This window comes from Chlorocebus sabaeus, chromosome 5 (genome assembly GCF_047675955.1).
Source record: "Chlorocebus sabaeus isolate Y175 chromosome 5, mChlSab1.0.hap1, whole genome shotgun sequence".
Taxonomy (NCBI): Eukaryota; Metazoa; Chordata; class Mammalia; order Primates; family Cercopithecidae; genus Chlorocebus; species Chlorocebus sabaeus.
Window position 1 is genome coordinate 73,232,074 of NC_132908.1, and position 288,358 is coordinate 73,520,431.

Genomic DNA, 288,358 nt, shown 5'->3' on the forward strand with positions numbered 1-288,358 from the left:
GTTATACTGAAGAATTTAGCCTTTTCCCAAAGACTCTGGAAAGCAGGTAGAGAATCTGGTTCATGTAATTACATGTTTATATAGGAAATATTACTCTGGTTTCAGGTAAAAATGAAGGGAGAGGAAAAAGAGTGAGAGTGAAGTGTGGAGATCAGAATGAAGTTGATACAGTCAGGCCAGGCGCAGTGGCTCACGCCTGTAATCCCAGCATTTTGGGAGGCTGAGGTGGGCAGATCACGAGGTCAGGAGACCCAGACCATCCTGGCTAACACAGTGAAACCCTGTCTCTTTTAAAAATACAAAAAAGTTAGTTAGGCGTGATGGTGGGCGCCTATAGTCCCAGCTACTCGGGAGGCTGAGGCAGGAGAATGGTGTAAACCTGGGAGGCAGAGCTTGCAGTGAGCCAAGATCGTGCCACTGCACTCCAGCCTGGACGACAGAGCGAGACTCCGTCTCAAAAAAAAAAAAAATGAAGTTAATACAGTGAAAGGTGGGATATGATAGCTCCCAAATCACGGCTCATGACTATGACTTAAGGAAACTAGATGAATTTTAGAAATATTTATGATGTGAGCTTGCCTAATTTGGTTAGTAGATATTGCAGAGATAAGAAAGAAAAAAGAGATTAAAAAAAAAGTTTTATAGCAAATTAATTGGGCACCCAACTTAAACATTTCACCAGTTTTTCATATACAGTCTTGAAACAACCTGGAGATGGAAGTTTCACTCGTCAGTTCATGTATGTAGTATCATAATGGGTCAACTGATGTTATTGTGTTGATTCAGTATTTAATACTTTAAATAAGAAATAGGAGGCAATAGCTTGTATTGTCTCAACCTGCACAGAAAAGGTTTTGAAACATAATATATTAGCTATTGCTTAAAACAATACATTATCTCATGTATTCTGTGTCATGAGTCGAGGAATAATTTAGTTAGCGTCCCGTTTAGAGTTTAACAAAGCTGCAATCAATATGTTAGCCAGAGTACTAGTCTCATCTAAGGCTCAACTGGAGAAGGAACTTCGTTTAAGCTCATGTGATTGTTGGCAAAATTCAGTCTTCTTGCAGGTTATCGGACTGAGGGTTATGACTTTTTTACCAGCTGCTAGACAGAGGCCACCCTCGGTTGTCATGTGGCCCTCTCCATATTCTAACTCACGTGATGCTCCGACCTCCCGCCTGGGCGCCCCAGTGGCGCGAACCAGAGTGCGCCTGCGCGCAGGCCACAAGGCGCTTGCAGCTGGGAGAAGCGCGGCCACACTGAGAGTCGCGTGGTGCGGTACCCTGGGAAGCCGCCCCGCCTCTCCAAGACCGCCCTGCCCCGTCCGGCCCCGCCCCCTTCCCGGCGGGAAGCTCTGAGCCACTCTGAACTGCGAACCGCGCAGAGTGGCCAGAGGTGAGTGTCCACAAGGGTCGTGCGTCGCGCAGACCAGGACGGGTCCGCGCTGGGGCGCTGGCTGTCAGTATGCCTTGCAGGGACCAGGGGACAAAATGGCGGCGGGGTGCGCCTCTTTATCTTTCAAAGTAGTTTACACTCTTAAAACTTGAAGTCAGTTTCAGACTTGTTTTTCACATTCTATTTATTTGAAACCGACAAAAAGCAAGAAAACAGATGGAAAATACACCAATGGCAGCTGGTTTCTTAAAAGCCAGCAAGGGAAATAATGTCTGTTAGGAAGACAGCTGTTACAATCTTACATGTCATAATTACATTTAGCATGTCACTTTTGTTGTATTCTACAGGCTAGAACAAAGTCACGAGTCTGACCTAAACTCAAAGGGAGAAGAGTATGCAAGAGCCAAAGCATGAGATGGAAACCATGGGGCCATCTTTGAGTCTGTCTGCTGCAGAAAGATGAACACAAATCCTGTGAGTCTCTAGATTATGTTTTTTCTATATGCTCAAAGATTTAAGGATACGATGATACCTAAACCAAAACAATAGTGTATTATAAACATACCTTTCTTGTTTTAACCTGTCTTACATGTTTGCTTTTCAATATCTCAAAAGTTGTGTTTGTAGACTTCAAATAAGTAATTATCCAATTATAGTTGACTCAGAAAATACAACATTATTTTCCAAAGCAGTGAAAATTGTGCTTTGCGGCTCTCGAGATACTACTTTGAGCAAAAAAAAAAAAAAAAAAAAAAAAGCTTAGAAAAAAATGTGCCTGAGTATCAGGGTGTCTTGTAATTCAATTGAAATTCTTAAAGCTTCTTTCTATTCTAATATTCTTTGTGTAATCCCTGATGAGTATTCTGTGTATATGGTAACACAAACAGGCTTAAATTTGGGACAATTTTAATACTGACTGGTAAGAAATTTATAGAAGAGATGAAAGAGCTGTTCTTACTGTTGCTTGTTCATCTTTTCTACTAAGTCTTATTGAGCAGAATGGTAAGAAAATAACTCCTAATACACATCACATAAGCAATGCATATAGACTACATGTATTGCCATTCATAAAATTTGTCTCTAACAACAACTATGTCAAAGCTACGAATGTTGCATCCCATTTAGTCTTCTGTAATGCTTTTCATTCCTTAATTCACTATTGGCCGTATTCTTGCCTATCTAAGACCAATTACAAAAGATAGTTTACTTTCATTTTTTTCTCCCGTTGCCATAGTTTCACATCAGTTAGGTAGAGCAGCAAGTCCCAAGTGTTCCTATAATTATTTAGCGCAGAATTCTAAGTATCTGAAAATGCAAAATCCTGCAATACTGTCCAATTGTTTGTTTAATCACACATATATGAAAGAATTAAAAAACCTGCAATGGTATCGCTAGCGTGAGTACTCCAAAATAAATTAGGCATGACTGTTGCCATCAAGGGGCATGCAATCTATTTTGAAAAATATATCTATGAAACAATGCCTCATGTTCTAAATGCTGTGAGACTAACAATAACAGAAAAGCAATGGTAAAATTACTAACAACTTTAGTATCAGGAACGGTATATCCTTTTTACATGAATCATCTAGTTTAAAATTAGTCCCATTTCTGTGAGGATGAGTTCATTTTATTTTTTTTATTGTGAGTATTAAAAATTAACACAATTTTAGTGTCTTAAAACAGTATAAATGTATTATTTTACAGTTCTATGGATCCAGGTCTAGCACCGGTTTTAGTGAGCTAAAATTGAGATGTGGCCAGGGCTGTGTTTCTCTCTGGAGGCCCTGGGAGACAACGTCTTTCTCTGCTCATTTAGATTTTTGGCAGAATTCGGTTATATGTGGTTGTAGGACTGAGGTCTTCATTTCCTTGCTTCTAAGAGCTACCCACATTCTATGACTCATGGCCTCTCTCTCCATCTTTAAAGCCACCGAGAGTTGGTCAGGTCCTTGTGTTGCATCTGACATACTCATCTACCTTGTTCTTCTACTTTTAGAAACCCATGTGATTAGATTGGACCAACTTTAGTAGTCAAAGATAATCTAATCTCAGGAAGATTTACTCTTGTCTGCATAGTTCCTTTTGTGGTATAAGGCAATATATTCACAGAAAATTAGGGTGTGGACATCTTTGGTGCCCGCTATCTACCAACACAGCAATCATTGTAGCCATTTAAAAGATGAGAAAAGTCATTTCCAAAGCTACAAAGGACATTATTTAGACCCAGGGTGTATAATCTGTTTCAAGGCAATAATTAGAATCCATAATGTGTAGAGTAGAGACACAGAGGTGGGGTTCTATGTGGTTGGGGTTGCTTATATTCTTCAAAGTTTAGTGATCACCATTTTTTGTTTTTGCAGTAAAAGTCCTAGAAATGGACTGAAGGATATTTTATCCTCAACTAAGGGCACAGGTTTATACATAGGTGGATAAACACTAGTCAGATTTCTCTGTTTATATATTCCCCAAAATCTGTTCTATGGTCCATGCTATCATATTAATATATGTGTGCAATGACCTTTTCACATATTCAGACTCATCCATACCTTACTATCGCATTTAAGTATAATAGCAGGTATTTAACTTTTGTATACAAATGTCCTGAACAAACTGGTCTTTCAATGTTTTTTTCTGTTATCTGTTGACTTGTGCCTTAGATGCTCTTCCTTTTTCCTGCCTTTGCCCTTCCATTTACACCAGCTGAGTTATATGCTTGTCAAGAATTGGTTCTGTTCCCTTCAAAACTGCTTATGCTACCTGTAGTGGTTACGTGTTTTAATTAAATACCAAAAATATGATTAAATGAGTTTAAAGTAGAGAAAGTTTGTGGTTCAATTTAAAATGAAATTAGAAGCTTCCAAGAGACTGTAAAGAGTAGATTTAAAATCTCACCAAATTAGGTGTTTAGGTGATAACTGTAGGAGACCAGAAAAATATTTGGACGAATTTAGCCCTCAGAATGACCCCAAAAATGGCTAATTTTTCACACGGTTTGAAATGATGTAGAACTGGGATTCTAAAAAGATGCGTTATGCATTATTTGGATCTTGAGAAAATTACGGAGAGACAGTATTGGATCACAGTCACAGAAAGACCTTATATATTTTTCCTAACACTGTTGGGGATAAATATATACATTTATGAGTTCGAAGTTAAAATATTAAGATGATATCATTATGGTTCAGGTTAGTTAAATTTTAATTGACATATATAATTTACATACTATAAAATCACCCTTTAAAGTATACAGTTTATTTTTAATATATTTATAAAGCTGTCAACTACTATTAGAAGAGCTACTCCTTGCTCCCTTCCTCCAGCTACTGGCAACCACTAATCTACTTTCTGTCTCAATGGGATTTTATATTCCGGGCATTTCATATAAATTGAATCACATAATATGTAGCCTTTTGTGCCTGGCTTCTTTCACTTAGCATGTTTTCAAGGTTTGTGCACGTTCTTGCATGAATCAGTAGTGCATTCCTCTTTATGGCTGAATAATATTTAATTTATGGTTATAACAAATTTTGTTTATTCATCAGTTGATAGACGTGGAGTTTTTCACTTTTTGGCAATTATGAACAATGCTGTGAGGAATATTCATTTACGAGCTTTTGCATGGACAAATATTTTCAGTTCTCTTGGGGGCATACCTAGGAGTAAAATAGCTGAGTGATACGGCAATTCTATATTTAACTTTCTAAAGCAATATCTGCTTTCCAAAGGAGAATTGCACCATTTTACATTTTCACAAGCTACATATCAGGGATCTGATTTCTCTACATCCTTGCCAACGCTTTTTATTTTCTGCCTTTTAAAATTATAGCCATCTAGGAGAATGTCTAGTGGTGGTATGTCATTGAGGTTTTAACTTGCATTTCACTGATGACTATTGATTTTGAAGATTTTTAAACATTAGTCACATCTATGTCTTCTTTGAAGAAATGTCTATGAAATCCTTTGCTTCTCCTTGTTTTTGTACCTTTTTGGATGTTCTTTTGTATTTTTAATTGACAAATATAGCATATATATTTATTGTGTACCATATGATGTTTTGAAATACATTTACATTGTAGAATGGCTTAAAATGTTCTTAAATGGAATGAGTTGCATTGGGAAAAAATGAGTTGTCAGTTAACAAATTAAGCACATGCTGGATGAGCATATATATGGCCTTTACATATATATAGAGCAAATAATTCATGATTGTCCAACAATGTGTGTGTAAATTGCATAAGCTGTGATATGATGACACACATGTCTTTGCTACAGTTTCTCTTGTCAAACCCTGATTCATTGAAGATATAAATCTCCTTGGAAAAAGTCCTTTGCCCATTTTTAATTATCTCATTTTGTGTGTTATCTTTTCACTGTTTTGATAATATCCTTTAAAATACAAAAGTTTTGAAGTTTATAAAGTTTAATTTGTCTGTTTTTCTTTGGTTGCTTGTACTTTTGCTGTCAAATGTAGGCAAACCATTGCTTAATCCAAAGTCACCAAAATATACAATTATGTTTTTAAGCAGTTTACAGTTTTTACTCTTATATTTAGGATTTGGGTTTTTGATTCACTTGAGTTAATTTTTATAGATGATGATGCAACACAAGCAAGCCTCAACTTTTGGGTTCAGTCCAGAAGGGTTCTTGGCTTTGCACAGGAAAGAATTCAAGGGTGAGCCAGTGCTGTTAGCCATCTCTTAGAACTGTAGGTACTGTTCTTTGTAGAACAGGCCTAACTCATAGGCAGGGTGCCCAGAGTCACCGACTTATAGGCTCTTTTACAAACTGTATTTGTACTCCCTTACATTCGCTTTCAATTACATGGATGGGTGAGTCAATTCAAATTGAGTGGGGAAGTTTATTTATAACTTTCTAGGAAAGGGGTGGTAACTTCTGGGTAGTTGTCTTGGTACTTGTAAACTGTCGTGGCGTTGGTGGGAGTATCCTAGTCCAATGAGCAATGAGGGCAACTAGGGATCACTTTCATCGCCATCTGCTGGTTCCTGCTAATTTCTTCACTTTATCCTGTTTGGGCCAGATTTTGTTTTGGTCAGCAGGGTTGTGACCAGAAAACAAGTCGTGCCAGTCTGTTACCACCATATAAGGTAGAGTTCCAAAATCTTTTTTTTTTTTTTTTGCATGTTGATATCCAATTATCCCAGCCCATTTATAAAACAGATTACTCTTCTCTAGTTGAAGTTTTGACATCTTTGTTGAAAATTAACTGATCATGAATGTATGTCTTTATTTCAGAATTCTCAATTCTGTTCCATGGATCTGTATGTCTGTCCTCATGTTGGTACAAAACAGTCTTGGTTACTGTAGCTGTGTAGTAAGTTTTGAAATTGGAAAGTGTGAGTCCTCTGACCTTGTTCATTTTCAGTACTATTGTGACTATTCAGGGTCCCTTGCATTTCCATTTAAATTTTAAATCACCTTATTTTGCATAAAAGGCAACTGAAATTTTGATAGTGATTCCATAGAATCTGTAGATCATTTTTGAAAATATTTCTGTCTTTAAAAGATTGTCTTCCAGTCTATAAATGTGAGATGTCTTTACATTTATTTATATTTTTGTAAATTTCTTTCAAAAATTTTTGCAGTTTTGAGTATGCTCATCTTACACTTTTTGGTTATTTTTATTCCTAGGTGTGCCATTCATGTTGTGCTAGTGAAAATGGAATTGATTTCTTAAATTCATGTCCAGATTTATTGCTAGTCTGTAGAAATATAACTGATTTTTCTATCTTGATTTTGTATCCTTCAAACATTAGAAACTGAGTTTCTAATAACTCAGTTATGGCCTCTAATTTTTTATAGATTCCTTAGGATTTTCTCTGTGCAAGACCATGTCATGTGCATATAGAGGTAGTTTCATTCTTCCTTTCCAATATGATTACCTTGTTTCTTTTTCTTGCCTAAGTGCCATAACTGGATCCTGTAGTACCGTGTTGAATATAAGGAATGAAAACTGACATTCTTGTCTTGTTCGTGATATTAGGAGGAAAACTTTCAGTCACTAATCACTAAGAATGAAGATAGCATTGAGCTTTTCATAGATGTCCTTTGTCAGGCTCCTTCCTATTGCCAATAGGTTTTCCTTTTTAATTGTGGAAGGGTTTGAAGTTTGTCATATGTTTATTTTCTGTCTACTGGGATGGTCACGTGTTTTTCATCGTATGGTATTTGTTGATTTTTATATGATATGCCAACTATGCATTCCTCAGAGGAATCCCCCTCATCCATTGTGTATAATCCTTCACATGTTACATGTGTACTAGTATTTTGATGAGAATTTTTGCACCAGTGTTCATGAGGGAAATTGGTGCGGTGGTGTGTGTGTGTGTGTGTGTTGTGGGGGGGGGGGGTCTTTGATTTTGTTTTCAGAGTAATACTGGACTCATAGAATGAGTTGTGAAGTGTCTCTCCTCTCTTTCCTCTTCTGTTTTTTTGGAGGAGTCTGTAGAAGATTGTTGTTGATTCTTCTTCAAACATTTGGTAGAATTCACCAGTGAAGCCATCTGGTCCTATACTTTTTCTTATAGGAAGTTTTTCACTATTAATTCAGTCTTTTTTCTTGTTATAGGTCTGTTCCAATTTTCTAATTTTTTTTCCTGTGTCTTTTTTTGAGTCTGTTGTTTCTGTCGTTCTGAGGATTTGACCATTTCATTTAGGTTATCTTAATTTGTTGGTATATGATTGTTTATAGCATTCCTTTATAATACTTCTAATTTCTAAGATAAGTAAAATATAAGTAAAAATACCTCCTCTTTTATTTCTGATTTTAGTAACTTGCATCTTCTATCTTTGTTTCTTTATCAGTCTTACAGGTTGTCAATTTGGTTTGATCTCTTCAAAGAACCTACTTTTGGTTTGGTTATTTGATCTTTTCAAAGAATCTGCTTTTGGTTTTGATTACTTTCCCTACTCTTTTTCATTTATTACCACTGTAATCTTTATTTTTTTCCTTCTGTTTGCTTTGGCTTTAGTTTCCTCTTCTTCCTCTAGTTACTTAAGAAGGTGCAAAGTTAGGTTATTAGTCTGAAAACGTCTTATTTTTTTTAAGAGAAGGTTAGAGCTATAAATTTGCCTTTAAGTACTGTTGTAGGTGCATTTCATGTATTTTAATATGTTGTGTTTTCCTTCACTTATTTCCAAGTCTTTTCAAATTTACCTGGGATTTCTTCTTGACCTATTGGTTATTTAATAGTGTATTATTAATGTCCACATTTTTGTGAGTTTTCCATATTTCATTGTTACTGATTTCTAATATAATTGCATTATGGCCAGAAAACATACTTTGTATGATTTGAATATTTTTAAGTTTATTGGGCTTTGTTTTAAGGACTACCATAGGGCCTAATTTGTAGTCTGTTCTGTTGGGTGGAGTATTTTATAGATGTTAGTTCTAGTTCATTTATAGTGCTGTTCAAATATTGAATTTCCTTCTTGAATTTCTTTCCAGTTTTTTATTTATTGTTTAAAGGGGGATTGATTTTTGCAGCTGCTAAGGTTGACGTGCCTCTCCTTCAAATCTGCAATTTTTCTTTATGTATATTGAGCTCTATTGTTGGATTATTATATATTTTAAATTGTTATATTTTCTAGATGAATTAACCTCTTATTATAAAATCTCCTTTGTATCTAATAACAATATTTTGCCTTATAGTCTATATTGTCTGATATTAGTATAGCCACACCAGTTCTCTTACTATGGTTTACATAGTATATCTCTTTCCATCCTTTTAATTTTAACCTGTTTGTGTCTTTGAATACAAAGTGTACCTTTTGTAGATAGGTTATAGTTGACTTGTGTTTAGTTGACTTGTGTATAGTTGTGTTTAGTTGACTTGTGTATAGTTGACCATTCTTCCAATCTCTACTTTTAATTCGAGTGCTTAGTCCATTATTATGTAATGCATTTACTGATAAGATAGGACTCACATCCGCCATATTTGTGTTTATTTTAGGTACTTCTTACGCATTTTTGAATTCTATTAAATTACTGTCTTTTGTTAGGTACTTCTAGCATATCATTTAATTCATTTGTCATTTCTTTTAATATAATTTTGAGTTTTTTTTAGTGATTGCTCTGAGGATCACAATTAACATTTAACTTATAAAGATCTAGTTGGAATACTATCAACCTAATTTCGATAGTATACAAGGACTTTGCTTCTTAAAGCTCATTCCCTACTCTTTCAGTGTACCATTTTGTCACACAAATTGTATCTTTATATTTTGTATGTCCATCAACATAGACTTATAAATACTGTTTTATACAGTTGAGGAAAAAATTAGTTAATAACAAAAAATACATTTATATTCTCTTTTCTATTTACCTATAAAGTTACTTTTCGCATGCTTTTCTTTCTTTGAATGTAAGTTATTGTCTAGCCTCCTTTCATTTCAGCATGAAAGAATCTCCATAGAATTTCTTGTAGAGAACTTCTGCTAGTGATTTTTATAGTTTTTTTCTTGCCCATTTAAAATAAATGATGTAGTTTTTCATTGACAGGCTTTCCTCCCACTTCTTTATATTACCTTGCCACTCATCTGTTCATCAACCCTGGACATTTGTCATGTAAGGTTTTCCATAGTATAGACTTCACTTGTTATGTACTAATGGTGTGGTTTAAAATGTTCTTTGTCCCCGCTATTTCTTTAAATACTTGGTGCTGGATCTCAGGCTTCAGCAGGCTCATGTTCCGTTCCACTGGAAAGACTGTAGGTGGTATTGTATTCTTTTTTTTTTTTTTTTTTTTTTTTTTTTTTTTTGAGATGGAATCTTGCTAATCGCCCAGGCTGGAGTGCAGTGGCACGAACTCAGCTTACTGCAAGCTCTGCCTCCCGGGTTCACGCCATTTTCCTGTCTCAGCCTCCCAAGTAGATGAGACTACAGGTGCCTGCCACCACACCCGGCTAATTTTTTGTATTTTTAGCAGAGACGGGGTTTCACCATGTTAGGCAGGATGGTCTCGATCTCCTGACCTCGTGATCCGCCTGCCTCGGCCTCCCAAAGTGCTGGGATTACAGGCGTGAGCCACCGCGCCCGGCCGGTATTGTATTCTTTAATCAGGAGGTACGTGTTGTCTAGTTGCCTCACTCTTTGTTATATTAGCAGCAAAATGCTCAATGATTAGATTCATTAGTTATTTTTGAAACATTAGAGCATTTAAGTTCTGTCAGTTCTGTCAGCTTTTTTTCTTTTTTTAAATTATACTTTAAGTTCTAGGGTACATATGCACAACGTGCAGGTTTGTTACATATGTATACTTGTGCCATGTTGGTGTGCTGCACCCATCAACTCATCAGCACCCATCATCTCGTCATTTACATCAGGTATAATTCCCATGCCATCGCTCCCCCGCCCCATCCCCCTAATAGGCTCCGGTGTGTGATGTTCCCCTTCCCAAATGCAAGTGATCTCATTGTTCAGTTCCCACCTATGAGGGAGAACATGCGGTGTTTGGTTTTCTGTTCTTGTGATAGTTTGCTAAAAATGATGGTTTCCAGCTGCATCCATGTTCCTACAAAGGACACAAACTCATCCTTTTTTATGGCTGCATAGTATTCCATGGTGTATATGTGCCACATTTTCTTAATCCAGTGTGTCACTGATGGACATTTGGGTTGATTCCAAGTCTTTGCTATTGTGAATAGTGCTGCAATAAACATACGTGTGCATGTGTCTTTATAGCAGCATGATTTATAATCCTTTGGGTATATACCCTGTAATGGGATGGCTGGGTCAAATGGTATTTCTAGTTCTAGATCCTTGAGGAATCGCCATACTGTTTTCCACAATGGTTGAACTAGTTTACAATCCCACCAACAATGTAAAAGTGTTCCTGTTTCTCCACATCCTCTCCAGCACAAGAACTCAAACAAATTTACAACATAAAAACAAACAATCCCATCAAAAAGTGGGCAAAGGATATGAACAGACATTTCTCAAAAGAAGACATTCATACAGCCAACAGACACATGAAAAAATGCTCGCCATCACTGGCCATCAGAGAAATGCAAATCAAACTACAATGAGATACCATCTCACACCAGTTAGAAGAGTTTTTTTTTCTTTTTAATTTGCTGTGATGTTTTATAAGGAGACACTTTTTATGGGCTACTCTTTTGTTAATTACCTAGAGGTACTTCCTATAGACAAGGCAGGATAAATGCTTGATACTTTCCCTTTATTTACCGTTTTTAATGATATGATTCAGTTTCCTCTTGTCCTCCAAAGAATATTCTTTTTCTTAAATTTGTTTGCTTGATACTATGTTGTTGTTGTTATTTTTTGGTACTCTTTTGGAAACCAGAAATATAAAATTGGACAGAATGAGAGTCCATGCCTTTGAAACCCCCAACCTATTTTCAGATTAAGCCATGTTTTGAAGCGATTTAGGAAAAATCACATAAAAATGGGATCTTCCCTTTGATTGTATAAAAACTTTGACCCTCCTGTACACATCTCCGGAATTCAGAAGTACTGAACAATTCCATTAATCAACAGCATTTGTAATCACTAGAAAGGAATGAGGTCATAGAACTTAGAATAGAGATAGGACAGACAATAAGCCAAAAAATTCATTTATAAATACACAAATATCCAAATATTATAGATGTTTTGAATACATAAAATGTAGTGCAATGAGTAAATCTAATAAAGAACAACTTATTGAAACAGAATGGTGATTTGAAAAATTCAATTTTTAAATTGGGTCTGGAAGAATGAGTGGAAGTCAGCCCAAGCAAAGACAAGGGAAACAACTTTCAGGCCCCGAGGGCAACACATGTGGAGGGAGTTGAGGCATGAAATAACTTGGTGTAATTTAGGCAAAGACAGGAGGCTTCCCCTAAGAATGTCACTTAACTTGACCTGGGAACTGCCAGGTACAGCTTGAGATGCAATAATAACATTGTTTCTTCCCAGTTTACAAATTAATTTTTTTCTAAACATGAACTTACTACTAATCAATGGGAGTAAAGAAAATAACTGGTGTTAACCTTTTGTTGTTTGTTTGTTTGTTTTCAGAGATAGGGTCTCACTCTGTTGCCTAGGCTGGTTTTAAACTCCTGGGCTCAAGCAATCCTCCCGTCTCAGCCTCCCAAATGTTGGGATTATAGATGTGAGCCTGTATCTGTTTCAACTGCATCTATTTCTATGTAATTTTGTGTATGATATGAGATAAGAAACAAAGTTCTTCTATTTTTCATTTGGACATCTAATTGTTTTCATTGGATTTGTTGAAAAGAAAACCTTTTCCCTATTGAATTATCTTGGCAGCTCTGTTGAAAATCGGTTATTATACCCATGGGCATATTTCTAGACACTTTCTTTTCTTTCTTCCTTTATTTATTTATTTGAGACGAGGTCTCACTCTGTTGCCCAGTCTGGAGCGCAGTGGTGCAGTCTCGGCTCACTGCAACCTTTCCCAGGCAACAAATTCTTACTGTTTTGTCAAGCTGCCCTACCTAGTATTAGATTTACAACAAGTTTCCAAATCTCCAAGTACAAAAACATTTGTTTGACTACCAGAGAGTCAAAGTTTTCCTCAGATTCTTTGAAATCAGAGGAAATCATTTTCTGAAATATTTCCAGTAACTGATAAGTGTGGACATGTTCATGCACTGAAGGCAAGGTCTCTTTTACTCCTGGAGTTTCTAGGGTGGAAGAAAGAATGGTTTACTCCATTCAGTGCCTCAGATACAGTGTCCACTACCCTTTCTATTGCAGTTTTTAAACCAAATCAATTGATTAATTTACATAAAGTAAAATTCATCAATTTTAAATATACTGTTAGATGAATTTTGACAAATACATACACCCTTGAAGCCATTATCATGATCAAAATGTGGAACATGTCTGTCACCCCCAAATGTTCCATTATGCCTTTTCAAAGTCACCACCCTCGACTCCAGGCAAGCACTGGTCTTGCTGTCACTACAGGTTAGTTTATCTTATTCTAGATTTTTATATAGATAGAACTATAAGCTATCTATCGACTTTTAGTGTAGGTTTTCTTTTTTTCCAGCAGAATGTTTTTGAGATTGGTTCATGTTCTCATGTATCCGTAGTCCATTCTTTATTGCTAAGTAAAAATATGTTCTATTGTTTTGATATACTAGTATTTATTTATTCGCCATTTGGTCAACTTTTGGAGTATTTCTGATTTTGGTCTATTAATACATAAAGGTGCTGTAGACGATTATGTGGAAATCCTTGTGTGGACATAAGTTTTCATTTTTTCCTGGGTAGATTTCTAGAGGTAAAACTGATGAGGCATTTATACATATAGTAAACATATGTATAAGAAACTGCCAGTCTGTTTTTCAGAGTAGTTCTCCAATTTTGCATCCCCATAAAACATGTAGAAGATTTCCCTTTGCTCTGCGTGCTTCTGAACACTCGAAATTGCCAGACTTCTGAGTTTCAGGTATCTTAGAGAAATCTCATTATGCTAATATGCATTTTCTTGATGATTACAGATATTGATCATATTCATGTGTATTGGTCATTTATAAATCTTCTTTTGTAAATTATTTGATCAAACAAGTTGCACATTTTAAAGTTAGGTAGTTTGCTTTGTTATTGAGTTACAGTCGTCAGGATTATTAATCTATTCTTGATGTGCCCAATTATGTAATGCATCATCTATTCTTGATATGAAATCTAATGATATATAAATCTACTTTATAATGTAATTTATAATCTATTCTTGATATACCCAATTATGTAATTTTTACTGTCTTATTGAAGTTTAGACATACAATTTTGATAAAATCTAATTTTTTATTTTGTAATTCATTTACTTATTTACGCTTTTCAAATATCAGATTTTAAAAATGATTTGTGTTCTATTTAGAAATCATTGCATTCATGAATGTTGTGAGGATATTGTATAATCTTTTCTAGAAGTTATATTTATAATTTACCTTTCAGTGTTTCAACTGCATCTATTTTTATGTAATTTTGTGTATGATATGAGATAAGAAACAAAGTTCTTCTATTTTTCATTTGGACATCTAATTGTTTTCATTGGATTTGTTGAAAAGAAAACCTTTTCCCTATTGAATTATCTTGGCAGCTCTGTTGAAAATCGGTTATTATACCCATGGGCGTATTTCTAGTCACTTTCTTTTCTTTCTTCCTTTGTTTATTTATTTGAGACGGAGTCGCACTCTGTCGCCCCGTCTGGAGTGCAGTGGTGCAGTGTTGGCTCACTGCAACCTCCCCATCACAGGTTCCAACGATTCTCCTGCCTCGGCCTTCCGAGTAGCTGGGACTACAGGTGCATGCCACCGCACCCAGCTAATTTATGTATTTTTTGTAAAGGTAGGGTTTCGCCGTGTTGGCCTGCTGTTCTCGAACTCCTGACCTCGGGTTATCCACCCTCTTCAGCCTCCCAAAGTGCTGGGATTACAGATGTGAGCCACCATGCCCGGCCTAGACGCTCTATTTTCTTTCATTGATCTATTTTTACACTTTTTTTACACCAATGCTACACCATTTTGATTACTGTAGCTATAAATATACATTTGAAATCAGATAGTGTAAGTCCCTCCACCTTGTTCTTATTGTACACAGTGTTTTTGCGTCTTCTGGGTCTTTTGAATGGCCATATAAATTTTAGAATTAGCTCATCCATTTCTATTAAAAAGTTTGTAGGATCTTTGCATGGGATTGCCTTGAATGTTTGGTTTAAAGAGAACTGAGATTGGTTTAAAGAGAACTGAGGTCTTCACAATACTTAGCCTGCTGATTCTCAAGAACATTGTATCTCTCCATTTACTTTCATCTTTTTTCATTTCTCTATGCAGTGTGCTTTTTCCATTTATCATAAGACAGTTCTTATATCAATTTTAAATCTGTTCCTATTATTTTAAGTTTTTGGATGCTACAATAAACCATTCTTTTTAAATTTGAATTTACAATTCTTATAAGAATATATGTATTTCGTTGTGTTACATTATTAGCTTCCCATGTTAGTTCTAGCAGCAGCTTTTAAAATAGCTTCCTTAGCATTTTCTCTATACACAATCATGTCTTCTGTCTTCATTTCTGTCTTACTTTCTAATGATTAAACCCATAACCTATTTTGCCTTTAAGTTTTTATTGGAACTTAAAAGTTCTTTCAGAAAAGGCAATTTGAAGACAGGCAACCATCTGTAGATAGTTACTTTCTTTCCATTCTCTGTGTTCTTTTTCTTCTTCTTGCCTTATTGTACTGGTTACACTTCCAGTGCAATGTTGAATACAGGTTATAAAAGAGAAATTCTTGCCCTGTTACTGATCTTAAGGAAAATCCAGAGTCTTTCATTTCTGGGAATGCTGTTATCTGTAAATTCTTCACAGGTGCCCTTTAAAATTCTGAAAAGATTCTTCATTTCTATGTATATGAGGGATTGGTCTGTACTCTATTAAAATATCATATTTTTTGGCTTGTTTTGGTATAATGCTGGCATTATAAAATGTGTTGATAAGTGGAAGAGAAAAATACACAACAGAAATTATTGTTAAGTAGAACAGATAGTGTTTAGTTTATACAGAATTTCAATATGGAACGTTTCTAGATGGGGGAAGAAAAAGCACAAAGTTTATTTTAATAGTACAATCAGATTTCTTCACGTAGAGAAACCAAGATTCAATACAGACATAGATATATAAGTATATACAAATATATTTAATTAAATATACACATTTAATTAAACCAGGAATTGTAAATGATGCTGAAAGTATCAATGTAGTTATAATAGGGTGAATTAATCTGAAAAATCTTTCTAAACAGAATTCTCAGGATGAGCTTTGGAATACATAAGCTTTGTAATAATTCTCCTAATTGTAATGTTCCCAACACCCTTCCCTGAATTTGAAAGAAGAAAATTTCTTACTTATACTCAGGTTTGTTTTTAGTCAGTGATTTATTATGGGGACAGTCTCATATTCTATTATCTGTTTTACTTTCTCATGATGAGACCCAAAACCTCTTTGCTATGAGAATCTTATTACAAATTTTAAATCCCTTGAAAACAGCCAATCCCCCAAAATCCAGTTGCTTCTCTTTTCTGTAATTCCTTGAGTTTTTTTGTTGTTATCTTGAAAAATATTTAGGGATACTCCAGAAGATGTTATACATTATCTCATGGTCAAATGATGGACCATTATAGGTATTACTATTGATATGGGAAAGGTTCCCTTGTCCCCCTGGCAGGACATGCGATGGGAGTGTGGCTCTCTTCTTCAGTGCCCCGCTACTCAAACCCCTAGGGGAGCACACAGACGGGCAGACTGTGGGGCTCCAAACCCACAGCAATGTATAGGGGAGATTGTTTATAGCTCCTGAAGCCCCAGTGGGCACATGTTACAGGGTGCTTTCTTAGTTTGCATCTACAGACAGGTTGTGTTAACCAGCTCAGTTAGACCCCATTTCTTATCACAAGGACAAAGGGATTTCTGTATCTCGGGGTTTCTTGCCTTGATGTATCGGAAGAATCAGATCCGTGGGCTTGGAGTATGAGTGCAAGGTTTCACTGAGTAGAAGTGGCTTTTAGCAGATGGGAGAGCCAGAAAGGAGATGGTTTTCCCCTAGAGTCACTGCTGAGCAATCCTCCAACTTCCCCAGCCAGCCAATTGTGTCTTCTTTCTCCCATGTGTTCCTCACAACATCCAGACATTTCTGCCCGCTAGGGTCTTGGGTTTTTATAGGCCCAGGGCGGGGGGTGTGGCAGACCAGGGTGGTCTTGGGAAATGCAACATTTGGGCAGGAAATGCCTGCCCTCACCTAAGTCCCTGGGGGTGGAGCCCTAGCTAGGGACCCACCCTTCTCTACCCAGCACTTGCCTTCCCCACCTTCCATATAATTTAAAGGGACCACACTCTCCTTCCTGGCACTCCTGTATCACTAAGTTAATTCAGAAATAATCCAATAAAGTTTTACTTTTATGCCAGTTATCTTAAAACTTTACTTCATATTGCCACAAGCCAATTTCTTGAGTCCGTGTGTGTGTGTGCATCAAACAGAAAATGTTGTCTCATCTGTAAAGCTTGACCCAATGACACTTTTGAAATAGGTAATATTTGACAGCTCTTTTCTTCAAAATACAGCCTCACTTGATTACACTGTATCTTGGGTTTTAGCTTTTCTTTAGTCAATCTCTTCCTTCAACTAGGAAACTCCATATTGATGTTTTTCACCTCAAATGGATTCATTGATTTCGTTAAGAAGTTCTAAATTTCGCCATATGTATAACTGAAATGGATGTCTCTTCAAGACAAATGGATGTGTATTTTACTGATTCTTTCAGTTGATTAAGTGACTTTGTGTTTATTACATTATTATATACAAATGGTCATTGTAAAAGGAAGCACAAAGTGTAAAAATTGAGTCTTTTCTTATATTCACCCTGATCCCACTAGTCAGATGTAACAGTAACAACTTGATTTGAGTCCTTCCAGATATATAGTGCTAGAAAAATAGATGATAGATAAATAAATAGAATAAATGGAAAGTTGTATGAGATAATTTATTAAATTGTTTTACTCTTGTCTCCCACTATGGAATTTTAATACCACAGATATCTATTTATCTATGTGTGTATTGATGCATATCTATTGTTTTGGACATAAAAAGAGTAAGTTTTTTTTTCCCCAGGAACCATTTTTTTCTTGCTTGGGTAAGATGTTGCCCCTACAGAGAACATATGATTTAGATTATTGTGTTATTAAAGCTCTAATTTGTAAAAGAAGAGATGTAAGAGTTTCACAATTCGGAATATGACTTCATATGAAAGAAATTTATGAAAAGGAATCCAAAATAGAAGTTTTTAATAACAATAATGAATATCATATAATAAAAAGACCACCTTTGATGTTTATTAATTTGGATATCATGATTATTTGCTTAAATTAGCCAGTTCCTGTCTAACATGTTCTGTTTCATAGAATAGTTATGATGTGAACATTGTAAGATCCTTGTATGATTTAACTAAATGATCCAGGTGGCGTTCGAGATGGAGAACACTTTTTTTAAAATAACTTTTGACTTTTCTCTTTTGTCAGTGTGCAGAAAAGTCTGACACTAAAAGAGCCAACCTGACACTACTATCCTTAGAAAAGCCTGCATACAAGGTTGGCTGTCATCTGGGAATGAAGGTGATCAAGAGTTCTCTCCACTGACATAAACTTCCTTTAAATAATAAGGATGACTCATTGTGACTAGACTATGCAAATGATGTGGTGTGTGTTAAACATCTACTTTCCTTCTGGGAGTCTGGAATTTTGGTATATGATAAGCAGTGGGTACCTGCAAGACCAGCCTCAAATAAAAACCCTGGGCACTGAGTCTCTAAAAAGCCTCCCAGTAGACAATATTTCACACGTGTTGTCACAACTCACTGCTGGAGGAATTATGCACACCGTGTGACTCTATTGGAAAAAGACTCTTGGAATCTTACACCTGATTCTTACTGACTTCTCCCCATAATCCTTTTTTTCCTTGTCGATTATGCTTTGTATTCTTTCCGTGTAATAAACCTTGGCCATGAATCTTGTGAATTCTTCTAATGGTCATTGAACTGGGCGCTGGTCTTGAAGACCCTTGACACAGTTAACCTGTTTGGGATTCCTACTAGAGTGTCGATATGAGCTGAATTGTGTTTCCCCAAGAAGATGTGTTTAAGTCCTAGCCCCCAGTATCTGTGACTGTGACCTTATTTGGAAATCGGGTCTTTTCAGATGTGATCAACTTAAGATAGGGTCATACTGAATTAAAGTGGTTCTTCATCTAATGTGACTGGAATCCTTATAAGATCAGAAGAGAGAGAGAGACAGACACAGAGGGAAGAAGGCCATATGAAGATGGAAGCAAAAGTTGGAGATATACTGCCATAAATCAAGAAGCACCTGGGGCATGTAGACGCTGGAAGAGGAAAGAAAGAATCCCCTGAGCCCTAAAGGCTGCAGAGGGAGCATGACCCTTTGAAAACCTTGATTTGGGACTTCTCGTCTCCAGAATAGTGACAGAATAAATTATATTCTGTATATTTTATATCGTTATGTATTAATTACATATATAATGTGTAATATATAGTCTACAATATAATTATATAATAAGGGGTTACATTCAGCCTGTTTAATATATATAATTATATATTATTATATAATATATAGCAATATACTATATACTATATATAATTACATAATATACTATATATAATTATATAATATATAGTATAATTATAGAATATATAATATTATATATTATATTATATGGTCATAATATATAAATATATCATATAGTATATATAGTATATATTTATATATAACGTATGACATATATCGTATGTTATATAAATGTATAGCATATGTTATATATGTTATATAAAATATATAATACATTACATATTATATTATACAGTATATATTATACATAGTATATATTATATGCTGTATAATTACGTATTATATGTGTATGCATACTGTCTTTGAAATCCCATATGCATTTTATGCATATGACAGTTCTCATTTAGACTTGCCACCCTTCAAATGCTCAACAGTCACATGTAGCTTGCAGCTACCTTATTGGACTGCACACTTCTACTGACATCTTGTCAGTAGGACCAATGTATGTTAAATACATCTGATTTTATTATTATTAAAACATCCCCTGAGTAAAGGCAGATGCTGTTTCCCAGAGTTGCTGGCAAGCTTGATGTTTGATGAGTCTAGTAATGCACAGTATCTGTTCTCAGGTTGCTTCATCAGCCATAGCCTGTCTCCTGAAAGATAGCTCCCTCTAATGTCTCTACTTAGTGAGTGGATTTCAGGATGATGTAAATGCCCTTTCAGCCTTTTTCCTTCTCCCACTAAGGATTTAGCATATGCAGGACAGGTAACTGCTGAATTTCCGAAACAGCCTTGTGAAATCCAGTCAGTACATTTAGCAACTATTTTGTATGGCCAGGGGAGAATTTAAAGGCTTAGACAATTCAGCAGCTACAGCAGGGAGATCCTTGGGCTGTGGATCAGGATGGGCTGGAAAGGGTAGGGAGGGTTACTATTGGCTCCAAATGCAAGGGAGAGATCTATTCATAAATGCTGTGAACTTTGGAACCCCCAGCCAAAGTGTACTCTTGAGCACCATTTTCATTTAACAGTGTGCTCCGTTGAGGTGTTTCCTCAATTTGAGTGTTTCTCAGACATCACCCAAGTCATGATGGGTGTTTCTGGTTTCAGGATTGCCGGGTCTCTTGATGTAGGACCAATTTCTGCCAATGCCTAACAACAAGCTCACAATTATGTTTCTAAAGGGCTGAATTAAGCAGCTGCATCAGACTGCTTTCAAGTCCAAAATCTCTGCCGTCTCCACTGAGCAGCAATATTGATTTCTGCCAAAAGCCCTAGTCTGTGTGTGTTCCAGTTGTTGACACTTCTACAATCATTTGTGCATTCGGGTCATAAGGCTCAAGAGACACTGCCTGATTGACAGCCCTTTATAAATCTTTTATTTGCTTGTTTCTGTCAGGGCACAATTCAATCTCAGATTTCTTTCTAGTGACTTTGTGGAAAAGACTAACAATATCCCAGAGTGGAAGATGTGATTATGCCGTAACTCAAACAGATTCTCCAGTCTCTGGACTGTTTAGTAACAAGGTCAAGACAGATTCTAAATTATTTCTTATGATAGGAGGAAAGCCTCTTCTGATCTGGCTCATGTTCTTTTCTAAATTTTTAGGACTGGGGCAGGTCTTGAACTGTACGGGGGTTTATCTGCCGTGCTTTATTGACAGATGGGTGACACAGTCTCTAAAGTATACTTCGCTTTTTCCTCTGAGGAGGCAATTAAGATATCATTGATGTTATCAACTCACTCCTACTGGTTATCAAGATCAAGCGCAGCTACCCTAGATTGTGATAGTGTACTGGTTAACTTCAATGTCTTTTTGCAAGCCCTGTTAATATGTGGAGGCAGTGTCCTTGACTGACTTCTGAAATAGGTGTAGAAAAGAAAGCATGAGCTAAGATCTATACTGAATGGTCTCCTTTGATCCATTTCCACTTGGTGTACTTGTATTGGTTTTGCTTTCTGTTTTTTTGAGTTATGTCTACAGCATATCCAAGGCTATATTGTATCTACCTAGACAAACTCCCAGTGGCCCACTATCAGTATGTGTAGCTAACTGCTTTACCTTTTTGGTGTGTAAGGGCTATTAAAAGAGAATTAATGGGTTTACTGATTTTTTAAAGGTTGAGTAGTATTCTGTTGTGTATACATACTATGTATTCTTTATTCATCTATTGATGGATACTTGGGTTGATTCTATGTCTTGGCTATGGTGAATTATACTGCAATTAACCTGGGAGTGCAGCTATCTCTTTGCCATATTCACTTTACTTCCTTTGGGAATATACCAAAAAGTGGAATTGCTGAAACTACCATATGGTAGTTCTAATTAGAGTTTTTTGAGGAACCTCTACATTGTTCTCTATAGTGGCTATACTTACATTTAAACATACATTAAAATTCCACATTGTATACCATAAATATAAATAATTTTCATTTATCAATTAAGGAAAATAATTAATGGAGATCAATATCCCTATTTCTATCATTAATGCTAATTAAGGCATTAATGCTCTCTTTTTCTCCTGGAACTCTGTATTATTTAATTTTTTCTAGAGAGGAAGTCTTAGGCAACTGAAAAGATTCTCGTTTATCATTTCAGGTGACACCAGGTGGAGGGTGACTATGGAACATGGAACACATTCAGTGTAATAATGTAGGGGCAGAGTCCTCCATTCTCACATGACACCCATCCCTGTTATATACTTAGGTGACGGAGGTGAAATGAGAGAATACTTTCTCCAGTCGTATTTTCCAAATTAGAGTTTAACTATTATGTTGTTCTTGTCTACCACAGCATCTCAGCATTCTCCAAGTTTTACCTTTAGGCCTCTTAGACTGTCCTCCCAGCCCCTATGTGGATTTCAGTAGACTGATTGCCAGGAGTTAATAATTCCACATATTTTAGTTATTGCCCTCAAGCCATTCCATCCACATCACTTTCTAGTTCTTTGGATTCCCTCACTGAGGGGTGGTGGGCAGATCCCAAACCCTTATTTAATTTACATAAAAAAGAAATATGGCTTTAACTGAGGGATTACATTCAGCCTGTTTAAGTATTTTCCATTCCAAATCATAATCCTTATGATTGGATTTGTACTTATCCATGCTAAGTTATATGCAGTGACTTTGAGGGGGCTTCTTAAGGTATGCATGTCATAGCCAACAATGAAGTTGGATTTTTACCTCTCAAGCCTCAAGATTAGGCCGCCAAAACCCTACTAAAAATCCTCTCAATTCCCCCTTTTTCATCCCGTTTTTCAGCAGCAGTGGAACAATTCCAGCAGAGTAGGTCAAGCATCACTACTTTCTTTCTTCTTTATAATTTCCCTCTTTAGTCTCACCTTTCTTTTGGGAAGGGTGTACATTCCTGCTACCAGTTAATCCCATACATAATAACTGAGGTTACTGTCTCTTGAGTACTTCTTGACCACTAGCTAAAAATATGATACATGAAAAGTATGAATTTAGGGATCCCCCTAATCATAGCATCTATCATGGTTTGGGTCAGTGGTATCAAATGAGTATCCATTGTCTCGATTGTATTTATGATTTCAGGGATGCATACATATGCCAAAACTTAAATATATGCAATTTGTTATATGTCAATTATATCTCAATTAAAGCTGTCAAAAACTATAGATGTATTACCCCAATTGCCATTTAACCAATCTAAAGTTGCCTCCACCTTTATCATTTCTACTGTTTCAGAACCACCAAGCTTGTGCATAATTATCAATGGATAAGAGACAGAAGAAGCAATATACACAACATCTGGGAGGCTTCTAATCCACAGATACGGCTTCCTAAGCTTCCTTTTCTATGCCAGACATATTTTGGTGTTGGAGTATGTCAAGCACATGGGACACATTAGCCATGAAGGCTGCTGAGTTCTGGAGTTCCACTAGACATATGGCTTTGCTCCGGTTATATGTATAACTTGTGTGCTTCAGCCCGGCTTCCCATGATTTGCAGGATAATTTAATATAAGCAGTCTAAATGGACCAGGACGTAATGCTGAAATCATTTCTAGATCAGTAGTCAGCATATAGCCAACCCTTTCGGGACCCTCATTTGTCTTCTATGTTAGTGTATTCCATGAGTCGATATTTGCAAAGAATTCTGGTCAGTGTCAAAACTTCTTCAGAGATCCCTGAAGAGGGAGGAATAAATTACAGCCCCATGGTTACTCTTTCATATAATATCTAAAAGGCCATTATGTGAAAAGATTGTCTCTGAAATCTAATTCTTGCCTCAGCCAGGTCAATTTAGGAAAACTGCACTGGCAGCAGCCAGCTCTGTAATGCTGCCCAAGCAGATAAAAGCTTGTAGATTTGAGTAAGGCCCAGACCGCGCTTGCTGCCTCTATGGAAACAGATGTTTTCCTGTGTGAAAACAGCCACTTGCCTATGGACAAAGCTTTTTATAAGCTGGTTGTGGACACAGATGTCTTCAATTTTTTTTCCCTATAATGGTACTGCAGCGGACAGCTTCTGAGATGGCCCCTAGCAATCCTGGCTTCACATCTAGGCCTTTATCCCTTCCCTGTGAATGGGTGCTGGCTGAGTAGTTTGTTTCAAACCAGCAGAATATGGCAAAAGTGATGAGTTGTCACTCCCATGATTAGGTTACATGATGTAGTTGAGTGGATGTATTCCTTTGCTGGCTTTGATGAGGCAAGTTGTTTTATCAAGAAGGTCCACGTGGCAAGGAACTGAGGGCAACCTCCGACCAACAGCCAGCTAGAAAATGAACCCTCAACCCAACAGCTCATGGGAACTGGATCCTGCCAGTGATCATACAAGTGGGCTTGGCAGTTGATCCTTTCCCAGTCAAAACTTCAGACAAGAACACAGCCCTGGCTGACAACTTAATTACAGCCTCATGAGAAATTCTAAAGGAGAGAGCCCAGGTAACACTCATACAAACTGTCTCATAGGCCAGATACAGTGGTTAACATCTGTAATCCTAGCACTCTGGGAGGCCAAGGCAGAAGGATTGCTTAAGACCAGGAGGTAGGGGGGAAGGAGTGGCTTTGGGTATAAGTGCAATTTAGGCTGAATCCTAGAAGAAACTTAAAGTTCCTTTGGAAGATTTGAGGTTTATAATTAAAAGAGATTCCATAGGCTTGGCAATTAAAAAATACCAGATGTTGCATTGTGAGCAGGAAGGTATCAATTCAGCACCTCTACCCCCCAGAAAGAAAAGAAATTCAGGGAGGGAGCAAAGAAACATTCCTAAAATGAATTAGAGCTAGAGGCCATTATCCTAAGTGAATTAATGCAAGAACAAAAAACCAATACTGCATGCTCTCATTTATAAGTGGGAGCTTAACACTGAGCACATGTGGACATAAACATGGGAATTACAGATACTATGGAATGCTAGAGTCAGGAGGGAGGGAGAGAGCATGGGTTGAAAAACTACCAATTGGGTGCTGTGCCCACTACCTGGGTGCCATATGCCCATGTAAAAAAACTGCCTATATATGCCCTGTATCTAAAATAAAATAAAATAAATAAAAAGCTGAAAATTTTAAAAATATGTATATATACACACACATATGTGTACATATACATATAAGTATATATGTATATATGTATTTGTATATATACATAAATATATACACATACACACGCACACACGTCCAAGAGACAAAGATAATTGGGAAAAATATAACTATATTTTGGCATACTTTATGGTTCTATATTTTATATTTTATCAGTTTTTTAAGGAATCACACAATAGCAATCTCTGGAAAAACAAATCCCTCAGAAGCAAAAGAATACTATTTAAATTACTATTCTCATTGCGAAGTATAGAGATAGTGAGACATTCAGATCATTACATTCACCTTCTAATGTTAGATTATTTTTGTATTTAAACTTTGAAGTTCACTGAGCTTTTACGTTTTAAAGACATTAAAATATGAAATTACTTATGTTTTAGTTTGAATAATTTTCTTTAACTAACTATATACTTCTCTGGAATATTTTGAAGACTATCTAGTTAGCAGGAAAAAGCTAATTTTCTCTACTTTTTACTGCTTCTCATATTCTGGTGGAAATTACCAAAACAATTCAAAATGTGTTCAGGATATATGTAAACTTACCTCGGTAATTTTTAGGATTTTCTGCTATATTTAGCAGAGATTGGATCATTTTGAACTGAGATTATAAGGATAACCCAGCAAATCTCCCTTTTTTGGTGAAACCATGTCAAGTCATTCGGTTGGGTATCGTTTGAGACTGTTCTCTAAGATATTTAATGAAAAAAATGGAAATCAATAGCTTAGAGGTTGGGGCAAACTGAGCCAAATAACAAACATTTCATTTGGAATCCTGTTTGTCATTAAATATCAAAAAAATTCGAAACAGGAATGTCCCAGGAACATAGTAGGTGCTCAACAAATTGATTAAGTGTGTGTGTGTGTGTGTGTGTGTGTGTGTGTGTGAAAAACTAAGGGTTTGCCTACTAGTCTTCCATGGGCAGGAAGAAGGCTTTGTACATGACCTGTGGCTTTTTCAGGGTTTTCACCTGACAAATACTGCAATTCTGCTTATGCCTAGTTGGTAAAATCTACTTACAAATGTTTAAATAGAACACCTGCACTCCCATAATTACCAGTGGATTTAATTCGTTGAAACTTACCAGATTCTAGTGGTGTGAAAAAGTACATTACCTTTGAAATGATTTAATCTGTCTGTTTTTCTGGTTGCCTTAAATTCTATCCATTTATTAATCCAGTGGAGGAGTGAGTCATGAACCCGGCATTCTGATACAACCGTGGGATACCCTTTTCTCCAAAACACAATTTTCCATCATTGTCACTGAAATTTTGAGAGGCATATTACCATACAGCACGATAAACACTGTGAGACTTAGGATAAGGTATTGTTGAGAAAGTTAAATGCTTTACCTGAGATGTTTTTAATGATGCCCATGGAAGGGAAGGTTTTCTGAGCAGATGTAACTATAATTTTGTTGCCTCTGAGCATCGTCTTAGCATCGTTAAGACACTACCATGCTGGAGGGAGGGTGTGCTGCCTTCACTGCACAGACTGAAGGAGAAAATGAAACCAATTCAGCTGACCTTTTTGGTAATTTTGTGTGGACCAAGTTTTGTGTTGTATTCTGTATGTTTGTTTGCTTCTTTTACCTGATCTTTACTACTTAAGTTTTATTATTTTAAAAAGTAATAGTTCTTATTCTCATTAAACTCATTATACTCTTATTACACAGTTAATATCATACTCAAAATATTTTTATTATTTTTCAATTTATACAAATTTATGAGGAACATATAAAATTTTGTTACATGTATATAATGTGTAGTGATGAAGTTAAGGTATTTAGTGTGTCTATTACCTGAGTAAAATAAATTTTTCTTAACTTTAGTCACCCTACTCCATATATTTTGAAAGTTGCTGGAAATCATTTTTGGAAGAAACTAGGATAAATTATTCAATATTTAAATACCAGGGAAAATATATAAAATATGCTCAATACTTTTAAAATATCTGCATTTAGGGCAAAGGACATGAACAGACACTTCTCAAAAGAAGACATACATGTGGCCAAAAAGCATATGAAAAAAGGCTCAACAACACTAATCATTGGAGAAACCCAAATGTAAATGACAGTGAGATACCATCTCACACCAGTCTGAATGGCGATTATTAAAATGTGAAGAAACAACAAATGTTGGCAAGGTTGTGGAGAAATGGGAACACTTATACACTGTTGGTGGGAATGCAAACTAGTTCAGCGCTGTGTAAAGTAGTTGGAGACTTCTCAAAGAACTTAAAACAGAACTACCATTTGACCCAACCATCCCACTACTAGGTGTATATATCCAAAGGAAACTAACTTACTCCGTCAAAAAGACACACGCACCCATATGTTCATTGCAGTGCTGTTCACAATAACAAAGACATGGAATCAACCTAACTGCCCATCAACAATGGATTGATTAAAGAAAATGTGCTACATATACCTCACTGAATACTGTGCAGCCAAAAATGAATGGAATCATGTCCTTTGCAGCAACATGAATGGAGCTGGAGGTGATTATCTTAAGTAACCTAGCACAAGAGCAGAAAACCAAATACCACATATTCTCACATATAAATGGGAGCTAAACATTGAATACACATGAAATAAAGATGCGAACAACAGACACTGTGTATCAGTAGATGGGGAAGGGAGGGTGGGCTGAAGAGCTGCCTGTTGGGCACTGTGCCTCCTGCCTCTGTGATAGAATCATTAGTACCCCCAGCCTCAGCGTCACTCAATTTACCCATGTAACAAACCTGCACATGTAGCCTTTAATCAATAGTAGAAGTTGAAATTTAAAATTAAAAATAAAATACTAATAAAAGGATTTAAAATATTAAAATATATTTATTTTTAGTGATAATATATGAATGCATTATAGCATATGACTATCTTATAATTAATTTATTGCAAATCATAATAGAGTTTTTAAAATTTATATCTATTTTTGTAAGCATTGGACACAACTGTTAAGATATTTATAAAGGGATCATGAAGACAAAGTTATAGAGTTAGGATTATGAAGAGGTTAACAACATAAAATATTGTCAGGAAAGGAAGAGACATTATTTTGTTAGAGAAATAACAGGTACAGTTTCAGGCAGGGAAAAATAAATGAGGTATTTACAAATGTCTCTTCGTCTTCTACTCCTGTGATTTTTCTGTTAACTCTGAATACACCAAGGATAAATATTATTGAAGATAATTACTTGCCTTGGGAAATACCATGGGTGTTTTTTTCCTCCTCAAACACAAATAACAGCCTGTTCTGTTCAGTCACATAATTTCTAAAATCTTATTCTGACATTTTCCCCAAGTGATTCAAAGTCTTGTGAGGAAACATTCTAGTCTTCAGAAACAAGTTTAGGATGCAGGTCTCTGACAAATTAAGCCTCATGATGCCTGAAAAAAAGGACTCCTAGGAGTGGAAAACGGAGAAGGTCAGTATCCTCTGCATATTCCTGAAAGAGAAAACTCACTCCTGGGGAATGACTTATTTCCTTCGTAACAAGGAAAAAGTGGATCAGGGTAAATATTTTTCTCTCTGATAAATGTATCTCTTGTAGTTATGGTTGTTTCTATGACAACTTCCATCACTTTTGAGAAGAAGATACTCCCTAAATGCAAATTTTTAAAAGTAAACTACTGTACTTTTTGTGAAATAAACCAAACTAAACCAAAACAAAAACACTTGTATGTAATGCAAAGGTAAATTATTATTATTTTTTCCATGATGCAGAATTACCTTTGCACCTTTCAGGATAGTTCTCATACGAATTGATTGATCTATGGATGGCATGGGTAGATCGAGTGATTCGAGTTATTTGGAATGATCCTTAGATATTCAACTTCTTATAGTGTTATTAACAACCAAATATAATAGTAATATGCAAATGGCATTGCTTTAAGATGGTGTGAGCATTTAAGGACACTTGCAAAACCAACAGTGCAAAATTCTTGATACTTTAGATATCAATTTTTCCCTGAATTTTATTAAAATACATATTTCTTTTAACATATAAAGAATGAAAATAATAAAGGTAATAATTAGTAAATTAAACTACAATACATGAGAATTTCTGTTCCTCATAGTTAATACTAGAATAGGATTTTTTAAGTTGGGCAATATTAAGTATTTATGAGGATGTGAAGTAACAGGAATTCTTTTTTTTTTTTTTTTATTATACTTTAAGTTCTAGGGTACATGTGCATAACGTGCAGGCTTGTTACATATGTATACTTGTGCCATGTTGGTGTGCTGCAGCCATCAACTCGTCAGCACCCATCAACTCGTCATTTACATCAGGTATAACTCCCAGTGCAATCCCTCCCCGCTCCCCCCTCCCCATGATAGGCCCCGGTATGTGATGTTCCCCTTCCCAAGTCCAAGTGATCTCATTGTTCAGTTCCCACCTATGAGTGAGAACATGCGGTGTTTGGTTTTCTGTTTCACTGCTCATGGGACTTTTTATTTATATGACCATTGTAGAAAATAATTGGACACCATAAGATTAGGAATAAAAATGTTGGCTAACACTTTAAAATATAGGTAAAAGATTGAGCAATGAGATTTATTATTTCTTTAGTTCATTAGTTTGCTTTGAGAAATTGCTTTGAATTATATAGACACATGAAGAGACTGATGTGATCATTCTAGTTTTATTAATGCCAGGAATAGAGCAAAGTATTAAATGGCACTTTGACACTTTGGATATTATTTTAGTATTTGAGATATGAAGCTTTAGGCAAAAGAGGCAGGAATTAGAATATAGAACTAGATAGCAGTCATTATCAGGAAAGAATTACAGCATAGCCTTTTATAATGTAGAAAAGAGATCCTTGATTAATAGCAAAAAATAAATCAAGCAATAAAAATCATTTTGAACTCAGAATTTCCCGGTGACAGAAGTTGGAGCCAGAAGATGGGGATGTATACAAATTACATTGTTTGGCTAAACTTCTGGTATAATACTTGAGTTTCCTGAGAAAATGAAGGTTCTGAGAACAGAAAGATTTTAATTAATTGAAATTATGAATACTTACAAGAATGGTCATTTTACTTATAGTATTTAGAAAATACTTTTAAAAAGTAAATACATCTAGTGACTGACAAATTATAAGATAGTTTTTATTCAAACAAAAAATTCTGAAATTGATTTTGAAGATAATTTGTGATAGGGTGGGGAGAAGTTTAAACAGGAAATTATATAATACCATGATCAAGAAAATCAGTTCAATTAATTATTGATGATAGAAGCTAACACCACATAGTATTAGCTGGAAATCTTAGTTATTCACTTGTAAGACAATGTGAAAAAGAAAGAAATAATAATGTTAAATATCAGAATGAAATACTTACACATTCTGACCTATTGCTTTTCAGTAAAATAAACAAATTTTATCTGACTTTAAGGAAAGTAAGGGCTACATGAGTGGAATAATACTAAGGATAAAGCTTCTTCAGACATGTGGTATTTTTAGAAGATCATTTAATCAATCTGATTCCACGCAATTGATCTGAGTACATAGGTCTGGTTTGATTGACATCAGTGATTCCAGTAGATCCTGGAAACAGCCAGGTGGTGACATCTGCTATAGGACGTTATTTTACGAACGTGGAGATAGCACAGCCTCTTTCTCTTGCTGGCACTCATGGTGAAGACTTCTGTTGGTTCTGGCCTGTGTCCAAGCTATGCCTAGAGATACAAGCTTGATCTATTCACATATAATGTTAATACACGAGGGCATCTTTCATAATCATTTTGGTAACACACTGTAAAGAGTGAAGAAATGTTGAAATTATCTTGTGTGGTGGGTAATACCCAAAGTTAGGCACCTGTTATTCCTTCCCTGCACCTCCACGCAGCTGTTTCCATCACAAGATGAAGTCTAATCCCCTTCCAGACCTCTTGAGTCTGGGCTGCTCTTAACGACTGACTTGATCAGTAGAATGCAATGGAATTGATCTTCTCGGATTTTGGAAGCAAGTCATAGGAAGGTGGCAGCTTCCTATGCTTGCCCAGGGAAAACTGGGTCATGTAAGAAGTCTGATAACCATGAGACCATCATGCTATGAACTACACACTAGCCTCAAGGAAAGCCTGCCTGGAGAGAGAAGATTCCTGATCACCCTGTAGCTGTTCCAGCCACTCACTTGTACCTGACAAGTGAGTCTTGAGCTTCAGCCACCATCTAATGGCAACTGTATAAGAGACCTCAAATGCATACTACCTAGCTAAGTCCAGCCAACTCCCGTTACTATGACTAATAACACTGAATTATTGTGTAAGCCCATACATTGGGAGTGGAAGGTCGTTACTGTGATGTATAACTAAACATATTGACTTCACATGGGGATATTTAGCATTTTATATTCTCCATTCTGCATTTTAGTAACCTCCAAAAGTATCTTCTTGGCATGTTTCTTGTTGTTGTTCATCTAATTAGCACCCTGATAAATTATATGCCAAGAGTGGCTTTACTTCAGGCTACATTTCTTGTGTAGGTGTGTGCTTTCTACTGGGCTGTCAGCTCAATGATGCTACAAGCCTCTAAATTCTTTCAAGACTGCAGCACACATTATTTTTTGGCATGCTTTGATTATATCCCCTTTGCTGTCTGTCCCTGAACTATTTATGGTAAAAATTGATGTCGTGAAGGAAGCCCCCAAAAAAGAGCCTGCAAATAATATCAAAGCACAATATGTATTTATCTCTCTCGTCATATTAGCCATTAACAACACAATATGTTGGTCCCTTCTTAAGATCAATTTCCTCAAAATATACTACTGTTTCTCCTGTGTAAGACTGAAATATTGGCTTTAATTTGCATTTTTCCTGATTACCAGTGAGGTTGAACATTTTCTTTACATGTGTTTATTGCTTTTCAGGTGATTGCTCATACATATTTTGTGCATTATTGATTTTTAGGATTTCTTTATACTGGCTGCCTGAATAAGCTATAAAGATACTCCTTACCTGTGTCTTGTGTTTTGAATCTGTTTATGATTTATTTTATTGTGTAGATGTAGCAGTATTTCCTGTTTGATTGTGCAGCTTTGTTTAAGAGAGTCTTCTTTACCCTGATATCCCAAGAATAATTACCTATATGTTTTCTAGACATTTTAGATAAGCTTTACTCATTGGGATGTTTAGTATATTTGAGCTTGACTTTGCTATGTGATGTGAGCATGGGATGTATTTTTCCCATGGATGTTCAATCTTTCCATTAGCATTTAATAAAAAGCCGTCATTTCTCAGTGATTTGTAATGCCTCCCTTTTTCACAAGCCAGCTTTCCAGGCACACCTGAGTATGTGTCTGGGCTCAATATTCTCTTATCTTGTCTCTTTGCCTGTGTCATATTAATACCATGCTCCATTAAAATATAGGTAATAGTTTAAACCTTTTTTTCTAGTTACCTCACAGTATTTTTCCTTTGCTGTTATAGAGTAGTTTTTAAAATTGCATTTTGTAATTAATCATTGCTTTTGAGTGTAGTGTACAAAGGAAGTGAGTATATAACCAAAAGCATTGATGTTGGCACTACACTGCCTGAGTTTTAACCCCAACATTACCACCTGGTAGTGACTTGTAATTCTGCTGATTTTTGCCTTTTGCAGTCTGTAGCTCAGTTAATAAAATCAATTATGTTTAGAGTTATACTGCTAAATGACTCTAAAATCCTTTTAACTATATTATTTGCTAATTCCCTGTGTGGCAGGCATAGCAAACTTGAGGTAGCAGGTATTTCAGTTACATGAAAGGAAAATGTTATAATTAATCTTGACACTTGAAGAAAATGTTGCGAAATGATATAAGTGATATAAGGTATGGTTATAGTGTGATCTGTCCAGCAGAGGGACTAGCAGACATAATACGTTGAAATTGAAATAGAAATATATTTGTTCCACCATATTGTGTCACTTAGGTTTCACTGTATTTTCAGCATATTTTATATAGCATTTTTCTCATGCCATGGACATCTGCATACATTTTTGCCCAATACTCTTTGCTTTTAGAGAAAAACAATGTTTCCCATTTTAATCATCATTTCTGAAATCCTGGTGACTATTTTTGTGATAATCACTAATACTGTTCACAAAATATGCTTGGCTCTTTGCTTTCAATGCGCAAAAATGATTGCATTTCCTGAAACTCGTGGTTTATTGAAGTCGTGTGACTTATGATGACCTGTAAGCAGAAGTGACCAGTGACTCTTTGGTCAGAGCGTTTAATTGCTGGTTTGAGATCCCCCAGAGATCTTTTCCCCTTTGTGAATGTTTTAAATGATGGTTGTCCCATCAGCCTGTATCCCTGGGTCACTGTGAAGTGCAGAGCCCACCTGCTGCCTGTGATAGGGGAAAGTATAACTCTTGTTCTAAGTGCTGAGACTTGGGGTAATTTATTACCACACCTGTCGCATCCTAACTGTTATAAGTAATGATACCTAGAAAAAGGGCCTGCTGTAATGAAAACAGATATGTGTAACCGCATAATAGTTAATTGTCAGACTGAAAGTGAACTGATATTAAAGGCTCTAAGAGTGGTTATTCGTTTTATTCTGTGATGAAAATACTTGGTCAAACTATGGCCTGAAATAGCAGTAAAAGAGAATAGAGACTGTATGGGACACATAGGGTTGTAAGAAGCAACTGCTGTTTATCATCAATTAGTGAAAGACAAAACTCAGAAGGCTTTTGTCAATGAAGGAAGTCGGACTCATATTGCAACAGTATGACCTTCACCCATTGTTCCAACTTCTAAATGGATTAAAAAGACAGCTTTTAATTTTTTTAGGTTGTGAATGTGTGTTTATTAGCACAATTAAGTGCATACTTGGACAAATTCTTTTCATAAGGCCATGCTTTTTATTTTTATTTTTTTAGAGACAGTCTTGCTTTGTCACTCAGGCTGGAGTGGAATGGTACAATTATATCTCATTGCGGCCACGTCCTCCTGGGCTCAAGGCATCCTCCCACCTCAGCCTCTTGGGTAGCTGGGACTACAGGCACGCACCAAGTACAGCTAATTTTTTTAAAAAAAGATTAAAGATAAGGTCTCACTATGTATATTGCCCAGGATGGTCTTGAACTCCTGGGCTCAAGTGATTCTCCTGTCTCAACCTCCCAGTGTTGAGATTACAGTCATGAGCCACCACGCCTGCCCAGGTCATGCTTTTTTGATAAATTATTTCTTTTAGATCCCAAATTGGTTTAGCGTATGTATGGCACATCCCTTTAACAAATTTTCTCAGATTAAGTGGATTTCTAAAAAAGCCTCAAACAATTTTTTGCATGCTTAATTTATTGGGTTTCCTTACTCCTAAACGAGCCATCTTTGTTCATTATTTTTAATAATTCTGCTAATTTTTCTTCTGTATTTGTGATTCCTTCTGGCAACATATTGATTTTATTCAGTAGTTACCCAGGATTTTTCACACCAGAGACACTGATTTTCAGACATTTGCATCATCTTCATAACAAAATCCATATTTAAACATTTTGCTACGTCCTAAGCCTAGGGGCTACTCATATTGGATATTGCAGTTTCCTGTAGTCCCCTGGGTGAATGTATTTTATCACCTTCTTTGCCCAAAAATTCACAGCAGGAAGACTCAAGAGCAATACTGCATTTGATATGACACTCAATTTCTATTTTTCTGTATTCTCTGTAGTAGTCCGGCCTTGACACTTAGGAGCTTGTGCTGCCTGGTGTTCATGACCTTTATAATTCCCACTCCTTCAGCATAGGCAGGACCTGTGATTTGGTTCTAGCCAATGGAATATGGCAAAAATAAAGGGACTTGTCAGATGTAATTAAGGCCCCACATCAGCTGGAAGATGAGGCCGGGCACAGTGGCTCACGCCTGTAATCCCAACACTTTGAGGGGCCAAGGCAGGTGGATCATTTGACGTCAGGAGTTTGAGACCAGCCTGGCTAACATGGTGAAACCTTGTCTCTACTGAAAATACAAAAATTAGCCAGGCATGGTGGCACATGCCTGTAACCCTAACTACTCAGGAGGCCGTGGCAAGAGAATCGCTTGAACCTAGGAGACAGAGGTTGCAGTGAGCCAAGACCCTGCCATTGCATTCCAGCCTGGGTGACAGAGTGAGACTCCATCTCAAAAAATAAATAAAAAAATAACCAAACCAAAGGAAGATGACACTGGGTGGGCCAGACTTAATCAGAGGAAAATCTTAAAAGAGATTCTGTTGGCAGCCTTCACAATTTTGTGGTCATGCTGTGAAAGGGCTATGTGACTAAGGACTGTGGCCAGCCTTTAGAGGGTAGCGCAACCCTGGCTGACAGCCTAAAAAGGGAGACCTCAGTCTTCCAAGCACAAGGAAGTGAATTCAGCCACCAGATAGGTCATTCATCGCAGTCTACGTCTGGATTACAATCTTTTGAGACCCTGTGCAGAGGACCCACTAAGTTGTTTCCAGACTCCTGACCCATGGGAACTGTGAGATAATAAATTTATGTTGTTTTATTAAAAATTTAATTGTATTTTAAACTGACAAGTAATAATTGTATATATTTGTGAAATGTTATGACCGTAAAGTAATAATAAGTATGTGAGGTAATGAATATGTTAGTTCAATCTAATTTTTCCATAATGCACACATGTATCATTACATGAAATGTGTGTTGTTTTAAGCCAATAAATTTGTGAAATTTTGCTAAGCAATATAAAAAAGTACAGTTTCTTATTATTTTTAATGTTAAACCTCTTTATTGATCTTAACATAGAATAAAATTTTCCTCTTTAAAGTATACAATTTAATGACTATTAGTATATTCACAGAGTTAGGGAATTATTATCACCAAAATCTAAGTTTAGAACATGTTAATTGCCCCTAGGTAACCATTTAACCATTAACAGTCATTTCCCCCTACCACCCACAGCCTGGGCACACAATAATCTGCTTTCTGACTCTGTCAATCTATTTTGAACATCTCATGTAAATAGAATTTTGTAATATGTAGGCTATTGTGACTGGCTTCCTTCACTTAGTGTGGTGTTTTAAAGGTTCATTTATGTTGTAGCATGTATTACCACTTCATTCCTTTTTATAACCAAGTATTTTCTTTGCATGGATCTGTGACATTTTATTTACACACTCATCAGTTTACAGATATTTGGATTGTTTGAACTTTTTAAATATTATAAGTAATGCTTACATGAACATTTGTATGTATGTTTTTGTGAGGCCATATGTTTTATTTACCTTGCATGTATATACCTGGGAGTGGAATTGCTGAGCCATATGATATTCCTGTGTTTAGCACTGAGGAACTGTCAAGTTATTTTTCCAAGAGGCTGCACCATTTTATATTCCTACCAAAAATGAATGAGAGTTTTAATTTCTCCATGACCTGTCCGACATTGTTTTTGTCTTTCTGTTTTATTATAGTCGTACCTGTGAGTATGAAGTCATATTTTGGTTTTGATTTGCAGTTCTCTAATGTCTGATGATGTTGAGTGTTGAGAATTTTAATATGCTTATTGAGGATTTGTATATCCTTTTGGAGAAACATCTATTTAGGTACATCATTTATTGCTTTTAAAATTGAGTTGTCTTTTTATTATTCATTTATAAGTGTGATTTATATTCATATGCTTTTCTGTGTGTACTAAAAATATTTGCAATTTATATATCTGATAAGGGACTTAAATATACAAGTACTTACGTGTGTATTTGTATCTGTGTATATATACACACTTTTTTATCAGAAATACAATTTGCAAATATTTTTTCCTATTCTATGGACTATATTTTCACTTTTTTGGTGGTATCATTTGTAGCACGTTTTTAATTTTGATGGGATCATTTATTTATCTCTTCTTTTGTCACTTGTGGTTTTTGTGTCATATCTGAGGAACTATTCCATAACCCAAGGCCACAAAGATTTAGTCCTATGTTTTCTTCTGAATTTTTAACACTTGTAACTCGTGTGCTTGTTTCATAATTTATTTTGAGTTAATTTTGTTTAAGGTATGAGTTAAGGGCCCAACCTCATTACTTTGTATGTGGATAGATAGATGTCTCTGCACCATGTCCGGTGCTGTGTGGGCATTACCCTGGGTCAGCATAAGCTACATTTTGGTCAGATGTTGTGCTTAAGACTTCTTAGCTCACTAGACTTTGGCTTTTACCATTTGATGAGATCGAGGCTTGGAGGCTGTGATTACGGTTCATAAAGTTTAGGTTCTTGCCCCCATGTTCAGCCAGGGACTCATAGCTTGGCATTCCCCCTGCAATCCCTCCTACAGGGATATGGCTTTGGGCATGCACACAGCATTTCAGACTGCCAGAGATTGTTGTGATTTTATTTTAAAGCCCAGTTTCCTTTGAGTTTCATCTGAGTCATAGTTGCTCCTTGTTTGCCCAGGGTTTGGGTCAGAAGTTACGCTTAATCCCGTAGTGACAGTGAGATTTCTGCCCTTTGTGGCTGGATCTCCACGTGACTTGTTGAATGATTTTAACTCTCTGTCACCCTGTGTTATGATTGCTCCTAAGTGGGTGCATCTTAGCACTGTATACAGCTTTCCCAACCCCCGGGGATGGCTGAGAATCCAGGATGGCTCTTACTGACTTTCTCTTTCCTTGGTTCTCTCTGTTAAACATCCAGATGCTCTGCCCTTTTATTTGTTACTACAATTATCATGGAGCTGTGCACTGCCCCTTAATCATTGTCCACCAGAATCTCTGTTGTTTTGACAGTGACCTTAGGCATAGACTTTTTCATATTCTTCTGCAAAGTCCATCCTATCAGGCAAGAGCTCCTCCTGGATACAGAATGAATGGATGTGTGAGTACTGCTTCCAGTGTGACCCTTTCTCTGAAAGCAGGTGCTGGGAGGTTGGCAGCATCTAGGCTTCATGGCTTTCTTCTCCAGCACACAACTTCTGTCTCTCTCAAGAGTAAGCCAGGGCTAGGACAATTAGTGCCAAGCATTCTTGGTCTCCTGTGCTTGGAGTAGAGCTCCTATTCTATGCAGGAGAAGGAGGGCTTCCCTGTCAGTCATGCCTTCAGGAGTAGAGCTTGGGCAACAAAGACCTAAGGAAAATGAGAATTGTTAATGACCTACCTCTCTACGGATGAACTGCGGTCCTAACTTGTGAGCTGAGAAAGAAGAGACTGTATTTCCAGCTACAGGACACACAGTAAAACTTCCATCACACAGGGCTTAGGGACTGGGGAGGGAGTAGGTTGTGGCTCAAATGCCATAGGTTTTCACTGTTCTTACCACTGTTTAGTAGATTTTCTTGAGCAGATCTTCCTTCATTCTCTGTATAACTTTAGGACAATTGGTTTTTAATAATTTCCTCCAGTTCAATGATTGTTTTGTTAGAGAGTGTGCTGGGCCCCACCATTCTGAAAGCCAATTTCTTTTATTATGTTTTGTGTTCATAGTAATTTCACCTTTATGCTGCAAACTTCCTATTCTTAATCTGTGATTCAGTTTCCAGTAAAACATATAAATCTTTTTACACATTAAAAATGTAAAGGAATATATTATAAAAACAAGTGGGATTTTAAAATACTGTCATATTAAAGAGGAATTTATCATACTTAGAAGTAGATATAAATATTGCAACAAGTTGTAAAGAAACGTATTAAATAAAGTATGACAAGAAGGTACCCTGGAGTTTTGGAAACAGGTATTTTTCTGGGTGTGTAATGATTTTGCATTTTGAAAAATAAATACAGACTAAGTAATTAATTAATTAGAGCATGCCAACAGTGGATAGAAATGATAGTTTAATTTTTTTTTTTTTGAGTCAGAATTTCACTCTGTTGCCCAGGCTGGAGTGCACTGGCTCGATCTCTGTTCACTGCAAGCTCTGTCTCCCAGGTTCATGCCATCCTCCTGCCTCAGCCTCACGAGTAGCTGGAACTACAGGCACCCACCACCACATCCAGCTAATTTTTGTATTTTTAGTAGAGACGGGGTTGCACCATGTTAGCCAGGATGGTCTCGATCTCCTGACCTCCTGAGCCGCCTGTCTTGGCCTCCGAAAGTGCTGGGATTACAAGTGTGAGCCACTGCGCCCAGCCTTGTAATTTAATTCTTAGTAAGTGGAAAGAAAACATTATAACCAGTCACATTGAGATTAAAACATGAGAAATTGATATGGACTCATGTCTTTTAATATATGGATGATAGATCAATATATTTGCTACTTATATTCATATGAGTATTGATTCTTGGATTCTAATCCAAGATAAGAGCTAGAAGCATCAACATCCTATGATGAGCATACCTAGTGCCTGGACCTTGGTTTCCATAAACCATGACCCACTAAAGGAATTGGAGATTCTTGGAGAAATGGCTGATTTCCATGTTGGGGTAGGAAAAGTGGAAGCTAAGCCTGGAATGTCTCGTGCCCACAACTACGGGAGTACTTAAAAAATATTATGAGAGCATGTCAGATGTCAGCTTGAAGGGGCTCTTTCTGGCAAAATCTGTGACATTCTGGGCATCAGAATAATAAGAGTAACAGAATATTTATGGAATAAAATACACAAATATGAATCTGTCCTGATATACATAAATTAATGGTGGAAAAGAAATAGCTGTTACATGTGGCAGAGGACCAAACTAGGAAATGCAGAACTAATGATTTCTTATAAAATCACCTTCCTGTAACCATCATATAATGATTGATTCAGGCAAGGATCATTAATAGCTGCTATAATAGTGGGTAAAATTTTAATGAGGAACAAAATATTTACATAATTTCAAAGTATCTCCTTCAAATACTTATGAATCACACACACAAAAAATGGTAACTTCATAGGGAAGAAACCTGGTATACAATACCTAATGAAGAGATGAACTTCACATCATTAGTAAAGAAACAAACTGACGTTTTGTGTCTCCTAAAATAATGCTGTCCAGTGAGCACAGCATCACGTATATAGTTTTCCTAGTAAAAATGCATAACCTGCATCTAGTCATGAGGAAACACAAGGCAAATATAAGTTGAAGGAAATTTTACAAAATAATTGGCTTGTGCGCTTCAAAAGTCTTGAGGTAATGGAAAACAAAAAACGGTCTGAAAATTGTTTTATATTAAAGAAGAATAAAGATACATGACAATTAAATGTGATTCTGGTTTGGACTGTGACTAAAAATTTATGATGATAGACATTGTTAAGACAATGGGTAAAATTTGAGTATGGGCTGTGGAATAGATAATACTATTGTATAGTTGTTATGTACTCTAATTTTGATAATTATACTGCAATTACATGAGAGAAAATGCAAATTCTTAGAAAATAGTTACTGAATTTATTGTAGAAAAAGGGATGTGATGTCTGTGACTTACATTCAAATCATTTGGAAATATATATGTGTATATTATGTAAAGGTAAAGAAATATATATATACACACACACATATATGTGAATACACACACATGATTAACAAAAGTCATTTAAAAAGCATACAGCATTTGACCCAGAAATGACACTACATATTATAAAATGCATTTGTTCTAAAAAAAATGACAATGGAGAAAAATCTATTTGCCTATCTATTGAACTGCAGGTTAGTTTTAATCATTTAAGTAGAAGCAACTTTAATTTTCCATAATAAAAGATTGATTAAGAAAACTAAATCAGGTTTATATAATATTAGGTGTCCACAAAATATTATTATAAAATAAATATGCTAATAGCAGAAATTCTTATGCTGACATATCCATATAAAAAGTATTAATGATAGTAGTATAAAATTAACATGTGAAGTTAGAGTGGCAAGAAATGTGAAAATAAGTTGTAATGGAATTCTGAACAACTTTCTTTACTTTTTTATATTCCTGTGTAAATGTTCTCTAATAAAATATGAATACAAAAAAAGTGGAGAGATCAGTCTTACAACCCAGCAAAATTACACTGCAAATATTCTGAGCTACATGTAACAGCCTTTGAATTCAAGTGAATTCATTTTTGTGAGCAGTAAATGAAATGGAAACAATGATGGTTGTAGTGTTCAACCAATTTGGGTAGAGGATGGATTACCAGCCAAGAAAATTTCACTTAAATCCTTGGTTTATTTACCACATTCTCACACAGTCCTCAGCAAGCCCACAGTAAGTCCATAAAAAAATTATTCCAATTTCTTTTCTTTTTTTTTTTTTTTTTGAGTGGGGTAAGTAGAAAAGAAAGTACTTCCCAAGTTCTAGAGGCTTTGTTTCATGTAATCAAGCTCAGTTGGATACATTCATGATACGTACACTATGCAGTGGAGGATGAAACAAAGGTTTTGTCAAAGGATTTTTTAAAAACTCAAACAACAGCAGCAAAACACAAAAACAAGCCTTGTCTGAAGAGTACAGATATTATAGGTCATGAGCACAAAAAGTAAAAGGAAGATAAATAAAGGGAAAAATCCTGTTTTTGAATTTGTTATGACTTAAAAATATCAAAGATGGGACAGTTGTTCTAAGAAATTGTAAAAGAAAGATGACAATAACAATTTCGTAATCAGAGGAGTTAATATTTGATAAAACATTTAGCTTAAGATTAAGTCAGCTTTATTCTGATTAGTTTATTTTCAGGTCTAAATGAATAAAGAATTAAACTAGTATCCTAAACACAGATTTCAAAGGTACCGCAAAAGCAACTGAAGCTAGTATACAACAAAACTTTTTTTCTTAGGTCTGGGTTCATTTATATGCCACCCTTAAGAACATACCCGTGAAGAATTTCACTGAGTAGTTAGAGGAGAGGGAATGTCATGGGTTTCAGCTTTTAAAAAAGGCATTTCATGGTGGGCATTCTGATTGAGGATTGAAAGCTAGTTCTCGGGATAGGAAGGATGCAGCAATAGTTCTGTGTATGATTAATTAAAACTAATGACATTTTTTCTTGGTGAGAAGAGAGTCTTCATTTGGTTCAATGGCAGTCTAGCACATGGTGGGAGAGGGGGAGTGTATAGTAGGAGAAAACGAACAAGCTTTTTTCACCTGCTATATTCTCAACACACAACACAGGACACTTGTGTGACTGGATGTACGTGTGTACGTTTCTTCCACACTAACCAGTTCCCCCACACGAGCTCAGTGTCCTATAATTCAATTCAGTTGTGACACTGCTCACCTGGAATTTGTGCCAGATCCCATAGGCTAAGGTTTTAATCCCACAAGACTTTACTTCAGATTCCAGTTGCAAGTCCAGGCTTCCAGTACGTCTGACCTACCAGCTATAATTTGGAGGTTCTTGTAACCCCCTTCTTGGGTTCAATCATTTGCTAGAATGGCTCACTGAACTCAGGGAAACATATTATTTACTATTGCCAATTTATTACAAAGGATATTTGAAAATACATAAATGAATATCCAGATGAAGAGATGTTGATAAGAGGAGGTTCAGAAGGATCCTGAGAGCAGGAGCTTCTGTCCTCCTGAAGTTGGGGTGGGCCACCCTCCTGGCAGTGGTCATGTTCAGCAGCCTAGAAGCTCTGCCAATCCCATCCTCTGGATTTTTAAGGAGGCTTCATTGCACAGACATGATAAATTACATCATTGACCACTGATGATCAATTCAACCTTCAGTGAAAGTTACAACCCTCTATTCACATTCCCCTGGCTGCCAGCAGTCATCCAGAGGCTATCTAGCAGCCTCAGTCATCTCACTTCCAGATAAAAAGACACTTATCACTGCAGGGATTCCAATGGGCCTTTGTGCCAGGAAATGGGAGCAGAGACTAAATTTATATTCTTATTGTTTTACAGGAAGTCACTCAAAGCCTGATTGTTCAACAAAGCTAGCTGGTTAGAATAATGTTAATGATAGTGCTTTCATTTAATATATCCTGGACAAATACTGTTGTAAGGGAATATTTTCCCTTTATATAATTATAATTTAAGAAAGATTTCTAGCAGATTGATCTTGCAGAAGTAATATAATGTAATATTGTCAAATGTGTTTATTCCCAACAAAATTTAGTTGGAGAGTGTCTGTTTCAAAAGCAATTCCATCCAAAAGTTACATAAACAACAGCTGAAGAAAGTAATCTCAAGGGGTTGGTAATAGCTTATGTGTATATACACACACACCATATGCATATACACATATGTGTATAAATATACAGAACATATTACATATATATAATAAAGATATTTGCAAAGCATAAAGGTATTAACAAAAAGGTAGGAATATAACAGTCCAATGAGTTAATCTTCCCAGAGAGCTACTGCCCAGAAAAGCCAATGTACTGAGAATAGCACGTATTGCAGCAAAGAAAGAGTTTAACTATCGCAGGGCCAGTCAAGGGGAAGGACAGGAGATGTTTCTCAAGTCTGCCTCCCTGAAAGCTCCTGGGGTGGCAGGGTTATTAAGGATAGTTTGGTGGGCAGAGGGCTGGGGAATGGGTGCTGCTACTTAGTTGGGGATGAAATCACAGGAATGCCCAATCTGTCTTTGTGCAGTGAGTCAGCTTCTGGGTGAGAGTCACAGAACCGGTCAAGCCGGTTCCTTGGTAGGAATTAGGAATCTGAGTGAGTCAGTTGGTCACCAGAATGCAAAAGTCTGAAAAATATCTCAAAGACAAACCTTAGATATTGACAATAGTAATGTTGTCTATAGGAGCAATTGAGGAATTTGCAAATCCTGTGACTCCCCAGCTACATGATTCTTGAGCAGAGCCTGTTTGCCCACAGCTCTGGCAACCAAGTGAATGGATGGTACTAAGAATTGCCTCCTTGGGAATTCCATGTAGTTCATGGCTTTTATGATTGAAATAGCATTGATACAGGTCTGACCTTGTGGAAAGAATCAGATGTTCATGGACTTGGTTATGCCTGACCCTGCACTGTTAATGTGCAGTTTCCTGATATTCACTGTAAGCTATACATTCCAAAACAAATTCTCTGGGTTTTATGGCTTTAAAATCAGGTTTAAACCTACAATTTATTTTCATGTGATAGTTTATTTTTTTGGGATTGTCATTAAGTCTCTGAAATGACATACCATTGATAAGATCTTAGCAATATAAAAAACTAGGCATTTTTTGTACAAGTTACTAATATCAAAATGGAGTCACTTATGTGAAGCCCTAAAGAAATGGAGCTGGGAGATCATGAAAAAGGAGACTTCATGCCCATATGCCTATAATTGGACTTATAAGAGCTTCCAGCCTATATGCCTAGGATGGGAATTATGCAAGGAACTCCTTAAAAATGTAGTATTCCAGATAAGCTACTTGCACGAGGCTGCTTGCCTAACAACGACTGTCTCTGCCAATGAGCTAAAGTCAACTCTTGCAAGAACCAATGGTTTTTGTTTCACAGAAACTTGCATGGATTTCTCCTTTTTGTCTTTAAAAGCTTCCCTGCATCCTAGCTCCTTTAAATGTGCCCATGGTTCACCGTAGCATGTGTATCCCAGATTGCAGTTGTCTGCTATTCCTGAATAAACTCTCCCTTTGGAAATCTTGTCTCTCTGTTATTCTTTTAATAATATAATAAGCTCAAAAAACTAAATATTTAGTATTCTGAGTAGAGTAAAAAAAAGGAATGCAGAATTTGTGAAAGCAAGATTTAGTATTAAATACAAGTTTAAAAATAGGAAGGAGTGGAGTATGAAAAAGAAAACTAGGGTTTGGGCTCTGACAACTAAGTTAATTATTCAGTGCTGTTATGCAGATTGTTGATTTTTGAGAAATGATTAAATGGCTAAAAATATGTTTCCATAAATCTGTGTCCTCCATTAGCTAATTTCCTCAATTTGGAGGTTACCATTATATTAGTAGATTCTTTAGAGCTGACTAGTGCAGAATAATAAAGACTCCAAAAAAGGAGGAACCTGTGGGAATGCATTAAAATAACTTTACCTGTAGAGGACTTAGGAAGTTGGCAAATGGGGCCCGAGGTGTACAGCCGAAAGTATCTTCAGTTACTGAATAGAGAGAGAGAAAAAAGCCAGTATCTAGAAAGAAGCAATTTGCATTGTAAGGTGTATATCAAATGATCTGAGAGATAGCAACACATCAGGTGAATAATAACTTCATCTGCTGCAAGCTTTCTTAACGTCTCTATTTAGTGCTTGAATGCATCTTTCTATTTTATTCTTCTATCTCCTACTCTCTCAAAGTACTCAGCACTACACAATATCTAAAGTTATCATTTCTAAGGCTAACTACATCTAATTTTTATCATGGGTTGTAGTTTTCCCATGTAGACTACTCTAAGGAAAGCTATATTTCCACCTTTCATTTTTGCTATATCACAGTGCAAATGTAAATTGCAAATCTCTTTACCTCTGAGATCGTGTTCTGGGTCCCCTGCAGTTACGGAAATAATGCAGTTATCATCAGAAGGTCAGAATCTCCCTACCTGTATGGCCATGGAAAGCATAGTTTCCTGCTTCCAAATTGGATCATTTTTTTAAAAAGCTGCATCTTGTTTGCCTCAGGGTTCTCTTCTGATATTCACATATTTCAAAACAGATTTTATTATACAGATAAGAAAAAATTATGATTGTTTCCATTTCTCTGAAACTATAAAAATTTACAAGAACCTTTATGTCAAGTTTCTGATTTTCCCCCATTAGGTAACTAGTTTATTTAATAACAGTGGTATAGGAATGTTTCTCAGAGATAGTCACTTTCCTGAAAGACATTATCGGAATTTCATAAAGCCCTTTACAGGGTTCTTTTGTCTCCCAGGCTCACTGCCTATCGTGGTTAACTTCATGTGTCAACTTGGGTAGGCCATGGTATGCAGCTGTCTCTTCAAACAGCAGTCTAGGTGTTACTGGGAAGGTATTTTTTAGGTAAAATTAACCCTAAATTCAGTAATTTTGAGTAAAGCAGTGTACTCTCTATATGGAGGTGGGCCTTATCAGATTAGTTGAAGGTCTTAAGACTGAGGACCTTTGAGGAACAGGGAATTGTGCCAACAGACTCCCTTCAGATTCCGGCTGCATTGTCAACTCTTCCCTGGGTTTCCAGCCTGCCAGCCTTCCTTGCAAATTTCAGACTTGCCAGCCCACACACCTGTATGCACCAGTTCCTTTAAGTAAATCTCCCTCGCCTTCTATTTTTACCCAAATGTATATAAATCTATATCTAGACCTATATATGTTGATATCATATATTGATATGTAGATCTATATCTATATATAGATGTATATCAACAAGATTGATATAGATACAGAATCTTATTATGTTTTTCTGAAGAACTCTTCTTTCTTTATGATTGCTTTAGTATGTTTTAAGAGACTTAAATACATTGGCCAAGAGACTTAAATATATTATAATTACCCTCAGCTTGACTACACTTTACATAGGTTTCTTCCTGACTCTAGGGCCCTGGTCTCCATTTTACAGTATAGCATTTACTGTAGAAAACACAATTGTAAATTTTTCTCTGCCCCTTTGAGATGTGATTTAAAAACAAAGCAGCAAACAAAAAAACAAACCTCTTAGTAGTTTTTACAACCTCACTCTTTGAATGTAAGTATCAAGGGAGATAACACCCCCATCTCCTGGTTTCTATGGAAGGGTAGGAGCCTAACTTTGGTGACTGCCTTGTTCCTATTGTAAAACTACCCTTTTGTCACTAAGAGAGCAGAAAATGTACGTCTCTATGGGTAGAGTCAGCTAGAAAACACATTTAACCTATGCGTTCTCTCTCATCGCAGAACTTAAAATTTGTCTCACTCTTTGTTTCAGTGGAGTTGAGCTCAGACCAAATTCTGGCCTCTCTCCTTTACTGCAATAGACTTGAAAAAATTCTTTCTTCCCTGTTCAGCTTTTCCTGATGTAAATTACAATATAAAGAGGCTCCTCTTATGCAAAGGCATAAACATGATACAGTGGACTTTGGGGACTTTGTGGGGGAAAGGGTGGGAAGTGGGTGAGGGATAAAAGACTACAAACTGGATTCAGTGTATGCTGGTTGGGTGATGGGTGCACCAAAATCTCACAAATCACCTCTAAAGAACTTAATCATGCAACCAGTTACTACCTGTTCCCCCAAAAAACTATGGGACTAGAAAGTAAAACAAAGAGGTTCCTCTTTTTTAAGTTTAATATTGAAGTTGTTAAAAGTTGGCCACAATCTTCAATCAATCCGATTTATATGGAATATTTAAATGTCTTTAATTGTTCAGAAACAATATAGCTGCCTGATAATGAACATAAATTTGCTTATTAAAATTACAGTGTTAAACCACACTGTACACAGAAGTAGTAAATAGTGTAATTCCAGAAGTTAAAAAGTTTACAGTAAAACAATGAATGATCTAGGAAAGTTTAGTAGCCATATGTGATGAATGTGAATTGTCTCTCTTTGTTCTACATCTCTCAATTCATCTGCTTACTGTTAAATCAGCTTCCCTGTAGCACTACTTTCTCCTCTGCATTTCATTGGTCAAAACTTCTCAACTCTTCCTCTGTGAACAAGGATTAAAACCACATGTTTTAGCCAAATATCCCAAGTCCAACAGAGTTCTATCTGAATTCTAGTTCTCCAAAATTATATAAATCTAGGAAATGAAGGTTAAAGTGTCATTCTGATATTGCAAGATACTACTTTGTATGTGAATACTTACTGGTGAATGCCTAATATCAATTTCTGAAGATTTTTTTTTTCTTCTTGAGTTAATCTAATTCCCCTGAGATGAAATATTTGTATATTTTTCTCTGTTGGATTTAAGCCTCACAAGTTAAATAAACCCTTATGAATTACAGACTGGAACCCTCCTCATGTTGTGAAATAATGAAATGCAAATCACACTTCAAATTGCTGCTCTACCTACTCTCCTCCTTTTTACTCCTGTTAATTAATCCTATTGGAGAAGCCATTGTCCATTTTGTGGACCACCAGCTGGATGATCAATTTGCCTTGACTTACTTTAAAACTGAAAATTACTGTGCTGGCGGATGTCATTTTCCATGGTAATATATAGCCCTCCTATACACAAAATTCCCATTGTTTAGTCAGGACTTTCTAGAAATCTGTCCAGATGAACAGAAGATGTCAAGCCCCACCATGATTGGCCCATGCTCATAGAATTTATGCTTCCGGGATGATTTACTCAAGAACTAGATGGAGTGCATTAGAATGAGTGCATTTACTTGTTCACCAAATAAATTTTATCACTTGGTACATTGTAAGCTTTGTTCTACATGTTGAAGATGAAATGGCAGGAAGACGCTTTCCTGGAAGAGTTGAGAAAAGACACTAGATTATATGTTAATTTTTTGTTAACAGTACTTTTTAAAGCAAAGTTTTTGCTAAATATTTAATTTCAGGCATTTTAAGTTCTATATGTTTTACAAGAAGATATGATATGTCAAGCATTTCATGGTTAGGAATATAATAAGGCTTCATTTGATAACAATGTTTTTCAATGGGAACAAAAAAAATAGACTTTACTGCTTGGCCAGTATGACACTGGCTTATGATAAGATCAGACAATGCTTGTCATGTCCAAAAAAGGCAGGAGAAATTGCCAAGGAGCAGGAGAAATTGCCACTGAGCAGGATGCATTCTTTTGGCTCTGAATTTATAGGAAAAAATCAAGACACAGTGACCGTATCACGTCTTAACAACACATTTTGTGTATTTGACACATTGCTGCTAACTTTTCAGCTATTTTTTTTTGTCTCCTTCCTACTTCATTTGTTTCTGCCTTTAGAGACTGCTTTTTATGTTCTTACGAAGAAAAATTAATCATTATTCTGAAATTTGTTCATTCGTTGTTTATTTACATCTGCTTACACCCAAGGAGGTTCTAAGAAGCTTTCTAATAAGAAACTTGAATATGATTTTGATATGAAACCAAGATCAAAATAAGAGACTGCTAGTAAAAAGGTAGAAAGTATTTTGTAAGAAAATTTACACTAAGTTTACAACTAAATTTACCTCAGAGATTTCTCTCAGTGATTTAGAAGAACACACATAAATAAGATACATTCTCTTACTCTAATTCCTAGCAATAAACATCTTAACATTAATTTTTACAAAGTTTTGGGAGCCAGTGAACAATGTTATATTCCACAATTGCCTACTTTTCTTTTCTCTGTGTATGTGTACCCATGAGTTTCTGTTTATATTATTTATCTTTTACTAATTATTTTTATTAATTATCTGTAGATTAATTTGATGAGTGATAGCTATGTTGTAAAATGATAAAAATTGAATGTTCTAGACTAGTAATCTACAATGATTAATGAACAGAATTTAATATAATATGAATTTAGTCATTTCTGACTTGTACTGTATGTAACACTTTTTGCTTAATTTGGTTGTTCTTTGTTTTAATAGTTCATTACTCCTTCAGCTTGTCAGTTGAAAGCTATTTTTATATCTTTTTTTCTGAAGAACAGCTAAACTTATTTCAGTCTCCTATAAATTCACAAAAAGAGGCACAAAGATGTTTGTCTTCCTCTTTATGACTCTGTGTGGCCCCTCCTGACTTTGGTCTCCCCAACGCTTTTGCCATGCTTACATTGATTTCTTTGCATGGAAGCCCAGATGATTTAATTTATATCTCTCTTCCTTATCTTTAGCTTTCCAGCTTCATATTTCTGTGTATTAAAGTTCCAGATTAATAGTAGAATTTACTCTTTATGTCATTAGTGTTTTGTTTCAATCTCAACTGGTAAAACACCACCTGGGTGTTCTGAAATTTAAGGCTGGCACTAACTACTTGAGTTAGTGTCAGACTCCCCAGGTTTAAGGGCCCGGTCTTCCATAAGACTTCTCTTACTTCAGAGACCAGACACAAGTGGTGTCCTCAGACAACCCATTCTTCTGACCAGCTGACTACCAATGTACAGGTTCCTATGATTACCCCTCAGGTTCAGTAACTTGCTAGAATGACTTAGGGAACTCATAGAAAATGTTGTAGTTATGATTACAGTTTCATTACAAAGGATGCATACAGAACACGGTCTGGGAGTGAAAAAACATACCTTCCATGTCTTTTCCGCATAGAGTTAGGGTGTGCTGCCCTCCTAGCACATCAGTGTGTTTACCCATCAGGACGCTCTACTGAGCTTTGAGTCCAGAGATTTTATTGGGGTTGTGTTATGAAGGCTTGCTTATTGTATCATTGGCCATGTGATAGAACTCAGCCCCTAGCGCTAATCCCCTCCCTGGAGGTCATGCTAACCCAAAGACCAGCCCCCATCCTGATGCTATTTACAGGTCTCCCATGAGTCACCTCATTTGTATAAAAAAGAGACTCCAGTCACTCAATCAATTATAAGGGTTTAGAAGCTCTGGGCCTGGAACCAGAGACAAAGACCAGAGATATTCTTTATTACATCACAGATAATAGCTCCAAAGACTTCAGATGTGTGAAAACTGTAAAGGGGATGATATAAAGATTAACTCTTGGTAGATCTAAATCGAGGCTCAGGATTTCCTAATTTTTACAAGTATGAAAAGAACTTTACGTGGTTTATGAATGTGTAAATTGGCACAATCACTTGGGGGAAATATCTGCTAATATCGATTAAATTAGAATATATGAATATTCTTGATCCAGCAAATGCACTTCTAGGTAAATGCCTGACAAAATTGTCCACTGTCAGGAAAAACTGTATGACATTTAAAAATACGTATACACCCACACAAAAGATTACTGGGTTTTCTGTCTAACTCATCCTTCTGGGTTTTCTAATTTATTGGTTTTGGGCTGTTTTATAACTCTAGAGGGTGTAGGAAATGTAATGCTGTACATTAGTACTTTTTTCCTAGGAAGGTTAATGTATTTAATCTTCTGGAATGCAACTTACTATTGCCCTGCTGATGCTGACCAGTTTTACATTTACTTATTAATTTGTTTCAGCCTTTCTGTTTTCCTATATATGGTGTATTTGAATTTTCCTTTGAACCAAACACACATTTTGCTGGTTTGTTAATTCATTAATAAGTTATATGTGCCTTTGGCATGTGTTATTTTATATTTGTATGGAATTCATGATTTTGCCTTTTAAAGAATATATCATTTACCACCATCATAAATGCTGCAATATTTATGGAAGCTTTATTTGTACAGGGAGAATAGGGTTGGTAGGGGGTTGGCAACTCTGTTTTATCCTCCTTAGGGACATCCCAGGCAGCTTTGACCTCCTTTAAACATACTGATGAAATTTACTAGCTGGAAGATAAACGAGGGCCTTCTGGGGCGGCTATATACCGATTTCTTACCTAAGAAAATCTTTTAGTATGCTATACCTGGTGTGTCTGGGTTGTATGTTGTAAATAAACCTCCAGTGAGGATGTGCAGGGGATTCATTCCTCTGAACCCAAAAAACATACTCAGGTGGAAAACAAGGTGACCTATGGAGCTGCATCTAGAAAGAGACAAAATAATGATTGCTTTTGATATATGTCAGAGCATTTTATAAAAATTCTACTTGACTCTCATTTGATACTCTTGAAGGTGTAACTTTGTGGTCACAGCAGATTTGACTAACAACCCACAACTGATAAATGTGCAAGTAATTTATGGCTCTTTAAAGTTGGAGGTTAACCAGCAAATATTGATAACGTAATTTAGTGCACTTCTGAGAGTCAGTCTTATGCATAATTTAGTCATTTTATTTAGACATATTTAGACATTTTTTTCTTGACTAGCTGGACAAATTCCCTTCTTTCTCAGTTCTTCCATAAGTGAACGTTGTTGTGTTCTTGATGGTTCCCTCATGGATGAGTTACATACAATTTTGAGAGTTGTGTTTTATATCCTATTATCCTCAAGGGCTAAGAAGAAAAGGCATTCCAATATACTCGTGCAAAGGAAGGTTCTATATTTCATTACTTACTCTTAAATATTGTTTAATTTTACTATTTTAAATACTTCATTCAATAGTTTCTTCATTGAAAAACTTAGTAAGTCAGGAAATACTCTTACAAGAAGACAAGTATAACATTCATCCCAACAAAACTTACTCAAAAGTTAGACTTTTATGATATTTGTAATTAGGACCAGTGTGGATTTTTTTTTTCTTTCTGGTCAGAGTGGGAAGACAAATTTGCTTTTTAAAATGTTTCCTATATTGATTTCCTCATACCAACAGTAATATTTCCCTTAACAGAACTCTATGCTCTTGTAGGAATCAACATCTCAATGGGATTTTTGTTTATGAAAGAAAAGACTTATATGAGAGAGGTGAGGAAAAAGTAGAACTAAGTTGCTTTCCAAATTTAATATAAAAAGAAATTTTGGAGAAAAGAAATTGTTTTTGTTTTCCTTTTTAATCTCACAGATTGTTAAAAACATGTCTCTGCTAGTTATAGTAGGGGCCCTGTAGTTTTATTCTGTATGAATGGACTTTGAGTTTTTCAGTGCCTTGTAAAATAAAGTAGTCAATGGAGTTTCAGTGTTCAATATGGCATATAAGGAGCTTGAAAGTCACTTCATCCTAACAACCAGTAAAATTTGAGCGATCTGAAAAACAAGCAACTCATCTCAGATCTGTCAGAGAAGTGATGTCACAGGGAAAATTTCTGCCTCAAAATCAGAAAAAGACTGTTGAACACAAAGACTCACAACTTATTAGAGTGGAGGGTTACAAGCAGAAACCTCCATTGTAACAAGAATCAGGTTCCTTTTACCTAGTTCATCACATCTGACTATCAAGAAAAAAATTACATGGCATGCTAAAAGGTATAAACCACAGTTTGAACAGACAGAACAAGCATAAGAACCAAATTCAGATATGACAGAGATGTTGGAATTGTCAGCTCAGGAATTTAATACAACTACAATTAATAGGATAAGGGCTCTAATAAATGAAGTGCACAGCATGCCAGAACAGATGGACAATATAAAGGAAAGGAGGAATGCCTTTGATGGACTCATTAGTAGACTGAACATGGCTGAGAAAATAATCTTTGAACTTGAAGATATCTCAATAAAATCTCCTAAAACTAAAAAAAAAAAGGGTAAAAAAGGACTGAAAAAACCCAGAATAGACTATCCAAGAAGTGTGGGACAACTACAAAAGGTACAACTTAAGCATAATGAAAATATTGGAAGGAGAAAAATGGGCAAAAGAAAGGCATCTTTGAAACAATGATGACTGTTAATTTTCCCAAATTAATGTCATGTAACAAACCACACCCCCAGGAAGCTTGGAGAACACCAACAGAATAAATGTGAAAACATGTCTACTAAGGCGTATCATATTGAAACTTCAGAAAATCAAGGGCACAGAAAAATTGTGAAAGGAATCAGAGTGAAAAACAGCTTACCTATAGAGGAGCAAAGATAAAAATTCTATCTGACTTTTCCTCAGAAATCATATAAGCAAAAAGAGAGCACGCAAAATATTTCCAGTATTGGGAGAAAAACAACATAAAATTTTATACTCCGTGTAATTATCCTTCAAAACTGAAGGAGAAATACTTTATCCAAAAATCAAAAATTGAAAAAAATTGTTGCCAATAAACCTGCCTTGTAAATAATATTAAAAGAAATTTTTCTGAAGAAAGGAAAATTATATAAGATCAAAAACTCAGATCTGCATAAAGAAAGGAAGAGCATAGAAGGAATAAGTGAAAGCAAAATAAAAACATTTATTATTCTTAACTGATGTAACATGTAAGAAGTTTTTCGAAATTCCAGTAGCAGAAATATTTTATTATGCTTAATCAATGTATTAGATAATAGATGTATGAAGTTTTAAAATATGTATGTTTATGTATAAATGAATGACAGCAGTGATACAAAGGGCTGGAAGAAAGAATTAGAATTATTTTGTTACCGTGAGGTACTTTATCTATGAAGTGCTATAGTTTTATTTGAAAGTGGGGATGGATTCGTTGTAAGTATATATTCCAGGGAAACCACCAAAAATTTTTTTTAAAAAACAAAAAAAAAATCACTGATCTGCTAAGCATAGAAACCAAATCATACAAAATTCAATTAAAACCACAAAAAGCAGTAAGAGAGTAGAAGACAAAAATAGGAACAAAAAAGAAAGGCAAAAATAGAAGAGAGTAACAAATATATATATTGATGCAACTATATCAATAATCACTTTAAATAGCAATGGTCTCAATTTAACACCAATTAAAAAAGAGAGATTTTCAGAGCAGCTAAAAAAACAAGACTCAAATATATGTTGTCTACCAGAAACCCACTGAAATTTAAACAGACACATATAAATTAGAAGTAAATAGATGGAAGGCTGGGCACGGTGGCTTACATCTATGATCCTGATACTTTGGGAGGCCAAGGAAGGCAGATCGCTTGAGCCCAGGAGTTCGAGACCAGCCTGGCCAACATGGTGAATTTTCATCTCTACTGAATACACAAACGCGCACACACACACACACACACACACAAAAGCTGGGCATGGTGGTGCGCACCTAAATTAATGTAATTTATTAGTGTCTTGTTAGGCTTTTATTAAAATAAGAGAGAGGACACAAATTACTAACATTAGAAATAAAAGAGGAGATATCACTGCAAATCTTATGAACATTAAAATGATAATCAAAGGAAACTATGAAGAACTAACTCTGTGTCCAAAAATTTGATAACCCAGATGAAACGAATCAATTCTTTGAAAGACACAATCTGCCAAAACTCACTTAAGAAAAGACAGATAAACTGAATAGGCCTATATCTTCTAAAGAAATTGAATCAATAATTAATAAACTTCCAAAACAGAAAGCACCAGGCCTAAATTGGTACACTGGTGGTTTTTTATCAAACACTTAAGAAATAATTTATATCAGTTCATATGTAGCAAAAAAAAGGAGCTCGAATAGCCAAGACAATCCTAAGCAAAAAGAACAAAGCTGGAGGCATCACATTATCTGACTTCAAACTATACTACAAGACTACAGTAACCAAAACAGCGTGGTACTGGTACAAAAACAGATACATTGACCATTAGAACAGAATATCCAGCCCAGAAATAATGCAGCACACGGGCAACCATCTGAACTCCTGAACCTAAAATAAAAGTTAAAATAAATCCTACAATATGTTTCAGAAGATAGAAGCGAGGGAATACTCCCTAATTCATTCTGTGAGTCCGGCGTTTCCCTGATACCAACCAAAGAATTATAATAAAGGAAAACTAAAGACCAATTTCACACAAGAGCATAGCTTCAAAAATTCTCATCAAAATATTAGCAAATCAAATCCAACTATGTATAAAAGAACTGTACACCAAGACCAAGTGGGATTTAGCCCAAGTATTCAAGCTTGTTTCAACATTTGGAAATCAGTTAATGTAATCTGTCACAAAACCAAGATGCAATCCGTGAAAGAATTAAACCTGAGCTTCTTTAAAATTAAAAGTTTCTGTTCCACAGAAGTCACTATAAAGAGAGTGAGAAGACAAGTCAGAGAGAGGGAGAAATGATTTACAAAACACATACCTGATAAATGACTGTTATCCAAAATGTACAAATAACTTCAACAGCTTTATTGAGGTATCATTGACATAAAAATTGTATATGTTTAAAGTGTAACACTGGATGTTTTGATATATATGTGTATCATGAAATGATCACCACAATTAAGCTAATTAGCACATCCACCATTCTTACATAGTTACCACATGTGTGCGTGTGTGAGTGGTGAGAAGATTTAACTTAAGATCCACCACTGTCACCACCACCACAACAGAAACAAAGGCATCCAAATTATTGTGCACTTTCTTTGTCGTGTGCATAGTGCTTAATGTGCATTTATTTAGTCCTCATTGCAACCTTATGTTTTCTTTAAAAATAAGAAAACGGGCTTAGAGAGTTTTAGACATTTTCTGAAGGAAGCATGGTAAAGTGTAGAGTTATGTTGTTAACCATTCATTTTAGCTGTTACAGAGAAGACAAAGGCAGAACAATTGAGCAGAACTTAGGAAAAACAAAAAACAAATAACTAAATCAAACTCAAGCCTTTGCCATTTCAGGTCAGTCTTTAGTGGCTCCAAACAGTCTTTGGATACTCATCTAGGAATTGTAACCAAGTCAAACTCTTTATGTGTTTTGCTGAGCATTTGCTTCCTGATGGCAAGTTTACCAGCATCTGAAAAGTCAGTTGTCATGTGGCCAGTCTGTAAGTCAAGGAACCACTGGGTGTGGCCTGGTCTGCCTTTAGGAAGACCACTCCTTCCTCTTCCTAGAAGCCAGCTCCTCCAGCTCGGATCAGCCTATATCTGGAGTCAGGGTGAGTGCAGCTTTAGAAAGGATACAATTTTTTTATTGTTTGTTTTGTTTTTCTAGCTTTATTGAGGTATAATTGAGAAATAAAAATTATACATATATTTATGGTGTGCACGTCGTGTTTTGATGTATGTATACATTGTGAAATGATAACTCTAATCAAGATAATTGGCATATCCTTCACCTCCATAGTTACGTGTGTATGCTAAGAACTTTTACGATCAATTCTCTTAGCAAACTTCAAGTATACAATACTGTGTTGCTAACTATTGTTGCCATATTGTACATTATATCTCCAGAACTTATTCATCCTGCATAATTGAAATTTGCATTTTTTAATCAACATTACTCAGTTTCCCCCTTCCCTCGGCCACTGGCAACCATCATTCTACTCTGTGCTTCTGTGAATTTGACCAGTTTAGATTCTACTTATGAGATAAAGCAGTATTTCTCTGTGTTTTTTTTTTTTTTTTGAAACAGGGTCTCACTCTGTTGCCTAGGCTAGAGTGCAATGGTATGATCTCAGCTTGTGCACATTCCAGCTTCTGAGTTCAAATAATTCTCGTGCCCCAGCCTCCCAAGTAACTGGGACTACAGGCATGCATTACCATGCCTGGGTAATTTTTGTAGTTTTAGTGGAGATAGGGTTTTAGGGTTTCACCACATTGGCCAGGCTGGTCTTGAACTCCTGGTCTCAAGTGACCTCGACTTCCTGAAGTGCTGGGATAATAGGTGTGAGCTACTGCACCTGGCCTTGTATCTTTTTTATTTAGCTTAGCCTAATGTCTTCTAGTTCCCTCCTTGTTGTCACAAATGGCAGTATGTTAAGGCAGAATAATATTCCATTGCATGTATATGGCACATTTTCTTTCTTTCTTTCTTTTTTTTTTTTTTTTTTTTTTGAGATGGAGTCTCGCTCTGTCACCCAGGCTGGAGTGCAGTGGCATGATCTCAGCTCACTGCAACCTCCACCTCCCAGGTTCCAGCAATTCTACTGCCTCAGCCTCCTGAGTAGCTGGGACTACAGGCATACGCCACCACGCCCAGCTAACTTTTGTATCTTTTAGTAGAGGTGGGGTTTCACCTTATTAATCAGGCTGGTCTTGAACTCCTGACCCTGTGATCCACCCACCTTGGCCTCCCAAAGTGCTGGGATTACAGTCGTGAGCCACTGCACCTGGCCTGTGGCACACTTTCTTTATTCATCCATCCACTAAAGGACATTTAGGTATTTTTCATAACTTGGCTATTGTGAATAATACTGCAGTGAACATTGGATTTAAGATATCTCTTTGTGATTCTGATTTCCATTTCTTTGGATTTATACCCAGAAGTGGAATTGCTGGGTTATATGGTATTTCCACTTTAATTTTTTTTAGAAATTCCATACTGGTTCCCATGTCGTTACTAATTGACATTTCTATCAACAGTGTATAAAGGTCCCCTTTTTCCATGTCCTTGCCAACACTTGTTATCTTTTGTCTTGTTGACAGAAACGGTTCTAACAGATGTGAGGTGATAGCTCATTAGGGTTTTAATTTACATTTGTAGGATAATTAGATGTCTTGAGAACCTTTTCATATACTTGTTGGCCATATTAATTTTGTTTATTTGAGAAGTGTCTGTTTAGGTACATTGCCCATTTTTAAATTGGGATATTTGTATTTTTAGTATTAAGTTGTATGTTTTCCTTGTGTATTTTGGATGTTAACCCTGTATGAGATATATGGTTTGCAAATAAATTTTCTATTCTGCAGGTTGCCATTTCATTTTGTTGACTTTTTCCTTTCCTGTGCAGTATGGTACAGGCATAAAAACAGACATATAGACAGGTACAATTAAACAGATAGAGAGCCCAGAAATAAATCCACACATATACAGTCAACTAACATCTTCAGCAAGGACACCAAGAATACAGTTGGGGGAAGAATAATCTCTTCAATAAATGGTTTTTGGAAAACTAGATGTCAACTTGCAAAAGAATGAAATTGGACCCTTTTCTTATGCCATACACAAAAATCAACTCAAAATGAATCAAAGATTTAGATGTAAGACCTGAAACTGTAAAACTCCTAGAAGAAAACATAAGGTAAATACTTTTTGACATTGGTCTTGGCAATGAATTTTTTTGGATATGAAACCAAAGCACAAACAACAGAAGAAAAAATAAGTGGAATTATATTAAATTAAAATGCTTTGGCACAGCAAAAGAAACAATCTACAAAGAACTCATTAAAACTCAACAATAAGAAAATGAACATCCTGATTAAAAATTGGCAAAAGACCTGAACAGATATCTCACCAAGGAAGATATACAAATGGCAAATAAGCATATGAAAAGATGCTCAACATCATAAGTCATTGGAGAACTGCAAATGAAAACAACAATAAGATACCATGAAACACCAGTTAGAATGGAGAAAATCCAAAAAAACCCCCCCAAAAACAACAAACAAACAAACAAAAAACACATGGATAACATCAAATGCTGTTGGGGATGTTGGGCAACAGAAACTCTTATTCTTTGCTGATAGGAATGCAAAATGGGACAGCCACTTTGGAGGACATTTTGCTAGTGTCTTACAGATCTAAACATTCTTAATATGTGATCCACTAGTCATGCTCTTTAGTTAATTTACTCAAAAGAGCTAAGAGCTAAAAACTTATATCCACACCAAAACCATCACATGGATGTTTATAGACCCCTTCATTTATTATTTCCAAAACTTGAAAGCAACCAAGATGTACTTCAGTAGGTTAATAAAGTATGGTACATCCAGATAATGAAATATTATTCAACACCAAAAAGAAATGAGCTATCAAGCCATGAAAATACATGGAGGAATTCTAAATGCACATTAATGAGTGAAAGAAACCAATCTGAAAAGGCTATGTACTTTACGATTCCAACTATATAAGATTCTGGAAAAGGTAAACTATGGAGACAGAAAAAATATTAGTGGTTGCCAGATCTTGTGGGGAGAAAGGGATGAATAGGCAGAGCACAGAGGATTTTTAAGGCAGTGAAATTACTCTGTATGGTATTATAATGGTGGACACATGCCATTATGCATTTGCCAAAACCCACAGAATGTACATCACTAAGAGCAAATGCTAATGAAAACTATAAACTTTGAATGATAATAATATGTAAGTGTGGGTTATTTGATTGTGACAAATGTATCATTTTAGTGCAGGATTTTGACAGTGTGTAAGACTGTTTGTATATATGATGACAGACAGTACATGGGAAATCTCTGTATCTTCCACTTAGTTTTGTTGTGAATCTAAAACTTCTCTTAAACGGTCTCTTTAAAAACAGTGGCCATAGGTCTATATATCTGTTTTGGTACCAGTACCATGCTGTTTTGGTTACTGTAGCCTTGTAGTATAGTTTGAAGTCAGGTAGCGTGATGCCTCCAGCTTTGTTCTTTTGACTTAGGATTGTCTTGGCAATGTGGGCTCTTTTTTGGTTCCATATGAACTTTAAAGCAGTTTATTCCAATTCTGTGAAGAAAGTCATTGGTAGCTTGATGGGGATGGGCAGTATGACCATTTTCATAATATTGATTCTTCCTATCCATGAGCATGGAATGTTTTCCCATTTGTTTGTATCCTCTCTTATTTCCTTGAACAGTGGTTTGTAGTTCTAATTGAAGAGTTCCTTCACATCTCTTGTCAGTTGTATTCCTAGGTATTTTATTCTCTTTTTAGCAATAGAGAATGAGAGTTCACTCATGATTTGGCTCTCTGTTGGTCTATTATTGGTGAGTAGGAATGCTTGTGATTTTGGCACATTGATTTTGTATCCTGAGACTTTGCTGAAGTTGCTTATCAGCTTAAGGAGTTTTTGGGCTGAGACAATGGGGTTTTCTAAATATACAATCATGTTATCTGCAAACAGAGACAATTTGACTTCCTCTCTTCCTATTTGAATACTATTTCTTGCTCTTGCCTGATTGCCCTGGCCAACACAGAACTTCCAATACTGTGTTGAATAGGAGTAGTGAGAGAGGACATCCTTATCTTGTGCTGATTTTCAAAGGGAATGCTTCCAGTTTTTGCCCATTCAGTATGATACTGGCTGTGGGTTTGTCATAAATAGCTCTTATTATTTTGAGATACATTTCATCAATACCTAGTTTATTGAGAGTTTTTAGCATGAAGGGGTGTGGAATTTTATGGAAGGCCTTTTCTGCATCTATTGAGATTATCATATGGTTTTCATCATTGGATCTGTTTATGTGATGGATTATGTTTATTGATATGCATATGTTGAACCAGTGTAGCATCCAGGGATGAAGCTGACTTGATAGTGGTGGATAAACTTTTTGGTGTGCTGCTGGATTTGGTTTGCCAGTATTTTATTGAGGATATTTGCATTGGTGTTTATCAGGAATATTGTCTTGAAATTTTCTTTTTTTGTTGTGTCTCTGCCAGGTTTTGGTATCAGGATGATGCTGGCCCCATAAAATGAGTTAGGGAGGAGTCCTTCTTTTTCTATTGTTGGAATAGTTTCTGAAGGAATTGTACCAGCTCCTCTTTGTACCTGTGGTAGAATTCACCTGTGAATCCATCTGGTCCTGGGCTTTTTTTGTTTGATAGGGTATTGATTACTGCCTCAATTTCAGAACTTGTTATTGGCCTATTCAGGCATTTGATTTCTTTCTGGTTTAGACTTGGGAGGGCATATGTGTTCAGGAATTTATCCATTTCTTCTAGATTTTCTAGTTTATTTGTGTAGAGGTGTTTATAGTATTATCTGATGGTAGTTTGTATTTCTGTAGGCTCGGTAGTGAGATCCCCTTTATAATTTTTTATTGTGTCTATTTGATTCTTCTCACTTTTCTTCTTTATTAGTCTGGCTAGTGGTCTGTCTATTTTGTTGATCTTTTCAAAAAACCATCTCCTGGATTCATTGATGTTTTTGAGGGGTTTTTTTGTTTCTCTGTCTCCTTCAGTTCTGCTCTGATCTTGGTTATTTCTTGTCTTCTGCTAGCTTTTGAATTTGTTTGCTCTTGCTTCTCTAGTTATTTTCATTGTGATGTTAGGGTGTCAATTTTAGATCTTTCCTGCTTTCTGTTGTGGGCATTTAGGGGCCTCAGAAATAACACCACTCATCTCCAACCGTCTTATCTTTGACAAACCTGTCAAAAACAAGCAATGGGGAAGGGATTCCCTATTTAATAAATGGTGTTGGGAAAACTGGCTAGCCATATACAGAAAACTGAAACTGGATCCCTTCCTTACAGTTTATACAAAAATTAACTCACGATGGATTAAAGAATTAAGCATAAGACCTAAAACCATAAAAACCCTTAAAGAAAACCTAGGCAATACCATTCAGGACACAGGCATGGGCAAAGACTTCATGACTAAAACACCAATAGCAATGGCAACAAAAGCCAAAATTGACAAATGGGATCTAATTAAACTAAAGAGCTTCTGCACATCAAAAGAAGCTATCATCAGAGTGAACAGGCAGCCTACAGAATCGGAGAAAATTTTTGCAATCTGTCCATCTGACAAACGGCTTATATCCAGAATCTACAAAGAACTTAAACAAATTTACAAGAAAAAAAAATCCAAAAGTGGATGAAGGACGTGAACAGACACTTCTCAAAAGAAGATGTTTATGCAGCCAACAGACATGAAAAAAAGCTCATCATCACTGATAATTAGAGAAATGCAAATCAAAACCACAATGAGATACCATCTGATGCCAGTTAGAATGGCGATCATTAAAATGTCAGGAAACAACAGATGCTAGAGAGGACGTGGAGAAATAGGAACACTTTTACATTGTTGGTGGGAGTATAAATTAGTTCAACCATTGTGGAAGACAGTGTGGCGATTCCTCAAGGATCTAGAACCAGAAATACCATTTAACCCAGCAATCCCATTACTATTCTATTATAAAGATACATGCACACGTATGTTTATTGTGGCACTGTTCACAATAGCAAAGACTTGGAACCAACCCAAATGCCCATCAATGATACACTGGATAAAGGAAATGTGGCACATATACACCATGGAATACTATGCAGCCATAAAAAAGGATGAGTTCATGTCCTTTGCAAGGACATGGATGAAGCTGGAAACCATCATTCTCAGCAAACTAACACAAGTGCAGAAAACCAAACACTGCATGTTCTCACTCATAGGTGGGAGTTGAACAATGAGAACACATGGATGCGGTGAGGGGAACATCACATACTGGGGCCTGTCAGGGGTTGGGGGGCTTGGGGAGGGATAATTTTAGGAGAAATATCCAATATAGATGATGGATTAGTGTGTGCAGCAAACCACCCTGGCATGTGTATACCTATGTAACAAACCTGCACATTTTGTGTATGTATCCCATCATTTAAAGTATAATAAATTTTAAAAAATCAGTGGAATAAATTTACTAGAATTCTCAAAAACAAAAAACAAACAAAAAAAAACAGTGGCCAATGCACTTTAGGAAAAACCATTTTCTAATATAACTTTAAGATTGCTTTTTTCCATTCCATGTTCTAAACTCCCTCAATTATTTGGAAAACTTCAAAAAAGTTAGAAAACTCATAAAAGATGGACTCATGTCTATTGTGCTTGGGAAATAAACCAGAGGATCCACGTCTATGTTAGATGCAAGGTGGCACAAAGAGAGAAAAATGGTTGCAGGAATTTGGGGAAAAAGCTAATCAAAGATAAATCTGTACTATAATTTGATAAAAGACAAAATAGACTATAACTAGGAAAATAATGAGTTTCTCTAACCGTTGCCTGGGTACATAAGACTGTCTTGCAGCTAACTGAGATTAGATTGTAGGATAGTAGAGATCTAGAGGTAAAAAGACTTCGTATTTTAAGAGCCTGCCACATGGAGCTAAAATCACACATACACAGCATAAGGAAGGTTGAAGAAAAACATCAAATAGTCTCAATTTTCATATATTTTAAAAATTGTATTTTTCACTTAATCGTCAATGAATGGTTTTAAAATCATTATATGGAATTTTAAGCTGCCTTTTTACAATGTTTTATTGATCCATATCATGTACAGAAAAAAATGCACACTTCATAAAGGTGCAGGTTGATGTACAGTCACAAGCCAAATCCATTTATATTGCCAGCATCCACATCAAGAAACAAAACATTACCAACATTCTGGAAGGCCCCACTGTGACTCCTCACAGACACTAAACCTCAATAATAACCACTATTTAGTTTCTAAGAGCAGAGATTCATTTTGCCAATTTTTGTCCTTTTTATAACTGGAAACATAGAGTATATGTTGCTTTGTGTCAGCCTTCTGTTGCTCAACATTACATTTGTGATATTCATCTATATTAATGTAGATTATTCATTTCATTGCTCTGTGGTATTTTACCTATAAAATGGCACATTTTACAAATCCATTAGCATTTAGTTCGTAATTTAGAAGTACTATGAAAAGTGATAACAAATATTCTAGTGCATGTGTTCTGGTCAACAAATGTACACATTTCTGTGATATTATACATAGGAGTGGACTTGATAGGTAATTTAGGTTTGCTTATGTTCACTATTAGTCCGCATCACCAGCAGTCATTGATGGCATCAATTTATCCTCTCAAAACAATGTATGGCAGTTTAAGTTTCTTCATAATCTTGCCAACACTTTTTTCCTTACTGAAGTCAATTTGGTAGACGTGTAGATGTAATATATTGCAATCTTAATTTGCATTTATCTGATGGCTAATGAAGTTGAAGATTTCCAGTTTGTTGGCCATTTAAAACTGTCCTGCCATATCCTTTTGTCTATTTTTTGTCTTTTATTGTTTTCAGGAATTCTGCATATATTCTTATGAAGCAGGTTATGCACTAGTTAACAACTTATCGGAAGCTGATGAGAGAGAACACCCACATACATAAGTTACATAAAAAGTGATTAGTATTTACTGATAGTCAGCAAGAAACCAAAGAAGCCTAAGGTTCATTGCAGGTCAATCCCTGAAGGCTCTGGAAAGCCGCACATGGCAGATAGAGTCTCACTGCACATGTCCCACTTGCACCACAGCCGAAAGACCCTGAAGAGCAGCCTGCCCAGGGTTTTACGCCTCAGGAGAAACAGGGCACAGTGGGCTAAAGTGTTAAAGAACATCCTATTCTAGGGAGAAGCTGGAACAAAGCCTGGGTTGTTCCAGCCAGTTCTCTCTTATCTCAGGATATTGCATTCCCATCAAAACTGTACAGTTAATTTTGAGATCTGCAAGTGAGAAAATCGGGGAGAACCAGGTCAGTCCAAGGCCACCCAGATAATTTTCCAGCAATTCTAAACACATGTTTTCTCTGATGGGTTTATAGTAAATATTTTATCACCCTCTTTGACTTGCCTTTTCATTCTCTTAATGGTGTCTTTATATGAATGGCTTTTAATTTAGACATTGCCCAATTTATACATTTTTTCTTAACTTGTTTTTGACTTAGGAAACATTTACTTCTTTATGGTCATAGAAATATTCTTCCAGGTATCCCTGTAAAAGCTTTATTTGATTACCTTTCATATTTTGATTTGCAAACTACCAGACATTGATTTTTGTGTATAAGATACACAGTTAAGATACAGGTAAATATCAATTGTTTATTTTCAACACAGTGATCGACTTAACCCAGAGATGTTTGTTGAAAACCTCCTCCTTTTGCTTATAGAAATTTGATTTGTTTCAGTGTTCAGTTGTCTAGTCTTGCCTAAATGCTGCATCAAAATTACCGTAGCTTTTTACTAGTTTTTTATTGTGGCATCACAATATGGTATGGATTTATCGTCATGTGTTTAACCTTTCACCCACCCATTGAAGGATATTTGAGTAAGCTGTTTCAAGTTTTGGGCTAGCACAAATAAAGTTACTACCAATATTCATGTACACATTTCTGTGTGAACATAAGGTGTCATTTCTGTGGTTTAAATGCCCAGAAGTAAACTCACTGGGTCATATTGTAGTCCCATGTTTAGTTTTTGAAAAAAATTCCAAATTGTTTTACCAAGTGGCTGTCACATTTTACATCCAACTGACAATAAATGAGTGAGTCGCTTTCTTTAAATCCCCGTAATATATAGCATTGTCACTATTTTCATTTTAGATGTTATGAAAGGTATTTAGTGATACCTCATTGTTATTTAATTGGTGTCGAACATCTTTTCAGGTATTGCTGTTTGTATATTCTCTTTGGTTAAATGTTTCTTTGTGGGATTTTTTTTTTTTTTGGCTCGTTTTCTAATTAGAGTTTTTTTATTTTTACTATTGAGTTTTGAGAGTTCTTTATATATTTTAGAAAATTGTCTTCTGTTGTATATATGATTTACAAATATTTCCTCCAACTTTGTAGTTTGCCTTATAATCTACTTAACAGAGACTTTCTTAGAGCAAAGTTTTGAATTTTGATAAAGTCCAAGGTATTTTTTCTATTTATGAGTAGGGCTTTTGGAGTCAAATATGAGAACTCTTTGCCTTGCCATACATACAGAAGATTTTATCCTGTTTATTTCTAAAATATTATAGTTCATATTTTACATTTAAGTCTGTGATCCATTTTTCATATGATGTATCAGACTTAGGTCAGTGTTCATTTTTTTGTCTAATGATAGTCAGTTGTTCTAGTACCATTTGTGGAAAGGCCATCTTTGCTTTATCAAATTGCATTTGTACTTACGTGAAATATCATTTGAAATTTTGTGTGGGTCTATTTCTAGATTCTCTCTCACTGATCCATGTATCTACCCTCCTATGAATACCACACAATCTTGATTGCTGTAGCTGTATGATAATCCTTGATTGTGGATAGACTGATTCCTTCTACCTTAGTTTTACTTTTAAAAATTGTTTTTCCTATTCTAATTATTTTGAATTAATATATACATTTTAGAATAATCTTGCCTATATCTACAAAAGTATCTTGCTAGAATCTTGATAGAAATTGGAGTAAACCTATGTATCATTTAGGGGAGAATTGATATATTTACTATATTGAATCTTCCAATCCAGGGACTTAATATGTCTCTCCATTTATTGATTTTATTTTTTATTTCTTTCATTAGCTTTTTTTTTTTTTTTTTAGTTTTCAGCGTTTAAGTGTTGTACATGTTTTGTTAGATTTGTGCTTAAATATTTTATTTTTGAGCTAATGTAAATAGTATTGTATTTTTAATTTTGGTGTCTACATGTTTATTACTAGGATATGGAAAAGCAATTTTCATCTTGTAGACTGCTACCTCGATGAACTTTTTAACTTTAAGAGACTTTTATATTTCTTGCAGAAAAGTAGACATTTCAAGGGGTCTTCCTATAAAGACCCTTCAAAAGTAAACAAAACTCCTGAATGGCTCTCCAACAAGTAAAAAAATAAATAAATTTGTAATTAAAAGCCTCCACATACAAAAACAAACAAACAAAAACTCGGAATGAGGAGGCTTCATTAGGGATTTCACTTAAGGAAGAAACATTTAAGGAAGAAAGACTAGCAACTCTTTACTCCAACTACTTCGGAAAATAGAGAAAGCAGGAATAATTTCAATCTGATTTTATGAAGCCAGAAATACCTGATAAAGACATTAAAGAAAAATAAAACTCTTGAACAATGTCTTTCAGGGTTAGATGAACAAAAGTCCTTAACGAACTATGAACAAAACAAATTCATAAAAGGGAATACACAATGACTCAGTGCAGAACATTCCATAAATGCAAAGCTAATTTAACATCCAAACATATTTTAATGTAATTCACTATATAACTGGAACAAAGATAAGAGTCATATCATGGTCTCAACAGATGCAGAAAATTCATTTGAAATAATTCAACACCTGTACATAATAAAATGTCTGAGCAAATTAGAAATGGAAGGTATGGTAGCTTTGTAATACGTCAACTTGACTAGAGACCAGTAATTTTTCCCCAAATTCTCTTTCTTCTGTTTCCAATAACATTGGGTCCAGAAGAGATACAATGTGCATAAAGTTCGGAGGTCGGAGTGAGTAAGTCATCATCTTTCACTCACTTGTGCTAGGAAGGTAGGAGCAGGCACTTTCATAGCTGGTACAGCTTGTTGCTCTATTGACTCACATCATCTAAGTAGGACAGCGGCAAGACCAGCAATGGCAGTACCTTCTGCTTAATCTTCCTTCAAGTTCATTGACTTTTGGGCCAGGTGTGTGTTTAGCTTTGCAGTTGCTATTGCTTTGCTATTGTGTGAAAGATATTGAATGAAGGACATCAGCTTCTCCTGCAAGATGCCCACGTCATTAAGATTGAGAAAAATGAAAACCAACGTAGGTTTTTTCCTTCCTCATAGGTTCCAGCTCATGTGTATGGGTTACAGCTTATCCATAACTCCATTCACCTTTCCTCTTTCACTGCCTGTTCCTTTGAGTTCAATCTCAAGCATTACATACAAAGACAGAGACTGCTTAGTCATCTTCCACAATTGCATAAGATCAGGTACCTGAGATAGACAGATGATAAATATACAGATAGATAACTTACAGCCAACTTCATGCTTAATGGTGAAAGATTGATATTTTCCTCTAAATTCAAGAATAAGACAAGATGCTTACTCTTACAACTTCTATTTCAGTGTTGTCCTAGAAATTCTAGGCAAATAAATAAGACTAAAGAAATAAAAGGAATACTGATTGGAAATGAAAATGTAAAAATATCTGTAATCATAAATGACATGATCATTTATGTAGAGATTTCTAAAGAATCTAAATAAAAAGCTACCAGAACAAATAAATGAGTTTAACAAATGTAGAAGATTTAAACAAAACAAGAAAGAGTACATTAAATATATATGACTCTTGAATTCTAGAAAACAGAAATCTAATCCATCTTGACAGAGCACACTTGTGGTTGCCTGAGGCTGGACCTTGTATAAGTTTGATTGGCAAGGATCACAATAATGTATGTGCTCACACAGTTACATACAGATACGGATTTCTTTAAATTGAGTTTTTTATTTGATATGAGCTTGAATAGGTCATTTGATGTCTTTGGACAGAGGTTTAAATTTGAAAAAGGAGAATTTTATTGATGTAATTTCCATATAGTTGGGATCTCATTTAGGGACAGCAAGATCTATAGGGCTGTCCAACAGGACCTTCTATGAAAATACAAGAGTTCTATACCTGCACTGTTCAATACAGTAGCCACAAGGGACATGTGACAATTGTATCCTTGAAAGGTGGCCACTACAACTGAAAAATTATATTTAACATTATTTACTTTGAATTAGTTTAAATTTAAATAGCTATATGCAGCTAGTGGCTAATATATTGGACAGTTTAGAATTTTAGTTCCTTTTGTCTGAATCTTCTATTCTATGAGTTTACAGCTGCACCCACTAATAAAGTCAACTCCTAAAATAAGTAGTACCTCAAAATTTTATGTGCAACTTGAGTTAACAGTCTGTGATACAGTGTGAATTATAGAAGACAAAATGCCATGGCAGGGGTAGAATGCAAATATATTCACCAGAAATAAGGGGTTCTAATGGGTATGTGTTTAATTTCTGACTCTGGTATGTGTCAGCACATATACAACTGGCTGGTAAGATAAATGTTACCAAGCGTATTCTGTGAAGGAGTAAAAACTACTTGGATGCACTTTAAATGGTGATACTGCAAGTAAACAAGAACAATGGTATTAAATTGTTTTCAGAGAACCAAATATAACTTGCATTTGGAGAACACCACTCATTTAGCTTAATGCCAGTTTTTCTTTTTCTGGTGATTTCAACATTTATTTTAGATATGGAGGTACATGGACAGGTTTGTTGCACGGGTATATTACATGATGCTGAGGTTCGGGGTACAGATCTTGTTACCTAGGTACTGAGTATAGTACCCAGTAGGTGGTTTTTCAGTCCATGCCCCACTCCCTGCCAGCTGCTTCTAGTCCACAGTGTTTATTGCTCTCATCTTGATGTCCATGGGTACCCAACGTTTAGCTCCCACTTATAAGTGAGAACGTGAGGTATTTGGTTTGCTGTTTCTGTGTTAATTAACTTAGGATTATGGCCCCCAGATTCATCCATGTTGCTGCAAGGGACACAATTTCATGAAATTCATTGTTTCTGAAAGTTGATTTGTTAAGAATTTTTCCCCACAAATTTGCTTGTTTTATACAGTGTTTAAAGATGTGCACAGTATTCTTAAAAGTGATTGTCAGTTTTCAAATAGATACATTCTCACAAGAAACAATGTTGGAAAATAATATTCTGCTTTCTCTTGAAGTGTGAAATCAAGACCTAAGTACAAGTAATTATTTAACCTTAACAGGCCTGTAAATATTCAGCTTATAAGTAGAGGGAACAACGATAACACAGGAGTCCCTGGAAGAACTTGCAGTGTTTTACTACCATTTTTTATCTGATTTATCCTTAAGAAATGTCTATCATGTACAGAGGTCAAGTCAAAATTATACTATAAAGGTAAGTCTTGACTCAAGGGATTTGTTACTATGGAGAAAAATAAAGATTCTGTCTAAAAAATATATTTCAATATATAGCTGTAGCTCTATATCCATCAATATCTTTATTCTCTCTATATTGCATATTTCACATCTTTCAAAGTTCTTTGGGCACCCCTCTTATCAAAGTAAATGTACACATCACATACCATGTAATAAATGACAATGATAGGTGTGGATAATATAATGTAAAACAGCATTTTGAACAGATTTTCCAAGGAACACAACTCTTTTGAGATTGTCTGTTACAGAACTGTCTCATGGTCAAACAGAATGGGGAAAACCTGTCTACCTTCCCTTTGGAAGATGCATTGATCCTATCTGCACACTAATGCACCTGAACTCATATATGACAGTGGGACTTGGATATTGTTGTCCAACCAAGTAGTTTACAAATGTATTTGAACAAAGTACCCCTTTCCATTGAAACACTCATTAACCTACTTCAAAACTAATGGTCCCAGGAACACAACTGGGGGCAAGCTATCATGGAAAAGCTCCACCTGTTTTCAAGTGGGATTATAACATTCATCTTAGTACTTATTCAAATTTAATCCATGTAACTTCTGGTGCCAACACAATTTTCCTTAGTTTACAGCAGCCTGACATAAGATGTTTCTTCCTATATTTAATAAATGGACTTCAGTATAATACTCATATATGTATTTTTCCTGTAAAATTTTCTGATATCATTTCTATGTATATAGATTATGCATATATAACATGACACATCATGTGTGAAAACATAGTATTTTGTATTATTTATGGCTTTATTTTATAGATGAAAAGTTTCTATGCATTGTTAATTGACTGAAGTTTCCTATTGACTGACATAGCCAACAAACAAATGACAAACTGTACAAAAAGCCCCATCTTCAGGAACTTCTAATTTCTGACTGTCTGGTTAGAATGCTTGGCTAAGCAAGATGAGCTCTCTAAGCTTCATTTTAACATGCAATAGAGAGAAAGAAGACAAATTTATATCCTATCCTGTGTTAAAAAGAATCTTAGATATTTTCTAGAAATATATATTCATATTCTGTTTTGTAATACATAATGAGAAATTGTATGTATTTCTTATAAATAAGAAAAAATTAAATTAATAAAGGGAAAATAATAGTACAGAGATTTAACAAATAAAGGCAAGGCTGAGGAGGATTGCATAAGTGAGTTCTTAAAAATGTTGTTCCCTCCAATAGTCTTAGATTCTGTAGTTGGAAATGGGTGTACAGTTGATTTTATTTGAGTTTACTGGCTCTCTTTTTTTTTTTTTTTTAATTTATTTATTATTATTAAACTTCAAGTTGTAGGGTACATGTGCACAACGTGCAGGTTTGCTACATATGTATACTTGTGCCATGTTGGTGTGCTGCACCCATCAACTCGTCATTTACATCAGGTATAACTCCCAATGCAATCCTTCCCCCCTCCCCCCTCCCCATGATAGGCCCCGGTGTGTGATGTTCCCCTTCCCGAGTCCAAGTGATCTCATTGTTCAGTTCCCACCTACAAGTGAGAACATGCGGTGTTTGGTTTTCTGTTCTTGTGATAGTTTGCTAAGAATGATGGTTTCCAGCTGCATCCATGTCCCTACAAAGGACACAAACTCATCCTTTTTTATGGCTGCATAGTATTCCATGGTGTATATGTCTGGCTCTCTTTTTTTGCTTTTCCAGTATAACATCTAGCAACTAGATAAACATGCTGTTAAAATGCATCTTTAAAGAAAATTATATCCTGAATTTATCTAAATCAGAATGTGTTTTAGAAGAATTGTTTACAGAACTTGAAGACAATTAAATACAACCATAATAGGAATTTATATGTTTGCATATTAAATGTTTATTCCATACTGGTTATAAATTTATATGCACATTCAAATCTATATATTATTAATATGTATTTTACTGAGTCGTCACTGCTTCTTAATTATTCTGTTTTGACAAAATTATTCTTTTGAAACACAAATTTAAATAATTTCAGTGTCTCTTATTTATAGCCTTATTTCTTCATTATATTGACTATTCATTTTAGAAATATTCTATTAAAGATGTTTCAGTTATATGAAGTTTTTCAAGTTACTTGTTGCTTTTATGCTTTGTTATGTTTACTTAGAGGAAATATACTTCTTGACATTCTTTATGTATTTTTGAGCATCTCTTCATAATATTATATTAGTGGAAGAGTGGTAAATAAGACTCATCCTGTATGCATTTCTGGTTGGTATGGTAGTAGCTGCCTGGAGTGTGTGCTGGAATAATAGGACATTTAGCATATTTGAAATGAGGAGTGTTATTAATTTTCAATGTCTACTATGGCTGCTGAATAGGGAAGTGTTCGCTCTTATGCTAGCCTATTTTTCTCCCTCTCCTCTAGTGTTCTAAAAATACTGTAGTATCCACTCCATAGTGTTTTCTGTGTTTTGTTATTTTGTTTGGATTATATATTCCATGATTAAACAATGAGAATAATCATGCACTTTCATGAATTTTTAACATTTTATTAAACAATATAGAAAGTAGGAATACCTAAGTAGTTACTCAAGTTATCCTTTTTCAATAACAATAATAAAATTTATAAGATATATATACACAAATACATATATTATTTTGAACTGTATGGTAAGTGTTTATTTTCTTGAGATGACACAGAGAAAGCATACAATTCAATATTATCCAGCCGGGTGCGTTGACTCACTCCTGTGATCCCTGCACTTTGGGAGGCTGAAGCGGGTGGATCACCTGAGATCAGGAGTTTGAGACCGGCCTGGCCAACATGGTGAAACCCCATCTCTACTAAAAATGCAAAAATTAGCTAGGCATGGTAGTGAGTGCCTGTAATCTCAGCTACTTTGGAGGCTGAGTAATGAGAATGGCATGAACCCGGGAGGCGGAGGTTGCAGTGAGGTGAGATCGTGCCACTGCACTCCAGCCTGGGCAACAGAGCAAAACTCCATCTCAGAACCAACCAACCAACCAACCAATCACACAATTCAGTATTATCAGCCAATTGCAATGTACTGTATAGTAGGCACTGCATCAAGCGAATAACATATAAACAATAACATTTAACTCTCATAAAAACCTTTTTTGAGATTCCAATAAAAGTGATACGTAGAGATTACTCAGTTTACCCAAAGCACCATAGTTGCAGCAGGGCAAGGAACAGACACACACACACACACACACACACACACACACACACACACACACACATATGGCCAGAGAATCCAGCTACTTGTACTTGTACTCTTGGCAATTATTCTATCTGTAATTTTTTCCCCGCGCCATCTGTAGTCTTAACACAACTAAAAGTAATTATAAAATTAGTATAGAAATTTACCTGTGGTGGTTTGGGGCCAGAAGATTTCCATGACTGGGAGAAATTAATCTTATTTAGGAAAGTAGAATGGGTTAGAAAATGACTGATAGGAAAGAAAACATGGAGTTCCCAAACCAGGTGCAAATTTTTACAGTGATGACAATGTGCTCCAGTTTTAAAATGTTTTCACAAACATTTGCTTTTTGATAATACAAATATCAGATTAAAAGTACTTGAGTCTACTAAAATGCAGAGAAGCAAATAGATTTTTTTTTGTGTTTTTGTAATCAAAGTGAGCAGAAATTCGGACTTGGCTGAATCAATTTTAGGTAAGTTCCACGGATAGCTTGTGTCTAGTCAATGAAACAGGAGATTTCTATAGTATCGTCTGAAAGATGTTGATGAGTTGTTTAGAATTAGAGTGAATCATACTAGATGTCAGTCTAGTGGTTTTCAGTAAGTTTTGTTTAATGTTCTATTATAGGACAAATAAAATATTATTTTCACCTGTAAAATATGAGCAAACTGAATTAGGCAAGCTTCTTTTGGTCCTTTTCCCCACCCCAGGGCTACCCCACAGTATGTCAGGGATCCTATGTGTTTTCAGAACCACCAGTCTGTAAATCCTTGTTATGTGTGTGTGGTATCTTCTACCTTTGTATCATTGTGAATTAAAACACATTTTCAGTCCTCAGTGTTGCATTTTTTACTTCCTTTTCCATTTTGTTGTTTGGATTAACATTTAGCCTTCAGTGGTAGGCAGAATGAAGACACCCCCAAATATGGCCATATATTATTCTCCAGAACCTGTGAATATGCTACCTTTCATGACAAAAGGGCAATTTTGGTTGCAGATAACATTAATGTTGGTAATGAACTGACTTGACAATATGGAGATTATCTTGGATTACTCAGGTAAGTCCAAGGTAATAACAAGGGAAGATAAATAAAATAAAATGCAAAGATAGAGACTGAAGGTCGGTCAGAATAATGCAATGTGATGTGAGAACTCTATCTATCCTAGCTGGCTTTGAAGATGGAGGAAGGAGCTATTAGCCAAGAACTGTGGCTATCTCTAATGTGGAAAAGACAAGGAAATGCATTCTTCCCTAGAGTCACAGAAGGAACACAACCTGCAGACATCTTGATTTTAGTCCACTGACACCCATTTCAGATTTCTGACTTCCACGGCTCTAAGACAATAGGTTCATACTGTTTTAAGCCAGTAAGTTTGTAGAAATTTGTTATGTTAGTGTTGGAAAACTAAAATCCAACCTAGAAAACATAGCCCACAAATTACCTCTTCATTCAACGTTCCTCTGAATACCCCAGACTGCCAGACTAGTTTGTGAGCTCTCCTTTGAGCTCTCAGACCTTCGCCCCTATCCTGTGTTGATTTGTGTAGTGGTTAGAGAGGAGATAGAGGAGAAATCTGCACTTGCCTGAGATTTCATCTTTAATTTTTGAATCTCTGTGATCACTCTTCTTGTTCAGAGGTGCTATAAAATGCATTGAATATGACTGTTGGTTATTATGTGCAAATAAAGTTATTTTAGAATGTAATTAAACAATACACACATGCATATATATACTGTGTGTATATATATGTACCTATATATACATATGATATATAGGTACATATTTTATATATTTTATATATACATATATATACTATATATATGTATATATATGAAATATGTACCTAGAGAATTCTAGTAGTTAACGTATCTTATACAGGCTAATTTTATATAATATTTGAGACAACACCATGAGATAGGTGCTGTTATTGTTGCTATCATCATCAGCAACATCATCATCATTCAGTTTGATTTCTTTGGAAACTAAACCGAAGCACAGAAAAGTTGGCAAATCGTTGAACAAACTCCAGGGTGGTATGCTTTACCGTCTTGTTTTCAACTTTGGCAGTGTGCCTCCTCCAAAGCCTGAGTACTTAATCAACACAATCTGACAGCTGTTCAATATGTCCATATAAAAAAAAGTCTATCCTCATAAATCACCTGTGATGCTAAAAGAGGAGGCTTTAGCTAAAAATATTAGGGCTATCATACTGAAAATGACAGATCCAGCCACGGGAGTGGATGAAAGCTGAAATCAAGTCACTGCAAGGTAGACGTACTTCAGGATGGCCTCCAGCCCAGGATTTTATGGGACAGTTTCCTCCTGCAAGAGATACATAGTTCTGTAATGAAGACAAACCATCTAACTTATACTCCTGTTTCCATTTGGCAGGAGTCTAAAAGTTTATTTTCTGTGGTCTAAGGAAAGCATCTAAATGCCTCTAGAGGTATGTTGACTTGGTCTTGTTTATAACATGCTCCAGAGTCTCTGAAATGGAAGGACTCCTGTAGTTTCATGGTTATGGTGGATACTGCAGTGCTCCAATCAGATGCTCACTTCAGGGCCCAGGCACTTACGCCTCAGCTGCTGGTGATACTAATTGGTGGTGGTTCACAGCAGCACCCCTCAATCTGTCTCCTCAGATTCTGGTGCTCTGCCTGTGAACAATGACTGGCTGAAGTGGGGAAACAAAGACCCTGAATTTTGCCTCCTGCATGGAACTCTCTGTCTTTGGAGTCTGTTTCCATGGAATCCAGGCTAAGATTGTTTAGTATAGTTTTATTGTTTTTCTTTTAATTTTCCTTTATTGTAGTAAAAACATGTAACATGAATTCTACTCTCAACAAAATTGTAAGTGCACATCACATTATTTTCAGCACACATCACATTGTGGTTGACTAGAGGTACAGTGCCACACAGCAGCTCTCTAGAGCTTACTCATTTTGCTTCACTGAAACTTCATGCCCCTTGATCAGTAACTCCCAGTTTCCTCCACCCTCTAACCCCTGGCAACCACTGTTCTACCCTTTGATTCTACGAACTTGACTATTTTGGGTACCTCAAATAAGTGGAATCAAACAAAAAAAAGCATTTGTTTTTCTTGTTACTGAAGAAGAATCTGAGTCCTGAGAGTCATCATGACATTCTCTAGTTTGACAGAACCATAACCCAGAACTCCTGATTCCAGTCTAATGACTCCTTCAAAAAAGACTTGTAGTTGCTCGCAGTATTGAAAGAGCAGAGAATACAACTCAGTTTTATTTTTTTAAATCACTAAATGATATACAGTGTTAAATGATCTTATAGAGAGTCATGTATCTACTTAATGATTATGGATCTGGAAATTATCCAGATGCTATAAAGCTAAAATATAGCATATTTTAAAAATTATAATTAACAACATTCAATTTTAACGATTTATGTTATGCATCTTCCTGGGGAAAGTAAATTCTTTTCAAATCATGGTGGTGTGTGATAAAATTTTAGAGACAATAAAATCTTTAATACAAATTTAAAAGTAAAGAATGATAGTTTAATTAATAAAGTAACATATATGACTCAGTAAACATGGTACTTTTCTGCCTTGCACAAAATAACCATTCAATAAATGTTCTATATTATTATTGTGAGTGCCAAACATGTATTAGACATTGTTGTGTGATTTGTCTAATTTAAATGTAAAGTCAACCCTATGCTACATTTATAATTATCACAGTTTTAGATATGAGGCAGCTGAACCTTTGTGAGGTTAAATAACTTGACCAATGTTACGCAGAAAAGCTACCCAAATCTATTTGGGTTCAATCCATGTACTTTTTCCATTGTATAAGATGGAGTCTTCCCAATAGGTAACATTGTTATCAAAATAAAAATCATTTGAATTCCATTTTTCTCTGAATCTTCTGTGCACAAATGAAGGATCATAATGCAGATAAAACAATTCAAAAATTCTAAATACTTTAAAGTAGACACACTTCTCCAGTTGTGCTTATGTAGATATTGCCCTACCCTTCTTAGTCTGAAAACTCTCAGTGAGTAAATATTTTGGTGGAAAATAGAAGAATGAATTAAAAAAGAAGATTGTGTTTATTTCTAACATTTAATTCTGAAAATTTCAAACAAATGCAAAAATAGAGAAAATAGTCTCTGTACATTATTTGGAATTCTTCTAAAAGACTTGCCTCTTCTTCCTGATTATTTATTTATTCGTTCATTCAAACATTTGTTTAAGTCCATTTAAATTCGTGGTTATATTTTGGGTTATAATCTAATACTATACTGTTTATTTTGTTCCTCAAATAATTTCAGCTTTGACCACTGGGAGCTGTTTGATGTTGGCCTCTATAACCCTTTGATACAGCCCATTCTTTTATTTTTTGAGTATATCTCTGTATTTTAGTAGTATAAGATGTTATAATCTCATCTTACATATTTCCTGCTCTAGCCCTAGAATCAACTATTTCTCCAAGGAGCCTTGGTTCCTTTTATTAGTGAATGGTATTTAAAAGCCAAGATTTGGCAGGTGGGAGCTCTCATTTCTATGGGGATGTCATTGATTCTAAGCCCTGTCAATAAATGATAGTAGGTTGTATATATACATATATATGAAACACTGTATTCACACATATCTACAATAATTTCTATATCCATCTGTGTATGTATATACATGTGTATATTTGTGTGTGTGTGTGTGTGTGTGTGTATTATTACTGGGTTCTAGTTTTTTGTGCTTCCTTTTCTAACTTGCCTTTCTGAGAGGGGATAGTTTCTATTGAAAAATCTTCTGTTTTCTTATGTTTTTGTTTTTCTGTATGAAATATAGTCTTTCTAATTTTAAGATGTTCTCTTTGACATTTTTCAGCAATATATTTATTATGTGTTTTGGTGTGGTTTTCATTATAGTTGTCCTCTTTGATTTTCATTGACATTCTTAGAATTCTGAGTTTATAGTTTTATTAAATTTGGAAAAAAAATCTCTATTTTTTGGGACAGTTGGAAGACAGTGTTTGAAGAAATAGAGCTTTTTAAAATAGTTTCTGAATCTGTGCTTGTTTTCAGTGTTTCATCTTTCTGTGATTCACTTTAAATAGATTTCATTGTTAAGCCATAAGTTCACTGATCTTCTGCAATCTCTAGCAGTTCCAGTTTTTAAAAAATATCTTTCATTTTTTTATCCTTGTATTCATGTTTTCCTTTAAATATCTAAGCATTATTATAATCGCTGTTTTAAAATATACATCTGCCAGTGTCATACTTTCTGTCATTTTTGTGTCTATTTATATTGGCCGATTTTTCTCTTGGATATGGAGCATAGTAGGCTGCTTCTTCCTATGTTTAATAATTTTTAATGGATGCCACACATTGTAAAGGCTATCTTGTAGAGTTATCTGAATTTCATTATCTTTATCTGAAGAATATTAACAGATATTTAAGTACTTTTGGATCATGTGATCCACCTGAGGCCTATTCTTATGCCAGGCTAGGGAAGTTCTAGTTTCTACATGAATCCAGTGATAGTTCACTCTTACATTAAGCTTACTGAATATCTCTGGTAGTCACCACATTCTCTCCAATCTGACCGGTTGGACATTAACATCTTCTCACACTATGTGAGCTCTCAAAATTAAAAATTATTCTGCTTACTGTTCCCCATGAGCCCAACATTATGGACTTTCCATTTATACATGCAAGGCCTGGATCTCAGCAAGACTCGAGAACAACCTTATATATATTTTGGAGCTTTTGTTCTCCGTAACTCCCTCTTTCCTGGATCCCTGCCTTATAATATCCAGCAACCTACACCTTCCCAAGCTCTGGTCTTGATCTCTTCATCTAAGGGAGGATACTCAGCCTTGTTTGGGTTCTGACTTGGAAATGTTGTCCAACAGAAATGGAATATAATTACACAACACATCTTATTTGTTGCTTTTTGTTAAGAGATTACAGTCTTTCATGGCTTGATATAATGTCTGTAAATGTTTTATATTATACATTCGTATAGTTTTCAGTGGGGACATATTTTTTCCCCTGCTTTTACGTCATTGTTGAAATTAGAATTTCAAGTTGTTTTTCTCAGTATTTTTTTCCTAGCTATTCTTACTCACTTGTGTTTACAAATAAACTTTTTAATTATCTCATCTGTTTCCAGAGAAAGCCTGAGGTTTTTGTTGTTATTGTTATTTGACCTTTGCAAATTTGTCATTTCCACTTTAACTCATATCTTCTCTAAGAACATAGTATGTTTCCATTTTTTATATTTAATTTTTGTCTTTTGGAAGTGATCAATAATATTCCACATCTATGTTTTAAACATTTTAGTTAAGGTTCCAATTAGGGATCTTGTTGGGTTTTTTGGCTATTGTAAATTTAGTCATTTCTTCCACTGTATTTTCTAAACCTATTCTTGTTTGCATATAGGAAGGGTTTAGTTTGTACATATAATTTTAAGTTAATTTTATTAACTCTATTTTTAGTAAATTGTCTCATTAATTATGTTAGTGTTTCTATTTATTCTTCTGGGATTTCCAGATACATTACCATATCAATTGCATATAGATATAATTTACTTCCTTACTTTCAATTTTTATGTCACTAATTGCCTTCTCTTGGCTAATATCTTTGGCTAAAATTCCACTCAGTATACAGTGTTAAACAGTGATAATTATATTGAGGATCACTTTACTGATCCTGATTTTGGTGAACAAGTGTTTATTGTTTTCCTATTAAGCAAGAGTTGTGCTTTTGAAGTATCCACTAATTCCTATTTTATTGGGGGTTTTCATTATTTATTTATTTAGACCACAGATGGCTGTTGAATTTTATACAGTATATTTTCTGGTCCTGTGGAGATGAATATGGTTTTTCTTTCTGGCTGTATAGATATGTTAGGTTATAACAATAAAACTTCTGGTATTGAGTAGCTCTTGAATCCTGGTTAAACTCAAATCAGTCATGATATTTTAATTTTTTGATGAGGCTTGTACTCTTTTTGCTAATTTTCTTTAGAAATTTTCTATCAATATTCATAAATATTAGTCTGTCATTTTCTTTTACATACAATAATTATTGTTTTTTGATTCTGGTATCAGTGTTACACTTGAATGATAAACAACATCTAAATGGCATTACAATTAGGTGATCTTCAAAAATAGTATATAATTAGTGAAAATGTTGGGGATGGGTGCTTTTAGAGAAAGCTTTTTTTTAGTGGTGTTTTAATACTAACTCTATCCTTACTATATTTTTTACTTGTTTTATATACTAGCAATATTTTGACCCATGAAAGTTTGCTAATTAGCTATCAGAAACTTTTTTTTTAACTTTATACTTAGCAGTAATATACAGTACTATCAAATGCAGTAAGAGATAGGGAAATATTTCTCCAAGCATAATAAAAGTTCTTATGTAGTTTGACCCTAGATTTAAAAATACTTTCCAATATTTGAATATTTTCTGATTTACAGCATCTAAATTCCGATGTTTAACACAATAACATTATTTTCATTCAATGATTTGAAAGAAAACCTAATGTTTTCTAGATAAAACATTGAATGATTCAGAAGGCAAATGGTTACATTGATAAACTGGGAATAATATTTAGAATGGGCTGTTAATTGAGGAAGATTATTATGTATTTAATATGCTAAAATAAAGCTTTTCTGGTGAGGAAAAAGATAGTAGCATTATCTATTCTGATTATGAAGTCTAAATAACCTTTCTTTGAAAAGTGAACCCATGAAAATTCTGGCATGAGATATACTAAAAACGAAAAACAAAACCCCAAGTGCCCATAAAGGTCATGAGCTTTGCATATTGCTTTTTATTCTGAGACCTTCAACCATTGAATATGCATTGTCATAAGACAAATTCATGGAAGAAGTCTCCAAATACTAGATTGAAGGTTGTCTCAGCTCACTGAATGTGAACAGAAGAGAACTGTTATAATATTCATAAGCCAAAGTTAGTCTGAAAAGAAGTTTCTTTCAAAAAAGCAGAGCACATTTTATAATACATCAAACTACAATATTTATTCATATTCAATAAACCTAGTTGTGTTTTATGATTAAAGATAATATAAGGTCTTGTATGAATGACATTCTTGATGTACTTGAAGAAAATAAATGTTTAATGATATAAAAGCATACAATTTAAGGACAGGTTTTTAAAAAGCAGCTTTCAAAAAAGAGTTCAAATTTACTGTTACGAAAAATAATACTATTTATGCAAGTCAAGAGTTCCACATTTTTCCTTTAATTTGACAATTGAGTTTTAGTTGTCTGTTTCCTTTAGTATTCCCACTTCTTCCAAGAAATTGAAGAAAGTGGTATATCTGTAATCAGAGTGTAGTCATTAATTTATCCTGAAGGGAAATAGAGAAACACATCCTGAATTTTTGTAGAGACTTGACTTTTTAGACAGTAGAGAGAGGAATTAAAGTTACCACAGATAAGGTAACTTTCAGCTATGGGAACTTAACAGTTTTAGCTAAAACAATGACTCAAATGCTCAACTTAATTATATATGTACATGAATGCCTATCTATGTCTATACCTATGTGTATGTCTCTGTCTATATCTATTTAAGGAAGTAGGAGTTTTTGCCAGGTAAAAAGGAAATTAATTCCTATAGCATTTATCTTATTTCACCTGAAATTTGGGTCTCTTAATGAAAATAGAAAAAAAATAGTATTTATTGCAAGAGTGGAAGTGAGGGAATCATAGCGAATGGGAGGCAGGACTAGATTGCAGCTCTGGACAAAGCAGCATGCAAGGCTTGCATTGTGAATTTTACCTCCAAATCAACTGAAAGAACAAACAACAGCAATCCCAAGAAGACCCACAGGCCCTCTGAAGGAAGTGGACTGCTCCTGCAGGACCCAGGAGACACCCCAAATACTCTGGGAGGTGGTTAGTCTCAGGCAAGTTTTCAAGCCCACCTGACCCTCCACCTAGAAACAGACTCAGGGCTGCTGTGGAGGGCACAGTGCGAGTGAGAGTAGCCCTTCGGTTTGAGTAGGAGCTAGGTGAGGCCTGTGACTGCTGACTTTCCCCCACTTCCCTGACAACCTGCATGACTCAGCAGAAGCAGCCATAATCCTCCTAGGTACCCAAATCCAGTGACCTGGGACTCTCACCCTCATCTCCTACAGCAGCTGCAGCAAGATCCACCCAAGGAGAGTCTGAGCTCAGACATGGCTAGCCTCGCCCGCCCCCACCTGATGGTCCTTTCATATCCACCCTGGTAGCAGAAGACAAAGGGCATATAATCTTGGGAGTTCTAGGGCCCCACACACTGCCAGGTCATCTCCACGCTACTATAGCTGATGCTTTCTGGAAAGTGCCACCTCCTGGTAGGAGGCCAACCAGCACAAAAATAGACCATTAAACCACCAAAGCTAAGGACCCTCACTGAGTCCAGTGTGCCCTGCACCACCTCCACCAGAACAGCCACTGGTATCCTTAGGTGAGAGACTCATAGACGGTTCACATCACAGGACTCCGTGCAGACAACCCCCAGTACCTTTCCATAGCCAGGTAGACTTGCTGGGTGGCTAGACCCAGAAGTGAGACAACAATCTCTGCAGTTCAGCTAACAGGAAGCCACATCCGTAGGAAAAGGGGTAGAATACTACATCAAGGGAACACCCCAAGGGACAAAAGAATCTGAACAACAGCCTTCAGCTCTAGACCTTCCCTCTGACAGAGCCTACCCAAATGAGAAGGAACCAGAAAACCAACCCTGGTAATAGGACAAAACAAGGCTCTTCATCACCCCCCAAAAAAGTCACACTAGCTCATCAGCAATGGATCCAAACAAAGAAGAAATCCCTGATTTACCTGAAAAAGAATTCAGGAGGTTAGTTATTAAGCTAACCAAGGAGAAACCAGAGAAAGGTGAAGCCCAATGCAAGGAAAAAAAAAAAAAAAAAAAAATGATACAAGAAGTGAATACAAGAAATATTCGAGGAAATAGATAGCTTAAAGAAAAAACAAACATTCAGGAAACTTTGGACACACTTTTAGAAATGTGAAATGCTCTGGAAAGTCTCAGCAATAGAATTGATCAAGTAGATGAAAGAAATTCAGATCTCAAAGACAAGATCTTCGAATTAACCCAATCCAACAAAGACAAAGAAAAAAGAATAAGAAAATATGAACAAAGCCTCCAAGAATTCTGGGATTATATTAAATGACCAAACCTAAGAATAATTAGTATTCTTGAGGAAGAAGAGACTTCTAAAAGCCTGGAAAACATTTTTGCAGGAATAATAGAGGAAAACTTCTCTGGCCTTGCAAGAGACCTAGACATCGAAATACAAGAAGCACAAAGAACACCTGGGAAATTCATCGCAAAAAGATCTTCGCCTATGCACATTTTCATCAGGCTATCCAAAGTTAAGAAAAGTGAGCAGGGTTAGCTATTCTTTTATCAGACAAAACAAACTTTAAAGCAAAAGTGGTTAAAAGAGACAAAGAGGGGGCTGGGTGTGGTGGCTCAGGCCTATAATCCCAGCACTTTGGGAGGGCAAGGTGGGCGGATCGCCTGAGGTCAGGAGTTCGAGACCAGTCAGACTGGCCAACATGGTGAAACCCTGTCTTTACTAAAAATACAAAAATTAGCTGGGCGTGGTGGCAGGTGCCTGTAATCCCAGCTACTCGGGAGGGTGAGGCAGGAGATTCGCTTGAACCTGGAAGGCGGAGGTTGCAGTGAGCCAAGATCGTGCCATTGTACTCCAACCTGGGGGACAAGAGTTAGACTTCATCTCAAAAAAAAAAAAAAAAAAAGACAAAGGGGCATTATATAACGGTAAAAGGTCTTGTTCAACAGGAAAATATCACAATCCTAAACATATATCACAATCCTAGCACTGGAGCTCCCAAATTTATAAAACAGTTACTAATGGACCTAAGAAATGAGATAGACAGCAACACAGTAATAGTGGAGGACTTCAGTACTCCACTGACAGCACTAGACAGGTCATCAAGACAGAAAGCCAACAAAGAAACATTGGATTTAAACTATACCTTGAAACAAATGGACTTAACAGGTATATATAGAACATTTCATTCAACAACCACAGAATACACATTCTATTCAGCAGTGCATGGAACTTTCTCCCAAGATAGACCATATGATAGGCCATACAATGAATCTCAATAAGTTTAAGAAAATTGAAATTATATCAAGCACTCTCTCAGACCATAGTGGAATAAAACTGGAAGCCAACTCCCAAAGTAACCTTCAAAACCGTGCAAAAACATGGAAATTAAATAACCTGCTCCTTAATGAGCACTGGGTCAAAAACAAAATCAAGATGGAAATTTAAAAATTCTTTGAACTGAATGACAGTAATGACACAGTCTGTCAAAACCACTGGGATACAGCAAAGGCAGTGCTAAGAGGAAAGTTCATAGCTCTAAATGCCTACATCGAAAAGTCTGAAAGAGCACAAACAGACAATCTAAGGTCACACCTGAAGGAACTGGAGAAACAAGAACCACCCAAACCCAAACTCAGCAGAAGAAAGGAAATAACCAAGAGCAGAACAGAACTAAATGAAATTGAAATAAACAAACAAAAAGTACAAAAGATGAATGAAACAAAAATCTGGTTCTTTGAAAAGATAAATAAAATTGATAGACCATTAGCAAGATTAACCAATAAAAGAAGAGAGAAAATCCAAATAAACTCACTAAGGAACGGAACAGGAGATACTACAACTGACACCACAGAAATACAAAAGATCATTCAAGGCTACTGTTAACACCTGTATGCACATAAGCTGGAAAACCTAGAAGAGATGGATAAATGCCTGAAAAAATACAACCCTCCTAGCTTAAATCGAAAAGAATTAGATACCCTGAAGAGACCAGTAACAAGCAGCGAAATTGAAATGGTAATTTAAAAATTACCAACAAAAAAAGTCCAGGACCAGATGATTCACAGCAGAATTCTACCAGACATTCAAACAATTGGTATCAATCCTTTTGACACTATTCCACAAGATAGATAAAGAAGGAACCCTCCCTAATTCGTTCTATGAATCCAGCATCACCCTAATACCAAAACCAGGAAAGGACATAACCAAAAAAGAAAACTACATACTGACATTTTTGATGAACATAGATGCTAAAATCCTTAACAAAATACTAGTGAGCCAAATCCAACAACGTATCAAAAAGATAATCCACCATGGTCAAGTAGGTTTCATACCAGCGATGCAAGGATGGTTTAACATACACAAAGCAATAAATGTGACACACCATATGAACAGAATTAAAAGCAATCACATGATCATCTCGATAGATGCAGAAAAAGCACTAGACAAAATCCAGCATCCCTTTATGATTAAAACTCTCAGCAAAATAGGGATACAAGGGACGTACCGTAATGTGACAAAAGCCATCTATGACAAACCCAAAGCCAACATATTACTCAATGGGGAAAAGTCGAAAGCATTCCCTCTTAGAACTGGAACAAGACAAGGATGCCCACTCTCACCACTCCTCTTCAACATAGTACTGGAAGTCATAGCCTGAGCAATCAGACAAGAGAAAGAAATGAAGGGCATCCAAATCGGTAAAGAGGAAGTCAAACTGTCACTGTTTGCTGATGATATGATCCTTTACCTTGAAAACCCGAAGGACTCCTCCAGAAAGCTCCTAGAACTGATAAAAGAACTCAACAAAGCTTCCGGATACAAGATTGATGTACACACTCAGTAGCTCTTCTATACACCACCAACAAGCAAGCAGAGGATCAAATTAAGAACTCAACCCCTTTTACAATAGCTACCAAAAAAAAAAAATCTTGAATATACCTAACAAAGGAGTTGAAGGACCTCTACAAGGAAAACTACAAAACACTGCTGAAAGAAATAATAGATGATACAAACAAATTGAAATGCATCCCATGCTCATGGATGGGTAGAATCAATATTGTGAAAATAACCAAATACTGTGAAATATTGTGAAAATACTGCCAAAAGCAGCCTACAAATTCAATGCAGTCTTCATCAGAATACTTCCATCATTTTTCACAGAATTAGAAAAAACAATTCTAAAATTCATATGGAACCAAAAAAGACCCGGCATGGCCAAAGCAAACTAAGCAAAAAGAGCAAATCTAGAGCCATCACACTACCTGATATCAAACTATACAATAAGGCCATGGTCACCAAAACAGCGTGGTACTGGTCTAAAAATAGGCATATAGACCAATGGAACAGAAAGAGAATCCAGAAATGAACCCAGATACTTACAGCCAACTGATCTTCAACAAAGCAAACAAAAATATAAAGTGGGAAAAGGACACCCTTTTCAACAAATGGTGCTGGGATAATTGGCTAGCCACATGTAGGAGAATAAAACTGGATCCTCATCTCTCACCTTACACAAAAATCAACTCAAAATGGATTAAGGACTTAAACTTAAGACCTGAAACTATAAAAATTCTAGAAGAAAACATTGGAAAAATCTTTATAGACATTGGCTTAGGCAAGCATTTCATGATGAAGAACCCGAAAACAAATGCAATAAAAACAAAGATAAATAGCTGGGACCTAATTAAACTAAAGCGCTTTTGCACAGCAAAAGAAACACTCAGCAAAGTAAACAGACAACCCACAGAGTGGAGGAAAATCTTCACAATCTGTACATCTGACAAAGGACTGATAACCAGAATCTGCAATGAACTCAAATCGGTAAGAACGAAACAATCTCATCAAAAATTGGGCTAAGGACATGAATAGACAGTTCTCAAATGGCCAGCAAACATATGAAAAAATGCTCAACATCACTAACAGTCAGGGAAGTGTAAATCAAAACCTGCAAGAATGGCTGTAATAATAAAATAAAAAAACAGTAGATGCTGGCGTGGATGCAATGAACAGCGAACACATCTACACTGTTGGTAGGAATGTAAACTAGTAAAGCCACTATGGAAAACAGTGTGGAGATTCCTTAAAGAGCTAAAAGTAGGGCCAGACACATGGTGGCTCATGCCTGTAATCCCAGCACTTTGGGAGGCCGAGGCGGGTGCATCACCTAAGGTCAGAAGTTCAAGACCAGCATGACCAATGTGGTGAAACTCCATCTCTACTTTTGTATGAAACTTTTGTATGAAAATTAGCTGGGCATGGTGGCAGACGCCTGTAGTCCCAGCTACTCAGGAGGCTGAGACAAGAGAATTGCTTAAACCCAGGAGGTGGAGATTGCAGTGAGCTGAGATCATACCACTGCACTCCAGCCTGGGAGACAGACAGAGACTCTGTCTCAAAAACAAAACAAAACTAAACTAAAAGTAGAACTACCATTTGATCCAGCAATCCCACTACCCAGTAGTGCTAGAGAAAAAGAAGTCATTATTAGAAAAAGATAGTTTCACGTGCATGTTTATAGCAGCACAATTCACGATTGCAAAATCATGGAACCAACCCAAATGCCCATCAATCAACAAGTGGATAAACAGTTGAGTATATGTATATATAATATATACATACATAATACATAACATATAATATATAATAATATAATATATACATACACAATAATATAATACATACATATAATATATGCATATATAATATATACATATATAATATATGTATATGTATACTATAAAATATATAATGTATAATATCATATAATATATAATAATATATACATATATGTGATGGAATGCTATGCAGCCATAAAAGGGAATGAGTTAACAGTATTTGCAGTGACCTGGATAAGATTGGAGACTATTATTCTAAGTGAAGTAACTCAGGAATGGAAAACCCAACATCATATGTTCTCACTAATATGTGGGAGCTAAGCTATGAGAACACAAAAGCGTAAAAATGATATAATGGACTTTAGGAACTTGGGGGGAAGAGTGGGAAGGGGGTGAGGAATAAAAGGCTACAAATATGGTGCAGTGTATACTGCTTCAGTGATCGGTGCACCAGAATCTCACAAATCACCACTAAAGAACTGTGTAACCAAATACTACCTGTACCCCAATAACTTATGGAAAAATAATAAAATAAAATAAATTATCAATAAATAAAAAAGAAAATAGTGGAAGTGTTCAGCAAAAGGTATAGAAAGTTCCTTTAAATTGACTTACATTGATATTATCACTGAATATTCACAATGTGTTAATTATATATAGATAAAGAATGTACTGGGAAGTCTAAACAGCAGAGATCTGAATAAATAGGTAGGATGTGGTCAGAATCCATGCTAACTCACATTTAAAAGGTTTTTCATTATCTCGAAACAGAATAAAATATAGTTTGTTACTATCCATGGTAATCAAAAATATAGCTAGCATAATGGATAAATAATCCCTGAACCTCACATAGGTCATGGTTTACCTACCATCACGTAAACTTGCCCAGAGCTGAAACCAAGGCACTAAACAGTCTTAGGTAACTTCTACCCTCCTTTCTTCTCATCATCCTTGATTGGAAAAACAAAGTTCAAGTGGCTTCTAGGAAATTTGTGGATAAGCAATATGCTGCATAGTGACAACACAGAAGATACAAGTGTCTGGAGAAGCCAGCTTGATATTTTTCACAATTATTGTAGAATACGCTGTCAGAAGGAGACCACCTGTTGAAAACTTTTCTTAGTTATAAGTTGATTCATAACATTTAGAATTTGAAGCAGCGTGTAGGCAACGATTTGTGAACCACCACCTATGGATGGAGACATTGGAAATCATCATTTGGGGTACTGTTCATGTGATCTATAAAACTGACTGGAGAATATTTACAGGATCAACACGTTTCATTTCATCCAAAGGTGACAGTAGGTCTTGACTTTATGTATCAGTTTCTACTAACTTTGAATGTCAATCCCTCAGGCCACTCCATTTCCCACAGCAAATATTTAACCAACATCATCAATGTCTCAAGTGTAAGTGTTTAAACAAGGCACATAGTGTATGTTCAAGCACAATGGTATTTAATACAATATTACTGAGGAAGATTTTGGGTCTTAGTAAATAATGAATACAAAGATAACTATGCTCAAAGAAATTTACAAATAGTTCCTGTCTCAGAGATGGTACAATTTTTGTGCTTGTCAAATGAAAACAGTAATACTGATTCAGTTCTTTTTACTCTTTGTGAAACAGTAGCTAGCAAAGGTTTATTTTTTTTTTTCCTTGGGTGATATTTCTAGATGAAGTGAAGTGCCTGAAAATTTCTTTTAATTTATTTGCAAAGCCGAATTCAGCACCATGATTCATTGTAACTGCTTCAGAACACCATGTGAGAATAAAAAATAAAAACTCAGTAGAAAGGAAAATTCAAAGCACGCTGTTGGTTAGAATCAATTTTTTTTTTTTTTTTTTGCAAGCATAGCACTTCAATCTCAATAGTGTTTGAAAGCCTCCAAAGCTTATAATGGTGTTGATACATATATTTTTTCCTCTCTGAAAATAACAGTCCAAGAGATAATGAAACCATAATTTCAAAATATTGCAACTGATATAAAATGGCTACATGTGTGATTCTGAAACACTGTATGTGAGCACTGTCTGTAAAATAATCATGTATTAAACACAAGGAGTAAGGGGAAAGAATTTTTTAAAAGGGAAGGCAAAGCAAGGAAATAATATTGTGAAATAGCACTCTATTCAAATCAACGTTTCATTAATCCAACTTGAATAAACTTAATTCCGTCCCACATCTTAATCAAGACAGCCATGAAAGGATAGAAACCTGGAGATAGAGTTAAAAGTCAATGAATTTAGCAAAGCCAATTTGTTCCTTTATATAAGAAATTACATCAATATCAAATGCCTTTTCTTTTCATTTTTTGAGATGGAGTTTTGCTCTGTCACCCAAGCTGGAGTGCAATGGTTTGATCTCAGCTCACTGCAACCTCCAACTCCCGGGTTCAAACGATTCTCCTGCCTCAGCCTCCCAAGTAGCTGGGATTACAGGCACCTGCCACCACACCTGGCTAATTTTTGTATTTTTGTAGAGACAGGGTTTTGCCATGTTGGCCAGGCCAGTCTTGAATTCCTGACCTCAGTTGATCCGCCCAACTCTGCATCCCTAAGTGCTGGGATTTCAGGCATGAGGCACCATACGGGCATATCAAAGGCCTTTTCTATCACACAGGTGTGCAATTTTAAACCCTTTTAGTATAGTCTTTGGATGATTATGGAAAAATTGTATCTCTCAATTTGTACATGCATACCCGTAAGTGCATTACACAGTATATTTACTTGCAGCTGGCATACATTGGGTGAAAAGGGGAGAGCTAACACTTATTTTTAAGTTTGGTTTTCTTTCTCATTTATCAAAGGGTTAAAATGAGGTTCCAGTGGTAGGTATGGTTGGATCCAAAGGGTTTTGTTTGTTTGTTCTTTATGGATTCTCTCCAGTGTTTTTGTAAGTTCTTGGGAGTCTTCCAGAACATTAGTTGGAAATCAGTATGACAATCCTAAGTCTCTTGTTTTATTAATGGGAACACTGGAGGTTAAATTACTTACTAAATACTATGTAATTTGCAGATGAGCTTCTGAGACCAGCATCAGGGTCCTACTTTGCCACACTGAAGAAACTTATTTTGACCTTTATTCTTGTGCCAGCAAGACTTTCACTAGTTATATTTCCCTTTAGTTTAAAAATATGTAACTGCCATTTTAAGATTTGGATTTAATTCTTCATGCAACACACTCTGTATATAAAATAAAAATGAACATTTATCTTTTAAAAATTAGTATCATTATGGACCTGGTGCTTTTGTTTCTTCTCCCCTTCAATACCTTCAGTAAACATTTCACAGTGAAATATTTCAAACTGTTTTTCAAAACCCTTTATTGTGACGTAATTGGTTTATAAATTTAGACTTGTTTGAAATTCTAAAACCATAAGGAATGTATTAAAAGCCACACTCAGAAGAAAATCAATAAATGCATACAAAATATTTTAAATAACCTAAATCTACATATACTTTTTGTTCTCTGTACAAACACACGTGTATATGTATGTATGTATATGTAGACATATATGTATATATGTATATGTAGACAAATATATGTAGAACAAATATATGTAGACAAATTACAGACTAAAAAATGTAAGTTAAATGATAATAAACTAGAAAAGTTTGCAATACATATGAAGATTTGCAGAGAGCTTACACAAAACAATGACAAAGTAAAATAGTATACATATACACACATATCCATATATATACACACATATTTATGCAGATTCCAGAAAAGTAAGTATTAAAGAGAATACCGTAATGAAAAGACATGGTAGTACACAAAACAGATTCTCTAATTTAAGACGATGAAAAATGATTTTATACCACTTGGTATCAAAGTATTCACTATCTGTACTACATAATGACGTATGTAAAATTAAAAATCCTGCTAGTGATCAGGATTGGGAATGATCCAGCAGATTCAACAGGGAGACAACTCTAAGTAGGTTTGGAAAGAGTAAATTTATGATATAAAAGACTTCACATAGAAATCACTTTACATAAAAATGTAGTGATATGCAAAGTTTTTTCCTAGAAACTGCTTTAAAATGTTTAAGGCATTTAAAAGAGAAAACTAGAATTGAGATGTCTAAAGATTATATATATTTAGAAAAATGTATTAGTGATTCTAAAAATAGAGGGCTTTCACTAGCTAGTTCAATATGTGTATGTGTACACACCCATACACAGAAGCTAGTACGCATACATATATTGCATCTGTAAATTTCTTTGTATAAATGTATATTACTCTAACTTAGATATTTATATTGGTATAATCATATGCAAGATTGACGTTCACAGAATAAAACATGAAATCTTGTAACAGCACTTGGGAATTTTAAATTTTTGAGATACCCCATTGCCCATGGTTAGAAATCACTTCATGTGGATCTGCATTAATTTTGTAAACAAGGCTTTTAATTTGCTTTGGAATTTTTGATATACATTTAAATTGTTGCTGAAAGCAGATTTACATAAAACCTTTGAACTTCTCTGAATTAAATCATACCCTTGGAAGTAAATTAGGACATGTGAGAGCTCTTATTGACTAACTTTCAGAGTAGTTGTGTTGGTTTATATTTCTTTGAGTGTTTTGTCATTTCTAAATTAAAATATTTCTAGATTAGAATTTTACATTTCAAGAGTTTTAATGAGCAACTTTTAGTCAAAAAAATCACAGCCAATAATTTTTACGTAGACATGGTCTTCTTGGAGCTATTTTAATAAACTATACTCATTTATAGTGAACACCTTTGTATATAGTATCCAACTCACTGATTTTGCAAGCTCCTGAGTCAAGTAATCATGTGAAAATACTCACATTGTTTAATGATTGAAGGGGTAAAATAATAATTTTATTGATGGCATTTGAAATTTAATAAGATTTCTGCAAAATATTTTGGAAGCCTTAAAATATATACTATATCATTGTTTTCAGAGGGTGGAAGTTTTAGGAGTTGCTGCTTTTGAATGTCTTCATTGCTTCACATATTATTTTCTATTATATGTTTTAACAATGAACACATTTAAATGATTCTTTATAAATGCAGGTCAGTTATATTTCACATTTAAAATTTTCAAGGAAACAGTCCAATGCAAAGGTGTCTTTTATTACTTCCTCGCTACCTGTTACTGCTATGCAACAATTTACATCACTTTTTAAAAATGATTTTTCTTGATTTAAGGCAATTCCATCCTTCCAATAGCTCAGGTGAGCTTCCTTGTGGTCGTCCTTGATGCCTGTTTCTCTGTCATACTGTACGTTAAATTTGTCTGCATAATCTGTCAGCAATGTGTCATAATACCCTGGAAACCAACCACTCTCAGAAACCAGCCTTCCCTGCAGCCCACAGTGTCTGAGTAGCCTTGTCTTTGCCTGCGTCACTGTAGTAGACTCCTAACATCCAACCTTGACTTTTGTCTTGCTCCCGTCAGTTTCTTCTCAGCATGACCACCAGAGTGGTTCTGCAAATATACACACTAACTCTTCACACTCTCTTGTGTCTGCCTGTTTCATTCAGGGTCTTGCATGGCTCATGAAGCTCTCAGGGTGCCCCCAACACCATCTCCCACCTCATCTTGACTCTCACACCTGCTCTCTCTGGTCCAGCCACAACTGGCCTCGCTACTATTCTTTGGATACTCCAAACATGTTCTCACTTGAGGCCCTTGGACCTGGCTGTTTCATCTCATATGAATGCCTTTTCCCAGAAAGAATCAAGTTGGCAATACATCCTAGCATGTCCACAAGATTTAGAATTTTAACACCACCTCCAAGAATCCCACACCATATTTTTTAAACACCTGACTCTGCTTTGCTGTTCTCATAATTCGTATAGTATTTACCAATGTCTAATATCTTATGTGATATATTTATTTGCTTTTTTTTGGTAATCTTTCTTTCTTTTTAATCATACATGCTACCGTGAGGTTAAGAAATCACCAATACTCCCAAGGCACAGTACCGCATATATAGTATGTGCTGAATAGATATTTGAATAAATACATTTCAGTGTCTTTATCTTAATATTCACTGGAAATTCTATTTAGTAACAACACTCTACATATCATCATGATAAGATAGTAAACCTAAATGACTTTGGATGTTAGATATAAAAATACGAATTTTTTCTCAATAGAACTTTGACAGAGTAATGATTAAATACCAACTGGAATATTAAGGGCAGCTTACAGCTTAAGGTCACTTACACAATAGCTAGCCTTGTTTTATATACTGCAGGGGCTTATTGAGTCAATGGAAGAGATAGAAAGACTCACCAACATGAAATATGGTCTTACAAAGTTCTCACAAAGACATAGATGTGGCCAGAAGAGGATTCTTGTAACTTTGGATCAAGCTGTAAATTAATTAGAAAATTAACATTTCTAGAATGGAAGAATGGATGTGATTTATAAAACAATGAATGCAGTTATTTCAGGCAGAGGCTAGACATTATGGAAAGGTACAAAAATGGTAAGTCTGGGGATCTTCATGAACTAGAGGATGTGAATTGGTGAGGAATGGAAAGTGAGTGTCCTTAGACAAGAAATGGTCAGTTTGTGATATATTTTTTTCAGCCATGACAAGGTTTTCTCTGATGTGTTTAAAGATCATGAATGTTGCAACGTTAAGACTAAGTAACTGAAAAAATTGCTAATTCTTATATATAATTATACTATAAGTTTTTAGTACATGTTTCTCAGTCAAATTGATACTAATAATTTTAAAATACCATAATTGTAGGAGTAGTTTGTTATACTAAATATTTTGATACATGAGTTTAAATTGTATTTTCAATATAATTAATTTATATAACATGTATTATATAAATAAAGTCACAATTGTGGATGTATCTTAAATATTAAGACTTAAGTCGTTCATGTGATTTATATGAGACTAAATAATTTATACATCATCGTATATATCTGATGAGTCTAATCCCTAGGTAATGTAATTTTAGATAAAATTATCATTCTACTTGTAATTCTAAATTTAAGTTAAACTTAGAGAAAAATCAGAGGTCACTTTGAATTGGTTTTGGGTACATGGTTTTGAGTAAATAAAACTATCTAGGGATCATACATTTCTTGTACATAAGAGAAAAGTTAATGCATTTACTATTCATATGGCATAAAAATAACTTTATTCATATTGCAATAAAGTATTTTTCTTTAGAATATTAGAATAGTCAAGCATTACAGCTCTTTCTATAAATAAGGTATAAATATTTTCAGTCAGTGAAAGTCATCACTTCTATTTGGAACAAAATTCCCAAGGATAAACTTTATATTAAATTTTCATCATTAAAAAATGGCCTATTTCTATAGAGATTATCAAACATTAAGATGGCATAATTCAAAATAAACAACTTTCCTAATGGAAACCTGACTACAGTGCTAGGTGTTATCTCTATTTATATTTTATGGTTTGCTTCTTTTAATTTTCTCTTTTGCTTCTGAGGGAATTTAAAAAGCATTTAAAATTAGCTTCTAGCTTTCAATAGCAGCTCGAAGGACATGTGTGCAGATAGCATTGGTATCAATTAAAATTCTGATCATTTCTTTTTTGCCCCTAAGAGTAAGATCAGCATTTTTAGAATGGGAATAAAAAGGCAAAGCTAAACAATATTCTAGCCATTTTCCTCAAAATTGAAATTGCAAGAAATTAAACAGGAGTTTAAGTAACACACTGTTTTGAGCCTTTTTAGGTAAGTTCTGAGAGTAACGCTCTTGAAAAGTAGTGGTTCAGGTTTGCTTTCTGTGAATGAGGTTTAGTTTTCAGAACTTCATTCAATAGTAATTTAATTACTAAGATAGGCTAATGTTAGCCTTGGGACATAGTGTTTGTGCAAAGTATTTATTTACTGTTTTCCTGAAACTTATTTGAAAACAAAACCTTACTATGCCTCTTCTCACAAGCCTCTCATCCTAGATTGTTCCTATATTCGTGGCTAAAAGCTCTATGAAAGTTTACTGTAAAAATTCATTCTTCTGCAGTTGCCAAGGAAGAATTTCAATTGCACATGATACCTAAAGCCAGTTCATCTCAAAAAAGGTATGGGGAGAATGAGAGGAAAGGCAGTTAGGTCATTAAAAATTGATTGTATTACTCTTGCCATTTGTTTATGACAGTATGTGCTAAAGTTGTTCTGTACTTTTCTTCAGATATAAAGATTAATTTTAATGGAATAGAATATCAATCTATTAATTATAAATTTGTAATTTAATTTATTTATGTCTGTCTCTTTTTTTGTCTCTCAGTGGTTGATTAATTCATGTTAATATACTGTGGACCATAAAGTATGCATTTAAAAGTTGGATACTGTTCACTGCATAAGTTGGATAGAGAAAATTGAATAATATATAAATTTAGCTAGTGGAAATTGATGATAGAACAGTAATAGAAGAACACTTGCAGCCTTAATAAACTACCCATCAACCATGATGATGACTTCTCACTCATGCTAGAGGTGATAAACGTGCAGATGTATAAATGAGAGATGAGCTGACAATGAACAGACTTAGAAATTAACAGCATTCTAGGTTATTACAGAGAATAGTCATCAAGCCCAATGGACACTCCAAATTTTTCAATTAAGATCAAGCTATTAGAAACAACTTACTGGAAGGTAGTAACTCAACTTCTAAAAAAAGTAGTATCCTCTAGGAATTCTCCTTTAAAGAAAGCCAGAGGCAGAAGGAAGGCATTAATATATTAGTGATTAATATTATAGATTCGGATGACTTCAAAATGTCATTCATAGCTCAGTTTTTTCAAAGTATGACTTAAGTATTGAAATCTAGAATAAGCTGCTGTTAGTCCAAATATTGGTTAAATAAGACTTAAGCAGGAAAAAAAGTGACACATTAAGAATTGGCTGAAGAGTGATTAACAAAAACATACTTGCCAAGACACGAGTAGGCTTAAGGTAATCCTACAAAGGATGCTAATGTACTTTGGGATGCAAGAAACCTTAATTCATTTGGATGCTGGTTCATGTTTATCAACTGGCTCTGGTGACAGGGAATAGTCGGCTCTGATTTATAACATGTGCCAATTTCTGCTATGTAAATATTCCCGCTGTGGCTGGTTTTAGACTGTGTTTAACAGTCACCTCATAAAATTCCTGACAATTTGACAATTGCATCTTATAAGCCACTGGAGTCAGCTGTCGCACAGCACTGGCCAGAAGGGGCAGAGGGAGGGAGCTCTCCTAGTGACTGATGACTCACATTTTGCAATTTAGAAAGTGAGGTTTCAATCCTGACTTTGCTGATCATTTACCTTGCAACTTTGGACAAGTTATGCATATTTACTGAGCTTAAGTTTTGTCACCAGTAAAATGGTACTAATGGCATTACTAACATCATAAAGTTAGTGTAATGATTAAATAACGTGATGCATGTAAAACATTTAGAAGAATATCTGACAAAGAGTAATTTCTTAACAAGTAGTATTTATTGCCCATTTATTGCCCATACATGCAAGGCTCCATTTATTATCATGAGAATTATAGCTATTACATTTTTAATGCTTTTGCTTGAGGTATGCCTACAATTTTATTTCTGTTAATCACAGACCGCTGTTAAAAATAAATTCTCACTGACTTGAAGGTGAAATACATATCAATTTTAGTTTCCCAAAGCTCATATAATGTTATTATTTTTAATTGTCATCCTGTGTATGAAAGCAAACAATAACACTCTATTTTAAAGAATACAATGATTAGTGACAGCCTATGGTATACCCCAGTTGTTTTTCACTTTTATTCTATCATTTGTTTTCTTTTTGTTTCAATGTAACATTTCTCCACAACTTTGCACCTTTGTCTTCTCAAGTTTGGAATTATCTTATAACCTATCCAATCACATGTCCTTATAATGTGTCAACAAATAACTTTCACTCACAATATCTATTCTAATTCTCAAAATCGTCCTTCTGAAGTAAGTACTACATTTGGATGTGGATATTGTGGTTCATGGAAGTTAAGTATTTTGCCCCAAATGATACATGTAATAGTGACAGATCTGGAATCTGAATTTAGGTCAGTTAGATACCAAGTTAGTGATGTATTCAGGAGGCGAAATGACACAACTGAGCAGGAGAAGAGAGGACTTTTGTTGGGAACCATTAGCTCAGGAAGCATAGGTTGAGGCAGAAGAGATGTTAAAACTACAGCCCGGTGGAGAATCAGTAAAAGTCATTTGTGTTAAGGAAAACTAAACTAAAAGTAAGTCTTTGGATTGATGAACTACTAATCACAGGGAGTTGAAGGATGACTTCGCTTTTTGTCAAGCAGAACTTCCAGAGCAAATGAGAACATATTCAAATGTCTGTTGAAATGGTCTTAGAAGAGTTTCCTTATTATTTTATTTTATTTTATTTTATTTTATTTTATTTTATTTTATTTTATTTTGAGACGGAGTCTCGCTCTGTTGCCAGGCTGGAGTACAGTGTGCAATCTCAGCTCACTGCAACCTCTGCCTCTCAGGTCCAAGCGATTCCTCTGCCTCGGCCTCCAGAGTAGCTGGAACTACAAGTGTGTGCCACCGCACCCAGCTAATTTTTGTGTTTTTAGTAGAGATGGGGTTTCACCATGTTGGCCAGGATGGTCTCAATCTCTTTGTGATCAGCCCGCCTCGGCCTCCCAAAGTGCTGTGATTACAGACATGAGCCACCAAGCCTGGCCACGTTTCCTTTTGAAACATTTCTTTTCTCTTGGAATAAATGCAGAGACCAGCTGTATTAGGGAATTCTGCTAAGAGTCTTCTACTGGGGACCTGTGATAGGGGAAGACAAATTGGATTGGATCAGGAAAGGATTCAGATTTAGTTCACAATATTTGATAGAGAAACCATTTGATGTTTCCCAATAATGGGCCAGTCCTAATTTCTGAGGTCTAATCAGTTACTTTGTTCCATTTTAGATAAACTTTATTGTCGCCTGTGGAGAATGTTCATAGAAATGACTTTAGTCTGTATGAGATGACATTTAATTTGTACTTGCAAAACTGCTTTAAAGTCTAAATTTGACATGTGCTCCTCGGGAGAGTAATTTAGGTATGGTGTGCAGAGGTTTAATAAAAATAAATCAAAACACACACTTTCTTACAAATATGTTTTTAAAAATCCAATGACTGTGTTCAATGATGCTTAGAAAATAATGTGTGCCCTTTATTACATTGATGTACCTTAAAATTTAGTAAAACATCAAAGATAAGATGGATCCAATTAAATAAAATCAGAACCAAACATAATACCACATTATTTTTATGGTCAATGTTAGAATGTGTGAACAGTCATTATTTTAATATTTAACACAGACAAGTTTTGGTATAGACTCTTTTTCTGTACTAAGAGATGTATCCGGCTCCAGTTACCACTCAATTGATGATATCGATACACAGTCATTAAAAAGTTTAACCAGAAGATTTTTGCAGCCTGTATCAGTGCATTTCTGAAACAGCATGCCTCTAGATAGTAAAGAAGCTCAGTGAAGTAACACAATGTAGAAAAGCAAAAATAATAAATTCCACTGAATGCACCAATAAAACTGATTATTCTTAGAAATCATACAGTGTAACAACTTGACCTTATTGTAAGTCATTGTATAGTATGTTATTGTATAACTTATAATTTATTGTAGAATTCACAATAAATTAATTTTAATTTGTTACCTTATTATAACAAATAATGATATATAAAATCTTGCATAGGGAAGTGTGCTGAGGTGGTGGCAAAGAATATAATCTCTAGCGCGAGAGTTGACCTCTCTTTCTTTTAGTTTACTTTTTACTTTCCTTTAAAATAGTGACAACAATAATAATTCTCTGGTAGGGCTAAGAAAGGGATTAAATGAGACAACAGATAAACAGTACTTAGAACAGGGCAAGCAAGGTACAGCCTGAGTTCAATAAATGTCACCAATATTATTCAATTCTCTTAAGAAGTACTTACTTTTAGGGGTACTTTCCAAGACACATGCTAGCTATTTGTGGAAATTTGGTACAAATAATGATTTAAATATGGTAAAGTGTATGTGATATTTTCCTTTTCCTCCACTTGCTTGTACAGCATTTATTAATTGTATTCACAGGATGTAGCTAATTTTTAAAACCCAAGGGGTGTATTATTAGTTATACCACTGAATAGAATTGCAAAGGAGTCCATAAATACACACAGAAGAATTGCTCTCTAACACTAATCATTATGTATAAAATACTATAGGAGATGCTCTCATACTTTGAGGTCATAATTTATCCTGTAGTATATCTGGGACCTGTTTTACAGTTGTTGACTTTCTAGCTTATTATAGCCTACTATGTAACTACTTGTCATTATTATGTGATTAGACTGATGATGTGATTAGAAGGAGCCAGACAGCCTCAGAGATGCTGTGATAGCAATGATTAAAAGTAATTTTCTTGATGATAGGGAAAAAAAGGTCTTGTCTGATTTCTAATGTAATTGGAAAGCATGAGACGGCAATTTATGTGAATTATTATATCATACTAATGAGAAAATGTATATTTACGTATTTTTAAGGATACTATCTTGTTTTCTCTAATCATAGAGAAAAATATTAACTTTCAGTCTTCACACATATGTTTGCTCATAGTTCACACAAAACCCAATAGTTGCAAAGATAATCACAGAAGGATCACACCTCTGGGAACTGTCAAAATGCAGAGTCTTGGGGTCTACTCTCTTTCTGGGAGCCCTGTTGTTTGCACAGGTCACAGGCAAACTCACCAGCACATCTAAGATACTTCATTCTCTGTATTCAACAACCACTCATTTTTTCTGTGTGTGACTAAATTTTGTCATGACTCTGACTATTCAAAAAGTCATATGAAATTAAAGAAAGATAAGTACAAGAAAGCAAGTCTGAAAAATATTCCCCTGTTAATGTTTGCAGTAGAACCCTGCCAACCAAATCATGATAAACTCAATCCATTAGCAATTAAGAGACCCAGGATTACCCAATGCCCTACATTCATCAGACCATACATTATCTGAGCTGGCTGGTACACCTTGACTCCTTTATAGAGTAATAATACTCACTCCAATGCTCTCAGCCTCCATGGCATTAAAGGTGCACAGGAACTATAAGTTTTGTCTCATTTTTCTGACCAAACTCCCAGTCTCTCAACTCAAAACCATTCCAGCTATCCATCTTTTTCGTTCCACATTCTGACTCCTGCAAACTGTTAGATTAAATCATGCATTTGAGCAGATTGCTGTCATCACACTTTCTAGGAACCCAGTGGCAGCTGGGCTCCAATGCAGCTCGGCAATACTGCTGTGTCCGTTGGTCATCACCTGTGCTGCTCATCGTAGCAGCTATTTCAATTCTTTATTATTCCCCTCACAAAAATCTACTCTACCAGCAATAACTTTTCTCTACAGATAGTTTCTCCTCCTCCTTCACAGAGAAAATTGGGTCTTTTAACCTATAATTAAAACGTTTGCCTTTCTACTCACTCTCACACAGCCTGTGTGTATATTCTAGTATGTCCCATTAAATATAGATCCTTCTTCTGACATAGTGTCTCTCTTTAGCTCCTGTTTTATCTTTTTCCTTCATTTTATAGCGAAGCTGTTTACTATATGGCTTAAATTAACTAACGTAGTTAGCGTCTCATTTAAAATTTTAATTTATAGTAAACAGACTTCTACGCCCATCAACTTCACTGGAAATTTTTTGGCTAAGTTCTTCAATTACTTTTGAAATGTCTTAGCCAAGGAATTCTGTGCAATTCTTATTTTACTTGAAGTCTCTATAGCCCTTATATTTATTCTTAGAGATATAAGTTATTTGTGTCTCTACTCTGAAGATTATACTTTCCATCGTAGAAACTTTTCCCTTTATAAAAAAGGAAAAATATATGCATATTCCCACCTCCCATGTTAAAGCAATGTTTAACATTTTCATAGATTTCTTTCAATGATTTTTCTATGCATATATATGCATTTTATACGTGTGAACATTGTGCTATTTTGTGTAACCTATCATAAATATTTTCTCACACATTAAATGATCTTAAAAATAAGATTTTTAAGGCTGTACAATATTCATTATATGAACAAAACACATTATTTAATTCTTTCATAGTTATTAGAAATTTCAATTTTACCTTATTTTACCTTTATTGTGGTATAACACTTTACTTTTTTAACAACTATATATTTTTCCCTTACTTTTTAGTTCCTGTGGCCAGTAGAGCAGTGATCAGTTGTCCCAAAAGGAAACAAAAAAGTCATTCTCATAGCATTTGCTAGTTTCTCTGGTGTAAATAATTCCACCATGATCAGTTTCATATTACCAACAGCATGCCACTAAATGAAGAGATGGAATGATCTCTCAATCTGCCAATCAAAGCTGGGGCCAGTGCACCACTGCCAGTGGTCCTTCTGCTCCTATTCAGGCACCAGAGCTTTCTGTGTTTACTGTCTCAAAATTAGAACCATCCCCCAACCAAAAAGCAAGATATTTTGGCTTTGAGAATCCAGTTAGGACCTGGTAAAAAATAATCAAGTTTCTTTGATGGTACGGGGGTTGAGTTGGGTGTATGCTGTCAGGACATTAATAGGGCTTTATAGATTTTCTAGCAGCTTAGCATGATACATACCAAAAATAATTTCCGATTTGCCCTGGAGGGCAAAGATAGTGAGGTGGACACACTGAAATGATCCTTTGGGGACTTAGGGAAATGGCACTGCTCTAGACAAATAACTATAGACTGGCATGGAATATGGGCATCTCAGAAGATGCTGGCAGGAATAGCTAGCAGTGACCCCTTATACATAACTTCTCTTTTCAACATATTGGTGCTTAAAACTTAGATAAGTCACTTAGGGAAGTTATAGGAGTGGGAGCTAGGAGGAGATGAGATTAAATCAAATCAACTTTGCAATGCCTGGAAGAACAGAAGCTCAAAAAAGAAAGTTCAATTTCAGAAAAAAACAAAGTTGAATTACCTGTGCACTTGAATTCAGAAAATGAGCTTTCTATTCACCAATTTCTATAATGCTTCTATGTGTACTCTGATAAATAAGTGTTCTTCTGTATCTCTAATTAATTAAAAAAATCAACTCCTAACACAGCAACTGTAGGGTCAAAAAAAAGAACAATTTTAAGGTTCTAGAAATTATGAAAAATTGCCTCACAGAAATCTCATAGCAATTTCCAGGGTAAACAACCTTGAAAGGATCCAGCAATCTTCCAACTTCATACCCCACCAACCCCACCTTCCCAAAAGCAGCTAGGGAATGCTGATACTGAGACAGATAACCTGAGGTATCCAACCATCTTCTGGAAGGTTTGCATTTAAAAGTATTTATGCATATGCAGTCAGAAATATGTATTACATTCTTGAGAAAACTAAAAATTCTCTTTGCTGGGGCTGTCTGTCACGTATCTCCTCTAATGGTAAATGCTACTTTTTACTTTGTAGTCAAAGATTTCCTGAAACTCATGAAGTATGTGGTCAGTGGTATCTTCTGAGGCAGGGGAGGTGACTGGGCCACTTTTGCAGGGGAGGGATTAATGATGTTCTCATCCTTCCTCAGAGGCCTAGCTTCATCAATGTCCAGCCTCCAGAGGGCCTTCCCAGGAGGGTAGGGGTTAATACAAGCAAGTGGTGGTCTGTATAGCTGAGCAGAATCTGCTATGTTTCTGATAAATTGTGAAGAGTCACAGACCTTTGTCTAATGAAGGGCCTCAAGCTCCTGCTGGTAAGAATTTGACCTTTTATTCAAATTAAAATGGGGAACTTCTGCAAGGTTTGAAAATTGGTAATGAGATTATGGGATTTGTGGGTTTAATTTTATTTTAATTATTTATTTATTTATTTATTTTTGAGACAAGGTCTCGCTCTGTTGCCCAGACTGGAGTGCAGTGGCACGATCAGTTCTCACTCCAGCCTCAACTTCTAGAGCTCAAGCAGTCCTCCCACCTCAGCCCCTGGAGCAACTGGGACGATAGGCACATGCTACCATGCCTGGCTCATTTAAAAAATTTTTTTTGTATCGACAAGGTCTCACTGTGTTGCCCCAGGTTGGTCTTGAACTCCTGAGCTCAAGCAGTCTTCCTGCCTGGGCCTCCCAAAGTGCTGGAATTACTGGCATACCATCACATGACCAGCAGGGGCTTGTGTTTTAAAATATAACTCCAGCTGCTCTTCAGAGAATAGAATGAAACACTGTCAAAAGCAGAAGAAAAGAGACCAGTAGAGAGGCTCTTGCCAATGAGAGATGATGGTAGATTGGTAGAGTGCTGCTCATGATATGGAAACTGCCTTGGGAAATTTTCAGCATCTTCTAACATTTTGACGATGAAAGGTCCGTTAAATCATCCTAGAGAATTGTGTTCAAATGTGGTTACAATTTCATGATTCAAAACTTGACAGGTACAAGCTACCAGTTGTAATTGCAGGATTCATTTTCGGTACTTCATTTGTTTCAAATGATTGTTTAAGCTAGAATCAAATGTGTATTATGTCACTGATAGGGAACCAGAAGAGTGTCCCTTTAAAAAAAATTTCACCAGCAGTAAAACTTTTAGTCACAATTGAGCAGGAATTGGGGTATCTAAGTAAAAGAATACCAGGATGGGAAAAGTATCAGTTTTTTTATGAAACAAAACTGATTCAGAGGAACCATTGGTGTTCTTAAATTTTTAAAATTGTGGTTAAATACATACAACATAAAACTTACCATTTTCACTATTTTTAAGTATGCAATTTAGTGGCATTAGTTATATTGACAATGTTAGACAGCCATTGCCATTATCTATTTCCCAAATTTTTCATCAGCCCAAAAGAAACTCTGTTTCCATTAAGCAATTCCTTCCTTCCCTAACCCCAGGTAATCTCTAATCTTTTTGTTTTTATGAATTTGTATACTCTGGATCTTGAATAAGAGTGGAATCATATAATATATGACCTTTGGTATCTGGCTTATTTCAGTTAAATAATGTTTTCGAGGTTGTAGCATACAACAGAACTTCATTTCCTTTTATGGCTGAATAGTATTCTATTCTACATGTATGTTCCATCTTGTTTATTCATTCATCTGTTGGTGGTTACTTGGGTTGATTCCACCTTTTGGCTATCATGAATAATGCTGCAGTAAACATTCATGTACAAGTATCTGAATCCCTGTTTACAGTTATTTAGGGCATATAGCTAGAAGGAGAATATCTGGGTGATATGGTAACTCTGTGTTTAACTTTTTGAGGGACTGTCACAGTGGCTTTACTATTTTACATACCTACCAGGAATGTAAAAGTATTCTACTTTCTCCACATTTTTACCAACAGTTATTTTTAGTTATTATTACAGCCAATCTAGTGAATGTAAAGTGAAATCTCATTGTGGCTTTGATTTGCATTTCCATAATAACTAATGATTTTTGAGCATATTCGTGTGCTTATAGGCCATTTTTATATTTTCTTTAGAAATGTCTATTCAAGTCCTTTGTCTGCTTTTAAATTTGTATGTTATCTTTTTGTTGTTGTAGTTCTTTATATATTATCAATATTAAACTTTTGTCAGATATATGGCTTGTAAATATTTTATCCCATGTGTAAGCTTTCTTTTCACTTTCTTGGTAATTGTTTTTTGACATGAAAGCTTTTAACACTGAGGAATTCTAATTTGTCTATTTTATTTATTTTGTTGCTCATATGTTGGGTGTAATGTATAAGAATCTGTCACCAAATCCAAGATCATACAAAATTTACCCCTATGTTTTCTTTGAAGAGATTTGTGATTTTAGCTCTTATATTTAGATTGTTATTCTATTTTGATTTAAGTTTTGTAAATGGTGTGAAGTTGAGATAAAAGTTTATACTTTACATTTGGAAATCCATGAGTTACAGGATTATCTATTGAGAAGTCATTATTTCTTCATCAAGTTGGCTCCCTCGTTGAAAATCAATTTACCGTAAATATATGGGTTTCATTGCTGGAGTCTTAATTCTATTCAATCACTCTATTTGTCTGTCCTTATGAGAGTACCACACTGTAGCTCTGTAGAAAGTTTTAAAATTGTAAAGTGTGAGTTCTCCATCTTTGTTCTTCTATGTTAATATTATTTGGCTATGCAGGACCCCTTAAAATTCCACGAGTGTGACAATCAGAATTTGTATTCTTGAAAAAAAAAAAAGTGGTATTCGAATTTTGATAGAGATTGTTTCAAATCTGTAGATTTCTTTGGGTAGTATTGACATCTTAACAATATTACGTCCTCCAGGCCCATGAACATAAGACGCCTTTCCAGACATTTCATCTTTGGCTTCTTTCACATTTTTTTTTTTTTTTAGTTTGCAGTTTGCAAGTTTTTCACATTCTTGATTAAACATATTTCTAAGTATTTTATTGTTTTGGATCGTATGAAATGGGTTTAATTTCTTTTTCAAATTTTTCATTCCATTTTGTATGGAAACACAGATGATTTCTGTGCTTTGACCTTATACCCTGCTAGTTTGCTGAAATCATTTATTAACTCTAGTCGCTCTCTTGCGGAATTTTAAAGATTTTTTGTATGCACAGGATCATGCTATCTCTGAATGTAGATGGCTTTTCTTGTTTACTTCCAATTGGAGTGACTTTTATTTCTTCTTTTTATCTAATTGCTATAGATAGAACTTCCAGTACAATGCTGAATATAATTGGTAAAAATGGGCATCCTGTCTTGTTTATACTTTAAAGGAAAACGTTCAGGTTTTCAGCATTGTGTATATTAGCTATGAGGTTGATAAATTCTTTTTATCATGGTAAGGAAGTCTTCTTATATTTCTAGTTTTCTTAGCATTTTTATCATAACAGAGTGTTGGTTTTTGTCTAATGCCTTTCTTCATTAATAGAGTTGTCAGGTGTTTTGGTGTTCTACTTTTTGGCACATATATGACTATAATTGTTACATTTTCTCAATATGTTTATCATTTTATCAGTGGTATGATAAAATATTCTGCTTTGTCGTTGGAATAGTATCAATTTAAAATTATTTTTTCCTTGATACTTATATAGCCTCCCCAGATCTCTTTTAGGTTGATTGTCTTAAATATTTTTTTTCATCCTTTCATTTTCAATCTATCTGTATGTTTTAGATCTTGGGTGAGTCTCTAATAGAGAACATATAGTTGGATAATTTTATACATTTCTCTAATGCTGGCATTTCAGTTGAAGAGTATAATTCATATACACTTAAAGCAATTGCTGATAGAAACAACATCTACTCTTTTGCTATTTGTTTGCTGTATATTTATCCATTTCTTTCCTTTTTGTGCCTTCTTGCCTTCCCTGTCTTGTGTTTAGTTCAGTATTTCATGTGAGCTGTTTTGAGTCTATTCTCATTTTTTGGTGTATATAATGTGTGTGTGTGTGTGTAATTATAATGGGTATTACAATTATAATTTAAATTAATAAAAAATCTAGTTTGAGTTTATACTACCTTAACTTCCATAGCATATAAAATACTCTGCTCCTATATAGCTATTCCTCCTTTATATTGTTGTCAAAAAGTATGTTTTTATACATTGTATGTTAGTGTAAATCTATACACTTTTATGCATCTGTCTTTTAAATACTGTGGAAAATAAAGAGTTGCACATATGAAATACAATAATACTGGTTTTTATATTTGCCCATATAGTTATCTTTACTAGAACTCTTTATTTCCTCACACGGCTTCAAATTACCATTTAGTATCTTTATATTTTCAGCTGAAGGATTTTACTTTTGCGTGTATGTCCCCTGCCCACCTGCCACAGAGATTCACCTATAGCCCCCTGCCATTCCTTTGGAGCACTTTCGCTTGTGGCCCACCCCCTGCTCTACCAGAGTTCATTTGCCAGTGGCCCCTGACAGTGCTATTGTCAGCAGAACCTTGGTTCCCCCAGTGCAGGTAGTGTTTTACCTTGAGGGGCCAGAGAAGAAAACCATGGCCTGGTACCAGCCCCTCAGAGTTAGAGCATACAGCCCAGGAGTACTGAGCTCAGTCTTAGCCCTCCGAAAGCATCCAGAAATAAAGCCAATCAGCGAAACTCAGTTTACACCACAGTCAAACCCTCAAGGGCATTAAAGAGAATAAAAGCTAAAAGCACCATCAAGAGAATAGGAACTTCAAAGATTAAAGAAACATCAGCTACACAAATGAAAAAGAACAAGAGTAAGAATTCCACCAACTCAAAAAGCTAGAGGGCCCCTTTACCTCCATATGAGCCCACTAGCTCTCCAGCAGTGGTTCTACGTGAAATGACCAAAATGACAAAGAGAGAATTCTGACTGTGAATGACAAAAAAGCTCATTGAGATTCAGGAGAAAGGTGAAACCCAATCCAAGGAATTCAAGAAATCCAATAAAACAAAACAAGAGCTGAATGACAACTAGCCATTTTAAGAAAGAACCAAACTGAACTTCTGGAATTGAAAAATCCACTACAATAATTTTATAATTTAGTCAGAAGCATTAACAGCAAAATAGACCAAGCTGAGGAAAGAATCTGAGAGCTTGAAAACTGGTTCTTTATATCAACTTAGACAAAAATAAAGAAGAATTTTAAGAAGTGAACAAAACCTCCAAGAAATATGGGATTATGTAAAGACACCAAATCTGTGACTCATTGTCTTTCCTGAGAGAGGAGAGAAAGCAAGCAACTTGGAAAACGTATTTGAGAACATAGTCAAAGAAAATTTCCCCAATCTCACTATAGAGGTTGACATGCAAATTAAAGAAATACAGAGAACTCCTGTGAGATAATTTCCAGAATGGTCATCCCCAAGGCACATAGTCATCAGATTCACTAAGATCAATGAAGAAGGAAAAATGTTAAAGACAGCTAGGGAGAAGGTTCAGGTAATATACTAAGGAATCCCCATCAAGCTAGCAGCAGACCTCTCAGCAGAAACCTTACAAGCCAGAAGAGACTGGGGCCTATTTTCAGCTTTATTAAAAAAGAATTTTCAACCAAAAATTTTATATTCTACCAAATAAGCTTCATATGTAAAGGAGAAATTAAAATTCTTCTCAGGCTAGCAAATGCTGAGGGAATTTGTTACAACTAGACCAGCTTGACAAAATGTTCTTAAAGCAGTGCTAAACATGGAAATAAAAGAATGACAATCGCTACCACAAAAACACACACAAGCACATATTCCACAGACACTATAAAGCAACTGTGATAAAGTCTACAAAACATCCAACTAACAATATGATAACAAGATTAAAACCCCACATATTAATGCTAACCATAAATGTAAATGATCCAAATACCCCATTGAAGAGGTATAGAGTGGCAAGCTGGATTAAAAAAAAACACACACAAATGAGGTCTAACTGTATGCTGTCTTCAAGAGACCAGTCTCACATGTAGTAACACCTACAGGCTTAAAGTAAAGGAATGAAGAAAAATCTACCATGCAAGTGGAAAACAAAAAAGAGCAAGAGTCACTATTCTTATATCAGATAAAACAGACTTTGGTATTTCTTACAGAATAGTTCTAGTGGTAATACATTCTCTCAACTTCTGTTTATGTGAAAATGTCTTAATTTTGTCATCATTTTTGAAGAACAGTTTTATCAGGTGTGGAATTGTTTGTTGACTTTCTTTATCCTTTTAGTACTTTAAATATGTCACTCAATCATTTTCTGCCCTCCATAGTTTTGGATAAGAAATCAATTATTAATCATATTGAGTATCATTTGTACATAATGAGTTGCTTTTCATTTACTTCTTTCAAGATTTTCCCTTTGTGTTTTGGCAGTTTGATTGTAATGTGTCTTGAGGTGAAGTTCTTTAAGTTTGCTCTAAATGGAATTTGTTGTGCTTCTTGAATGCGTAAATTCATGTATTTTACCAAATTTTGGAAGTATATGCCTATGACTTATGCAAACATTCTTTTGTCTATTTTCTCCTTCTGAGACTCTTATAATGTATATGTTGGTCCATTGGATGGTGTTCCATGGGTCTCTTAATCTCTGTTTACTTAATTCATTTTTCTTTCTGCTTTTCAGACTGGATAATTTCAATTTCCCTGTATTCATGTTTGCTGATTCTTTCTTCAGCCTATTTAAATCTACTGCTGAACCCCTCTCAAGTGAATTTTTCTGTTTCTGTTTTTAAGTTTTCATTTCCAGATTGTGTGTAGTTTCTTTTAATAATTTCTATCTCTTTACTGGCATTTTTGTTTTGTTCCTTTCTCATTTTTCTGATTTTCTTTATTTGCTCCTATGTTTCTTTACTTTTTTGAGCCTATTTAGTACAGTTATTTTAGAGTCTGTTCTAGTTATTCCAATGCCTGGACTTACTCAGGTATGGTTTTTGTCAATTTATTTTGTTCCTTTGAATGGGCCATACTTTTCTATTTCTTTGCATAACTTGTGATTTTAATTTTTGAAATTGGACACATTTGAATATTATAATGTGGTAATTTTCTAAATTAGATTCTCCACTTCAGGGTTTACTTTTTTAATTGTTGAAGGTTGTAGTAGTACATTTACTTGGTGACTTTTTCAAGCTAGTTTTGCTCTGACCATCCCTTTAGCTCATATTCAAGAAGTATTTTGATAGAGATTTCGTTGAATTCCAGGAGTTAAAAAATAAACCAAGAAAAAAAATGCTTTCATTTTGCTGTTTGGATCTGTGCTGGACTTTCTTTCACAGCATAGCCAGTCTTGCCCTAAGCCTAGGGCTCAGCCTGAGGGGAATATTTTGTCTTTGAAAGGCTTTTCTGAGCATGTGTCTTTCCCTGGTGTGTGTATGCCTTTCTAAATTATCCCATATATATAAGTGATTTGAAATGCTTTTCAAAATACCACTCCATAGCATTTCCTAGTGGACTTTTAGATACTTTATGTTCTGTCTCACTATAATTTTTTGTCCCAGGTATCTATAGGTTGTTTGTTTGCCTTACAATGTTTTCAAGCAACAACCTTCACTTTTCCAACCTCAGTGGGTTTCAAGCTCAGAAAGACAGAGGTGAGAACCTGTGTCATCCCCAGACATACATAACAGTTTACAAATAGGATCTGCTCTGTTCTGTCAGGAAGCAGGGACCATCACCCCACACTGAGAATGCTGCCTGCCTTCTTTTATACTGTCACCAGGCTGGGGGGATGTTGAGGCAAGGGCAAGTAAAAAATGGCAGAAAATTTTTCTATCATCTTTAAGTAGTCTTTTTCCTGATGGAGCAATCATCTTTGTATTGCAAATCTTTTACTGTTTTCCAGAGTTCTTATAAGGTTTTTTGTTTTGTTTTGTTTTGTTTTTCTGACAGGTTGTGCATGTTTTTCAATGTTTCTCTTGAGGAACAGAAGCTTGGAACTGCCTACTCTATCAATTCATTGATGTCAGTCCAGCAAATAATTTACTCTATATTTATTATTCATTCTATACAAAGAAAAATAGATATGTGTATGTGAAGATGTGATGAAGTGTCAGTATATAAGCCAGCAAGGGAAATGATAGTTCTTAAAGAAGAGGTGGAACGAGGACAGTTCTCCATTAAGAATGACTCTCCAATAAGAATGAATGCTCAAGTATCGGTTGACTGGTCAAATGGTGCATAGCTAGATATATTTCAAAATTTTTTGCTAAGGCTTTATTAAAACACTGCTAATGCCTTAAAAGGAATACTTTGGATAATTTCACTTAATTAGTTAAGCATGTAAACATTGAGATAAATTCCTATATTATTAAATATGCTTGAATAATGTCATGTGAGTGGTGGCAGGGAGTTTTCTTCTATGGCTATACAATACTTTAGTTAATTAATTAGACTTTTAGGCTGCTATTAATTTTTTGCTATTATAAATAGTACAGCAGTGAGTGCCACAGTACCCAAGTTCATTTTGAATCTTGTATTTAGGTATCTGCTACCTTTTCAGACTTAGAATGTAGATCTTCCCACTTGAGGTCCTTGGAATTACCACAGAAGTAATCAGTTTACATAAAGCCCACATGTAATATTCTAAAGTGTATTTTACTTCAGGAAAAGTTTTTAAAAGGAAACAAACTAGTTAGGAAAGTTGTTTTGCAGATGAGAAGATATGGAGAGAGAGAAATAAGAAAGATTGCTGACACAGTTTCATCAAGGAAGTATTATCCTTTTATTTCTCTAATTGTTGGGGGATTACAGAGATATTTTATCATATAAACCAAGCTTATGCATTTGAGATGAGGCATGTTCAGGGTGGTATGGCCATAGATGACTTGTGCATTTGAATTATTGTTATTCAGCGTTTTCCTATTTTTCCTCAATTATAGTAAATAAACCAACCTTTACTGGTTTACATTATTGCAGACAAAACTGGCTCTTTAACTTAATCTTTTATAGATTTACAAAAGGCTGGAAATTACTATCTTGTGCAGTGCTGTTTTAACTTTCACTAATTAAATCTGCTTTTTCTACTAAGCACGAATGCAGTGTGGAGAAACTGGCTGTTAAGAATATGTAGAGATTTCAGATCATTTAGTTTCAATCTTGCTCTGCATCTTATACAAATAAGTAGGAGTCTCCATAGTTGGAACAGAGCATCAGAAGGAAGAAGAGTCCCTGTTGGTGTGTGTGTGGAAAGAGAAAATGAGGAAGAGACATATGGCAAGAAGAAAATTTTGTTTAAACATAAGTTAAAATTTATACCTGACTTAGTTTCTGTAATTTTTATAACTTAAACCATAAAAAGGTATGACAAAAGAACAAGTTTTAATTTTTACTTAACGTTTGTAAGGTACTGTTCTAGAAAGAAAATGTCTGATTAATTAATGACCACAACATCACAACTATGTTTTCAAATTCAATAATTGTTGCAGGTTCAGTTTTGACCTACTAAGGTCTACATTTTGGGGGAATATTTTCCAATCATATTGAAATAGTCTTCGAGCCAATTATATATATATATAATGGATTATATACATATATGATTATGTAGACTTTCTGAATCTATTATTTCAAGGTCACCCAGAATTAAATAGCATCATATTGAAAGTTTTTATTGAAACACTCAGATATTAATGAAATTCCATAATAAAGTGTGTCGCGAGTCAGATCAAAATGTAGATATCAAAAAGAAATGCCAGTAAGTAATTCTCACTCACTTTGAGGGTAGAAAATTGTAAATAATTTTATGAAGACAAATTGTTCAGATAAATTTGTTCTATTTGTTGCACCCACCAACATGCAAGAGGTAAAAGCTTGTGAAGTATGTGAGATAGTAAAAGTATGTGTCTGTGTGTATATGTGGGGGTGAGGGGTTATCTACCTCCATTACCTTGAGGGTGGAAGGTGAGGCTTCCGTGGAACCACATGGAAAGCTTGCTTCAAACTCCCTGAAATGGGGGAAGAAGGTGGAATGAGATCTGACTTCTACTTTTTTCTTTTTCTTCTTCTTCTTCTTCTTCTTTTTTTTTTAGACGAAGTTTTGCTCTTGTTGTTCATGCTTGTGCAGTGGTGTGATCTTGGCTCACTGTAACCTCCACCTCCTGGGTTCAAGTGATTCTCCTCCCTCAGCCTCCTGAGTAGCTGGGATTACAGGCGTCTGCCACCATGAACGACTAATATTTGTGTATTTAGTAGAGACAGGTTTCACCATATTGACCAGGCTGGTCTTGAACTTCTGACCTCAGGTGATCCACCCGCCTCGGCCTCCCAAGGTGCTGGGATTACAGGCGTGAGCCACCACGCCTGGCCCCTGACTTCTGGTTTTAAAACTTAGAGTTCTACCAAACAAAACAAAACAAAATAAAGCAGAGAGGGAGAGAACACTGCTGTGAAGACAGTGCCAAAGGAGCAGAAAAGAAGTGGCTACATAGTAATTACCCTGCATTTTCACTGAGTAGGTACAAAAGACATACGAGTATTGCTCATGAACCAGACGTGGTCCTTGAGGTAGTGAGAGTCAGCCTGGGTCCTGTATGACATCTGAGCAAGTAAACCACCTGGAAGAGCATGAAACTCTAACAGAGAGTCCCTATGGCTTGAACTCTCAGAAAACCAGGAGTGGCGAGAGGGGTGGCAAGGGATATCACAGAAAACATCACCCAGATTGCAGCTGGACACAACCAGCTGATTGACAGGAAGGGGAGCCCTGAAGGAGTCACAGAAGCACCCATGAAAGAGAGGGTTCGCTTGGCCAGGCGCAGTGGCTTACGCCTATAATCACAGCACTTTGGGTGGCTGAAGTGGGTGGATCTCCTGAGGTTAGGAGTTCTAGACCAGCCTGACCAACATGGCGAAAACCTGTCTCTACTAAAAATACAAAAAATTAGCTGGGCGTGGTTGGTGCCTGTAATCCCAGCTACTCGGGAAGCTGAGGCAGGAGAATTGCTTGAACCTGGGAGGCAGAGGTTGCAGTGAGCCAAGATTGTGCCATTGCACTCCAGCCTGGAGGACAGAGTAGAACTCTGTCTCAAAAAAAAAAAAAAAAAAAAAAAAAAGAAAGAAAGAGAGAGTCTGCTTTTTAAATATCTTCTGGGTCTGGAGACAGTGAAGCCAGTTCACAACAGTGCTGGTTAAGTGAGAGCTTTCCTACTGCTTGTTTCTGTACTGGCTCTCTTTCATCAGTTCTACTGGCATCAGAAGTAGTGGCTTGCATGGGGTGGAGAGATGAGTGACATTGAGAAAAACCTACGTGGTGCTTTCCCGATAGATTCTCATTTCTGTCAGCCCACCTGGAGGAAAAGGATCAGGAAAGGTGGAAGGGTTGATTAATGTTTTTGACTAGACTCTTAACTACTGACTATTCTTTATACCTTAAGGAGGCCACAGGAATTTCTGTTATCTAAGCATGAGAAGAAAAGTCTGGGGCTCAAGCTTTAAATATACCTAAATTTCTAGATGCCTTAGTTGCAAAGACAGCTTTTAAGGCTCTGGAAATGGTCTGAACTAATGATATGTTTCCGTAAAATTTATAGAAGTAAGATACTTTAATCACAGTTACTTAAGACTGGTTTCTGTCTCCTGTTTAACTTCTCCTCTCACTCTGACCCTACTTGACAACATTGTAGGCATTTTGAGATATTCTTAACTTTCAGATGACTATTGGTATTTTTTCATCACTGTCAATCATATCAAAATTCAAACAGGATAGTTAAGAGTAAACTGTAGGAAAGATAAGATCAATTCAATACTATTACATGAAAAACTGGTTTTTTTTTTTTTCAAAATAATATGCCCAGTAATTTTTACAGACTAGCAAAGAGAACATGTAATGGATCAAAGAGGTATTTTTCAGATCTTTTGTGAAGAATATTTTTTAAAGTTACACCCTTATGACATTCTAAATACCCCATTTCATGACTAACAGATTTAAATAATGTTTTACTGGTAAAGTATTTACAGAAAGACAGAAATCATTCACATCAGTTGGGTTCTAAGACTGGATGCATATGATGACAGCACTCAAAAGTCTGGAAGATTTCACAGACCAGAAGAAGCTAGGTTTATTTGATTTACACATAAATAAGTAAACATGCACAGATTGGATCAATGTTTTGAAGTAAAGACTGGAGGGAACATTCAGCATGATTTTGAGATGTTGAAAGATTAATCGCAGTCATTCAATTCTCAGGGAAAGGTGTTTCCCCTTTAGCAGTCACAGTGACAAGAGGCATTCCTGAAATAATAGAAATGCCATGAGAATCATGGAAGTAATTGCGAAATGTGGTTCATTTTTGCACTCGCACTTGGAAAAAAAAAATGAAAGCAAGAATAGACCAATTAGATTTATTTATCAAAAGTCTTGTGTGAATACTTACTACAAAAAAGAGAAAACCTGCACAAATGGAGACAGTATGTCCACCTGAAAAATACGAAAGACAAATTATACTCTATTGTTATAGATCTTGCATCAAATGTGACAGTGTTGAACAGCTGGAGATTATTGTGTGCTACTGTTAAAGGCAAAACACTATGGATTTTTTTTTAGCTTTTTTTTTTTTAACAAAGCCATCTGTCACTTTATTCAACAAAGTAGAATCATGTGGGTAATTATAACCTCTGGTTAAATATCCAATAACGGTAAGAAAAGTAAAGAAAAAGGCTGCAATCATGCTTTAAATAACACCAGTATATTACCTGAGGTGACATCAGCAGGCGTAGTGGCGTAAGAACATTCAAACATCCTGTTATCAGTGAAACAATAAGAACATTGGCCATAATTGACAAACACCAACTTTTTTCAGAACTCTGGAAATTTACCAAAAAGGTTAACACAGGGAATATTTATTCGAGAAGAAACAGCTGAATCTCAGCAAGAACAGTCAGCTTTGTCACATTTTAACTTTCCCTACTCCCATCCTCCTCTCCCAGCTTCCATGGTAACCTTGAAAACCAACAGTCCTGCAATGGCAGTGAGAGCCAGCAGCATAGCAGACACCAAAGAGGGCAGAATAAGTTTAGAACTGCCCCGAAGCGCCATTCTCAGAGAACTGTCATTATTTGACCTGCCTAGTTCTGCAGAAACCCACACTAACAGGGCTCGTCTTCATTTGACCTGACTTGGCTCACTTAGTTTGAACAGCGTTTTACATGAGAACGTTTGTCAAAAGCAAACAAACAAAAAACCTAGCAGCAATTTTTTTTTAAGATTTTGAGTGACTGAGATAGCGATAACAGTTATGTACATTAGTGGCTTTGGAAAGCTTTGCCATATTGCTGGGAATCTAGAATGTCACACATATGCCTAGGATTGTGAGTGTGCTAGAAAAGACTTGAGAAGGCACCAAGTAGCCACCTCTGGATGACTTTGAGGTTCTGTGCAAGCAGGAAGTGAAGACTAAAGCAGAGTTATAAACTGCTTGCCCAAGTGTTGAACCATTTCTCAACTTATGATGCATACAGAGCCCCTCAACAAGGCCTGGGGTACTTACTAGTTCTTGGCATTTAAGAAAACTGTGAAATCATTTACTTACCACGAAGCTAACTCAATAGGGACTTCAGTGGTCACACATGATGAAGAATACAGACTGTACAGGAAAGTCCCTAAACAAACAAATAGCGAAACAATGTCTACAAACAACCACCACAAATCATCCAGACAGGAAAGACTGAATTTTAGAATTGCCACATTGTACTATTCAAAATATCCAGTAGGTTGAAAGATTATGAGACATGTAAAGAGATAAGAAAGTACCCATGCCATAGCTAAAGCAATGAAACTCTTGTCTCCGCTGTTGTGCTATTTATGACATGAAATTGCATGAACCACAAACAGTCTCATAATCACCAGAGTGAATGATGGGTTTGCTGGCTTGTGCACAGGGGAAGGGAGAAAAGGCTGGGGTTGATATGGGTGTTCGGATTGGACTTTTGCACTGAACGGGCTTGCTTTTCATTTGTTGTGGTTGTTAATAATTTTTTTGTTGAATTGTAGCACATATTCAAAAAAGAACACAATTTTTAAGTATGCAATTTGATGATATGCCACCTAGATTAGGACATAAACATTATGTTCATTTCAGAATCTCCTCTCATGTTCCCTTCCAGTTTCAAACCCCTGATGCTGTTTTTTTTGCAACATAAATTAAAGATCTCATTTTTTTTTCAGCTCAAAACAATTGGATTATAGAGTATATGTTCTTTTGTATCTGGCTTCTTTTGTTCAATATTATGTCTGAGAGATCCACGTTATGCATTTATTTATAGCTTGTTTATTCTCACTGCTGAATAGCATATGTTATATAAGCATACCATTATTTATTTATTCTTTCTGCCCTTGATACAAATTTTGGATTGTTTCCAGTTTTTGACAATTAGACTGCTGCTAATAACATTATTTATTAAAACAAACAAATAAACAAATATTACTCCCTGAAGCAAGCTCATAGAAAAAGAAAACAGTTGTTTAAAAAGAGAGTTATCAGAAGAGATAACCCATAAGATAGCTACGTTCTTCATTCAGTGCTATTTCTTGCAGTGTGGGCTACAGTTTAGATTTGCATGTGTCTCGCAGGCCTGAGACTCCATGAACAGACACAAAAATGACTAGCCAACTCTGTTTAAATCATTTAAGTGTTTATTTCAGAAGATCCCTGGACACTTAAGTCAATTGACTATCCAGGCATTCTGAGCTTGTGTCAGTTTTCAGCTCATTCTACCTGGGTGAGATATTTGTCTTATAAAGCCTCTTTTTAATCAGTCGAGTAAAGCGTATCCCCTAAAATCTGTTGGCTAATCAGATGTCGGGGCACTAGAAATTGTTTTCAGCAGTCACTTTGCAAAGCAGCTCCAGAAATGGCAGATGCCTGTACCTTGTCGTGATACTGTTCTTATTAATAGTAATCACAAATGAAAAAAAACTTCCTTCCTAAGGGGAGGGAAGGTTGGTTCTGAGGAAGTTCATGCAGCAGGAGTGCAAATTCTTCCATCTAGGCAGCCAAGTATTGCTGAGATGGTGGTAGGTGAGGTCAGCTGAAGACGGTGCCTCCTGGATGTCCGGAGTGGCCAGTGAACTGCAGAAGGGGAAGGGGCAGGAGGGTTCCCTAACTGCTAAGCAAAGGAGCATCCAAGGGTGAGAGATAGACCCTTCCAAGGCGTGTGGATAGAGGAGTTGGTCATGGCTCTCAGACCCTGCTCTCCTTGGATCCGAAGGAATCCTTATGGAATTAGGGATGCAAAGCTCCAGACCATCAGAGCACAGCAGCCTCACACACTTCCATAATGTCTAAGAAGTTTTGACTGATGATTCTGCCAAACAGGAAGCTACTCACTTATCCATCCAGGCTCCTGCATCAGGGTTCCTGATGTTCTACAATAGTGGGTCCTTATTTAAGCATTCGACCCCCATGGCATGGTCAGAGCACAACGCTGCTATCCCTATCTCACATGCACAGGTAATTTAATGAAGGGATGTTGGCTAGGATCAGTGGCGTAGACCCCAACTTTCCCTGTGATGTCTGAGTGTGTGAAATTGTGCCATAGTGCATGCATATCCCTCCCTGGGCAAGCTATCTTGAGGGTCTTACACAAGCAGAAGCATTGCAGAACTTGCTTTCCAGAACTAGAGTCCCCTAGCCCCAACTCCACTGCAAGATTTAAAACTATGGGCTACCAAGCCTGTCCCATAGGCCACCTTACAGAATAAATCCAAGTTCATTGTTGAGACACAGTCTGCACACATGTGACGTTTGGTCTTCCTTTAACATGATTGCAACAGTATACGGTGCACATCATAGCAAATAAGTCTCTACAACTAGGAGAATAATGACATTTTAAGGGCAACTAGAACAATTTGAAATGGTGTGTTTCTAGAGTACATACATATGTAGCATATACTATTTATTCCTGCATTTATTATTAATTTGTGTCTTATACAAATGTGTGTATACACTTGCTTAGGAATAAAAAAATATTTTCTAAAGAATGTCGTCTTCTGCTGTTATTTCCTGTTTGAAAACACAACTCTCTGTGTGTAAAAAAAAAAAATCATCATCATTTTTCACAGCAATGAGTGTTGAAAATATTACCCTCCCTGAAACCAAGACATAAAGGATAATGGGAATACAGTAATGGCGGCTTCCTGGATCAGGTTGAAAATATCATTGCTATGTGGGTTCTCAAGGACAGCTGCTATTCTCTCACACTACTTTCAGCATCTTTATGCTCTTTATACTTGCAAGGAGATTACTGTCAGTAGTCCTCCTGTATCTCTTATGCAAACCTTCTTTAGGCTTACAAAGTAACATTCCATCATCACCCACGTCTAACAAGTGGAAAAGTCTGGCTTATTGGCATGTGCTCAAGGTTATAAAATATGTAAATGGCATATTTGGGGATAAAATTCCCCTATCTTATTCTATCAGGTGTTGCAGGTATAGATCACTGTTCACAATAGAAAGTGAATGACCAAGACAGTGGAATGATGCCCTCCTCCACACCCTAAGAGGAAATTAATTAGAATTAGTTTAACTTGTAATATAAATGGCACGGATATCATCTCAGTGCAAACAAAACAGAAAACTTACCGTTCAGTCATGTTATTTGTGGGGGTAGGGGGTGATACCATTATCTGACAAATATGAGAGGCAAAGATGAAGACCCCCACCAGGATCCTTCTAAGTCCTATATCTTGAGACTAGAAACATGCAGTGTCAGAGAAGCAGCCCTTAGTAGAGCTCTTGACCCAGGAGAGACCTATGTGTACATACTATCTTTCACTAGAAATCATAGATGGTTTTCTCCATTTGTTTTATATCACCCTATAAAAGAAACACGTTTGCAAATCTACATTCTGTGATTTAAAAGGTGACTGCATTGAAGAAATCATGCTATCCCTCATTAGCAGCACCTGAGGACATATTTTAATATGTTCCTACAACATCTTGATCTCTAAATTTGGCATCTCTCTTTAATGACTTTCATAATGACTGGCTTAGGCCATCTATACTCAAATGAATCCCAAAGAATTTCAGGGAACTGGCCAATCAAAATCGACCAATTTAAGAGATGTGAAGGGGCACTATTGATTTTTTAAAATGCTATTTTCAAGGATTTTCTGACAGTTTTAGTGGTAGTTGGAAGAATGTCAGATTTATCCTTTAGTAGAAGTAGATTGGATAGGAGAGGGCAGAATAATGTCACTTTCTGTGTTGCCAAACTCATCCTGAACTGTGGGTTATGCTTCATTTTCTTAACTGAATTGGAGAGGAGTTTAAGTATTTAAAAAGGGAAAAAATGAATATGTATCACCACATTCTCCTCTATGCTTTTTTCACACTATGTGACATATAAGATAAAATAGAATATAATTCATACTGTTCTAAACCAAGTGGTTTCTGTAATAATTAGCAGACTATATTAAGTAATTAAATACAAGGCTTTAATTTTTGTTACTGAGGCTTCTTGATTCAATACTCCAGCTGTTCTACTTTCAATTTTAGGCTTCTGTTAATGAGATACAATTCATGCCAAATACTAGAAAATTGGTAGGAGAAAGAAAGAAAATTAAAATACAAGTTCTTATTTTCCAAATGAAATATGATTGTTATAAAATTTAAGAAATTTATATGATTGTCTATTTTCATCACAGATTTTACTACGTAGTATTGATAACATCAAAATTGGGTATTCTGTCATTCAGAGCTATCTATTATTTATTAGATGCTAAAAATACGAATAAATTAATCGCATTTTTCTTGTAATAGAAATCATAGTTTTATATAGTTTAGTACACTGTGTCATGTTTTCTGTGCATCTACATTGATGTAATACATATTTTAAAATATTATTTAGAGCCATAATACAACATATCAATAAGAACTAAGTATAAAGTGGGAGATTAGACATTGTGTGATTGTTACTCTTGCTGTATTCTCTCTATGAATAATTCTAAATTGGAAACACGTTCTGTAGCTTTCTTGGACTGTGTTTATTTTAAGCTTTAATGTCTTCAAGAGTAAGCCACCAATCATGGCAAAAATAACTCATTTTATCCAGTATGATTGGGGAAACCACCAATATTTAACAAGCTTAATACATTTTAAGCTTTTGTGTTTTTTTTTCTTTCAGTTAAATTCAAAAACAGCCTTGCTCACAAAATCTAGAATTTCAGGAAAGAAATATGGAATACCATCTGCTCTAAATGAAAGAAATTCTGCTTGATATCTTAGTTCACACGAAAATAATGAGATCTTGAATATTTTTATGGTTTCCTCAGGTTTGAAGGTCAGAAATATTTCTCTACTTTTGATTTACACTGTTCATTAATAGAAATACAGTCATTCCAGTTAGTCCACATTTGTTTGATTATCACTGGCTGAATATATATCCTCCTTAAGAGACTATTTATTTTAAATTTCGAAACACCAGTTTCTTTTTAAAAAAATGAACTTCTTGTACTGGAATACTATTAGATGCACAGAACAGTGGCAAAGATAGTATAGACAATTCTGATACACTCTCCAGCTTCCCTCATTGTTATTAACACCTTATGTTGCCCTGGTACGTTTGTCAAAACTAAGAGCCTGACATTGGAACATTACTATTAACTGAAGTCTTGACTTCATTCGGATTCCATCAGTTTTTCCATTACTGCCTATTTTCTATTTCAGGATTCAATCCAGGATATCACATTATATTTAGTCATCATAGCTCACAGTGTCCTCTGATCTGTGACAGTTTCTTAGCCTTTCTCCATTTCTCACAGCCTTCATGGACTTTAGGTGTACTACCAGGTATCCTGTAGAATGTTCCCAGTCTGGGATCATCTGAAGTTTTTCTCATGATTAGATTGAGTTCATGGGTTTGGGGGAGAAGAAGCGCAGATATAAAGTGCATTTCTCGTCACCTCACATCAGGGAGTACGTATTAACGATATGACCTCACTGTGACGCTAGCCATCATTTGATAAAGGTGGGGCTTGGCAGGTTTCTCCACTTTAAAATTATTCTGTTTATCTTTCCCTAGTCTATTCTTTGGCAGAAGGGAACTAAATCTACATTCAATAGATTTGGGGAAAAGGATAAGTTTCCCTGAAAAAAAAAGGGGGGGATTATCTATATATGTAGGTAGAATATTTCAGTAAGGAAGTTTCTTCTTGCGTATTTATTCATCCATTCAATTATTCATTGGTATCAGTATAACACATGCATATTATACTTGGGGTTACAGTCCAGTAAAATGCTATTTTGTCTCTGAAGTTATTTTAGTTCTGTCTTTATTTCAGTTTCACATTGGCTCCTGTATCCCCTTGACATACCCCCATGTTTTTGTTTTTCTAACACTCCCTCATTTCCTCTTACTACAAGATCCTCCAGATACATCTTGTATTTCCTCTGCACCATCTCTAGAATCAGTTATTTCTCTAAGCAAACTTGATTTCCTTGTAATGGAAATCGTATTTTGAGGCCAATATTGGAGTACTTGGTGTGCTCATTGTTACTTCGAGTCCTTGCTTCTAGGCCATCACAGGCCAGTAGTGTATGAGGATACTAACCCATGCACATACACATATTTATAATTATTTTGGTAAGTATTCATCTACATATGGTAAGCCGTTAGGTTGGTGCAAAAGTAGTCATGGTTTTAGCCATGAAAAGTAAGGGCAAAAACTGCAATTACTTTTGCACCAACCTAATAAAATGAGTTCATATTAATATCTCTGACTCTTATCCCATACCATGGTGTTCAGTCTAGCTTTTCATACTTATTAATCTGTAATTTCACTCTCTAGCAGAAAAGCCTGTCTCCTACCATCCACTACCGATTTGCATATTTATCCAAACCCAGTACATGTAAACATTTTCAAAATTAAAATACAACCTTATGATAAACAAATTTACCAGCTGGAATACAGTGTTTATGTATATAGTTCTTTTGGTCTATCGCCTTATAATTTCGAGTCAAAACATTATTTTTCAAAATCATGTTTTTCTATGTTAGATCATAATTTTCTTTACATCAATTTCACTGAGAGTATTTCATGCATTTTTATTACTGGGAGAGTTATTTGTCACAGTCTGCATTCCATTCTGGGGTTCCAGATCTCCTGATTGATTTATTTTTGTTTGCGGACTTTAAAGATCACTCTATGATTTGCCGTCTATGGACTTGACAAATACACAGCATCATGTACCTACCTGTACAAAGTCATAAAGGTTAGTTCTACTGCTGTAAAAAGTCTTCTGCGCTTTCTCTAGTCAGTCACTGTCCCCTGTCCAAACCTCTGACAACCCTTGGTCAGTTTTCTAATAGGTTTTCCTTTTCCAGAATGTCGTATAAATGTAGTCATACAATTTGTAGCCTTTTAATTCTAGCTCCTTTCACTTAGCAAAATGCATTGGAAATTCATCTATGGTTTTGCATGAATTAGTAGCTCATTCATTTTCATTGCTGAATAATATTCCACTGTGGGGATATACTACAATTCATTTACTATTCACCTATTGATACTACAGTTCATTTACTATTCACCTATTGATAGATATCCAAGTTACTTTCAGTTTTTGGCGATTATGGACAAAGTTGCTACATACAATCACAGGGAGATTTTTGTGTGAAAGTAAGTTTTTCAATTAGTTGAGTTAATACCTAGGAGCATGACTGCTATATTAGATAATAAATCTATGTTTAACTTCATAAGAAAGAGCCAAACTCAGCCTCCCAAAGTGCTGGGATTATAGGCATCGAGGCACTGCACTTGGCCAGATTATCAATGCTATACATAAACTAGAAAACTCCTAGAACTAATAAGCAGTTATAGCAAGGTGGCAGGGTACAATGATAATATACAATATTAATTGTTTTCTTATTGATATGTTTTAGATGTATGTCCCCTCCAAATCATATGTGTAAATGTGATGTCCAGTGTTCGAGATTGGCCCTAGAGGGAGGTATTGAATCATGGAAGTGGTTCCCTCATTAATGGCTTCGTGACATCCCCATAGTAATGAGTAAGTTTTCACTCTGGTAGTTCACAAGAGATTTGGTTCTTTAAAAAGAGCGTGGCACCTCCCCTGTCTCTCTTGTTCCTTTTCTTACTATGTGACATGCCTGCTCCTGCTCTATCTTCTGCCATGAGTAAAAGCTGCCTGAGGCTTCACCAGAAGCCAAGCAGATACTGATGCCATGCTTCCTACACAGCCTGCTGATCCATGAGACAATTATACCCCTTTTATTCATAAATTACTCAGACTCAGGTACTTCTTTGTCACAATGCAAATGCAAAAAAAAAAAAAAAGGTAGACTAATACACATATAGACTAGCAATGAACTTAGAACTTGCAATTAGAAAAAAGAGTACAACTTACAATGGCACCAAAAAATAAAAGTTACTTACAAATATAATCAAATATGTACAGGATCAAATATACAAATCACAAAACTCTGATGAAATATATCATAGCAGATAAAAATAAATGGATAGATATTCTGTGTTCATGGATTAGAAGGTTTAGGATTTGTCAGAAACCAGTTGTTCTCTACTAGATTCAGAGACTCAATGCAATGCCAATCAAAATCCCGGCAAGATATTTTGTAAATGTAAACAAACTCTTTCTAAAGTTTATACGGAAAGGCAAAAGACCATGAATAGCCAACAAAATATTGAAGACAAACAAACTTGAAGTACTCGCAATACTTGATTTTGAGATATACATAAAGCCACAATAATCAAGGCAATGTGAGAGTGGCAATGAAGAGACACATAGACCAGTGGAAGAGAACAGAAACCAGAAAAGACCCACACACATATAAACAATTGCTTATTAACAAACGTCCAAAGGAGATTTTTATGGAGAAAGGATAGTCTTTCAGCAGATACTGCTGACGGAAGTGGATGTGTATATCCTACAATAAATTGAACTGAGACCTAGACTTTACACTTTTCACAGAAACTAACTCAAAATAGATCATGGGTCTCAATGGAAAATGCAAAACTATGAAAATTCTAAAAGAAAACATAGAAAATCTAGGTGACCTTGTGTTTGGTGATGAGTTTTAGATGTAATACCAAAAAAAAAAAAAAAAAAAAAAGGAAAATATTGTTAAATTATATGTTGTTAAAATTAAAAGTTTCTACTCTGCAAAGAGCATTGTTTAAAAAAGTAAAAGCTATAGACTGAAAGAATACATTTTGAAAATGCATGTGTAATAAAGGCTTGTATCCAAAATATCCAAATAAGCTAAAAAGTGAAACTCAAAAATAAGAAAATAACCCAGTTAATAAGTGGGCAAAAGATCTAAACAGACACCTCACCAAATAGATACACAGATGGCAAATAAACATATGAAAATATTCTCAATATTATTTGCCCTTTGGGAATTGCAAATTAAAACAAAATGTTCTAATGTCACACACATATTAAAATGGCTAAAGTCCAAAAAGAACAACAAAAACACCCCACAGAAACACCCTGACAATACCAATTTTTGGCAAGAAGGAAGAACAGGTACTCTCATTCATTGCTAGTGGGAATACAAAGTACACAGTCATTTTGGAAGACAAATTGGGCAGCTTCTTACAAAGCTAAACATAGTCTTACCATATGATCCAGCAATCACACTCATAGGTATTTACAAAACAGATTTAAGAACTTAGGCCCACACAAAACCTGCACACAACTGTTTGTAGCAGCTTTATTCATAACCTCCCAAAATTGAAAGCAATAAGCTGTTCTTCACCGAGTGAGTAGGTAAACTGTGGTATATCCATATAATAGAAAGTTATTCAGCAATAAAAAAGGCCTGTATGAAGTCACGAAAAACATGGATGAATTTCAAATGCATATTACTAAGTGAAGGAAGGCAGTCTGAAAAGGCTACATACTGTATGGCTCGGGTTGAATAAAACACAGAAAAATTTAATGTGGTGACACTTATCTGTATACTACTATAATTTTTAATTAATGACACTATGCATTTATCAAAACCTATTCAACCTTACACTACAAAATGTGAACTGTAACGTATATAAATAATTTAGGACATTAGGAGAACCCTAAGGTTGAATTCAAATGTAACAAAACAACCTAAATCTATTACAAATGTTATAATAGGACAGTCTCACCAAAGGGAGTGTGGGAAAATATTGCTGATATAAGCAACCTTGGATGTGAAAGAAGTCTGTAAAATTAAGTGCAAAAGAAACTCTGCATAAGAATTTTACTCTAGTTAATAAAGTTGTTTCCCATGAGGACACAGGTTAAGAATTCTGATACCGCCATCCATCTATACGGGAATTGAACAGTTAAATAAGTAGATGGCAAATAGTGAAATTTAGGTTTCTTATATTATTGGAATGGGAGTTTATAGCAAAGCAAGGAAGAAGCCAGAAAGACCCATGTTGTAATGGGTTAGCGATGGATACTTCAGTGTGAACTCAGGTTTAGCTTAATATAGATGTGGATGGTTACATACAGAAATGTGTATAGATATGTGTATATACATGAATTAGTGTACACTCATCTATTTCTTTATCCTGCCAGCTCAGAGCATCCAGAGGAAACACTCAGTAGCCACAAGCACACAGATATTGGTTTCTAATATCATTCTTCGTTAAAGAAACCAAGGATCCTTGGAGAAATGCCTGATTCTAGCCTTGCGGTAAACAAATTTATAAGACAGGCTTGTAACATCTTGTAGTGCCAGAAAGTAATAAAGTGCTCAAACACACACACACACACACACAGAGAGAGAGAGAGAGAGAGAGTTGGGGGTATGTCAAATGAATGTAAAAACCAACTATCCTGAAAGAGCTCATAATCACCAAAGCTGGAACAATTTGAGCAACACAAAAAATGAAGTAGTATTGTATCATAACCCAGAATATAAAATAAACATCCATTGTACCACACTAATATAAGTACCTGATTGAATAAATAAATTAAACAAATGAGAAGAGACAAAAATTCTGTGCAGAAGAATTACAAATAATGTATGTAGACACGCCATGCCATAGGAGGTGGAGAATAGCTCAACAACTTAAATGTGTGGTCTGTGCATAATGGCTTCCTACAAAGTACAGTATGGAAAGGAGACAAGGAGACGGGGGGAAGAATCACTTTAAGTGATGAAACCTGTCAAACACTTTCTTAGCCAGATGATCTCTGTCAACCTCAACAGTGATAATCATATTGATAGGATGCACCTTTGATATGATGTGGTGACGGTGGAATCTTCTGTATGGTTTTCCTCTCCAAAACATATAACCCCTGTCTAATCATAGGGAAAACACCAGATAAACCCCAACTAAGGAACATTCTACAAAATACTTGACCGGTACTCCTAAAAAACTGTCAATGTCATCCAAAAAAAAAAAAAAAAAACCAAAGGAAACTTCGAGAAACCATCACAGTCAAGAGTAATCTAAGCAGACAGACCTACTAAAGGTAATATGGTTTCCTGGAACAGAAAAAGGAATTAGGTAATAACTAAGGGAATATGAAAAAGTATGGATTTTACTTAATAAAAATGTATGAATACTGGTGCACTGACTGTAAAAAATGTACCATACTAATATATTGTGTTAATATTCAGGGAAATTGAGTGTAGGCTATATAAAGACCCTCTGTACTATCTTCAATTTTTCTGTATATTGAAAATGGTCCTGAAAACATATTTTTAAAAAAATGATATGTGATGAATATGATTAACCAAAGAGTAAAAACTGAAGAACTCTGTGACATTTTATCCTTTGAATTGATCAGCCTTGGATACATTAATCAGCGGATAAATGAATCTGTCGTGAATGACTTACACATGAAAACACTATTGAAGGTTTCTTTCCAAATTTGAATTATTTAAAAGTTTATCCAAAGGACATTTACAGTTCTCTTCCTAAGAGTATAATCAATTCCACTCATTTATTTTTAAATTTTTATAATGAGTGGTATTCAAATATTCATTACGTTGGTGCAAAAGTAATTGCAGTTTTTGCCATTAAAAATTTTTAATGGCATTTTTAAAATTTTAAATTGCAAAAACTGCAATTACTTTTTTACCAACACGATACTATAGGCATAGATACTTACTGGGCAAGAGTGAAATGCAAGAGTGGTGGACTTCTCATTCCCAAGAAGTATGTGTTCTGAGAAAAGGAGGAGACATATATTTCCAGGAGTCGGGTGCTCTAGTCCCATAGCTCAGGCGTGTGTGCCCAGGAGCAGACTGAGATCTGGCAATTCAGAAAATGCTGCAAAGTAAAATTGTATTTCTAAGTGGGCACCACAATTCACAGCCGGAATAATTACAACAATAACTTTACTCTTATGAGCTATTTCAACTAACTGTGGTGAGAAGACTTGATGCTGGACATTAAACAGAGACAGGATGGCTGTTTCCAAGAAGCCAGGTTGGCGAAAGCTCATTCATTATGGAAAGGCAGGATTCCATTTGTATCAATATGTTTAACTACTCCGAAAGTTGTAAGAAACATGGTGATTTTCAAAGTGCTGCATATTTTAACTGTCCACACACTTGGAAAGGGGCTCACTGCCAGTTCATCACAGCAGACTGGCGGGTCGTGTGCATCACAGAGCCTGCTTTGCTGTCACTCACACTCTGAGGGCTGTGCCTCCCTAGGCTGTGCCATTCCTCTCATCTGAAGGCTGTGCTCTCTCCAGAGGCCTCATTTCACTGCTCAGAACAGTTTCCCTGATGTTCAGAGTGATGTGGGACTGGGTGAAGAGACCAGAGTCTAGGAGGAGGGTGCAGCCCAAGGGGGTGAACAGGTGTCAGCTGGGTGGAGGCTGGATCTCTGGTTCAGAGGATAGCTCTGGAAAGGTGTAGAGGTTGGAGGTTGACTGACTGTGCCCTGAGAGTTGTTTTTCTTTTTTTTACTTCCTGACTTCTTCACCAGGAAGGAGGCTCTGCAACCAGGTGGCATCCACTGCCCTGTGGACTCTCTCACTGGTTTATGCCTTGAAGCTTCCTCACTGAACTGCAGTGAGGATCCACACACTTCAGAAACTGCACTTTTAACTCTTTATACTCTCCTTCCCTTTTCCGTCCACTGCATATAGTAAATAATACACTCCTTTGGGGTGCCTGGGTCCTAGACCCAGGTTTCTTCCCTCTGCCTTTCCTATTGGTAACAGAGATGACCGTGTCTGATAACAGGTCTTTGAATCTTGTGAACTCCACAGGGTTTTGCTGGAGTAGGGACACCGGGTGTATTGCCCAGGATGGAGGCATGGCTTGAAGAGGGGATGGAGCAGCACAACAAGACCCAGCTTCCCCAGCCAGCTCCCTCTACACCCTTCATTGATGCTGCCTGGTGCTCAAAGGACCTCTGCTGGGACATGCTCCAAACCACTTATCACGCCAATTCCTTGAACCAGAGACAGGTCATGGACTGGTGGTTCAATGCCAGGAGCAGAGGAGAAAATCCTAGAACTGGCACATCTTACTGTATGTCCAACTGTTTTTAGGTTGGTGCAAAAGTAATTGCATTTTTTGCCATTACTTTTAATGGTAAAAACTGCAATTACTTTTGCACCAACCTGTAGAATACAGTAGTAGCAGGAAGAGGTAGGATCACAGACTTCATCAGTCCACAGTTCCAGGAACCACTTGGAATGTTCTACAATTCTTGCTTATTTGCCTCCTTCTAGCTAAGACACACACACACACACAAAAAAAAAACCAAAAATAAAAAAAAACAGCCCCTGTTCTCTCAAGAGAGAGCAGGGGCTTCTCTGGTGCAAGAAAAGGCTCTTTCTCTCTTTCTCTTTTGATACAGGGTCTCACTCTGTTGCCCAGGCTGTAGTGCAGTGACACAATTGTAGTTCACTGCAGCCTCTACCTCTTGGGTTCAAGCAATCCTCCCGCCTCAGCTTCCCTAGTAGCTGGGACCATAGGCACATGCTGCCACACCTGTCTAATTCTTAAAATTTGTTTTCTAGAGATAGAATCTCTTCCCACCTCAACCTCCCACAGGTGTTGGAATTATAGGTGTGAGCCACCACACCTGGTTGCAGGGCTCTCTTATGTAGGACCCTAAGGAATAATTATTCTGACATTTGTTAAAATGATAAAGACTCTATTTAAGGTCATTGCAAAAGAGGTATGCAATAGGAAAGAGAGATTATGTTCAACTCCAAATACAACAAGAACAAGTGGAGATTTATAGCCAATGAAAAGTGGGAGGGAATCAGTTGTTTACTAAGAAGAAACAGCAAGAATAGGGGGATTCTTGCTAAGACAGGCCAAGGACCTACATATCAAAGCTGAGAGATGAAGGACTTGGTTAGATGTCAGCAGTGATCAAATATCAGCATTGATCAAGGAGGGGGCAGATTATTGCTAAACTGACTTAACAGGGTTCTTGCTAAGTCTACGCCCCATAAGTCCAGCAAGAACAAAATGGACACTGAAGACCAAGGTCAAAGCCTACTCAAAAAGGGTGCACAGAGAAATATAACTAATGTTTGGTCAAGTACAGAGTTTTTTTCAGGGGTCACAGTTGACCTTGACCTTATGCCATGAGGTTGGTCCCATTGTCCACTGCATACTTCATTTTCCTTTCAACTATCTTTTACCTTCAAGGATGGTAAAGCTGCACAAGCTTTGGGACTGGAAGGGAACATGATGATAGCAGGTGTGAGCAGGAGAGCGAGGTGTCTTGCAAAGCACTAAAAATGACAGCAGACAAGAAGTGAGTGACAAGACACACAGCTCATGGAGCAGCCTCATCTTTCCCTGTCAACCCCCTTCCTCTCCCTACACAAGCCTCAGTCGTCTCCTGGTAGGTGACTGAGTTCCTCCCTGCTTCTTGGCTGCCAATCCCCTAGCACTGGCTTCTACTCAACTCCCTTGCGTTCTATAATCCGGGCTGCTAGTAACCACAGACAGTCCCATTTTAATTTTCATGGCTCCATTTTATCATGTAAACCACTCTTCTGTTAACCACTTCCTCTATAATCTAAATGTCAGCTGATGCATTCCTGCCAGAAAAACTGGCTCAAAATACAAAACCCTATCTTTTCATATGTTCACAGTGCTTTCCAAAATGTATGCTATTTCCTGAGTAGCAGTAAGTGTCTTGGCCAGCCTCTCCAGTCATCCTTTATAGGTTCAGATCATCTCTTGGACCTGGGTGTACTGGTTTCTGGTCCGCATGGTATCAACTCAGAAAAATTCCTCAGCTTCTACGTAATCACTGAAACTCAGCAAAGCCTTGCTTACAGCAGTCATCCACTTGAAGAATTAGGATTTCGGAGAGACAATGGGGTGCATATAGGAACAACAAATATCACATCAAATTGAACATCAGGTGCCTACATTCTTTTTGTTTGTTTTTTTTTTGGATTTAAATTTTTTTTTAATTTTATGAGAACATAGTAGGTGTATTTATTTATGGGGTACATGAGACATTTTGATACAGGCATGCATGCGTAATAATCACATCATGGAGAATGGGGTATCCATCCCTTCAGACATTTATCCGTTGTGTTACACACAATTCGATTACACTCTTAGTTATTTTAAAATGAACAGTTCTTATTGACTATAGTCACCTCGTTGTGCTATCACATCATAGGTCTTATTCATTCTTTCTAACTAGTTTTTTGTACCCATTAACCATCTCCACCTCCCCCGAAACCCTCCACTACTCTTCCCAGGCTCTGGCAACCATCCTTCTCTCTGTGTCCCTAAGTTTGTTTCGATTTTTAGATCTCACAGGTGAGAACATGCATGTTTGTCTTTCTGAGACACCCACATTCTTAAAATACTCTTCAATGACTATCATGAGGGATTTTTCCCTGTTTTACCCCTATTTAGTTTCTCAGCCTTTAAGAACTAAAGTCATCTGGGTGGCTACTACCAATTCGCGTGTCTTCCCTTACTTCTCACCTCTGAATTGCCCCTTATGATTTCAAATTATTCACTGGCTTAAGGACTGTCATTCTGTGTTCCCAAATATCGTGGCCAAACTGTGCTACAAACTGGTGTAGACATGCCCAGAACTTTTATGATCACTTTATGAAAGAAAGCAGGGCCCCTTGCCTTTAAAAAGAGTGGTCACTGTAAATAGCCACTCTCTCTATCCTATTCACTTTCAGACACTGCATTAGGGTGAAATACCTTTCACGGCCTAAGACAAGAAGAAACAATAGGAAGGTTTGGAGACAATAGGTGCAATTGCAGAACTGGAGGGCAGGAGTGGTCTTGATGGGGTGTGGATCTTTTTGCTCTCACCACAAAGATAGTACAGTCTTTATGTCTTTGAAGACTCCTTAAAATTCTTTTATGTCTGATTCCCCTGATGAAAGTTGGATGTTTCTTTTGTCACCACAAAGATATTAAAGTCTTTATAAGTCTTTGTAGACTCCTTAAAATTATTTTATGTCTAACTCCTTTTAAAATTTTAGATACATACTTGTTGAGGATCTTTTACTCGGGCAGCTGAAGGTAAAATTTAAGTCTTCACACAGAGAGGAAATATGCGTGAAAGAGCATTTAATATGCATCAAGTAAAATCTTACCTTTCTGACATGGTGACACACACACACACATACACACACTTGGTGCATAATGTTTTATTTACTCCCTACATCATCCCAAAATTGTCCCCCTTTTCCAGCTGAGGAAATCTCAATACCGTATCTCAATCCTACCTTCCTACAATTATGTTCCAATCACAATTCACTCTTATTTTGCCTTTTCCCAGCTCTACTTCAGATATATGTGTCAGACAAAGAGCAGTGATCATTAGTCAAGAAAACTGAAAACAAAGACTATGGCAATAAAAGAGTTTAAGCCATAAAATAAGATAATCACAGATTTTATTTTTTTAAAGAAAGAGCTCACCCTTGCATTTAAGTAACTTAATATTGGCCGGGTGCAGTGGCTCACACCTGTAATCCCAGCACTTTGGGAGGCCAAGGTTGGCAGATCACCTGAGGTCGGGAGTTCAAGACCAGCCTGATCAACATGGAGAAAAATACAAAATTAGCCGGGTGTGGTGGCACATGCCTGTAATCCCAGCTACTGGGGAGCCTGAGGCAGGAGTATCGCTTGAACCTGGGAGGTGGAGGTTGCTGTGAGCCGAGATCGCACCGTCGCACTCCAGTGTGGGCAACAAGAGTGAAACTCTGTCTCAAAAAAAAAAAAAAAAAAAAAAAAAAATTGTGGATCAAACATTATATATGTGAGGAAACTAATTATTCAAAATAAGTAGAATAGAACTATGTGCTATGGAACAAATGTACAAGTTGCATGCAAAGGTAAAGACGAAGCCTTGGTTTGAACATAAATTACTGGGGGAACCCCACTCAACTAGATAGGAGGCCACAATGCCAGGATGACCATGTTACTTTTGGGGTATATAGATTCTGCGGTGGCTTGCACTGATTCCTAACAATTCATCCAAACTATTGAGCTGATTATACCTGTTTCTTGCCATCTAAAAAAAAATAAAATTTATCCAATAACAATCAGTTCTCCGTTTCTGTACCCCTTCCCCAATTGCCCAAATAAAAGAGATTTCCCTACTTGCTGTTCCTGGAGAACTGTTGTCACTTTAGATTCATATCCACTTGAATATGTCTTAGATAAAGAAATTCATGGCCTGGCACAGTGGCTCACACTTGTAATCCCCGCACTTTAGGAGGCCAAGGTGGGCAGATCACTTGAGGCCAGGAGTTCGAGACCAGCCTGGCCAATATGGTGAAACCCCATCTCTACTAAAAATACAAAAATTAGCCTGCCATGGTGGCACACTCCTATAATCTCAGCTACTCAGGAGGCTGAGGCATAAGAATTGCTTGAACCCTGGAGGCAGAGGTTGCAGTGAGTTGAGATCATGCCACTGCACTCCAGCTTGAGTGACAGAGCGAGACTCCATCTTGAAAAAAAAAAAAAAAAAAAGAGAGACAGAAAAGAGAAAGAAAGAAACGAAAGGGAAAGAAAGAGAGAGAGAGAGAGAGAGAGAAAGAAAGAAAAAGGAAGGAAGGAAGGAAACAGAAAGAAAGGAGAAATTCAAAGAGAATGTCAAGATTTGAAAAACATCCTCCATCTTTCTAAAATGTAAACAGTTGGTAGTTAGTCCTCATAGTTGTATATAGTGATGAGAATTTATTTATAAAAATAATGTATGACATAGACCAAATCATAGTATGATTTTTTCACTTATTCAAAAAGAATTAGGAGAAAATGGGTGGATGAAAGAATAAACATAGTGACCACATATTGACTCATAATTGGTTGTTAGAGCAGTATAAAAATCAAAGAAATAATTATTGCATTTAAATTAAAATGAAAAGGATACAATTTTCTATTCTGTCTGAAAATAATTGTATTTTATTAGTAGGAAATATGCCTCCATTTAGGTTCATTATGAGGCAGACCATGTTAAAAATATTTCAGTATTTTAACAAGCTAAAATAAACGTTGTGGAAAATCAAAACTTTACCAGTTCTTCATTGTAAAAGTGTATTTGAATATTTCTAACACAAAGAAGTATGCTAAAATATGTCAGTTTATCCATGATATATGACTTATTTTACCTAATATTGGCATTCTGTGTAAAAGATTTTAGAACACATGTTGCTTCTTCAAATAACCAAAGAGTTGGCTCCTTTTTTTTTTTTTCCTTGCTCTCAGAAGCTCCTAGAATTGTAACGTCAGCTAGGCTGACTATTTTAGGCCAGATTTCATTGGAGTGACTCTAATTTAAAACTAAATTATTTTTTATGGCACAAAATGCTTGTTTACTTTCCGTTTTCTGATTCTAGTTCATCATTCACATTCTACATAATAGACTTACCATGTTTATTGGAAGGGACGCAGTCAGAAAAATCTCTAGTGAATGTGATTACCACATAATTGTTGTGCATAGACAGCTAACTTGAGAGGGACAGTTTGTAATATGTTGAGAAGTACTTGCCTCTTTTATGACTATAACTTTGGTATTGTATAAAAATGCCATTTTTTGATTACTGTGAATAAGACTTTAACTGATTCAAGCAATTTTAAGGACTTTTCTTTATGGATTTTCAAGTTAACTTTTAAACATTTTTTACTTCGATAAGCGTATTTCTCTACTTCTGTATTTTCATGCCTCATTCTGTATTTTTACGCACACTTTATTTTTCTATCAATACTTATTTAGAATCAAATTTAAAATAAAGTTGAAGAGAAGGAGGACCTAATTTTAAATATATTCATAAAAATGTCAAGGTCAATGAGTAAATGTTTAAAATATCACATAATTCAGAGTACTACTCTCTATAACCTTCATGTCTAAAATTATATGGTCCATGTAGTAGCTACTGATTGAGAGTCTTGCAAAACAGGTGGAGAGGTCAAGAGGTGGGACTGGATGATATATCAGTCACCTGATTTATAAAGGAGCTACAGTTCTCTACCAAAGCGTAGCAAAGCTAAATATTCACATTTGGAATGAAAAGTTCCTAGCATAAATCCCAGCCTATCTTCATTCAAGAGAGATAGCTAGTAATAAGTGTTTGGTGAATGAATAAACTAATTCAATCAGAAAAATAATTGTCTTTTTATTTCTCTAGCAAAATTTTGGCTTTTTCCCTCTCTTACCTGTCCTTCTCCAACATTGTTGCTTTCCATGAAATAAAAGCAGTGGAATTAACTCAATTCTCAATGAGAAAAAGAAAACATACGAAGGGAAGGGGGTGGTTACCACTGTAGGCATAGGATAGGTAAAAGAGGTACATAGCTTACAATAAATTTAAGCGTAGGCTGGTTATTGTAGTGTGAAATGGGAAAAAATAAAAACAATATGAACGACATATATTTCTAGCCTGACGGACTGAAGGAATAACAATGTAGACATGAATACCCAGATACCACAGTTTTAGCATTATTCGACTGATCATTTTCTCAGTCTGAGCCTTACACCTAGTCACAGGACTGTAGATGACCACATTAGAATCCCCTGATAAAATTTACCTTCACCATGACCCATGTCTCTGAGACGACCTGAAGAAGCTATTCTAATTGTAGTAGTGGGATATAGACAAGATATGCATTGGGCACGGGTTGCATGTCCAGACTTGGAAGATTTTGGATAGATTTTCCTCTCCAATCTGAAAATCCACACTGAATGTCACAGAACTTCCCTATTTAAAGTTAATACTATGTAATGTCTTAGATCTTCAAATGTCTTTTGAAGTGATATCTAAATGATGACTGAACAGATGATAAGAAGGTAGTGCTGTATACAGGAGAGAGGAAAATGCATTTCCAGTGGAGGAAACAGCCTGAGACAAAGCCTTGAGGTGTGGAAGAACTTGGTATGTTCAAATAACTGAACAGCAGCAGTATGGACGGATAGTACCAGTTTCAAAGAAAGTGTGACAACTCACATTGGTCATGTAGACCACGAATTTCATGACTTAGAACCAAGATAAAAATAAATGTTTCACCTGTGCTGTTATGTAATTTTTAAAATGTAAAAGTAAAAACATGGGGAGAGTGAGGTAACTAACAAAAATTGAAAGACTTTGGTGTCATTAAAATGAGTGACCAATTTTTAATTTTTAAATAACCACCCCAGGGCTATGTGTGATATACATTTTGAAGTGGGGCTGCTGATACTAGACTTAATTAGGATGTGTACTTCTGTATACTAGTCATTTCCAGCATGTGTTCTATGGAACATTTATTTTAAATGTTAATTGTAGATTTTGGAAACAATTCTGAGGCCAGATTTCACTCAGTATATGCTGAGTATAAACTAAAAAATTGTCAGGTCTTCAAACATGGAAATATGCATTGCACATAAGAAATTATATAGTTGATATGGTCACTGCTCTTTTTTTTTTTTTTTTTTTTGTCTTAAACTACTTTGGGGTATTAGAGTTTCAGGGAAGAAAATATGGTCATTACTGTGACAGGAAACTCTACAACAATAAATCTCCCTTGATTCTAGTTAGCTTATTATGAAATCATTTATTTCAATGTATTTTCCATTGAAATAATTTTGAAAGCCTTAATCTTAAAGAACATTAAATGGGCTAGTTCCTTAGGCAAAGGAAACTAATTGGATGACCTTAGTTTGGATTATATTTCAAGCTGAAGTTTTATACCTAGATGTTGAAAGACCGTAATCTGGTCAAAAGCAAAATAGGGATATAAACAGGAAAAAAAAAAAAAAAAAATGTTCTCCAGCTCTTAGAAGTGCTGCTATGTTTTGAGGTCATCAGTTAAGTTTGGATTGGTCAACCTACCATTGACTTTAACTACATCAAATGCCATATTAATTTGGTCTTAACTCATGGAACCAATTATTGTCTAAAATAATCACTGTAACCCATAAAAGAAAAAAGTAGACAATTCAAGTCCTGTCTTGCCCTTCTGAAATAACAGGGTGCATTTTAAGTAACAGTTTGTTTTGAAATTGTGTAACACTCGTAAGAAGATGCAAAAGTTGTTAGCTTCACTTAGTTCTCCCCAGTGATAATATATATCCGTAATACATTGTCAAAATCGGAATCTGGTGGTGCTACAATATTATTTACTCAGATAAAGACTTCATTCGGATTTTACCAACTTTTACATACAACTTTTATATGTTCGTGTTGGTGCCATGAATATCTTTTAAGGAAGGATTTTACTGAGGCAGTTTTCAAAGAAAAGAGCTGCAGTAAGCAAGCTAATTAGACATCCACTGCTAACAATCTTGACCTCAATTAGGTGAAGGATTCCTAATTAAATCGTTACAGGCTTTTGTGTTAAATGGTAATTGACTGCCTAGAAGTTCTTCACAATTATATCATATTAACAAGAATGTATTTGCATTTTTAATGCTTTATTGATTTCCAATTCATTACAGGACTGTTAGTGTTCTTTTACCATGTCATTGGAAGCTTTGCAAATTGTTCTTTAAGGTTCACAAGCTTAGGGAATAGGTTAAAAAAACAACGAAGTTGGTGACCCACTCAAGTGTTTTGCAAACTGCTGCATTGTAGCTACTCCGTCCCATAACTATTACCACCTCTTTAAATATACAGCTGCAGGTAGGAAAACAGAAGACTTAGAGAAAATGGAGACATGTCATCGAGACCACTCTCCATTTCTTTCTTTAAAATGTTATCATTTACATGCCTGGTTTCTGTGATTCAGGCCTATTTTTCAAGGGACACTGTGAGTCATCTTGGCTAATTTTGTGGCATCCACAGAATCTTTAGGCTTCAATATGATTGATATTTATTTATTTAACCTGAATTTAGGGTCAATAATGATTACCTATGCTCATAGGAAACATATGGGATGTGGCTCCAAGTATCATTTCATTCATTAGTTTCTTTGAAATATTTAACCAGATCTGTTAATGATAGTTATTTTCTCCTCTACTGGGGCTTCCCAAACCCACTGAAAAAAAAGTGTTACAGTGTGGCAAAATCTCGGTGTTTCTTCTACTCGTGTCTGCTTGCTTTACAATTCATCATGAGCTGGCATTAAATTTTTGAACTTCAGATTTAACTGGTAATTTTATTTATTAGTTTAATTTAAAGTTCTGGGATACCTGTGCAGGAAGCACAGGTTTGTTACGTAAGTAAATGTGTGCCATGATGGTTTGCTGCACCCATCAACCCCTCACCTAGGTATTAGGCCCCACGTGCATTAGCTGTTTATCTTTAAATGATGGAACTAACTTTAGAAAATCTAGATGAATTTCAGTACATTAGAAAGAAAATATGTATCATTCACTGTCTCAAATTCAGACTATGTTCTCTGGCAGTAGTTAGTAGCATATTTTCATTTTTTAATATCAAAAGCCATCTCAAAAATATTTTATCAAAAATATCTCCTCCATGCAATAATCCACCATACCCCAGAGTCTACCATCTTATCTCCTGTTGTGTTACACACTACTTCCAGATTCAGGGTTTCTTCAACTTGATTTTAGGAAGGTTGTTTTCACGGATCATGCAGTCCAGTGATGACTTGAGCATTACTTGATGCACATGACCCATCCATATAGTAGGCTCATCATCTAAGTCTACAGAGCTCACTAATATAAATCAGATACTATACACTAGAATCCATGAACAGATGTAAATAAACCAGTTTGTAAAATATTTTTCTATTGATGCCTCCTAAGCATTTTCTAGATGATGAAGTCTGTAATAAAAACAATCATTAGAAATTAAAAGAATATCTTTATTAATATGGCAGGAGGAAAATATGAAATCAGCAATCATTCTTACTAAACATTTCATTTAATTGAACACACTTTAAGAACCAAACACAGAGATAAATACTAATTTTTCTTCTCAGCCATAAAATATTAAGATAGAAATGATGTAAAAGCTAACTTAAAAGTTTGCTGCAGATTATGTATTTCAGGTCCCTAGTATTATTTTGGAGAATACGTTTCTTCAGATATTCAGATATAATTAAAAGTGCACAATGATTGAGATATAATTAGAAGTGATAATAAAACAAACAAAATGACAGCAAATGTCATTTCTCCGGAAGCATATCATGGCAACATGATCTAGAACATGATCTAGAGAGCTCAGCGGATGGGTAGATAGGCTGGTCTTATTTCTTTTCTTCTGGGGAAGAACAGAGCAGACCGTGCCCGGCTAAAGAAATATTGTTTAAATTTTCACATATTTTCTTTATGTCTTTCATAGTACTGGATTCCCTAATATTCTTGTACCAATTCAAATCCTTACATAGTACTTTAAAATATTTGATATTCATAGTATAGCATTAATCTACAAAAATACATTAACGCACCCTTTAATACGGTCATATTTTTCTTGTTTGCTCTTTGTGATCACTTATAAATAAAACTTCCTCATAAAATTATTGCCATACTATGCATTCATCTATGTTAGAAATAGTTCATTTCAATCACCCCATGTTCTTGGTCATGAACTGGAAAGATGGAAATATTGCCGATATATTACAGCTGAACCCATAATGGAGTCATGTGTAGATGTTAGTTATTTTACTAGAATAACATAGGTTTATATGTGTTTTTCAATTATTCTCCACATTTCCATTTTTACCAAATATATGATTGTACAGTTAATACTGTAAGTTTCACATTATAACTTTTGATTGAGTGATTTTATCATCAAAGTATGCAAGGCTTTATTTATGGGCCTACTCAGCTCTATTCAGCTGACCTGGCCTTGTCTTTTTATATGTTTTGCAGTCAGAAGGGCCCAGGAACTATTTGTACAATTCTTGCCTTCTTAAACATGATCACATCCGAAACCACAGGTTGTGTAACCTTCCCCAGAGGCAAAACCTGGACCCTACCGCAGCCTGCATTCTGTCCAGCATCTCTCTCACGTTTTACAACTTTCCAGACCTCTATGCTACATCTTCAGAATCTCTTCAAATATTTTAACCTGTGTCAAATCTTTTTTTTTCTTTTTTCAACTCATCCATTTAGTTTCTGATTTCTGTGATCTATTTCCAATACATTTTTCACTTCTAAGAAATTCAATTTTTACCCAATATGCCTTATTTTTTAAGGAAATTGTGGTTTCATAGAGCTTATAATACACATTTATAACTAAGTACACCTTCAAATAACACTCTACTGCTTCATGGGTTGTGGAGATAACATACAAAAGATTATTGTCAATTCTGCCCTCCCATCCCCTATAACATTGTTGTCATTCATTTTGCTTATCCGTATTAATCTATGAGATTAGTTAAGAATAAGATAAAATTTTATACTGCCTTCATGAATTCTTTCTGCAATGCTCTTCTTTTCTTCATGCAGATCTGAGTTTCTTCCTCCTGAAATTTTTTTTTTTTTTTTTTTTTTTTGAGACGGAGTCTCGCTCTGTCGCCCAGGCTGGAGTGCAGTGGCGCGATCTCGACCTCGGCTCACTGCAAGCTCCGCCTCCCGGGTTCACGCCATTCTCCTGCCTCAGCCTCCTGAGTAGCTGGGACTACAGGCGCCCGCCACTGCGCCTGGCTAATTTTTTGTATTTTTAGTAGAGACGGGGTTTCACTGTGGTCTCGATGTCCTGACCTTGTGATCTGCCTGCCTCGGCCTCCCAAGAAAAAAATTTTTAAATGTTATTTTGCATGGTACTTCCGCTGGCAATGCATTCTCTTGATTTTAGTTTGTCTGAGAAAGTCTTTATTTCTCATTCATGCTTCAAGGATAATTTTGTTGGATATAAAATTCTAGGTTGCTGTATTTTGTTGTTTTTCCTTTGAACACTAAACATACTAAACTCCTTTCTTCTTGCTTGCATGGTTTCTGATGAAAAGTCCACTGTAATTATTGTCCTTGTTCCACTGGAAGTAAGGCAATTTCTTCCTGACCATAGCTTGTTTTAGGATCTAATTTTGGTTTTGTGGTTTGCTGCAGTATGAAGGTAATATACCTAGGTGTAGATTTAAGGTATTTTTCCGGCTCAGTCTTCTTGAGCTTCCTGTATCTTGGTTCAGTGTCTAATTCAATTTGGAAATGTCTCAGCTATTCCATGAAGTATTTCTTCTGTTCTCGTCTCTATTTCTGCTTCTGATGTTCCAATCTCTCATATATTACCCTCTTTGAAATTGTCCCACAGTTCTTGGATATTCTGTTATAAGCATTTTTCCTCCTTTTGCTTATTAGTTTAACATGTTTATGTTGATAAATATTCAAGCTTATTGATTCTTTTCTTGGCCATGCCTAGTCCAGTGAGGAGCCCATCAAAGTCATTTTTTATTTCCCTTACAGTGCTTTTATATTCTAGTATTTCCCTTTGATTCCTTCTTAGAGTTTCCATCTCTCTGTTTACATTATGTATCTATTCTTGCATGTTGTATATTTTTCATTAGAGTCCAATTTACAGTTCCAGAGGCTTCTTTTCTGGGTAACCTGGTCTTGTTGTAATTCTCTGTGTTTGCTTTTGTCTTGAGATTTTGAGGTGACTTTATCCTGCCACCTCAGTTCTCTCAAGTGTGCAACTCAATTTTTTCATATGTTTTCTTGTTGTAAAGACAGAAGTAACAATTTCTGAGCTTTATTACAGGTTAGATTTGTAATCATAACCTACTCTGCTGTATTTTTCTGATAATGCTTTGTTCTTTTCTCATGTTTTGATCTACCCTTTAACATTCATAAATATTTTACTTCCAATAATTCCATAATCTATAGTTCTCAGGTTCTGATGCTGTTGGTAGGTTTTCTGGAAACTCTTGCTAATGTGTCTTTTTTTCCTCATGTGTCTTATAATTCTGAATTTTAAGCCCATCCTTGGTGGGTCTATCTTGGAAAATCAACAGCTTGGATTGATGAAGTACCTCTTCTTTTGCAAATATGTTATTACCTTTGCAAGGTAGCAGGTGCAGTATCAACTGTAGACAACTTTAAATTTATTTATCAGTCTGTATTTTTCCTATTTGTAATAGTAGTGTGAATTCAAACCCATAAAGTACATGAGGGCATGCCTGTGCTTATAAATATTTAGGAGATTTCTTTTTCTGTCTTTAGCACAATCTGAAACATGCAGATTCCCTTGTTTGCTCCTAAAATGCAAGGGTAATACTAGAAATATCTACTAGGATGTCTCCAAGCTTTTCACATTTTTAACATGGCTAAATGTGAACTCTTTATCTTTTCCCTAAAGCGAACTTTTATAATAGCATTTCAGGCGTCAGGGATTGTCAGTGCTGCAACATTTCAGAGAAGAAAGAGGCAATATTTAGGAAAAAATTTATTGAGGTTATGGGACTAACGTTTTAAGGTAAGGGCATGTCTATGGGGATCTAAATGAGAAATGATAAACTGAAGAGCAGTCTAATAGATACCAGTGAAACCTCCAAGGGGGAGTCACACATGGTGTGTTGCGGCCAGGGTGAGTGCAACTCTAAAAGAGAACAGTAAAAAGGAAAAGTGCAAGGCACATTTTTAAAAGTAGGCAGAAGCCCATTGTGTGGGGACATAAATGACTGAAGATTTATGGGCTTTATTTGATAGGTAAACCTATCAATCAAGTAACCTACACAAATCAGGGTTTAAGGAAATATGGATTATTTCATTAAATTTGACTAGAAAGGGCAATTAACTGAAGTGTAGAATAGAGGCCAGTGTGGACTTCCTGTAATAATTTAGTAAAGTATAATATAGTGAGAACCTCAACAAATACCATCTAGTTACAATAAATAAATAAATAAATAAATACAATAAATAAATAAATAAATAAATAAATACAAATAAAACATAGTGAAGAGTTAGTTAATTAAACAGTGTGTTTGCTACAGTCATTTAAGACTATAGATTTTAAACCATCTAAGGGGATTCTTATCAGACCCTGTATTGGCCTTATAAGCCACTTCTAGAAAAAAAGGACTTAAAAATTAATTGTCGCTATATATATTTTTTTCAATTTTCTTCATTGCACAATGTCAGGATTTCATTGCATAATCCTTTGAGTATAATTTCTGGGTCATGAGTTTCTAAGGTTGTTATTTGTTATGTTGAAATGTTTTCAGCAATGGAGAAAACTGAGTTTTTAAAAAAATAATTACTCACCCCTGATTCCCTCTCCTAATCCACCCATCCCAAATCTGCACCTTTCCGTGGCCCTCTTCTTTGAGTATCTCAGACTAAAATTCTGGAGCTCATCTTGACACCCTTCTCGTTCACAAATCACGTTGCGTCATCCTGCAAATTCTGAAAGCTCTCTCTTCAAAACATATCCATAATCCAAACATCTGTCTCATACATGTTTGTAGGAACCTGCTAACTAATGTACATGCTTCCACCTCTTCCATAAAAAAGTCTGTATTCCATGGAGCATCTAGAGCGAGTTTTTATTATTTATTCAGAACACATCATTTTATTTACTGAGTCAGACCACATCACACCCTGCTCATAACTCTCTGATGATTTCTCATCTCACTCAGAATAAAATTCAAAGTTCTAAAGCAACATGCCTGAAAGATGCTATGTGATGTGGCCAGAAAGCAGAATGTCTTGCTCCCTTAGGTCATTTAAGTCTCTTCAATGTCACTTCCTCAGAGAGACTGTCTCTTACCAGAGGATATAAAACCATACCACACCCTGCTGTTGCTCTGTTCCCAACTCTGTTTTAATGTGCTTTATTTTTATCCATCACACTAATCATAATGGTATTTCTACACATTTCTGGCATTTGATAGTTATCTATTAACAGCCTGTCTCCGCAGAGCTTGCTGTCATTTCTAAAGCAGCCAGATCACTGCCAGGAACAAAGTAGGTGCTTTCTTAGTATTTTTTCGTTCATCAGCAAATATTTATTTCACAGTGTTTGAGGCTCAGGATAAAATGCTGAGTCAAATCTACATGTGTCCAATACATTATTAAACATAGAACAATAAAATGTGCATTGATTTTATAAAGAAGAGGGCTATAAACAGGGTCTGTGAGCTCCTCTGGGGAACTGTGAGTCACTTCTCTGAAGACTTGACATCTGTAGAGATGTGGGTGTGTGAAAGGTGTTTTTGGAGACAGGGCATTTCAGGTTGAGGATCAGCTTGTGCTAAGGCCCTCTGGCAGAAGCGAGAAAGGCCCAGTCACATAACTAAGAGAACTAAGAGAAGCCCAGTGTGTCTGTTGAGCATAGGAAGGCGGCAGACTGTGAGAGCAAGCCTGAAACTGTGGCTAACACATGAAAGGCTGTCCATACCTTGATTAAAAGTATTCTTTATCCCTTCAGCAATTGAGCAGTTAGTGCAGTTTTAAATTAGGCAATCAAGTTTCTATCCTAAGAAGATAATTATGCTTCCAGTATGGGAAAGTCAGAGACTTTGAAGTAATTCAGAAGGTGGTACCATGAACTAGGTGCCTAATTAAAGCTATAGAACTGTGGATATTTTCCTAGAGATGTTTGGAGGTCAAATTTGGCATGGCTTGGTGACTGATTAGACATGGGGCAAATAGGAAGATGTCGAGAACATATCCTAGATTAATGGCTTGCCCAAATGTAAGGAAAATGGTGTTATTCCCTGATTTGAGAGGAAAAGGAGGGTGAGAATATAGGAATTTGGACACACACATTTTTCTCTCACACTGGCACTGATATTTAGACGCCGTATGATTGCTCCTGAGCAAACGCTGACCTCCAAATTATGAAAACTACATTGGTAAAAATAAGCTACTCATTTGAAGACTGTTCTCATATGCGTGAAGGCATGAAGGCACCTTAGCTGGGGCATAGTCCAGAAGTGTTCTAGCAAATAACTTTATGTCCCTTTGCCCTTTATTTTGACTTTGTTATGCTGCTAAGCCATGATTTACTCTCTCCTTGTTTTCAGGACAAGGTGGAAGAATTTGAATCTAAAGAATATTTTTAAAAGTATTTCTTTTCTCCAAACAATTTAAAGTTTGAAATATGCAATAAATAATACATAAATAATAAAGCAATATATCTTCCAGGAACCGTTCTGTGTAAGAAACAAGTCCCAGCGATTATCTTCATTGCCAATAACTAGAATCTTAAATCAGAGACCAAATATTTGTCATTGAAAATATTAATGTCAGTAAAAAAATTAGAGGTGATTCTTCTTTTAATTTTAGTAGAGGCTACCTCTGTGTTTTTAAGTAAATGAGAAAAATGAACTCAGCAGAAAATTTTATTGAATTAGAAATTGGTAGTTAAGTATGTTTGATTCTAATAATTGTTTTAGTTTTCCTCAACCATAAAAATATATGGCTGTAAGGCAACAGTTCAGGTTTGAAATATAAAATATTAAATCATTACTTAGATGTTTGATTTAAGAAAACCAAAATATCTGAATAATTGCATATATTTTCACTTTTTATATAAATGGCTGCTACTCTATAAAAATAGCCACAATTATAAATATTATAAGAAACTAAATTCAGTGCATTAATTTTGCATTTTTGTTCAGAACGTAATATTGAAGGAAGCAAAGTTTGAACACATTCTGTAGGAGATAAATAAAAATAATACAGAACCATGCATCTAGCCATTTCCCAGTAGTGCAAAGTATTTTCTGACTTAGAAAACCATTCAAATTCCCACATGAAAGAAGAATCACAGGCAGCTTCCTTTGAAGTAGATCTGACTTGAACTATAATACCTAGAGCTGAAAAGCACATTGAAAAGGAATCTTACTTTTTGTGATTTGAAGGAAGACACCTCACTAATATTGAGCATGATTGGGCAATTAGAATGAAGTGGAATTCTATAAGGAGGAATTATTTAAAAATAAATTCGTTACCCTTGAACAGATACGAATAAATGATAATAAGCTTAAATAAAACATGAGATTATCATCTTCATGTTTGTATACCATTTATCTTGATATTCTGGAGACAGTACATAAAACAAGATTATTAGAAAAATAGGGAGTAATCATTTCATTATTGAACACAATTTGTTTATAAGAAACTTCTTACTAATTTCCAGAGCTGGGCTCTTATGAATAAAGATTCTGTGAACACTTTATGTACATCCTTGTGTAGACACGTTTTCGTTTCCCATGAGTAAAGATGTAGGAGTCAAATTTCTGGATTATAGAAAAGGTGCATGCTTAACTCTTTAAGAAAATTTCAAGAAGGAGGTTAGATTAGAAGCTTAGTAAGATTCTGCAAGTGCTGACATTCTGTTGTGCAGTAGTAATGCAGCAAAAATTAAAAGCTAAAGTACTGAACTTGAACTTAAACTAGGAATTCAGAGAATAGAAAGAATGATGTTTGCTTAAACAACAGGGGAGGAAATAATGAAAGATGTGTGACCAAGGATTTCAGGTGACTGCAAAATATTTAGTGTTCGGATTTATAACCAAGCCCAACTTCCATCCGGTAAGCCCCTTTTAGCGGGTAATCACTTTCTTTTTTTATTTTATGTGACAACAGTGATGCTAATCTAAGCCACTTTCAATCAAATTGATTGATGCTTCCATTAATTGGCTCACTGTTTATTATTAGGCTCAGGTATCAAATAAATGTAAAATGTGGGTTTCATTGCAGAATAAAACAAAGGTATTTTAACCCACAATTATTTTCAAGAGTAAAATTTCTAATGTTTTCATGATATTTGATATGTTATAAATATTTAGTATTTTCCTTACTAATGAATGGTTTCTAGCCCCAATATCGATCACTCCTAGCTGGAAAATATGATGCTTTTTTTCAATGATTCGCAGATGCAGAGAGTTCTGGTTAAGCCTTCTACTTGATTTACTGTGGCTGGCCCCAACAATTGTGTGAATCTCCACTTGCAATCAAGCAGCAGCATGTGGAAGGAGCTACCAAGTGTGGCAAATGATGTTTGCTACCAACAGCTGCTCATCATTTTCTTTGACAGATTCAGTTCATGATTAGAGACTATAGCAACATTCCCCATCGTGTTGAGCTGCGAATTCACAAAAATAGCTGCCATTGGTCAAAATTTTAAGTGTCAAATAGCTATCTACTTTCAGACCTGGGGAAAAATGCAGAAACTATAGTGATATTAATAAAAGAAACAGATACATTTTGTGGGTTTAGATCACATATTTCTGTAGAACAGAGGGGTTCATGTGGTTGAAGAAATATGAGATTTTATTTTTGCCCCTTTGCTTTCCTACAAGTAAAATGTCCCAATAATTGAATATGTTTTGTCTATGCTAAGACCATTTCAGTATCACGTGGATAGTAGTTGAACTCAGACACTAAAATTTTTTTTGTGTCTAACTTTTTTGTGTCTAATATTTTCCTTCCAAAATTTTTTTTTTGTAAACAGTAAGAATCTTCTCTTGGTTATTGTTGAATTATTTTAAAAGAAATTTTCACCAATCATAACCATATTACAGTCCTAGTCTATATATTTTTTTACTTTTTCTGCAAGGTTGGTCATTGTTCATTGAAGGGTACAATATTGGCCAGGTAGTGGGGAAAAAAAACAAGTGACAGAATAAAGCACGATGTTAATTAAATGTTAAATAAAAAGACTTGGTTCTATTGATAGCTGTAGAATGATGTCTGTCTTTGTGGCAAATCATAAAACCAAGAATCATGGCTTTTCTATCAATCCAATGTGAAAACTCCAACAATTCATGTTGTTTCAGAGTTTCAGACTGTAGGTAAAATAAGTAAATGGAAAGGATCATCTGCAAGATTTCTTGCAGACATTAATAGCTGATACTGAAGTTAGCAAGAACACTACTGTCAGGGCAGAATCTTCAAGAAAAGACTCCTACACGAAGTAAGGTAAATGCACCTGATAGCAATAACTTAAGTATACCCTGAGAATGACCCTGCAGGGCAGAGGCACCTAAATATCTGCTCTGAGCTAGGGAATCCAGGAGTGGCCAGCCCTGAGATTCCTTCCTTGTCTATGAGAAACATCTGAGCCCCAGGGCCCTGCATTAGAACACAGGGCCATACAGGGGATGGAGGCGCTGAGTTTTGGGGTAAATGAAGGTTGCCAGGTGGAGGCTGTTACGGGGTGGGGGGAGCTAAGTGAAAACGCTATATAAACCGCATGCCGTTTGTAAGCACTTGCTGGTCTCTTTGGTCAGCCCGCCTGTACTCCGTTTTCTCTTCTGTTAAGTCCTACGTAAAACTCCGGTCTTTGCTAGCTCTGGGTTCCTTTTTTGACTTCTTAAACTTGGTGTTATCTTCAGTGGAGTTGATAGAGGGTCAGTACAACACGCTAGTAAAAGAAATATATAGGAAAAAAATAAAACTCAGGATGGCTAGATATATAAACGTAAAATCCTGAAAAAGGTTTGTCAGGTGTATACCAGAAGTAATAGAATATTTAAATATTCAATTTTGACGTTCGTAATACAAATGAAGCTTGAGGCTCTGATGAGTAAAGGGAGCAGGGTAAAAGCAGGGAGTGTGAAGATTGCCTGAGTAAAATCCCGAATCGCCAACCCCCAGGGAAGACACAGCTTCCAATGTGTTAGGTGTCCGACCTCCGAAGCTTTTTCTTCTGTTGTTTTGATGTTATAGGTTCTTCATTCTTTTTTTCTGCTGTGGGAGATTAGATATCTCTCTCTAATTTTTAATCCAAATATTCATGGAGCACGTCAGTACTATCCTAGATGAGGAACAGTGTTCAAGATGATGAAACACTTCTTGCCATGAGAAGCACCCTAAACAAATACTGCATAAAAACACTCTGTAGATAAAATCCTAGATTTCTATCGTATTGAGACAGGAAAATAAGGTCTGGAGGCAGGGAACTTAAGGCGAGTTAGTGCTGAGTTTCCAAAGCTAGATCAAAAGGAAAATTCCTGAAGAGCCCTGAGTCTCTAGGCGGGGGACCTGACGCCAGTTAACACCAAAACTAAAAATCCTGTCTCCCCTGGCCCGCTTAAACAGCGAAAAACCAAAGGTGCTCTATCTACAATCCTCCTGCTTCCATCACGTTTCAGATGGAAAGTGACCTGGATTGGCCACGGGCCACACATGGGCTATCCCTTCCTCTGCATAGGGCACTAGTTTATTTCAAGCTCTTATGAGCCACAAAACAAACGCTTTATCTAGAAAAGGGATAGCGGATAAGGGACCTCAAGAGGAGTACTTAAAACCCCGAAAACTTAGCAACCAGGCTTCTGGGAGCCTCGCTTGGGTCCACTCGCCCCCCTGTGGAGTGCTGTCTTGAATTCCTGCTTGACTGCTTCCTTCCCGTGCTTCATTCTTTGTTGCTTTGTGCGTGTTTTTTTTGAGATGGAGTTTCCACTCTGGCCCAGGCTGGAGTGCAGTCGCGCAATCTGAGCTGACTGCAACCTCAGCCTCCCTGGTTCAAGTGATTTTTCCTGTCTCGGCAGCCCGAAGTAGCTGAGACTATAGGCATGTGCCATTACATTATTCGTTCCAAACTCCAAGGGACCCGGACAACTCGCTGAAGGCCTTCCTTCCCGTAACAGTCTGAGGAAAGTATCAGTAGCTTACCTGTTGTATATCAGCAAACATGTGGACAACACTAACGTTTACATAATTTAAACCTTTTCAAATGTTTGAAACAAGGCACATTTCCTGCTTAAATATTCGGAAAAGTTAACTGATCTTAACGCTAGTGAGTTCACACAGAATGGAATTAAAATGCTTAAAAAAATCATTCTAAGAAACATTGACTTGTTATCAGTGCAATACTTTCTGTAAGAGTCGCCTATTTATGTCTTTAGTTTTTATATAGACAAGATGGCACCAGAGAAATGCTTTAATATGTTGATGTATAACATAGAACACCTGTGGGTAACAGATAAAGCTAGTGAAAGAGTTTTGAAGTTTCACATTCAGTGTTTGTTTTTTGTTTCCCCATCCTTACATTAAATTGATATTTTTACCCAACTTCGGGAGATGTCAGCTTTATGTAATTCTTGTAATGGTTGATTGAAGAGGAAATAAGGTGCATTTTCTTTCAAAATTTTTCTAGCAGTAGACAAGTACTATGGGATCACTTTAGGATGAATATACAAAACCAAATGAAGGACTAGCTTGGGGGAAAAAGTATTTAAGATGCTGCAACAATTGAAATCACTTGATAAATACAATAAAACATACTTTGTAAATACTTTATTAAATAAGTTGACAAAGATTTCTAAGCCTTAAGGCACTTTTAAGGAACTACAAATGTATATGAAATTAAAAGCTTGTCAAACTTGATTGCTTTTAGGACAGTTATCAAAAGATCACTGTAAATTGATTTGTTCAAAATCTCAGTTGGCAAGTGATAAGCTAAAATTAAACCAAACGTAGTCAATTTGATCATCTCCCTCACAAAGCCTGTCATCTGATTGACCAGTATCAGAATGTATATCACTTGATTTTGCATTCAGATGTGCTGAATTTACCTTCAGCGTCTTACTTTTGACGGAAGCTTCTCAAATTCAGAAAGTTCGAGTGACGTAGATCTTCATATGGTGTTTTGGGCTTTTTAGGTTCAGGGGATATATGTTGGGTACAGGTTGTTGCATAAATAAACATAGCGTCACTGGGGTTTGGGGTACAAATTATTCTGTCACTCAGGTAATAAGCATTAGTATATCTGATAGGTAGCTTTTCAATCCTTACTCTACCATCCTCCACTCAAGTAACTCCTAGTGATCGTTGTTCCTATCCTTTTGTTCATGTGTACTCAATGTTGAGCTTCCACTTACAGGTGAGAACATGCAGTATTTGGTTTTCTGTTCCTGCATTAACTTTCTAATCTCACCAACGCTTCATTAAGTAGGTTGTTGCTATTTTCCACTGACCACAAGTGAGAACTTTGGAAAAATTTTTTGCAATCAACCACAGGTCACCATTTTTCAGGAATGATAAAATTTTGTTAACCTGTTTTCCAGGTTTTATTAACCAAGTCTCTTGCCAGTTTTTTTTCCTCTAGCTCTAACATTTTCCTTACTTTTCACCTACCTCTCAATACCACGTCTTCGGTGTTTTTTCTATCACAGCATCACACATCCCCATCAAATGTTAGCATTTTGAAGCAACAATGCTTTGTTGGTTTGCTAACTGAGCCAGTTGGGTGGTTCTGATCTCTGCTGGATTACACTCATCTGTTGACAGTGACTCCAGGTCAAGTAGGCAGCGCTCCTTCTCAGCTTTGGCTACAGGCTTTGTAATGCTGCTCTGAATTCAACAGGGCTACCTCAGGCTCTTAAGGGGACAGAGGGGTTCTGAGTCTATAAAAGCATTTTCTGCGACTTGTTAGTCCCAGCAAGTCATAAAACTAGCCCAGATTCAAGCAATGGGTAAATAATTGCCCTTCTCAAGGGGGGAGGAGCTGCAAAATTGCATTGAAAAAGGATATAAGGGAAAGGGGATTTTACAGCCGCTTCAGTCTACACAGCAGGAGTATTTTCATTTATTTTACCCAACAAAGTTATATGTATGTGTGTGTGTGTCTGTATATGAAGTCTTAGGAATTCAACTGAGCATGACAGACAAAACACCTGTTCTCTTGGAGACCATGTTCTAGTAGGGGGAGCTAGAGCATAAACAAGGATAAACCAGTACGAATCAGAATAACGGCTGTGAATAAATTAAAAACGGAATGAGATAGAAGGATGCCCTTATAGTATAGAACAACTTTGTGAGCTGAAAGCTGAAATAACGTATTAGCCAGAGAAGCCTAGCAGATTCAAAAGCCCTAATTAGGTGCAAAGCTTGCCGTCATAGTACTGCAGGAAGGCTAAATAGGCTAGGCTGTACGACATAACCAAGAGTTCAGGTCAAACATTTTTCCAAGATTTCCAACATTCTGAGTTGTCATAGGAGCAAGTATGTCACAAAGAGCCTGTATTTTTGTGGCTCCCAGAAAAATACATATACTGGGAAAGATCCTTCTTGAATAATCAAATGCACAATGTTGGCAAGTGTTACATAATTGCTAAGTGTGAATTAAACTGATTATATCTAGTTCACTCTATGTATAGAATGTATGATGATTTTCATACTTCCTGCAAAAGAATGAGTGAAAACCTTATGGCTAATTCCATCTGCAGGAGTGAGTTGATTAACTGCTGTTTCAAGTTTTTTTTAGCATTTCCTAAAGCATACCTCCTATAAAATTATCCTAAATAATCCTAAATCATAGAATTAGTTTACCATGGCAATCTTTATAGTTGATTATAATAAAATTATCACCAACAAAGAGCAAACTTCCTGAGGTTTTTAATGCGCAGTAAGCAAACCAGCATCCAAATTTCTTCAGCCAGGTGGGTAACCATGTGGCTGCCTTTAATAAATGTGTGGTTTCTGTCACATAATTCTCATTTCTACTCCCTCAGGTCCCTTTGGTAAGCTCTCACCCTCTGTTTTCTAGCTGAAATCATACCAATGATAGGGAAATACCACTTTTGCCTTTTTGCTGAACAGTGAAAGTGTTCCCATGAAAAATGTTATCAAATAAGCTGGAAGCTGGTATTTTAAATATCTACAAATGACATGTATGTGTTTCGGGTTTAAAACTATTGAGTATAGAGGCAAAGATTGTCACAAGAGTGCTCTACTTAGACCAGTTTCTCAGGAAACTTGAAAAGTTGATCTGTTTAAAGAGTTAGCAAAAGTTTTAACACTGAAGTTGACTCCTTGTACCCTAACATATTAGACAAGCCAGCAAACACAAGAGTGCTTGTCTCCCATGACACGTAACCCCATGGGTATAATTTCCTTTAATATGGAAACTTGAACTCGGTATATATTTTGGGTTTGGGTACATTTTTTTTTCTGTGTTCCTGACAATACTATTTATGAACTTAGCTCATTAGTTCTCCACCTTGGCTGATATTAATCATCTGGGCAGCCCAGACATTGCTATGCAGAAATCTTACCACATCTGATTTAATTGGTATAAGCTGAGGCCATTGGTAAGTTTTAAAATGCCTGGATGTTTTTCATACCAACTAGAGAATTAGTCATTCAATAAATTCTTTAAATTGCATTTAATATCTTAATGACGTTAGTATTTCTGAATGTACTGACACATCTTGAATCAACATTTCATTCATTGTTGTGTGCCCACATCTTTTAATAATGGGTTATTAACAAGTCAGGGTATGTGAGCTAAGCAACCACATGACAAAAATGTAAAGGCATTGTATGTTAGGATGTGCTTTGCACACAAATTGCTTCAACTAATCATATTTTAAGAGTGTAATTAAGCAGCCTGGGGGAAAAGATAGCTTCAGGTTCTGTTGTAGCATCTTCAGGCCTTAATTTCTTTAGTTTGGAAAAATCTGAATAAATTTGTGCCCCTTTGGGGAATTGGCCAAATCGGTGACATTTTATTCAGCATCTTTGAGTTCTAAATATTAAATGTTGAAACTAAAGGACATATGCAAATCAGGATAACTTTTTTTAAATCTTCCATCTAGATTGTAAACGAAGTCACTTGTTTTCTATGTAGGCTAATGACATTTTTCATCAAAAATACCTTTTTCGTTAGAAAAGTATGCATTGCATACATGTGCATGTACACCAATGATAGCTCAGTTTATATTAACCTCCTATGTTGTTGGGTACCCCTAAGTTGTGTCCACTGAAAAGCTCATAATACAGTGCCTCCAATCCATGTCACTGATTGCAAGGTGAACTAATTCTTATGTGCCACAAAGAAAAAGAAGCTTCTGATTTTACAGTACAGTGATCATTGCTAAAAAGTACTTAGAATTAGGAAAAACGTTGAAATGTATCACTTAGTATGCAACAGACTTTGTCATCCTAAAATTCACAACATCACACGTATTATTCCTAATCTACATATGGGGAGAATTGGGTTTAGGAAAGTTGATTCACTTCCCAAAGGGTCACAGAACCGTGAGATAGTAAGATTCAGGATCTCCTCTTTTAACGACACAGCGCTCTACTAAAGATCTAGTGTGAAAGTAACAAACTTTATTTTCAAAATGTACAAAATTTTGTGTAGGGTTTCATGGTACCCCCAAAAGAATGCTTGGACTGAGTTCTTAGCATTCTGGAACAGATAAGACTTTAAGTACCTAAACAGAATTTGCCAGAACATCATGCTAATGTATAGTGTTTGCCAATTTGTGTGGGTAACTGAATTACATAAAGAATCTGAGGATTTTGAGAGTAAAAAGAATATTTTTAAGTAATTTAGCCTAGCTCTTGAAATAAGGAACTTGGAGCCTAGGTAGGTCAATGCATTTACTGAAAGTCAAAGTAACAGTTCATGGCAGAGACAGTACAGTGCTGATTTCTCAGGACCTGCTTTTGACAACGCCATTATTTAAAGTGCAAATCATAAGTTCCTATGTATGTGGTAACTCAGTAAAAAGCAGCGAGGCAGTCATTACTGGCATTTTTATTCTAGAAAGATTGTCGCTGGCATTGACACATATTAGGAGGCAGACAAATATCAGATTATTGCTTTCTCCTATGCTTCTTGAGTGAGAAATTTTGATACCCAAGACCACATTTGACAATATCTAGAGACATTTGTGATTGTTAGAATTGGAGGGAGGTGCTACTGGCATCTAGTGGATAGAAGGTAGGGATACAGTTAACACCACCTACAGTCAATGGAACAGCCTCCTTCCCCCTACATACACACACCACAATTATCTGGCCCAAATGTCAGTAGTTCTGAGCATGGGAAATCCTTCAGTTCTCCAATACCACACCATTAAGGTCTGAACTATGGCAGCTGCAGTGAGCTTGAGTTAAAGTTTCATTCATTCATTAAACATTCATTGTAGGTATACTTTTATATGACCTGCCCCTGGACAAAAGGATGAAGATACGGACAAGGAAGCCCTATCCTCATCTGGCCCACGGCATAGGTGAAGACACTGAGTACTGAGCTAATCCAATATACTATTAAGAGGATTTGCATGGTGGAAACATGCAGTAATGGGAACACATGGATGGTGAGTTTTCTACAGGAAGCTTGTATTGTGTCACGGAGGAAGGCATTAAACTTTGTTACTTAATGATAGTCGATCTATGTGTCATGAAAGATTTTTGTCTACCACATATATGGTACTACAACAGCAAACAGTGGGATTGCCTCTTTCTGGTTTACGTCATTTCCATTGAGGAAGTAAAATTTCAGGCCCAATTTTAAGTGTCCTCTAACTTGATGGAACGTCACGTGCTAAAACAGTTTAGAAGTAGGAGGGAAGAAAAGGCTTGTAACCAGAACATAGAGAAAGTTGTGGATGGGAAAGAGATGTTGGTATGGGCAGGGTCTTTCAGAGATTTCAGACCAATCGTTGTTGTTAATCTAGCCATGCAAATAAATCCCCTGGAAGGTGGTACTGGTCCGTAATACAATAGTATCCATGGGTCCTAGTGGAAATCGCTCACGAAATAAAAACGAAAGCAATGCTAAATGCAGCTTTGCTTTCTGAATGTTACAGGGATATGATTAGAGTTTGGGATTCATTTACTTTCTCTTCAATAAGGTACCCCATCTCCTGACTCGCGTGTTTTGGGTATATTCCTCAACACCTTTTTAGACTAAATGCGGTGGCTCAGTTTACTTGTTGGTTACTATGCTCACTACCTGGGTGACAGGATCATTTATGTCTCAAACTTCATCACACAACATGTCCATGTAACAGACCTGCACATTTACTCCCTGAATCTAAGATGAAATTTAAAAAAATAATATAATATCTTCATGACGACTAAAACGGATGCAAAAAGGGACAATCAGAGTTGTTCAGGCTACTTTCCACGAAGTGATGGACACTTGCTCCACTCACCACTGCCAAAACATAGAGAAACTTAAGTTCTCTGTCAGTGTTCCTAAGTCAGCTGTGCCTCCTGACCTGCTTTACTTGCTTCTCGGGGTTCCTTAAAGGAGAAGGCAGAAGGGAGCTCCACCCTCCAGACAGTCACTGTCCTAAACCACCGGTGTATGTGGCCACATTAATGCCCTGAAGCCCCATGTATTAGAAATTCTAAAAACAAACTTTTAAAAGTCAACGGAATGAAAACTCAATGTGGCTTTTCGATGAATTGTGGCCTTTTCAAAAGACATTGTAAATTGCAAATAAAGCTTTGCAGCTTTAGAGATAACAGCTGAAAGATCAGTGTGGGTTTTGTGTTTTCTGTTTTTTTTTTTTTTTGGTCAACTTTATTTTCTTAATGAAAATTTGTTTTGCGGAGCAATGGTGTCCCTCCAATTTCGTGGTATTTATATGAAAGATCATGCCTTTCCCAGGGGTAGTAATTTAAATGACTGGAAAAAATTGTGATAGGGAATTAGTGGCACACAAAGAAAATTGCTGTGTCTTTCAAAATATATTTGTAACATGTAATACAGCCACTGTGACAAAATGAGTGAATTAGTGTAGTGGTTAAAATGTTTAACGCACAATTTACCTATGACATGATTAAACAGTGAATTAACAATTTGTAGGAGCAAAATGGCTGAAGGAACAACCAGATACTGAAATCTAAATGTGGTTTTGAATCGATTCAGCTTCTCACTTGCCCGTTGCCCAGGTAAGTTTTTGTGGGAAAGTTGGATTTAATTGCTAATAGTATCTGCCTAGTTGTTACTAGAACAGTGAATATTGTTGGAGAAATGATGTATATAAAATAGAAATCAATACACCATGACAATTGTCAAGTAGATAGTGCCTTTAGGAGGGACATTGTTTTCTGAAAGAATAGGGTTCCTATTTTGGGTAACTCTTGATAACAAGATAAGGTCCAAACATCTCATGTATTTTAATACTTATTATTTTCCTTGATAATATTCTTTGAAATCCAGTGCAAGTGAAAAGGCAGACCTCCTAAATAATTAGGATGTAGACAGATTGAACACAGCTTCACATTGAAATTGTTTCTTGTCTCTAGCATTTGGAGGATTTGAAGTCATTTGAATGCTGAATTGACATACTTTAAAATACTCAACCACATCAGTGTTTTTTAAAAGGACACTTAACTCACAAACTTCTATGGGACAAACACGACAAAAACAAGTGTTTGCATTTTAGTTTTAAGGGAACTGTACTTTGTGATAGTTTAGTGAATGTCTCCGGATTTCCCAGAGGAACTAAAAATAGCTTGTCATATCACTTGCTATTTTAATGATATTAAAAACATTGACAGTTGATGGCTTTATTTTCAAAGAAAACTATATTGGTAAATATGGAAAACTTGAATATTTTTCTAGGTTATAAATTTGCTTTGAATTTGGTTGTATACTTGGGTTATGTATTCTAAGGTAACTAAATTTCCCCTGTCAAATTGAACCATTATGGTTCCTGGTTTACAATGGCAGTAGAGTAGACCTGCTATTTAAAATGTAAAACAAAGTGTCAAACTGCCAAAGACATCTTTAACATACTGGACAAGAGTGAGTAATTGAAGTTGGGCAGAGCAAGCAATTAATTCTGGGGTTCATCAAATCACTAAATTCCCCTACTATTTTGAAGATTTGCAAACAAAATCCGTGATCAAGATTTCCTTCTTGTAGATTATGCATGTAAGACCACCTCTGTTTCTTCAGGATAATTACTGTATTGACATTTAAATCATCTGTTTAAAAGCATAAGCTAGTGCCACGAGTTAATTCAAAAAAGTACAAGTTGACTGCTTACTATATGGCTCACAGTGTACCAAGTACTGGGGATATATTGGGGACCAAAACAATCATTGCCCTCAGGGCATGCGGTCTAATAATGTGTGTGAGCCGACACTCAAGATTCGAACGTCAGGTTTATCAGGAAGTGACTGGGTCAGAGCTGGACACAGAAAAGCTGTCAGGAACAAAACAATTCATGGCTCAAGGAAAAACGGGATTTAGACTGTGTGAACAGAAACACCATACTGTTACAAAATGGCAAACCAAAGCAACATAACAGCTAAACAATGTGCCCTTTGGAACAAAGTGTGTTCGTTTCCACTTGGCACCCGCTGCTTCAAAAGATCCCTGCAGGCCTCCAAAAGTGGAGGGAAGTAGTATAGAGAGTCAAGTGGAATGAAATTACAAAGTTACAACCTACTTCTCAAATAGGCACTACCAGAACCCCAACAACTCAAAAACTGAACTGGATGCTGTATGATCCAGCTTAGTCCAGGCAATCTGGCTTTGACATATGTCAGGAGGTATTTTGACCATGTGGAGGCCACCCACAGGGAGGGGTTACTCAAATGGATTTCTGATAAGCCACTCTGCTGAGCATAATTCTTTGGAGGAGGTAAACTGGACCAGTCTGTATCCTAAACCCACAGACATCCCCAGACACCCCCTTACCCTTTCTTTCTTTAACCTGAGTAGCTCCTCTTTGGCTTATACAAGAGATGAATGGAGGTGCCCTTTGTACTTTAAAAGTGTGAAGCCCAAAGGATGAGAATAGTTTGCTATATACTAAATGATTAATTAGCTAACTACATATAAGAAACAAAAAGGAAGTCATCCTGGCTCTTGGGTGGCTGCTGCCATTGCCCTCTTTACCGAAGACACTAGCTCCATCACTTGCTTGATGACTGCACTTAAGCTGTCCAACCCATTTAAGCCTCAATGACCTCTATAGAATGGGGGTAATAATGGTAGCTTTCTCCTAGGATGTTTGAAAGAATTAACTGAGTAATTACATAAATTGCTTACAACAAAGTCATAGCACAAGGTAAGCACCCGATCAGTGGCATGTTTTCCCTGTCACCAAAGGCATCTGCTGCATCAAGGAAAAACTGGGATTGTTAAAAGATGGGGAAGAACCAGCATTAGTATTCTGCTTTTGTCTTTGAGCTAAAATTTTTAAGTTCAGTGATGAAATAGCTTTGACAGATGAATAGACTCTGGCAATAAAAGGATATGCTAAATTCCAAACCTTGCTTTTGCACTTCAAGACCTCCTAAGCCAGGATGATTCAGAGAATGGGATTTCACCATAAGTGATACTATAGGTTGGGCAGGTTGTATGAGATGGCTCGATCATCCAGAAAGAGAAAGATTGCTGTTGAAAAGGTAGGGAGTCCAAGGAACTGGTAGTGGCGTATCAAGGTTCAGTGCCAGGAGCTGGACCTGGAGAGAGGACCCAGTGCACGCCATGCCTATGTGACTTACTCAAAGGGGAATGTGAGCAATAAACTTTATCAGAACCCTCCAATGAGGGTACTACCTTCATATCAGTTTCCTGATGGCATGAAAGCCATCCAAAGCAAGGTGGGAAGATGGTGTCCTAGGAAAGGTTTTTGAAATAATGCCTGGATAGAGTTTCGCTCTGTGTCCCTACCCAAATCTCACGTCAAATCATCCCCACATGTCAGGGGAGAGACCTGGGGGGAGGTGATTGGATCATGAGGGTAGATTTCCCCCTTGCTGTTCTCGACAGAGTGAGTTCTTAAAAGATCTGGTTTTAATTGTGGTAGTTTCCCTTCACTGTCTCTTGCCTGCCACTATGTATGATGTGTCTTGCTTCCCCTTCGCCTTCTGCCATGTTTGTAAGTTGCCTGAGGCCTCCCTGGCCGTGTTGTGAGTCAATTAAACCTCCTTCTTTACAAATTACCCAGTCTCAGTCTTTATAGCAGTGTGAAAACAGACTAATACACCCCCACAGATGGCACCGTCGGTTATAATACCTGGAGTTTCCATGTGCTTTGAGCAGGAGAATACCAAGCTGTACACAGAGCTTGATGACCTGCAGTAGGCCTCAGTAGGACGGGGGACTGCAGAGAGTGGGGGAGCTTTTCACTGAAGGCAAATGACTAGAAACAGAAGTGAGTGCCAGACAGTGGACCTCCTACTCAATCGGAGGCATGATCAGTCTAAGGCTGACCCCGTAGCAGGTACCACTAAAATTTCACCAAATCATTCACAAATTCTGGCTCTCACTCAGGGTGAAGTGTAGTGGTGTGATCATGGCTCGGTGCAGCCCTGAACTCTGAAGGCTAAAGGGATCTTCCCACTTCAGCCTCCCAAAGCTCTGGGATAACAGGCCAGATCACTCACTTTAGAAAGCAGACTGGAGGGACCAGAGAATGACTTCACAAACATCATTAAGATTTGCCGGTGTCTTTTCTTCACCCAGCAGTTCTTGAGCGTAAGAGAAAAGAAAAGACTATAGAGAAACAGCCAGGAAAGGAGGGTTTAAACTTTGCCGGCCCTTTCTCCCAGTGAACCAGAGTTAAACAGAAAAGATGATTTTTGACCTGGAAGAGACAGTTGCCTTGAAATGGTTCATCTATAGTCATGTTGTGGGCTCCCATCTCCATGCCATGAGTTGTTACTATTGGTCTCCAGAGTAAGTTACAGAAAATATTTTTCAAAAACATTTTTGAAAACTGCTTTTGTGTTGACCATTTTGATTAGAGCAGGATTGAAATCGGAACCCTCTATAAAACATGCACACAGGCGGCTGAGGCAGTAGAATGGTTTGAACTCGGCAGGTGGAGGTTGCAGTGAGCCCAAGGTTGTGTAACTGCACTCCAGCCTGGGTAACAGAGTGGGGAGAGACGCTCTCAAAAAACAAGTGGCGCAGTGAGGGGAAAAATGAACTCGCAGTTTTGCATTGTTTAGCCCTTACTATCGGAGTCACCACCATCTCCCTGCATTGCAGGTCCCTGTCTGGAGTCCCTGTGTGTACAGCTCACTCTGCAATTGGAAGTTTCTACAAACCTAACACTAAGACCTTCATAAAGTCAAATTATCCTTAAAGGAGAATTCTAGTTTTGTTTCCTTTTGCCACCTACAGGGTGACTAATAGTAAAACCTGACGGTGAGTCAGGAACCATTCCTTGTGTTTTCTGAGTCATTAGTTATTTATGACAAACATACTGTTCCTCTTGAGTAACTTCTTGAGGGGAGGGTTAGGATGAGTGTCATAGAACATTTAGAATTAGAATCTTTGGAGAGCTTCTAGTCTAATCTTACACATAAACTGAGGCCTAGGGGAACTATTGACTTTGAAAGGGATATCAGATTTTGAATGGCACAGCAGAGCCTCAAATAAGTTCTCCGATTGTAACCCAGAGCCCTAAGATAAACACTTACAAAGCACATCATTGGAAGTGGCCTTAAAAATGCACAAGCTTTCAAAACCACAGATTGGGTCGAGAATTCCATTTGGAGTTGTTACCTGAGAAAATCATGCACAGGTCAACTCCTATAGAAAAAAAAATTTTGACCAGAGTTAGTCACATCTTCTGCGTGCTTGCTTTCCTGAGGAAACAACCACTAGCTATCAAGAATTTGAGTAAAGAGTTTACTCAATTTGGGACCCTGGTGAAAATGAGAGAAAAAAGTATCTGGTTTAGGTTTTGTTCGGAAGAGGGAAAGAGATTAGATTCATAGGTTCACAAAAGCAAACTTCATTGCAGAAGGAAAAATGCTTCCAGTTAAGAATTTCTAGGTTTATTGGAGTTTGGTGAAAGTAGATGCTATTGATGTAAGAGGTTAATGTCTGTCACAGTCTGGGTATTTTGCAATGACTTTCTTCACAGCATGTTCATTTTAAGAGTAAGGAGGTCTTTACGGTTCATGAAAGTTTAATGAGGATTACAATAGCCCCCCAGATACTTAAGAGTCATTTAAATAACCCTAGCCTCTATGTTTATCATGAGAGGGAACTTGCCAATTTTGGGGTATTAAAAACATTCTTTGAAAAACTTTGAGTTTCCACAGGCTTTTTCAGTTCTCTCCTACATACTGCAATTCATAAATCAGAGTATATGTTGCTATGGAAATGGCCTCTGGTCTGTTACTCAGACAAAAAATAATCCTTGGGCTCTGTTTTGTGTCTACATATATATATATATATATATATATATATATATATATATATATATATATTCCACATGTAAATAAGATTATGCAATATTCCTCTTTTGGTGTCTGGCTTATTTCACTTAGCATAATGTCCTCCAAGTCTACTCGTGTTGTAACAGATGGCAGGGTTTCCTCCGATTTTAAGGCTGAATAACCCATTATATATATCACACTTTATTAATCTGTCCATTGAGGGACATTAAGGTTGTTTCTATGTCTTGGCTATTGTGAACAGTGCTGTGATGAACATGAGAGTACAGGTATCTTTGAGGCTGTGATTTTTATCTCCTTTGGGTATTATCCAGGAGATGGATTGTCAGGTCACATGGTAAATTCTGTTTAAATTTATTTAGGGATCTCAATACTGTTTTCCATAATGGTTGTACCAATCTAAATTTCCACCAACACTATGTGACTATTTTTTCTCCACATCCTTGCCAATACTTACTTAATTTTTGATAATAGCCATCCTTAAGAGTGTGAAGTAATAACTCATAGTGGTTTTAATTTGCACTTATGATTAATGTTGAACACATCTTCATATGTGTTGGCCCTTGTAACATCTTTGGAGAATTGTCTGTCGGGTCCTTTGTTACATTTTTAAAAACTTTAGATTCAAGGGGTACACATGCTTTATTACATGGGTATTACTTGCATAATGGTAGGGATTGGGTTTCTAGTGTTACCTATCACACAAATACTGAATACTGTACCCAGTTGGTAAGTTTTCAACCCTCATTCAATACCTTTGAAAGTCCTCATACTGTATTCTCTTTATGTATACCAGTTGTTTAGCTCCCACTTGATGTGATATTTTGATTCTTCTGCTTCTGGGGTTGGTGTTCACTTAGGATAATGACCTCCATCTCCATCCATGTTGCTGCAAAGGGCGTGACTTTGTACTTTTTATATGGCCGCACAATATTTCATGACGTATATATACCACATATTCTTTATCCAATCAACTGTTGATGGATACTTAGGTTGGTTCTATGAGTTTGCTGTTGTAAGTAGTCTTTGCCCATTTGATTGGGTTGTTTTTCTGCTATTGTTTACAGAAGTTCTTCATAAATTTTGGATAAGGATATCAGATGTGATTTGCAATTTCCCAGTCTCTAGGTTGCCCTTCCCAAAAACTAGTTGTTTAAGTTTGAATTTATTTCTGGGCCTTCTATTCTGTTCCATTGGTCAATTTTTGTGTATTTATGCCAATATCATATGATTTTGATTACTATCAAACAATATAATTGTAAATCAGGAAGTATGATGTACCTAACTTGTTTTGCTTTCTCAGTATTGCTTCAGATACTCGGAGATTTTTGTGGTTTTATACAAATCTTAGTATTGTTTTTTGTGAAGTATCCAGTTGGAATTTTGATTATGGTTTGTGTTAAAGCTGTATATTACTCTGGGGCGTATGGACATGTTTACAATATTCCCTTCCATGAACATGGAATATACTTTCATTTACATCTTCAATTTTTTCATTAACATTTGATAGTTTTCAAGGTGCAAATATCTAATTTGTATTGGAGATTTGTTAAGTAGATTTTAGCTGCTCTTATCACACACAGTGTGAGGTGACAGGTATGTTAATCACTTCCTTATAGTTAGCCAATTGTTCTCCCTGTATGTATGCATGTATATGTATCCAATGAAGCATCATGTTGTAAAACTCAAATATGTGCAATATTTATTTTTTTAAAAGGTAAGCCTTGGAGACACACCTTATTTTGCAAATAACTTGCTGTCCTTTTATCTCCAAGTATCTCCTGTTATACATGTTGGCCATAAAAGATAGAGTAGGTATTGAAAAGAAGGCAAATGAGGAATTTAAGTAAACATGTTTCCTGGAAAGAACCCAAAGGGCCTAAAGAACATCTAAAAAGATAAGTGATGTTACTGCAGCTAATCTTTGTCAGCTACTTATCTCCTCTTATAAACTTTAACTTGCAGGTGCTTCAGAATCACCGGGAGGGACTGTTAAAACTCTTGGCAAGCATCATACTTGAGGCCTGTGACTTGGTAGGTCTGTGGTGGTGAAGCCCAAGAGTTTTCTTTCTAACAAGTCCCAGATGATGATGCTGCTGAGCTAGGCACCAGATTTGAGAACCACTCTTTCCAGCATTATTTTAAGCGTTTTCAAGATTGTGAAATATACGTAAAAGTTACGGTTGTAACCATTTTCAAGTGTAGTTTAGTGATATTGATTATAGTCACATCCATTGCCACCCATCCATCTTGAGAACTTTCTCATCCAAGCAGAAACTCTGTACCCACGTATCAATAACTCTGTCCTCCCCACTCCCCTGGCAATCAATTCTAGTTTGTCTCTATGAATCTGACTATTATAGATACCTCAAAGTAGAATAATATTTTACTTAAGGTTTATTCATGTTAGAGTATATGTCAGTATTTTCTTTATCCTTAAGGCTGAGTAGTAACTCCATTGTACATACATTTCGTTTATTCATTAACATGGGGTTGTCTCTACATTTTGGCTATTGTGAATAATGCTGCTATGAACATGGATATACAAGTATCTGAGCCTTTAATTGTAATTCTTCAGGAATATACCTAAAAGTGAAATTGATTCTAAGCATTTTACACATAGGATTTTAATTCAGTTTTAGAAAAAGGTATGCTGTTATCCCCATTTGAAGTACGAGGAAACTGAGACATCCAGAATTCATCTAATTTTGCTGAGGTCACACAGCTGATAAACAGACCATGGATTCCAGTGCAGGTAGGCTGGCTCCAAGACTGACACCTGCTTCACTGCCTTCTATACCTAAAGAAAGCAATTCTTTTTTGTGGAAAATTCCCATAATGGATGCAGACATTAATTTTCTTCGATAAGAGTGGAAGTAATTCTCTTAAAGGGCTAGCATGGGATTAAATAATCAAACGTATATAAATTAGTTAAACTAGATGGATTATCTTTTAATTTATGTACTCGTTAAATTTCTGAAACAATAGGCTAAGCCGTTTCTAAAATCTGCCATTTAGAGGTCAAACCTATTTCCAGTTGCCCAAACAGTTCAACTCTGAGCTGTAGAAATGACAGTCTCACGGTGGAAAAGTGTCCTTTGAATAATCAAAAGAGCAGAATTGGCCCTTTGCCATATACTCAATTCTCTGTGTAATTAAACCAAACCATCCATTGAGAAAATTTCCACAGTGGCCTCTGCATGCAGTTCAGTTAAATTGTCATGTGGTGTGGATCGGAAGCCATGACTGGAATACTGTAGGAAAAAATCCAGCCCAGTACATATGACTCAGTATAACAACAATGTGGGTGAGAAAACCCACATAGGGCCGAGTTGAAGAGATTGGTTTCTTTCCCTGGAATTCTCCTTTGTCTTTGAACTTGCCTCCTTGCGCCTCTAAGATTCAGAGGCGCTTAGAGTATGACAGTGCATCTCAAGTATGAGAGAAATTGTGGTAAAACATACATAACAAAATTTAACCTTTATCAAGTGTACAGTTTAGTGACATTGATTGTAGCCATGTGGTTGTGCAATGATCACCACTGTCCATGTTGAATTTTGTCATCCAGCCTGAAACTCTGAACCCACGTGTCAATAACTGTTGTCTCCTCTCCATAGCATTGAATGCTCAGAAGAGGTGAGAGCATCAACTATAGATATTTTACATATATTTCAAATGGGCACATTCATTCTGGAGTTAGGATGGGGTGTGGTTTATGGCTATTACATGAAGGCAAATAAGCATTTCCATTCTTCAAGCGTGACCTCAGATCGCACATGCACATCCATTCCTTGCCAGCATCAATGATAGGAGAATTGTGGCAGATTGTTAGAGCATCGTTGTGTTGGCAATGGGAAGCCAACCTTTAGGTAAAAGACACATAACATGAAAGTGTATGAGAAATGCACGTTCCATTCTTTTTATCTAGTTTCTCGGTTTTTTATATATATATATATATATATATATTTATTTATTTATAGACTTAGAAATCTAGAGGAGGATTTGTCACACAGTTAAAAGGTGAGCACTTTTTCCTGCCTGTGGCAATCTCGTATGTATTTACAGACCCCCCCCCCGATTTGTTCCCTGTCTCTAGTTTTCTTCACTGTAACCTTAAATGTTGCTAGCTCTTACAGTTTCTTCCTGTATTTCATTATCACACTACTGTAAGGAACTACCCAAGACTGAGTAATTTATGAAGAAGAGGTTGAATTGATTCACAGTTACACAGGATTAACAGTCAAACATGACTGGGAGGGCTCAGGAAACTTGGAATCATGGCAGAAGGTGAAGGGGGAAGCAAAAGCAAAGGCCGCCTTCACATGGCAGTGGGGAAGTGCCACACATGCTTAGACCATCAAATCTTGTGAGAACTCAATTCCATGAGAAAAGCAAGGGGAAAATTCGCCCTTCTGATCCAGTAACCTCCTACCAACCTCCTCCTCCAACTTGATGTAAGATTTGGGTGGGAACAAAAATCCAAACCATATCACTACCTGAATTTTCTAACTATCTTATTTGTGGTCTCTGGATGAACTGTCATTTTGGGAAACTGCCTGAACTTTCTTTCCTAAATTACCATAAACACAACTTTACTAGTTTTTTTAGTCTATTTTATGAATTTGGAAACTTATCGGGTACAAGTGTCTTATTACATCTCCTATGCTTTGTTTCACTTAAATATTTCTATCTTTACATTTCAAAGGTTAGTGATAATTGATGCAAACGGGAAAAGCAAATTAAGCATATATAATTTCGTGTCTTCATTTTTAACATATTGCTTCCACCCTGACTCGAGCATGGTTTTTTTTTTTTCTTGTATGAAACTTTTATAACATTTTTTCTTTAGCTATAAGGTGTAATCCTAGATACATTCCAGTGGGAGCCTCTATTTCTGTAGGATGAAGTATCTTTTACCAACACTTGACTGTATCTTGCTTTCCATATCTAGAACATGATATCTTAATATCTGAGCTCAAACAACTGTCTGTTCAGAAACAATGATTTCACTGGATGACTCTTACAGTTCTCAAAGTACTTAAAATTTTGTACTCCTTTAATGTAAGATCCAAGTATCACTTACAGAGCTACATTCTGTAGCAATGTCTCTCTCTGCCAGGGAGTCTTACTTCTTGGCGATACTTTCAAATATTTGGCTTTTTGAAGTCAAGACTATACGTAAATATTCATGGCATTCTCTTTCCCATCAGTTGGATTATTAGTCACATACAAGAGATACACAATCATTTAAGTAAAACAAGGCGTTACTGAAGAAAAATTAGAGTACCTCACAGGATCTCTGGGGTCTGAAGAACGAATCTTGGTGGATATCCAGGAACATCCAATTCTTACAACGGAGCTTCTTGTATACTTGTTCAAAATGTGATTGGCCCCACTTCTTTCTCTAACCACTGCTTCCTGTGTCAGTTTCATGAAGACATTGATAGCTTTCTGCAGGTGCTGTCAGGATGCCTTGAACTTGCTCGCACGATCTACCGTCTGAGAAGAAGCTTCCCTGAGACTGCAAGTTTTGAGATACCTTCAAAAACCCAAGAGTAGAGGGAAGCTAATGCCCATGAGACCACCCTTGAGCAATAATCAGGATGAATCTGTCTTCCTCCCCTTCATTCCCTAGGTACACAGCTGTGACATTTTATTTCACTAAAATTTTCCGACAGTCCTGGTAGGACATATCCTTGTAGTCCATCATGGTGGCTAAGTCAGTAGCACATCCCTGAAGTAACTCCTTCCTGGCTTTGATTTCTGCCATATTGCCCTGCTCCCTGGGTCATGTCTGCACAAAAACTATGAGCTCACAAGTTGTCTTTTTTTCAGGGGCTTTTCTTTGGAGGAACTGACAATAACTATTTTCTTTACATTTACCTCCTTTGTTAGTTTGTAACATAGTACATTATTTTCTTTTTAGATGTTACTCTAGGGATTGCAGCATGGATTCTGGATTACAAGTCTAATTTAAATTAGTACTTTTGCCCCATCTTAGTCAATGCGAGGGCCTTAAGGAACTTTTCTCCCTAACTCATGGACAGTTGGTGTTAAATATAATATGTGATTTCTAAATTTCACAGGACATTTTCATGTCTATACAATCGGTAATCAGTTGTTTTTACTTAGTTATCTGTTTAATTGCACTTACTACTCTTTTCTTAGTATTTTTCTTCTGAGAGCACTTCCTACTAATCCTTTTAGTGAAGGTCTGTGGTGACATATGCTTTCAAATTTTATTTCAAAATGTTTTGCTTCCATTTTCTGAAGAATCTTTTACCGGACATAGAATTCTATATTGACTGTTAATATTATTTTCTTTTAGTACTTTTGAGAAATGAGAAATTGTTTTGGCTTTCATTGCTTCATTTTGCAAATCCAGCCATTTTTGTTTCTGTTATGAAGTTAGCCAGAAAAATTGTATTAAAGATTTATTTTTTTAAGCAGTGTTTAAGGGGCATGTGTGTTTTTAGTAATTATCCTGTTTCATGTTTATAGCCCTTAAGTTTGTGGTTTAGTGTATTTCATTAATTTCGGAAAATTATCCGCCTTGACATTTTGAAACATGACTTCTACCCCTTATCTTTGTCCTCTTGTCTGGGACTGCAGTTATATCACAATTTTACCCATGTTCACTATCTTTTAAATTACTCGTAACATATCACATACTTTCTAAACTCCTCTTTATTCGTGGTATTTGATTCTCACCTACCCATCTAAACTCTGACTATATAAACTGCCACGATATGCATTCATTTGCCAGTTTCATTTTATATGGTTTTATTTCTAGAACTTCCATTTTACACTTTATTAAAGGTTCCAGTTGTTTGCCAAAGTTTTTTTTTTTTTTTTTGAGTCCCGCTGTGTCACCCAGGCCGGAGTGCTGGATCTCAGCTTACTGCAAACTCTGCCATGTTAGGCAGAATGGTCTCAATGTCCTGACCTCATGATCCACCGCTTTGACCTCCCAGAGTACTGGGATTGCACGTGTGAGCCACTGAGCCTGGCCTATCTTGTCTTTTAATAGTATAAACATTTTAATTATCTTTTTTCTTAAATGAAGTCTCACTAGGGCATCCAGGCTCCAGTGGTGCCATCTTGGCTCACTGCAGTCTCCGCCTCCCAGGTTCAAGCCATTCTTCTGCCTCAGCCTCCTGAGTAGCTGGCACCACGGGTGCCCGCCACCATGCCTGGATAACTTCTGTATTTTTAGAAGAGTTTCACCACGTTGGCCAGGCTGGTCTCAAACTCCTGACCTCAAGTGATTCACCCCACCCTCGGCCTTCCAAAGTGTCACCACGCCAGTCCTAATTATCACTTTTTTTCGAGGTATGTATTTGATATTTTCATTGCATTTCTTTTGCACCTGTTCTTGTTTTTTTTATTTTTAGTCAAGTCATCTTTCATGTCAAGATGTATTGAATTCCGTATATTTACATTAAATATAAGACTTCAAGATTTATTTCTGCTTCAAGCAAATATCTAATTAGTAGGTTGCCTTAATGTCTTTGAGAATTGACTCTATTTTAAATGAGATGTTTCAACATGGTGAGCACTAGTTTCTGGTTCACTTGGTTCACTTATAACTTTAGGTGATTTCAGGAACCCAACGAAAAGCCTGGTTGGTTTCCCCAGTCCCTTCTTCGTGGGTGAATATAAACTCCATCTTTGCTTCCACCTCCCTATTGCATAGAACTGTGGCCATTTCTACTCCTCTTGGTCCCTTAGCAACTGCTTTCAGAACTGGCATTGCCTTGAGTGGAGATGGAACCGAGTATCACATTCCCTCGACTTTTCTTTTTCCAGATCTTGGCCCTACAAGTATTCATGGCCTTCTAAAGGTAGCTCTCTAATATCTTCAGACATTTTTGTTTCTTAGGACTTGGGGTCCAGTTTATTCCAGTACTAAGACACAAACCAGTCTGCTGTCATTATAAAGTGAACTTCCCTTTTCTGATTTTAAAAACTAAAAGAGATTTTGACAGTGTTTTAGACTCACACTGCTTTTTGGAGGGAACTACTCACTGGCTGGTCTCACCTGTTTACCTACATCTCACTCTTTTCCCCAGGCAGAACACCCGACTGCAGAGTTCATTTGATTTGAGCTACAATACCTCCTGGATATTGATTCACAGATAGACAAGGTGATAATAGCTTCTGTCTTGCAATATTGTTTGCTGACAATTAAGGCGCTATTTTTTTGAGTGAAAACTTTTAGAGAAAGTACGGATAGTAAGGATAGTAATAATTTACAATAAGAATCAATAAAGCTGCAAAGTAAAAGAATAGATAAAGCATGATGAGATTGTTGGAGGATTTAAAAAAAAATAGTAACAGTAACATCTTCCTAGAGCTTATTAACTTCTTTTTGGGGAGAAATAGTGTTATTGCATAGAACCAAGGGTATGTTAACCCTAATAAACACATTTTAAAAAGCAAGAACAAAACCACACTGGTAGAATACGAATGTTAACTTTTAGCTTAGGTTGACTCTGCTAATAATTAGCAAAATAAGCAACAGTTGAAATTTAGGAAAATCGTTGTCCTTGTTAAAATTGTGGTGGGGAGGATATGGTATCTCTATTCATATCCTTCCCCACCTGGACATAACTCTTGCAGATTTTTGCAGACAGACAAATAATGAAACTGGCAAATGAAGGAAAGGCTGTGAGAAAGCTTCAGAGTAGAGTGGCATAATTCAGGCAATCGGAAGAACCAGTGTCGTAATCTAGCTCATATTACATCCAGCAGGCCAAGTCATACTAGTTCTTTTATATAACAATAAAAATTATTCTAACAAGAGATGGTGAAATTCCCAATGTTCTGTGTTGAGAAAGTTAAGATTATAAAGCAGGCTTAGTGGGAGCTAAGAAAGAGAGAAACCCTGGATAGAAAGAAAATGTTCTCCATGTGCAAAGATAAGCTACAAAAACCGGTGATTTGGTTTGATGGGTTATAAATAACTATAAATGGCAAGTTTGAGGGACTCTTAGGGACTGAGTTCTTTGTTAGACAAATAAATGCACATATCACAAGTGTAGAAGCTGATGCATTTAAATAAGCCTACCCATGTGACTAACCATGACCACAGAAATCCTTCCTTGGCTCTTCCTGCTCAAAACTACAGCCAAAGCCATTATCTAGACTTCTAAACCAATTGACCATTTCTGTTTTTGAAATGTTTACAAACGTCATGACACAGCATACTTTCTGTCAAACTTCTGTTCATTAGATTTGAGATTATAGTTGTTCCTTGAAGCGGAAGCTAAATTAGTTTTGTATTTTCCATTGCTTAAATACAATGTAAATTATCTGTCCATTCTACAGGTGGTGGATATCTGGGGCTTGGGCTATTACAAATGTTTCTGAATGTTACACATATACATACTAAAAGATACATAATTATAACTGGATTATATACCTGGTGGTTGAATTGCTGGGTCATGAAATATATATATATATATATATATATATTTGTATATATACACACATATACACACACACTAAATGTGAATATACATATTTAGTATACATGGTGAAAGAAATGTCCAAAGTACCAGTAAGCATTTTCCCTTTCACCAGAAGAATACCAGTTACCTTCTCCCACATTGTCTCCAACATGTGGCCATTCTTTCAGTTGTATCCACTGTTGTCATCCACTGTTCCTTGGATGCTCTCATTTGGGAAGTGTGATTTGTTAAAAGTTGTTGATATATTCTGGATATGAGTCCTGGTTACGTATTGCAAATAACTTCTTCCACTCTGCTTTGCCTCTCTAATCTCTTTGGTGTCTTCATAAACAAATGTTCTTAATGTTTTTGAAATGCCATCTATGAATGGCTGTAGGACTACTGCTTTTAGAAACTTTGCCTGTAGGACTACTGCTTTTTGCATCTAGTTTCAGAAAATTTTGCTTACTCCAAAATCATGAAAAGTGTGTTTTGAATTCCGGTTCTCTACAGAATTCCTCTCACTGATCAATATTTTCTTGATATAAATCGGTTTTAAACTTTCTCTGTGAACTCCAGAATATGGTGATCGCAGACTGTTTACTATTGTTGCTATTTTCTTAACGATTTCTTATTCTTTTAAATGTACATTTTGTATGAAAAAAATTCCAGGTTCTAGATGATACCATATTTCTTCCTGGAAACTGGTAGGGTTTTTGTGTGTGTGTAAATTTAAAGTACAAGTGCAATTTGTTACATGCATATATTGCCTAGCACTAAAGTCTTGGCTCTTAGTGTATCCATTAGCTGAATAATGTACGTTGTACCCATTAAGTAACTTACCCTCCCCACTTCTGCCAGCCCTGCCGAGTCACCAATGTCTGTTATTCCCAATTCTATGTCCACACTTACACATTATTTAGCTCCCACTTATAAGTGAGGTATATGACTTTTGTTCCTGAGTTGTTTCACTTAAGATAATGGCTGGCACAGTGGCTTATGCCTGTGATTCTAGCACTTAGGGAGGCCAAAGCAAGGATTGCTTAAGCTCATGAGTTTAAGAACAGTGTACGTAACATGGCAAAAACCCATCTCTACAGAAAGAAAAAGGAGGCATGGTGCTGCCCGCCTGTAGTCTCAGCTACTCGGGAGTCTGAGAAAGGGGATGGTTTCAGCCCAGGACATGAAGATAGAGTGACACCCAGTCTAAAAAAATATATATATATGTGTGTGTGTATATATGTGTGTATATATGTATATATAAATGTATTCATATATAATATACATATATATTTATATACATGGTTGCATATAGTTAATTTACAATATCACGTATGCGAGCCGAGATTGCACAGAGTTGAGAGTGGGTTTAGATTTTTTATAAAACCTGGCCTGTTTTCTGCTTACTGTACTTACAAGTTGCTTAGCAGGATGCCTTACTACTTAGGGAACCTAAATTCTAGTTTTGTACTTTCCTAAACTGTGAAACTGCAAAGTTCTGATTTTTCTTCTTAGAAATCTAGACCAATCTTCACTTAGCCTCTCACCCTGTGGCCCTTTTCCATTGACAAACAGCTTAGAGAAGAAGATTGGAGCAGCTAGGTTCACTTTGCACCTCTTCCCTTCCCTGCTGAGTTTGCCTCCTCAAGTCCTGGCTACTTTAAGAAATCTGAGCCCTGATGTTCGAATCCGCCTCCTGTAAGACGGTCGAACACTGCTTAGCGGCTACTTTCTACTCAGCTTTTCTACATCCTACCCTTATGCTGTTCAACAATCTGCAAATGTCTTGACTAAAAATAAGGAATGTTGGGCTCATCTCCAATGTGCTTTCCTTCTCTCCAGGTTCTTGGCTTCAGAAGTTCTAACTGCCTTGACAGCTCTCTGATACCTTCACAAATGTGTTTTTTGTTATTTCCTTTTCTAGTGTTCTTGGCATACATTTTGGTCAGCTGCAAACTATTCCATCACCAGAAGCAGATAATCTTCAATTACTACTCTCTTGAGTCCAAAAATAAGCCATAAAAATGAAAGAACGTGATTGATAGGACAAAATTACCATCAATCTAAAATATTTAAGTAAATGTATGACCACATTTCAAACGAGATTATTTGCTGATTTGATAATTGAAATGACTCATGGAGCTATATTAATTTGGCCCCTCAAGATCCCAACATGAAAGATAATTTAGAAAGTATTAGTATATATTTAATGCATTTGAATGCATAATATATGTATTTCACTTGAAATCCAAGAAACAGCATATTCTTGCCACAGAAAGCACTTTCCTAATTAGCTCTAGTGGTAGCTGTTATTTATTGTTCACAAGCACTTTAATCTGCATTCTCATTAAATAGAACTCATGAAATACACAAAAGGATTACTGCTATTTATATTTTTGAGATGAGAAAATAAGCAAAGAGTGAAAAACTTGTTTAAAGGCACACTAGTAACTAGAGCAGCCAAAATTCAACTCAAGTGTATTTGATTCCAAAGCCCAAAGGCGCATCTATTGTATATATTATTCAATAAATTTACCCTGAGTTAGCTTGGGAGGGAAACTACTGAGTATGTACATAAATATAAATGGAAATGGAATGTTTTCATCTTCTCGAGGAAATTTCAGCGTTCCTGACACCGTGTGTACCAGCAGAAAGGACAATTAAAGCAAACACTTTAACCTCGACTCATCAGATTCACGTAATTTGTTACAATTTTTTAATAGTTTGAGGTGCCCACTGGGAAAGTCGGCACTGATTGCATAAGCGTCACCAGGAGCTGCAGCTGTTCCCACATCCCCGCTTGTTAGTGCAGTAACGCGGAAGTGAATATGAAGGCTATGGGGGCCCCTGTGATGATATTATTGGACTTTAGGATGTTATTAACAATTTTCAAATGAGTAGTCTGCAGGAGGGGAATCATACTGTGATTCTACCTAATCAACATAAGAATTAAAAACAAGCTAACGTGGGGAGGCACAGATGCAGATATTAGGTACTAAGCATTTAGCCTGCCATTAGACTGGCAGTCATTGGATTCAAGGTCAGAACATATGTGCTCAGATTTATATTCTTTCCTACCATTTTCATTGAACAGGAGCAAAACTAGAAAAACCTCCTCACGTGAATGTACAGAAAGAGTCTCTTTTGCTTCCATACTAAATAGAGACTTCTGGGACCACTCACTGGAGATCATATAGACTAAACTGAGATGTAAATCAAAATCAATTCTCACAGTGCATTAATGATGAGAAAATGTTTTAGATGTGCCTTCATAATGCATTGTAATTTATTTAATCTCCCCTCTTTAGCTCTCTTAATATGTTAACTCTCAATATATTTAATGTGCCCCCATCCCCAGTGTGTGGTGGCTAATAGAAATCCAGCCTAAAAGAGGAGTTGAGCATTTTTTGAACAGATAGGAAGTCTAGGGGGTATATAAGGGCTTAAAATGTACATAAAATCCCATCTCTAGAAAAGTCTTAAGTGTAAAAGAAATGCTGCGTTTAGTTGAATTTCTCTTGTCCCAGGTAAAGTGATGGTTTCTTGTTTCAGTGGAGCACTTTTAAGGGCTGTTAAAATTATATTTTTATTTCATACACATATTAAGTGTCAGTTTATTTTGGCAACAACTTTTAAGGCTATTGAAAAATGATTCACCAAAAGCAATTAAAAATTAATCTTTAAAAATAACCAGGCGCCAGGCACAGTGGCTCACGCCTATAATCCCAGCACTTTGGGAGGCCGAGGCAGGCGGATCATCTGAGATCAGAAATTCAAGACCAGCCTGATCAACATGGTGAAACCCCGTCTCCACTAAAAATACAAAATTAGCCAGGCATGGTGATACATGCCTGTAATCCCATCTAATCGGGAGGCTGAGGCAGGAGATTCACTTGAACCTGGGAGGCAGAGGTTGCCGTGAGCTGAGATCGTGCCATTACACTCCAGCCTGGGCAATAGAGCAAAACTCCATCTAAACAAACAAACAAACCCCAACAGTCCCACTTTCAAATCATTACTGTTGGAAAATTTTTAGTTTCTAAAATTGAGCATCAAATGAGAATAGCCATATCTCTTACCACTATATTGATAATCCATATATGAGCAGTAGATCCTTCCTATGAATATGAAGTAATGACAAAAATACCCAGTTACTTACAGATAAGGGTAGTTGATTGCTTTCCAATTTTCTAATGCTAGTTTTCTTGAGACGGGGTCTCTCGCCCAGGCCAACACCTTCACCATGCCCAGCTAATTAAAAATTTTTTTTTCAGAGAGAAGGCCTCACGGTGTTGCCCAAGATGATCCCAAAATCCTGGGCTCAAGTGATTCTCCCACTTTGCTCCCAAGGTGCTGGGATTACAGGCATGAGCCACAAGCCACTACACCCAAAACTAATGGTACATTTTTAATGGATAATATCGTTATCACCAGACAAAGGCCTACAGAAACTCAGGGCTAATGTTTTATCTGGAATGCACCTGATCTGTTCTTCCTCCTCCTCCATCTGTTATCACTATTCTAAGAAGGGCTGTATTCAAGTGGGAAGCACAGTGGGTTTAAAAATACTCTCCAGCCTTTATTGATCTGTAGAAAATATAAGGGACATAATTTATAAGAATATAGATCAAATTCATCCTTATATAGATAAAATAGTAATTGTATGCTAACTCTCAGTCTGTTCTCATGCTGTTAATAAAGTTACCCGGTCTTGGGTATGTCTTTATGAAAGACGTTTAATTGACTCACAGCTCCACATGGCTGAGGAGGCGTCACAATCGTGGTAGAATGCAAAGAAGCAAAGTCACATCATGTATGGTGGCAAGGAAGAGAGCGTGTGCAGGGGAACTTCCATTTATGAAACCATCAGATCTCATGAGACTTATTCACCACCATGAGAACAGTATGGGGAAAACCCACCCCATGATTAAATTATCTCCCCCTGGCCCTGCCCTTGACACAAGGGGATCCTTACAATGTAAAGTGAGATTTGGGTGGAAACACAGTGAAACATCACTAACAAATTCATTATTTTTTAACTATGAATATAGTATAACATCCTACTTTACACAATTGTTCTAAAAATAGTAATATATTGGGTGGACTGACTGATTTTGAACAGAATGGAATTTAATGCAAGGATTTTGGAGTTTACAGATGCACTGGAGGGATCTGAAGGTATGGGCCTTCCTTACACGTGATAGAAGAACAGCACACAGCATACAGGTGTCCCTCTGTTTCTACAGGATGCTGGGTTATGTCTATACCGATTGCATTATAGGCTTTTTATTTCCTTGTCATTATTCCCTAAACCCTACAGTGTAACAACTACTCATAGAGCATTTACATTGTGTTAGGTACCGTAAGTAATCTAGTGATTATTCAAAGTATACAGAAAAATGCATAAATTGTATGCAAATACGATGCCATTTTATGTAAGGCACTTGCACATTTTCTGATATGGTATCCATGGGTTGGGAAAGGGGGTCCTAAAACCAATCCTTCAGTCTCTTGGATACTAACCCTATGAGGTGATACAGTACACAAACTTGACTTTCCATCTAAATCACCTGGAAGGCTTGTTAAAATACACATTGCTGGGTCATGCTACCAGTTTCTTACTCAGTGTGTCTAGGGTGAAACCGATCACTGACTTTTAGAATTACTGCTCTAGGGTAATTAACCACTGAGGCTGCACCTAGACCTAGGCTGGAGACAAGCTGTTGCCACTGCTGGTGGAGAATTGAACGAGGAAACTGCATTCCAGAGAAGTCAGATCCAGAAGCCTCTGTTGCTGCAGCTGCCTCCTGACCTCCAGGAAGCTGTCTAGTTGGCAATGAAAAGCTGCTGCAAGGAAGCTCCATCTCTCCGTGGTCCTGCCCATCAGAAACCTGCACTTCTGACAATCTATAAGGGATTTAAAATTTTTTTTTCTTTCAGCTTTATCAGGCCGGAGGATATAATAGAGGTTAAATAACCTATTTGAGAATAACCAGGAGTGGTTATTTTTTAAGTGTCAATTTCTATTCTTTCTAGGTTTCCAATATGGCAGGTTATAGAATGCAACATTAAGTCCTTGACCAATCTTGTCTCCTTTCTTTCTCACTGAAATTAACTAATTTATTTGACAGAGTCTTGCTCTGTTGGCCAGATCTTGGCTTACTGCAACCTCCATCTCCTGGGCTCAAGCAATTCTCTTGCCTCAGCCTCCTGAGTAGCTGGGATTACAGGCATGTTCTGCCATGCCTGGCTAACTTTTGTGTTTTTAGTAGAGATAGGGTTTCACCATGCTGGCCAGGCTGGTCTCGAACTCCTGACCTCAGGTAATCTGCCCGCCTCAACCTCCCAAAGTGCTGGCATTATGGGCGTGAGCCACCACACCTGGCCTTGTTTTAATTAATACTTTTATTTTGGAAAGAAATAGACCTGCAGAAAATTTGATAAGCACTTTTTATTTCCACGTCTCCCTTCACTGCTAACATTGTGTCATATCTACTTTATTCAGTATTGTTTTTGCTTAACATGTGAAAGTTGTAGAGAACATGACTCTTCACTAAATTCAACATGTTTTATCAAACAATAGGTAATTTTTTGCATAACCAGTGAAATTATCAAATTTAGAAAATTATTCAGTGATGTTACTAATATACTTCTATATTCAAATTTTTCCAATTCTATACTATCTATATGGCAACTTTTTTTCCAGCCCATGGTCCAACCTGGGTCACATCTTACATTGAGTTGCCATGACTTACATGCTTTAATTTGGGGGCAGTTTTTCAGACATTTTGTCTTTCATGATATTGACATTCTTTGTGTGGTGGTCTGTGCAGAGTTTAGCTGAATCTTTCCTCTTGTTTAATTCGAGTTAACGCATTTTTTTAGCAGACTACTACGTAAGTGATGTGTCCTTAGATCACATCAGGAAACACCTATTGTCATTTTATCCCACCAATGGTAATGCTACCTTTTGTCACTTTAAGGTGGTGTCCACCAAATTTCTCCACTAAAGATACATTGTGCCTTTGTTATTGCGCTCTATGGTGAGAAATCTTGAAACCACAAAAATACCCTGTTCTGAAATCAACTTTCACCTAATGGTTTTAACATACATTAATGAATTTTTTGTGCATTAGTTATTTATTTCTAAGCTAGTTTGACATAATAGTTTTTCTATAGTCCCAATATTAATAGAAGTGGCATTCTACAGAAAGAATAACCTTTTCTCCCGTTTGTTTGTTGATATTAGGTAATGCATGAAAGAACCATTTTGTAGAAAAGAGCTAATAGTATTCTGACAACCCTTTAAAATATGAACCAAAAATACCCTTTGGATTTGATACTACTTCTTTGGAAAATTTGACATAAGAATCTGTGCCAAACCAAGTTAATTTTTATTTTGAGACAGAATCTTGTTCAGTTGCCCAGCTGGAGTGCAGTGGCACTATGATGACTCACTGCAGACCTGATCTCCTAGGCTCAAGCAGTCCTCTTGTCTCAGCCTCCAGGGTAATTTGAACTATAGGTATGTACCACCATGCCTAGCTAATCGGAAAAAAAAAATTGTAGATACAGGTTCTTGCTGTGTTGCCCAGGCTAATCTTAAACTTCTGGGCTCAAGGGATCCTCCCACCTCAGCCTCCTGAAGTGCTGGGATTACAGGCAATGAGCCCATTGCACCTGGCCAGAGTTTACTTTATTATTGGCACAAATGCCTTTTCATTTCTTGGTAAACATAGTATTGGCATATGGAAGACAATTTCAATGGTGGCCACCTTTTGGAACGTTTCTGTGGCCTGGTAAAAACATGACAGCAAAGTGGGGAAGCAGGGGAACCCTAGTCTGAATCTTCATATTTAGAAACATGCTTTTGTTGTTGTTCTTAGGTCTGTATACTCCTGAGACGACATCTTGCTTTTCTCAGTGCACTAACTTGCTTCTCTTTTTGATTTGACCAGCTGACTGTATATTTTGAATATGCATATGCAAATATAAATATGCGTGTTAAATATATTTTACATTTATTTGATATTTTTGGATGCGATAGCCTACAGCTCTTTGCAAAATTTTCTAGCCCTAAGAGTCTTATTGTGGCAACTAAATTGCATAGGCTATGACAAATAACTTATGGCTTATCTTACAGGAATTTAATTGCCCGCAATGTCAACATGTTTAGAGAGATTGGCATCAAATATCAACTTAGTAAATGATATGGTATGTGTTCAGTTTTGCTTCTGGAAAACATTTCTCATATCAGAAAAGTAGGATGTAGGAGTATTGGAAATAGTGCATTCTACCAAAAAGTAAGATAGTTCTTAAATACAAGTTTATTAATATTTACATACATTTTTAATAAACACATCCAGACTGGGGATTCTGGTTGGTTTTATCATTGAAGATAAATGAAGACATTTTGTAAAATCAGCAGGGTAAATTTTTAAGTGGTTACTTCTTTTGGTTTCTTTTTGTTTTGGTTTTTGATTATATTTTCCCCAAGAAATTCTATGGTCTAGAAATATGTCACGTAAGTCATTCTTATCTTTGAAACTTCAGTAAAGACATGTATACATGTAGTCTACAAATGATTCAGCATGGGAGCAAGCTGAATGGAAGAACGAGAAGCGAACCAAATCCTGTTTTTAGAGAGAACCATGGAGATGGTTAATGACTTGTGTTATGAACACGGGTCCCCCCACTAGCCCTCGATTGACCACTCTATATTGATAAATGTTCGAAGTGATTTGTTCTCCAAGTCAAAGATGGCCATGAGAAAACGGAAAAGGACAGGATTATGTAGCAACTTGTTTTGACTATTTTTAAGCTACTCATATGTATTAAATTTCTCACAGAATTCAGAAAAATGTAAAGGTGAGGAAAAGGTCAAATTTCAGAGGTGTGCAATTAGAGTGCTCTATCTACTCTGGGGATGAAATGAAATATGGAATGATCTGATGTGGTTAAATTTAAGTCGTGTGAACTATTTCTTCAAGGCAAGTTTGTTATAGCTGTGACTTGAACAGATCATTTGCTATGGCCACATTAGTCCCTCTGCAGAAACTCAGCCATATATTGTGTGTAAATGCAGTCTTGACCATAGTGTGTGTTCATTCTCCACTGAAGGCGACATCCTCTTTGCAATCTCAAGACATATATTAGTTTGTAATTCAGAACTGTTCATTGCCATGTGAAAAAGGGAAATTAGTTTTTTTAGTTTTCCAACTATAATTGGAAACAATATTCCTTCAAAAATTTGATTACTATAGAAACCATTTGACTCCACAGAAATATCTTAATGCTACAGTAATTATAGAAATGACAACAAATATTGACCACTATGTTCCAGGCTCGGTGCTAAGTTTTCTGAATATAAAAATTTATGAATTACTCTCAACAATAGTTGGCATCTATTTTGGAAGTGTATAAATTTAGGTTCAAGAAGGTTAGGTAACATCCCCAAAGTCACTCGGGGAAAGTAAATGTTCATATGTGTAACCTCTCAGGTAACTAGGAAACATGTGAAATTAAGCAGTTGATTTTATTGTTCGTAAAAATATTAACCCATGTATCGAAGAGGTCAACATCTAACTATTTTTAAGCTGCATACAGTCTGAAAGAAATATTTACAACTTCAGAGTTCAATAATATGTGACTGGTCAAAATTATCACTGTTGGCAAAGAAATACCCTGGCATCTGTATAAAGGTCTATTAAGCTGTAACCATAGCTGTGGAGTTCATTTCTAGCTTCTACAATTTTTCCCAGACAAATCAGATTCCAGATTGCCTCGTGGCATTCACTTTAGGGTTTGTTTTTGTTTCATTGTTTTATTCTTTCAAGTTGATTTGCGTTAAGGACTATGCAGTGCACGCTATTTCGGCAGCTTTCCTTTTTTTTTTTTTTTAAGTGTCCTTGGTGATTTTAAGGAGCATTTTAGGAGTAAATGTATGCAAGAAAAAAATATACAGAATAAAGCATATCAATGTAAATGGAAAGTAAATAGATACATCTCAAGGAAAGACACAAACTATTTCCTGCTTCTCTGCAAATCAAAACAAAGCTTGTAGGTGCTACATTTATTTTCTTCACAAAAGAACTATGTTAAGGGTGCGAATATATTTATGGATATGTATTTGTAAGTGTTGACAAACTCTTGTTTCATTTGTGTGAAACTCCTACACTTGCCTTTACTGAATCAAAATCTTTCCTTGTGTTATGGTACCGCTTTTCCTGAGCTTTTTCACCAGGTAAAAAATTAAGACTTTAATTTCACTTATGGAGGGGGGTAGAAAACATGGGCAAATAGAGGAAAATTGTGTCTTTCAAAGACAGAAATAGTGGGAGAATGGTAGGAAACATTTTCAGTGAAATTATTTCAAGCTAATTGTGTTTAAGAAATTCAGAATTCATATTTCACTGATAAACTGAGATCTTTAAGATATTTAGGTGAATTTCTTAATGGCCAAGCTCAGTAATGTGAGAACATTGACATTCAGCCCTTCTCTGAGTTAGAAATTCCTCTTCCTTGGTAGAAAGAAGGGAAAATGTATGTCATCTATTGAGGTCTTTTCCACCTCATCAAACAGCTGAGAATCACCGACTTATATTTTTGTATTACATCAGTGACTTTATAAATGACAATCTGCTTCAGTATATTTTCATTGTCAGCTCTTCAGATCTACCCACAGTCCTCTGTAGGGAATGTGACTTGCCCGCATTCCTTAGAGGCGTTCCTATTTTTTCCTGTGATGTTCCCTCCTCACCAGTGCTGGTCGTCGGTCGTCGTGGATACCTGACCAATGGAAGTCATATAACTTACCCTTTTTTGTTGTTCGGTGAACCTACTTAGGAGTAACTATGTGGCGAACTTGCCTACCAAGAAGCAAAGAGTGGGATGTATTCACACACAAATGGAGTCAGAGACCCTGAGGCTCTAGAATGGGCTGGGCAGGGAGCGGAGCTGCTTCAGTCCTGATGTGTATTCCCTGTTTCCTCAAACAGACCACGTAAGACCAGGACCTACTTTGTATTCTATCCTTGGATTCCACAGATACTCCTGCCCATAAGGATACTCTTGACTGTATGGAATTTGGGTAGAATTGCAGTCTATTACTAGAACTACTATGAAACCCTCAAATATTTCATCAGTGAGTTCCGTATTCGGTGAACAAAAACTAATTGTAATGTAAATGCCAGATTCATTATTTACTTATTTATTCACCACTTTCTGATGAATGCCTCATGTTCTCCGCACTTTCCTAGGGGCTGTGGTTATAGCAATAAACAAAATGGACAAATATAATTTGTCCTCATGAAGCTTGCACTCCAATGTGGGAGACAAGTAACAAGTGAGGGATGTTAATGATATCTTCAGGAGAAAAATTGAGGGAAGAGAACAGGGAAAAACTAGAGGGGATGTTTGCATTATTTGATGAAATGTCCAGAGGAGCCTTTATTTGGCAAAATGGTGCTGAAGCTGAGGGAATTAGCCAAGAGGAAAACTTAAAGGCGGAGAACTTGGAAAAGAAGAAACAAGGAATAATGAAAGGGACTTGAGGTGGATCATGCCTAGCAGGTTTGTAAAACAGACAGTGGGGGTGGCTGGGTGGCTAGAGTGAAGTGAGCAATTGAACGGTAGCAGAATTAAGATCACAGAAGAAACAGAGTCAGATTATGTAGAACCCAATTTCCAATTCTCCTAATTAAAAATCCTTATTGGCAACAAGGGACAAGAGATTATGCACAGACTGTTATCACCTGCTGAGTCCTCAGGCTGAGGTGACACACATGCTCCTCACTTATATGCACTCTTGGAAGAATAGGAAAATAAAGCAATTGATTAAAATCCTGCTTATGCTGTTTATATCATGTGATAATGGGGTAATTACTTAACTCTATAGGCTTCCAGGGTTTTTGTTCAAAGTAATGATAGGTGATTGCATGGAACATCTTAGCTTTCAATATAGTTCACAACTCTGACTTATGTTGGGGATTATTATGGATCTATAGACTATTCATCAAGATTCATCTAGTTGCCAAAAAAACCCTCTTCAAACCTAACTCGTAAGATACAAACCATTCTAAAGAGGGCGTGGAGCTAATCTTCACTGGGTATGTCATCCATGTGAAGTGCAGGACAGCAAGGGTAGTAGAACTCACAGTCTCAGGATTCTTTCTCCTCCATGGTCTGCAGGCTTGCTTGTCTTCTCTCCAGGCTTTTTCTGTGAGATAGGAGGCTCTGTCCTGGGTAGCTTGTGAACACCACCCCCCACCCCCGCAAAGGCTTTAAAATACAGGCTCCTTGTGTCCTCACTTCTAATTAGAAAAACCTAGGGCTGCCTCACCTGCTCGCTCTCCTGGCCAATCCTTAGGAAAACCACATCATTCAAGGTGGGGTAAAGGGTTCGTTTCTCCACATACTCCTCAACACTTTTGATCTTTTGTATTTTTGAAAATGCCCATCTTAACCGGTGAGAGGTAATACCTCATTATGATTTTGATTTTTATTTCCCTAATGATTAGTGATGAGTATCTTTTCATGTACCTGTTAACCATTTATACATCTTTTTCTGGAGAAATGTCTATCATGTTCTTAGCCCATTTTTAATCAGGTCATTCTTAAGTCATTGGAGTCCTTATACTTAATCCCTTATTAGATAATGACTTGTAAATATTTTTTCCCACTCTGTAAGCTGCCTTTTCTCTCTGTTCTTTGTAGAGTGCTTATACTCTGAAATAGTCCTACTTGTCTAATTTTACTTTTGGTGTTATATCGGAGAAATCGCTGCCAAGCTTTTGCATAGCATTGGTGGGACTGTATAATGGTAGAGCCACTGTGGAAACCAGAATGGCAGTTCTTAAAGCCACAGTTACTAGCAGTTATCCATCTATTCTGGTTCTGCATATACATCCAAAGGAATTGAAATCACATTTCCAGAGATAGCTGTACTCCCATGTTCATTGCCACATCAATCACAACAGACAAGATATGGCAACAATGAAATATCCATCAACAGATGAATCAACAAATATAGATACATAATGGAATATTTTTCAGCCATAAAGAAGATAAGCCTGCCATATTCTACAACATGGATGAATCTGGAGGACGTTATGCTTAAGTGAAAAATAAGACGGTTACAAAAAGGACTAAATACTGTATGACTCTATGAAACATCTAAATAGTGACACTCATAACAACAGAAAGTAGAAAGGTGGTTGCCAGGGATTGAGGGGAGGGCAAAGAGAAGTAACTGTTCCGCAGGTATAAAGTTTGTCATGCAAGACTGAATTCTAGAGATCTGCTTTAAGACACTGCCTACAGTACTGCGTTAGGCACTTGCAAATTTGATATGAGGATATTTCTCATTAAGTCTCGTTAAGTCGTCTTAACACAAAAAATTGGGATGAAAGGGGGGAAGTCTTTGTCTAAGATGGATACGAGAGGGTGTTTCCATCAGAGGGGAGAATTCATGAGTATGGTAGTCTCCCTTATCCACATGGGGATACGTTCCACGACCCCAAGTGGATGCCTGAAACCACAGAGATAGTACTGAACCCTGTATATACAATTTTTTTCCTATACATGCATACTTATGGTAAAATTTAATTTATAAATTAAGCACAATCAGAAATGAACAATAAAATTGAACAATTATAACAATATACTCTAATAAAAGTTATGTGAATGTGACCTCCCTCTCGAGGTATCTCATGCTTCTTTTGATGAAGGGACAAAGCAAGATGGCACAAGATTTCATCAAGCCACTCAGAAATATGCAATTTAAAATCTATGCATTATTGGTTTGTGGAATTTTCCATTTCTTTTCAGACTATGGTTGAGCATCATGGGTACCTGAAACCATGGAAAGCAAAACCACTGTTAAGAAAGGACTACTTTACAAGTAATAACATATAACCAAGCAAATGGGCTCCCCCAGGATTGTTGTGAAGCATGTATAGTTGAATAGAAAAGGTTATATGTTCAATTTTATGGAGAAAATATCCTTTTTTAAAGGAATTAAGATTAAAAATTACTGGGTAATTTTTTACTGTATAGAATGGATGCAAACAAAAATATGGAAAGAAAATATTTAACTCACAGAAATGGAATCTAGAGGTTAAACAACAAACTGTACCAGTAAGTGCAGATGGGCAAGTAACAGAATTCCTCTAGGAAAGAGGCAACAACATGTGACCTGTTGTCTACCCAGGTAACAGATACTGCATGTAACATACTGTACAGGAAATATTTTGGCATCATATTGCTTGATCCTCATGACAACCTTGTGAAGTTACCATTGGGTAACCCCCAGAGGAAGAAACTGGAGTTTAAAAATTTTTTAAAAAGTTTTCCCTGTATGAAAAGAGAAATATTGGTAAGTACAGAGTCATCACATTTTTTGGTGTGGTCTATGAATTTTGACAAGCGTGTGTACTCATGCAATATCAGCCACATCAAGAAATATTACATCTAGCATCACCCCTGAAGTCTTCATAGCTAGTCCCCTTTCCCCACTCGTCAGTCTGACACCAATCTGATCTGTTCCTTTGATACTCCCTCTTCTAGGTTGTCATAAATGAAAGCATAAAATATGTAGCCTAAGTATGACTTCTCAGCGTAAGGTCTTTGAAATGTATCTAAGACAGCTGGGTGTATCAAAAGTTCATTCCTCTATATTGCTGAGTAGTGTTTGACTTACTGTGTGTACCACTCACCCATTGAATGTTTGGGTTTTCAGCTTTTTCAAAATTATGAATAAAACTGCAATAAACGTGTAATGTTCTTATGGACATGGCTTTTTTTTTTCTTGGGTGAATACCTCAGTGTGTCATTGCTGGATCGTATGTGTAGTATATGCCAAACTCTTTAGAAGGTGACTGTCTCATTTTGCATCATTCCAACCAACAGTGTGTGACGCTTTCAGTTGCTTCGTAGCTTTGTAGTGTTTAGCATTGTCAGTTTAAGTAGATTTGTATAACTTAGCTGATTTAAAAAGAAAAACAAAAAAACTTCTTGCAATTAAACATAAGCCTTTTGACTGCAGATGAAATAAATTGGATCGTATATTTGAAAGTGGTTCAGTGTAGTAAGTATGGAATCCCCTGTTGATGGATTATAGATTACTAATTAGCAAAATACAGAAGGTCACTGGAAAAGTCAACATATGGATGGTTTGTGCTGATTTAATTTACTGCCTTCGTGGCAGAATAAAACTTGTCTCTAATTAGTGTCATCAGCAGAATCGGGAAATTTAAGCTTTAAAAATTGAGAAATTAGAAATTTCACTTTGGGCATAATTTGCCTTTATCACCCTTAGAAATTAGAATAAGAAATTACGATGATTCATGATGCGGATTGTGCCTGCTTTGGTGATCTTGTGCTTAGGAAAGAATTAACTGACAGCATGGAGTCCTGTTCACCCATGGCCACTTACTGAAGGCCCTTCCTTTACAAAGGGCTATGAGCATTGCTGTGGCAGGAAGGATCAACTCTCTCATCTCTGTGGTCACAGATATGCCTGGGGGAAAACCCTGCTTCCCCGCAATGTAGAATTACTTCTGCCCTTCCTAAATTTTTAGGAAAGAATATTTAATGGCCTTTGCCACTGAAGATCTTTGTGTAGGCAGGAACTATTCTGAAATTCCTTGTTAACAGAAATTCTTCCTTGAGAAGTGGAAGATGTATGGTAGAGAATACCAAACAGGTTCTTGAGGAATGAACTCCTGTTACGTCTTGTTTCCTGCTGCCAGTGATTTTTGTATGTGGTCTGTTTAGCAGTTTCATGTTATCTTTTTTGCCTCCTTTTTTCTACAGATTTCTCTTATTCTCTTTAAGTTGGATTCTCTTCTATCTCAGTGAGAATAGATCATAACCATTTCCTAAAACATGCTTGTTTCATATGAGAAAATTATTTCACTAATGATCTATTCCCAATGAGATGAGATGGTACTAAAAAAATGCTTTCATTAGTTTCACATTCTTTTCATTTGAAACACTTCAGCTTATTTTTTTTGAAGTATTTCCATGCATTGTTTTAGTTTCATATTATTTTATGCACATGGTATGGCATTGAGGGAATCACTGTTTACATAGGCTATGTGAGCTAAGAGGAAATTCAGCATCTCATTTACTTTCTTCACAAATAAACCTAACACTCTTTAAGACAAACTATATAGAATTTACCAAGGTTTCTCTTTGTATCAAAGGAAAAAAAACACCCAATTTTATATTAGCCAGTGATTTTTACTGTGTTTTTCATACTTTAAATCTCTCCAACTACCAAGTGTTTCTTAACGATTTTTAACCGACTCAGCTCTTCAATATTCTCTTCTGTAGAGATTCAATTTCCATCTCTTACTCCTGCCTTTTTCCTCTCTTCTCCCTTTCCGTCTTTTTCTCCCCCTACCGCTGCCTCCTTTTGCAAAAAGTTTCATTCCAAAGGAGACAAGTCAAATAATGGTTATTTGAGTAACAATATCTGAAACAGGGGTTTGGATGCCCGGTTGTCAGTTCTAATCCTTCCACTTGTAGCTGTATACTGCTGGGAAAGTTATTCAACTTCTCTGAGGCTAGTTTTCCAATTTGGAAAAGTGAGTTAGTAAAAGTGCACCTAAAGCATTGGATATTTGAGGATCAAATGAGTTAAAGCATAAAACGCACAGTTCATTTCCTGGCACATGGCCAGTGCCATGCTAGTGTCAGTTACCAGTTTACATTGTTTCCATGTAGAGTAAAATAGCCTTACCTTTGTACACTCTTAGCATTCTGTTAACATTCAGGCCCCTGGATTTTCTTCTATCCAGGAGACTGTAGTGAGTATTCTATAAACAAAAGTTTCTTCCAAAGAGAAATCCTGATGTTAGATCATTAGATATATTTGCCATGTTGCTAAAGGGAGACAACATGGGAAAAGACTTTTCTTCACACATTTTTATTTGAATTTGTGTTAACAATATTAGCAAGCAATATTGAGGGCTAACCCTTAGTGGTAGCTAGCAAATTAGGAACCAGGTATTACAATAAATTATTTTCATATATCATTTTAGAGAACAAAATGGAGTTTTTTTCCTGTTCTATCTCATATGAGATTTTTGCAAGTCAGTATATTAGAGACTTTGGTAAACCACAATCACAGCATCATTGCACAGTTCATACTGGGATGGTGGAGAAAGAATGCACTTTGGCACCAAATGGCCCTGGGTCTGCAGCTCAGTCCAGCAGTTTCCAGATGATTGACCTTTACCAGATAACATAGTCTCTGAGTTTTGATTGCCTTCTGAGGACGATGATACCCATGGGAACACTTATCAAAAGCATTACAGGAGATAATGGGTATTACAACCCACCACAAAATAACCTACACATCAACAGTAGGTACTCATTAAATGTTATTTACTTCGCCATCCCACACAGGTAAGAGGCAAAAAAAGTATCCTTTAGCATCATATTTACTGGGTAATCACTGCAATTCCTCTCTCTGCAATTAATTCCTATAAAGACTTAGGTAAGTTATACCAGGTTCAGGCCTCAATATCGGGTCGTCAGAAAAGATGGGAGATCAGAAGGCCTGAGATGGCTGCACTCCCAGTGGTGCACGTGGAGCCAGAGTCAGGGCTGAAAGGGGCGGGTCAAAGGAAACTTAGATCCATAGCAAGGTATCTGCGGAGAGTAGACATGGGCAAAATCGGCTGACTCCGTTAGTGTTGGCTACATGAAACATGAACACCAAATTGCAGAGGCATATGGAAATACACATCTATTTTCATGGATGTGTGGGTTAGCTGGGGTCTGGCTGACCGAGGCTGGGCGCAGCTGAGGGGCTCTGCCCTGTGCCACAGCCAGTGGGGTGGCTTGGCTCCACGTGTCTTCCATCCTTCCTGAATGGCGATGACCATAGTGTCCTCCCCTCATGGTGACGGCAGACACAAAAGGACAGGAAGAGGAAAGACAGGCGTTTTAAGGCCTGGGCTTGACTTTGTGCAATCTCCTCTTTGCCAACATTTCATAGGCCAAAGTGCTTATTGTGGCCTGGATGACACACAAATCTTTACAAAGCTCTTTGCAATCACCCACAAAATCCCAGCTGCTCCAGTAGAGTTCATGTATGCTATCTAATAGGCTCACTAAACTGGCCAGCAAACCACTGTAAAAAATGGTCACTATTAATTAGAAAGTTATACTTAGCACTCAAATTCTCATCCTGTGGTCAAGCCGTGCACATTTCAAGAGTCACCTTACTTTTTTTCTCAATGCTTAAAATGTCCAAAGAGCTGATCCTTTCTGCCGAATCAGTGGTCCTTCCAGTGATGTACCCATCGAAACAACTTTACAACTTAAAAAGAATTATCTCAGGGTTGTATTTAATACAGACTTTAAAAAAGGTCTTTGATCTGAGAATTAGACACTTTAAAATGTGTCTTGATAATTTGAGTTTATCTTCGCAGCAGGATTTTCAAAATACTAAATATTTGCCACTGGAATACTGAACTATTACTAAAACTTCAATGTCTATCCTGTCATTTTTTTCATTCCAGTTATCAGCATTAAAATGTCATAAGCAATCCACATTCTACAAATGTAAATATAAATGAAACCTCGTGAAATTCATCATGGCTCACTGAACCACAAGTAAATGGTTCTTCTTTTTGGTATTGTAACTTTGTCACTCGTTTCCCTAAAATATCTTCTCTATTTTAATTCATGGGTGATTCATTTCCTCTTGTTTCATGTTTTTTTTTTTAGTTGTTTTTTTTGTTCGTGGTATTCATTGTTAGGTATAATTGGTGCCCTTCCAGGTCCCCAGTGCACCCACCTGCCAAGCGCTCTTGTTTTTGGCCACTCAAGCATCAGACATGCTCACCTCCTGGGTATTGCTCTCAGCTGGGACCTGCCTCCTCCAGGAGGTTAGTTCTCTCCATCACACTATGGTCTTAAGGTGTCTTGGATATTCTGTAGAATATGACTTTGGTTCATTATGTATGACATAATTTGGCTCTTTTGCTCAACAGATGAAATCTGAATGCATTTCTCACAACATGGTTTTGATTCAAACTGGCAATTGCTCCAATAGATATTGAGGAAGATGGTGAGAATCAGTTACAGCTTTGGAATCACCTGCAGCAATAGAACCTTTGTTTACCCCACTCTACTCTTACAAATTTCTGTAAGTATTACAGCCAAATAGGATTTCAGAGAAGCTATGCCTGGATGAAGTGAACTTCGTGTAAGAGACAAAAGGATCTCTGCAGAGCAAGGGGAGCCCAGCCCAGACTCGATCACCTTGGGAAGGAAGCCTTTTGCTGGCTGCTGTAAATGTTGGCTTCTAAGGTGTTACAAGTGACTCCCCTTCTCTAGAGTTACCCTTCAGAGATGGGTGCCCTCTTGCCAGAAATGTCATGACTTCCCAGGTGCAGCAATGGCCAATGACAGCCTACCTGATGGGGGTGTATGAAAGGCCAAGCCGCTTGATACAAGGTAGAGACAGCTGTGTGAGGGCAACTCATGCCCCAAAGCCATCCACTGGGAGGAGGCCAGGCTAGACTTCACCTGAGACCGCATTTTTGCTTTGTCTATTCTGCTTTCCTTACTCCCTGCCAGCCGTTACCTCCAGAGAACGTGAAATGAGGTACTCCTGTGACTTTCTTGACAAACATCTATTTATGTAGTATATAAAGCCATGTTCTTTTAATAAACTAGGAATAATTTTAGTGTTACATAAGATTGCAAATAAAATTTCCATACTGCCTTTACCCAACTTTCTCAAATAACGTATTACATGACACAGTACATTGTTCAATCTAAAACATTAACATTGGTACGATCCTCTTAGGTAGACTACAAGCGTTATTTGGGTTTCATTTTTTTTTTTTTTTAATATCCTAGGATTCCACCCAGAATGCCACATTACACTCAGGCTCCTCTTGACTTTTAGAGTCTCTGTTTTCATGACCTTGACAGGTTTCAAAGAGTGCTGGTGAGATATTTTGTAGAATAGCCCTCAAATTGGACTTGCTGATGTTTTCTCATAATTAGACTGGGGTTATGAGTTGGGAAAGAGAATATTACAGGAGTGAGGTGCCTACTCATTGCATCATCTCCGGGGGCAAATGACATCAACATGACATTTAAATGGTGGTGTTAGTACTGGTCGTTGCCAAGGTTTTTCATTGTAATGTTTCTATTTTTCCCTTTCCTTCTATTCTTTGGAAACTAGTGAATAAATCCAGCCCTCACACATCAGGAGGGGAATTAAGTCATACCACTTGGAATAAATCTACATATATTATTTAGAATTTTTCTTTAAGGAAGATTTATCCCTTCTGACCTTTATTTACTTATCCAATCATTTATTTATACCAATATTGACTTAGAGATTTTATTGTGTTCTTTGAGCTATAATAAAATGCTATCATAATTTGTTTTATTGCTCAACATTGTTCAGCTTTGGCCATTGGGAGCTCCTTCAGGTTGACTCCTACGTCCTTTTGACGTGGCTCATATTTTTCTTCTTTAGCAATTTCTAACTTTCTGGCATTGCTAGATGCTCCAGGCTCATCTTACATTTCCTGCCTCATACATACAATCAGACATTTCTCCAAGGAGCCGTAAGGGCCAATTTTATATGTATTCTAGAAGGTATAATATGCCAAACAATTTGTATTTCATAGCGTAAGTTTATCCTGGAGTGGGTTTCTGGGGAAATAATTAAAAGGCGGGAAAATACCACATTCAGACACACAATTTGCTTTCTGTGTTATCCCATTTTTCCTTTCAGTGGTGACTGTTGGATTCTTTCCACATATGCACTATGTTAAGAGCTGCTTCTGCTCAATAACAAGTAGTTTGTGAATTTGTATCATAATTTAATCTTGTTTCACCAAAACTATTTAATGGTTACTCCTTGTTCACTTATTGCTAAGCTCAAATAGTTAAAAATAACAAGAATGTAACACTTTCATGTGGATCATTCCATGGAAGACCAAGTGAGTAGTTCTTGGAGAACTGAACCAAGGGATAAGAGAATGGACTGGACATCAGGCGGCTCCTCTGGTCCGTGGTGATCTTTTCTTGATTCTGAGGGGGGTGGGCAAGAAGGACGTAGGCATTCTATACCAGGCACAGAGAAAACTGGAATGAAGGGAAATGCCACACCGCTTCCCTCTGAGTGCATTTGTTTACTGGCTTTTTAACCTATAACAATTTGATTGCATGTTTAGACAGTAGCTGATTGAAAAATGGTATGTGAAAAGATAAAAAAAATCCACTGTTTATTATTATTTTTGACAGAGTCTAGGTCTGTCGTCCAGGCTGGAGTGCAGTGCCCTGATCTCGGCTCACTGCAAGCTCCGCCTCCCGGGTTCACGCCATTCTCCTGCCTCAGCCTCCCGAGTAGCTGGGACTACACGCGCCCGCCACCACGCCCAGCTAATTTTTTGTATTACTAGAGATGGGGTTTCACTGCGTTAGCCAGGATGCTCTCGATCTCCTGACCTCGTGATCCACCTGCATCGGCCTCCCAAAGTGCTAGCATTACTGGTGTGAGCCACTGTGCCCAGCCCTGATCTTCATTTTTATACACAGTTTAATCTAAAAAATATAATGAACATTCAAGATGAATTTTTCTTCAAAAGAAGACTTCACAATTCATTTAAGGCTCCCACCTGTTATTGCCCTCTCTACAGGAATTGCTTTGTCATACTGGCACCTTTTCTTGAATATATTATGTAAATAAGGGAACTGATAATTTGTTGAAGCTTTAGACTGGTGAGAATTTTCGAATATAGCTGCTTGGAATTTTCAAATACTTGTAGTAATCATTGCATATGATTTATTTCTAAAACAGGCTTATGGCATCATGAATGCAGAGAAAAATCTGTTAAATTAAAAAGTCAAAATGCAAAGCTTAATTAGCAGAATATATTTACCAGTAAGAAATAATTAAAAACACATTAGTCAATTAAAACAAATGTAGCAGAATTCTACTGTTTTATAGCTGTATTTGTTCTCTTCTCTTCCATTAAAATGTCTTTTCTCTATTTTATTCACCACGAGACCCAGGTTTTACCTCTCTGTTCATTCCTCACTCTCATTTGCTGACTTCTCTTCATACGGCTTCTACCTGCTGGTCTGTCCTAAGATTCTAGGTTCAATCTTTCTTACCATCTATACATTTCCTATAAAAATTAATCCTGTCGGGCTGGGTATGGTGGCTCACGCCTGTAATCCCAACACTTTGGGAGACCGAGGCAGGAGGATCATGATGTCAGGAGTTTGAGACCAGCCTGGCCAACATGGTGAAAACCCGTCTCTACTAATAATACAAAATTAGCTGGGTGTGGTGGTGGGTGCCTGTAATGTCAGCTACTCGGGAGGCTAAGGCAGGAGAATCACTTGAAACCAGGAGGCAGGGGTTGCAGTGACCCGAGATCACGCTACTGCACTCTAGCCTGGGAGACAGGGAGAGAGTCTGTAACAAAAAAAGAAAAAATCCTGTCATAGCTCTAATAGCATCCCATATTTTCATCCCTGATGACTCATCACCGCTGGAGGCTCTTGGTCCAACTGCATTGTGAGTTCTCACCTGGATCTCTGTAGGGCATCTCAAACTTCTTGCTTTCAGGTGTAACTCTACCCTTCACAGTTGTCTTCATCTCATTAAATGGGTTCAACATCTGCCTTCTTTTTTTGGCCATATATTAGAAGTCATCTACATTCTTTTTGTCATTTCCTACATCCAATGTGTTGGTCTAGCTCTAAAATATTTTTCACTTACCTAAATATATAGCCTTTTGCATCAGATTCTTTTAAGGTAGTATAACGTTTTTGAGGTTCATTCATATCACAGCATACATCAGTATTTTTTTTCCTTTTTACTGCTGACTAGTGTTCCTGTTCTATAAACAACATTTGTTTATTCATTCAGTTGATGGTATTTAGACTGCTTTTACTTTTTGGCTATTAACAATAATGCTGCTGTAAACATTTGCATACAAGCCTTTGTGTGGAAATACGTTTCTCTTTTCTAGGGTAAGTTCTTGAGGGTAGAATTCCTGAGGTGTGTAACAGATGTATGTATTTCTTAAGAAACTGCCAAACTGTTCTCCAAAGTAGCTCTGCTGTTTTACATCCCCACCAGCAATGTATGACCTACATTCCTGCCAACCTTGTTATTTCTGTCTGATCCCAATTATTTTTGCTTTATAAATTTCAAGTCAGAGAATTCTAATGGAAACCATCAATTCACATATGAAATGAATGGAATGTTCTGTGACATTGTGTTTCTACTGAGTTAAAGAATTTTAAAAAGTGATAACTAATAGATAAAAAGAAATTATAAATGGCTAGGTTATAAGCAAGGAGAGCCATTGCACAGCATAACAAGTCAACTATATCTTTCTGATCCAAAGAGGTTTCCTCATAATTAAGTGAAAATGAACCTGCTTCGCTGTCGTAATCAACACGAATAGCTGTGTAGGTTTTCCAAGAATCAAATGGTCCATCATTGGTCACATATCATAGATAGGGGTGGAATTAACCGTTGCAGAAAGTATAAGATCAAATACATGAAGCCAGTAATACAAAATAATACCAGACATTAACACCAGTCATCATAGAAAACTACACTCCTGAGATATTTCATTAGCATCCAGGGAATACAGAATTGCAGAATACTTGCTCAAAGTAGGAAAAATACTGGGATGAAATGATTATCTTGGAAGTCATCAATAGTAGAACAAAGATAACAATATTATGATTCAAAAATTTAAAAACTTCATAATTATAGATATGTGTAGCTTTAACAGACTTCTTGACCGTTTGTCATTGAAAGTGCAATTATACCTTAATGTCTTAAAAAACAGTAATAGCTAGTTACCAGGTAATGTAGTCATCAATGTGTTTTATATTTTAAGTTAATCATTAGCTTGAATTTGAGAGGTCAGTTTAAATGTTAGAATAATTGATAGGGTCCTAATTAATTTCTACTCTATTTTTAAATCTAAAATACCTGAAATCTAAAATACATGCCTAAAGCAGAAATCCATTGGCTACTAAATCCTGCTAGGAGATTTAGGAGACACATTTTGTTGAGAATGATAATAAAAAACGGTATCTTTTAGGGTCTTCCAATAGCTGTAACACATACAAATTATATAATAGAGATGTTAACTTACTACAGATAGACAATGTAAGAAGTTGTTTACTTTTTATTTGGGAATATTATACTTACACAAAGTTTAGGTGCATGATATGTGAGTAAAAGATAATTTTTTTTGGTAGAGAATAATTAAAGATCAATAATATACCCTTTCACCTTTGATATTGAAAAGAAAACAAAATCAGTGTCACCTCTTTTTACTTCCTATTTCTCTCCCCGTCATGCTTTATCACCCTCCTAATGTACAATAAATATGTACTGTAGGATATAAATGTAACACTTTTTAAAGGCTTACCATATTCTAAAAGGCAAATATTTACATTGATAATAAACTCACAGAATTTACTAAAACAGATTGAAATCTCAGAAAACAAAATTACTGTAATTGTATTTGACAGTGTTAAATTATGCAAATAGTTTTTAATTCAAGCAAATGCCATTGTGACATTTCCAACACCCCAAATAGTGTCTTAAGTAACTATTACTGCTCCTTCTCAACAAGGACTAGGTTTTTGAGTACTGTTGCTAAATGCCCTACATTGCCTTTTTAAAATTCAAACATTTATTTTAGGTTCATGGGGTACATGTGCAGATTTTTTACGTGGGGTAAATTATGTGTCAGAGGAGCTTGCTAGACTATTTCATCATCCAGATAATAATAAACATAGTTCCCAATAGGTAGTTTTTGAATCCTCACACTCCCATTCTTCACCCTCAAGTAGATCCCTGTGCCTGCTTTTCCCTTCTTTGTGTCTATGTGTACTCAATATTTAGCTGCCCTTTATACGAGAGAACATGTGGTTATTTGATTTTCTGTTCCTGCGTTAGTTCATTTAGGATAATGGCCTCCACCTCCATCCATGTCCCTGCAAAGGACATGATTTAGTTCTTTTAATGCCTGCATAGTATTCCATGGTATACACGTCCCACATTTACTTTATCTAATCCACCCTTGATGGGCATCTAGGTTAGTTCCATGTCTTTGGTGTTGTGAATAGTGCTGTGATGAACATATGCATATATGTGGCTTTATGGTAGAATGATCTATATTCCTTTGGCAATATATGGTTGAATAGGAGTTCTGTTTTAAGTTCTTTGAGAAAGTTCCAAACTGCTTTCCACAGTGACAACTAGTTTACATGCCCACCAACAGTATACAAGCATTCTCTTTTCTCCACAACCTCACCAGCATCTGTTATTTTTTGACTTCTTACAAATAGCCATTCTGACACATGAAAGATGATACCTCATGGTGGTTTTGATTTGCATTTCTCTATTAGTGATAGTTTTTAAAATATTTGTTAACTGGAGGTTTATCTTTTGAGATGTGTCTGTTCGTATCGTTTGCCCATTTTTAAAAATATAGTTGTTTGGTTTTTGCTTGTTGAAGTTTCTTATAGATTCTGGATATGAGATTTTTGTCAGATACATAGTTTGATAATGTTTTCTCTCATTCTGCAAGTTGTCTATCGTTTCTTTTATTGTGGAGAACTCTTTAATTAGGTCTATTTCTCAGTTTTATTTTTGTTGCAATTGCTTTTGGAGTCTAGTCATGAAATCTTTGCCGGGGCCTATGTCGGGAGTAGTATTTCCTAAGTTGTATTCTAGAGATTTTATAGTTCCAGGTTTTATATATAAGTATTTAATCCATTTTGAGTTAGTTTTTGTAAACAGTGTAAGGAAAGAGTCCAGTTTCAATTTTCTGTGTATGGCTAACCAGTTATCCCAGCACCATTTATTGAATTAGGGAGTCCTTTCCCCATTACTTGTTTCTGTTGACTTTGCCAAACATCATATGGTTGGAGGTATGTAGCTTTATTTCTGGGTTCCCTAACCCATTTAATTGGTCTATGTGTCTGGTTTTTGTACCAATACCATGCTGTTTTGGTTACTGTAGCCTTGTATAGTTTGAGGATGGGTAGTGCAATGCTTGTGGCTTTGTTCTTTTTGCTAAGATTGCTTTGACTATTCATGCTCTTCTTAAAATTTGTAAGTTGCTTTGGACAGTATGACCATTTTCCACAACAGTAATTCTTCTTTTTATGAACACTGAGTGTTTTCCCATTTGTTTCTGTTACCTATGATTTTTTTAAGTTTTAAAATTATTGTAGAGATCTTTCACCTCTCGGGTTAGCTGAGTTCCTAGATACCTTACTTTTTTTGTGACTATTGTGATTGAGATTATGTTCTTTATTTGGTTCTCAGTTTAGATGTTGTTGAGTTATAGAAATGTTACTAATTTTTGTACATTGACTTCGTATCCTGAAACTTTACTGAAGTTGTTTATCAAATCTAGGATCCTTTGGGAATAGACGATGGAGTTTTCTCAATATTTTCATATTGAGAAATTTGCAGAGACAGAGTTGAACTTTCTCTCTTCCTATTTGGATGCTTTTTCTTTCTCTCTTGCCTCCTGATAGCTCTGGTTAGGACTTCTAGTACTATACTGAATAAGAGTTGTGAGAGTAGGTGTACTTGTCTTGCTCCTGTTCTCCAGGGGAATGATTCCAGCTCTTGCCTATTTAGTATGATGTTGGCTGTGGGTTCTTTTTAGATGGCTCTTACTATTTTGAAGTATATCCTTCCATGTCTAGTTTGAGGGCTTTTAACATGAAGGGATGTTGAATTTTATTAAAAGCCTTTTCTGAGTCTATTGAGATAATCATGTGGTTTTTGTCTTTAGTTCATTTTGTGATGAATCACATTTATTGAGTTGTATATATTGAATTAACTTGGCATCCTAGGATTAAAGCCTACTTAATTATGGTGGATTAGCTTTTTGATGTGCTGCTGGATTCAGTTTGCTGGTAATTTTTATTGAGGATTTTTTCGTCTGCGTTCATCATGCATATTGTTCTCAAGTTTTCTTTTTTTGTTGTGTCTCTGTCAGGCGTTGGTATCAGAATGATGCTGGCCTCATAGGAGTTCCTCTTCCTCAGTTTTTGGGAATAATTTCAGTAGGACTGATACCAGCTGTTCCTTACACATTTGGTAGAATTCAGCTGTGAATCTGGTCCAGGGCTTTTTCTGGTTGTTAGGCTTTTTATTACTGATTCAAATGCAGAACTCGTTATTGGTCTGTTATGGGTTTGTTTCATCCTGGTTCAGTCTTGGGAGGCTGTATGTTTCAGGAATGTATCCATTTCTTTTAGGTTTTCTAGTTTGTGTGCGTAGAGGTATTTTGCATACTCTGAGGGTTTTTTCTTTTTCTATATTTAACGTGGGGTCAGTGGGTAATGTCCCCTTTGTCATTTCTGATTGTATTTATTTGTATCTTTTATTAGTCTAGCTAGTCATCTATCAATCTTATTTTTAAGAAACCAGCTTTTGGTTTCATTGTGTAATTCCATTCCAAACGTTTTTGTATGGTTTCTTTGCATCTCAATTTCATTCAGTTTAGCTCTGATTTTGGTTCTTTTCATCTGCTAGCTTTGCAGTTGGAGTTGGTTTGCTCTTGTTTTTCTAGTTCCTTTAGGTGTGATGTTAGGTTGTTAATTTGATTTATTTTTTGACATGGGTGTTCAGTGCTGTCAACTTTCCTCCTTAACACTTTAGTGTCCCTGAGATTCTAGTCTTCTGTATTTTTTTCATTAGTTCCAAAGAATTTCTGGATTTCTGCCTTAATTTCATTGTATATCCAGAAGTCATTCTGGAACAGGTTATTTTATTTCCATGCAATTGTACGGTTTTGAGAAATCATCTTTATATTGATTTCTTCTTCTATTGTACTGTGATCCTAAAGGGTGGTTGGTGTGATTTCACCTTTTTTTTAATTTTTAATTTGCTTAGAATTGTTTCATGGTCAGTTTTGGAGCAAGTGCCATGTGCAGATGGGAAGGCATATTTTGTTCTTGAGTGGAGCATTCTGTAGATTTCTGACTATTTGGTCAAAAGTTGAGTTTAGATCCCTAGTATCTGTTAGTTTTTTGCCTCAATCATCTAATACTGTCAGTGGAGTATTGAGGTCTCCCATTATTATTGTGTGATTATCTAAGTGTTTTGTAGGTCTCTAAGAACTTATTTTATGAATCTGGGTGCTCTGATGTTGTGTGCATATATATGTAAGATTACGACGTCTTGTTGAATTGAACCATTTATCATTATGTAATGTTCTTTGTCTTTTTTGATCACTGTTGGTTTAAAGTCTGTTTTGTCTGAAATTAGAGCAACCCTATCTCTTTTGTTTTCTGTTGCTTGATGTATTTTTCTCCATCACTTTACTTTGAGCCTCGGGTGTCATTGCATTTGAGATGGTTCTCTTAAAACAGTGTACCATTGGGTCTTGGTTCTTTATGCAACTTGCCAGTCTATGCCTTTTAGTTGGAGTTGTGTATTTACATTCAAGACTATTGATATGAGGATTTGATCCTATAATTTTGTTGTTACTTGGTTGTAATGTAGACTTAATTTTGCATTTGCTTCATAAATTCAGTAATGTACTTCAGTGTGTTTTTGTGTTGGCAATTAATGGTGTTTTGTTTGGTCTTTTGCTTCCATGTTTAGCACTCTCTTAAGGTCTTCTTGTAAGGCAGGTCTGGTGGTAACAAATTCCCTTAGCATTTGCTTATCTGAAAAGGATTTTACTTGTTCTTTGCTTATGAAGCTTGTTTCAGCTGGATACAAAATTCTTGGTTGAAATTTTTCTTTGAGGATGCTGAGTACAGGCCCCCAATCTTTTCTGGCTTGTAGGATTTCTGCTGAAAGGTACACTGGTAACCTGATGAGGTTTCCTTTGTAGGTGACCTACCCCTTCTCTCTATCTGCCTTTAATGTTTTTTTGTTTTGCATTTTCCTTGGAGAATCTCATGACTACATGTCTTGGGGATGGTCCTCTGACATATAGTGTCTTGCTGGAGTTCTCCAAATTTGGGAATTTGAATATTGACCTTTCTAGCAAGATTGAGGAAATTTTCATGGGCAGTATCCTCGAATATATTTTCAAAGTTGCTTGCTGTCTCCCTCTTTCATGGACATCAATGAGTTATAAGTTTGGCCTATTTACATAATCCTGTTTCTTGGCAGTTTTATTTTTCTGAATGAATTGATTCAAAGAACTGGTATTCAGACTAAGATTCTTTGCTCAGATTGGTCTATTCTGCTGTTAATACTTCCAACTGTGTTATGATAACATATTAGTTGCACATGGTGGCACATACCTGTAGGCTCAGCTACTCGGAAGGCTGGGGTGGGAGGATCACCTGAGCACAAGAGGGCAAGGCTCAGTGAGCCAAGATTGTACCACACCACTCCAGCCTGGACAACAGAGTGAGACCCTGTCTCAAAAACATATTATTGTAGTGAGTTTTTCAGCTTTATCAGATCAGTTTGGTTCTTTCTTAAAATGGCTATTTTGTTTTTCATTTCTTGTTTCATTTTACTGGATTCCTTAGATTCCTTGGTTTGGGTTTCAACTTTCCACTGAATCTCAATCTTCATTGCCATCTAGATTCTGAATTTTATGTCTGTCATTTCAGTCATTTCAGCCTGGTTAGGAACCATTGCTGGGGAACTAGTGTGGTCATTTGGAGGTAAGAAGATTCTCTGGCTTCTAGAGTTGCCATAGTTCTTATGCTGGTTCTTATCATGGGAACTGTTGTTTGTTTGTTCTTTGAAGTTACTGTCCTTTGCATGAAGATTTTCATTTTTGTATTTTCTACCCTTGAGGATTGATTGTGGTATTATAAATTGGGTTCAATTGAGTGGCTTCATTTCTGGATGATTTCAGGGGGGCCAAGGCTCAGCTCAGCACTCCTGGGCTACATGCTCTAACACTAGTGAACTGAGAACCAGGCCAATGGTTTCATTTTCTGGTCCTTGACGTTAAGCACCTGCTGTGCTGGATGGTCTGAGGTGTTCCCAGTCTGCTAGCAAGAACACTCTGATAGGGGAGTGCTGGCAAAAATAATTGATCGCCATGTTGGCTGCGGGGCCCATGCTCGCAAAAACACATCAACAGCATCAGGGTGGCAGCATCTGCGAATGCGTGTTCACACCATTGGTGGCATATATTGCGTAGTTGAATCCCTTCTAATATTCTACCTACAAATATATTTACTGTCTTTTTATGGAAAACACAACAGATTTATTATGCTTAACTGTATTTTGTCTCAAAGTACAAGACCTTAGATTTGAATCTTGGCCTGATTATGTAGCTTGGTGTTAGAGCCGGTATACTATTCTACTTTCTAATTCATTGTTGGAAAAGATGAAAGATAACACATACGGTCACTTCATATTCGTGTCCTCAGGGAAGCCAAGGTCATACAGACTTAGACCTATGCTCTCCTAAAAGCAACTCATTTTGGGGACACATTATTGGAATAGCATCCAAAAGGAGAAGTGTGATTCAAAGTAGAAAAGAGAACAGAGACTGAGGACACATAATTACAAATTAATTAGTATGATTGGAGAGTTGGACAGTATATTTTCTGAAAAGCACTTGCATCTTTTTTGTGCTTTTGGCTATAATTTCCTCCCTCTTTCTATGAGGACTTACACATATCTGCAGGGTGGCTAACATGGAGCTGCTAACATGTTACTATTCAAATTCAGGTCGTAGCTGTCTTAGATTCTACTGTTGGCATTTCTATCAGAAAAAACTGAAGTGCTATGAAGTATGAAAGGTATCCTAAACCACTGAGAGACAAATATTTTACTCCAACCCCAGGAAGACTGGAGAGAGTGTGTGTGTGTGTGTGTGTGTGTGTGTGTGTGTGTATGCAAAATATTTTGCATATATGTGTATATATGGGTGTGTATACATATACATGCATATATACCCACATATATACATATATACCCCCATGTATATATACATGTATATATACGTCCTCATATGTATATATTTCATCCAACTTACCTACAGTAAGTCCATACCTTGTCTGAGAAAGGGTCACACATAAAACACTTGGGATATTGTCCAATATGTATATAATAGAAAACAGAGAGTATAAGTACATCAGAGTGGCATGCTAGTTCCCAGACTCATTCTCAGAAGTAGGATAATAGATGTCACTGTCGAAGTTGTTAGTGCATGCTCAGTTTTTCTAGAAATCTTGTTACAGGTATATTAGTGCTGATGACTGTTACACATTTCACCCATGGAGACATACATTTGAAGTGTAATGTAAATGAGCTAATGAAGAGATTCAACAACTCTTCATGCGTCTTTCTAGTCCACCATCTTTCTGAGGTTTGTGATAAATGCATTACAGTCAAGGTAAAACCAGGCTCTGGGAATACCATGCATTTTTCGTTAAAATACATTTTTCAGCAAAGGATAAGCTGGGATAATTTTATATGGTACTTCCATTTCGGGTTAATCTGATTTCTGTGGGATTTCTATGATAAATACAAAGGGCAGATGGAAATTGGACGGGAGTTTTCATCCTTTGGCACAAAAATCAATAGTGTGGCAGTCACACTGTCAGCTGTAACGACAGGCCTATCGCACATTTTCACTCGGGAAAGCTCCCAGAAAATCTGAGACACTGGATGAGGAAAGAGAACTCAAAACTTTGTCTAAGATTTCATTTCTAGAGAATCCTGGCAGGTAGCATCACAGACCCAGTTTTAAAATGATTAGAGAAGTTATTACAGCATTTGGTCTATATCATCTTGGAAAAACTTTTCTAATAAAAATAACTCGTTAAGTGCTAAGAAACACATTAAATGTGTAGTTTTTCAAGGAAAATCTGTGAAACTCAACACTGGAAGCAGTTATTCAAAGTTCTTTAGTTACTGTGATCATAGGCACAAAAGCAATTAGGTCAAAAAATATTTGAACTGCTTTCAGAGCATGACAAAATTAAAGTCTCTAATTTGCATCTGAATATTATTCACTGAATTCTAATGTTTTCAACAAAGTATTCCTTGAAGAGAAGATAGATACAAATTGGGATATATGGGGTATTGGTATATATGTATATAGATCAGTTGTGATCTATGTAACTGATAAGTTCCTGATCAGTTGTGAAATGAGAAGTGAACATCATAATTCTTTCCTGATTTTAAGTTTAATTTGTGACCAGAGAGGGAGGTTCATTGTAGGATGTATGTTTCATATAAACTCTTTACAAAGGAATACTAATATTATATACAAATTCTATCATGCCCTCCTTAGCATTACACTATTGAAGGATGATGGTTAAAGACAGCTTTTGAATATATTACCTAAGTTTTGTTGCAGATACTTTAAGTGGTGGTTGGCTCTCAATATGTGATTTGTGGATATTCTTTGCTTCCATTTAATTTTTCTAGATAGAACTATAAGTATGTAATCACTACAACTAAGCAGACAACAGCTTAGATAATGATATTAACAGTATATTATCACTGGTATAAAAATAAATGTAAGATGGAAGTTTCAAGAATGCATTCATCCCATCTACCTTTCTTTAGGAAATATGTCTAGTCCCTTGTATTTCTGGGCATGTACTTGGCCTTCAGGCACCTAATACTCCTCTTCTGAGAAAAAGTGTGGACTCTTAAATGTGCGCTCTTAGACCAAATGGAAGAGGGAGAAAAAGATACTTGCCAAAAAGTTACTCTGCACTTCAGTAAGACAAGCAGTGGCACTACTAGCCTGGCTGTCATGAAAGACAAGTCTTAAAAGGTGTTTTTCCTCCAATACCCCTCACTCATTTTCTGGTCACTGCCTTCGGGGAAATAGGCAAATGAAGTTAGGGATGAGGTGGTCACATCAAAAAGGTAAGTGCCTGGGCCAAGTGCGGTGGCTCAGACCTGTAATCCCAGCACTTTGGGAGGCCGAGGCGGTCAGATAACAAGGTCAGGAGATTGAGACCATCCTGGCTAACACAGTGAAACCCCGTCTCTACTAAAAATACAAAAAAAAAAAAATAGCCGGGCATGGTGGCTTTTCCTTTGACTTACTTCCTGCCAAAATATGCCCTCTTAAAATGCAAAGCCCTTTCCTAACCATTTTTTTCCTCTATACAACTTAAAATGTTAAAGTCCAAATCTTTTGCCCCCGTCCCAAACTTTATTATATAAATTGAGTCGTCTTGGTATTTGTATGAAGACCAGATACAAGCTTCTCTGAGGTCTGCACATCATTTTTTTTTTTTTTTAAGAGACAGGGTCTCACCATGTTGCCCAGGCTGGTCTGGAACTCACAGGCTTAGGCAATCCTCCGACCTTTGCCTCCCAAATTGTTGGGAACACAGGTGTGAGCCAAAGTATCCACCAACATTTTTCTGTTCCCAGAGAATTTATAGTCTACCAGGACTCACAAAGTAAACAGCCCTTCACATACAACGCACTTGTTTATTCAGGGTCTGAAATGAGATGAGTGAAAAGAGTTCCTTTTATTTTATTCAGTGGTTTTTACTTACATCAAAACACAGAAGCACAGACACACGTTTCTACTTGCCTATGTCTCTGCTATTTCTCCCTATTACTTTTCTCCTTTTCCCATTGGGTTTGTAGGGTCTGATGGCAGAGCAGGAGGAGGGAGGTGAGAAGCTAATCAGTAAACCCTAAATATCAGCTCCGTAGACCTGGCTTCAATATAGATGCTTTCTTCTCAATGGCTAAACACACACACAAATTCATATCTTTTAACAATTCCTCCCTTTTCATAGTTATGCTTAGAATACAGAGGCCAACACAATTTATTTTAAAACTGATATCTATTTATTGTCTCTCTTGCCCACCGCAATATGAATCAGAAAATCTGAGGTGATTGCTTTTGTGAAAAGTATATGACACACATTTATTGTTGAAAAATAATCTTTTTCTCAGCCCAAACCAGAATAAATATAAGATAATGAGTATCTGAGAAAATAAGAGCAAAAACTTTATATTGATTTATAAACTATACAGAAAAATAAGCAAAGGGATAAAGCTTTTTTTTTTTTTAAACCTGAAGACCACCCCCGCCCCCACCAAAATCCCTAGGATACATCTTAAATAATCCGTCTGATTTTAAGAACAAAATAAACCATCTGATCTTTCTCCTAATTTCAAAATGCCCATGGTCTCATTAGTTCCATTTTTGGTGTTCTATTTTTGGAGCTGTGATGAAAGCTATTTCACATCTTTAAGATTTGCTAGTGCAGAAATAACGATCTCTGCACCCCAGATAATTTAAAATGGAAGCCCCAGTTGGCAGTTCTGGGAGTGATAAAGAGAAGCCATATGCAGACATACTCTCTTGAGCCCCCAGCAAACTTGTCAGATCTTGAAAAGCACTGGAGGTAGAAGTTCCTCTGGTGAAGCTATATTTTGGTTTGTCTCTATCTAATTTTATTCTATGCCAATGTAGGAGAAACCGTGAAAACACATGGGTCTACTTGATTTTGACAGCTCCTTGTAATTCTGATGGACTGGCTTTAGATAAACAACTTCATCTACCTACAAACTAACATTTAACTTAAATACATTTCCATAGTAAAAGGAACATGAGGGTGAATCTCTCCAATGACTTCTGAGAGCTTCATTATGCTGATGACTGTTCCCAAATCGTTGTCAGCAGTAATTACCCATGTCACAGCTGACATTGCCACACAGAGGACAGAGGGAATGACCTGAGATTCTCCATGACATTGTTGTTCTAAGGAATAAGGAGCTCAACTCAATTTGGCTTTCTGTTGAATTTTCCAGCGAATGTTAACCAGAAATTTCAGGCAGGAATTGGGGGCATGGGCAGAGGAAGTAGTAACATTTTAAACTAATAGTATTAACTTTTTTAATCCCTTGCAGTACCCCACATCACCATTGTGGGACCCATCTTAGTTACCCATTGTCCTGAGCTCCTCCACCCAATGTTTTGGCACTTCCACAATGCTTCTTACCTGCCTAGATATCTCAATCCATGTTCTGTCCTTATTCTTCCCTTACAATACTCCAGGCTCAACTTCCAAATTTGTGTGCAACTTTTGTGTCGTAAATCTTATATATATTCCCCTAAGTATATTCAAAGCTATCAATTTGCTAGTATTCCTTAAAGTTGGGGTTCTTACCTATTTATCCCAAGTATGTGAAATGGTATGTGATGGCCACTGCTCAAAAAATATAACATTAAATAATTTTTCAAATATTCCAAAGTTAATGAAAATCTCCAAAGACCTTGAACCATTGTGAGGCCAGTACATTGCTCCAACCATCCAGTGATAATGCCCTGAACCAGCCTACTGGGACTCGAAATAAAAGGAAAGATTATTACTTGATGAGACAGGAAAGGACTGAAAATACAGATAGCGTCAGTGAGCTTTGAACATTGAGGGAATAAAAATAGGATAAACAGTGAAAATATCCACACCTGATGCCATTCAAAACCACATCACGTAGTTGTGATATTTGTATCTTAATTTATACGCTGATCCACTAGGAACGTACTCTGTTACACATAATTTCTCATTGGATTTTGCCCTTTGGGTTCAGGAGCTGAATGAAGTTTAGCTGGGGAAGCTGCCCAACTTTCTGCAAAGGGCTACTACAGATGGGTAGCAAAACTCTGTGTAGCAAGATAAGACTGTTGAAAATCGTAAGGAAAAGTCTTAGTGATGGCTGGCCTAGGAGCCCTAACTTTCATTAAGCATGGCTGATTTTGGAACCTAGGCCTGGAGCTCAAAGAGGGAGGACTAAGGAAAATGTGATTATTCTAATACTTCCTTTTCTGACTTAAACAGTGGTCCCTGGCAAACATACACGTGAAGTGATTTTTCCAGAAGCACACCTGCTATCACAGTAGCTCCCTGACCGCAGTGACACGATCACCTTCAAAGAGATGAATCCATCAGCAGCACAACCCACCTTCACTGATGTGCTATTGTACACACCCATAAATATAGGTCACATCTAATTCTTAATCAAAGATAAAATAGGAAAGAAAAGCTTCAGATTTTGCAGGATCTGACTTCAGATCAACACCACAGATTATTTTATGGAAGGCATGGGTTAAGAGTTCTCCTTTTATGTCTGTGCTTAGTTCGGCTTGTACCTTCTTCAAAGAATGTGGGTAACATTCATCTCAAGCTTTTCTATCAACCTGCTTTGAGAGGAAAAAGGGCAGCTGAGTTAGTGCTAAATTGGCTCAAGTTTAGGCCCCAGTCAAACATGTAACAGTTGTTCTTGTTGAAAATTTAATTTCGAAAGCAGCAGGTTTCTAGGCGAGACAGCTCTTACTCCAAAGTGGATTCCCTCATGTGGTTCTTGTGTGTGGCCTTCTATTATTTGCTCTGGAAGCCTCAATTTGTGGAGAATTATAATTGATGTCATACAATTCACAGAACCTAAAGTTGAACTTAAAATGGTTTACAACAAAAGATATCTCTCTTTATATATATGTATTTATATATATACACATATATATGTATTTTTTCTATAAGGACATATATACAAAACAGATTCCTACTCACACTGTAAAAGCACAAAAAATAGAAGTAGATGAAAATGCTGTGTGTTTAGATGAGATTATCTTAGTCTAATATGATTCTGATAATTTTCAGGTGGACTCTTTATCTGATTAAGGAGAGCATGTCTACTCTTTAAAAAAAAAAAAAAAAAAATTTTCTGGTGCTAAATTTCAGGATAATCACCAGTGGAGGTCCTACAATGACCACATATTACGTGCCTTTAGAGAAGGGGGAGAAAGCCAGCAGATTCAGGGAATTTGAAAGTAAGGGAGACCTGAGTTCTTCAAATCGGGGTTGATGGAGGACTCACCATATTAATTATTAGAATATGTTCTTCCTTCACCGTTCGCATTCCTATTTTTCACTCAGAAATGTGCCATGCTGAATATAAGATAGTATGTCAATGAGAAAGTTTTGTTCTGAGAAACTAAAAATATATATTTCTCTCTCTCTCTCTCTCTCTCTCTCTCTCTCTCTCTCTCTCTATATATATATATATATATATATATATATATATATATAAAGAACAAGTGTAGCCAGAGAGTTTGCGATTGTACTTTCACTTCTCAGTAAGAAACCCATGTTGAATGTCCTTCCTTTTTCCCCCTTAAGGGATCATGAATGATTAAAAACTTGGCAATACAAAAATATCAATTATAAAACATTGAAAGGAGAAATGTTGGTTAATAATTACTTCGCATTCAGTGACATAAAATACATCCAGTTCTTTATTTTACCCTCAACAGCTTCCCATACAGGGACATTTCTTGGATGGGTCACAAATTATGTTACAATATGTGTGTATTGTAGGTTCTTTTAGGCTATCTGTTAACTCCTTATAAATCAGCCTGCTCAGGGAAAGTTGATAAAAAGAAAGCACATTCTAATGGGATACATCTGTGATGTTTTCGTCTTGATCCAGGTAGTATTGCCACCTGTAAATCCATTTGCATTATTTTAATTAAGTTCAATTTCTAAAGAGAATCTAGTTCATTACAATCAGCATTATCTTTAAAGCTTTCTTAGAGTATAAACAAAATCTGATTGTAGATAACATACTCTGGCTTGGAGGCACATTTCATTATAATATTGAAAATAATAAAAGGAGTAAAACGTAGGATTGTTTTAATATGCATCTTGAATCAGAGACTACACTGTTAAGAAATAAACTTGACAGCAAAAGGAAATCTGAACTCTATTATGCTAGAGAGTGAATGTTTTTCAGTAGCAACACTTGCATCTTGCTCACATTCGTTCACATATGTGAAAGCAAAGCTTAGGGACAAATAGGCAAGTTATTAAGCCAACTCCCGTTCAGTATTCTGGTGTTGTATTTAATTCTACTTTAAGGGTAGTTTTTCTTTTTGTTTTCCCTCTTGGGATAAAATTAGCTGGGAACTTGGCAATGTTTTCATGGTTTTGAAGTTTTATCCTTGTTTATTCTTTGTACTTATTGCTGTAGTGGTGGTTCTAGTCTAGGTTTCTCCCCTGAGGGGGAGTAAGAAATAAGCAAACCAAACAAGCTGGTAAATAAGTATACATCAGAGACTTAAGTAAGGACAAGTAAGCATACAGAATAAACTATTATGAGAGAATGTTTCCAGCAAAGTGTTAAGCCATAGGAGGCCTTAGATAAAAACCATTGACATCTTTCTTATATTTGCTTCTAGAAATATACTAAGGTCAACAGAATTGATGATATGTACAAAATTGTTCAGATATACAGTGAAACATAGTTTTAGCTTTATATTTTCTTTCTACCGGTTTACACATGGGTATGAAAATGCTAACCAGCATTTGTATATCAAAACTATGCTTTTAAAAGCATGATAAAAGCTTTGCAGAGGCTACGTTTTGGTGCAGTCAGATGAAATGGGGAATAAAGTGAGTCTACAGCAGTAACAAACAGCAGGAAATGCTGTTCTCATACTCTTCAAAATTTTTCTTGTCCCTCACCCATTTGGGTAATCAATTTATAGTGACATGCTGTTTATTACATGATACCTCTCTTTGCTGGAACTCTCACGTTTCTGGGACATTTTTATGAAGTCTCAGTGGTGTTTTGAGTCCAGCATAGTTAGAAGTGGGAAGAAATAAGAAAGCTTTTAACCCACTCTTTACCTTTTGTGTGTAAAACATTTAAAAATGCTCAAAATTCAAACAATTTCTATTTGGTCCTTGTCTCCAAAGGTGGGGGAGAGTTTTTGTTGTACATTATCCTAGCCCACCAGTGGGTTTGGATAAGACATCTTCCAGTGGTTGCAACTAGAGAGCAAACGTTCTTGGAGACAACATAAATTAGAGTGGGTACAAGTGGGCCAGCCCTTATTTTCAACTGGTTAGAACATGTGGTACAAATCTATTCTAGAAATATCTATCAGAATTCACAGAGGTGGTCCTCAGTGTATCCCACCCCAGGTTCTATAATGAAAACATCTTGGAATGGATTCTCTCCACTTCCATTTTGACATTTCAATGACTGCTTCCCAGCAACAAAACTAGGAATAAAGTGAACGTTTCTGTGAATTCTAGACCCTTGTCTTCCCAGGTTTCCCATGTAAAAGAGCCATTTGCTATATTACTTTCTGCAAAACATTTTTCTTAATCAGACCGGAAAGACCACATTTTGTTACCCCTTTCTCTATTGAAATATTATTTGATAGTTTTCCCTTGTACCTTGAAGCTTAAGTGTATATTGGTGCTCGAACAATGTTTAAAAGTTCTAGTAGATGGCTGTTTGTGGAATGTACTTATCTAGTAGCTGCTGTTGTGTCACCATAAATAAGTGCATTCCACAAACAGCATCTACTAGAACTTTCAAACATTGCTGTTACCCAGGCCTTACTGTTTCGGTGCATGACACTAGTAGAATGATGTTCACGTGGTGATCCCCGCAACCATTGTATATATTATGTTACATGAAAAAAGGGACCCAGCACATAAAATTATAGACCCTAAATATCCCTTAAAACAGGGAGATTATCCTGGACTATGCTGGCGGACACAATGAAATTGTATCAGCCTTTAAAAGCAGAGAAATTTATCCAGCTGTGGTCTTGAGAGATGGGGCAGAAGAGAAAGCGTGATTCAAAGCATGAGAGAGGCCCTCACCCACCATTACCAATGGGAAGCTACATGGAAAGATTAAGAAGGGATGTGGCCAGGAGCAAAGGGAACTTCTACAATGCAGAGGGGTGAATTTGTCCAACAACCTGAATGAACATGTAAACTATTAATAGAGCTTCTGAAAAAAAAAATGCATGCTAGCTGACTCCTCAATTTCAGCTTTGTAAGACTCTAAGTAGAGGACACAGTTGAGCCGCACTGTCCCTGGACTTCTGACTTACAGAACTGTGAGATAAGTGGTTGTAGTTTTGTAGTTATTTTTCAGAGAAGACCAACACTCAGACCACCCTCCAGCTGGCAGTGTCACATTTTTCTCTTAAGGTTTCTGTGGCCACCAGAGCCCATTCTGCCCTAGCAGTCTATAAGGCGTAACTGTGTACCAGGGAACTGATGGTAGATGAGGAGTCTCAGTTGGTAGATACATACCCTGGCTCTCTCATATGCATGCTGAGCCCTGTGTTTCTCAGTGCTCACAGTTATCTGGCAGGGCCAAACTCCAGTAGCCCACAGGACAGACGTGCTAATACCCTTTCTATTGAATTCCTTCCTTTCTGCATCTTACTTCCCTAGTCTTTTTCAATGTTTCTTGGAATCAATTTCCAAACAAACTACTTGCACTTAAATCAGAGTCTCAGGATCTGCTTATGGGGCAACCCAAAGTAAGGCAGCAATATTTTTACTGACTTGTCTCTTTTGGAAAATTGCATCAGCCAATAAGAACCCCAATAGTAGCACTGTCTTCTTTTTTTTTTTCAAGAAGGTATAATATATCTCTACTATCACAGGCATTTTACGCCTATCTTATTTAATCTTCTCAACAAAAGCAAAAGGTTGCAACTGGATTATTCATATTGCATGGACAAAAACCTGAAGTGTAAGGCTATTTAGCTATCTCAGGATCTCCCATGTGATACTGAGATGTGCATTATATCTATGTGACTTTAAAACTCATCTTCCTAATTGATGCTGTTTAACCTTCTCTATCTCAGGGTATAAACTGGAGTGCTGTGAAGTCCACAGAAATCATTTTATGAAACTCATTCCCAACGGATAAGAGTGAGAAAGCAGCTCTTCCTAAACAGATTTTTGCGGAACTCTGAGAAATGCTGCAACAGACCACAACTCTGTGAGGTCGTGCGTTTTTCACTGCTCAATCCTTACCAGCTGCTAGCGCAACTCCTGATATAACACCAATGCATGTGTGCTGAATATATGGGCGAATCTCTGCTCTTCACCGTAAATCATAATTCCTTTGCTTATGGACACTGTTTTGAGCTCTTCTATCTAGTCATTTTAATCAGCCTTTTATCTCTGCAGGCTCTGGTTAGGAAGTTGTTAAAAGGCTTCTTTGCCAGGCAGGTTACTTAAATTTTCTGGGATGCCTAGGGCTGCCCTGAGGTATATCTGCTAATCCTGAATGCAGGCAGAGGAAAGATAGGAGTGGCCAAGCATAGGACTCTCTGCTGTTGTGTGTGGAAAGTCTTCCTTCGCTGGTGTTCTTCTCAGTGGCTATTCTGAAGCATTATTTTAAAGATGCTGGCTAAACATTTATATGCAGTATTTTATTCTTTTATGTAGTCTCTTACAAGAAGCAGCCATAGATGGATAGTACAATTGGAGAAGATCAAGAAATGAAATTACTTATTCACAATTATACATGTTGAATAAATCTTATAATTTGTCCAGTTTCTCCTAGTTTATGGCTCATAGTAAACCCTAAAATGTACTAAAGAGTTGAGTTTTTTAATTGAAGAAATACTACCTACACAAATTCATAACAGCACACAGGGTGTTTTTTATAAGAAAATCATTATGATATTTATCTGTAGCTTTCAATAAACTGTTTTCTTTCCTGGAGACCCTCTTGTAATTCCACCCCCATCCAAAAACAGACAACATAAATTATTGAAGATGGAAGTGTAAGGTTCTGTCTTTTAGAGTAAGGAAAACAAACTACAAGTAGGAAAATCAAGAAGTTAGCTTTAAGTGAGAACTTTTATAAACTATTAAATATAATGTTTGGCAATAGTGGAGACTTAACAAATGTGAGTCTTAATTTATTTGTGTTATTATTTTTACAATGACATAATAGTTGAAGTAGTGATGAATATCCAGAGAAAGTACTAAATAGCCTCTCAGAGCATGACTGCTAAGCCCCCAGAAACAGACTGACATGGTGCACAGAGGTCCATCTGCTGTGGAAGCTTACTCAGCACTTATTTTTGACACTTTGGAAGACTTATTTGACGGATGTATTCGTCAGCTCTGGTTGTCATAACAAAACATAGACTAGATAACTTTAAACAGCGTAAATTTATTTTCTGACAGTTCTGGAGACTGGAAGTCCAAGATCAGGGTCCTAGCATGGTTGGGTTCTTAAAGGGCTCTCTTTCTGGATTTTATGACTTCCTTCTGGCGATGTCCATACATGGTAGAGAGACTGAGAGAGAGAACACACATACTGTGGTTTCTCTTCCTCCTCTTAAAAGGCCACTGACCCCATCATAAGGACCCTACTACCCTCATGACCTAATCTAACCCTAATTACCTCCCAATAGCTCTATCTCCAAATATAATGATAGTGGGGATTAGAGCTTCAATATGTGTATTTTAGTGGGACCAAAACATTCGGTTCACAGTAACAGATTTTCAGTTTCCCCATTTAAAGTGGATGCTTGAAAACACTCTTCCTTTGGATTTTTTTTTTAAACAATCATGTAAGATGCTTAAGTGTGAACTTGAAGTAGCTCACCCATAATGGGAAATAAATATCAGGCTCCCTTCTCTACCTCTAGGATACATCCTTGGATCTAGTCACTCATTTAAGATACTAGGTCACTAACGTTTAGCCTGTAGGAAAAACCAGCTGGGGCCATGCATTTCACCCTCTGAATCTCACCTTCTCTACCTGTACAATAAACCCAAATCAGAGGTTTCCTAAAATCCCAACAGATCTAACTCTCTTTCAGTGTTCTTTTCATGTTAATTTTTACTTCTTCAAACAGTTGGTGTGTTACATGGTATGCAGAATTTTAGTAATGAAAAAGTAATAAATTATTAAAACTCCAAAAATATACTTAAGACCAGATTTGATTATTATTTATCATAAATTACATGTATTCTAATATTTCTCACAACTCTTCTGATTACTTCCATTAGAAACTAGCCCTTATTTAGAAGGCCCTAGTGCCCTCTAATTCATAAAGTGAAATAACTGGCTACAGTTTTTTCCAAGAGGGTGGTTTGTGGAAGTATTGTTAGCATTCTTCTCCCACTTGGAAAGACAAAATAGTGTGTAGAAATTCCCACTATAATGTTTTTTTTCAAGAACAACCCAAGAACTTAAAAAAACCTTGAACCCTCTGAAAGGGTAGCAGGCAGCAGTTTACACCATGAACCAAGCAGAAAACTTCCTACAGGATGTGGTGAAGCTGTGCACACAACCAGCACGTTGCTACTACAAATAGTATCTGAGAAAGCCACCACACAAAGATTCTCTATAACCAAAAACTCATACAGAGTTTTTATCACTGAAAGCACTGAGAGCTGAAGCTAGATGACAGTAAGCTGTAAACATTGAAGTCACATCCTCAAAAGGAAAAAAGTTTTTAAAAATTCCAATCAACAATAAATAAAAAATAATTAGAAATTAGTCTACCCAAATGAGAAGAAAGAAGAAAAATATGTCTGGCAAAATGGAAAAGCCAGGTTCTATACAGCTCCAAAAGATCACACTAATATTCCAGCAGTGGATCCAAACCAAGATGAAATATTTGAAATACCACATAAAGAATTCAAAAGATTAAGTTACTGAAGGAGAGATACAAGAGAAAGGTAAAAATCAACATAAAGAAATTTAAAAAACAATTCAGGGTATGAATGAAAATTTTCTTAAAGAGATAGCTATCTTAAAGACCAATCAGAACTTCTGGAAATTAAACACACATTTAGGGAACTGCAAAATGCAATGCAAAGTTTTAACACTAGACCAACTAGAAGAAAGCGTTTTAGAGCAGAAAGGCAGGTCTTGTGAATTAACCCAATTGAACAAAAAAGAATTGAACTAACGCCCATAAAATAGACAATTATGTAAAATGACCTAACCTAAGAATTGCAGGTATGCCTAAGGGAGAAGAAAAAGCAAAAAAGTTTGGAAAACATGTCTGAGGGAATTCAGAAAAGTTTCCCTGGCCCCTTGCTAGAGATTTAGGCATCCAAATACAAGAAGCCCAAATAACTCCTGGGAGATTGATTTAAAAAGGATATCATCAAAGCATATATTCATCAGGTGATCTAAAGTCAATGTGAAGGAAAGAATTCTAACAGCAGTGAGACAAAAGCATCAGCCAACCTATAAAGGAAAATCTTTCAGACTAATAGCAGACTTCTCAGCAGAAACCTTGCAATCCAGAAGGGATTGGGGTCCTATTTTTAGCCTCCTTAAACAGAGTAAGTGTCAGTTAAAAGATTGGTATAAGCAAAACTAATTTTCATTAAATGAAGGAGAAATGTTCTTTTTCAGACAAGCAAATGCTAAGGGAATTTGTCACTATCAGACCATCCCTACAAGAAATGATAAAAGGAATTCTAAATTTTGAAACAGGTCAATATGTACCATAATAAAGCCTCGTGAAATCATAAAACAGAGCCTATAAAATAATAACACAATGAAGAAAACAGTAGGTAATAATCAACATGGTGACAGAACAGTACCTAAAATCTCAATATTATTGCTAAATGTAAAGGGTCTGCTTAAAAGATACAGTTGGGCAGAATGGTTTAAAAAAAAACACAAAGCAAAGATCTGCCAACTTCAAGAGATTCACCAAACATTATAAGGATTCTTACAGACTTGAGGGAAAGAAGTGAAACAAAATATTGCGTGAAAATAGAAACCAAAAGTGAGCAGGAATAGCTATTCTTAAATCAGATGAAACAGAATTTAAAGCAAAAATCATAAAACAGACAAGGTCATTATGTAATGATAAAAGGGTCAATTCAAAAGAGAATATTACAGTTCTAAATAGATATGCACCTAATTCTGGAGCTCCCATATTAATTACTACTACAACTAAGAAAAGAGAGAAACAGCAACACAATAATAGTGGTGGACTTCAACACTTTATTGACAGCACTAGACAGATCATTGAGGCAGAAATTCAACAAAGAAACACTGAACTTAAACTGTACTCTAAAATGGACCTAACAAATATTTATAGAACATTAATCCAAGAACTGCAGAATATACATTCTTCTCATCAGCACATGGAACATTCTCCATGATAGACCGTATTTTTGTCTACAAAATAAGTCTAATTTTTTAAAAATAAAAATTATGTAAAGTATCTTCTGAAACTAGGAATCAACTGAAAGAACCCTCAGTTCTGCAAATACATGGAAATTAAACTGTCTGCTCTGAGTGATTTTGGAGGTTAACAATGAAATCAAGGTAAAAATTTTAAAGTTCTTTTTAGATGAAAGCAGTGACAAAAGTTACCAAAACCTGGAATACAGCAAAAGCAGTGCTAAGAGGAATGTTTATAGCACTAAGTGCCTGTATGAAAAAGTCTGAAAGATCACAAATTGACAACCTAACATCGCACCTCAAGGAAGCAGAGAAAGAACCAGCCAAACCCAAAGCTAGCAGAAGAAAAGAAATAAAGATAAGAGCAGAACTAAATGGAATTGAAACAAAAAAATACAAAAGATCAATGAAACAGAATATTGTTTATTTGGAAAGACAAAATTGATCTCTAGCTAAATTAAGATTCAAATAAGCTTAACTGGAAGTGAAAATTGAGATATTACAACTGATACCACAGAAATACAAAAGGTCATTTGAGACTATTATGAACATCTCTATGCACACAAACTAGAACATCTTGAGGATTTGATAAATTCCTGGAATCATAGAACCCTCCTAGCTTGAATCAAGAAGAAATAGAAATTCTGAATAGACGAATAACAAGACATGAGACTGAATCAGTAATAAATAAATTGCCAACAACAACAATAAAAAACTCAGGGCCACATGGATTCACAAATTCTACCAGACATTCAAATAATTGATACCAATCTTACTGAAACTATTCCAAAAGATTAAGAAGTCCACCCTAACTCATTCTGTGAAGCAAGTATCACCCCGATACCAAAACTATGGGAGAACATAATAACCCCCCACACTACAGACCAATATATTTGATGAACTTACATGTAAAAATCCTAAACAACATAGTAGCAAACTGAATCCGATAGCACATCAAAAGATAATTCATGATGATCAAGTGAGTTTCATCCCAGGCATGCAGGGATGGTTCAACATACGCAAGTCAATAAATATGATTCATCACATAAATAGAATTAAAAATATAAACCATATGATCTCAAAAGATAGACACAGAAAAAGCATTTGATAAAATCCAGCATCCCTTAACGATAAAACCTCAACAAACTAGGCATGGAAGGAGAATACCTCAAAATAATAAAAAGCCATATATGGCAATCCCACAGCCAAAATTATACTGAACAGAGAAAAGTTGAAATCATTCCCCCAAAGGACTGGAACAGGAAAAGGATGCCCTTTTACCCCTTGTATTAAACATAGTACTAGAAGTCCTAAGAGCAATCAGGCAAGAGAAATAAAGTGCATCCAAACTGGAAAACAGGAAGTCAAACTATATTTGATGGTGATATTATCTTGTACCTAGAAAACCCTAAAGACTCCTTCAGAAGACTCCCAAATCTGATAAATGAATTCAGTAAAGTCTCAGGTTACAAAATTAATGTATACAAATCGGTAGCATTGCTATAAGACAACAGTGACCGAGCTGAGAATCGAATCAAGAACTCAATTCCTTTCACAATAGCTACAAAAAAAATAAGATACCTAGGAATATACTTAACCAAGGAGGTAAAAGATCTTTACAGGAAAACTATCAAATACAACAGAAAGAAATCATGGATGACACAAACAAATGGAAATATATCCTATGTTCATGGATCAGAAAAATCAAGTGGGGAGTGAGGGATGGAAAGTACCTGTTGGGTACAATGTGTACACTACTAGGTCAATGGTTACATTACAATCCCAGGCTTCAATGCCATATAATTCATCTATGTAATCAAAAACCACTTGTACCCCTAAATCTTGACATAAAAACAATTTCATAGAAGGATACAGAAGGCTTATTTGAAGGGAAAACTTGAGAATCAACATAGTAATGAAAGTAACAAATTTAGCCATTGAATAAAAAATGAAACAACAAATTCACACTTCCATTTGAATGGATGAACACATTTCTTATAGAAAGTTCTATAAGATCTGGACTACGTGCACAGATTCAAAGTAACTCCCACTTACATACTTATGAATTGTAAGGGGAAAACTAAGTATACTTCAAGCTAGACACTATCTTTCCGTGGGATCCAGTAAACATCAACCAGCAATGACACAAATAGCGAACATCATGTGAAAAGATGCAATGAAAAAATGTCAGTACCGCTTTTGACATTCTTGCCACAGATATCTACCCTGAATCTAATTCTAATCATAGGAAAAAATCTTATCATAGGAAATTATCAAATAAATCTGAATTGAGGGACATTCTCTAATGTACCTGTCCTGGATTTTCAAAAGTAGTAGGATCATGATATGGGAAGGTATTGAGAGGTGAAGCCAGTTGGACTTCCTGGGTCAAGTGGGGACTTGGAGAACTTTTCTGTCTTACAAGAGGTTTGTAAAATAAACCAATCAGTGCTCTGGAAAATGCACCAGTCGGCGCTCTGGTGCATTATCACAAACCTCTAGCCTAGCTACAATCAGTGCTGTCTAAAAACATACCAATCAGTGCTCTGTGGCTAGCCTAGAGATTTGTAAAATGGACCAAATTGGCACTCTGTAAAATGGGATCAATCAGCAGGGACATGGGCAGGGACGAATACGGGAATAAAAGCTGGCCACACCAGCCAGTAGCGGCAACCCATTTGAGTCCACTTCCACGCTGTTGAGGCTTTGTTGTTTTTCTCTCCACAATAAATCTTGCTGCTGCTCACTCTTTGGGTCCGCACTACGTTTAATAGCTGTAACACTCAACTTGAAGGTCCACGGCTTCATTCCTGAAGTCAGCGAGACCACAAACCTACCAGCAGGAACAAACTCCGGACCCAGTAAGACTGAAGAACATTTTATATTACAGGAGAATAAAGAGATATGAGAACTAAATTCTAAACTGATTCCCTTTGCTATAAAGGATACCTTCCAATCTATTAGCAGAACTTGAATGTGTCTGAGAATTCAACGGTATAACATCAGTGTTAATTTTCTGATTTAGCTGATTGTTCTATGGTTATGTAAATTAATGTATTTATTGTACGAAATACATACCAAAGTGCTGCAGGATGAGGAGACATCATGTCAGCAACTTACACATACTTTTAGGAAAAATTTTAAAATCCACAAAATATACTTACATTTCTGTAAGTTTGAGATTGACTTTTTAAAAAGTCATTAAAAGAAACAACTAGCTACAAATTATATTGAGAGTACTCTTGAAAGTAGGATAACTTAGCAAATTATATTATCCTAAAGGACTGTGCTAGTATTGCTTTATTTAGAAAATATTAAAAATTATCAATTACCTGAAAATGAAAGAAAGACAGAAAAAAAAAAAAAGCAATGTGCTCAAAACATTAAATTGACTGAGGGTCTCTCATAAACTCTGTTACTACTCGGTTAAAATGATAAAATTGGCTTCCTGATGGACCAATCTATTGTCATGAATATTGTAGATATTTATTAATCACTATCTTGGTAGTGTGTACTCCAGCAAAAATGAGCAGTTAGTGGGGTAAGACTTTGACCTTGAGTAAAAAAATAAATCAGTGAAGAAACAAGAAAGTTGTCTAATTATCAGCTTCAGAGGCCTTTATTTTCTTTAACAATATTCCTCAGGCACCCCAGCATTAAGTTGGCAAATTAATGAAGGAGGCTGGCAAATGCTTCTTTCCAATTTTGCTCTGAATATTTTTCAACTGCTAAAATCTTCTAAAAGTATGTATCCAAGCATGGCTTATGGGGGAAAAAAGTAAAAAGCTAAATAAAAAACACATTATGCAGCAGAACTCATTTGAATGATTTATTTTAAAACATTACTGAAGAAAGGAAAGAAAAATTCTTTAGTACACAGAATCTATCTCTGAAATCCTTTGGGAAGATACAAATTTATTTTGCTCACATAATCTGGCAATAAAATTATGGCATAATCATAGAAACATTTTGTAAAATAATGCCTGGGATCTGAGTAATGCAAATCACTAGGCAATTTCCAGATATCCATATTATTTGCATATTTAGAACAGGCTACCTCTAGAAATCTATTTTATAGAAGGACCAAGATATGTGCACAAAAAAAATACTAAGTTTTCAAGTGATTGTTATGCCTCTCTTTTTATCTTATTTCATAGTGACAAATACCCTTTTGTACATAGTACTCTTCTCCCCATCACCAGTGACACCACATGGCCATTCATTCTCACAGGAAGCATATATCAAGAGAGAAGGGCCCACGTACTTTGCTGCTTGTCCTAACCATGATAAGAAGTGATGGTGCCATCTACAGAATGAGTTTATTAGTCCGTTTTCACACTGCTATAAAAAAAATACCTGAGACTGGGTAATTTATAAAGAAAAAAGGTTTAATTAACTCACAGTTCTACATGACTGGGGAGGCTTCATGAAACTTACAACTATGGCTGAAGGGGAATCAGACATATCTTATATGGTAGGTGAGAGAGAAGAGTGTGCAAAGGGGGAAGAGCTCCTTATGAAACCATTGGATCCTGTGAAGACTCACTGTCATGAGGATAGCATGTGGGAAACCTCCCCCATTATCCAGTCACGTCCTTTCCTCTACACATGGTGATTACTAGGCCTCCATGTAAGAATCCCTATTACAGGTCCCTCCCTTGACACATTCGAGATGAGATTTGGGTGAGGACAGAGCCAAATCATAACAATGAGGAAGATTTGAAGGGGCTCTAATTTTAAAAAATATAAAAAGATTACATTTGGAATGCTGTGTATGAAGTGATAGCAACTTATCCAATATTAGATATCTAGGATTTTTTAGATCCCTCTTTCAAAAGAGAATTTCACAAAGACAGAGGGTAACAAAAGATAAAGGTAAAACCTAGGAAAGTTCAGTGTCATAATTGTCAGGGCAGAATGGATTTTCTAAAGTTTGGGGCAATGATTTTTGTATTGCTGAAACAAATCTGCCCAGACTTACTGTGATGGTTAATAGTAGGTGTCACTTGATTGAAGGAATGCGTAGATAGTTGGTAAAATATTGTTTCTGGGTGTGTCTGTGAATGTGTTGCCAGAAGAGATTGACGTTTGAGTCAGTGAACTGGGAGAGGAAGACCCACCCTGAATGTGGGTGGGCACCATCCAGTCAGCTGCCAGCACAGCTAGAACAAAGCAGGCAGAAGAAGGTGGAATAAGCTGACTTGCTGAGTCTCCTGGTTTTCATCTTTCTCCAATGCTGAATGTTTCCTTTGGTTCCTCCTGCCCTTGGACATCAGACTCCAGGTTCTTCAGCCTTTGGACACTTGGACTCACACCAGTGGTTTTCTGGGGTTTCTTGTGCCTTCAGCCACAGACTGAAGGCTACACTGCCAGCTTCCCTGCTTTTGAGGCTTTTGGACTGTGAACCACTGCTGACTTCCTTCTCCAGCTTGCAGATAGCCTATCATAGGACTTCACCTTGTGATCCTGTGAGCCAGTTGTTTCTAATATACTCCCTTTCACATATACATGTATCCTATTAGTTCTGTCCCTCTTAAGAACCCTAATTCACATAGTCACTTAACACAAGTTAATTTTCTTAGGATTCTAGATAGCAGAGGTCTGAAATGGGTTTTGCTGAGCTAACATCTATGTGTTGGCAAGGTTGTGTTCCTTCGGAAAGCTGGGAAGAGCTCTCTAGAGGAGATTTTTTTGCTTTTCCTGTTTCTAGAGGCTGCCTGCATTGCTTGGCTCATGGCCCCTTTCTCCAATTTCAAACTAGCAGATGCAACACTCTGACTTCTGATTTCATGGTCACACCTTTCACTTTTAACTCTTCTACTGCCCCCTTTCCCTTCTAGGGACCCCTGTAATTACATTGGGTGCACTGGGTAGTCCAAGATAATGTCCCCATTTTGTTTCTTAATTGTATTTTCAAAGTCCCTTTTGCCATGTAAGGTAACATAATCACAGATTCTGGGGATCTCAAAGAAAATTTCACCAAGAGACATAAACATATCAAACATATTTGGAGGTCATTATGCTGCCAACCACATCACAGGCAGTTACAATGCGCATGGATAGTAGAGAGATTTCAAGGGGGAAAGTGTGGAGAGGAAATGGAATTAAAGATGGAGATTCTCATTCAAGTCGTTAGTCAGCATAAGGAAAAAAGTGTAAGATGACATCTCAGTTGCCCCTTTGTGACTGAAAATTTTTTTAGACTTAAGTCTAAGTATACATTATTGAATATGCTTTATCAATATTTTTTCTAAGGTAAAATTTTCATAAAATGTGTAGATTTTTACAAAATATATAATCTGATGAGTTTTGATAAATGTATGCATGTGGTTTACCACCACAGCAATTAAGACAGATAATTTTTTCATTCTAAGCAGCAAATACCCACCGATTTCATACTTCCAACAATATATTTTCATTCAAATTTTTAATGATCTATTATAGATTGGATGAAGTGTGTGTGTGTGTGTGTGTGTGTGTATATATATATATAAAAAACATATGCGTGTGTGTGTGTGTCCGTGTCCATAATGTTCCTTGAAGTTTCTACTTCTGAAAGCTGCCTGGAAGGGGAAAAAGGGTCCCCTTCTTCCATTTTCAAGCTTCTAAATTCATAGCTTGACCTGATTCTATAGTCAAGTCATCGTCTTCTCTCACTTTGACTCTACAATATATATTTGGTTCATCATAAGATTATATATATATATGTGTGTGTGTGTGTGTATGTGTGTGTATATATATGTATTTTCTACCTATGTATTTATAAGTTCTCAAAGGATAGGGACATTAACCTCCTAATACCAGGCTTAGACAACTGGCCTACAACACAGTATTTGTCTGATTTCACACCGGTGATAAAGACATGCCAGGGACTGGGTAATTAATAAAAAGGTTTAATGGACTCACAGTTCCACATGGTTGGGGAGGCCTCACAATTATGGCAGAAGGCAAGAGGCATGTCTCACATGGCAGCAGAGGAGAGAATAAGAGCCAAGCAAAGAGGATTTCCCCTTATATAAACCATCAGATCTCATGAGACGTATTCACTACCAAGAGAACAGTATGGGAGAAACTGCCCCCATGATTCAATTATCTCCCACTGGGTCCTTCCTGCAACATGTGGGAATTATGGGAGCTACAATTCAAGATGAGATTTGGGTGTGGAAACAGCCAGACCATATCAAACATTTTGATAACTTCCATTATTTTTTTTGCTAGAGTATTAATATTTACTTATCAGGAAAGTATAGTGCATATTGTAGATCTCTGAAATAGAATCATTGCTATTATAGTATCCTCTTCATATAATTCCTGCATATCTTTTTATTTACCAGGACTGTTAGTGATATTAATCACAAGTTATTGCTTTTAGTAAAATGTTTGTAAGCAGATCTTGGTGTCTAAATGAGATGACTTATTTTTTATAGTTCTTCCCCTAACTATAACAGATTAGCTATAAAATTATCTCAGACATATAATGGTTAATAAAAACCTAGAAAATAAAGATTAGACCGTATTAAAATTTTGTTGGGAGCTTGAGCAGAGTCCATAAATCTAAGTAAGTTGGCAAAAACAAATGAAAGTATTTCATATTTCACCTGGAATTTTAGGAAAGAGCAGTAAGAGAAAATGCATCTATATTTTTTTCATCACTTGCAGGGAATAACCGGAGAAAGAAAACTCTGTGATCCCATCGATATCATGGTACCCTTGCCAATTGACTGGGCTACACACTCCTTATAATGAGTCTTAGAGACAATCAGAAAAGTATTTCCACATAAACCAAGAAAATGGATAGCACCAGAGCATAATGTTGTTGTCATTGCTGGAAGTCCAGGGCCAAAGTTACATGTAAACTGGCAGACAGGGCAAAATCAGTGCAAGTGACTTAAAGGTTTGAGTCTGAATCCCTAGCTGAGAGAGAAAGCTGAATATCTGACGTGAATGAGGGTGGCCTCAGATGGAAATGAGTGATTTTAATTTAAGCAGCTTGCTGTTGACAGAAGGGGGCTATCTGCCATGCTCATCGCTTATTAGCAGTGCCGATGGCTTCACACTTGGAGAAAACAGAGTTAAATTTATTCCAGTCATCTTTAGGCAACAAATATGGAGACAAAGTGGCAAGGGCTGCTTTTCCCAAATGTTAATGTGCGTAAAAAAATTAAAACAAGCAGGAATTTTAAACTATCCCCATACAAGGCTCTGTCTGTTTTGAGTAACATACTCAAGCCAAAATACATAGTAGTATTTTAAAATTTAAAAAAATCACTTGACGTGTTTGCAAAAGAATGAAACTTAAAGAACATGGGTTCTGGTGCCGGATGATCTAAAGTTTGAATTTGCCCTGGCCCTGAGTTAGCTATATAAACAGGATATGCTACTTAACTTTCATAGCTTCAGTTTTCATCGTGTGGAAAATGGAGATGATGTCCATCTCACTGTGTTTTTATGAAGGTTAAAAGTGGTTATAGATTTAAAATATGTTGCATGCCTTGCACGATACTGGCTTCCCATCAAGGGTTTTGAGTATATTACAGGTATTTTTCCCTCTTTGTCCCTGCTATCATTATCAATTGTCTTTTGGTGGAAGGTACCACATACTGGATTATAAGATTGCTTTTTTTTCTTTTCGAGAGTTCAACGAGGCCCCTCAATGTTGGAGGAACCAGGGATGTTCTGTGGACGTAATTCTGGACAGCAGAATCCATTTTGGTTCCTGTGGAGGAGAATCATGCTGTCCTCAGAGGATTTATTTTTTTTATTATTATTATTTTTTTTGAGACGGGGTCTCGCTCTGTCGCCCAGGCTGGAGTGCAGTGGCGCAATCTCGGCTCACTGCAAGCTCCGCCTCCCGGGTTCACACCATTCTCCTACCTCAGCCTCCCGAGTAGCTGGGACTACAGGCGCCCGCCACTGCGCCCGGCTAATTTTTTTCTATTTTTTAGTAGAGACGGGGTTTCACCATGGTCTCGATCTCCTGACCTTGTGATCTGCCCGCCTCGGCCTCCCAAAGTGCTGGGATTACAGGCGTGAGCCACTGCGCCTGGCCAAGAGGATTTATTCTTAAGCAGTTCTGGCTGACATGAGAGATAGTGATCCATTATGTTGGCATGGAGGGATGGGCAGGAGTGCACCATGCAGTAGGCATGTTCTCCTCTAGTACATTGAGCTGCCTCCACGTGTTCCACACGGGCAGCAGAAGTTTTGGTGCTGTGAAATCTCTATTCTCTAGAGATGACTGAAGTTGTCATCCCAAAGAGATTTGAAGGCAATATACTCTCTAGATACAAATAACACATATCCTGTGTGACAGTCTGTCTTCTGGTTGCTTGAATTTATCCTGATGTTCAGTTCACATTACTGCGTTATGTAGAAATGGTCAAGTGATTTTTTTTTCTTGTTTGCTTTTTTATTTTTTTATCACCTGAGCAGACATACAAACACACTTACATGTTTATATTATATATTTACAGCCCTAGGTTAAAAATGATAAAGCTGCGGTACTTACAAACAATTTAATAAGCCTGAAATTGTTACTAATACAATTTAAGAAGTTTAGTTAACTTTTTAAAAACTACCACCACTTGTAAACAAATACTTCTTAAAAATTTGTAAGAATGAATACTCCTGCATACAAATCTTAGTTGATTTCTCTCCTTAGTTTAATGGAATAAAGAGTGTTTTATTTACATGATGTGATGGACATGATTACTGCAGATATTTTATCATGTTGTCATTATGATTTAGTAAAATTTTAGCGTTTAATTCTTAAATGTGCACAGAAACACTGCTCAGAGTCCTCTGGGCAATAATATCTAGTACAGATGCATGAGGGAAAAAGAGCAAAGCTATTACTGTTAGGAGTTTCTGGTCATTTAAATGTTTCACACATCAGTGGAAGAATAGATTTCTTAGTGCTGAAAAGCACAATGATGACTTGCATATTATAGATTTGTGATTAAATTAAAACTTCAAATTTCACAAATCTATAATATGCAAGTCATCATTGTGAAAACTTACATAATTAAAACCTTTTGCAAATGTATAATCTTTATGCATTTAGTAAAACTATATTATTTTTTTCTGTTGAACTTTGTAATGACCTATTCTACAACATTACATGAAATGGCAGCAAAGGAACAAGTTTCTTAAATACCTGTTCGATTGATTTCCATTCATGCAGATACATTAAGTTTTATACTGGTTGAAGTTTTTCTTTCCAAGTGGGCTATAATCAGATTGAAGACCAACTTTCCAGATTCTGCCAAATCCCACTTCTCACATTTCCAAGATTCTCTCAGGAACATTCTTGAACAAACAGGACAACAAGTCTTTCAAGTAGTGATTTTTCTTTTCATGAATGTGGGCATTACTCTATGAAAATGAATTACATTATGATAAAATGCAAACAAAAATTAATAGCAAAACATCTGATAAAAGACAAGATAAAATGTGACACATTTATTGAGTATTAAATAGGTTTAAATATTTAAAACTAAGAAGATATATGGCAATCTTAAATATCTCCAGAATATGAAGGGGAAATTTAGTTTAAAGCATAGACTTATATTTTCTTAATATTTCTATAAATGTAACACTAGCTATTTTGTGCAGAGTTGTAGCCAAGTCAAGAGACCTGAGTCTTGGTCTCTAATGTTTTGAGACCTTGACGAGCCAATTAATACCTTTTAGCTTGATTTATGACTGTATTTGATGACTTCCAAATTTCCTATCCCAGACATTTCTTCTAAGTAGCAGCAAAGATGCTTATTGAATTGCGTGTTCTATTATCTTTGCTGAAGGGTTCCATAGTCATTTCTGCGTGAACATCCCTGTTCAACTTGTCATTTTCCCTTCAGTCCTTAGGCCGATTCCAATTTTTGTTTAATAAGTGGCATTACATCCTGCCTCTTTAGCCAGTCTCAGCCTCATTTCCTCCTCACATTCCATACCCATTCTTTTTCTCCACTTTCTACGTTTGATTGATTGCCAAGACCTATACATTCTAATTCTATAATAATTTCCCAATCTATTTATTTTCCACTTCTGCAGCTACTTGAGTTTGAGTCTCCATCACTTATTAGGATTACTGCAGTCCTGTTTTCCTCCAACTTTTCTTCATGGGCTTATGTACCATATTCTTGGAAAATAAAACTCAAGTCAAATTACCCATCTTCCGCTACTGCCCACCTCTTGTTTAAAGTCCTTGACTGGCTTCTCTTAGATTGAAAAAAATCAAGATAAAACAAGAATTGAATTGAACACTGAGAACACACAGACACAGGGAGGGGAACAATACACACTGGAGCCTGTTGGAGGCATCAGGGGAGGAAGAGCATCAGGATAAACAGCTGATGCATCCAGAGCCTAATACCTAGGTTGTAGGTTGATAGGTGTAGCAAACCACCATGGCACAGATTTACCTATGAAACAAACGTGCACATCCTGCACATGTAACCCAGAACATAAAATTAAATTAAAATTCTTATTAGAATTGAACTATTAATTTTTGACTGAAATAAAAGGGTAGATGCATCTCATTTTCTTCACCTACAAAATGTTATGCTCTAATTTGATTAAGGACTATTCAATCTCCCCAAATTCTACCATCGTAGATGAAATCCCTGTGCCTGCTTTTCCTGGCACTGCGATATCCTGTCCCTCTACCACCATATACTGTCTCTATCTGTTAGACACCCAGCTTATAATAGAGAAGGCAGAAACCAAAACAATTGTTGATTCTTAGGATAACCTGATTTATGCCTAAGTATGCCCTGTCTCAACACTGAGTCGAGAAGAATTATTGAGTCTTAGGATAGTTTTATGAAACAAATAACGCCCAGGGATATCATGCTCTTGCTTAAAGTCCTTGACTGGCTTCTCTTAGATTAAAAAAAAAAATCAAGATAAGAATTGAACTGAACAATGAGAACACGTGGACACAGGGAGGGGAACAACACACTTGGAGCCTGTTAGGGGTGCGAGGGGAGGAAGAGCATCAGGATAAACAACTAATATGCATGCGGGGTGTAATACCTAGGTGATCTGGGATAGGCTAGGTGATAATATCTTCTGAGATAGGATGCCCTATCTTAAGACTGATTCCAAAATAATTATTGAGTCTTAGGGTAATTTTATTAAGCTAATAATGCCCAGGGACACCATAGGATGCCCTGTCTCAAGGATGAGTCCAGAGCATCCATAAAGGTTTTTACATATGACCTCTGACCAAGTTAGAACATTCCCAGTATCTTTTCTATTCAGCCGTATCACAACATCATAACAGCTCAAGTGGGGCGCAATACATGATTGGCATTTTAAGAGGTGATCAAGAAGGCTTTTGATGCTTGTCTTTTAAAAGTATTTATATTCTTGACATTTCAGATTTTCTTGACATTTCAGACTGTACATACAACACTCAAGCGAGGTTCTCTCTCCATTCCAACTTGTGTGTCCGTGTAATTCAAATCAACTCAAATCTCTGCTTGCACAGCACATAGCAGATAAGAATCTACAATTTAAGGGATTACCCTGCATTTAAGGAAAGGAAAAAGACAGAAAACCTGTTCAGCTAGACAGAAGGGCAATATTAACATCAGACCGGAGCCATTAACATTTTGATAATCAAAATTCTGACATAATTATGTTCAATATGTTGTCAGCATATCTTTTCATTTTTAAAAGATAGTCATCAAAGTGAATACATTTCTTCAAAATTCATAGGGAGTAAACAAATTATGCAGATGCTCCATGTAGGTCAGAGTTTCTCAACCTTGGCACTATTGACCTTTGGGGCAGAATGGCTCTTTATTGTGAGGGGACTGTCCCATGCATTGTAGGATGTTGAGCAAAATCCCTGGCCTGTACTCACTAGATGCCAGTAGCACCTTCCCACTAGTCTGACAGCTCAGATTGTTTCCAGCTATTGCCGAATGTTCCCTTGGAGTGGGGTGGCAAAATTTCCCCTCATTGAGAACTAATGCAAATGAAAGACATGGTTGTTTTTAGATTCATGACACATTATTGGGTTATTTTTCAATGATGAAGAAGAAATACGTGTTGATTCTTTTTCTATAGCATTAGAGTGGTCTTTATATGTCTATGGAATAAAGAGACAAGTGTAAAGAAATAATTTATAAAGAGTGGTATTCTGAACTTAATGAATAAATGCTTTTTATTGTATCCTTTAGGAGGAATATTTCAATAGCACATTCCCCTCCCACTTGTTCTGTCTTTGGTGGTAATCAAAGGAAAGTGTATAAAAATATTAACTGAATATCAAGGGCTAATGATATAAAAGTATAAATAGAAATAGAAAATGAATTCTCCCCAAGGCAAAGAAAGATGAGAGACAGAGGACAAAGCAGGACAGAAAAAACAGATTTCTTCTACTCTATTTTATTAACTCATTTAATTAAGCAATTATACTTCTTGCCATGGACCAGGACATTTTTACATTATTTTTGGTTGTTATATCATGTAACCCTCATAATTCAATTAGCAAGGTGCTATTAATATTTCCATTTTGCAGTCGTGGAAACTGAGGCATACTGAGGTTAAATAACTTGGAACAAAATCACACAGGTAGTAGTTGACAGGGCCAGGCCATGCCTGATGCTATCTTCAGCTCCTGTATTTAACCCCCCTACTCCAGTCTATTTGTGCTTCATGTCTGCTTAGGTCAGACTCTCTGGGATGCAGGCTATAAAACAGCTTTGCCTGCATGAATTTGAAATGGGTTCTTGGTGTTTGTTCTTACAGCACTGGGAAGGAAGTAAGACCAGGAAAGGGAGAAATTGAGCTGTGATGCATTTGCAGTAAAAACCTCAGCTAATACTATTAGAGCTATAGTGGGGAATGGGAGGGTTCTGAGTTTTCCCACCTCAAGTTTCGGAATGAATCTCTCTATCAAATCATAGACTAGTTGCTTGAACACATGCTGTTTCTAGAAGGCGGTGCTACTTTGGACTTGGCAGTACTTTTCAGCCAAGGGCTGTGCTCAGTTGAGAGCCATCACCTGGGAGGTCAAGTTCAATGAAACTGTGATCTCCGACTTTGCCCTGGTCAGTGAATGAGTAGAAAGGCATGACATTTGTACAGTGTGCTGGGGAAATGGAAACAGCTAGTGATAGCCAGAGAAAAAACGACCATGACGTTCAACCACAGGTCCTACCTGGTCTTACAAGAATTGTAGTGAATCAAAGAAGTGCCATGCTATCACCCATTGTCCACATGTGACTATATCAGGGCAGATTTGTGGGGATGCACTGCAGTAGGGAACTCTCTGCCTAGGTCCCTGGGTGAGGCACCTCCTTCTGATTTAAAGTTTCCATCCACAGCTTAGTAGCCAGATCCCGGCCACAAAGTTCCCAGAAATATATTTTCCTTTTATAGGTTACATTCCTTATTTATATTTGTCAGTCCAGGAGGCCGGGGCAGTGGCCCGAAGGACCTTGGCAAAATTATCAATCACCAACCTAGATTTCAACTGCAAGAATGTGAGGGAAATCAGTCAGAATTGGCAATATCTCACAATTTCAATAATTTTCCCCAGTGTTAGTTTGAACCTGTTCAAACCAAGTGTTTCTGGATGGTGCTACCCCTCTTCAGTGTTGACTCGGTGGCCCAAGATGGGTCTCTCCTGTGGCCCTGCGATCTTCAACACATGGCTCCTAGGTTTTCCTGGGGACTAATTTCAATCCACAGTCATCTCCAGAAGTGTGGTTGCTTCTGTAGAGGAAATAGGTCCTTCCTGTGGCTGAATTTGGTACCTTTACTTTCTTTGAAACAAAATTAAACTCTCCACTTTCTCTCTGGCAGTTCCGGGTTCAGATCCTCTTTGACCGTCACCTTGGACTCGGTGCTGGGTGACTTTGCCTGCAGTATCTTTACCCACGAGAAGAATGAGAGCCCTCCACAGAGGCCAGTGTTTAGGAGTCCTGGTGTAGGCACCAGGGTTAGGACCACAAATGGTCCCTATAAATGTGGAGTATCAAGGCTCGGGCCAGGCCTGCTGCTGAGGCATGGAGGCAGCCAAGTTTGAAATTATTCACTTGTTTGAAAACCATTTGTTGACAAGACTTCTCTTTCCCCATTAAATTTTTTTTCGGCACCCTTATGAAAAATCAATGGCCACGTAGTAATCCATGGTGTGTATGTGCCACATTTTCTTTATCCACTCTGTCATTGATGGGCATTTGGGTTGGCCCCAAGTCTTTGCTATTGTGAACAGTTTATGTCCTTTGCAGGGACATGGATGATGCTGGAAACCATCATTCTAAGCAAACTAACACAAGAACAGAAAACCAAACATTGCATGTTCTCATTCATAAGTGGGAGTTGAACAGTGAGAACACATGGACACAGGGGGGGGAACATCACACACTGGGACTTATTGGAGGGTGGTAAGACACACAGTGCTCGTCACAGCATGAAGAGAGAACAGTAGGGAAGGCAGCTGAGACCAAAGATACCAACAAAGGCAGTTCTTCTGGACTCCTATGTAACTGAGATAATAGAGACCATAAGCCACTGTCTTTATTTGGGCATTAGAAAGTCTTACCAACGTTGTCCTGGGGCTTGGGGATTCAGCACCATATCACCAAGCACCTTGATCAGAATTCTTACATGGCTCATGGTAAAGAAAACCACAAAAGAAATAAGAATTCAGTTGAAATGTTCTTTAATATGTGCTGAGAATCCTTTCCTCAAAAGTAACTTTTATGGCAATGCCTGCCCAATACATACATACATACATACATACATATATACACACACACACATACTCATCTAGACAAGTACCTTTTAATCTCAGTTATTCATAATTCTTGTTTATTTTACTGACTATCTCTAAATGGGGAAGAAAGTTCACTTAATTACAGCTCAGTTTCCACCATATTGTTGAAACAAAGAAAGTCCCACTTTTTAAAAGTTTGGTTTTAGGTTTGTATGGTTAGGCTCAAGAAAAAAAAAAATAGAATGAATATTAAAAACACGTTATACCGATTTTAGCTAAAATTACAGTGTATTAAAGAAACATAGTTTCTATATTGCTTTTCTGAATAAAAGTACATGAAATTGCCTGTTGACACTTGAAGTTGATTTCCTGTACTGGCAAATATCTAGTTATCAAATGATGCAGTATAGAATAAGAGAATGGGTCATATTGGTTAGCTTAGACCGAAGATTGTGAAAGTGGCGGGGCTTATTGTGTTTTCTTCTTTCGCTCATCAATCCATTCAACAAATGGTTGTCCTACAATGTGGTAGGAGATAAAGACATCAAAATGAAAGGTCAAATTCACTTTTTGAAACTTTATACATAAACATTAGTCTTAAGCTAATACGAGGATAATACGGACTACTGTATGATCTCATGCTATGAATACTATTCACCTGTAGGGTTCTTTATTTAAGTGTTCTTCCAGTTAGTTGTGTGCAATAATTACCTGCAGATAATCCAGTTGGAATAACTTTAAGTTGGGACCAAATAATCCCGATTAAAATAGGTATTTGAATGTGAAAAAAAAATTTGACTATTTTTTGATGACCCTTAAAACATTAGTATCATGTGTGCATGAAAAAAAGATTGACAAATATCATGTACTGGTATAACATATATTAACATTTTAAGGATTATCAGGAAAACAATCATGCTTATTAATGAGTAAATAGGTTAATATATTTTTGAGTATACTTTTAAATTCTCCACTATTTCAAATTATAGCTAAAGAAAATAAAGAATAACAAAAACGTTTATAAATACTTTTTTCAAGGCCAGCATTCAAGCGTTTGAGATGGTAGCTTTTATTCAGGTCTTAATTTGTTCATCTCAAAAAAATGCAAACACATGCAGGTTTCAGTGGAAAAGTTGATTTAAATCAAAGTAGAACAAATTACCTTTGTTTACCAACAGAAGTGAGTTCTAAGCATTTGTATGGAAAGCACACATTGTTGAAAAGGAAGGAAATGCAGCAGAAGATGAAAACTAGGTTGCCTCAGCGTTTTGCTTGGGAGTGGATGTTTTTGTAAAATGTGCAGAAGCCCTGATTGGTTTGTCTAAGTTATTTCTGGCAGCACTTAATCTTGTCAAGTTTCCTTTTTGAAAGTTTAACAGCTGACATCTACGGCAAGAAGAGTGACAGAAATTGTCAGTTTTTGTTTTTAACTCCTGATGATATTCTTTTCTGTGTTTCATTAATTTGTTAGAGATTTTTATTTTATGTAAAAAGAACCGTGTTGAGCCTTTTAGAAAAAGGGTATAAGAATATTGTTTGTTCCTAATCACAATATGCTTTTTGTAGGGTAATATCAACTGGTCCATCTGTCTACGGAGAAGAACAAGAGGAATCGCTTTAGTGTGTAATTTATTTCTTTGGCACATGTTCTCAACAGTGACTGTATCACAGCTATCCAGTAGGCACACAATTAGTTTCTTTTGATTTTTGTTATACTTCAGATCATTTAGCAATTCATTTAGCATTTTCCCTGGGCAACAAAGTATCATGTCAACATCTTAGTTTATGCGAACTTGTGAACATATAACTGCCTCATTGAAAAGGGGCAATTCAAAAGCCGTATTTAAACATTGCTAACTATCCACATATTGGAGAAAATATGCATTTGTTTAATTGGAGCATCAGACATATACCCGTCTGTAGCAGTGTAGTGGTGTTGCACAGGATTCCTCACAACTTCGTTAGTGATAGAGTAATTATAAAACAACATATTTAATTGCAACGACCTGAAACTTTGTAGTCTGCATTTCATTCAACCTAATTCTACACTTGGTCTATAATGATAGATGAGAGAAGTAGTAAACACCGACAGTTTAAAATGATGCACATATTAAAGTTGATATAAAGAACACAAATTTTGAAACTTACATGCTGTCACATAATGACAGCACTCTCAAATTCCCAAAACCCTCGAAGAATGCTTAGAGAGAGAAGCATTGGAAACTACAATTAGAATTAATACAAGATCTATTCTAACAGACACTGTATTAAGTGTTTTGTATATGTTAAAATGTAGTTCCCAGGACTTTCTTGAAAAAGCACTTTATTCCCACATTAAAGATGGGAAAAAAAACAAGTCTAGAAGATCAGTAACTAAATTCAGATTACAAAACAATAAATTAGAAGATTAGAATTGCAACCTAACTGTTTCACTCAGCTTTTCCCTTTTCCATGTTCTTATTTGTTTAGAATAAATGTGATGTGTCTTTTTATTTTTAAAAAAAGCCTTTAAAATCCGTATACTCCTAGAAGAAAACCTAGGTAATACCATTCAGGACATAGACATGGGCAAGGACTTCCTGTCTAAAACACCAAGAGCAGTGACAACAAAAGCCAAAATTGACAAGTGGGATCTAATTAAAGAGCTTCTGCACAGCAAAAGAAACTACCATCAGGGTGAACAGGCAACCTACAGAATGGCAGAAAATTTTTGCAATCTACTCATCTGACAAAGGGCTAATATCCAGAGCCTATAAAGAACTCAATCAAATTTACAAGAAAAAAAAAAAAAAAAAACATCAAAAAGTGGACAAAGGATATGAACAGACACTTTTCAAAAGAAGACATTCATACAGCCAACAGACACATGAAAAAATGCTCATCACTGGCCATCAGAGAAATGCAAATCAAAACCACAATGAGATACCATCTCACACCAGTTAGAATGGTGATCATTAAAAAATCAGCAAACAGGTGCTGGAGAGGATGTGGAGAAATAGGGACACTTTTACACTGTTAGTGGGACTGTAAACTAGTTCAACCATAATGGAAAACAGTGTGGCGATTCCTCAAGGATCTAGAACTAGAAATACCATGTGACCCAGCCATCCCATTACTGGGTATATACCCAAAGGATTATAAGTCATGCTGCTATAAAGACACATGCACATGTATGTTTACTGCAGTACTACTCGCAGTAGTAAAGACTTGGAATCAACCCAAATGTCCATCAGTGACAGACTGGATTAAGAAAATGTGGCACATATACACCATGGAATACTATGCAGCCATAAAAAAGGATGAGTTCGTGTCCTTTGTGGGGACATGGATGCAGCTGGAAACCATCATTCTCAGCAAACTATCACAAAAACAGAAAACCAAATACCGCATCTTCTCACTCATAGGTGGGAAGTGAACAATGAGATCACTTGGACACAGGAAGGGGAACATCACACACTGGCTCCTATTGTGAGGAGGGGGGAGGGAGGGGGAAGGGAGGAGGGATAGCATTAGGAGATATACCTAATGTAAATGATGAGCTAATGGGTGCAGCACACCAACATAGCACATGTATACATATGTAACAAACCTGCATATTGTGCACATGTACCCTAGAACTTAAAGTATAATAAAAATAATTCCAAAAAAATCCGTATAGTATCTAGATTCTATATTTTTAAGCATTTCTTCCTTTTTTTTCTTTAACTGAATACTATAGATCTCTCAGAATTCATTCTGTAATCAAATAGTTATCAGATTACTGTAAACCTGCAAGTCTATGACTCCTGTATACCATTGTAGGGAGCCATCAGGTGCTAGATGTGCTATTTTTCATTCATTCTTTCAGAAGTGTTTAGAGTCCACCATGTGCTGCATATTGCGTCAGGTCTTGAGACAGTCCCTGGTCCCACATGGTTAACCAGTTTTATTTTAAAACTTTTTTTAAACTTACAGAAACTTTAACTTTGTTTCTTCATTTTTATGTAAAGCTTAATTTTACAAAACACACAAATACAAAAATTTTAAGAGTTCTGTATCACAAGAAATGGTATAAATATCCACTGCTTCAGAGATTCAAGTTACACAAATTAAAATCTAATAATTGAAACTTCATTCAATATGGAAACTATACAATGAAATAAATGACAAAAACACCTACCAGAACATTTCACAGCTTATGAATTACTATTTTTAGGATCTAAACAAAGATTCTGAGTATTCAGACTTCTGTTGTTGTATTTTATATTTATATATTGCTCTAGCTGTACTGAGTAAAGCTACTTAGTAAAAATGTCTGATTTAAGAAAACATTTAGCTTTATAGCAAAAGTTTTTTCATCTACAGTTACTACCACCAAAGGAAGTAACATTACAATGCTGACAAAAATCTACCAGTTCTTTTTCAACAATGTGCAATCAGTTCATTGCATTGACTCTAAGGTAGGTCAAACAAGTATCAAAGAACAGAAAATTACACGCAGTTTAGTAAAGTATAATGTTGTTTTTCCCATCTAAAAATTAACCAGTGAAATAAAACAACTATGGTTGAGTTGGTTTCAGGAAAATCACATTTGAAAATTACAGTTATATTATTTTCTCCATCTCATCCTCAGTGATTGACAGGAACTTGGTAGGCCACCATGCTATTTACTTTGTGCACTAGGTAGTAAATGCAGAAAGAGACTTCCTCAGAATTGGTCATTCCTCTTCCTATTTTTCAGGTACAAGCAAATCTTTGTATAAACTAGTAGATCAAACGAACAAGGTCATTCCTCTTCCCAGTTTTTCAGATACAGCCAAATATCTGTATAAATCAGTAGATCAAAAGAACAAACTTCCACCAGTGGCAGAAATGTCCCTGTAGCTGTGATCTATCTGATTACTAAACAGATTTCATCGTGGAGAGTTTTCTGAGACTATCCTCTGGGCCCAAGATGATCTTTTGCAGTCTCATCACATTTAGGGTCAAACTGCCGTCTTTCAAGGACCTCATCACTTTCAGTTGTTGAGATGATTCCAATGAGTTTCTGAACTGAAAGCTTGTATAGCCAATGCTTTAGTTGTTCCACCATGTTATTTAAGTATTTCATGAGCTCAAGATTAGTAGTTACAAGCAAGGTGAGCCCATAGCTCCACACTGGAGTAAAGGTTCCAGATGGGGATATATGCCATGCTGATATAAAATGCTGTTTATGCCAGATGAGAACTTGACCACGATTTTGGTACTTCTCCTCAAGGTGATATATCCTACTCCCAGGAAAGTGTTAGTGCATGGACAGGCCTATGGACCAGGACACACACGTTTACCTGGCAGACAACGTTCCAAGGTCCCACTGCAGTTCTTGACCAATTGTTCCAAGAATTACCAGGTTAATAATTTTTTAACAATTAAATTTGAATTTTATCTCTTACCTTGCATACAGTCAATCATGGAATAATAAAATAACAATAGTTACCATGCTACAAAAAATAAAAAAACTGGCCTAGACAGAAATCAGGTGAATACTTTTAGAATCTTGGATTGGTGGTAGACTTCCTAAATAAGTACCTAAATATGTCCATGAAGGAGTGTGTTTTGACTTCATACAGACTAAATTATGTGTATTTTTAAAAGATCTTAAAATATGTGCAAAACCAGGAAAGATATTTATAACTTATGCTACACAAATGATTGATATTCTGAAATTATAAAGGATTCTTAAATTTTTTAAAAAGATAGAAAATAGGACAAAGAACACAAATACGTCAAAAAATAAATTTAGAATGTCAAACCCATGGAAACATGTCTTGCTTGAACAACAAGCCCCAGGACATGAGAATGAAATCGGTGTGAGACAGTTTTGTACTCCTTAGACTCGCAATACAGAAACGGGTAACATCCACCATCACTGGTGTGTCGTCAATCTCAGCCCAATCCCACTGCCTTAATTTGGTGTTGCGATTGACATTATTTGGATCCACAGTGCAGAATCCAACTTGCTGGCAAGGTATTGCTTACAGTCCCTGGAAACTTTGATCCTATTTTGTCCTGCAGAATAAATTCTCAAAGGGGAAGAAATTGAGTGACAGGGTCTGTTTTCCTCTTTGCTAATAATCCCCCAACACTCGCTTTCATGCGTTCCTTTCTGGAACTTAGATGTTAACAGAGATATAGGAAAGGGGAGGTACATAATGATACGTGTACTTACACATTTTAATAATTCAGAGAATTCTTCTCCCCCTTTCTCAACCATATCGGAATTTTCTGGTTATAAGAACCTAATTGCAAACAACAGCATGCAAGTAAACATTGTTTAAGGTTATCAGTTATAAGCTACCTTGAACACTGAATTCTATTAACTTTCTAAAGATACTTTTGTATGTTTTCTACCCAACAGAAATCTTTACTATTAGTTTTCTTCGTCAAGATCATAGAACTGTTACAATCTCAACACTGTCAAGGGTATTTTGAAGTACTTTCCCTTTTTTGCTATGAAAAGCACACTTCTATTTATCACAGTTTGGGGTTGCATGATTTGAAGAACTATTCACTATATTATGATCATTTCAGCCAGAGGGGGAAAAGCCTTCTGTCAATTTGTCTGCTACCTAAATGTTCAAAGTTGTAATTAATTAGAAGTCGAGAATGTAGAGAAAATGCATTTCAAAGATAAATCTAGTCACTGAGAAGTTCATCATATCTTATAATTTTCCCATCTCTATAGCAACTGTCAAATTCATGTCTGCCTACAAATTTAGAAACAGAAGAAATCATAGAAGGGCATAAAAAAAATCTGGCAACAAGCCAAAAAGGATATCTGACATTTGCATATTTGTTGTCAAAAATCTTCTACAATACAATTGGCCTCGAGTGTTGAAAAGCATGGAACTCTAATATGTTTGGAATCTGGTGTTGAAAAGCATTGAACTCTTGAATATTTGTTCCACTTTATTGTTACGTGAATGATCAGGGAGAGACAGAGCATAGGTAATTCTGCCTTTATTTGCCCAAGGCTCATTATAAGTTCAAAGTCAGTCATATAATTATGGTACCTTATATGAAGAAGGCCCAGCCCCAACTGTTCATCCTCCAGTCTTCCTCCTATAATTTAATATAACCATCATATACCCAGGTGCTCAGAAACAAAATCCTGGAAATAATAAAATCTAAATATAACCCGTTATCACCATCTTTATTCTAAACCTATTTCAAGCTACCAACACATCTTACCCTGATTAGCAGTTATCACAACCCATTAACTGGACTCACCATTTCTCCCTGGCCAACCCCTCCAGAGAAGCAATTTCTAAAGTTTTTAAAAGCATATATTGGATCTTACCATCCCTAAAACTATCAACCTTGATAAAACTATGCAAGAATTCTCATCCCATGATGGCCCCTGTCAGCTTCCTGAATTTGGTTCTACTCTTCAGCTCTCTCTCCCATTATTCATTATGGTTTAAACACATGGGCCTTCTCACTAGTCCTTAAATAAGCCCACCTTCTTCCCAACTTAGCACCTTTGCACATGACCAGCTTAATTTCGTCATTAAAGTCTCAGCTCAAATTTAAAGAGGCTTCTCTCAGGCGGGCACAGTGGCTCATGCCTGTAATCCCAACACTTTGGAAGACCAAGACAGGAGGATTGCTTGAGCTCAGAAGTTCAAGAGTAGCCTGGGCAGCATGGTGAGACCCCATCTCTACAAAAAAATAAAACTAAATTTAAATGGGCATGGTGGCGTGTGCCTGTAGTCCCAGCTACTCAGGAGGCTGAAGTAAGAGGATTGCTTGAGCCCGGGGGGGTTGAGACTGCAGTGAGCCATGATCGCACCATTGCATTCTAGCCTGAGCTACACAGTGAGACGTGGGATTGAAAACAAAACAAAAATAAGGAAAAGAAAAAGAGTAAAAGAAGGAAAGAGACCTCTCTCACAATTCCAGTTAAATAGTTCTCAATAGTCCCTCACCAGTTATTATCACTTCTGAAATGACCTCATTTGCTTATTTAACTGTTCATTTCTGGACTCCATCATGCTAGAATGAAACCTCCATCAGAGCACAGGCCTCTTTTTTGCCCCCTGTGGCTGTATTCCACCTCTACCATGTGCCTGGGATGTACTAGGTCCTCAAGGCATATCAATAAAATATACTCTTCATGTCACAGATGTGAAATAAGATTCTTAGAGTTTATTAAAAATTGACTAAAGTTTTTCTCCTAAGAAATAGGCCGAGAAAAGAAATCCAGATTCCCTAAGTTGTATTCCAGTGCTCTTGTGGTCAGAGGAAAACCAGAATACCTTTTCTTTAGTTGCTTGATTTCATATGGGCATTCACATTTGTTGAAGAATTAGAGAGCTATAGAAACTGCCCAGAAAGATAATAAGGGAAACAACAAAAAAAAAATGTGAGCTTAAACCAGTCAATCATTCCTGAGCTTTTGACTATCAAATTTGATTTGAGTATAAAAGATAATGGGTAAAATCTATTATTCCCCACATTTATATACCCTAAAAACAGGGACTCTAAAGAAATAGAAAGTAGAGATTGTACAATTGAGCAGTGCTGCTCTATGGAAGAGAGGTCCCTGTTCTGGGCAGTCGATGTAAGTATGAAGAAGAAATTCCCTCCAGATGTTCTAGATGGTCTGCCCAATTATGAGAAAGAGCCTCGTTCAAGTTGCTTCAGCAAGGGGAGGCTCATTTGAACGACGCATTGTTTAGAATGAGAATGTCAGTAGCAGACAAGGTAGTAACTATTGCATAGCTCTTCTAAAAAATAAAGATTACATATGGAAGGTAGTGGTCATCTCTTATTATATTCTGTCCAGTACTCCTCTTTGAACTGCACAGCCACCCATTCATTATCTCTTGTGATTCAGGCGGTATTGTCAATCACAATGCTTTTTCGATCTCCTGGCAAAAGCATGGCCTCTGACCCAGATTTAATTCACTGTGCTTTGTCACCTTGTAGTCTACTGTGATTAACCTAATGGGGAAGCATGTGACCTAACAGGACCAAATGGAACGTTCATGAGATTTTTGACAGATTCTAGGAGACAGTGCCTCTCCATATACTCTCTGGAATCATTGAAAATGTAAGCCTGGATGGTGGGACTCGTTATCATGGAGAAAAATTCCAAAAATGAAAGCAAGAACACAAAAGCAGAGCTCAGTGATGCACAGAAAATGAAGGCATACTTATGGGGCATGAATTTCTGGATCCCAATGCTCCTAAAGCCAAAACCATCTGCCTTGGAGTAGCTATGTAAATAAAAAATTGCCTTCCTGTGTGTGTGGCCTGATCTGTGCCTAGTTTGGTCTATATTGCTTGCAGCTGAAGAATTTTGACCTTGCACTTGTAACTTATAAGTTTAACTTTGTACATCAAAAGAAGTATATATTTTGGATATTAAATGTTTATTTAAATGAAATTCTATACAGTAGGATGTACAGTGATATATCATTAGTCTTTGACATCTGTTTGTAGACAGTTTTATTCAGTTCATTGATTATTTAAGGTGTGTATTCATTCATCAGAAAATCCCAGGCTGACATAAACTGAGATAAATTAATATCTATGCAATCACTGTATTTATAAGAAATAGGTTCTATCTTACTGACCAATGGAAAAGGTGCAAAAAGAAATCATACTAAATATTATGTGGTTCCTGTTCCAGATATTCTCTTCAAGACTGTATTTTTGTGGTTACAGGACTCAGGAAAGGTGATCTTCACTTTAATTCTAACAGACAAAGCTCAATTTCATCAGGGAAAAATAATTGTAAATCCTGATGATAAATCTCTCAGAGGAGTTTGCTGATTCAATACTTCAAGGCAACTAGTGTTCTGCCCTCAATTTTATTTTTATTGTTTTTGAATGATTAATATACAGGCATTGACTAATAATTTCTTTTGCAGAATTGGATTATAATGTTATTGATGGATTTAGAAATGGGACTTGAAGATATATTATCATAACTATAGCGTTTAAAACATTAAGCCAGTGGGGCCAAAGGAGGGAAAAGTATACGTAAATCTGAAGTTCAACTTCAAAATAAAAATTATGTGTGACAACTTTGACAGAATAGTCAAAATGACAAATCCTTATTGGTAGCAGTGCTCATGCGTTTATAAAAAGTCTCATCCAACTGGAAAAGTAGAAGACATATAAAGTACAACCAGATCCTCTCTTACGGGCTCTCAATTTTCCAAACAAATTGGATGTAAGGCAGATTATGAGAGTAATGTTGCTTCTAATAAAATATTGATTTTTAAATGAATTTTCTGGTACCATTCCAAGGAGAAAGTGTGTACCATTGAGACCTAAGGAGACTCAAGTACCTTGGGCTCTAAAAGGATTATTAAGCTCTGTAGCCAAATGATATTTTTTAAATAATAAAGATTGCATTAGAGATTTTCCTAAAGTGGACATAACATTAGAAGTTGAGGTGACCTACATCTATTTGGAAAAATTCATTAGGATTTTATATGATGGGTTCAGGGGATACAGTTTTTCGTTAAAATGAGTGGGCAGTCAAGAGTATATATCTCCCCAGCATCAGACAATACACTATAGAAAGGGAAAACAATGTAATTAATAATGGCATTAAGAATCTGTCACAAGGTCTCACCTGTGCCCCTTTAGTCCCAGTAGAGAAGATATTACAGTAGAGAGGCAAGGACAAGTACTATTTAAAGTATGTACTTGAAGGAATACTTGAACACCACTATAAATTCAGCCCAGTGTTTTGTTTTGTTTTTAATCCCCAATTGTAATACAGCAGCATGTCTTCAAGAAATAAGGTTATGCATAGTTATAGTACATCAGATGGAGAAGTCAAGAATCAGAATTCTAGTTCCTAGTAGTCTGCAACTAACTTACTCAGATGTATCTCGGTTTCAACTTTTCTCACCTGTACAATAAAGTTGACAAAATGATCTTTAATATCGCTTTATGTTCTAAAAGTGACCTGATTATATTATTTGTCTAGACACTGCCTGACCGTTTAATAAGCAGAATGTGATGGAAAGTATTTTGTTCTATAACTTAAATGTACAAACACAAAACTAATAAAAATAGCAGAAGATAGAAGGATTTAAAACTAAGGGATGTTGGTTATTCATTCTCTCTGATTTGTTGGATTTAGACTCTGAGGAGAAAATTGTTCGCCTCCCTCTGTCCGTTTTTCCTGGTCTTAATTTTCTTAGCCCATCTGAAGGCTAAAAATGTAATTAAATTGTACAATCCTGACTTGCCAAAATTCCTAAATGAATTGGAAGATGGTTTATATTTGCATGTAACACCGCTGTATATTGTTATAATGCATTATGCATGTTTGTATATAGATGTCTTAAAGATTAGCTTTGAGTAAGTTTGCTTTCTCCATCAATTATCACATATCTATTTCAAAAAATTGTCCTAGTTTGCTTACACATTACGTTTATTTATCTAAGTATTAGTTTGAGGAATGGGATATTTTCATAGTCCCAAAATGTTTCTTACTAATTACAGAAAACAGTAGCTATATTATGGAGATACCTGGTGGATATCACCTTAACTAGATGGTCAAAGTTAACATCACCAATAATGAAGCAAATTGACATCATTCCCTGCTCATAGAATCCACTGCGAAAAAACACAGCCTCACTTCTGTGGTGTTCCTGCCTCGAATGCATAACATGAATCCCATCATGAGGAAAACGTCAAACACATTTAAATAACTGGCCTGTTAAACCTCCAAATTTCAAAGTCATGAAAAACAAAGAACAGCTGAGCAATTGTTACAGATTTGAAAGATAATAAATAGACATGCCAACTAAATGGAAAGCATGAGCCTGAATTAGATGCTAGGCTGAGAACAAAAATAGTCATCGAGGACATTTTGGTGGAAATTGGTGAAATTTGATGATAGAATGAGGACTAAATTATATTACATCAGCATTAAATTTCCTCCTTTTAATAAATATGTGTTTATTTAGCAGAATATGTTTGACCTTAGGAAGCACACACTGAAGTACTCACAGATAAAAGGGTACCATAGCTGTGACTTTATAAATGGCCAGATGACTCGGAAAATAAAGTATGTGTGTGCATGAAGAGAGAGATTGAAAGAGAAAGGAAGGGGGAGAATAGGAAGAGAGAATAGGGCAAATGGAACTACTACTACCAGTACAATAGGCTCTATACATACGTGTATATAGTGGTGCTTGGAACAGAGCCTAGCATGATGTAAGAGCCAAGAGTTGTCCTTTGTTACACGTAAAATACATGACACCTGATAGGTTCTCAATGAATAATATTACAGTATTATAATGAATCCAATTGAAAACTGCTGCCTAATTTTTATTTTTTAACTTTGGAAGCCTAAAAAATGAAGCTATGAAGATAGTACTGCATATTTCTACGTTATTCCAGTGCATTAATTTAGCATTTATTAAACTGAACACAGGAGCTATAACATACAAGACTGAGTTTGTGCTTAAATAAAAGGTGCGCAATAGGCAATAATTGTTTAGAATGCTTTGCAATGCTTTTAAAGCTCTTTAAATGTACCCAACCACAGCATACTAATTTTAAATAATCAACTCCTATAGACTCATCGGAGTATAGTCTTAACTCGTTTAATAATACTTACCTAGCTAAGGGCTTCCACATCAAGCTAAGCATACAGATTTTTATGAAGCTATTTTGTAGATACTTGGGCATTTTCTTTTAATATCTCAATATAATTAGTTCAGAAGGCCCAGTAACAGTTTGAGATAATTGTGCATAGATTAATTGCTAAAAGGCACAATTAACTTTTTATTAACATTTGTGATAATAAACATTCAACTTTGTTTCTAATGTTTCATAAATTCCATATTTTAATTGTTCCTATATTAAGTTTTATTACTTAATGTCCTTGAATATTTGCCTTGGGGATCAAAGCAAACACTCTCAACGTGGTGAATCCAAGGGAAAAACCTGCATTTGATTAGACAATGGGAGTCGGACAAGCACGGGCTTCAGTCTCCACTGCTGTCAGAGGCAAGAAAGAAGAAGAGTTTCTTGATAGGAAACTTCCCAAGAGGACAATTCTATAACAAAAGTAGTGTGTTCATCAAATGAGGTAGCTTATCTTTTTAAGGAACCCTGATTTTTCAATTATCAAAATCAAGCGTCACCCTGGAGTCACCTTATGATTTGACGTGTTCAATCCTGAATTAAGCATCAAGGATGTGGTAGGCTGTTCACTCCTCAGGGCTCACAGGGTAGCCTATTCTTGACTTTAAGTAGAACCTCTTCTTACACGTTAAAAATAATACCAATTCCTCGAAGAGGAATCGTCCAATCTTCCTGCCTTAGGAGCTTTAATCTGGCTCTAAAATACTAGGAACCAAGCATCCTGCTATTTTTGGTAATTTTCAGTAAAATTCCTTCATATTACCCTCATTTCCATCTGATGCTTCAGAGCTTAAAGTCTCCTTTTAGCGGTCTCATTAAATATTTAGATACAAATTCCCTTAATGGGGAGACATTTATATGATTAACTGATGTAGTAATTGTATTTTTGACACTTGGAACCACTCTTCCAGTGGCTTCTCTCTTAAGGTTACTTAAGCTTTGTTACTCCAGGGGCATTGAGAAGTTAGACTTCTATTATTTTTTATTTTATTTTATTTATTTTTTTTTGATAGAGGGTCTCACTCTGTTGCCTAGGCTGGAGTGCAGTGGCACAATCACAGCTCGCTGCAGCCTCAACCTCCCTGGCTTGAGCAATCTTCCCAGTTCAGTCCCCTGAGTAGCGGGGTCTACAGGTGTGTGCTACCATGCCTGGCTATTTTATTATTTTTTGTAGATACAGGGTGGCCTTATATTGCTCAGGCTGGTCTCAAACTCCTGAGCTCAATTGGCCCTCTGACCTCAGTCTCCCAAAGTGCTGAGATTATGGGCATGAGCCCCACTGTACCTGGCCTGGCAGAGACTTTAAATACAAAAGCTTTCTGGGCTGCTTCTCAGAGGCAGTACAGAAGGATTCACCAGGAACCTCAGTCCTGCACACACAGCCTGGGATTCTAGGGGGCCTCATAGAGGAGGCTGCTCTGGAAGGAACGGTGATGGAGGAGGAGCTGGGTGCCTTAGGACAGGAACAAGGGAAGATAAATGTGGTACCAGGCCAGGTGCCTGAAACCCCTGGGAAGTACAGCAGTAGACACAGAGCAGGACCCACTGCCAGGGCCATCTGAGAGGATGCCCCCAAGATACTAAATGCACTCTTTGGCAGGCCTGCTGGTTTCCTTACACATTTAAATGAAAAGAGCAAATTTGAAAGAGTATATTTTATGAAAAAACCTCCATTATATATATTTAAGAGTAAAAGGCAAATTGCAAAGCTTTATATATATTTCATAGTTTATGCACATATGTGTGGGGAGTTAAATGCAGAAGAAATCTCAGTTCTTAGGGGAGGCATTGGGGTTGGGAGAAGATGATAAAATGGAACTTTTTATGTTTATACTTTATTTTATTTATTGCATTCTTCAAAACCATTTGAATACAAAACAAATCAAAATGTGAGAACCACATGTGATTCTAAATTTTTAGTAGTTGCCTTTTAAAAAAGAAACAGGTGAAAATTAAATATATGTTGTTTAACTTGTATCAAAATTATCTGTGTTAATCAATATAAAATTATTGAATCCACTGTGTAGTTTATGTTCCATCAGTGTGGACCAGCCACATTTCAAGTGCTCAGTAGTGACATGTGACTACTGGTCACCAGATTGGACAATGTACTTTCATAGTATTTAATTCATTATAAGTATTTATTTTCATAATACAACTAATTTTAATAAAAATATATACTGCACAAGCTAACACAGGAACAGAAAACCAAACACCGCATGTTCTCATAAGTGGGAGCTAAACAGTAAGAACACACAGACACAGGACCATCACACACCAGGGCCTGTTGGGAGGTGGTGGGGGGGTGGGAGGGGAGCAAGGGGAGGTAGAGCATGAGGACAAATACCTAATGCAGGCAGAGCTTAAAACGCAGATGACAGGTTGATGGGTGCAGCAAACCACCATGGCACATGTATACCCATGTAACAAACCTGCACTTTCAGCACATGGATCCCAGAACTTAAAGCAAAATACATACATACATACATACATATATGTGTGTGTGTGTGTTTGTTTACTGAAAATGGCTGTGTACAAATGTCTCAACCACCCCATTTCTTTATATTGATAAGAATATAGCTAAATATCCTAACTATGCCATTTCTTTGTATTGATAAGAATGTAACTGAAGCAGATCACTTTCTCATTAAGTTATCTCGTTAGGCTAATTGAAGCAGGTAGCTTTCTCCTCAAGGCCTAAACCACCTTGATACCAAATAACAGCAGCACTTTTAATCTCTTTCCACTTAGGTAAGTGCCTCAACCAATAAATGCGCACAGTACTCATTAATATTGATAAATATTGAAGAAGGAAATACAATGCCTATGCTTTGTAAATAGCATGGAACAGTGCGGGGGAAAATGCTCCTATCTCTGGGAAGTATGAGACAAATTGCAGAGTCATTATCAGGCACAGCCCTAGGGGTCTGGGGGAGAAAATCTGCTGGTTCCTGTCTGAGATTGAAAATTTAACATGGGCAGAACCTGGCCAGAAACAGTCGGAAAAGTTGACATGACCAAATGAGTAACTTAGTTTCTCACTTCCTGGAAAGACAGTTCATCTCAGTGTTGATAAAAGAGGAACTCCTTAGTGTCCTGCAACCAATGTTAAACGAGCAAATGTGACGTTCACTTTCGGTGCGTGTAGCCACCAGCAGAAAAAAATCATTACAACTAGGAAACTTGCTCCCATTGAGACTGTTGTCCCAGGTACCCAGAGCTGTTTGGACAGGTGGTTTTGTAATCAACAGCCACTTTCTTCCTAAGAAATATCTTCTTCCAAAACGCTATGCAAAGCTAAGGAAACAAAGTGGAGATTCATTTCTCAAATCATCTCTAAGAAGCTGCTTAATTTTATTCACTTCGTTCCAAACTCAAAGCCCTCTATAGTTATTCAGAAGATCTTATGAGAAAAGAGAATTTCAATTGTCTGTGGGGCCCCCTCCATGGTAAGGGGATTTTATGGCTGTGGCACTACCTTCCCAGTGAAGCCCATTTGGTTCATATAGCAGGATGGTAGGTGACCCCTTAGAATCACTGTACACACTCAAACATCTTCTAGAACATCATTGCATGCTCAGAAGACATTCCTGAAAAAAAAATGTAATGCGCACTCACACATCACATAAAATGTACACTCACACATACTCATAACACACAAATTCAGACACATACAGACATATACCACAAACAGAACAGGTGCTACACATGAGTATCCACAAACATTAAATGTTAATTTTAAACTATATTGCTGTAAGTTGTCCTCAGTCACTTTCATTTGTAAATTAAAAGATTAGAACTTGTTCAAGATGTAAAACACATTTCAAAATCTGTATCTAGTTTTGTCTTTACTTTTCTTTCTAGTTAATATTTTCCATAGTTTCTCAGTTTTGCTATCCTTCTAACCTAATTGCTCTAACTTTTAAGTATCAGTAGGAAGAAGAAAAGACTATATCATTAAAAATAACCCAAACATAATTTTCTGAGTGTTTTCTTTCTTGTTAATTTTTGTGGGTACATAGTAGGTGTATATGTTTATGGATTATATTAGATATTTTGATACAGGCATGCAATATGTAATAATATCAGGGTAAATGGGATGTCCATTACCTCAAGCATGTATCCTTTGTATTATAAGCAATACAATAACATCTGTTTTCTTAAGTAACTGTCGTCTCATATACCATATAATATATCATGTATATAAAGCAACATCATAAATATTAAACAGTATCATATGTATGTGACTCTAATCATATGTGTATGTAACTGTCAATTACATGTCTACATATGAAGAATAAAACAATTCTTCTAGTCAACTTTAAATGCTGCCAAGCTAGAAGCATTTTTTGTCTTTATTTTTGGAGTAAAGGAACAGACACACCTGTTCTTCACTTGCACATCAACTTTCTTTCAGGTGAGTTTGGCAACATTGGCTCTTGTTGCTATGCAAGATATCTTTGGTCTTCCTGAAAAGGCTACCTTATTTGAGAACATGACAAGGCTCACAAAAATGTACGACACAAATAATTTAAGAGCATCATAGGAATGACATGACATTTGTACACATTGGTGTTTAAATGTGATCTGCATCAGATTTGAAGGAGTGTTATGTACACGTGGTTTGTTCTTTCCATCAGTATTTCTCTCTGGATCCTCCAAAGACTCAGCCAAAGCATGTGCTCTTCTTTTTCTGACAGAATGATGTGAAAGTATCTGTGCCTGTAAGGATAATTCCATCTTGTGTACTGGTATTTTGCTTCCTTTAACCAAAGCCTTTTCAATATATATTTTCTTGTTTCTGTGTCATATCTTCTATTCTTCACCAGACTTTCTGCTATAATATTATAAGAACAGATTCATGTAATCAGTGATAGATACAAGGATTTGGGTCTTGCCTTTGGATGACTTGTTGGTACCTGTATAGTTGGATGGTGTTCGGTGGGGAATTTTTCTCTTTTTACCAGAAAGCTATGCTATGTTGATATTTTACATCCACATACAATGTTGATACTTAGATGGCACACTGAGACACATATAAGACCCACTGCAATCATTTGAGATGTATTTGTGAGAAGTTATCAAATATTTTGAAACATTACTATTGTATTTTTTATTCAAGCAAATTTACTGTTCTTTTATACATAAAAGATGCAAAACAAAATTCAGTAAGATTTTATTGAGCATCAAAAACTCCATTTAGGAGGCAGATGATAAAGGAGTCAAGCAAAGAAAGCTCAGTGGGTCCATTCTCAGAAACAACCTTCCATGATTTGAATTTCGTTAGTTGTATCAAGAACAAGGATGTAACGCTTGTACTAGATGACTGCAAAATTGTAGGAAAATCCAAATTAACTCAATCAGATCTAAATTTACAATCATTAAAGGTGTTAATATCCTCGGAAGTATTAATTAAATAGGCATTGGTTCCTTCCAATGTTTTTCTCCATTTGTATGTTGAGTTAAAAATAGATAAGGAGAAAAAAGTATATATCTATATATGTCTATATATATATAAATATAGACAGAGAGAGCTCGCCTGTTGATTTGACTCTTTAGGATCCATGAAAGGAGGAAAGGGTTACGTGAGTTCTAAAAACAAAACTGTACCACTGCTCTCTAGTTTTGATTATATATGTAGCTGTGTGATATGGTTTGGATCTGTGTCACTGCCCAAGTTTCTTGTCGAATTGTAATCCCCAGTGTTGGAGGTGGAGCCAGGTAAGAGGTGATTGGACCAGGGAGTGAATCCTTCTTGAATAGTTTAGCACCATCCCCTTGGTGCTATTCTTGTGAGAGAGTTCCCATGAGATCTGGCTGTGGAAAGTGTGTAGCACCTCCTCTGCCCCTCTCTTGGTCCTGCTCTGGCCCTGTGATGTATGTGCTTTCCCTTGACTTTCCACAATGACTAAGTTTCCTGAGGCCACTCCAGAAACCAGGCAGATGTCAGCACCTTGCTTGCCTGTACAGTCTCTGGAACTGTGAGTCAATCAAACCTCTTTTCTTTATAAATTATCCAGTCTCAGATATTTCTTTATAGCAATGCAAGAACAACGTAATGCGATATATATAATATGTACATATACAAATGAATGATATGTCAATTTGTGAATTATATGTAATATATTTAAATTCTGCAATAGATTTTTGTTCATTGAACATATACGTAAGTTAACCACTGTAGCCAACTTCGTAGCCTAGAGAGAGCAAATTATATTTTTTCTGAGCATTATTATGTGCAAAGTATTGCTAATATTGACCATATATGGCTTCACTTAGTTCTGAAAAATACTCTGAGTAAAATGTCATTATTCCTATGTTATCTAAAGCTAATGGATTTAGGAGGAGTTAAAACTTCAAGGATGGTAGAGTAAGGAGCTCAGCAAACCTCTTCTCAGTAAAACAATTTTATATGGTAAGAATTAATCATAAAAACTGTTAAAATTTTCCTAAGGGTATACGGTAAAGAGAAACATGCTCTCAAGGAAGTCCACTAAATCTCAGAACAGTGAGTCTGTGCCATGTGAGTCATGATGTGCTCCCCACCATCTCAACTGTGGTACTGTACTCTGGACAGCAGTGGCCAAAAAGAAAGCTCTTTCTTCCTGCATCTGCCTTCTGGGGATACAGAACCAGACCTCACCATTGTTGGGGGAGCAGGATCTCAGTGTTTTTCACCTCACTTCAATCCCATGTTACAAAGTCTGCATTATCTAGGTGAGAAAGAGAGAGGACCAATCTCCCTTCACCTGTCAACTCCCTCACTCCAACAGGGTGGAAGCTTAACTCTAGGACCTGCAGGCCAAGAATACTGGGGCCCCAGTCATCCTCATTTTATCTCACTCCTAGGGCAAATATTCCATTTCATGAGGGGCAAGCCAAGAAGACCATAAGCTACCATCATCTGGGAAAAGCAGTTTCCCACCCCCAGCTCTAGTACAGTGACTAGAGGTTCTGTCAAAAGTGAAAGGCCATAAGCAAGAGCTATGCAAGCCTGAGGGGACTGACTTATTTAGAATCAATCATGGAGAACTTCATGCCAAAGAACTTTGTCAGAGACAATGGAGATCTTAGTAGAGCACAATTTATAAAAACGTGGTAACTTCATAATAAAATAAAAGTGGTAAACCAGCTAGAACTTTAAAACACAGATCCGAGAAAAAAGACATCCAAGATCTTGGGCTCACTGTCTGTCCATTATTGAGCTTGGGAAGAGGATGCACCTGCACTAGACTGCACTCAGAAGTATTCAGAACACAGGGTGTGGGGAAGTCTTGAAAGCATTCCTTAAACTACACATAGACTCATCACAGTTCCAGAATAAAGGTGAGGCAAAATATGTAAACCCTTTTAACTACAATAGCAGCCTCAAAGCTATAGACACATCTAATGATAAAGGTTAAAAAAAAAAAAAAAAAACTAATTGGCAAAGAATATTTAAGCATGGCATTGGACCAGTATTGGCTTAATCTACCCAGGATAAGCCTAAGTAGCTAGGATGAAGGATGATAACAAGGGAGTAAAACAGTCTCTGCAAGGACATGACAGGTTGCCGACTGTGGGGAAAACAGACTTCCCAGAATTAATTAAGCCAAGTTACTAAGCCAATAAACAAAAATAGAGCAAGCAACAAGAACAACTATTAGGGGTGGAGTGGAGTTGCTGTCCAAAATTACTGCTGTATGTTATTTAAAATGTCAAGTTTTCAAGAAAAAAGTTTGAGACATGCAAATAAACAGGAAAAAGTGGCCTATATTCAGGAAATAGGCAATGAAAACAGCCTTTGAAAGGACCCACACTGTCAATGTAGCAAAGACTTCAAAGTAGCTATTATGAATATATGTAAAAAATAAAACCACATTTAAAGAAGGAAAGAACTATGGTTACAATGCTACCAAAATAGAAAATATTATTAAAGAGAAAGCATCATTCTTTTAAAAATAACCAAATACAAATTCTGGCATGAAAAGTATAATTGAAATTAAAAATTCACTTGTAATATTCAACTAGTATTCAACAGTAAATTTGTGCTGGCAGAGGATGAACCAGTCAACTTGAAGACTAATAATATTTAAGCATTGTGAAGTACAGAGAGAAAACAGACAAATGAATGGAGCCTCAGAGAAATGTGGGATACCATTAAGCATACCAATATATGCATAATGGGAATGCCAGAATGAGGAAAGAAAAAGGGATAGAAAAAAATATTTGAAGAATGAATGTGGCTGAAAACTTCCCTGATTTGATGAGAAAACATTAATCTGCACATCCAAGAAACTCCACAAAATCCAAGTAGTACAAACACAAAGTAGTACATTGAAACACATGATAGTCAATGTTGAAAAGATAAAGAGAAAATCTTAAACTTACCACACACAAGGTGTACCTAATAAGCTTAACAGCTGACTTCTCATCAGAGACAATGGGGGGCCAGAAGGGTACTGGGATGGCCCTATTGTGGGACTAGATGGAAAGTAGTGGTATTCAAAGTGCTGAAAGTAAAAAGCAAAAACAAAATCTACCAACCAAAAGTCTTATTTTGGCAAAACAACCTTTCAAAAAAGACAAAAAGTCTTCCCAGATAAAATAGAATGTGTTGCTATCAGATCTGCCTTTCAAGGAATATGTAAGGAACTATGTCAATCTAAAAGGAGGGACACGAGAAAATAATTCTAATCTATACAAAAAAAAAAAAGACTGCCAGCAAAGGTAACTATAAATGATGGTTTGTGTGTTTCTTCTGTCTTCATTTAACTTATTTAAGAAGTAATTGCATAAAATAATTTATGTATGTTGCCTATGTACTGACTATACGTCAGTGTATGTATATCACTATACTAGGAGTCTCTTAACTTAAAGAAATGTAATATATTTGACAATGACCAAAATGATAAGTTGGAGAAACACTTCATTGGAATAAGAAAATTACACAAGAAGATAACTCAAATCCATGAATAAATGAACAGAACTGGAAAAGTTAAATAAGGTTTATAGAACAAATTCTGTGAATATATACTCCTGTTTTCCCCTCAGCTCCTTTAAAATGCATACAATAACTATATAGTAATAACTATAAAAATGTACTGTTGAGTTTGTAACATGTATAGATAAAATGGCACAGTAATAGCACAAAAATAGGGGAGAATAGAGCCATTCCTGGAATTTAATATACATATGAAGTAGATTTTGTTAAAATATGTATGTGGTAAACCCTAGAACAACCACTAGTAAAATAACCCCAAATTATTTTTAAACATTTTTAAAATTAAAATGTTATACTACAAATTGTCAACTTATAAAAAAAAAAAAGACAATTAGGAATGAACAGGAATTTTTTTAAAATGAGGCATATAGAAAACAAAAAACAAAATGACAGATACAAATGTAACCATACCAGTATAACAGTAAAACACAATAAAGAACAGATTATCATTTTATATTAAAAGCAACAGTCTTTTAATTATCACCAATCAGAATGCTGCCTATAGGAGCCATATTTTGTACTCAAAGATACAAATGGCTGAAAGCAGAAAGAAGAAACAAGTTATACCATGCAAACAGCATTCATAAAAGAACTACAGTTGCTATGCCAATGTCGGACAAAGCAAAAAGTGTTACTAGAGATCAAAAGGGGCATTTTACAATAAGTCACTCCATCAGGAAGATGAAACAGTTATAAACATAATTGCTAGAATTAAAGGAATAAATAGATAATTCAACAGTAATAGTTGGAAACGTCAATAACTCAAGCGCTGGAAACAAAATAAAAAATGATAAATTGAAATATATAAAACTGTATATAGTCTGCAATATATTTATATACTTATATTTGTATATCTTTTTGTATATTTATAAAATTATATATATTAAATGTCCTCCGAAACATAAAGTGAAACAGGGAAGTGAAGACAACTGGCAGAATGGGAGAAAATGTTTATAAATGATACATCTGAGACATAAAGGATTTCATATGAGGAATATATAATGAACTATTATAACTCAAGAGGAAAAGTAATCCAGTTACAATAGACAAATCATGTGAATAGACATTTATCCAGAAATGATATACGAATAGTTGATAAGCACATGGAAAAATGCTAAAATCAGTCATTAGGAAAATCAAAACCACTAACAGATTATGAGAAACCACACCCATTAACACAACTACAATTAAACAAATCAGACAGTAACAAGTAATGTCAAGGGTGTGGAGAAATGGGAGCCCCTCATTCATTGCTGGTGGAAATGTAAAATTCTGAAACTTTGGAAAACAGTTTGGCAGTCCCTCAAAATGTGAAACTAGGAATTTCACTCCTAGGTATATACACAAAAGAACTACAAACATATTCCATACAAAAAAATGTCACACAAATGTTCATAGCAGCGTTATTGATAATAGCCAAAAAGTGGAGACAGATTAAATGTCCATTAACTGATGGATAAACAACATGAGGTCTATCCATACAACAGAATATCATTCAGCAACAGAAGTGAATACTAGCACATGCTACCACATGGATTGACCCTGAAAACATACTAAGTGAAAGAAGTCAGCCTCAAAATATCACATATTACTTGATTCCATTTGTATGAAATGTCCAGAACAGACAAATCTGTAGATCTACAGATCTGGAAGTTGAGTTAATGATTGTCTGTTGGCTCAGGGTGGAGGGAATGGAATGGGTCTGGTTTTTTGGAGCGGGAGACATAAATGTTTTAAAATAAGATAGTGGTGATTAATATAACCTTGCAAATATTCTTAAAAAGCATCAAATTGTACATTTTGAATGAGTGAATTGTATAGTAATTGTAAGCCAAAAGGGCTATTGTGGGGGGCGGGGGGAACATGGAGCCAACAGGCTTATAGGTGGTTTAGTAACACACCCTTAGTCATCTTCCCAGTAAGTGGCAAAACTGGAATTTAAGTCTGATTGTCCAAGTGCAAACTCTATTCTTCCAGTTCAAGTCTCTCAGGCTGCTTTCTAATTCCAAAATAAAAATGTCTGTAAAGCAACATTTTGCAAGGAGAGATTCAAAGAAGCTGACGTTGCTTCCCTTACACATTGGAGGACTTTTCATTCAAAGCACAGATGCCCTTTAGTGAAGTCTCGCACTATTATTTATTGAAAAATAGGAAATCATGACACAGTGACAACAAATCACGTGGGTAGTTTTCAAGGTAGCTGAAGCTGGTGTCAGCTCTGAAATACACCGGGATGCGAGCAAATTCTTGAAGATTTCCAGTGTCCCTCCAATAAAGCGTTTGTTCCCATGGCCTCTCCTTCTGGCAAAAACCCCTACCCCAGATCAATTCTCAAAATACTGCTTGCTCTCCCCAGTCCAAGGCATAGCCACAGCCCATGGCAGCCCCTCTCAATAAGTTGGCATTAAGGATAACCTTAAGATGCACCAATGTGGCTGGGTGCCATGGCTCACACCTGTAATCCCAGCACTTTGGGAGGCCAAGGCAGGCAGATCACCTGAGTTCAGGAGTTCAAGACCAGCCTGACCAACAAGGCAAAACCCTGTCTCTACTAAAAATACAAAAATTAGCCCAGCGTGGTGGCATGCATCTATAATCCCAGCTACTTGGGAGGCTAAGACAGGAGAATTGCTTGAACCCAGGAGGCGGAGGTTGTGGTGAGCTGAGATCATGCCATTGCACTCCAGCCTGGGTGACAGAGTGAGACTGTCTCAAAAAAAAAACCACAAAACAGAAATGCACCAATGCAAAGTGGCAGGTCCTCTTTCACCAAACAACCAAACATTATGATATTACAAGGGTAAAATCCTACCACAAAAGGACTGCAACTGTGTTCATAATGACTCAGCCAGAGAGAGGAGGTGATAAGTGCAGATTTCCTTTATAGGACCTTTACTTGCAACCCAGAACATAGCCTTTGCAGAAGACCAGCAGGCCTGTTTCACTGTTCAATTCAATTCTCACTTTTTCTCCTGCCTGGAGTCGTGTGTATATGTGGGGGGTGGTGATGGTGGAATTCTGGCTTTATGGAATGGTCTTAAAATAATGTGCCATAAAAATTTCAGCTTTCTTGAAATAGAAATATGAGCAAGAAATAAATAGGGTAGCAGAATAGAGAAGGCTTAAACATCCATGTGGGTCCATATCCTTGTTTACACCACACACTGGTATTCTCTAAGCCTCCTAACCTTTCTACTGAAATATCTGCATTTTCCAGAATGTTCTATGAGATATGAGTGCAAATAGTTATGCTCTTAGGCTGCATCCTCCTCACTTTGCTTTGTGCAAAATTGAAAATTTCTGTACTAGAGAAATGAATGACATATCCTTTTAGAAGTCCTTCGTGGAAGAGGTCAACACTTCAAATATGTGGAAGGAAGTCATGTTAATATCTTCAGGATGCTAAATCACAAGGTGACTATGTAGACCTCTGCGTGGCAATGTTTCCTAAGCACGGGCACCCTGACCTGACATGATTACCTGGACAGAATGCATGCATTACGTTGTGTTGTTTCCTCAATCTGTGTTTTCTTCAGGCGTTATACTTTCAGAACTACAACAACAATTTGGATAAACATCTGTGTTTTAATTAGACAGAATAAAAAGAATATTTTAATTAATGTCATGTATAATTTAGTATCATACTTATGTACAATTTTATATCTAACCATATATATAGTTAGCTGTATATGCCTAATGTAATCAAGAAGTAAAATTTCCAACCAGCCTCCTAATTATATGGGCATCAATTATCCTGACAATCATAAGAAAGCTACCTGACCCCTTCCTTTGAGATTTCTAGATCTCTCTGGCATACTGGGCTGAAATCCTAACATTTTCTTCTTTTTGCACAGTGCTTAAGGCCAGTTTCTTTGGTCTATTAACTCACTTGTAGAAAGGAAGAGTAAATTGTCCTTGACTGCACAAACAGCCTTGACTTTTTTTTTTCCATGAATACAAATGGAAGATTTTTAAAGCTTGGCAGTTTGCAAAGACATGACTCCTAAGACAAATTAAAGATCAGGAAAACTTTTTTTTATTTATTTAATTTAAAACTTGATTTTTGGGGGAGTTAGCCTGGGTTGTAATTATGATTCTGACACTGTTTGGCAATCTTAGACAACCACATAATCTCCCTAGACACATATTTTTCACTAATTAAAAAAAGTGTGAATTTAATGTAGGAAGGATACACCAGATGACCTCAAATACTTACCCAGTTTAAAAAATTGATGGTTTCATAATTTAATATGCATAGAACTAGTACTCTCCTCCTCTTCCTGGACTTCTAACAGACGCTCCTACCATATGCTCCTCCTGTGCACTGTGCAGTGATCCATTGTAGCAATTAGGTGATTGTATTGGAATTTTGTTTTCTATATTTGTCATTCTAGGAGCTTATTAACTTAAGGCCAAAGTCTGAGTTTGCTGTTTCTTTTTTGAACTTGACGTTCTAAGTTTCAAACATGTAGCTTAGCACAAAGTGATTCTAAATACGAAGTTGTGTTAAATGAACTGAAGGAATTAATAAATTAACTGATAGTATTAAGCAATAAAAATTGAATTACTTGTACTTAATTTGCATTTTCGAAAAGAAAAAAAAAACAACTTGTGTCAAGTGTGGCTTTACCAACAGGCAGCCGCCTGGGGGATACATTCCAAGTGGACTGGTCAATGTTTCCCATCTTAGTATGCAATCTCTGTCGCTCTGGAATTCCCCAACATATTAATCTAGGTGTTACTTAAAAGCTTTTTGTCCTCAAGTGTTCATTGTGAAAATGCAAATATCTCGGTAGAACAGAAAAGAAGGCATTTATTAGATAGTATTAAAAGTAGAGCTAAAAGTGAGAACAGCAAGGAGAGAAAGAAGTGTGTTCTGGATAAGACAAGACAAAGAATGAGATCATTTTCTTTTATTTCTCATTTGTCGGTCTGACTACTCTGTGCCAGACATGAGCCCGGCCAACATGAGTCCTAAGGGTCTGATGGGGAGTAGAGATGATTAAGCAAGAAATTCTACCATGGAATGATCAGTGCTGGGCTAGAGAAACATAGGGGCTACCATAAAGGGATCAGAGAAGGGTTCCAGTGGGGAGGGAGGCTCAGCTAAAAATGTAAGATTCGTGTTGTAAGGTTTAGAATGTTGTGGGGAGAAGGGGTTGGGGAGAGATGATTCTGGAGACTTAAGCAGGGGCTGGCACATACAGGTCTTGTAAACCATGTAAAATACGTAAACCATATTAAATAATTCTGTCTCGGGGTCAAAGAGTATTTCCCTATAGAGTTTTAGACAGAGGAGTGACAGATCTGGTAGAGATTTTTCAAAATTCTCTCTAGATTTCATGTAAGAACATTATTTCTTGGAGAGAGGTATATTGGAAGCCAAGAGCTCAAATTAAGAGGCTTTTCCAGATCAAGTGAGAGACAAGAGTGGCCTAGACTAAGTCAAGGACCAGTTTGATAGAGAAAAGAAAATGCATTTAGCAGGTAGAAGGAGCAGGTCTCAATAATTCGTGTGATCTGGAGGTAAACAAGAAAGAGGAACTGATAATTAATTACGGGCTTGGGACACTCCATAGGTTTTTAACGATACCATTGGTTCAAGTGAGAAACATGAAAACAAATTCATGTTTCTGAGAAGTGCTGGTAAAGTGCATTTGAAACATGCTTCATTGAAATGAAAAAGCTAGTTGTATATTGGAGTTGTGGGCAGGAAAGACAGGTTTAAGTGAAGTTAGGATAGTGGGAAATGGAAGTGATGATGTTCCTGGAGAAACATGGGCAATTTGTTTGTTAGACAGTTTTACTTTATAGTCTTTATCACCAAATCCCTGTGATTGTGATTCTGATGAGACTCCAGTTAAGAAGCACTAGCTGGGGACCAGGCAAGGAGAGGGACTTGGAGAGAACACTGAGGGATGCTGGCCTTTAAAAAATGTGCAGAGGAAAGGGCTCCTGTCTCAGAAACTAGGAAGAGCAAGTGGAAGGTTAGGAGATCCATGAGCTGGAGGTGTGGCAAAGTCAATGGGGCCCAGCCAGGTCACTTATGGCAAAGACTGAGAAGGTGCCATGGATTTAAGAAACAGAAGGTGGCACAGAGCCATGAATTCTAAATCATCGCAACCTTTTCTCTCCCCCTGGCACAGCCTGACTCCCACTTGAGAGCTGTAAGGCAATGTATAGGCTTTTTATGCATGGCGTAATACAGGGGTTGCCAAATTTTCTCCGTAAAGAGCCAGGTAGTAAATATATTGGGTTCTCTGTTGCCACAGGTCAACTCTGGCATTGTGGCACAAATGTAGCCTGAGCAATATGCAAATGAATAGATGTAACCATGTTCCGATAAAACTTTATTTACAAAAGACAGGTTGAGTGTGGGATTTGGCCTGAGGCAATATTTTGTAGACACCTGACATAATATTTTCTCCAAAATCACAAATCAAAAATAACAAGAATTCTTATATACCTTTCACCCAGCTACCCTTTATATTAACATTTTACATAACTGTAAGCACAATGATCAAAACCAAGAAATTAATGGCCATATAACAGTATTAACCAAATTACATACTTTAATTTTCCAATACTGTTAAAGAATACACCTTCTCTACATTTCAAGTTTTCCCACTAATGTACTTTTTTGTGTTAGGATCCAATCCACAATTGCATATTCAATTTAGTTGTTATATCCTCCAATCTGTGACAGTTTTTCAGTTTTTCCTTATTTTTGACCCTGATATATTTGAGAAGTACTAGTCAGTTATTTTGTATGATGTCTCTTAATTGGGTTTGTATGTTGATTTTACATTATTAACTTGAAGTTACACATTTTGGACAGGAATACAATAGAAGTGTGTATCATATTGGGGGAACATGATGTGAATATATCTTCCTCCTAGAGATGCTAACCTTGATTACTTGGTTCAGGTGAGTTTCCCCACAGTAAATTTGCTAATTTTTCTTTTGCAATTAATATCTCAAAGGGGGAGATACTTTCAGATTATACCTCTCAAATTTTTACCCACTAATCTGACCATCCGTTGGCCAATCTTGCCTGCGACAAAAAGATTGTTGCTTATGATTATTAGGTGTTCGCGACTTGTCTCCAAACTTAAATAATCATAGGGAAAAGTAAGGTTCCCATGTCCATACAACTTTGTTGCCAGAATACTAAAAAAAAAAATGTAGTTGTTTCCCATGGAGATAAATTTTAATGCCCAGGCAGGCAGGCAGAATCTGCCACAGCGGATATTTGCAGTTGTTTGAAAATGCTAGAAACGCTTTGCTTAGAGCAAGGATGGCAGATGCTGAGATGATGCAGGTGCAAATGCTTTCTCTAAAGTATCCTGGGAGGTGGTGTAAGCTGCTACAGTCCAGTGTAGCACAGGGCTGGCTTTGGCAAAGGTCGTTTAAACCTAAATTTAAAAAATTTCAAGGGAGGATGTGCCTTTCTTCTTCACTCATTGTTAACTTGTCTATGTGATACCAGGAATCTGTAGCCATCTTACAACATATGAGGGGAGGTTGTTCTAAAAAACAGAAGACAGAGTAAAGAAACAGGAGGCTTTGAAGTCTATGGAGATGTCAATAACAGGATGCATTACCAAGACCTGAAGCTGACTACCCCCTCTGAACAACTGTTACATCAGAGAGTAACCTTTGTGTGTCATTGGACAATATAATCAGAATATTGTCTTACCTGCAGGCCAGATCATTTTGGCAAAGGACATCTATGATAACCTTAATGAAGTTTTGGAGAAGCTGAACAGGCTAGGTGTGCCACTTGTCAATATTTGGTCCAGACCATTTAGAAATAATCTGATGAAATGTGTCATATGTGCTTTTAACTTCTTCAAAATAAAGGCTATCATGAGGTTTGTGAGTGCAAATACATATATGATCAATATAAGTGAATCCTAGCGAGTAAAACAATTTCTCTTAATTTTATAAAATATTTATAAATATGTATAAAATGTGTACTAAACTCTACTTACTTTCAAAGGTTACAATTTTTCTGTGTCCTTAGTGGCTCAACATGAGGCTACATAAAATAGAAGTGGAGAGGCCACAGGCCAAAACTATTTCTACCTTGTTAAAGCACAAGTGAAATTCCATCCATTTATGCTGAACATCAATGTGTCCCAATTTTTTTTCTTAAATCATATTATAATTTCTATGCTGTCGCATAGAAATAATTTCTATTCTAATTATAATAGAAATTATAATTTCTATTCTAATTATAATAGAAATTATAATTTCTATTCTACACCCTTGCTCTGTAGGGCACAGAGTAGAAGGGAAAGCTGGACCAAGCCTATGGGTGTAAATTAGCAAGAAAGGTTTCCTGGTTTCAGGGAAATCAGAAAGGTATCCTATTTATTCCACAATTCTTACTTCTTTTTTCTAGACCTTGAACTTTTTTCTTATATATGCATATATTATAACTTGGGGAGATGAGATAGTTTTAGGTATTTTGAGGAAAACTTTGTAAGCTTTAAAGTGCAAGTTTTTACTTAAGACATTATTTTCGTTTTTTGATGAAGGAAGCAATTCAAAACACAGGAGAGAGGAGGAAAATAAGAACTTGTCACTGAGAATCTGATGAATACCAGAAAAGAGAACAAATCTCATTTCAGTCATCTATGCCCTACAAGTGCACACAGTGAAGTGTCTGATTGTTCTGGAGACAAAAATTGTCAGATGATACAGATTCAAGAAAATAAAGTATGCAGCCTGGTTTCGTCCTATAAAATTAATTGTCGTGGAATCATTACAACTAGTTAAATTTGAAGTAACCTAGCATGACATAGAAAAATGTTCTTTCATAAAAGATTTTTGGTAGAACTTGTATGTACAAGATGGAGACAATTGACGTTGGAGTACAACCATCTTGCAATTTTCCAGGACACTTTCCAGTACATCCTCTAATGGTCATTTAGACTAAACCAAGAAAAAGAAATGAAGAGTGAAAAGAGAAGCAGCTGCCTCTAAGCCTGGTTTCTACAGAGTCTAACGAAATGGCAATGACTCACGATTGTGCCAGATATGGCAGCTATTTGATGTGTTATTTTAACATCTACATCAATGCTGTTATTAATAATCTTAAAATTGAAATATCAAATGAGGATGGATCACACTCAGTTTGAGCTTAAAAGGCAGCTTCTAAAAGAGTTTGAAATTAGAAAAAATGAGTGGTTAGACGTCACGTAGCATTTTAAAATTACAAACAATTTTCAAGCATTTCCCTCATCAAGGACACATTATTCAAAGAAGGCAATGAAGCCAAAGGATGCAGGTCTCCATGTGGTCAAAGGTGGGACACAAATGCTATATTCAGAACCCGAGTACTGGCCACTTTCTTGTGCAAAATCCTCATTCCCGTGGTAAGGCCATTGCAATATTTAATGTTACCTAAAATTGACTTTTTCCTCTCCTGCAATTTCCCAGAGACAAAAACATGGTTGAAATTATCTTAAACCTTAGAAACAGACTAAGTAATTGATTGTTTGTGTGTTTTCTTTCTGAACCATGCTTTCTAGTCTGATTTCTAATGATGTGTGTGGGAGATAGTAGGGTTTGAAGAATCCAGTGAAAAGTGGGATTGTCAGTAATTTAAGTGTAACAAACCTTACTATCCCCTTCTACAGACTCACTTGCTTTTGGAAAACAAGTGTTGTACCCATGTCGTGGTTTGGTTTCTTTGCTTAATTATTGACCTCTTTCTGTTGTTGTGTCTGCCGAACCTGTGATAACTTAAAATAAGGATTCCAATTCTGTTGTTACAGCTGGAGGTTTTTAAGAGAAAACCTTCCTAGACAATAAAACATAAGAACAATATGGCCAGGAAGAGATAGTGCCTTGAAATTTTCAACTAATCTTATTGTGCTGGGGTTTTCAAAAAATTTATATTTACCTCAGATGGGTGGGGTTTTTATGAGGTAATTGTGCTCATTTTTGGTGGGAATGAGACGAATAAGATGTATATTTATCCTAGTGAAGGTAGTATAATACTAAACACACAAGCATTTTAAATTGCTTGGTGAACTTTATAATGCAGAAGGATTAGGATGTTGAAGAAATCATGCTATCAGTTAATGATTGATATTTTCAATGAACAAAATAACTACAAAATATGAAGGAAATGGGTTCTCTGTCTCATAATCTCTCTAATAATCTAGCAATTTTATTATAGCACCCTACATTATACTTCTCAGAAGTATTATATCCCACTAAAGGATGCATGTGTCAGGAAACCAAAGGTTTCTTATTGATACATACAACTCTATTAACATAGAATTCAAAGATAATTTTCCTCTGTAGTTAGACTCTTGAGTATTTTAAAATTCATGGGAATAATCAACACCCAAAAGAATCACATCTTTGGCAATGAAAAATGCATTGAGAGATTTTTTTTAGAGCCTTTGCAAAGTACTACTTGAGCTTATTATTTATGAACTCTTTGCTCTTTAAAATTGAGAACAAAGCAATTAACTGCAATTTCACACCTTCAAGAAGACTAAGAACACAGTCTGCCATCTATTGTAAATTCCAAAGTGTGTTCTTTCACTTAAATTTATAGTTCCATTTTGTGGAAATGTTCCTCTTATTCCAAAGACTGTTTAAAATGAATCTTGTATTTTGTTCACTGAAAATGGGCAGTGCTGATTTTGTTCTTTAAAAAAAAAAAATGAACTTAATAGATCCCATTGTAAAAATAATTGCAGGGCCAACATTTGAGAACATGATCCACACAGGCAGACTGTGTCAAGTGGGATGAGATGCTCCTTGGTTTGTCACTGAATCTGTTGCTCAGAATTTGAGAAACATGAATCTGGATAACAACTGGCATCCCAGTTAGTAAGCATGACCACTTAATACGTACTCAGTGCTTCATGGATGCCCCTCAATCCTCAAAGGGACCATAGTACACTCATGCTGCCCACTAACCTAATGTGCTCTCAGATCAGCTGAGACCACAGAGGGTAACTTTTAGCCTCAAGTCACACAGGTGGAAAGGCACCGATTTGAACCTAGGTAGCCAGACCAAAATTTGAGCACTTTCCTCTATGCTACCTTCTACCCAAAATGAGTAGCTCTCAATGACTGTGAAAGGCTAAACAAGATCAATGACGTTTTATCGACTTACTGCAACTCAACACCTGTTCCACCAAAGGAAAGTAACATGAGGTTCATTCTTGATGTCAACAACAGAAATAACTCGCTTAATTTTCACGCTTGAGAGAGGCTTAAAGAAGCAATTAGGCCGGGCGCGGTGGCTCAAGCCTGTAATCCCAGCACTTTGGGAGGCCGAGACGGGCGGATCACGAGGCCAAGAGATCGAGACCATCCTGGTTAACACGGTGAAACCCCGTCTCTACTAAAAAATACAAAAAACTAGCCGGGCGAGGTGGCGGGCGCCTGTAGTCCCAGCTACTCGGGAGGCTGAGGCCGGAGAATGGCGTGAACCCGGGAGGCGGAGCTTGCAGTGAGCTGAGATCCGGCCACTGCACTCCAGCCTGGGCGACAGAGCTACACTCCGCCTCAAAAAAAAAAAAAAAAAAAAAAAAGAAGCAATTAGAATTTAACTTCTTTACCCGTGTTCTTAGGATCTCAGTGTTGTCATCTTTCTTCATCCTACTGCGTGGACTTGACCCTTTGGCCTCCTCTTAAGCTGTTATAGTATCCTGCCTCCTTTAACCACCTGAATAACTAGATTTTTCAAAGAGCAGTTCTGTTCATTACCACTCTACTGCTCAAAAACACTTTCAATGGCAGCTCAGGACTATAGGATGAAACCCATACAACCCTGACTTCTTGAGTCTGTCATCCAACTGTGTTTTCAACACTTCCCTTCCTTTTCCCATCAAGAGGTAACTTCTAATTCAACCACTTTCATATAATTCTTTTCCCGTCAACCTCAATCTGAGGACTATTCCACAAATACTAAGATCTTGCCATGTTTAGTGGCCTGTGGCAGGCACTTTAATATATACAAATATAAACTCTGCATAGATCCTGCCCTCAAGTAGCAGATGTTAAGTAGTCAAGTAAGCCATGCATATGTCTACATAAAATAACCCAAAAGAATAACTAGAGCTTTAAACATTTTATCTAATTTTGATAGTGTGTATTTAGCTCAGCTATTTTGACAGTAGTAACAACTGAAACAGACTAATATACTTGGTATGAAAATGGTGGCGAGTGAGATTAAATTTATGATATTGACCTCAAGAGGATAGAAATGCACAGTCCCTTTGCTATTCTGCTTTCGTTTCTGAATTTATCTTGTTATATTTTTCACCTTTTCCCCAAATACACTTACTTATTTTTCCACTACTAGCGACCCAGTTTTCCTAGTGTATAAGAATGTGTTCTCACTCTCTGCCTATGCAAACTATATTACAATATTATACTAATCAAAGCTTAGTATGTAGCCCAACCACTAAAAAAAAAAAAAAAAAAAAAAAAAATTCCATTTGTGAGTTCCAGTAACTGTCAATGTCCTCCCTCAGTCTGTATTTTTGTCAGATCAGGGCTCTACAAATGTGTTGCTCATTAAAAACAGATTTCCCCCTCAAAAATCTCTTGCATACTATCACTGGTCTCACTATCTTTTTCTTTTTAAAAATAACGTATCTCTCTTTTCCTTCCTGTTTTTTTGTTGTTTTTTTTTTTTTCTTTTTCCAATGATCTTTCCAATGCCAACTGCTTCAAATGTTTATTAAGCCTCAGTTGCCTCACTTCTAAGTCAGCAATAATGTTACCTAAAATCCAAGGTTATCGGGGGCACCCAATGGAACACTTGGCTGGGCACTGTTACTCACACCTGTAATCCCAACACTTTAGAAGGTCAAAAAAGGAGAATCACTCAAGCCCAGGAGTTCAATACCACCCTAGGCAATATAGTGGGACCACATCTTTACAATTTTTTTTTTAAATTAGTTGGGGGTGATGGCACATTCCTGTGGTCCCAGCTGCTCAAAAGGCTGAAAATGGGAGGATTATTTGAGCCCAAGGGGTAGAGGCAACAGCGAGCCACTACACTGCAGCCTGGGTGCCAGAACAAGACCCTGTCTCAAGAAAACTTTAGTACTTGACGATAGCAACTGAAAAAGTGGTGAGGAAGAAAAAAAGAGAAGCAAGATCCTAGACAGAGAAGGTGAAAGCAAATATATTCCTGCCCTCAAGGATATTGTAGTATCATAGATCAGGGATATATATAGACTTATCCAGCTCCAGTTGTTTATGACAGAGTCTTAGATACTGTAATGTAGTCACAGGAGTGGCATCCCATCAGGTTTGCCATGTTCTATTGGTTTGAAGCATCTTACAGGCGCTGTCTGCTCTCAAGGAGAAGAGATTATGTAAAGGCCTAAACATCCAGGAGTGGAAATCATTGGGGATCACTGTAGGGTCTGCCACACTAATTTATGTGGAAAACTTACAAACACATTTTTATCAATTATCTCAAATATGAAAATTAAAGGTTTGATCAAGACATGCAGAATAATGTCCAAAGTCTCCATTTCACTGTGATTATTTTTATTTATTTATTTATTTATTTATTTATTTATTTATTATACTTTAAGTTCTAGGGTACATGTGCATAACGTGCAGGTTTGTTACATATGTATACTTGTGCCATGTTGGTGTGCTACACCCATCAACTCGTCAGCACCCATCAACTCGTCATTTACATCAGGTATAACTCCCAATGCCATCCCTCCCCCCTCCCCCCCTCCCCCCTCCCCATCATAGGCCCCGGTGTGTGATGTCCCCTTTCCCAAGTCCAAGTGATCTGATTGTTCAGTTCCCACCTATGAGTGAGAACATGCGGTGTTTGGTTTTCTGTTCGTTCATATGGAACCAAAAAAGAGCCCGCATCTCCAAGACACTCCTAAGTCAAAAGAACAAAGCTGGAGGCATCACGCTACGTGACTTCAAACTATACTACAAGGCTACAGTAACCAAAACAGCATGGTACTGGTACAAAAACAGAGAGATAGACCAATGGAACAGAATCGAGTCCTCAGAAATAATACCACACATCTACAGTCATCTGATCTTTGACAAACCTGAGAGAAACAAGAAATGGGGAAAGGATTCCCTGTTTAATAAATGGTGCTGGGAAAATTGGCTAGCCATAAGTAGAAAGCTGAAACTGGATCCTTTCCTTACTCCTTATACGAAAATTAATTCAAGATGGATTAGAGACTTAAATGTTAGACCTAATACCATAAAAACCCTAGAGGAAAACCTAGGTAGTACCATTCAGGACATAGGCATGGGCAAAGACTTCATGTCTAAAACACCAAAAGCAAAGGCAGCAAAAGCCAAAATTGACAAATGGGATCTAATTAAACTAAAGAGCTTCTGCACAGCAAAAGAAACTACCATCAGAGTGAATAGGCAACCTTCACTGTGATTATGTACACATAATATTTAAAGTTTGAAATCCGAAAAACTCATGTCAAGGAACTTTTAAAGACAATGGAAGGCAAAGGGAAATGATTAGTAAGAGAAACCAAACATTGAGTTCTGTGATTATGTTTACATGTTTACCTAGGAATTTTGCATTTAAAAGTCAACATATTCATGAGTCAGTTTTTCCTAGTTTTCTTCTGAAGAATAAAATAAAAATTATATGTGATAAGCAAAAATAGCATAACAGCCTTATACATAAAATAGAGCCAGCTGCTGAAAACCTACATCTTATCCCACAGCCAACATCTGTATTTGAAGGTCAGGGACTCACATCCGAGTTAAGTTATGCATAAGATCTTTATTAACTTGTAAAAAAAATCTGTGAACATAATCTGGGCTCTCCAGAGAGAGAAGCCATATTTTAAGCTAAAAGAAAATAGCTCCTGGTAAACAGCTTAAAAAGTTAGTTTACACTTTTATTAAACATTTTAAGCCTTTACTGAGAATCTTTTCTAGGTATGGAAATATTTTCTAATGTATAGAAAATTATTTATTATTCTAGATGTTAGGGATTGCACCAGCTATCTACTGATATTTATTTTAAAATTACCCCAAATTGGCAGCTTAAAACATTAAATATAAATTAACACAGTTTATAATAAATCAAGAATCCAGTAACACTTGAGCTGTTTAGCTGGGTTGTTCTAGTTCTGGCTTTCCCATGAGGTTGCCATCAAGATGGTGGCCAGAACTGTGATCATCTGAAGGCTTGATTGGGGGTGGGGATCTGCTACCAAAGTCACTTATATGGCTTGGCTGGAGTCATCAGTTCCTCACTATGTAGACCCCACTATAGGGCTACCCGTGTCATGGTAGCTGACTCTCCCCTGAGCAAGTGATGCAAGAGAGAACAAGCAAACTACCAAGATAGAAGGTGCAGTGTTTTATAACTTAATCTCAGAAGTGACATACCATCCTTCCTTCTGTATTATATTGGTCCCAAAGACCAACCTTGGTACGATGTGGTTATGGACTACACAAGGGAGTGAATCACTGGGAGACTGGCTCCTCCAGTAAAATACACATTAATGGGCCTTGCCAGAATAAATGTTTTTATCATGTTAGGTGGATTTTATTTCTGATAACAGTTAATAGTCCTTTTCAAGATTTTGAGAGTACAGATAGAGTATCTTTTTAAATATATGTTCTACATAATGAGTATTCTAGCAATTATTAAAAAATAGTGAACCAGGCTGGGTGCAGTGGCTTACGCCTGTAATCCCAGCACTTTGGGAAGTCGAGGTGGGTGGATCATGAGGTCAGGAGATTGAGACCATCCTGGCTAACATGGTGAAACCCTGTCTCTGCTTAAAAAAAAAAAAAAAAAAAAAAAAAGAATTAGCTAGGCGTGGGGGCGGGCATCTGTAGTCTCAGCTACTCTGGAGGCTGAGGCAGGAGATTGGCGTGAACCCGGGAGGCAGAGCTTGTAGTGAGCCAGGATCGCGCCACTGCACTCCAGCCTGGGTGACAGAGTGAGACTCTGTCTCAAAAATAATAGTAATAATAAATAATAATAAATAGTGAACTATTGCGTGAAGAACTACTGTGTGAAGATACATTAGAACACTCCTGGAAGAACTCAAAAACAAAGAGCCTGAGGGATAGGAAAACATGAAAGAAAGCTGGTTAAAAAATAAATAAATAAATAAAACACTTTGAAAGGAGGGCAAACAACTAGAAACATGCTTTTGATGAAAACTCTTATTTATCCATAATGTTGACCCATCCTGCATGCTTCACCTCAATACTCTAGTAAAGTGAATGCTTTACATAATTTGAGACATTTCATGGACAGCTCTTCATATCCACATTCTTGACACATATGTGTTGTACCATATTCATTTCATAATACTCTGTTTCCACTTATTTCATCTTCTTTTCAAAGTATAGAGCTCCAAACTAGAAACCCATTCTGTCTGTTACATTATCAATCCCTGAATCCTGCTTGTCATACTATTTTATCATTGAGCATGTAATATCACATTATATCATGATACATTAATAAGTCCAGGATTTATTTTCTAATCCATTGATGTTCAACATAATCTTATTAGAAATTAAACATGAATCAAGATCTAAACCTGTTTCTACTCCTTAATCTTAGTCTCTATCATTTCAAAGTCATCACCACGTTCTTCAGCATGTCAGTCCTGTTACAATACTTACTCTTTTCCATGGTCTGAAATTATATTTTTTCAGGTTAAAAGGAGATATCTATTTGTTTGTATTAAATACGTTCATATTTTATTTAATAATCTGTATTGAATAATGGAATACTAATTAGTCATGAAGAAATAGAATTTCCATACCCATTCATGTTTTGTATAAATTTCAAAAACCTTGCTATAAATTACAAGGCTCTACGTAATCCAAATGACACATTCTCCGACTTCAGTTCTCTCTCAGTGCACTGGCCCTTTTCCATTTCTTAATTAGGCTAAGCTTTGGTTATCTCCAGATTTCTGCTCCTGGTCCTTCCTTGCCCTAGAATGATGTTGCCCAATTTTCACATGGTAGTTTAGTCATCTGAGTCCTAGTTTAAAAATACCAACCCCCTTGAGGGAATTTCCAGGACCACACTTTCTGAATAGGAGCCCAGTTAAATTATTTTTTGTCAAAACACTTGTTAAAGGGCCCTGTGCCATGGTTCACGACTATAATCACAGCACTTTGGGAGGCTGAGTCAGGAGAATTGCTTGAGGACAAAAGTTTGACCCTAGCCCCTGGGCAAGATAGCTAGACCCCATCTCTGCAAAAAAACCACAAAAAAATAGCTAGGCCTGGTGGTACATGCCTGTGGTCCCAGCTACATGGGAAGCTGAGGTGGGAGGATCGCTTGAGCTTGGGAGCTCAAGGCTGCAGTGAGCTGTGATTGCAATACTGCACTGCAGCCTGAGAGACCAAGACCCTGTCAAAAAAAAAAACCTCATCAAATATAATTGTACTGTAATATAAATTTTAAATTTGTATTTATTTACTTGTTTATTAACTGACTCCTAAATTTAACATTGAGCTCAGGGCAGTGGTTATATGTACTGTATTCACTTATTTGTAACCAAATACGGTGCCTAGAACATGAAAGGCATTCAGAAATATTTTTGAATAAATGAATGTATAAACATCTCATTAATCAAAACCATTTTTTTTAACTAAAATCCTTTATAAAATTTCACCCTCCATTCTTACTTTTCCTGAGCAAACATTGAAACTCAGTTTTACAGGATTTTTGTGTCATCATAAACCCAAATGATCAGCCTGTACAAAGCACATTTTAGGGAATGAAGTCAAAGCCATTCCCAGGGTGGGACTTATCATATTTGCTTTCAGTGGACGTGCAGGGGAAAAGCATGTCATCATGTCATCATCAGGTCTCATATGGCAAATAGCCGCCACATGAAATAAGGCAATTTCCTGAAACTGAAATGCAAAAGAGCACTAAGAAAATGTCTCTTTTAAAGAAATCAGAGTGAAACTGCCAGGTAAACGTCTATTTCCATAGACAACTACATGATGGAGATATTTCTTGTTTTTATTAAACCGTATAGGAAAGGCTGTAAAGAATTGCAAGTAAGCTAAAAAGTTGCATAGCTACACAGGAAAAGTGATTGGACTGAAAAAGTGGCCTTGCTTTTCTCTCCTCTCATTTTCACTGTTTACCTTTCTCCACTTTCCTTTAGTATGCACTGAGCACAGAATCTCTTCTTACTATTGTCTTCAGTGGATTATGTTTGTGATGATTACTTGCCTGCACAAACACAGCCATTCTTGTGCATTTATAGGAAAAAAAACGAGTAAACAATGATTATTCCTTTTTCTTTCTCCCAGGACATAGTAAACTCCTAGGAGAAACTGAGTGAATATTGTCAAATGCCTTAACAAGTAAGTGTAACAAATTCTGATTATGTAGTCAAAATGCTATATTTGAAGCTATTTTATATAATCTTCTAAATATAGGAAAGAAATTCAGGTATTCTGGCATCAATATTCTTTAAAAACATATTCTGGAAAAATAAATAAGTTGATTTGATTCTAGGTCTGACAAACTTTGTTTCAGCCTAAGAATTCTGTTGGTTCAGAGAAAAACAGGAATCAGACTAGTTTTAACAAGTGATTACACTTAATATGTTTCATAGGTTTAGAGATTGAATATCTACTATTTAAAGCTCATGGATAAGAATGAGAAAAAATGATAGCATGTAAATACCTAGAAAAACGTTTCATTTTAATCTTATACAAATATATAATGCTGGGAATAAAGCTGGACATAAACGCAGTTGTAAAAAGGACAACGTATCTAAGAGAATTGCAGTAATTCGAACATTTATTTTGAATCTTTACAACATTGGTTTGTATTTATGCCATACTTATGTTTAAAACTAGCATTGACATATTCCTTTATATTATTGATAGGCACATTTCTTTATTCCTGTGATGGTACAGAGAACTAAATAAAAAATCTGGTTTGCTCAAATAGAGCATATTACCAGATCAACTGTGCAATCCTCATGTTACAAATGTATGCATTTGCATTCAGTATTTACATAACCAGGCCCAGATAGACATACCTATCATACTGATGGTCCCAGATTTTCTTTAATTCTGGCACATGGAATAAGATGAGTAAATACAGTTTCAGACAGTCCTACAAGTCACAGTCTGAATGTGATTTATGGGATGTGAATTGCTCCCCTGGAGTGAGTAATGTGAAGAGCCAGAGGAATCTAAATTCTGCTCCAGGGGTTTGACTGAAATGCTGGCTCACAGATTCATCTTTTGCTTTTGACCTGATTGATTCCCATGTGTGATGTTTACCCAAGTGGTCTTCAGGGGAGTTTAGGGATTTTCTACTGATGTTTCAAACTTACATTTTCCTAAACAAGAAAATCAAAAATCTCAGCTCTTTCCACGCTGTTGATTATAAATATAAATCCTAATTGTGGTGACTTGGTCTTCTCCAAAGAAAGTACCTTGGTTCTCATTGTAGCATTACACCGTGGGAAAAACCAGGTCTGAAGTCGGTAGACTAGAATTCCTATTTTAGCCCCTAACCAGGGTTTCTGGCCATGGACAAGTCACCTCACTGATCTAGGTTTCAGTTTTCTTTATATCTAAACTGGTATAGCTATAATATGCCTAAATAATATTTTAAAAAGTATAATATCACTTGAATAGTTCAAGATAACTTAAAGATACACATTACTTATCTGAAGCAACCCCTAAAATAACAAGGCAAATAATAATTAATAAACCAACAATGGACATAACATGAAAGGAAGAAATACACAATCAACCCAAAAGAAGTCACAAAAAGAATAAAAAATAAGCAATTACCAGGTAAGACTTATATAAAACAAAAGCAAGATGGTAGATTTAAACCCAACCACAATAATCACATTAAATGTTAACAGTTAAACCACTGAAGACAGATTTTCAGATGGGACAAAAATCAATAATACTCCACTTTAGGATGCCTGCAAGAAACCCACATTAAATATAAATAAATAAAAGTATAAAAAAATCAGAAAAAGTAGATTTTACAGAAAGTATATACCTAGAGACAGAGGGTCATATAATGATAAAGCAGTCATACTAAAAAATTCACCAAGAGCACATAATTCTAAACTTAATTCAACTATACTAGCAGAGCTTTATAATACAAGGGGATAAAACTAATAGAACTACAAGGAAAATAGACAAACCCACATATTCTAGTCAAATATTTAAATACTCCTCTTTCAAAAATTGATAGAAAAAGTACATAAAAACTCAAGAAGGACATAAAAGACTTGAACATTATTAACCTACTTGACCTAATTGACATTAATAGAACATTACACCAAATATAGCATGCTACACATTATTCTAAAATGCACATATAGAACGTGCCAGGAAATCCACAAAAATCTCCTAAAACTAAGTTTAGCAAAGTTGATCTAAAAAATCAATATACAAAAATTACATTTCTACTTACTAGGCACTAACAATTGATATTAAAAATATTGGGCCAGGTACAGTGGCTCACACCTGTAATCCCAGCACTTTGGGAGGCTAAGGCGGGCAGATCATGAGGTCAGGAGATCGAGACCATCCTGGATAACACGATGAAACCACAACTCTACTAAAAATACAAAAAATTAGCCAGGTGTCGTGGCGGGCACTTGTAGTTCCAGCTACTCAGGAGTCTGAGGCAGGAGAATGGCATGAATCCAGGGGGCTGAGCTTGCAGTGAGCCCAGATTGTGCCCCTGCACCTCCAGCCTGGATGACAGAGGAATACTGTGTCTCATAAATAAACAAAATATTTTAATAAGATCAAAACATGTAGTACTTAGGAATAAAATGGATACAGATGTCATTAGTTTTTAGGAAAATACAAAGTAAAATCACTAGATACTACAATACACCTATTAGAATGTCTAGATTTTAAAAGACTGTTTATGTTAAGCGCTGGTGAGGATATGGAGCAACTAGAACTCTCATATTCTGATGGTAGTAATGTAAAATGGTGCAACCACTTTGGAAAAGAGGCACTGTCTTAAAAAGGTAAATATGCACCTACCAATAACCTAGGCATTCCAATTTTATGTATTTACACCCCAAAAATATATGTCCGTGCAAATACTTGTACATAAATGTTCAAAGTAGTTGTAACTGATAACCCAAATGTCTATCAACTGGTCAGTGAATAAACAAAATTTGGTATGTTCATACAATGGCACGCTACTCAGCCATAAAAGGAGTGAACTGATGCATGCAACCATATGGAAGAATCTCAAAATAATTGTGTTGAGCAAAAGAAGACGGAAACCTTCCCCCCAAGAAAAGAGTACATACTCTATAATTTCATTTATGAAAAGTTCTAGAAAATGCAAATCATAATTATGGAAATTAGATCAAGATTTACCCAAGGATGGAGGTATGAGGAGTTAAGGTGGGAAGTTTTAGTAGGAAGGAATTAAACGGAGAATAAAAACACGAATGGGAAGGATAGGTGTGTTCATTATTTTGATTGTGGTGATAGTCCCATGGGTATAAATATAATTGAAAGTTATCAGTTTGTATACTTTATGTGCATTTTGTGTATCTCAATTTTACCTCATTTAAAGTTGTTTTGAAAACCGTAGGAAATGCAATTATAACCAGGCTTAAAGGATGTGTATAGCCCTATATGTATATATTAGGAAAAACTTAAGCGTGTTTCCCTCAAATGTTTAATAAACTACATTTCTGAAACGTGATTAAAAACAGGTTCTGTCCATGGACACTTCACAACTCTCCTCTGTTTTAAATAGAGCGGATAGCTTTTGTCTGCCAAGCACAAAGTCAGAGTCCTTAATGGGAATAACAGAAGGCTGGCCTAACCAGTAGCTCATCTGATTTTTAAGTACTTTCTATAATCAATAAGATAAGGAATTAGGACTTCAGGCACTTGTCACAGAGTTCGATTCTTAACTGACTGTCGCCAATGCCATGGAGAAAATAAAACTAAGATAATGATATTGGAGAGAATTTTTTTCAATCACATCTCATTGAGTCATTTGCTCAGATTCTAGGAACCCACTTATTTGGTCCATCTGACTTGCATATGTATTCCTAATGCTTTTATTATAAATAATCTGTCTTTAACAAGCATCAGAAGTAAACTCTCAGGAACATCCAGCGATATACGTATGTGTGTATATATTATATATATGCAAGTATATATGTGTGCAGCTTCTGACTCTTGTACCATTTACAATAGAGTGCTCCTAAAATCTAGATCAAAGAGATTGTCTCTTTTCATTTCACCAGTTTTTAAAATTCATAATACTTGGTTGGTTTTACGTATGGACAGTGTCGTACTGAGATAGGAGGGGGAGTTTGACTCCAGAGGCAGACTGGACTCTTGAGGTGCTGTTCAGACAGTTTTGTGCAGCTTCTCATGCTAATTGACTTGGATTTCACATGCCCAAAACAGATATCCCATGTAAGATGACAAAAAAAAAAATCTACAGGAAAAAGTTTCATGATTACATGTTAAAAATATTGAATTAAATTTTTAACTAGTTTCTTTAGAGTAGCACTTCTTGGAAACATCACGCAGCAGCTAAGTCAAGAGTGGTAGACAACATGCAGCTCTTTCTGAAGCTTATTTAAGCTCCAAACGCTTTTACATAAAGGTACCTATTACTTGTACACTACAAGCCTTCTGTAGTGTACGATTTGGGAATGTTTTATGGCTTATTAGCGATAATCCTGGGAGGTTGTTATAATTAATTAATTAGATCATTTGAAACACTTAATTTATTTCACTAGAAAATTAAAACCCCAGGGGATTATAACTGACAAAAAACAAATAATTCTTGCAAATTAAACATGTCATCTAAAAAAGAAAATGAACAAATATCAATTTTAAAAACTCTATACAAAGCAAAGGAATGACTCTCGGTATGTAAAACTAAAAGAGAACAAGATAATATGAGAGAAACGAATAAGAGAAACAAAGTCATTTCAAATGGTTCCTATTTCCACTAATAGGATTTCTAGAAAGATAAACTGAAGACCATGAGGACGTAAAGGTAATAAAAATTAACATGGAAAAATTTATGAGGCTGCAAAGAGACATCAATATTCACATCAAAAGGGCCTACTAAGTATGAAAAAAAAAAATCCCTGCATTGACACAATCTTGTCATAGTTCAGAGCAAAAGAGAAGGTGCTAAAAAAGTTGTTACAGGAAAATGAAGACACCTACAAGGAAATGAGAATCAGTTGCATCAGACTCACCATTATCAGCGCTGACTATTAAAAGACAACAGAATTAATTCTTTAATGTTCTCAAGCAAAATTGTTTTAATCATGGAATGCCATACCTAGCTGACAAAGTGTGATAGACAAAGATTTTTTCAGACACTCAAGGTGTCAGAAAATTGACTTCTCTCTACCCACCCAAGACACACACACACACAAGATAAGATTATCGTAAGAAAAAGTAAAGCTAGTCTAGGGGGTTGCTAAACGGAGATTCCAAGAAGACATCCACCTAAATATAAACAAATAGGGAAGCAGAGGACAGTAAAAAGAGTGAGTTTGAGAACAATGGAATGTACTGTTTTCAATAGACGGCAGGGGTGATAAATGGAGGGATCAGAGTGCTTTTGCAAATAAGGTATGTATTTGCTTTTCTTCAGAAACAAAAGGTCAATTAGAATTTCTGGGGGAAAAAAAGGATAAGTAATGATACAGGGCAGGCAAGCCTCAGAATTGGAGCTTAGCTCAGAGGATTCTTGGCTTCACCCAGGAAAGAATTCAAAGGCAAGTTGCTGGTGTTAGACAACAACTTTTATTGAAGCGATAGTGTGCAGCAGCAGCAGGGATATCACTCCTTGCGAAGCAGAGCTACTGCATAGGCAGTGTGCCCAGGGTGGCAGCTCAGAGGCAGTTCTTCAGTTATATTTATACTCACTTTTAATTATATGCAAATTAAGAGATGATTATGCAGAAGATTCTAGGAAAAGGGCGGTAACTTCCAGGTCATTGAGTCATTGCCATAGAAAGGGGCAGAGGTAACTTTGGGTGTTGCCATGACAGTGGTAAACTGGCATGGCACACTGGTGGGTATGTCTCATGGCAAGGTGCTTCAACCCCGTATCTTCTGTTTTAGCTAGTCCTCAATGTGGTCCAGTGTCTGAGCCCCACCTCCAGAGTTAAGCCTGCGTCTGGAGTCAAACTCCATCTCCTAACTCAATACAACATTGTCCATATAAAACCAACAAAATATATTACGAATTTTAAAAACTGAGAATTGCTTTGATCTACATCTTAGGAGCACTCTATTGTAAATGGTGCAAGAGTCAGAAATTGGATTCTTTGAGATGAAAAATAAATACAAACATTTTAGCTTGTCTAAAACAATATTTGCATAGTACTACTATGTAAATAATGTTTGTTGATTTATAATGTCTAGAATCTGCTAATAGTAAGCATGGAAGGCAAATATGGTTAGAGAATAAGATATGAATATTGTCAATTTTGAAATATTATCAACCACAAAAGTAGACTTTGCCTAATAGAAGATGCAAAAGTAGGAGAGAAGATGTAAAGGGTAGGAGTGCTGATTGTTAATCTTACCTAGTTTACTGCCCCAGGTATACTAGAAAGCATATTATTTAGAATGGCTGCAATAACTAGAAACAGAATGATAAAGATTATATTGGCTGGGGACCTAGAAGAAGGGGGGAGTTAGTTCTTCTTATAAGTCCTCTGAATTTTTTTGCTTTGTTAATGTATTCATTTGTGAGGGCTGCCACAATAAATGATCACAACCTGTATGACTTCAACAGAAATTCATTTTTTCACAGTTGTGAAGGCTGGACTATAAAATCCTGGTTGGTTAGCAGATTGGTTCCTTTTAAAGCTTCTGACAGAATCTGTCCCACGCTTCTCCTCTAACTTCTAGTGGTTACCAGCAAGCCTTGGTGTTCCTTGGCTTGTAGCTGCATCACTCCAATCTTTGCCTCTGTCTTCACATCGCATTCTGTGTGTGAGTGTGTGTCTGTGCATACCCATATTTGCCTCTTCATATGAAGACATCAGTCATGTCAAATCTAGGACCCAACCTGAGTATGACTTTATCTTAACTAATTATATCTGCAAAGACTCTATTTTCAAACAGTGTCACATTCTGAGGTTGTAGGTAGACATGCATTTTTGGGGGGAATACTATTCAACCCATGGCAGTCATCATATATGCAAGTATTAGATAAAGAGATTCATACTTTGAGAATGATTATTTCATCTAAGTTGTTCTCTTGATATATTGTACAAGCATATTTGTTTGTTGGAACCCATTCTCCTATTTATCCTAAACAAATTCCAAATATGAGGCTTGGCTGCAGAAGGTTGATTAAGGAAGGAGCAGCCATATGAACATGCTTTTACCCTTTCTGTTAAAACTCTTGTACAAAATACTGTCTATGGTGTAGTTTGATCACCCTTATGTAAGGATTTTTGTAATTCATTAATTGAGCACCAGAAAAAGTTTCTTTATAAAATGGAATGCTTCCTTTTATTGACTAATTAAGAAATATGATTCATTTTATTTCCTGTTCTGTCTTCACTGACAGAAAATTTTTCTGCTACACGTAGAAGCAAATTACAGAGAAAATAATTGCCTGTTTATTGGAGAAAAGTCTCCCTCCTTCCAGCAATTTTTTGGATAATTTACCTTGTCTATTAATTAACCAACTGACATTTAGTCTAACAAATTCAGTCTGTTATAGAAACAGGAAGCTGAGCAATAGACAAATACAGTAGCTGAAAGGTATCCATAGCAGTGAGAATAAAGACGAGTGCTACTTTAGGAAGCAGAATTGGTGGGACTTTATACATGGAGTGAAGGAGAAAGAGGGGAATGCTACTCCAAGGTTCAAGGCTGCAGATGTTTGAGAGGGTGGAAGCTTATGCTGACCAAGAAAAAGAAATAGGAACATATTTGGAAAACAAGAAAATGAACCCAGACTTTCCTCTGGACTCTTGGTTTTCTGACCATTGAGTGGAGGGCCAGTGAAGTGCCCACACCACATAAGCAACGTTCATTCATAGGTTGATTGACTTACTCTGTGAATTCATTCAACAAATACTTATGTTCATCACTTCACTTTTGTTGATACAGAGGAAAATAAAGACAAGTCCCTTTTCTCCTGTAACTTATATTCTAATGGAAGAAAAACATAACACATGGTCAGCTAAACATGTCACGCAGTGTGAGGTAGTGAGATGAACATAGAAAAGAACTAAAGCAGGGTGAAGAATAAAGAAACGTAGGGATGCTGGTCTAGCTTCTGTCACCAATGAAGGACTTTCTGAGGGATTAGAGCTGAGCGGATGCATAGGTGAAGTAAAAATCTGTGGGCATCTAGAGGGAAGAGCATGTGTAAATGCCCTAATGCAGGTGCTTGTCCGCCTGGGAGTTAATAGGAGCTAGGCAGATAGAGTGACAGAGATTAAAAAGGAGTCCGGGAGATAGGAAGGGGCCAGCTATTGTAGGGTCTTGGAGGCCATGGTAAAGGCTTTAGATTTCACTCTTAGTATTTCTTTTTCTTTTTCTTTCTTTTTTTTTTTTTTTTTTTTTTTGAGACGGAGTCTCATTCTGTCACCTAGGCTGGGGTGTAGTGGTGCGATCTCGGCTCACTGCACCCTCCACCTCCCAGGTTCAAGCAATTCTGCCTTAGCCTCCCAAGCTCAGCTAATTTTTTGTATTTTTAGTAGAGATGGGGTTTCGCCATGTTGGCCAGGCTAGTCTCGAACTCCTGACCTCAGGTGATCCACCTACCTAGGCCTCCCAAAGTGCTGGGATTGCAGGTGTGAGCTACCACGCCCAGCCTCTTAGTGTTTTCTAATTGACTTTGTGTCTCTTTACAAAAATGGTAACATTTTGCTGTTGATAGTTTTCTCCAGATTCTGGCCCTTGACATCTATCTGTTCCCTAGGAATGTTTTAGACTACATATTTCTAAGGACTTTGTTTTGCTTGTTACCTGCAATCCCACCCCTACCACTAACCCTAATTAAGTAAGCTATATGTGTATGCATGTTTTCGTGTGTCCAAAATTACTCTTGACAACAGCAAAGTTTAGACCAAAGGTGCAGGTGTTTATGATGAGCCCCTTTTTTAAGATGCATGTTAGATGGAAAGAATCTGTTCCCTAGAAATTTAATTCTGAAATCTCAAAACATAGCTATAACTAAGAAAAATATTTAGGGCAAATATTTGTTAAGCTAATTTATCATAAATCCTTATGGGGCCTCTTATTGGCTAAAAGATTTTTAACAAGTTAATTATCTCTCTGTATCTCACTTTGACCATGTGTCCAACCAGGGGTGCAACAAATGCATGTCCTAGAGATAAAAAAGAGGCACAGATTCTGACATGACATGCAGAATAACATCTAACAGATAAACATTAATGATTATTGTTAGGCATGTACTTAAAACCTGAATATTAACAATACATTTATATTCTTAAATTTTTAAATGACAGTCTTAAACTTTAGAATCTTAAGTTTTTGCTCTAATTTACATTGCTTACATGGAATAATTTGTTACGTCTGACTTTAATTAAAGCCATTAATAACATGTGTTAATATCATGTTTAAAGTTCACAACGTTGAGTGTACTCTGACTTGAGTGTATTTATAGTAATAATGCTTTCACGTAAGTGTTCTCAGCACATCTCTGCATCTGCAATGCTATTTCACAAATTAGATCAACAATAGTTTAATAACATTATCTAATAACCAATGTAAACCAATTGGAAATATTTTCAGTTGACCCACTGTATCTTATAAAACTCATTGTAAATTTTGTTGAGCTGTTAAACACCTTCATATACTTAAATAAGTTACGGATAATGGGATTTGGGAATTGGGACAATTTTTAAAAATATCTATAAGCTTTCTCCCCCCTAAAGGCTTGTTATATACATGAAATTCTGTCACAGGCATTTGTTGTACAGATTATTTCATCACCCAGGTACAAAGCAGAGTACTCGACAGGTATTTTCTCTGATGCTTACCCTCCTTTCACCTTCCACCCTATCGTAGGCCCTGGTGTATATTATTCCCCTCTATGTGTCCATGTGTTTTCAGCATTTAACACCCATTTGTAAGTGACAACATGTGGTATTTGGTTTTCTGTTCCTGCATTAGTTTGCTAAGGATAATGGTCTCCAGTTCCATCCACGCTGCTGCAAAGCACATTATCACATTCTTTTTATGGCTGCGTAGTATTCCATGATGTATATGCACCACATTTTTTAAAAATCTAGTCTACTGCTGATGGGCATTTAGGTTGATTCCATATCTTTGCTATTATGAATAGTGCTGCAGTGAATATACACATGCATGTATCTTTATGGTAGAATGATTTATATTTCTTTGGGTATATACCTGATATACCTGATAATAAATTTGTTGGGTTGAATAATAATTCTGGTTTTAGTTCTTCATGGAATCACCACACTGCTTTCCACAATGGCCAAACTAATTTGCCCTCCCACCAGCAGCCTATAAGCATTCCCCTTTCTCTGCAACCTCACCATCATCTGTTATTTTTTTTTTAATACCACCCATTCTGACAGGTGTGGTATGGTATCTCACTGAGGTTTTGATTTGCATTTCTCTAATTATCAGTAATATAGAGCATTTTTTCATATGCTTGTTGGACGCATGTATGTCTTTTGAAAAGTGCCTGTTTGTCTGTTGCCCACTTTTTTATGGGGTCGTTTGTTTTTTGCTTGTAAATTTGTTAAAGTTTCTTATAGATTTCTGGATATTAGACCTTTGTCAGATGCATAGTTTGAAAATATTTTCTCCTATTCTATAGGTTGTTTGTTCTGTTGGTAGTTTCTTTTGCTGTATAGAAGCTTTTAAGTTTAATTCGATTCCATTTGCCCATTCTTGCTTTTGTTGAAGTTGCTTTTGGCACCTTCATCATGAAATCTTTGCTGGTTCCTGTGTCCAGAATATTTCCTAGGTTATCATCTAGGATTTATAGTTTTAGTTTTCACAGTTAAGTTGTTAATTCATCTTGAGTTGATTTTGTATATGGTGTAAGGAAAAGGATCTTATCTTCTGAATATGGGTAGCCAGTTATCCCAGGACCATTTGTTGAATAGGGAATAATTTCCCCATCGCTTGTTTTTGTCAGCTTTGTTGAAGATCAGATGGTCATAGTTGTATGGCTTTGTTTTGAGGCTCTCTATTCTGTTCCATTGGTCTATGTTTCTGTTTTTGTCCCAGTACCATATAGTTTTGGTTATTATAGCCCTGTTGTATAGTTTAGAGTTGGGTAACATGATGCCTCCAGCTTTCTTCTTTTTGCTTAGGATTGCTTTGGCTTTTGGGGCTGTTTTCTGGTTCCATATGAATTTTAAAATAGTTTTTTCTGGTTCTGTGAAGAATGTTATTGGTAGTTTGATAGGAATAGCATTGAATCTGTAAATTGCTTAGGGCAGTGTGGCCATTTTAATGATATTATTTCTATCCATAAATGTGGAATGTTTTTCCATTTGTGTCATCTCTTTTTTCTTTGAGCAGTGTTTCATAATTCTCATTGTAGAGATCCTTCACCCTTGGGTTATCTGTATTCCTAGGTATTTTATTTTTATGGCAATTGTGAATGAGATTGCGTTCCTGATTTGGCTCTCAGCTTAGCTGTTGTTGGTGTATAGGAATGCTAGTGATTTTTGTACATCAATTTTGCATTCTCAAACTTTGCTGAAGTTGTTTATTAGCATAAGGAGCTTTTGGGTCAGGACTGTGGGGTTTTCTAGATACAGAATCATATCATCTGCAAATAGGGAGAGTTTGACTTTCTCTCTTCCTATTTGGAGGCCTTTTCTTTCTTTCTCTTGACTGATTGCTCTGACCCTGACTTCCAATATGATACTGAATAGGAGTGGTGATAGAGGGCACCCTTGTCTTGTACCAGTTTTGAAGGAGAATGATTCCAGTTTTTGCCCATTCAGTATGATGTTGGCTGTGGGTTTGTAATAGATGGCTCTCATTTTGAAGCATGTTCCCTCAATGCCTAGTTTATTGAGGGTTTTTAATATGAAGGGCTTTTAAATTTTATCAAAGGCCTTACTGTGCCTATCGAGATAATCACATGATTTTTCTGAGGAATTGGGACTATTTTTGTTTTTTGTTTTTTGGTTTTTTTTTACATTTTTAATACAGTTTTAGTCAATTACACGTTCTTCATTTGTTTGGAAAAGTAAAGAAACTTAATATTAGAGGAAATAATTTTGCAACTGTGCTGCAAAAACATTCTAATCACTCAAATTAGGGAGATTCAAACTTGAGCTTGCATACAGAAGAGCTTGTAAAACCAGTTTGTGGGGCCCTGCTCCCCGGGCTTTTGGTTCTGTGGGTAGGACTGGGAACTGGGAATGTGCATTTTTCACAAGTTCCTTGGTAATTCCGATGCTACTACCTGGAGACTGCCCTTGGAGAACTAGAGCAGTATATCCTGTTTATACAACTATCGTGCATATTTTTTAAAGTTATCTTAATTTGTGCATCTGCTCACCTAAGACGATTATATGTGACGTTTCTATTTCTCACTTAATTTAATAACTAACTTTTGAGAACTGTGGGCAAGAAGGATACTATGTTAACATAAGAAGCAATAGTTCTGCACAGTGAGATACTTTCCAACATTTTTCCAAAGCACTGGGGATACACCAAGCACCAAAGTCCATATGAAAGCAGTCATCTATCCATAGTCGAATAAAATTCTGTGGGATAAGGCCAAACCACACTCTCACGAAGTCAATTTGGCTTAGGATGTGTCTGTATGCACACATGTACATAATCCATTGAGTTAATTGATCTAAAGGGAACAATCTGGACCATTTGGAAATTCCCTGTTTCTTGATGAAGTGGTAAGAACCACAGTTATTCAACTATGAAAGTGAATTTTTGAAAGGTCATAATGAGCTTTATTCACCCTTAGACCCAGGGCACCTAATGGGCTAGCTCTGAAGAGTGCCTTTGAGGGAATTTATTTGACTTGGGCAATTTTTCCCTCAAAGTAGATGCAAATTGACCTATCTTAAAAGAAATAGCTCATAGACCAAGCAGCACAAGCTAGTTTATGGAAACTCAGATGGCAGAGCCAGGAGGATGGATCACTGTTGCTCTATTCCTCAGTTAAAAAAAAAAAAAAAATACCACCAGTGTGCTTCCTTCAACACACCTAGATGTCCTTGCTGACCCCATTCTCTCTTCACATAACTGGGCAATGATTAATTATTGCCATAGCTGATTAGGCTTCATGATGTATGCTTCTCATTGCCGCCACCTCTGTGAATGACCTTGCTTCAACCGGCACATCGGTCTCAGCCCAAGACTGGGTAGCTTCTCACACGACAAAATGCAACACGATAATTGGTTCTCTGTCTTGCAATCAGAGTAGCCTCCCACCACACACACACACACACACACACACACACACACACACACGGTCAATGTGAAGGGAAGGGTGAAAAATAGAGACAAAAGACGAAAGGAGAATTTTATAAATGTCTTTGATTTGACCAGTACTAATATATTGCTTCCAAATTATGTGCTTATGCCTCTATTTCTGCTTAAATCAGAGGTTTGGATTTTTGCTGTTTTGTTTTTTGTTTTTTGTTTTTTGCATCAGGAAATATTCAGTATTCAGGGTGATACACAAAGCCCATAAAACACTGCCTATATCGTGACTACTTTGTAAGTGTGTGGCAAATACATGCATGGTGTGGTATGGAATATTGGAGTGGGTGGTTGACCAAGACTGTGAAAGTGAAATAGAAGTAAAGAACATGAGGCAGAAACCCCAGAGTGAGGGCCCTGGAAAGACTAGCATGAGAGAGGGTACAGTGGAGCTGGAGACCCAGGGAGGGTGGAAAGGCATACAGATGGGCAGGAGCAGTAATGGGGGGTCAAGGAGAATGTCAGTTATGGGAACAAGATTTGCCTGAAGTGCAGATCACAGCTCACTGGAGTGTGACAGTGGGTCACAGTGATGGCTCAAGTTAGAGAAGAAATAGCCAGAGTCTGTGTGGCCAAAGTCCCACTGCTCTTCAGATGAAAAGTAAACAAAGGCAGCTCATAACACATAGTAGCAAGCAGGGCAAAAGGCTAAGTAGAATCAGCTCTCCTCATGAATTTTAAGGGTTTGGGGAGCAAGGAGAATTTCATGAAGCTCACTAGATAACATTCAGCCCAGGTTATTAGAGAAAGCTGAGGATGCCTTGAAAAAGAATCAAATCATAAATACAGTGGTCGGAAAAAGATAGTAGAGGTAGCCAATTAATAGAGGATACAAAGCCAGATTACCTTGCAACATATATAGGGAGAGTTTTTTAATATTAATAATGGAATATCTTGTATACGTATTTGTTGAGGAACGCTTCTAAACCTGGATTTGCTACTCAGTAAAGCACTGAAACGCAATTTCTTCCTATATGTTACTTCTTTCTAGGTAACCAAAGACCCTACATTGTCTTAGTGGCATAAACAGCAGTCATTTGTTAATTTCCATGTGGGTAGGAGTCAGCTGGCAGTTCTGCTGATCTGAGCCAGGCTTGCCTGATGAGTTTGCTCATGTGTCTGGTGTCTGTTAGCTGCATTGTGGGCCGGAAGCTAGCAGATCTAGGATGGCCTTGGCTGGGATGAAGGAACGCTCCATATTTCTTTGACACCTCTCTATCATGGAGTATTCTCATGGTGAATCCAGATAAACATAGAAGAGCACAGAAAGGCACTAACATTTTTGATACTGCTACTTGCTTTCAAACTGCTGGTGATCTATTGGCTAAAGCGAGTTACATAAGTCCAGAATAAGCGTGGGACAGAATTAGGGACAGGTTTGGTAAGGGGAAGTATGACCATTAGAGGCCACTCAGGCATTCAGTCTACACCACCTGATTTTTCTTTAATTGTAGAAACTGAAACAATTCTGAAAGGCTTACAATTCACTATATTTAACTATCTGGGAAAAAATACCCTGCTGTATTTCTTTTCTGCCTTTTTTTTCTATAATTATATGCATTTCCCATTTTCAGTTATCCCACTGCACTCATTTTCACAACTTTGCACTGTTCTTAAATGCCATGATTTTTTTCAAGCCTGTATAACATTCTGACTTGCAGTTACGGTGTGTTAATTTAAACATTTTCAAATTATGGAAACTTTGTTATATACAAGATTGCTTCCTTAGGTGAGTGGATTTAATTGGAAATTAGTGGGTCAATCATTCTTAAGTTCCTCTGGGCCTATTAGCAAAATACTTTCCAAAATATTTGTTCTACTTTCCATTATCAATTACAAATGCACCATGCTCTCTCCAAGCAGGTGTATTACCTACCTTTATAAAATATTGGCAATAAGAATAATAACCGCAGTTACCTCAGAGGGCCATAGTTGGTACTCACTGAATGAATCCATAGGAAGTCACAGAATGGTGTTAGGTATTAGCTAAGCTCTAAATAAATGTTAGTAAAATTATGAATAGTATGCTAATTTGAATGTATTTGATTTTTCATGATTAAGTTTAAATGTTATTCCATCTTCTTCTGTGAATCATCTTTTTATTCTCTCTTCTCCTCTCCTTTTGACTCCTAGCTTGTTATGTTCCATCATCTGAGTTTTCTTTCTTTTGCTTCCCCTACCGGCTTCTATTTCCACATTCTGTTTTACATAAAAAATACTGAATTTAAAGTTTTTATAAATTCTTTACAGGACCATATTATATGAAGCAAATTAAATTCCCGGTTTCCATGTCCTCCAGTTTCTACAATAATACATAAACAGAACAAACGGGATCTGAAGACAAAGACGAGCCTGGAAATACCTTCAACACTGTTAAATATGTCCATTTCCTTATGCTTTTTCTCAATAACTGAAATTTCTCCATTTTCCTCCATTTCCCATAATGGAGTTTGCCCAGACCAGTCGGATGATGATATCACTAGGACAACACCATCAGCTGTTTTCACTCTGTGGCTGTCCTTGTTCTATAGGGGGGTTGGGTAGTTTCTCTGGAAGTGATAAGAAGCTGGAATTGTTTGCTTCATGAAGAGTAGCACAGTCTAACACTAGAGTTATTCCGTGCGTGGAAGATAAATGTCTTCTCCCCTCACTTTGTTTTATTGGCAACAATTAAGCTGATTTAAAAATAAATCCATGCTGCCTCTGTGTGGACTCCACGCTCAAACATTCGTAATTGCTCCCCGAGCGTAATGGCCTAGATGTTAATTTTAGATAGTTGAAATGGCAAGTCATATATTTTTAAATCATTGAGTCATTTTTAATTAATGTCTATTTGTTTTAATTTTGAAGCTCTGCTGAATTAATCAATAATGGATGTTGAAAGCACAGGCCATAGTGATAAAGTTATGTGACTTCTTTTTCCTTTGCAATTTCACAGATAGAAGATTTATTCTTACTGTAGATCTCAGCAACCTCAGTGTGTGATTTTATTTCACCTGATGAAGTGAGGAAAGTTTCAGCTTTTCACTTAAAGGATGCACATTAGGGCTTTTCTTTGGCATACTCGAACTGCCTGCATCACTACTCTTGCCTTTTGAAGCCATTACTAGGTAAA

General features: G+C 36.5%; 1 long non-coding RNA gene and 1 pseudogene across 2 annotated transcripts; one reads left to right on the forward strand and one right to left on the reverse strand.

Annotated features, from left to right (window-relative positions):
* Nucleotides 1–1,292: 1,292 nt before the first annotated feature.
* LOC119627677 (uncharacterized) lies at nt 1,293–155,264 on the forward strand. Of its 2 annotated transcripts, none has more exons than XR_012093046.1 (3): nt 1,293–1,398; nt 1,746–1,872; nt 154,951–155,264. It is a non-coding gene; the product is annotated as an uncharacterized lncRNA (long non-coding RNA). The 2 variants fall into 2 exon arrangements; XR_005243880.2 differs by lacking the exon at nt 154,951–155,264 and adding an exon at nt 18,461–19,464.
* An 81,462-nt stretch (nt 155,265–236,726) lies between these two features.
* LOC140711722 (mitotic spindle assembly checkpoint protein MAD2A pseudogene) lies at nt 236,727–238,350 on the reverse strand (annotated as a pseudogene).
* Between the last annotated feature and the right edge of the window lie 50,008 nt (nt 238,351–288,358).